At 40.1% G+C, this 288358-nt stretch overlaps 14 protein-coding genes and 1 long non-coding RNA gene across 18 annotated transcripts; 9 read left to right on the top strand and 6 right to left on the bottom strand.

Moving 5' to 3' along the window:
• Window positions 1-78068: 78068 nt before the first annotated feature.
• arhgef7b (Rho guanine nucleotide exchange factor (GEF) 7b) lies at window positions 78069-102796 on the bottom strand. Of its 3 annotated transcripts, XM_073462414.1 has the most exons (23): window positions 102632-102796; window positions 101313-101396; window positions 96658-96742; window positions 94369-94493; window positions 93987-94195; window positions 93702-93717; window positions 92340-92414; window positions 89727-89821; window positions 89176-89271; window positions 87922-88044; window positions 86912-87050; window positions 86668-86727; window positions 86260-86406; window positions 85745-85831; window positions 85441-85519; window positions 85065-85201; window positions 84724-84953; window positions 84389-84477; window positions 82524-82613; window positions 81958-82116; window positions 80848-80944; window positions 80478-80532; window positions 78069-78191 (listed from the first exon to the last, which is right to left on the bottom strand). In XM_073462414.1, exons 1-23 carry the CDS (start codon window positions 102794-102796, stop codon window positions 78069-78071), a joined length of 2565 nt encoding a protein of 854 aa, XP_073318515.1. The 3 variants fall into 3 exon arrangements, with proteins under 3 accessions (XP_073318515.1, XP_073318514.1, XP_073318516.1); XM_073462413.1 differs by lacking the exon at window positions 93702-93717 and having other exon boundaries at window positions 92340-92431; window positions 93991-94195; XM_073462415.1 differs by lacking the exons at window positions 81958-82116; window positions 93702-93717 and having other exon boundaries at window positions 80848-80937; window positions 82520-82613; window positions 92340-92419; window positions 93991-94195.
• A 4475-nt stretch (window positions 102797-107271) lies between these two features.
• On the top strand, window positions 107272-133039 carry LOC140992147 (protein-tyrosine kinase 2-beta-like). The gene is made up of 30 exons (XM_073462411.1): window positions 107272-107501; window positions 107602-107980; window positions 113335-113513; window positions 115456-115543; window positions 115713-115792; window positions 115890-115952; window positions 116305-116359; window positions 116482-116622; window positions 116730-116801; window positions 117005-117106; window positions 117487-117604; window positions 117830-117869; window positions 118102-118133; window positions 119635-119676; window positions 120950-121044; window positions 123102-123183; window positions 125190-125290; window positions 125610-125725; window positions 125943-126043; window positions 126264-126353; window positions 126595-126799; window positions 127817-127922; window positions 128637-128684; window positions 128920-129045; window positions 129390-129425; window positions 130105-130129; window positions 130541-130581; window positions 130770-130898; window positions 131344-131424; window positions 132485-133039. The coding sequence occupies exons 2-30, from the start codon at window positions 107777-107779 to the stop codon at window positions 132725-132727; spliced, it is 2841 nt and encodes a 946-aa protein (XP_073318512.1). The 5' UTR covers window positions 107272-107501; window positions 107602-107776; the 3' UTR covers window positions 132728-133039.
• A 10470-nt stretch (window positions 133040-143509) lies between these two features.
• LOC140992443 (DNA-binding protein SATB2-like) lies at window positions 143510-169284 on the top strand. The gene is made up of 10 exons (XM_073462741.1): window positions 143510-143693; window positions 148452-148637; window positions 156231-156357; window positions 156659-156782; window positions 158189-158291; window positions 161471-161976; window positions 162086-162286; window positions 164075-164227; window positions 167234-167425; window positions 168664-169284. The coding sequence occupies exons 1-10, from the start codon at window positions 143510-143512 to the stop codon at window positions 169282-169284; spliced, it is 2397 nt and encodes a 798-aa protein (XP_073318842.1).
• A 14292-nt stretch (window positions 169285-183576) lies between these two features.
• On the top strand, window positions 183577-184962 carry LOC140992465 (gamma-crystallin M2-like). The gene is made up of 3 exons (XM_073462760.1): window positions 183577-183603; window positions 183711-183953; window positions 184687-184962. The coding sequence occupies exons 1-3, from the start codon at window positions 183595-183597 to the stop codon at window positions 184960-184962; spliced, it is 528 nt and encodes a 175-aa protein (XP_073318861.1). The 5' UTR covers window positions 183577-183594.
• A 375-nt stretch (window positions 184963-185337) lies between these two features.
• LOC140992463 (gamma-crystallin M2-like) lies at window positions 185338-186142 on the bottom strand. Of its 2 annotated transcripts, none has more exons than XM_073462757.1 (3): window positions 186134-186142; window positions 185704-185956; window positions 185338-185600 (listed from the first exon to the last, which is right to left on the bottom strand). In XM_073462757.1, exons 1-3 carry the CDS (start codon window positions 186140-186142, stop codon window positions 185338-185340), a joined length of 525 nt encoding a protein of 174 aa, XP_073318858.1. The 2 variants fall into 2 exon arrangements, with proteins under 2 accessions (XP_073318858.1, XP_073318859.1); XM_073462758.1 differs by having other exon boundaries at window positions 185338-185607; window positions 185714-185956.
• A 2281-nt stretch (window positions 186143-188423) lies between these two features.
• Window positions 188424-190124, bottom strand: LOC140992441 (gamma-crystallin M3-like). The gene is made up of 3 exons (XM_073462740.1): window positions 190113-190124; window positions 189155-189397; window positions 188424-188699 (listed from the first exon to the last, which is right to left on the bottom strand). The coding sequence occupies exons 1-3, from the start codon at window positions 190122-190124 to the stop codon at window positions 188424-188426; spliced, it is 531 nt and encodes a 176-aa protein (XP_073318841.1).
• Window positions 190125-192416: 2292 nt separating this feature from the next.
• Window positions 192417-193430, bottom strand: LOC140992464 (gamma-crystallin M3-like). The gene is made up of 3 exons (XM_073462759.1): window positions 193413-193430; window positions 192912-193178; window positions 192417-192695 (listed from the first exon to the last, which is right to left on the bottom strand). Exons 1-3 carry the CDS (start codon window positions 193419-193421, stop codon window positions 192417-192419), a joined length of 555 nt encoding a protein of 184 aa, XP_073318860.1. The 5' UTR covers window positions 193422-193430.
• Window positions 193431-194040: 610 nt separating this feature from the next.
• On the top strand, window positions 194041-195641 carry LOC140992461 (gamma-crystallin M3-like). The gene is made up of 3 exons (XM_073462756.1): window positions 194041-194055; window positions 194236-194484; window positions 195366-195641. Exons 1-3 carry the CDS (start codon window positions 194041-194043, stop codon window positions 195639-195641), a joined length of 540 nt encoding a protein of 179 aa, XP_073318857.1.
• Window positions 195642-197638: 1997 nt separating this feature from the next.
• Window positions 197639-199317, top strand: LOC140992159 (gamma-crystallin M2-like). Its single transcript, XM_073462429.1, has 3 exons — window positions 197639-197647; window positions 197755-197997; window positions 199042-199317. The coding sequence occupies exons 1-3, from the start codon at window positions 197639-197641 to the stop codon at window positions 199315-199317; spliced, it is 528 nt and encodes a 175-aa protein (XP_073318530.1).
• A 1471-nt stretch (window positions 199318-200788) lies between these two features.
• On the top strand, window positions 200789-201895 carry LOC140992045 (gamma-crystallin M2-like). The gene is made up of 3 exons (XM_073462267.1): window positions 200789-200797; window positions 200924-201166; window positions 201620-201895. The coding sequence occupies exons 1-3, from the start codon at window positions 200789-200791 to the stop codon at window positions 201893-201895; spliced, it is 528 nt and encodes a 175-aa protein (XP_073318368.1).
• Window positions 201896-210874: 8979 nt separating this feature from the next.
• LOC140992044 (gamma-crystallin M2-like) lies at window positions 210875-213948 on the top strand. Its single transcript, XM_073462266.1, has 3 exons — window positions 210875-210892; window positions 211503-211745; window positions 213676-213948. Exons 1-3 carry the CDS (start codon window positions 210875-210877, stop codon window positions 213946-213948), a joined length of 534 nt encoding a protein of 177 aa, XP_073318367.1.
• An 11861-nt stretch (window positions 213949-225809) lies between these two features.
• On the top strand, window positions 225810-238481 carry LOC140992061 (ETS translocation variant 5-like). Its single transcript, XM_073462296.1, has 13 exons — window positions 225810-225883; window positions 228964-229029; window positions 229158-229242; window positions 229851-229898; window positions 230068-230118; window positions 233640-233748; window positions 233872-234144; window positions 234233-234510; window positions 234810-234875; window positions 235015-235077; window positions 235903-236054; window positions 236429-236530; window positions 237228-238481. Exons 2-13 carry the CDS (start codon window positions 228982-228984, stop codon window positions 237459-237461), a joined length of 1509 nt encoding a protein of 502 aa, XP_073318397.1. The 5' UTR covers window positions 225810-225883; window positions 228964-228981; the 3' UTR covers window positions 237462-238481.
• A 2687-nt stretch (window positions 238482-241168) lies between these two features.
• dhrsx (dehydrogenase/reductase (SDR family) X-linked) lies at window positions 241169-260931 on the bottom strand. The gene is made up of 7 exons (XM_073462560.1): window positions 260830-260931; window positions 250191-250298; window positions 248950-249018; window positions 245893-245994; window positions 245528-245735; window positions 243634-243841; window positions 241169-243006 (listed from the first exon to the last, which is right to left on the bottom strand). The coding sequence occupies exons 1-7, from the start codon at window positions 260927-260929 to the stop codon at window positions 242830-242832; spliced, it is 972 nt and encodes a 323-aa protein (XP_073318661.1). The 5' UTR covers window positions 260930-260931; the 3' UTR covers window positions 241169-242829.
• Window positions 254565-260903, bottom strand: LOC140992261 (E3 SUMO-protein ligase ZBED1-like). The gene is made up of 2 exons (XM_073462559.1): window positions 260830-260903; window positions 254565-256710 (listed from the first exon to the last, which is right to left on the bottom strand). Exon 2 carries the CDS (start codon window positions 256659-256661, stop codon window positions 254613-254615), a length of 2049 nt encoding a protein of 682 aa, XP_073318660.1. The 5' UTR covers window positions 256662-256710; window positions 260830-260903; the 3' UTR covers window positions 254565-254612.
• An 18147-nt stretch (window positions 260932-279078) lies between the features above and the next one.
• Window positions 279079-279391, top strand: LOC140992275 (uncharacterized). The gene is made up of 2 exons (XR_012178014.1): window positions 279079-279174; window positions 279296-279391. It is a non-coding gene; the product is annotated as an uncharacterized lncRNA (long non-coding RNA).
• Window positions 279392-288358: the final 8967 nt, after the last annotated feature.

Here is a 288358-nt window from a genome sequence, read left to right as displayed (position 1 = left end):
CAAAAAGTGATACATTGACTTTCCAAAGATAATATCAATCACTAGGACTGAGAACCCACAGAAAACACTAAATAACAGATCATGTTCAACTTTAAAAATCACAGAATGAATGTTTACCATTTTGAATAGTGACTCTAATTTCCTTTTTTCATTATGCCATGGCCTGTTGCTTAAACAGATAACAACTGAGGCCAGTAAAATGGACAAAAGGTTGAATTTATGTCTGAATAGTAACTATTAAAAACTGAATATTGTTAGTGTTGCAGCATAAGAGAGAGTAAATGGTAGTAATTTCTTGCGGGAAAAATGACGAGACATGAATGGGCCTTCTAAATGTAATGTTCATGCACACACACATACACACACCTATCGTAATGACATTTAAATGGCTCATTTGAAGATAAAAGGCCTGCTGACATCAAATGGATCCTTGTTATCATAATAGCAAACAACTTACAAGAAATGAAGCAGCATAAAAAGACATGTCTCATATTTGTGCTCATGAATACAATAGCTAAGCAAACAAATACTGTTAACAAACAGTGATCTAAACTGTCTATTCACATGAACACATAATGCAAATGTTTGCCAATTTATGTTAAGAAAATTAGCATGCATTACAGCCGGCTCTGCCAAGATTTTCAATTAATCTCCTTAAAGGTACATTTGTAAGATCTGTACATAATATTAGTTTAAAATGTAAAAAAAATAAAATAACTAAACATATGAAAAGTGAAGAGGTTACAGTTTTGGCGTTATGTCCAAGATGCCTTTGTATTGCATTGCAATTGCTATGGGTTCCGGGAGGGCTTGCACTCACGTGTTTTCGTCAGATGTGGCACTGGGTGTATCCTCATTCAGACACTGCAGAGGTGGATGAGGAATCAGCACTGGTGGGTGAGCCATCTCCAAACAATCTCATTACTAGAGTACTTAGGGCAGCTAAAAATCTTGGTTTACAGCCCCCCATGTGTAACCTGGTCCCTGTGGGAGGTGTTTGGGAGGGCATTTTACAAACTAATCCCCCAACTTGGATCAGACCACAAACCCCCAGAGGAGGCCTCAGTTCTGAGGGGTAAGCAGAAGGGTTCATGCAGGGGTGCAGATTGCAATGGTGGTTCTGTAGAGGGGTCAAGGGCCCACCGTGAAGTGTCCCTTCCAACTTTCTCGGGCCAGTTGGGAGGGAGTTGTATATAGACCCATGGGTTTTATCAACACTGGCTCATAGGTACCAGATACAGATTTGACACCCCCAGGGACCCACTACTGGAGTCCATATTGGTGTAGGAAGTAGAGACTTCTCTTGCATAAAGAAGCCGTTTCAAAAGTGGCTCCCAGTACAGAGAAGACTGGGTTTTACTCCACCTACTTCATAGTTCCAAAAAAGGACAGCAGTCATCAGCCTGTCCTTGACCTCAGGCATCTCAATCAATATCTGAGGCTACTTCCATTCAACATGATTCACACAAAAATATTAATGCAGTCCATCAGTGCAGGAGACTGGTTTACATCCCTTGATTCAGAGGAGACATATTTCAATGTTCCGATGTGCCCAGAATACAGACCCTTACTCTGTTTTGCTTTTCAAGGCAAAGTGTACCAGTTTCAGGTTCTGCCACTGGGCCTGTCACTGGCCCTGAAGATCTTTAAAGTGGTCTCGGTCCGCTTCAGTTAAAGGGTTTCAAAATCTTGCCATATCTGGATGATTGCCAATTGTGTGCCCTCTCTCTGGATCAAGTGGTCCAGGACACAGAGATGGTGCTGGCTCATTTTCAGTCCCTGGGGTTGTCCAGTGAACTGGAAAAAGAGCAATCTGCAGGCTCGTCAACAGGTATAATCTTCGACTCTGTGGCAGTGACAGCATGTCTAACTCCCCAGTGGGTAGAGAGTTTGGAGAGGGCGTTATGTCATTTCCAATTTGGGAAGCTGGTGACTGCTCAGAGAGTTCAGAAGTTGCTGGGCTTCATGGCAGCAGCATTAGTGATGATTCCCTTGGGCGTGCTGAGGGCACGTCCCATGCAGCGATGTTTCAACTTCTGTCATCTCTGTCCAAAAAAGCACATCTCCAGTGCAGCAAAGAGGGCTGCCGACCTTCTGTTCAGGACAAGGTCTCTCCGGGGAGAGTGGTGGTTGTGCCTGGATGTAGTGACCCAAATCTGGGCTTGATAAAGGGTAGCCCAGGTTGATCTGTTCGCATCCAGGGAAACAACCTAGTGTCTGGAATGGTACCCCCTTATGTTTCAGGGGGCCAGTTTGGGCCTGGATGCATTGTCATATGCATTGTCATGTGGCAGACAGATTGCTGTACGCTTTCACCCCCTCCTGTATTTAAACCTCAAGTCCTCCAATGGGTTAAGTCCTGCTGGATGCTCCACACTGGCCAGGAAGGCCATAGTTCCCAGACCTGCTTCAGCTGGTACAGGGTCCCCATTGGCAACTGCTATCCCGATCGGACCTCCTGACGCAGATGGACAAGCAGATTTGGCACCCAAATGCCCTGCGCCTGCGGGTCTGGCCTCTGCAGAATCTGTCTCTCAACAGTTTGACTATACCATGTGGAAGACAACAATGCTAGAGCCCTGTCCACTCAAGCTAATTATGCCTTAAGGTGGAGAATCTTTTTGATGTTCAGATGGCACTGTGATGTATGTATTATGAGACAGTGTTCACATTGTTTATATCTTAGCGTGAACACATCACTGTTCACACTATATAATAAATACAGTCCTAACATGTTCTAATAAAAACAATGTGTCTGAACCAAACTAATTGCCCTGCCACCCCTTTGTCTTTTTTTTAGGACCAGAATTCCAGTCCAGCCGACCCCAGTGATAGATTATCAACCTGCGCTTTATCTGGAGCTGATCTCATCAATATGGCCACTCCAGTGGACGTCTGTCTCCACATCAGTTGACATCTTTGACCATCATCCCATGACACATATTCTTGACACTGTGAACTTTTGCACATCCCATGATGAAGAGGCTTGCGCAAAACTGTATGGCTTTGTGAGTCTAAAACATACATGTATTGTCACAGTATTTTCTTATGTCTTTATTGTAATTTTTGTATTCTGTATATATGGTCTTGACTGTTGCAGTACTTAGCCATCATTTTTTATGCACCAAACACCAAGGCAAATTCCTTCCCCTTAAAAAGGAGTGGCATTTTAGTGTTAATTTTGTAAACTTTTGTAAACTAGAATGAGGTGTTCTCAGAATTTAGCATCAATGTTTATCTCCAAAAGTTTTATTCAGTACTCATTGTGTAACAAAAGAATGCAACAATGCAACTGAGGAATGATTGATATGTGGGTAAATAAATACATGCGCAGTGTTGTTCTCTAGAATTCCTGCTGCCGCAGAAAAGGCAGGAACTATCAAAGGCCCAAAGGTGGTCAACAAGGAGATAAAGGAGCTTCTGCTTGCTATAGACCACTAGGATGAGGAGTGAGAGCACCTATGCCTCAAGAGACAAAGGGCCCATGAAGAGGAAGTAGTTGCTGACGGACGACAAAGCTTATTTTCCTTGATCCTTCTAAATGTTGCACTATGTTTGCATCCTTTTGTTTTTAATGCATGGTTACATAGCTTTATCCTTGTTTTCTTTCCGCACAATTTGAAGGTCTTTGCATGTCACTTTCATCAATAAAACACTTTAACTTGATCCCTTCTGTTTCTTTTATTCATTCAGTCATACTTGCATCAGTTACTTGTGCTGGAATGACAAAGCACATCCGGCTACTGTACTTTAGTACAAGTGTTAGTTCTGAAATATGAGCAAGTACAACATTTTATGCAACAATGCTGCATTAAAGCAGCACAGAATTTAAAAAAGATGATGAGACAAAATGAGGTGTGGTCAGACACATCGATGGCACATTGCTATCCTGAGGCAGCAGACAGCGATTGCACCATAGACAAACAAAAACAAAAAGCTGGTCTTTTCCAGCGATTTAAAGGATGTCAGACCAAGTACACCACCTCATGGCAAACCGCACTACCTGCAGTGGCCATAAAAGCTGCTCAGGAAAGGCTGTGACAGGATGTGACAAAGAGCACAAGGCATCGACATCTGACAACACAATCTGATCTAGCATCCATGGTATGTCAGGGAACAAGTCCGATCAATGGGGACCTCATCGTGGATCATGACATGGACACAGGATCTCTAGGGGTGTCCAACTTCTGAAATAAAAATTTCAGACAGGATCTCAGGATTTATTTATCTATTAGTGACATGCTGATGTTTAGAACAACAGAGACCCTTTATCCACATGAAATCCTGACCGATCCTCTCTGTGTCCACAGATGTGCGCAAAAGTGTGCAAATCAGTCAATATATCAATGTCTGAATTTTTGACTCCCTAATACTGGTATTTGCATTGGCCCCAGGCATAGCTTAAAAACGCGTATAAAGTACTTATACATCTACATTGCTCTGCCCTCAGTGTTAATGGAGTGGAAGTCCCAGTTTACATCATCGGAGACGCTGCTTACCCCCTCAAGAAGTGGCTGATGAAGGGGTTAACCAGCCACCACACACTTGATCAACGGCAGTGGAATTTCAACGACCATTTTAGTTTTGCAAGGATGGTGATGGAAAACGAATTTTCGCAACGCACGTTTGGGTGGGTGATGCGTGTCAGGTGGCATCCACATGAATGCCAGGACCCAAGGATTACCAGCAGAACATTGCATTGTAACAAGATGATATACTCTTAACTTGTTAGTGACATGTGACAACACTAGCTCTTGTCTGTTGGGCACAGCCCCACCACAACTCTGCAAAGACAAGCAGGTAGAGATAACAGGGATATAATGATAAAAACTCACGGTACGATATCATCATGATAAATAGTCCACAATATGATATTTATCAAATTATTTTTAAAAAACAAACTAAAACTAAGAAAAAGATTACTTGAACAGTGTCCTTTAAAAATAAATCTGATGTGTACAGCATTTAATATTCATTCAGCTTTCCGTTCTCGACTGGCTGTTGCAGCTGCAGTGTCTCTGGGCTCATCAGGTGAAGCCGACAGGCCAGGTGGCGGAGCAGTGACAGGGCAGCCTGGCAGCAGATCGCAATGTGGACAGCCAGCCTGTTATGAAACCAGTGTTTTTGTGTTTTTGAAGTGACTGACTAATAGAAAATTTGGTCCAGAAATGAGCGAGACTGCTGCAGCCGTCAAACAGGACAGAATGTAATACTCGTCAATTGTGCATCGTCAAATTACATCCCAAAGACCACAGCTTTGGCTAATTAGCAGAAAGCCCTGCATTGAGAAATGTTTAAATGGCAGGTATATATTTCCATATTTTAATCTCTCTGCCATCCTTTTCTCTTTTAACTTTCCATTTTGTTGCTCCACCACTTTTTGTCTCTGTTATGTGTTTGTAATAAAAATGCTTTCCAATTCCCACTGTTACCTGACTCATTGTCATTAGCATGATACAGACACAGCCAGCAAACCAATTACAGGGCTGCCAAGTTTCACCAAAAGTTTGGAGTGAGACCTCGGGGGAAGGGACCTTTGGGCGCTGGCGAAAAAATGTTGCCGTTTGAAGACAGATTTAGAGTAATATCTCATTTTAAATCAACATTAGGATTAGACTGTTGTGATGTCATTATTTGGTCTTAACCATCAATATTTGCTCATTTTCTCTCTGACCTCCATGCCAGCTCTCTCTGCCTGATTAAACAAGAAAAATTCTGACAAATAAAATTAATTGTCCTATCAAATTCACGGTCTCCTCCACTGTTTCCTCTGACCTGGCAAGTTTTTTGGCAGGGGGTGGCTGACCCTTTGCTCCCCAGAATGAAAGTAGGTCATATTTGAAACAGTTAAAAAAAAAAAAATACTTAGTACTATGAGTACTATGAGCTAAATCCCCTTAGCTCATAGTATCAATTAGTTCACCAGCAAATGAGTGATTTCTGTTTTTAAATCCAATCTGACACTAAAATGAAAAATAACTAACCCTTTTAGTCACAGCTGTTTGTTGTTAAACCTGACTCATTCAGCAACCTGTCCTTTGCTAAGTCACCGCTGTTCACCAGCCTGTGTAACGTTCCCGCTCAGAGTGACTATTTAAAAACGCATTTTATTAATCTAGAAGAATAACATAATTCTTATCAAAATGAGGTGGTTACCTACCGTTTGACCTTCTGCTTCAGCTGAAAGATGGTCACGGCATTATTCAGCTCACAATCATTTTTGAATCATTTGATTCATCTGATGATTGGTCAATCACTTTGATTAGAGCTTCAAGTACAGCACGCAGCAAGTGAGGAAATATATTAGAGGGGGAAAAAATACAAAGGGGCAATTTATGATTCTCTCCGTGTGAAACAGGAGGATAAGCATGAGACCGTGTGAAGATGCTCAATTGCGTGACTCTCGCGGTCAATGCGTGAGACTTGGCAACTCTGCGATTGTGATATTTCCTTATTTGCAGATAAAATTACTTCGCATTAATTTATTCACATTTCAACACACATACACACACTCAAAATAATTGATTAAAACCAAAAGCAAAGACAGGATGAGCAACAAATATTAGATTTGAACCAAAACCAAACTTCATCTACCAAAAGTATTGCTTTCTGTTTAAACCACTGCAGATACAGTATATTAATGGCAAGGTCTGACACCCCTAGTTGTGATGAAAATGACTGTTTCAGTGAAAAAAAATAATTGAGACGGTGCTTGGGCAGTCACTGAGCATAGAAAGTATAGAGACAAATGTCCTGTCATGTAATTTTGTGCATAATTTATTCCATTTATTTTTTTCAACATCAAAAGTCTCTTCACACACACAACACAAACTTTTTTCTGTTCCCTCCCAGATTTCCTTTCATCCTCCTCATCAATCTCATTATCCTACCTTTTTCATTCCCATCCTTTCCTCCTCCTCATCTTCTATCTCCTTTTCCCCCTCCTTCCTCCTCCTCTCCTCCCCTCTAAGAAGGTCTAGCTGTAATAGGCAAGTAATTTCCCCCTATTACAAGACAGTACATTAGTCTCTGCCTGCACTATTTACACAAGTTAGCAGTCCAACCAAGCCATTTACAGAGGATTATTATAGCATGTGGCGTCCCGATACGCTTGGGAATTCCGAGTTGAATTGATGGCTTGAATGCATTACCTTGTGTGTGTGGGTGTGTGTGAGAGAGAGAGTGTGTGTGAGAAAGAGATCAAGGCAAGATCTCACAAAAGATCTTTTTAAAAGCCCAGCTCAGGATATATGATACTATTAAGATTTTTTGAGTACCAATTACACCACCACTACCTTAAGTGGCATTCCAGCCATTCAATCTTGATACATTATGAGGAAGGCTTCATATATTATACCAGGATCTTCTTTAAGATGTTCGGCAGCTGACGGCGAGGCCTCAAAGTGCTACAGGCAATTTGACAAAATTATCAATCCTGCTGCATTTGGCTGCTGCCCCTTTTTCTGGGAGAGATAGCATCTTAAATGAGTGCACCCCCCCCACCCCACCTGACACTATCTCAACACCACTTACTGGTAACAATGTAACATCCAGCTATCAAATATGATATGAGACGACATGCTGGATGAAGTACTGGTCTGGTTTGTATTGTCTCTAACCTGTTAAATCTCCTGTTTGATATTTCTATATGATCCAGTAAGTGCTCTGACCTTCAAAGAAATATAATAAAACATCTTTCACAGGAGACAAATCTGTCAAATTAGAGTAACATTTCTCACAACTAGTACAGCCTTTTCAAGGCAACCAGGCAATCTAAAACTGACTCTGCATCAGTCATCTGCTTGCTGTCACCTGTCAGTCACTGTCACTTCAGCTGTGATGTTAAAAATGGATAATGGTTTTCAAAAGAGAAAGGAAGAAATCCACTTCCATCTCAATAGTTACTAAAAACCTTTTGTCATTCAACTACACTGACAAAAATAACTGCTTTACAAGTATCGGAGGAAGAGAAGGTGCTTATTAGTTCGACTATTAACTCAAAGTCTTTTTACCAGCTTTCCCCATACACTTTCAAACATGGATGTAGTATTCATGAGTCACCCATAGGTTTCTGAAGAGCCGTGTGTAAAGCTCAGCATGGTGGCTCCGCCTGTCGCCATCTTGGCAGTGCCTGACTCCGGCTAACTCCTGGCTAATCCAAAAAGGGGCAAAAAAGGATCTGAGGCGAGCCAAATGAAGCCCGGTTGCTGGTGGCTAGCTAGACAGCCAGGGGCTAGCTGTCACTCAAAGCGGCCACAAAGGTTCAATGGTTCATTAAATAATGATTTTAATACACCAGGGCTGCAGAATTAAATGTCAGTTGAAGTCCTTGTAGGCCACATAAGAAACATTTTTTTTGTGTTGGAGTATTGAGGATGAGTTCAGGAGTGTCACGCCTGATGTTCAGCACTAAAGTAGAGGATTTGTGACTGTCAATTCAATCTGTCTGGAGTCTGTGAGGAAGTCCAATATCCATGACCGAGTGTAAATTCAAAACAGCCGACTTCCTGTTGGGTTTAGGTCATGGTGCCAAAAGACTTTTTTGTTGGTTTCTAGGTTTCTAGGTCAGGTGAGTTGGCTGGCCAATCAAGCACAGTAATACCATGGTCAGCAAACCAGTTACTAGTAGTTTTTGCACTGTGGGCAGGTGCCAAGTCCTGCTGGAAAAGGAAATCAGCATCTTCATACAGTACAGAGATTCTGATTTTCTTTTCCAGCAGGACTAGTAACTGGTTTGCTGACAATGGTATTACAGTGCTTGATTGGCGAGCCAACTCACCTGACCTGAACCCCATAGAGAATCTATGGGATATTGTCAAGAGGAAGATGACAGACACCAAACAATGCAGATGAGCTGAAGGCCACTATCAAAGCCACCCGGGCTTCCATAACACCTCAGCAGTGCCACAAGCTGATCGCCTCCATGCCACACAGCATTGATGCAGTGATTTGTGCAAAAGGAGCTCTGACCAATATATCTTTCAGAAGGTCTAGGCTAATAGTTTGAGATACTGGATTTTTGATTTTCATGAGCTGTAAGCTGTAATTATCAAAAAAAAAAAAAAAAAAAAAAAAAAAAAGGCACTTGAGTCGACTTGAGTCCAAGTCAATGACAAGGGTCCATGTCTCTGATCATTTGTATCTGGCATTTTGTAAACTGGCCCTCAATTTCACTTTGCTTTCCTGACACAACTTCTCCATTCTTGTAGTTGTTACCCACGATTGTATAGCTTGAGCTCAGAAGCCCTTTCCTTCACGATGCGTCAGATCTCATGATCGGTGACCCCTTAAGAGGTTAGTGTAGATGCTGCTATAGCATCAGTTATATCAGAACTGGATAGTACACTTCGTGAAAGAAGAGCAAAGAACGACACAAGTTTGATGTACCAACTGGCTCCGCTTTGGTAGCCCTCTCCTACTATGTAATATGGTTTGTTGATCTAATTGGTTGAAGTTAGCCCGTGATGTAAAGTGATACAGCTGGTTCATCCAATCACCTGCCAAGAATTTCCCAAACAGTTTTCAGGACGACTTCCATCTGGTTGTAATCTTGTCTGCCCTTGTGTCATCACAACACATGTGAACACTACGAGCAAATGAGGTGTTAAGAGATTGCTTGTTATCTGTCCCAGCTGTTTTCTCCTTCTGCTTAATGTGCAAATGGTGCAAACTGAATATGCTGAACACTGTCATTTTTGCTGTATGGAACTGTACTGATGATCATAGATAGCAGTTACATCACTGCTACAGTCCAAAAAGTGGTAACTTTTAATATACAACAGGGTCAATTTACTTTTATATTTATTATATTAAAACATTGTTTACTCTGTACGTTGAACAAACACTGACATCCGAATTGAGTACTCATGCCCATCCCTAAGACATACCATGTATTGTTGTACCTTGTTGTAAATTTAAATCAACAACCCACTGATCACAATCCTGTTTTCTCAGTTTAGCACTTCAACTGGCATCGTGTTCACAACTATAATACCCCTCAGAACTTTCTCTTCTTTAACCACATTTGGTTGAAGTAACTGCAAATCTCATTCCTGTCTGCTGTCCATCATGTGACCTCTCATCCATGAACGCCCTCTTTTCACGAGCTTTACATCACTAATTGAAGGATCATTTTAGCCACAGGATATGGCTGAAGACATTAATCAAGACCTTGTTAAGGGTCGTTAAGGGACAATTGCCCATAATTCCTCTAATCCACTGGATATTTAAGTAATTAACCAGCAATTAGAGACCAAAAACTGTACGGCTGGCATGTTCAAACTAGACAGCCAATTCTAGATTGGCTCTGCTGTGCCATTTATTAATATTTGAAGTATGTTTCAATTATAAATCTGTCTGAGTGATGAATCCTGCTGTGTCTAAGACCAGAAGGACAGTACGTACAACAATATGAATCAGCCCATTACTTTGGTTTATGGCGAAATACCTACAAAACAACATTCCCATCAACCTCAGCTGTACTTTGTGTTTAGCGCTAATTATTGTTGCAAAAATAAGAATGCTTACATGTTAAACACACCTCACAATATAATACAATACCTTTACTAATATGCTAAAAGATAAACGCACATGAACTACATCAAAGGTAAACTTTATGGCAGAACAATTGTATTGAACTGCATTAAACTGCACAGGTGTACCTACAAAAGGGAACACTGTATATCCACCTTATTCCTAGTCCTCATGATACCTTGGGTGAATTATGGCTTCGACTACCAGCATTTTATGGTAACAGCAAACGTTTCCCCAGCGACCTCCCCAGGAAACTTGTGGACATACAAAAGCTACTGCAAACAGTAATATAAAATAATTTGTATAGTGTGATCAAAATGTCCTGACACAAAGTACTTTCAATTATAGAATTGGTTCTATAATGACAAAGAAATCTAAGTCACTGGGTCACCTATAAAACTATTTGACAGTGTTTCTATTTGATCACATTCATTCACTCATACGACCAAATATAAATAATAAAAACTGAGGAGAGTGACACCTTGGTTATATTTTTAATATGCATCCTGGCTAAGAACCAGAGGGGATCAGTACACCTGGGTCGTTGGCTGAAAGAACAAGCGGTAAATAGACGATAGCAGGGAGAGAAAAAGGCAAACAAGTCATTTGAGTGTGTTACTAATGTGTCTCTGCAGCAGGTGGGAAATCTATTGCTGCTGCTTTCTAGATGCCTCTCAGCACAAACAATAAGAGGCAGAGAGCAGAAGAAAAAAACTGTGTGAGGGGAAGACGGGGAAGGATAAAGAGAGGCTACAGAATCAATTAGTCTTGTTAGGAGGGAGTTCAGCACTCTCTCTCTCACACACACACACACACCTGCCCTCCACCTCGTTCCTCCCATGCAGAGAGGGCCACCTGCAGACCACACGTCATCACAAAAGAGCGAGGAGGGGGCGGCGGTTTATCTCCCCTCTTTCTCCCTGCTCTGCTCTCCCCCTACCTCTCTCGCTCAGCCGCTCCGTCCTCTTCTTAAAAGTGCGGGCTTCATCAGCCCCCCTGTAGAGATCATTCATCCACACAGTAACACACGTACACACAGTGGGCTTTTTTTTTCAAACGTTAATTAGTGCTCAGACCGCCTGCCCAATTATTACCAGCTGTGCTCTAATTGGGACTTATTTAAAGTGCTTGTCAATTAGAATTTAACATCATTGTCTGCCTGAGGGAGCTGGACCAGTTAACACTTCCTGAACCAGAGGAAGAGCGGAGAGGTTCGGAATCACCAAGAGTTTAGGTCCAGCTCAGCACAGTGTCAGTGTGACTTTGAAGAACCCTCATGTAGAATAACGGCTGAAGAGGTATTTGGCCAATTTTACATATCAAGATCATTTTAGTTGTCTTGGAATACTACTCAGCCTGAGAAAACAGTTGCATATGTCTTTTGTGGCTCTGTTTTTCACCTGTCGAATTCATACTCCAAGCAAATAGGGGGCAGCAAATCACTAGAGTAACCACTAACGCCCGCGCACTGAAGCTGCTAGCTAGTTACTTCAGTTAGCATTGCAGCCAGCGGTTTGGACTGGAAGCTCAGGGAACCAGGGGAGTGTTGGTGTTGTTTACACCATTAGCACAGGAGCTTAGGACTGCTGTGAGGAGGAGAATTTTAGGACTGGGACAGGGAGGACCCAGAGAGGAATGCTCATGGGGAGCAGCACCAGAATGGCCACCAGAAACAGGGCTGGGAGAGCAAGCAAGGGAACCAGGCTCAGCAGTGGAAGAGTGCAACATGAATGTGAAACAATTGTCCATTCAGGAAATATTGAGATATTCACTGAATAAGTGAGAACTTTAACCTGCTGGTGGCGCTACAGGAATAGTTCAGGGATCATCTGTACAAAGTATCTGTCTACAGAGACCAGTTGGGGTCCTATTTCACTCCTTTGTGCAGCCTTCTCTGTATTTGTCTTGCCTATTATAACCCTATGATTTGTGCTTTTATTGTTCACTGTTTTAAATCCTGGAAAATGCAATCTTCCATCGAAACATTCATAGCAGGTATTCAGATTTATTTACACAGATCATTCAGTATGTAGCCTTCTTGGGAACATCTACAGCAGTAAAATGACACATAAACATTAATGCAGCAGTAATAACAATCCAAAAACAACATTCTTTTACCTTTGGTACTTAAACTGCATTTTGCTGACACTAGCCTACATAGGCTTACTTTTACTTAAGGTTTTGAATTCAGGACTTTTAGTTGTAGTGGACTATTTTCACAGTGTGGTATTTTTACTGAAGTAAAGTATGTGAATATTTTTTCCACCCCTGACTAAACCTTGACTCAGAGACTAACTAATCATTGCTTGTTATGTGTACTGAAGGTGTCATCATGCCCATATATGGACCCTTTTAACAGCAAACATTTTGACTTGTCACAGCAGGCAAAGCACAGGTGTGACCAATACTGTTAACGAGGGAACCATTCTATTAAGTGTCCCTGAAAGCCATGCCAGTGAGCTAGCATGCACAATACCAGAGCTCTGGATCTAGCTCACCTAAATGAAATGCAGCCATCATTAATGTTATAAATTCCACCTGTGCTTTTCCTTCTTTGACAAGTCAATACGTCTGCCGGTGCAAATGGTGGTCTGCAGAGTTTGCTGCTGGAAAGCGAGTTTCTTTTTGTGCATGTGCATATGAGGATGTGTTCACGGGGCGCAGTTGTCTTTCTCGAGCTGCAGATTACGAGCACTGTTGCCTCTTGTCGTTTATCAAACATAATAAATAGTTGTATCTCACTCTCACTTCTGTCAGGCACAGAGTCATAGAACACAGACAGCAAGACACAGAAAGGGAAGAGATGCACTGTGTAGCCCAGCTAACGTTGGCAAGACAGACAGACAACAGAGAAATGCACTGGCACTGCAGGCTAGCATACATGAACTAAACATTACTGTTAATTGCTGGTATCACTTGGAGGGGGAAAAACACCATCTGACTGCTGTTCCAGCAATTCACTCTCATGTTGTTGTGTTTTTTTTCTTACTCTTCTTGTGAGCAGAAGGATAGTTACACTTCATACATTTATATTTTTATTAAAAAATGTATAGATATATAGATAGACAGACATATAGATTAAAAATATATAATGTAAAATAAGTGATTGTGTAAGTATTCACCCACTTTAAGTCAGTATTTAGTAGATGCACCTTAGGCCTCAATCACAGCACTCAGTCTGTGTGGTTAGGTCTCAATCAGGCTCGCACATCTGAACTCAAGCTCTGTCAGGTTACGCGGGGATCGGGCGTGAACAGCCCTTTTCAAGTCCAGCCACCAATTCTCTATTGGATTGAGGTCTGGGCTTTGACTCGGCCACTCCAGAACATTCCCCTTGGTGCCTTTAAACCATTTCTATGTAGCTTTTGCTGTATGCTTCGTGTCATTGTCTCGCTGGAAAAATAAATTTTCTCTCAAGTCGTTGTTCTCTTGCAGATTGAATCAGGTTGACCTCTAGAATTTCCCTATTTTTTGCTGCATTCATTTAACCCTCTACGTCTACAAGCCTTCCAGGGCCTGCTGTTGACAAGCATGATGCTGCCACCACCATGCTTCATGGTGGGTATGGTGTGTTTGTGGTGATGTGCACTGTACACATGTGCCATATTCCTTCCATTTCTTAATGATGAATTTAACTGAACTCCGGGGGAAGTTTAGTGACTGTTTTTGTATCCATCCCCTGACTTATACTTTTCAATAACCTCTTCACGGAGTTGCTTGGAGTGTTCTTTTGTCTTCCTGGTGTAATTGTAGCGAGGAATACTGATTAACCAGTGACTGGACCTTCAGACACAGGTGTCTTTATACTACAATCACTTGAGACACATTCACTGCACTGATCTCCATTTCACTAACTGTGAGACTACTATATATGTATATATATATATATATATATATATATATATATATATATATATATATATATATATATATATATATATATATATGGCTGAAGGGCTTAATATCTTTGGAATGGCTTGGAATGGCTTAATATCTACAGTGTGATATTTTCTACTATAGAAAGAGCCACTGTAATGGACGCAATTTCCCCACAGAGATCAATAAAGTATTTCTGATTGTGATTACTCAGAATCATCATTGTTCTAAAAGCTTAAGCTTGTGCAACATTAAAGTATAAATACAAAAAGTTGACCAAATTAGTGTGGAAATTGAAAAAAATGAACATCAACCCACATGTATTGATATGTTCAACTTTTTCATAGAAACAAGTCCTAATTGTGAGTGCACGGCTACACACTAATACACAAGCCGTTTTAGCAAGTGACAAGTGCTATTTTACCAAGAAAGACTGACAAATTAGATACATGTTCCAGTACATAATGTTTTTCATTAAATGGGTGTTCATTTTATACTTTGAATTTTATAGCAGTACATAATTCCAGACTAGATGTACAATACCGGAGCCTAGTCATGGACACAGGCAATATAGCAACACATGCAATAATGTCACTTAAACATCTATTTATGGAAATCTGCTTCTTGTGCTGTTTCGTGAAATCAGTTAGACACATTTCATACATGCCGCTGTCCGTCAAAAGCTCACAGAGGAGAGAACCAGTTGAACACGTTTCTAAGATTGGGACTGCTGCTGTTAAACTGATACAGCAGAAAATACTGATTCAAAAATTACACCAATAACACGGCTTAGGTATAATTCATGACATACGAGGTCGTAGGAAGTGCATCAGATAGTTGTAAACTCTCTTCCCTCCTCCCTCCCCAGAGCACTAATCTGTCTGTCAGTGTGGTGCCAGTGGCTCCCTGTGGGCGGCTGTCTGTTTGAGGCTGTTTTAATTAATTTCCAATCAGAGCAAAGTAAATTCATTAAGCACTCACAGCTCTGTTTGAAGACAAACACACACACACACACACACACACACACACACACACACACACACACACACACACACACACACAGTGAGCATTTACATGAACCGAACAGTGAGCATTTACATGAACCTAAGAATGTGATATGCACTAATAATACTGTGTCGTGTTTTTACATATATGTTTTCAGTAACCTGGCTGCACTCAATAAATAAAGACTGTTTAACAGGAGAAGAAAGAATCCCAACAAATTACCTCATATAAAAACCACATCATCAAAATGTGACACAACTATCAACCTGCTTTGAAAAGAAGGCAAAAAGGAAAAAGCAAAAGAGAGGCTCAGCAAAAGGAAAAAAAGAGGTGTACTGTGTTGACGATGACACACAGCACGTTACATTTGCCTCTGAACTTGCATATATGTACTGAATATATTGCATGTATACACTGTTTTAATGTAGGAATGCTGAATCATTAATCTATTAATCTCTGTTAAGAAGTTAACAAATTAAACATGTATTTGCCAACAATCAGAGATGCACACATACATCAAAAAGTATTTTGTAACAAATTACAAATACTTGCTAATCAAATATACCCAAATAAATATTTGTAATGTGTATACTGTAAAAAAAAAGAAAAAAAGAAAAAAAAGAAATGTGTTTTTACAGTAAAAAGACAACTTTATAACTTTATTCACTGATTTGGGTGAACTGGATCATAATTTAAGGAGAAAATTACTACTACTACTGCTAAGCAGCAGCCTCCAATGATTTCAATCAGACTGGGGCTGTACGCAGCCTCCGAGAATAAGGGAGGCTAGTTACAGTGCTGAGATGATATTGGGGTTTCATCATGGACAGATGAATAGCTTTGTTGCTTGAGTAACCGCTAACTGCTGCTGAATGTAGCTGCCGTTAGCTAGTAAGCCTGGTCAGCAGTCCTTTTTGTTAACGCAGCTCTGAGATGCTAGGAGCCAAACCACAGGTACTGCATTCCCTGTCATTAAACTGGCATCCATCGTTGTCAGAGGCTTGTTCTGTCCCGTTTCAACCTTGTTCACTTGGAACTGCCAGTCCTACCAGAATCATGGAACACTTGCTTCATGGCCAGACCAACCAGTTTGGTAAAAAAACAAGCCCTTAAAATCAGTTGTGACATGCATTGGTCCAAAAATTGGTTTCATCAACTTCAATAGGTTTGAGTGAAATTTTAGTGTAGGTCGAGGGAGGCTGAGGAGGAAGGTTGGTTTGGTTTAAAAGGAGGATTTATTAGGTCTTATCTCTCAGCAAGCCAAACAGATCAATCTGCTCTTAACGCAGAGTTACGCACACAAACACACACACACACACACACACACACACACACACACACACACACACACACACACACACACACACACACGTGCGCGCGCGTGCGCGCACACACGCACGCACGCACACACACACACAGTATGTATATTTAGCTCAGTGGCTCTATCTCTCTCTTTAGCCTTGTCCTTGCCAGTAAAAGTGGCAGAGGGAGAGAGCGGAAAACAATGTTGTCAAGTGAAAGAGAAAAGGAAGAGAGAGGAAGAGAGTCAGAGAAGAAGAATGATTGAGGAAGCGAGCCTGGAAGAGAAAGAAGGGTAGGAGGAGGAGGTGAGTCTTCTTAGAAGGCTAAAAGGATTAGTCCTCTCATCTTTACTGGATCACAATGTTTCCTGGGCTATGTTTGATCAGAGATTGTGTGTGTGTGTGTGTGTGTGTGTGTGTGTGAGCGAGAGAGTGAGTGTGTAAGATGTTTGCTCTGATACTGATGCTGCCTCATTCTGATCCTATTATACGGCAGTAAACATCAGCTACCAACATGGGGATTACTGTGTGTGTGTGTGTGTGTGTGTGTGTGTGGAGATGTGTGCAACACTTATGGTTTTTGGCTGGACCTTTTATCCTGCTTACAGAATGTCTCCCTCTGTTGCTCACATGCTCACACACACAGTGTGTATATATACATGTATATATATATATAGTAGGGCTGTCAATCGAGTAAAATATTTAATCGCATGACTGCTCTAAATGTACCTTAAAGGGATATTTTTCAAGTTTTTAATCCTTTTATCAACATGGGAGTGGACAAATATGCTTGATTTATGCAAATGTAGTTTAGTATAATTGCAACAATCCAAAATCATGACCAATACTGTCCAGCATATTCTCCAGAATAACCTCAGAGTTACTGCATGCTCAAAAAATATGCTGAAAGATTAGCATTGAAAACTCAAGCCCAACAAGCAACAACTGATGGGGATATTGACCTGAATTTAACATTCCTTAGTACACTGCAAATTGAACTATCTAAATATAAGAAATAAAAGCTTGATTTGAGAAGATACAGACTACAAACAAGTGAATTTATCTGCCAGTGCAGTAAGATAATTACAGTTGGTAAGATTTTCCCGGGGGGAGTAATGATACAGTAGTGCATTACTTTTGTGTTCTTCCCATAACTAGTAACATGTTTGTAAACCTAATTAACCGTCATTAACATTTAAAACTACTGAAACCCATTTCACAGGGCAGAACATTTGTGGCACAGAAGATGCTTTGATGGTTGAGGAAAAAAAGCCGTTAGTAATGTCTCTGTATTGAATAAATGTGTGTAAAACAATGCACAAAAAAGTACATAAAAAACAAAAAAAACAATGCACCTTTTTAATCATAGACACGTGTTTTTTGCAGGTTGATTTTTGTATATATTCCCTCTGTTAAACAGCCTGGGTTAAAACTTTTTTATGAAATAAGAGTATTTATTGCTTAGCAACAGACATAACTAATTAATGGGCAAATTAGTCTACTAAAGAAATTATTAAAGGGCCAGAATGAGGTTGTAAGAGGGCCGCATTTGGCCTCCAGTTGAATAGGTCTGAGCTAGATGGTACTCAAAGTACCAGGGAACTGGTAGTGCCAGTTATTTTTAGCAATACTTATGCCTGGTACCCCCGAACAGCTCTACTTCCCAATAAAATCTTTCCACTTAGCCATGGCTCTTTTGTATGAGGCTGTGGTGTAACGCTCCTGTAATATTTCTGTCTGAATAACAGAGCCGGGTTGCCATACACTTTGGATATGTAAGATGCAGTATGTAGTAGTAAGCCAGCAGATAAAGCAGACCTTTACTGAGGTCTTCCTTGGCAAATGTGGTGATGGGAGTTGTTCCAATTGTGACAAGACAGCAGGACCCATCAAAGAGCAAAACAGGGCTGGAGAGAGATCTCTTCTGGAGGTAGATGGTGGGATCTTTTGATCTTTTTGAGCTTTCGATAGCCATCCACAAGCTTCTGGTCATCCTCTTGCTGAATTTTTAACCACTCCTCTTGACAGAATCAGTGAAGTTCAACTAAATTTGTTGGCTTCCTGGCACAGACTTGTTTCTTCAGCACAGTCCATGTGTTCTTGATGGGGTTCAAGTCAGGACTTTGGGAAGGCCATTCCAAAACCTCAATTCTAGCCTGATTGATCCATTCCTTTACCACTTCTCATGTGTGTTTGGGATCACTGTCCTGTTGCACCCAAGACCAGACCGCATCCGGAGGAAGAGCTTCTTTCTTGCACGGCAGCCTCTCAGCTCATGTTGATGTAAAACACACCTGACTGTGGACACTGACTGTCTTCCAGCAGCTTCTAATTCACTGCAGACTTGCTTTTTGGTGTTTTTGGTTGACTCTTGACCATCCTGACCAGTTTTCTCTCAGCAGCAGGTGATAGTTTGTGTTTTCTTCCTGATGGTGGCAGTGACACAACTGTGCCATGCACTTTATACTTACAAACAGTTGTTTGTACAGTTGATCTTGGGACCTGTAACTGCTTTGAAATGGTTCTTTGAAAAGTGACTTTCCTGACTTGTTCAAATCAATAATGTGTTTTTTCTGATCAATGCTGAGCTCCTTAGACTTTCCCATTGTAGTGTTTGTGGCTGAGTCTAATGGCTGTATCAAACAAGGCCAATTAAAATGGGCCCAGAATCACTGCTACAAAGAACATTTGATTCACACAACTTTCTTTAATCACCAAAGTTGATCTTTCAAGTTACTGTATGCATATTTTTGACCCAGCAGATTTGGTCACATTTTCAGAAGACCAAATTTGTTTGATGTTCAGGACAAAATTCAACCCAATGAAAAATAAGTGATTAATGAGGCTTTGAATACACATACAAAGAATCAAAAATGAAATTAATAACTTACAAAGTATGTAGAGTACAGTTACAGGATTTTTCAAGGTCCCATAAATTTAATAGAAATTTCAACCTTAACTTTTTGAAGAAAATCCATGACATGAACTGGGAGGCCCTTGGTGAGTTGGCATGGAATTACCCCTAAATACAAACTCTACCCTGAAACAACAACCATAAAACTGAATCAAAAACCAGGACAATGAACCAATTATCAGTCCCATGCCACACTGGAATGAGTTCTCTGCTCACACATCTGATTTCAGGAAAAAAAAAAAAAAAAAAACAATATACAAGACAAAAAGAGATGGTATTTTCAAGAGTAGGAAAATATTGGCTTCAGTACATTTTTAAAGCAGTATATAATGCCTTATATATATTCTCCAAAGAGAAATGGGACCTTACACCGGCCATCATCACGCTCACTCCTATCCCTCCTTCCTTTCTTTCTTTCTTTCTGTCCTTTTTATTCCTCTATTCCTTCACACCACCCCTCCTTCCCTCCCTCTCTCACCCTGTCCACCCCCTCCCTCCTATTGCCTTTCTTTCTTACAGAAAATCTAAAAGGCTGACATGCAAATGGGGCTTATTAAATCCTAATAGGCCGTCTGTCACTAGCCAGCAAAGGCAGGGAGGGGGGGAGGGGGGCAATTATGATTTGAGAGAGGGACAATCAGAGCGAGATAAACTGAGAAAAAGAAGGTTTGGAGGAAAGAAAGTGGTGAAAGCGATGCTTTTTTCACTACCATCTCCTGACTAGCAGGTCCTTACTGATATCTACTGGACATGTAAATACAAAGAGTGTACACTGTATGAGTTAAGAAACTGATTCACCACTTGAAATCAGTCAAGAAAATCTATTTTAATGATTAACTGTGACCCCAATTAATGTTGAATGTGTCCATGATTTTCTCTGGCACATTTCTTATCAGTTGTGACAACAACAGTATGCTCCAACTAAAAAGGAGCAGATATCCTGGTCAGTTTGGCTGCATTTCAGTTCTTGAGCACATTCACAAAGCTCTTCGTGGAGAAAGGAAGGAAAGCAGGTACAGTACTGCTCGTATGTGTGTCTCTATCTCTGAAATCATCAGTGATTTCGAAAGGAGGAATGGAGGAAGTGCTAACTGAAATTGACAGTCATAAAACAAAGCAGGTGCTCCTGATACACGAAAAGATACAGGTAGAAGGCCAGCGTGAGGTCAATACACACTGATCTTAATAATGTCAGGATAATAAAGGCTTTCTGAGTTTTTGTTCTTAAACAAAAGCAGTGTGCCTTGCATGTTTCAAAAAAATTCAATCCAAATATATTTTTTCCACAGTTCAAGGTCACTACATTAATTTTCCATTTATTTTAAACAATATAAAGACAAACTCTTGAAACTTGTTTTAGTTGTGTAACCTAATCTGAAATTCAAACTTTTGTTCAAAAGTAGGGAAAAACATGCCACATTTGATCTGTAATGATCACTCTGAAAAATCGCTGTAAAATTCACAGCAATTAACTGTGTTTGTGCACTGTAAACTGCTTCACTACTTCACAGTAGAATACTGTAAATTGAGTAAACAAATTACAGCAAACAAAAAGTTACTGTAAAAATCAAAATAACCTAGGGGCCCTAGGCAATAATTCACCAGCATCCATCACCATTATGTTATAAATAATCTGACACAAACAAAAGAATTGCAGAATGTAAACGTTTTTTTAATTTCCAAAGTTCACACTAATATTATTTTCAAAATATAAATTTAAAGAACATTTAAAACCTTGTAATTTGAAAATATAAATATGAAGAACAATAAAAACCAGACTAATAAAAAATAAATAATTAAATAACTTTAAGTCAAAATCCCGTTCACAATTGTGCACAGAGCTGTGCCAACACTGCTGTTCACACCACACCGACCAGAGCCTCTGACCGCCCTGACAAAGCCCGACCCCTGACTGTCGGCCTGGTGTATACCCAGCTTTAGAGTGCGATACTGAGTCAGAAACTTAAGTAATGATCCTGAGGAAAGATTAAAAAAAGTGATATAGTGTATGAAACTTATAATAGTAACATGATTGAGTATTGTAAAACCACCACAGATATAGAAAATACAATTAAATACACAATGTTACAATCACAATCACTCCATTACTTACTGGCATCCCATTAAACGACGGTAAAACGGTAAAACGTTACTCACTGGTAACATTGCCCAAGAAGATCAAGTTGACTGGTTATGAAGTGTTAAGACTTTAACTACTAATGTTAGCTTATTCATGTTCTTTCAGCCTGCTAGCAAAGCTAACAAGTCACCTGCCGGTGTCCGGACTCTGCCTCCCAGCAGCACGCACTCGACTCAGTCACAGCCAGCAGAGCTGGACACAGTAGGCTGCTCTGCTAGCTAAGTAAACAAGCTAATGTTAAATGTCAAAGAACAAACGTCATAATGTACCTCTACCGGCAATTATGTCTCCCCATACTTAAGGCTAGACTTGCAGCATTCAGTTATATACTATTAGATTTAATCGTCATTATCTGCTCTACTTTCCGCTGTCTTGCTTTCTCTTTTCCTCTTCCTCTTTTTTCCATTTTCTTTTTTCACTCCAAGACGGATAATTTCCTTCAGTGACTTTCATGGACGTGCAACAGGAGTGAGTGGTGTCTGATGGGGTCCCCTTAGGGAGGATTTGTACTGTCATTGCAAACTTTGCTCATTTTGATCAACGGCTGTGGTTTAAAGTTTGTCAGCCCTCAGGGGCCCCTACTGGCCTGGGAACCCAAGCAGTTGCCAACAATGTACAGTATTTAATCACAGTAACAAACATTGTACTGTAAAACATCACAGTAACTGATAATATAATGTATTAAATCAGAAAATCACAGTAACCACCTGTAGAAAATCACAGTACCAATGATGTATATAGAATAGTCTGGTTCCAGTAGCAAGTCAGGTGGTCAGTCAGTTTTCCAAATTGTCCTGAGTTATATACTGTCGGGTAATGATCAAACAGTGGTGACATACTATATGACAGTTGTTCATCACCCCTTCCCCAAAACAGTGACCGCTGATGTTTGTGTTGACCCCTTCCTGTTAACACCTGAGGCAAAGAGAATTGCCCCTCATGTGACTTCCTGATCTGTTCTTACACTGACAACTCCCCACAGCTCAGGTGAGGAGGCTCTCCCCTTCTCTCACATACCAATATGTTGTAATCCATACATTGATTTCTGATTGTAAAGCTATTTAATTCCCATAAGACTCAGCAGACATCTTTTCAAAGGTGAACATTTATTTACAGATCTCTACCTTACACATCAGGCAACTATCTTTTATGAACGTAAGGTTAACTACATATTGCTGCTTCTCCTCAGCTGGTTGCACAAGCAAGGTTAGCTTGGTTAATGTCGTCTGTAACATTAAGGAGCTTTAGGCACCGTTTTATACAATTTTAACATCAGAAAAATGAAGCAGAAGCTATAGTTATCAATAGTTAATGTCTGGAGCGGAGTATAAATAAGATAAAGATATCAAGATCCTCTCCTGTGGAACCATTTTACAGTGTTTGGAAAATGTGTGTGTTTGGAATTTGGAAAATGTCAGGGGATGACTTTTCTTGTGAATTGGCGCCATACAAATAAAGATTGTTTGATTGATTGATTGATAGATTGTTTGAGCGATCGATCGATTGATTGATTGATTCAATACAATGTTGCAAACTCATATTAAAGTAAACAAGACATTTCTAAAAACAAACACCTGCCACCTGGGTCACAGCAATGCCATCAGCCAGCTTGATTCCAGCTGAGAACGGGAGTTTACAACGCTGCAACTTTTCTCTGCAGTGTTAGAAAACAGCTTTCGTCTAGTCGTGAACCTAAAAGTCTTCATCCATTCAAGTGGAACAATAAAAAGGAATGCTTCTTGTTCATCATTTCTGATTGACTTCATTGAGGAAGACACTGAACCCCAATTTGATCCTGGTGGCCCTTCTGTTGGTGTGAGAGTGGGTATGAATGGTTATTGCTGCTGATGAGCATGTGGCGCCTTGCATGGTAGTCTCTGCTACCAATTTATAAATGTGTATGTGCATAGGTGAATGCTGACTTGTGTTGTTGAGCACTTTGAGTGGTTGCTTAAACTAAAAAAGCGCTTTATAAATACAAGTTATTACATTCATCCTAAGAGGAACATTAATTAATGGTTATAGCAGATTTCTTGGCAATCCATCCAACAGTGGTTGAGACATTTCACGCAAAATCACAAATGTTAACCCCATGATGTCAATTGAGGAAAAGTTAGGCAATCACTAAAGTCAGTGAAATTCATTGTCTGGGACAAGCAGCAAGGGTGAAAAGACTATAATATGAACTCTCATTGTTGTTTATGATGGTTTACTACATACACAATAGAGTTTTCTTTTGTGAAGTAGACTTCACAGCTGAGTCTTTGTTGAGGAGATCAGAGCGAGTATACAATGTGAATCACCTGCCACATATCTCTAGTGCAGTTGGCGTTGAGGTTCCTCTCCAGTCTCTGCTGATGTCCTCTCTTTGCCTCCTTGATGCCCTCACATCTGCATTCATTCAGGTCTTCTAGATGGGGAATGATCTTACTGTCTTTGTGATCACCACATCATCAACACATTAGATGATTGAAGCTTGCAACAGATGTCTCAGCAGCATAATACTGGTTAAAGTGCAATGATATGCTGCTGAGTCTTATTCTTACCAAGACTAGTGCAATACTTATGTATTAATTATATTACATATAATTATATACATATTAATAATAATAATTATATATTATTATTATTATTATTATTATTATTATTATTAATCAATCATTTTTTCACACTTTTGTTGTATACTTGTCTTTTTACCTACTTACTTGATTTTATACTTTGTGTGTTTGAGTCGTCTATCAATTTGTGGTGTACTGGTGTTTTATTCGTATGACCACTGAGGCGTTGAACTGAACTTTACGAAATTTCATTGTACACTGTGCATTAACAGTAAAGACATTCTGTTCTATTGTGGACTTAGTTGCTTTTTCTAAAAGCTGCTGTAAGTGAATTGTTTTTTTCTGTATTCCAACAGTGATCACTGTTATAGTGGGTTTGGTCAGTAACCCATGTCTCTCCTGCCCCATGCTTATGCAGTAAAATATAAAAGAAATACTTACAATACTTACAGCAGCTTTACGTTGCAATCATGGTCCTGGAACAACAACATTATATATGATGTAACAACCCCAACACTGTGATATGAGATAAACCGTTGGGGAACCATGAATGTTTGTACTTTCAGTTTCATTCTGCGTCTGATCCCCCAGCAGAGTTAGTAACAAAGCCCCAACAGCGGTGGGAGGAAGTCTGTGTTTAAGGGTAAACCGGCAGCGCGGATCAGGGGTGTGACGGTCTGATGGTGTTCACAGTCCGACAACTAAACAGATCCTTCACTCATCAAATTAAAGAGAAATGTCCCACACTTGAACCCACAAAGCAATGTTACAAGACCAAATAAATAAATAGCTACTACATCACTGAAAAGCTTAAACCACTCCATTACTCCAACACCACAATGAGGACACAGAGTTCTGATTTCATAAGAGTGTGCTGTATTTTATTTAGTTAACACCTTATCGGTACAGCTCTCTTTGAATTGAATCAGAAAAGTAGAAGGACTTATTTAACAATTTAAGTCAAATTCCCTTTAATTAGAAACATTTTCAGGTAATTAAAACATGATTGGACTTGTGACAGGTTAATGATGAAATATGAAGATACTGAAAGTTAAAGTAAAATTAGCACCTTATGAAAGTTTAATTTAAGCAACCACTAAACCTACTTTTTCCAAACATCAAGTCAACCAATATCAGGCACCATCAGAGCTCTCTCTTTGCTCTCAAGGTTATCATTGACCTTTCTTGGCAGTATTGGTGCTTTTGGGCCAAAGTCGTGTATGTGAGCTAAACACTTCATGTAATCTGAATTTGCTCTGGGCCACATATTACAGGTTATTACTCCTCTCCTCCTTGTTCTCCCTTTTTCTCCTTCCCTCTCTCCATTTTTTTTTCAATGATGAGACAGAGAGGAAGAAGGTTGCCTTTCTCCTGCCTGTCAATTATTCCCCTGTCCGTCTCTCCGTCCGGCTTAATTGGCGTTTGAGAGACGCTAGTGTCATCCCAGTAGGCTCAGCCAGAACAATGGAGGCCCATATAGCTGACCGGCCCTCGGCTCAGCCCAAATTGAATTGGAAATCTTCCATCTCCTCTTTAGCATAACAAAAGGGGTGCAGGGTTTTTAGACAAAGGGCCAGTTTTAATGGAGAAAATCAATCTCTGGGAGGAAGCGGCGGCATTGTCTCCCATCAGCTGTACAGGTGTGTCTCGCCCATGGCGGCCTTAATCAGAGGTGGCAGGGGAGAGATCTGGATGCTACATCTCTGTGACTGTGGGGAAGACTGGCAGTTGGGATGGAGGGAGGAAGAAGAGCATGTGTGTCCTGTGGTTCTGGCATAGACACTGCAAAGGTTACAGGTTTACAACCACCGTGGACTGGACTGAACCTTAGTACAAAGAAGTCTTCCTGATGGTGTCAGGAAGGCCAAAAGGCCCCCAGATGTGTGATTAACACATTTTCACACTGAGTAGACTGAGAGTGCCCTTGCTCTTAGGAGAAACCTACTATTGACACTAGATAAGTCAGATCTTTACAGTTCATCCCTGATGATCAAGATTTTCCATTCTGATATAAAACACACTCGATCAGTCTTGAGGAAAAAACATTTTATGTCTGAATCCTGTTATAGGTCACATATTTGAAGTCCCATATGTGTATTCAGTCAAGTTGTTAACAGAGCTGTGGCTTTCATATTTGACAGTCAAACAATAGAATCACATTTTTCTTATGACTTGTCTCCAGTCTGTGGTCGCCCTACTCAAGCCAACTTCGGATTGAGACTTAACGATCAGTTCTCTTTCTACTCTTTCAACTACATTTGATTGTTCAGTCGGGGTTCCGTTTGGGTTGGGTTGATAATATTTGACCGGATTTTCGCCTATTTGTGGGACATGAAAAATCTTCCATGGACAGCAGAAAACCCTGACTGAGACTGGTGCTGAAAGACTTGTAACTTGACCTGAGAGACCTGAGAATTGAGACGGGCACTAAAAGACTTGTGATTTGACCTGAAAGACCTAAGAATTGACTCTGGCACAGAAAGACTTGAGGCTCTATTGCTCACCCTGTTGCTGTCTGGCAAAAGATACAGAAGTATCTGCTGCCGTACCACCAGACAACAGAGCAGCTTCTTTCCTCTGGTTGTGAGGCTCCTGAGGTCATCCTCAACACTCAACACTACCATAAAAAATAGTTTTTCTTGTGTAGCATAAAGGGACTACAACTTGCATTTCTTTGTGTTGCAGACTGAAAATTACATTAACCGTGACCCTTGAAATTGACCTGAAGTGCTTGGACTGTCCCTTACAACAACTCACGACGAAGCAATTTTTGTGAAATACAAAAATGTTTCTTAAAGTCATCAATGTCAAATTCTATATTTACTTCGCTGCTCCCTTATCAGAAAATGATGACTGAATGAATGTTGGGAGTCTTTCTCACTATGATATGCTGTTTCACTGGTGTTCAAAAGAGGAAGAGTCTATAGAAAAGAGGTATACATAAATCCCCGGCGCTCAGCCTCTTCCCCATCTTCTCTTGAAGGAGCCAAAAAACAAACCAACAAACAGACGCAGAAAGAGAAGATTTGGGGAGACATGGATTTGGTGGCTGAGATTGTTGTTCGACTACAATGTTGAGGAGGTACAAGTGAACACAGTGGATCGCCTGAAGCTGAGAGGATACCACGGATTACAGTGGCAGAGAGCCTGCTGTCCTCTCTGCTCCGCCTTTCACATGTGCACAGACAGCTTTATTATCAGTGGAATGAAAGAAAAATCAATCAATCAAAAACGCTTTAGACAGACACTCATTTCAAAAAATTAAAAACAGCATTTCTTTCGATTAAATAATTATAGGAACACCAAAAACAGATAATGCAGATTAATCACGCTCTGTGATGCCTCTTGACCAGCAGCTTTGAAAACATGATGAAGACAGATGACTAAAGTCCAAGCCAGAGTTTCTAACTGTTATTCTTTCTCAAACCAAGAGTGGGATGTGATTAATTGTTGAATGGACGCAGTACCTATGGTTTAGCCCCTGTGTAGGTGATTGCCCTACTCTGTAGCCTGACGTGCACCTCTCCAGAAATGTAACTGCAAGGAATGTGATTGGTTCACTTGGAGGCATTTTTCATTATTTTACATTGCACTCTTTCCATGTTGCAGTCCCTCCTAACTGGCCAGCTGCTGCTCTTCTTGGATTATACACCTCCTCCAGAGCCTTTCTTCGCTTCCTGAGTGAGAGGGAATCGACGGACTGGATGTCCGAAGGGCGGGCTTCCCCTCAACGAGCAGCCGGCTTATCCAAAACCAAGATGTTCAATCTGGCTTTGCATGGAGCTGTGTCACTCCCTGCAAACACTCTGCCTGTCTGCTCTCTCCAGCCCACAGACACAGCTGTGAGCCGAAGGGGTTGTTGTGTTTATAGGGGAAAGTACAGCCAGCAATCCGCTCACCACAGCCAGCAACCCAGACATGCCAGCACACATGTATAAAGGCTCTCTACGGCAGAGGGCCACTTGCGTAGGTTACGACTCTGCGCACAGTGACAGTGTGCGAGCTACTGGAGGAGGAGAAGGGATCCCCACACTCTCTCCACTTGTTAAATGGCCATCATCAGGGGCCATAAAATCAGTACGTCCCCTGAAAACTCACTCTCGCCTAAATTGCACATCTGCAATGTCAGCCCTTTTACATGGCGTACAGCCATTACGCACAGCTAGAGCCCTTATATAGAGCCGTTTAAAGGATCTGATAATAGGTGAAGGTATTCCTTCCCAATAATACACGAAAATAATCTTTATTTATATAATGTCATTATCGTTATAATTATCTTTTTTGCCAACTTGCAAAATCACACTTATCAGCCTGAAAAGACTGATGCATAGTACACATGGTGTTAAAGATGTATACTCGTACACACATTCTAACCCTCTGTGGATTTTTATACATTTGGAGAACTGCATGGAAAGTAGCACAAGTACACATTTTATGTGTACACATGGTTTATACATTTGGTCCCTGGTATGTGAGGACAGAGGATGTCTTTCACCGTACAGATTGCAAAGCCCATTGAGGCAATGTGATTGGGATTTTGGGCTATATAAACAAAATTGATTTGATTTGATTTGTGTGTGCCCTCAGCTGAGAGGTAATGATCTGCCAAGTGTGTCTTCAGCATTGGACAAATTTTAGTAAATTAATTGATGACAAAATGTAATTGCACAGAAGTGACAGCCTTGTTAAACGAGCTACTTCAGAAAACACTGGTGTAGTGGGACAGACAGGCATTTTATGACTAAAGCATGAAAGTTTCACCATATAAGCTTCGTACCTACAGGGTTTTATTTCAGACATGGAGGGGATTTGTTTCTGACCTCTGGTGACCTCATTATTGCATTTTTTCAGTATTTGCTCCATCTCTCTGCATTGCAATTATGTGTCTTTACCAAAGTTGCACTTCTGGTCTAATAAATATGCTTCTTTGCATCAATCTGCTTTAGCCATGGTTTGTGATGGAATGTAACTAAGTACTTGCACTTTAGTGTATTTCTGTTTTTGGCTACTTTACGCTTCCACACCTCTACATTTTTAAATTGATTAATTTTATCAGCAATCTCATTTAAAAAAAGCAATGATTCAGATAATGAGGAAAATGATAAATATCAACGATAATATCATCGACAAACTCAGCCCGACGTCATGTTGCGGTGGTCAATCACATAAGCTGGCCATCAGACTAGCAGCGTGGATTACTACAAGTGTGTCGTATGTATTCACTCAGTTTGGCTTTGTACACCAGTTTAAAACACATCAGTGGATGCCGACGATCACTGCAGGACTGACATGCTTAACCTACCGTGGCAGAGGCATGACATATGCAGTACGCCACACAGAAGCTCAGGGTCTATTAAAGGAATAGTTCACTCTAAAACGAAATTCAGTCATTATCCACTCACCCTCATGCTGATAAGAAGTCCGGTTTAGTTTCTTATTCCTGAGAGTGCAGCTGGAGACCCGCGGGGGTACCCTCCTGCAGCAAAAATCCATATAACGGGCGTAAATGGCGCCCGAGACGAAAAGGTCCATAAAACTACACAAAAACTTTAAATGATGTTGTTTCGAGTAAACTCTGGATGTCACCACTTCAGGACACTTGGATTGCAGCGGACGAGCAGTATGGAGGAATATTACAAAGTTTTTGTGTAGTTTTATGGACCTTTTCGTCTCGGGCACATTGACGCCCATTATATGGATTTTTGCTACAGGAGGGTACCCCGCGGGTCTCCAGCTGCACTTTGAGGAATAAGAAACTACACCGGACTTCTCATCAGCATGAGGGTGATAATGACTGAATTTCATTCTAGAGTGAACTATTCCTTTAATGAATGAATACATTTTATTTACATTGTGCTTTTTAACAGTAGAGTCATCTACACACTGCAAACACACACTAGAAAAGACAGGGTTCTTAAAGTAATATGCTAATGTCGTATTTATGATGCCTTCTAAAAATTATGTTTGTATATCACTGAAGTGTTTTCATTATCACGTTGTGCTAAACGACTTACAGTATCTGCTGCCTGGATTATTTCTTAGAGACTTTTCTTTTTGAGTGAATCACATATACCGTGCTGGAGTTGAAGCATGACTGTCACACCAGAGTCCAGATCACGTCCAGACTCCTATCTGTGGTTGTTTTAGGCAACAATAGCACTTTGTTATGGTTGGGGAAATATTCTGATTAAAACCTTATGTCTCAAGTCACAGCTGACTTTTTTCCAATAACAACACCATGATGATTGCCTAATCTTACGAGCTGCCATTGCCAAACATACCGATAAAAAAGTTTCATAATGCTGTACTCACTATGTGGATAGTGTATTGCACGATTGTCTGTTGTTCGGTCTGCATTATATTTTCTGCAAAACTTACTTGCTGTTATATATATTAGTAGTAGGCTTATGTAGGCTTTCATACGAGTTAAATGTGTCTTAGCCTCACAATATCATTTTACAGTTTAAAATGTCCTAGAATGCTTCTGTTTGTTTTGTTTTTTTGCCATCGACCAGTTAAGCAAACCCAAAATCATGTTTAAAAAAATCAAATAGGACGTAATAGAACTTCCTGCAGTTGTACTCTACTGTATGGCAGGCCACAGACCCCCTTGCTGGCTACTTTCTCCCACTGGCTGGTTACTCTATGTCCTACTAATTATTTTCATTGTTGATTAATCTGCCAACAGCAGGTCTTCAACAACTACAGATGTTTTTCACACTCAAACTCATACACAAGAAAACATAGATTTATTACTTTATTTATTTAATAATATTTAATAATATAATTACTAACTACCACTACCACTTTAAATGCCACATTCTGCCACACCCAACAGTCCATGTGTTTTTTCGCATTAACTTGGACAATGGCGTTATACCTTTTGCACTTAACTGTGATGCGTGTACCCTTAAATGATTTCATTGTCCAAACATTATGTTTGGATGAGGCCATAATCTGCCACAGCTAACTGACATCTTTTTCTCTCCCTGTCTGTTCCCTGTGTTCTGTCAGTGTCTCACTGCCAGTCTGTCGGTGCAGTTAAGGACTAGTCTTTCAGGTCTGGGTGTTTTGATAAGGTGAGTGTTTGTGTTTATCTGCGCGCTCCCAGCTCAGTGCATTACCATGAGAATGGTTTAAGCCCTTTGCTAATCCTCTGTGTCTCTGTTGTAATAAATGTCTTCATTCACACACTCTGCAGCAGAGAGGGGATAGGAATACAAGGCAACGGCAAACATAACGCCTTCCCAAGGATGATGCAGTCAAGCATGTCACCTCGTTTTGACCTGAAATTGTAGTATCTGTCTTGTACTAATCAACACTGTCTCGAGAAATACTCAAATTTGGGTGTTACATCAGATGAATAGTGATGTCGTGGTTTCTACAAGTTTTTCGTTTAAATAATAAGAGTGAAATTGAAGTTTGATTTGATAAGATGAGTTGCATCATTGCTGGGTTACATGTAAATGGACTACACAATCATGAGGAGACAAATGGGTTTGGGTACTGAACTTGAACTTTTGAGGGTGCTGACCAAATTGAAATGGTACGCTGTAAAAAGTTTGACCAATGGTCACTTAAAAAATTATGGCAACAAAGTGACAATTAAAAATGTAGTAGAGTTTAATTGTTACAATTTTGAGTAACAACTATTGAATATTTTTTTAATTACATTTAAACAAAGAAAATAAGTTCATAGAAATAAAAGCAACAGCTAAAATGTGTTGGATTTACTAATGACGTGATGTTTGGCAAAAATAATGAGGACCCAAATGCAAGACACTCAGGAGGCAGGAAGGATTGGGAACAAAAAGGGAGCTTTAATAACAAGCTGAAAAAAAATCCAAAAACCATAGACACATGAGGCCAAAACTTCAAAACAAAACAGGAAATAAGAGAACCACAAACTGTAACATGGGGACATGGGGAACAAGGAAAAGTATTTTAGAATAACTGGGTATCTGAGCAAAAGCCATTCAGATTTACTGAATATCTGAGTGAAATTGATTTACATTGAACACAATAACACCGCTATTCTTATTTGACTGTAACTAAATTAACTGTGGCAGCATGGCGGCACAAGGTAGCATGGAGGCTTAGTGGGGCAGCATGGTGCTGCAGTGGTTAGTGCTGTTGCCTCACAGCAAGAAGGTCCTGGGTTCTGTGAGGAGTTTGCAAAATCTACAGTCAAAATAACCCAAAAAGTGTGTTTTTCTGTGGAAGTCATCTTTCATGCAGGACCCAATAACTTCTAGATGTATTAGAACTACAATAATAATACAAAGAACCAAAATTTGGTTGCAAGAAAGTGAAAACAAGCGGAGATATGAATTTTTGAAAATGACAGATTCTTTGTTCTGGTATAAATGACTTCCTGTTATTAATTTGATTACTGAAACATAACATAATGATGGAAAAGGAGTTGTTACCTCACTGAGAAGTTGGAGGTGTGCATCCTGTTGCCTGCAGCTCTCCATTTAGCAGCCCCTTCTGGTTCAACATCCTACAGAGTGAATACAACTAATCCCAGACATATTTAAAAATGATCTGCTGTCTACAGATGGCGAAAATGACCGCTGTTGCTCTGTAGACACATTTTTAATGAACGACAGCAGTGCTAACTGAACACGTTGGATTTCCTGTGACTAGTCTACAAAAGTCAAAAAGGGTGACAGCTAGCAGTTTGAGATCCCTGATTTAGTACACGGCACCCATCATTCTTTTTTCATGAAACAAAAATCAAGATTCAAGTTTTCTGTGACATTTTCCTCAGGAACATATTGCTGATATCATTTCAATCAAGAGAGACTAGTGAATGAAGTAAAGAAAATGTTCATCCCAGCAGATGATTCGTGATAATGATTCTGTCAGAAAGTCTTTGGTGCTTAGACTCTACAGGGAGATTTTGTGACCGAAGGGCATCTGCAGCAGCAGCAAGAAGAATCCCCCCATGGAGTCCTGACACTGGTGGAAGTGCTGGTTGATGACTCTTCTGAGACAGATAGGCTGATGCAATGATGAAGCTAATGAAGCTGATGAATCTGTGAGGACTGGGCGGTGATGGGGAGGTGGAGGGCCCGCGCGAAACAGCAGCATGAATGAACTAGAGGACGGAGACAATCGTATTTGAAAAGACAGTAGCAATATGATAGGCTAACAATGGAGGTGTGTCGATGGGCTTTTGGATAGATGTGCCCGGCTGATGTGAGCAGCTGATATCAATTGATGGCCCCAAATAATTGCAGGCAATTATGAGTGAGCATGAGTGAGAGGAGGGAATGAAAGGATGGTATGAGAATTAAATGAAGGACTGAACATGCCAAAGAGTTGTCTTCCTGTATGAACTTTTCGCTAGAGTTTCATTTATTTGGGGTGGGTTGATTGATCCCAAAATATCAATACCACCAATAATGCCTACGCCTTTTGAAGAACAATCTAGAATCAGTTGGATCCATACAAAGGGATTAGTTTCTGTTTCGTTCTTCTACGCTGTACCCCCATATTTGTATTTCATCAACGAGTAGAGAACCTTCCATTGTCTTGAACACATGTAAGCCTTCTCCTTGCTTCTCCGTTGCTGTTGTCCTGTCATGCGCACACACATTTTTCCGTGATGGAATGAGTGGAACACATACTACTTTGTCACAAAAACATTCATGTTTGGTTAAATAATGAATTTATTATGGGTCTTCTGAAAATGTGACCAAATCTGCTGGATCAAAAATATACATACAGCAACTTGAACGATTAATTTGATGATTATGGAAAGTTGTTTTAATCAAATGTTTTTTGTAGCATGGCCTCCTAACTTCTTCTGAGTGATTCTAATTGATAACAGCTGGTGACTTTTCAGGTCCCATTTTAATAGGGCTTGTTTGATACAGCCATTAGACTCAGCCACAAACACTACAATGGGAAAGTCTAAAGAGCTCAGCATTGATCTGAAAGAGCACATTATTGATTTGAACAAGTCAGGGAAGTCACTTGGAGCCATTTCAAAGCAGTTAGAGGTCCCAAGATCAACTGTACAAACAGCTGTTGGTAAGTATAAAGTGCATGGCACAGTTGTGTCACTGCCACCATCAGGAAGGAAACACAAACTATCACCTGCTGCTGAGAGAAAACTGGTCAGGATTGTCAAGAGTCAACCAAAAACCACCAAAAAGCAAGTCTGCAATGAATTAGAAGCTGCTGGAAGACAGGTGTCAGTGTCCACAGTCAGGTGTGTTTTGCATCAACATGAGCTGAGAGGCTGCCATGCAAGAAAGAAGCCCTTTCTCCAGATGTGGTCCGGTCTTGAGTGCAGTTGGGTGTTCCAACAGGACAATGATCCCAAACACACAGAAGTGGTAAAGGAATGGATCAATCAGGCTAGAATTGAGATTTGGAATGGCCTTCCTAAGGTCCTGACTTGAACCCCATCAAGAACACATGGACTGTGCTGAAGAAACAAGTCTGTGCCAGGAAGCCAACAAATTTAGTTGAACTTCACTGATTCTGTCAAGAGGAGTGGTTAAAAATTCAGCAAGAGGACGACCAGAAGCTTGTGGATGGCTATCAAAAGCACCTAATTGAGGTAAAAATGGCAGAGAGACATTTAACCAAATATCAGAATTACTGTATGTATATGTTTGATCCAGCAGATTTGGTCACATTTTCAGAAAACCCATAATAAATTCAGATTTGAAGCAAACTTTGTAAATGCAGGACGGCGGCGCAGTGGTTAGCGCTGTTGCCCCACAGCAAGAAGGTCCTGGGTTGGAGACCTGGCTGAGGCAGGGCCTTTCTGTGCGGAGTTTGCATGTCGTCTGCGTGGGTTCTCTCCGGGTACTCCGGCTTCCTCCCAAATTCCGAAGACACGGTTAATCAGTTACTCTAAAATGTCCGTAGGTGTGAATGTGAGAGTGAATGGTTGTTTGTCCCTTATACGTCAGCCCTGTGATGAACTGGTGACTTATCCAGGGTGTACCCCGCCATCGCCCAATGTCAGCTGGGATCGACTCCATCCCCCCCATGACCCTGAAAAGGATAAGCAGTTTCAGATAATGGATGTATTCATGAATGTTTTTTGTGGCAAAGTAGTATGTGTTACACTCATTCCATCACAGAAAAATGAGAGCTGTAGAAATCATTGGAACTGAAAACTGCCATGATATACATTTTCTTTACAAGTGGATATAAATCTTTGCTCGCGACTGTACATGCAAATCAGGATGTTTACTCATTAAATACTTTTGTGACAATCACAGTGTGGTCTACTCTTCATACACTTGAACCTAACATGTCATTTCTGAGTGTAATTAAGTGTCCAAAACACATGAAGATTCAGAGGTGTGTCCGACTTTCCATGTTCGGCCACAACCACAAGTAGATGTGAGTGTTCAACCATGCCCGGAGTATCTCTGTAAAGATACTTATCTAATAGCGGAGACAAGGGGAGGGGAGCGAGGGAGAGTCATACAGCAGGACAGAGCAATAGAACAGAAGATGTCTGAAACCCACAGTTAGCCTTTGCACCTTCCTGTTTGAAGAAGATGAAGGGATCTGTGGGGAGGAAGGTGAGATGGCTAACCTCTTCAACACCTTTGAAGCTCAGACGGCAGCAGGAGATCAGAGACGCCCAGATGGAGAATGGAGGGAAAAGCATCGACATATTGTAAAACCATGAGAGAGAAAGGAAGAATAGGTGGAAGTAAGTGTTCCAGCAGTGGAAAGACAGAGATGGCGATCCATGTCAAACATATCTCTGCCTCCCTGTGTTAAGTGCACTGCTATTGGAGCATGTGAAAACAGAGCGTTTAGCCTGCTGCTGTCCTATATGCTTACATAAACACATGAAAGCTCCATAATAATGAGGATCACCATGCTGACGTGTGTGCTTGTGTGAGTGTGTAACATGCATCTTTCTGTCCAGCAGCCAAATGGAAAATGACACCAAGGCACACACATACACACAATATGTAGTGCTCTGGATATGAGGACCCTCAGTGACTAAATTCATTTCTTAATCCCTTAACCAAAAATAACTTTGATCATAACAACATTCCAGCTTTAAACAACACGCAGGGCTGGCTTGGTACGGCCATGGCAGGCACTGTTGCTAGCAACAGCTTGTTTGGTTGGATGTCGTGGTTAAACTGACTGATTTTAAGCCAAACATTAAATTCCCCCTCCAATCATCTTCTTGTTTGTTGGATGTTTGAGCGGAGCAGAGCAGAGTTTGACACTAAGGCTTAAATAGAGAATTGTGTATACATCTGAAAACATGTCAGGAGGGTATTTTTGATTTTCTAGCATTATTATCATTGTTGTTATTATAAGAGGAGGAGGAGAAGTAGTAGCCTAATATTTGACATCAGTTACATCAGTTGACACAAGGTTTTCTTATAGCATTTTTTATATTGATAACAACAGTCCTTTAGAAGTTATTTATTATTATGGAGATGGACATTATTGGAGCTGTACACTTAAAAACACTTGAAACCTAATCTAATAAACCAATGGATAAAAGGATACAAGTGGCTTTATTCCTCATTTGTCTGATTGTCCACAAATATCATGAAAAGACCAAAACTAACAGTGCACTGGTTCATCTCTCAGTAGTGCTGATACTCTCTGAATCACAAAAATTAAAAAAAAAGATTTAATTTGCTAGGAAAGATCTTTTATTTCCACAAAAAAATGGCAAAATATGTGATTTATTCACCCTATTAGGTAATGCTTTATATTAAGGTCATGTAATCAACGTTAATTAATAGTTAATAAGCCACTTATAATACCTTGCTTATTAATGTTAATAAGACTATATATGTATATATATATATATATATATATATATATATATATATATATATATATAAATATATATATTTTACTATATGTTGATCTATGTGGAGAATGGTTCATACTGCTGCAGGATAATGAGCCCAAACACACCTACACCTGGAAGGCCAAACGAGGCCAAGGACTCTTCACTGTCATGGACATTTTTCAAAGATTCAACTTGTCACCCGTTGTTAAGCGCGTAATGAAGAATAGTATTAAATCTGAAACAAACAAATGCATAATAGAATATTTTCAGGAGTGGTCTTAGACTTTCTGTTCATTTACATTAAAATGGAGCTGTGAAAACTATAGTAAAGTAAATACATAATAAAAGATTAACTTTAATAAGGCACTGTTCCCGCTTTAGATCTGGTACCTGTAAAAAAGCATCATTAACTGTTAATTACAGGTGCATAGTTAAGTGATAATTAGTGCATAATAGAGTCTTGATTTATATTAATAAGGCACTAAAAAAGCTCAGTGGATGCTTAAAAATAGCATACTCTGTAAATGAAACTCCATTAAAGTATGTATATTGCTGTTATAAAAAATATTAGACTCATAAGGCTTTTATTAACTCTATTAAGCAGTCTATGAACTGTCAACATATTGTTAAACAAGTGCATAATAAAGAATTTATTAACCTTAATAAGGCATAGCTCCTGCTTTCGATCCAGTACCTCCAAAAAAGCAGTTAACTGTTAATAAGTGCATAGTGACAATTAATACATACTAGAGTATTTATTAATATTAATAAGGAACTATAAAGCTTAGAAATTACATTAAAGTTTTACTCAATAAATGTATTTTATTGCTATTATAAACAATTATGAGAAACTCATAAGGCTTTTACGAGCGTTGTTAAGCAGTCTACAAACTGTTAACACATTTCTAATAAGTAGCTATAAGTGTCTTATAAGACGATAATAAATGCATTAATTATGCTATTATTAACCCTTATATAGTTTTATTCATGTTGATAAGAATCATATATGGTATAAGTGGCTTAGTAACTATCAATTATTTATTATTACAAGGACCTTACTGTAAAGCGTTGCCCATTTTTATTCAGTACCAGACAAAATACAACACAAACCAGCACACACATACAGTTTACTTCAAGCACACACACTTGTGGTTTGCACTGGGATGAAAGATGGATGGGCAAATATTGAGCTGTGACAGGGTAAACAATGCCCTGGTAACCAGATGGCCGGACTGACAAGCACACACACACATAATACTGTAGGGAGAAACAGACAGCTGAGATATCTTCACCCCGTTTGTCATCGTCTCCTACCAGATGTGAACATCCTCCTCTACCTCCATCCATCCAACACTTTCTCGTGCCTTCGCTACATTTCTTTATCTCCTTCCCTTTCAATAAATCCCTTCTTTCCTGCATCCTGCTCTTCCTGACAGCTACTGAGGTGGCGAATCGCCATGTGCTTTCTGTGAGACAGGACTTAAAAAGTCATCTGTCTTGACAATCACAAAGTGAATCTACTCGAAATGTGCACTTGTATGTACAGTGCCTGATTAGCCAATGCAGTGAATTACAGGATGACGCTGCGTCTCAGCGGGTTGAACCTTTTTGACAGACCGAGGCAGGAGTCTCCCTGAAATGAATTAAAAGTCTGTTGTCCACCTGAACACGGTCTAACTTATATTGACAGGCAAACCCTCACACATGAAGGACAGTTTGGAGTGTCCAATTTACCAAACCTCTTTGCAAGAAACCAGAGTGCCCAGGCAAACCCCTTATGCACCCACAGTGAGAACCTGAAAAAACTCACAAAGAGAGATCCAAGGCTGCCAGTGGATTGAACCAGAACACATCTGAATGCAAGAAACACACTTGTACAAGAGAGTGATCAGAAAGACTCACCAACAGCAAGACTTACCAACAGACTGATAGGCAAACACACTGTAGCTCTACAGAGCCACTGTTTCAGAACAGTGGACAGCTGCCCTGCTGACAGTCTCAGCTTCAGCACCATGGTCAGCGACACCTCTGCCTTCTGTTTTGCAGGTGAACAATATTTTCGGCCCACTTTCAGGGAGCTGAGCTCTAATGATGTATCAGTACTACAGCTTCATACTGTGACAGACCCAGACCCAGACTCACTTTGCTTTGTGTGAGCATGAGAGAAACTGTGCAATAGAACTGCAGAGGCTATAGACTCTTGTGCCACTGTAAGGCCAAACTTCAGGTAACTTTTGTCTTTCACTTTTCATGATGCTCTTTTTTCAACCTCTGTGCTACTTTAATTCCACAGGTAGGTGACAACAAGTGTCAGGGCTCCAGAATGCCACCATTTAGTTCTATTTTGCAACCATTTTTAGAGACAGTAGTGTGACTAGTTTTTATAATATATTGTTTTTTAAAACCATCATATAGAAGCATTTTCCCTGGTAACGTGTTGCCAGAGTTGCCACAGCAATTTAAAAAAAATCACAAAAGAAAACAAAACATTCCGTGATCAAACATGTGATGTGTGGGGGGGCGCTGAAGGTGAGGTTCACCCAGGGCGTCACGCAAGCTAGGACCGCCACTGAATGTCACTCTGTGCGTCACTAATAGTACGCTCGAGGAACCTTTAGGTGTTCCTCACCATTGCCTCTGTGGAGGACAATTTCAATCCAAAAAGGTTCCTCGAGGAACCCCTGTGGAGAAGTTGTCCACCACACTCCTGCACTCAGCCTCCTGTCCTCTTCTGACAGACCCCACAAAGGCAGAGTCATTCGAAAACTTCTGTAGGTGGCAGGACTGTGAGCAGCATCTTAGGTCTGACGTGTAGACTGTAGAGCATTACTATTCATATTCATATTTCAATTATTATAGCTGTTATTGCTGTGGTTGCTGTACATCTCCATGCACCCACCCCTTTGTGCCTCCCTCCCTCTGTCTCCCCCTCCCTCTCTCCCTCAACTCAATAGGTCAAGCTTTTTATCCCCATTGTCGTCAAGTGCTTGCACATCGGGGAAAATGTCTCTGTTAATTAAATAAATAAAGAGAATGGTCTAGACCTGCTCCAATTCGAAAGTGTCATGAGTTGTAAATTGGTGGGATATTAATAAAACTGACTTGACTTGATTTGTGAAACCCCTTTTTGGGTCTAAAATTACTTGTACGGCTGTTACAGGAAGGTTTTAAACATGAAAACACACGCTGAGATTCTGTAATGCCCCATCAAACCTGCAAAGATAGATACACACATAAACAACCCAAACAACACACAGACACCTGTCAGCCATTAACTATGCTGAGCATCTATGTGACAAAGAGCAGCGCTCCCGCCCCATCAGGCTGGATCAGCAGGCTAATAGAATAGATTGCAGAGCACATCACCCCTTACTCTCTCTCTCTCTGGAATCTACAGATTGATTTCTGGAAATGGGTTGCAGAGGATCCTTTATTAATTACTCATTAATAAACATTAGAAAATGCTTTATAAGTTGTTTGTTAGTTAAATAGTTGAAGTTCAATATGTGGAAATTGACTTTGTTCTGAAGAGATGAAATATTAAACGCTCATATGTGATACTGAGGAAAACTTTCAGAGTTGCATACCAGTTCCATTCATGTGCAGTATAATGGTTTATGTTTTATATAAGGCTCTATGAGTGATGTTACCAAAATGAAATACAGCAAGCTGTGGTTACCTAAATACAAAATGTATTTAGTCAAAGCAGGTCCTTTTATGCCAATGTATTTGCCATACAAACTTGCACGTGCACATGCAAACCTACAATTACCATATGCCGTTGTGGCGTCTTTGTATTTGAGGCCTAACCTGTATAATAGGTGTCACATTAGCGAGACAACAAATCAAACCATCCTTAATTTCCCAGGCCTCTCCTCTGCTCCACAGCTATAGGCCTCTCTTTGTTGTCAAGGGAGTTTCTAATTAATATGATAAATAAGATGGCGGGTTTGACTCCCTGATGCTTTTTAATTGGAGGAAGCCTTGAATGGCACGCGGGCAGACGCAGAGATTAGCGGGTTATTTGTGAGTGTTTTGTATACGAAGAGAGAGAGAGAGAGAATTTTTATCTTCACAGTGATTTCCTGTCTCATTGTGATACTTGACTCAATGCTTGTTACACACAAACACACACACATGCACGCACACACACTCACAAACACACAATGGGATTTGAGAGACAGCTGACAGTCTGGTTTCATGAGACGCCATGTTAACTTCCTGACAATCAAAACCACATTCATGTAGTTCCGTTTCCCAGTCGGCTTCAAAAACACACACACTCAAACCCAACAGTTGTATGTATTTATTAATAATTAATTAATTTATTTATTTATTTATAGGATTAAAAAAATAAACACACATATGAACGATGACACTCCTCATATTAAATATATGCCCTGTATTCTCTACGGGATTCCCCCGTTCCCCTATACCAGCTATATAAGTATGTAGAGAAGGGGCCTCTGTTTCTTTTTTCTCCAGTGTTTTAAAATGAACTTCTTAAAAAGGGAGGAAAACACAGTCTGCTATTCCATAGGATACCATATTTTTTCATATTTGTTCACTTTTAGACGAGACCAAAGGGAGTGCATAGGGAAGTTGTGAGATCCACACTTCCACACACTGATCAGAGAATCTGGACAGAACTTAAGAATTTTTTCTCTTGTATAATATATTTGTATTTGGGCCGGAGCACTGACCGGTAGAAGGACCCTGCTCCAGTTATTATTTAGGCAAATCAATCGCTATTTTGAGGATTTCAAAAATGCCCAAAAACTCAATAAACTTTGCACAAAATTCAATATCACATTCAGACCTACAAAACATCTCTTGGTGAAATGTCCTTAACCCAAAAGGAAGTAGAATTTTGCACTCATTTTTGGAATATCAATGACTCGCTACTAAACAGGAAGTAGCTGTACCTCAGTTGTACATGGTCGAATCTACACCAATCTTCACATGTTTGGTAAAAGTCCCGGCCTGAACACATTTACATGCCAATATTTGCTTACAGCCACAGCATCCCCTAGTGGCAGCAGGAAATAACTTTTATAAACACTGACGTCTTCCTCCTAGCCATCTCAAACATGCTGAGGCAACACTTAAGACCTTCAGGGTGCTGTATTGTGAAGATCGTACGTTTTCCTTCAGGGGCAAATCAAAGATTAACATGCCAATATTCAGTTACGGTTATAGCATCCCCTAGTGGCAACAGGAAATGACATATTTCTGTACTTCTATGTACTCCTGCTGGAAGGGTGACCTAATCAAATTTAGTTAGAAAATCCTTAACGCCTTGTTGATGCTACACGGTGAAGATTGTAGGTTTAAGTCGGACACCGATGCAGTTGAAAGGCATTGTTTGACATTTAGAATTTTATTCAACTTGATCGTAGATCTTTACTCAAGCTATTGCAGCATTCAACTTCTTTACTTCCTCTTGACGCTCGAGTTTTGTTTTGCATTGCCCTCTAAATTTTCAGCCTCTACCCTCTGAAGTTCTGTCGCTTCCCTTTTTTGTTCCTCCACACTGCCAAAGCTTCCTGGGATGCAGCAGTTTCAACCACAGCCTCACTTTTCTTGACTGAGTGGATGCTAGAACAGGCAGGACCACATTTAGATCTGGATACACAGCCTTTAAGTCTGAACAGGTGTGTTGTATCTCAATCAGCTCATTCAATTCGTATTTTGTAGGCCTAATTTCTTAATTTTGTCCGTTAATTTCTTGAGAATATCTTTTCTTTCTTGTGCATCCTCGTCTTCCACACCTTGAGAACTATATAAGAATAAAGTATAAAATACAGTAATACATGATAGCAACAAATTATACTGTATATCGTATGTAAACAAATGAAAACGAAACTTAGCAACAATGTGAAAGGCATTAACATGTTGTACGCAATACCTTGTTGGCTGCTGGTCTTGACAAGAGGTCCATTTGACTGTTGCCACCAAACTTCAACAGTCCTAAACACAAAGTATGAGCATCCTTAGACATTCGTCCACGCTGAGCTCCACACAGCTTAAGTAAACTTGCTGTAGCCTTACAGCACAGAACAGGGAACTTAAGTTCCAACAGGGAAACATTATGTGTAAACTTACACTGATGAACTTGTGGCTCCTTTATCAACATTAACATTAAAACATTCTTGTGTTGTGACTTTTTAATCACATCACATTTTTAACTAATTTTAAGCTTTAAAATGACTTATTTATTTATTACATGAAATTATTAGCTCAGCACTTACAACATTTATCTTGCAATTTTGCATTGAGTTAAGTTTAGTTTGTTACTGAAGCAGCATGTTGTATATTCGGCCAATCAATTAAGGTCCTGGCCACAAATCATAGTAGGCTATATGTAAACATTTTTAGTTATCCGGTTTCTAAGCTCTAAATATCTAAAAATAATTCTTTATTTGTCAATGTGAATTTATTTTGAAGCTCTATAAATGGCTGAACGCTATTATTTTTAATGATATCTGATACATATTTAAGTCCACTTGTACTCCCAGTTCAGCTCCATGTTTTGGAGTTTTATTGATGGATCATTCCAGATCTTTGTTTTCCTAGGGATATTACTTTGAACGCCTAATATGTTTTGAATTGTATTACATGATTTTAATGTACTATTTATGACGAAGAACGATACTTTAATATTGTGTTTTGTAAAAAGGTAAATAGTAAATAGTAAAGTAAATAGGTTGTGAGGCTTTAGTTGTTTGCTTTCAATATTCATCCAGGGATCTTCAGCTGTATTATTGATTATACCATCTATGTAAAACGTCTGTGAGGCATAGTGATACAGTTCTAATTTTGGAAATTTAAGACCTCCTTTTCTTTCATTTTGAAGAACGGTTCTGCTCAATTAATATGTTTTATTAGACCAGACGAAGGACGACATTAGAGCATTGATTCATGAGAAGAATTGCTTCGGAGGAATTAATAAAAAGGTATAGTTTGGAAAATAAAGAGAAATTGATCATTTTAAAGTATCCTTTCACTTAACAGAATTAACAGGCATGTCTTAGTTTATGAATTAGCAGTTTTAAACCATCTGCAAGTGCACCGACACCACAAAATGTGAATATTTACAAGAACATCATGGAAAGTTAAGCCAAAAATTCTCACTTTGACTTTTTAGAAGAGAAAACAAGATTTTGAACCAAAATTTTAAGTAGAGTTAGATGTTGCAACTTTACTTTTGTTTTTTGCTGTGTTTGGCAGCACTGGATGATCAGTGTGTGTGTGTGTGTGTGTGTGTGTAACCTTCATGGTATACTCCGCACCACCTACGGAACACAACAAGAAAATCGGTCGAATATCTGACAGCTTCGCCTCTAGCATCTACGTATCAACAGCCCACTTCTCTTCAACACACACACACACACACACACACATACTGACACACACACTACTCTGATCTCCTCATCCTCAGCTAATCCTGCTCCATCTAAATCAGAGCAAATAGCCCGGAGGGGACAAACCGCTGTTATTTTGTGCCCATCTAATCCTTCTCCCCATCATTCTCATCTCCTTCTTATGTCTGACAAGGCTCCTCAACATCAGTGGAGATCAACAGAACCAATGTATGTGTGTGTTTGTGTGGAGAGAGAGGGAGAATGGTGAAACAAACACACCAGTCCAAAGGGGATTTAACTCCAGTTTCTCCAGGCCTATTTTAGTGCTGCGTGTCAAGACTCAACGACTAAGAAAATCCTGACTGGCTGGACAGTCAAAACCTCTCCGCGTCTTTCCGAGAAATTAAGAGCGTGGCTCTTCAAAATAAATTCCTCTTCCTGGCACCGCTGATGGTGTCAGGAAAGGAGGGAGGAGAATGAGGGAAGAGACAAAGACCGTAGAGGAGCGAGAAGGAGGAGATGAGATTAGCGGATGAGAAAGGAGATGTAAGAGAGGAGGTGATGAAAAGAGCGGATGAGAGGAAGGAGCGATGAGGAGCAGAGATTAACAAGAGACGAGAGAGAAATAAAAAATATTCAGGAATAAAAGAGATTAAATGGGATAATTGGATGAAGGATAAAGAAAGGAGGTGAAGTTAAATGAGGTGAAGAGATGAAAGGAGACTTTAAAAAAAAAGGAGCTGAGAAAAAGTAACTGAAAGAGAAATAAAAAGAGAGGACGAGGTGATGAGAAGGAAAGGGGAATTTCCCTATCCTTTAATTGCAGTTTTTCAGATATATCAAAATGACTAGGGCTGGGGACATACTTTTTAGACAAGGATACAATATTTGCCGATATGATTTGATTTGATCCAATCTAGGGCCTGCGATCGATATTGGATGATATTATCTGCCTATTCAACACAGTTATAGAAGAAGCTGCCACCCTTTAGTTTTCTGCTTTTGGCCATAAAAAATAAAAACAACACATGAATAGCTGTAAAGAATCGAACCAGTGAAATGCAGCCAGGGTAACTTCTGGCTGACTGCTAGTTTGAGTCACTGCATCACCTGCCAGAACATCACTAACACTGCTGTAGTGAGAGCAACAAGTTAGCAGACTTTCTGATTGAGATGCCCTGATTGGCTGTTGACCCGTCCACAATATTTCCACACTTTTCATTTATTTCAGAGAGGGGAGTAGGTAACCTCATCATCTTTTTCTTGGCAGCTTGCCATTACTTGCCTGGCACTAGCACTGTTTGAATGTTCAGAGAGGAAGGTGCTCTTGGACGAGAGGCGTAACAGACGTGCCCTGGAAGTTTCAAAATAAAGACGAACCTCTAAGAGAGATATGGATCGATGTTTCACTTTGCATCTATGATAAAGGATTGTTGATGTAGTGACCGGGATCAATGGATTGTTACACTGGATTGAAACTTGATTATGTCATTGGGAAAAGGGCAAACAAATACACAGTTAATCCTGACGCCAGAAGCTCAGCCTTGCTTGACCCATTAGAAAATGAACTAGACAAACACCCCTGGATACATATAAGAGGAGAGAAGGAACAAGGTTCGAATGTTGGAGAAGAAGATGTAGAAGAGAAGAGGCGAGGCAAGAGGAAGAATGAGAGAAGAGAAGACAGTAGAATAGAAGAATACGAGGAATGATGACTGATGGAGAGCATAAAAAAGGGAGTTATGGAAGAGGAGCAGATGAGGGAGGAACGGAGGGGAAAGAAAAAAAGGAGAGAATATATAAAGAGGTGAGGAAGGAGAAAGTTATAAAGATCAGAGGACAAAAGGAAGGGGACATTTAAAGAAGCGATGAAGAGACAATATATAAAGAAAGATGACTGAGAAAAGAGGTGAGGAGAAGAAATAAGGTTAAAAAAAGATTAAATGAAAAAGAAGCAGAGGAGTTAAAAAGACAAGACAATAGGAAAGGAAAGAAGGAGAGGAGAAGAAGGACACTAAAGGAGATATAAAGAGAGAAGGGGAGAAGAGGGGAGAGGAGATACATACGTAGTAGGAGAGGAGAGGATATATAAATAGTAGAAGAGCGGAGGTAAATGAGGAGGAGAAGAGGAGGAAAAAGACACACACACACACACACACACACACACACACACACACACACACACACACACACACACACACACAGTTGCCTCTTTGCTACAGCAGCATTTAAAGCTGTAATGACAGGCCAGAGAGTGATAAGAGACTCTGAGTGGAGAGGCCACTATAGCTGCTCTCCTCTGCCTGCTAACAACTGTAATTATCCAAACTCCACACTCACTACTATTGATCTCTCCCTCTCCCACCGCCCTCCCCCCTCCTCCCCCAAGCCTGAGTGTGTGTCCCTGTGTGTGTCTATGTCTGTCTCTCCTCGCTGACAGGGTGGCGGCAGAGTGCGTCCCTCTCAGCCCGAGAGTTGTTCACACCTGCCGCCGGTAGATGTGGAGAGCAGCGACAAGGACTTGGACAAATACGTGACAGCCGCAAAACACAAATATTGGTGCAGCTCTGACGCTCCCCTCACACTGTGTGTTAAGTATGATGAGTGTGTGTGCGTGTGCATGTGTGTGTGTGTGTGTGTGCTCTCATGTCTGTCACACCTGGTTTGGAGGACATGCCCACAGCTTAGCAACAACACACACACACACACAGACAGTTTTAATGTGTGTTAATGTGCATGTTTTCTATCAAATGTCCTCACAAGGAGAGTAAAATGGTTTTAAGCCAATGTGGTTGTTCTTTCTTCTTGAGGTTGACATGTATATTAAAATACCTTTTATTGTTTTAGTTATTTTCTTGTGAATGTTAGCATAATAAGCCTTAATAATCCCATTTTTTGTGATCAGCCCATTCACCAGGATGACTGGTTGGCTGGTAGTTTACTTTTCTGCAAAGCACTTTTGTACATGTCACATACTGACATTTCTACTAAACATGTCATACAACCTTCACATTACATATTAAAGGCTGACTGTCACATCGGTAGGTGGAGGGGATGTTGGTGGACTTACAGTTGAGAAGGCGGCCTAGCTAGGGACAGTTTCAACATTTGTAAGTGTGTAACCAATTGGATGGTTTTGACCATGGACCACAGTGTTTCAACATATGAAAGCGTGACATTGGTAGTGTCCTTGCTGCAGCAGCCCAGGGTTTGATCTGACCTGTGGCCCCTTGCTTCATGTCATCCCCTTCCCTCTCATCCCATCTCCTGTATATTTCAAGCTGTCTTGTCAAATTAATCAATGAGAGGCCCAAAAAATTATTTGGAAAAAAAATATACTATGAATATTTTTAAGGAGACTTTGGGACAGTTACCAGCTGTGTTTGTGGCGACAAAACCAAGGATTTTAAAAGTTAAACGTTATTTATAAATGATTAACGCAATAAATAAGTAATCAAATAATGATTGACTAAATAAATTCACCACCCACCTCCTATTGGGTCTGGGGGCTGTTCTGGATAGGGTTAGGGCAACTGAATAGAGGGGTAGGGGTGAGGGTGAGGGGGATGGAGGAGGAATGGAGGTTCTTTTTGTTGCATTCTATTTATTTTTTTCGGATATATGAAGCTCAGTGTAGGTTCAGTCAGGAAGGCTATCTTTTCATTCACCTCTACCTGCTGTCAAACTTAAAACCGCTCTCCTCTCTGCTGTCTGCTGTCATTTCAGGCATTGGTGTGACCCTCCTCCACCCCATCCTCCTCCAGCTCTTCATCCAGTGGCAGGTTCTACTCACCAGAATCATCTAGTATCACCTCTTTCTCATTCTCTTTGCCATGGCAATAAATCTTCATGTTCACTCAAAAAATTACAAAGCCAGTTTCGTTTTTAAAACCCTTGTTTAAAAAATGACATTAAATTTACCTTGTATATGTACATAAGACACAAACATAAATGTAGAAATCAAGGATACAGGCAACAAAAATGTACATAACATCATAAAACTGTATAATATAAAAACTGTATAATAGTAAGTATAAAAACAGGTTGTAAGGAGCAGTATAAGGTGTAGTGGTTGAGGTGCAGCAGCAATGATGGCAGTAAGGTGCATAACATACTGTACATATGTCAGATATTGCACTGATGGTTGGATTGTGTGTGTGCAGTGTGCATGTTATTTATTGAGGAGTCTTATAGTCTGAGTAAAGAAACTGTTCCTCTGACTGTACTGTAGGTATGATACGTCAGGGCTGAAGAATGAGTGTGTGGGACTTGTAGTTGCATGCCAGACCCTGAGTCTGTGTGAAGCTTAGCTTCAGTAACATCACTTAGTGGTATGACAAAGCCAGCCAATAACTTGACTACACAGAGATCACATTAACACCCAGACAGTTAACAAACCAAATAGATTTACAGTAGCACGTCTAATACATCAACCAGAGTCCTGTGCTTAGCTGTGTGTGCTGTGTGCTATCCAGGCCCAGTTCAATGTTAAAAGTCCTTGAAGAAAAAGGTGCTGGTGGTTCCTTAGCTGATGCCAAGCTTTGGTTCCAATGTTGATCAGTGCCATCGTGCTGTGCAGTGTCCGATGAGAGAGGGTGGATGGAGGAAACTGGCTGCCTCTTTCCTTGGCAGAGGTAGCAGCTCTGTGCTTACTTGCTCTTGGTCTCTTGAAGCAAAAGAAATTATGTTCATCAGGATGTGACATATGAAGATGAAAACAGTTGCACTTAAACACAGCATAGTGTTGGTTTCTTTTAACTATGACCGCGATTGTTCCCTGACCATAAGAAAGTAATAATTTGTAGTCCCAAACTCCAACCAAGTTGTTTTTGTGCTATCTCCAAAAGAAATTGAAATTCTTGGAAAATTACTTTCCAAAAATGAATAGAGTACATCTCTGCAACTACAGGTTCTAGGGGTCAGGGTAAAATCAGGTTTAATACGGCTTAATTCAAATATTTAATTTCCACCTGACACAATTTTGCATTTTCATCTCTAGAAAATTTTTTTAGGTGCAAATAAGGTATTCGTTCCACCTAAATACAACTATTTTTTGGCCTTGAATCTGTAGAGTCTATGATTTCTTGGGCCAGCTTTGTGGATAAGCACTGTTTTTGCTGCTTTGATTTAGTTGCTTGGTGTTAGAATCATTTTGTTTAGGTAGAAATGGTTATGATGTGTTTATAGTTGAGCTTCTTCCAGTTAAGTGGGTATGCTGCATAACTATGTTGCTACAAGATTTGCATGCAATTTTATGGTGTGCTGTGTAATACGACACCTGGGTTCTTGGGTTCTCGAGGTTAACTATAGTGCTGTCGGATCAGAAAACTTTCTTACTTTTACACCAGAGATTTGTAGTGGTTTTTGAAGGCACTGACGAATGCCCTGTGGATCAGATAAGAAACCCCCCTGCAGGTGTAATAAGAGGATGACATTAAATGTGTCCTTGCAGCTAACAGATAAGATAAGAAGGTTTCTGGTGGTATTTAGCCGTGTGTCTTAATCATGCCATAGCTCCAAAATCATTGAAATCAGGAGATAACAACCAACCTGACACTGACAAAAGATAAAGACAGGTATTTTTTATTAGTACTTAAGAGAAGACATAAAGGGAAATTAAGCAAAGGAGTTTTTGTTAAACTAGTAACCTTGTCAAATTCTTCACACAAGCTACAATATCATTTGTTTGACCACCTATTGTGCTCTTTTTTAGGTTTTCTTCTTAATAAGACACTTTGGAACAATTTACCTTTTGATTTTCTTCTTCTAGGTACATTAAAAATAAGTTTAGAATAAAAGTTTACATATGGAAAATGGACCTAAAAAAGGTCTGATGTTGGTTTTTAATCAGCTGTGCCAACAATAAGTCATTATAAGAGAAGATAAAAGTGTACAAAATGTATAACTTACTATGGTTAATACCTGAAGAAGAAAAATAGGAGTGGAATTAAAAGTATCAGGGCTTTAAGTGTTGAAACTAATCAGGCCAGCTGTCATAAAGGCAAGGTTAATAGCCGCTGACAGAATCAGCCTCAGCAGACACCAAGATAGGAAAAGGTCATTTTATTAGCACTGCTGCACACACACACATATACATACGGTTGTGTATCTGAGCACACATAAATAGTCCACACACTCCCAGAGGATCGGGATCCAGTCGCTGTGCATCTCCTGTTGTAGCCATATCTGGACCATCAGATAGCGCCATTCAGCAGGGGGAAGGATTTACATGTCACACCGTGGCCTCGACACCCACACAAAACCTTTCTTTTGTTCCCCCATCACCTGTTCCAGATTTATGACGTCCAATTATAAACGCGGATGCTAACAGTATTCCCCATTAGCCTATCAAATGCTTTAGTGGTTGTCCCCTCAAAGAACCCTTTGCTGGCCTTTCAGCAGTAGCGTAACCAATTTATGCCCCCCCCATCCCCCCCACCCCAAGAACATCGGAACAAAGACCTCCCTGGCTCTGCTTTTTGTTTTCCTGCACCGCTCCCCAAGACAGGTAATTAACAGGGAAGGAGTTTGTGGTTAATTTGCGAGATAATTATCTAAATTAAACTGCCTTTCGTCACACGGGGCCTCTATCTCTCTTTCTTACTTGCCTGCCTGGCTGCAATCTGTCTCTATCACTTGATGTGGGTGGTCAGGGTATTGTGCCATTGTAGAAACAAAACCAGTGATGACATGTTCTTCTTTCTTTCTTTTGTTTTTCTTTTGCTTTGTTTTGCTTTTTCTTTGTTTTTTAGTCAGAGAAGGAGTAAATGAAGAGGGTAAAGGAGCAGAGAGAGATACTGAGGAACACAGACAGAAAGGGAGATAACACAGAGAATCAGTTTACTTACAGACTTAACTAGATGACAAAAGAGAAGAGTGTCATTAACACACGCACACACACACACACACTCACACAAGCACACACTAATGATCTCATGAGCAGGGCTGATCTGCGAGGCGGTGTTTGCCTCTCAGAAGGAGCTGGCTCAGGATCCTGGAGTGGAAAAAGTCCAAATTTAGTCCGCAGAAGTAACATGAGGTCGATTTGTTGTAGCAAAGAGTCTTACAGATTTCTAGGAACTGATTAGAGTCCTGTTAAAAACCCTTAAGAAGAACTCTTAACTTTAAGAGTTTGCCCTGTCTCATTAATTATATCCATATCCTCCATTTTTGTAGTTCCGACACCCAATAAAACTACAGTACGTCATGATCTTATGTCATGGTACGCACACGTTTCATATTGAGATTTATAACCTGATTGTCTTTACACACAGTTAACATATGAACATTTTCTTTCACCATGTTTGGCTTGAGTGCCTGAATCACCAAAATTGCCATAATCATTTTATTGATCGAAGACCCCCCTGAACAGGCAAACTCACCTGAGGTCCCAGCAATTTTGGGGATGAACATTATTACTGCTTGTTACACTGAGCTCTTTGACCAATATGGCCCTGAACTGTTTGACCTTCCAGCAGTACAGGGTGCTCCCAAGCCATGGCAGCAAGCCAGGCTGAGATCCAGACCTCTGTTTCGAAGAAAGTTCTTGCTAAGCTACCTGGTGGCACTATCAAAGTGGTAGCTGCTGTTTGCTCCACTCAGTCTGGGTCCCCTGGTGCACTCCTGTTAGAGCCATCGAGTAATGAAAGTCATCTCCCTGATGGGCTGACAGTGTATCCTGCCCTTATTCAAGTCACTCTGGGCAGAGTGTACATACTGATTGGTGTATGTATGTTAAGGTAGGCATTTCAGTGGTCACGCTTTACCCTCACTGTCCACTAGGTCTCTGAACAAAAATGGAAGTCGTAAGCCTACAAGCAGGGTTAAGCAAGGTTGGGGCTGAGTCAGGAGGGGTCACCGCAGCAGTTGAGTCCTAGACCTATCTGTCTCTCCATAGGCAGAGCAGAACCAGGTTAAAGCACTGCTTTTGAAACATGAGTGTGTTTTCAAGGGTGACCATGGCTGTACCAAACTTATCTCACATGAAATCCCCGTACTTGACGGCACATGCCCACATCTGACTACAGGGTGGTTAGAGCACACATACACCAGCTGCTGCTAGAGACCAAGGTTAATAGGGAGAGTATGCGGATTACCGGCAGTTAAACACCAAAACTAGGAAGGATGCCTTTCCTCTTCCCAGAATAGAGGAGTCCTTGGATGCACTGTCAGGAACGAAGTGGTTTTCAACAATGGACCTTCTTAGCCGCTACAACCAGGCACCAGTGGCAAAGTAAGGCAAGCTAAAAATGGCTTTCTGCACACCTTTTGGGCTTTTTTGAGTTCATACCTAGATGACATCATCGTCTTTTCCACCAGTGAGGAGCACTGGGATTATATGACATGAATAACATCTTTCTGAAGATAAGTTGTTGGTGACATACAGTATGTTTCACAGTAACGTAAAAAGCCACCGGCAGACAGACTTTTCCAAACTATAACAAATCACACCGAGGCTCTTAATGGATACACAACAATGAAAGTTATTGCATTTGAAGTAAAGTGACTGTTTAATGTTGGCTTCATTTTATACTTTCATCTCAAGAAATCCCAAGACAGGATTTTAATGTGCCAATTATTGGACACGCAACTATAGCAGGAGCCTATGTGGGTACAACAGCCGTCTATCATTGTTGGGGGATCAGGGTGGACAGATAGTATCAGCATGTGTTTAACAAATTGATTTCAATCACAATTTCTTAAATCAAACTTCCATCCTCAAGCAAAAAAAACTTTCAAAAAAATTCATTAAAATTAGCCATTTCCACGCCGCTTTTCAAATTCAATACATTGTGAATTTGCATCAAAATGCCTGGATGGAAACCCGGCTCGCGTGTCAGTGTGTCTGTCCTACTCTGTCCGTCCTCATCCGTCCCTCCTCTCTTCCTCTCCCTCTCTTTCTGTACTGTAAAGGAGGAATGATCGCTCCCTGTCACATCTGTTGGCACGTTGCCATCAAGCCTTGACAGGAAAATAATACTCTTCAGGGAAAATAATACACTCGTTCTGCCATCGGCGCTCCCAGAAACATGTCTCGGTGTGTGTGTGTGTGTGTGTGTGTGTGTTTGTGTGTGTGCTTGTGTCTAAAAGCCTGCATCGCTGCTGTCAACCTGAGTACAAAGGATCACTTTATATGATTAGTATGCATCTCTGAAAAACATATTGAACAAAAAGCCCTGCCCCGAATTCTGCTCCACGCCAATTAATGGATTAAGAAATTATTTTGAGTCAAGGCTTGTGAGACAGCTATGATACGTGGCTGGAGAGGACTTTTTTGTTGTGGTTATTGCCAGCTATAAGGCCATATTGCATTGTGATCACAAAACAGCAACGTATACAATGTTTACAATGTTGTGTTTTAACTGAGTGACAAGGACTCTTGGCTCATTTTAAAACAATGAATTTGTTTCTCTAAAAAATTGATATTAAACACCTTCCATATTGGAGGATTTTGCACAGCAGCACTTGTATAGATTCAAACCAACAACCTACCAGGTCACTTCAGGCTGTGCACCATCATCCCATCACTGTTTAGAGGACAAAAGCCACTTTGACACAGTAGTTAACCCCCTGGACCTCCTTCTACCGCCAGCTCACCCAGCTCTCAGTCTCATGTTATAGATTTTGGAAAAATCTGAAAGTAGAAATTGAAATCGACTCGGCCCCAACAATGACATTTGATTTCTTAATTAGTGGCACTCCACGCTAGGTTTGCATGTGTGTGTCTGTGTGTGTGCTATAGGTGGGGAGTTACCTTGGAGAGAGATCTAACCACGTATGAGGTGGGTGGCTGTACAATGAGATTTTTAAATTATAGGAAAAGTAATCAGAAGCTCACTAGCAGCACACTTAGAGGCAACCGTTTCTAAAAGAGATGGGCCTTTTTCACACCAGGGCTTCTACTTACAATTCTTTTTAATTTTGATGCATTAATCACGTGCTTTTGGAATTAATCATTTAGTCTAGAGAATGCTGGGAAACTGTAAAAGCCAGCAGTCCAAAACCAGAGGATAATTCATTATATACAACAGGAAATGAGCAAATCCTCACATTTGAGAAGCTGGATGTAGACAATAGTTGGAGTTTTTGCATAATAAATGACTTGAATTACATTGAATTAATGCATTCTCAAATATGATTTTGCTTCATTTCTTTTGACAAAGAATTGATCAATTAACTAATCATTTCAGCAGCAGTTTAAACAATATGTCATTCACTATCAAAGTGCAATGTAATAACTCACCATTATTTAGTAAGTAAAACAGGGCTTATCGTGTAACTCCCCTTCCAGGACACATAAGGCCCATAATGCAGAGTCTGTGTGTGAAAAAGGCTAGTGTTAACCTGATGTCAAATACATATGAACATGCCGACCATATTATCGTTACTGTCTTGTTGCTGCTGTTTATATTCACCCAAATTCAAATTCAAAAAATGCACTACATGATTATGTATATATGTGTGTTAATAACTGTATATATGTTCTATGTGGCATAAAGGAGTTTACAAGCTGTTGTGTCTTATAGTGACAAATAAATTGAACCTCAATTAATGACCATACAGACAAGTTGCATGTTTAACAGCAGAGTTCATTCAGACATAGCCTGTATCACAATGTAACCCACTAACTTAGACCAAGCAATGTATTGTTTTATGTGTAGTCTCAGTATAAGAAAATGGTTCCATTATTTCACATACTGCAATACACCAGAGATGCATTATTGCTCATATCCCATCTTCACATTCCTACTTTTTTATTTTATTTAACCAGGGGGCTCTTGAGATTGAACTCTCTTCCACAAAAGAAGTTTGCATTCATTCATTCATTCAATCAAACAGAATTAAATACTTTTTAACTTCTTTGCCACTCAGGGTAAAAATGAACCATTGGTACTCCATTTTGTATTTGAATTTAGGGTGCAAGCACTCTGCAGATTATGAAATCCTCACAAACCTGTGATTGTGGGTAGATTTTTAGTCTGTCAGTGAGTTGAAGGTAGTCATGTAGCTACATAGCATAACGCAGCATCCACTGAGCATTTACATATATTTAGGACTGTACTTAAACAGTCGACCAGTATGTTGTTTGAGGGGTCTTGTCAAAAAAAACTTTCCATTACCGTATTATAAACCTGTTTGATCCACATTGCAAAACCAACCAACCAAGCATCAACACCTCTTTATTTATAGTCGAGGTGACTCACTAGCACAACTACAACTATATTTGCTCACATAATTGGAAATGTATTGAAAAGACTTTCTAATAGTGTAAGTGCATAATGTGATACATGGTCAATAACAGAGTGGCTCCTCCATTATAACTAAAGAGCGGCCTCAATTCTCAATTTCCATCCAACAACATGGAAAATGGCAGTCCATTTTCCTCCACTAATGCAAACAACATAGCCGCTCTAAAATCAATGTAATTGGCTGGACCATTTAGTCTGACTGAATATCTTGTGTAGTGCTTGTAGTGGTGCGATGATGGCAGCTCGGTTCCTTCATAGTGAGGGGGTCGGAGTAATGGGAGGAGCACTGACATGTGGATGATTTCGGACTCTATTCAAATATATACAGAGACAGATTTGCATTCATGATGCTCGTCAACCAGGCAGCTAAAAATGTGAAGAGTCATTTTGGAGATCAACTTAAGCCAAGCACTTCTATATAATGTTATTTTGCTTGTTTTACAGCCCAACATTTATGAATAAATGTCTTTTTCCCCAGAGTTTATACAAAACACTGACTGAACCAATAACTCATAATGGCCGTTACAGTCACTAGTCTACACGCAATGTCATGAAATCCTCTCCTCACTTGCAATAGTATTAGGTATTGGGATGGTGGCCATGTTTCCGTCTACTTGTCATGCAAATTTGAAGCAAGCTTTTGAAATGTCCCAATCAAGAAGTACAAAGAAAGCATGAAATAGCGACTGTTTTGGAGCAAATAAACCAGGCTATACAAAGCTTAGTTTTGTCTAAAGAGGGTGGTATATAGGGATATTCCACTGGCACTTTTGGCTACATGGAATCAAACCTTCCCATGCTTATTTGGTTTTCCATTACCAGTTTAACAGCACCAACTTGAGCCAAGCTAGGCCCAAGATGAACCCTCTCTGGACTGGGGCCAAAGCGCACCTGCCAACACCTTCAAGCAGGTAGCCCTGTTGTAGTGGAAATGTGAGTCAAACCGAGTCAAGCCGAGCCAAAAAAAGCCCTGATAGGCAGAGTCATGCATGGCTGTAATAAACAAAGTAGAAGAAGTAGAGGTCATGAACCGGATTCAAAACCAGCTGTTTGCCAACCACCTCAAAGAAGAAGAGGAAACAAAACCAGTCGCATCGCCCATCTCTAAGACAAAAATAGAGAGAAGTCTTCAGGATTTTTTTCAGTTGGGTAAACTGTAATTATCCTTTTATGTGTGCCAGTATATTTTCCTTCTTCTTCTCCTCTCAAACTGAAACCAGCTCATCAATTACGTTAAATGTTCACTATGTCAGAACTTAGTCGGAAAAAGTATTTCCATCTTTGGATGTTGCTAACAAGTGGCTAAATAAGTCTACAGAGGTTGTCGGGGACATTAAACGTCATCACGACGAACATGGAGGCTCATCTGATCACTAGTCTGTCTTTACTGGCAGACTTAAGCTGGAAACTATTCTAACTTTTGACTTTTTAACTTGTAGATCGGTCAGTTTCCAGTAAAGTGTGTATAGTGTATTGCTAAGGCAAAGGCGGTGCATGAAGAAGCAGCTGCCGGTAGCTCCTACAAATTATTTCAAATTATTATTTCAGCTGTACTACACATATTGCCCATGGTAGATACTGTCATCTGCATTGGAGGAGAAAGCAGGGGTTAAGAGCAGCAGACTTTGAGACCATGGAGAGTCGGGATAAGACGTATGCTAACCCAACATGGTTTAAAGCTGCTCCTGGCTAATGTCCACTCACAGGAAAAGGAAATGCACAAATGGGACTCGGGCCGGCTAAACAACGTGAAATTGAAGACACATTTTTGTCAGAGACCTGTCTTCACCACAACATCTTGGATCAAGCCGTTGCACTCGGCGGGTGGACCATGTTCCAGGCCGACAGAGCACAGGATGACAGCTGGACGAGAGGAGATGGGCTAACATACATCCACCCAAATTTAAAAGATGCATTAGACAGATATCTTCTTGAACAATCTTTAATTTCCTTAAATACCACACTTCCTGTCTCTCACAACCACTTGACACAGAAACAACCAACCAGGAGCCGGCAGGACTCGGGCCAAGGTAAATGCAAGAGAACCAGAGAGGCTGATTCAACAGGTCATTGAAACTGCTTGCAAGTATGAAAATGTAAATATATATTTTAATATGTCAGTAATTGTGTAAAGATAAATGTGTAAATATTCAGCTGTGTACACACTGCAGATACATCTCTAGCAAATGAACTCAAACCTATGAATTGACTTTGAACCTTACATATATTTGTATATAAATAACTATAATTTCTGTAGCATGAAGGAGTTTATGAACTTTTGTTACGCAGCCCTGTGTTGTATCATGACGTATAAATGATCTTGTACCTTATAAAGTATAGGAAGCTTGGTGACCTTGAAGTCGTGTGACTGTGATGCAGTTCATTTAAAGTCTTTTTGTGTCAGGTGGTTTCATTTAGGGTTCAAAACTCTTAAGAGTGGTGTTCATTTGTGAAGATTATCTTGCTGAACAAAACGTGTAAGTATCTTAAACTTGTGTTTGTTCCGGAGCTTAAATTCTGCAATAAACCAAACACCAAGTGAAAAACCCCATAGGCTTTTAACATCATCCCTGCAGCACTCTATTCTGTGGAAGTGCATTATTAAAATTGCTAAAATAACCAGATTATACCCCTTTAATGACCCGAGGAGAAGTTTATATTGTGTAATTTCACACATATTTAACTTTTTTTCACATGTTGTCATTATTTTATTTGATGGTTTTTATGCCTTTCCCCAAAACAGAATTATACTGTGGCATTGCAAACAAGTAGACATCATTCAGAACAACACATTTCAAATTTTGGAAAATAAAGAAAAAGGAGGTGACCTCTCCGTGCGACACAATGCAGACAAGAATGGCATCGGGTCTTTTCCTTTACAAGCTCAGATCGGCTTCTAATTACACACTGACCATAAACAAACATAAAAAAACCCTCTTCCACTGTGCCTGTGAGCAAACAACACAAGCCTGCTCACTCTGTCAATCTCACTCTGAAAACCAGAAATAGAAGAGGACTGAGCTGCTTACTCTTAGGAAATTACAAAAATTGGGTTAAGGAAAAGTGTGTCTATTTGTGTGTGTTTTACATAAAATGTACTTGAAACCAGGCTATATTTGTCTATGCTTTAGAGGCAGAGCGGCTGCTCTGTGCTGGAGGCCCTCTCACCAGGATCTATTTGTCAGCTCCCACATTTACTGCGTGGAGAATGAATGCAGAAAGCCGGATATCCATCACATTAATGCAGTTTGATAGCAGCCTGGCACTTTGAGGCAATTCAGTCCACAGGAAGGCTCTTGTATCCCACTGGTCCCCTGCTTTTTTCTGCAAATACTTCGGAGTATGGCACGTCACTTATGTTTGCAGCTTTATTTTCAAAAAACAATTTAAGTGCAGTTGGGTTGGTGGGAGACGTTGCTGTTTTATTGAACTCTACAGTAAAGCTGTATGCTTTGGCTTTGTTACCATTGCTCTTACCACTTTTAGTGAAATATCAACTTGGGCAGTATGATGATAATCTACAGGTGGAGATGTTGTGATCGTCTGCAGAACGCTGTCAACATCCAGATATGTACTGTATTTAAAAGCAACTATCATAATAGAATAACCTTAATTCTGCAGGTTGTCAAAATAAAATCTTAAAAAAAAAAATAAAAATGGCAACTTGTTAGATTTTGTTGCTAACACTAAAGCATACCTCCAAATTCAACTGCAACACATGAGCAATTTATCAAGTGTTGACTACAAACACACAACATGTAGTTGCAGGGAGAGATGAGGACATTTTAAAGTCGCCTATTCATTCATGTATTTGTCACCAACAACCTGAGAAGCACATGTAACTGGTGTATGAACATATTAAATGTATATTTGAATTTAGAAATACGTCTGTACTCTCGTGACAACAGAGCAAAGTTCATCCAGCAATCAAGGCCAAGCGATGTGAGAAATCACATAGGCGATCCTTGAGTTAGAGATGTCTTAATATATGTTTACAATGACATATTTGCGTTAATTTACCATATATCCATATATCAATTGATTTTAAAAAATAACTTGCTTTAAATTAGCTTTTAGTTTTTATGTTTTTTGTTTCTGATCAATTCACAATATAATGGCTGCATTTGTTTTATATGGTAAGTAAGTATTACATTAGTGTAGATATTATATAATTTACTGTTATGAACCTTTTTTAGATAAAAGGCAAATAAGTACAAATTGAAAAGCAATGCAGAGTTTGCTTCTACATAAAATAAGTCACAGACCTTCCCTGCAGCATCTTGGGTGACACCACAGTCTCCCCTCCTGTCTTTACACCCAGTTAACCTTAATCTCTGCAAAGTGTGAGAAGCACTGTCTAACAATCTGGTCACATTAGAGAACTGAAGCTAATGGCGCATCAACAGGTCGAGACTCTGAGCTCCCATAATGGCGGTCTTTATTCCACTCGAGCTTGTTTGGTTATTATGGTACAGTTAGTCTAAATAACAGCTGAAGAAATGGTATAATGCTAGCATAGTGAGAGGAAGTGATATTTCCTACCTATTCATACTTTAATCTCTCTGCCCCTCGAAAAACACCAATACAGTCTGTTGTTAAGCCCATGTCTTTATTTACAGCATGCAACCAAAAACCCCCAGTATGGATGATTCATATTTTACAGTTAAGTGACTGTAAAATGTAGAATTTAAAAACAAAAGCCATATAGTTCTCACAGTGGGATCAAGCTTTTCGTCATCACTTTTTATCGGAATCTTTTCCTCTGGGTTGTTGCAGTCACAGCCAATAAGAGCAGCCTTTACGCCCTGTTATATGGTCAGAAAAGGTATGCAGGCGTGTTGAACTTCAGGTGATCATGTTTTGATGTGATATTAATAAGATCTGGCGTATCTGATGTATGATATGTTACTTTGAAAATTCAAATTTCTTCTCCTTTTTAATTATCTTAAGTTTAATAAATGAATAAAAACAGCTTCAGATTTATCGTCTCTCTTCAGGTATGAATTTCCTTACAAAAACATACATTTTAACAAACGTACTTCAGTTGTGAACTTTTATAGCCAAATGAAAAGAAAGGACATTTTTTTCCCCCTCAAAATAAAAACCAAACTACGCTGAATCCTGATCATTTCTCTTCACTTCTAAGTAGTACTGCTCATCACAGTGTTCATCAGTTGCTTCCCACAGTAAACTGCCAGTTAGACACACAACCCGTGAACATGAGACTAATCATTAGGCTTCATGTTTCTGCACAGGGTCCATTTGTGACTGGGAAGCAGCAGTTTGCAGGCACAAGAGTTCATACAAACAGGGGTGTGTAGTTGTGAAGGCTTCAGAGATCTATCTTACAGTAGGTTTAAATGAGGAGTCTGAAGGTGGATATCAAGCTCCCACTAGTGGAGAGTTTCTAAATTCTTCATTGCTGCACTAAAGAAGAGAGGATTTCAACCTTACAAGGTCCTGACACTCATGTACTGTACATCATTTACTCAATGCAAGTTAAAGGAGCAGAGCTCAGAGCCAAGTATCTGTTTATCTGACTATGTAATAGTTATTGATCGAACTCTATCTCTGTGTCATAAGGTCGGCATGATACCAGAATTTTAAACTTCGATACAACACTAGTATAAAAGTATATTTCCATGGCATGGCCAAGAGGAAAAAAAGCCCTCAGCACACAAAATAGGATAATTTGTTTTCCTTTTTTTAATTTGCAACCTGCACACAGTGAAGTAACTAAACACAAACAGTTTAGGTTATCACGCTAATTGCATACTGAAGTTGATGCCATTTTTCCAAGGGAAGAACATTTCAAATGCGTATTTCAAAAGTGACTGCATCCTATCTCAAGTGTGAAAAAACAATCTAAAAAGCAGAGACCACTGAGGTGAGCAAAGAGCTGTGTCTAGTGAGGTACATGATAACTTAAATGCATAAGATTCTAGATCTAATTCTGTGGAATTACCTCTTCAGGCCCAAATTAGCCTTTACTTGTAAGAGAAGTGAAGATAAATGAGAAATCACACGTGACATCATGATGGCAGCAATATGACTGGCTCTCTGTTTGTAAGACTGTGCTGCTATCTAGTGGTTTTATGAGGATTTACATGATTTCTTCATCTGTTTCCAACAGTAAAATCTCAGTCCAGCAGGATGAGGAAAGTACATTTGTTCTATCCATTTGTTTCAGCTAGGATTGTATTTATTTCCATATACAAACGTGTACTTCATTTATAAAGAGCTATACGTCTCTTAACTATTTGTAGATGCACAACCTATGACCCACAAATATTCCACGATTTACAAATGACCTTTGCTATCCAAAAACACAAAATTCCTTTCTTGTGACTTGTAAGTTGGCATTTAAGTGAATGTGCTATGATTTGTAAAAATGTCTTTTTTTTAAATATAAATCATTTAAAAAAATACTTTGCTGTGTGCATTTTTCATGAAATGTCATCAGTACATTTGCAGTTCTGTATGTGAAGTGTTGAATCTGCATTTATAATGCTTGAGGGCAGGTGTGCCCAGCAAAGTAATGTTACGTCCACTATAGTGTTTGCTTGAGCCACTGAATGCTTCAGGTTTTTATGACCACTTAATGAAAAGGTGGACCTTTTTTATGGAAGACTAAGATCTCTTATTTAACCAGAAACCAGCCGTTGTTTTGCTCTCAGCCACCAGACACCACTGACAAAAAGAGTAATTTAGCTCAGAACACAGGAGTTGCTGGTTTACCGCAGAATTGATCTGTTAATATGTTTGTTATTCTAAGTGCTGTATCGTAGACAACTGGACTCAGACTGAAGAAATAATATCTGTTTTAATGACATTTAGAATGTGAAGTCTGTGTTTTGATGATAGAAACTGGTTGACACTATGGCTCAGGCGTCAATAATAAGGAAAGCTTTAAATAAAAATGTCTTCATATACAATATAGATCAAATGAATAACAAGCACAATAATGGCTGAATTATGGTACTAACACAGGCAACAGAACAGAGTTTGGTTAAAGTAAGGATGAAAACAATGGCAGAGGCAGTGAGAGAGGTTAACCAGGGCCAGGTCGAGGAAAGGTGAGTAAACAACAGAGATGCCAATGTCGAGTACTTCTACAATAAATCTAATTTGTTGCATTGTCACAAATGTAATAAAGCTTTCAAAGGGGATCTTTTAATATGTCTGACTGTGCAGCAGGGGTTGAGTGTCATGCCATTCAGACATCTAACCTCATTGGCATCTCCATTATAAATCTCTAAAAGCATTTCAGGAGAGACATCATTGGAGTTGCCATCTGCTCTCCATCCAACAAATGCTTGTACCATCATTGCTTCAAACACCTCTTCATCTCTGCCAAATACAGAGGCAAAGACTGCTGCCCATACAGTATTTGTAGTGGTCTGTTGCAGTGAGGTGGGGTAGCTAATTCACAGAGATATCCTATCCAGTCGCCTTCCTGCTGGTAGCAGAAGAACCTGTGGAAAATGTATCACATCTGCAGGAAGACTGACCAGAAGACTGCTGTTGGCTGCTCGTGATAACTCTCTGTCTGCAGAGAAACACAACTCATCTTTGTGCTGATTGGTAATTGTGACAACAGTTGTTTAGAGACCTAGCAGTTGGTTATAAGGCCATGGGTAAGGTTCATTTAATGTGTATTTAACTTCCACATGACTCTGTTGGTGTTCATTGTGCAATACTGTGTTTATTTGGTTAACACAGTGTCATGTATATGTTGGGACAACTTAAGCAACTCTAACTGTTGTTATGGGGCTGGTATTGGTTAAATTTGCGCATTTTCCAGTAGCTAGTTGACCAGGTTGTGCACCCAGGTTGAGATCCCTGAAGGTCCTAGATATCATTTCTCGGTCCCAACCTTTTATAACATTCCATGTCTGATTTCTAAAAAAAGAAGGGTTTGCCCCCTGGGTACATAGTGAAATGGTATGAATTACTAAAGATGGTATACAGAATATAATACAAGACTTGAAATGATCTGATAAGTCTATATGCATCAGCAAACTGTCTCTGAAGTGACATGACGCATCATTAACTAATCACTAACGTTTTCATATATAGAACTTCAGAGTTCCAACCAGACTTCCACAACTGTCCCTTTCACTCGTCTTACAAATTCAGTCACTCATTTTAGCAACAAATGTGTTTCTTTCAAAATGCTTTAAGACTAAAAACTGTCTGAGAAAGAGAACCAAAGTTATGTGGTTTGATACAAAAGTTGATGGCAGATGAATTACCACATATGATGGATGTCCAACATGGCTGCCGAAGACAGGTGAGCTCCACTCAAATCCTCTTTATTTCTAATGCTCCCTCTATCATTTTTTGGTGCCTTGATCTACATAATTCAGAAAAGATTTCAACTCTGATGATGACTCTAAGAAAAGGAAAATCCTCCATCTGAAATTGTATGACCAAGGGAAAGTTTTTGTGCTGTTCTTCTCTCATTTGCTGTCACTGGTTCCTGTTGGAGACAGGATAATCTGGTTGAATCAACCTCAAAATGGTCAGTAACCTAGGTTGGTCAAACCAAACTTATTTGGACATGGATATCTTGCCCTACACTCCGTCCGCTCACCAAAGAGACTGACTAAAAATGAGACAACAAAAAACACTAATGTTACACAATTTTCAGCGTATCAGGGCAAGTGGTGTGTGTCAACAATTTTACTGGTTCTACTACTATTAGCTGGTGATATACATCTGAATCCTGGACCAACAGTGATTGAACAAACAGACAGCTCGATTCCAGCACAAGTGCCCGACATTCGACCAGCGAAGGATTTGATTCCTCTGGGCATGCAAGGTGCTACGCAGGTGACAACATCTAAAGCCATGCAAGATGAGTGTGGAGAAGATCTACAGCACAGGGCCTGGCGCTGTCTGATGGTAGCCTCTGGAGGACGTATGGACCAGATTGTTCCTGGTGAGACTGGTGAGTCTTTTCAACACCTCAGATAGACGGCCAAGCAATGAGGGTTGTTCAATCCTGTTTTTTTCATCTGTGAAGCATTTCCAAAATAAGATCCTTCTTTTCTAACCCTAACCCTAACCCTCAAGTCAAGATCCAAACAAAGTCTGAACAGTTAATGCCCTTGTGTCTTCCCGGCTAGACTAATGCAACAGCCTTTACTCTGGTATCAGTCAGGTTCAGAATGCACCAGCCAGACTTTGAGAAAATATGATCACATCACTCGGGTTTCAGCTACCCTTCACTGGCTACCAGTTAAATTTGGAATTTGTTACAGTTCAGTTGTAACAGGACCCAATAGTGACACCAAGACTGAGTGTCGGTGAAATAAAGTGTATTTATTGAACGCTCAACAATCATAGGTGAAAGGACAGGTGGAGGTAGACTCAGGCTCGATGTAAGGGCTGACTGTGCAAGAAGGCAGAGGCTCAGGTACAGGCTCCGGTGAGTGGGAAGCAGTGGATCCCAGTGAGATCAGGCTGTGAACTGAGGCGCAGGCAGCTGGGCAGCAGAGCAGCTGTGGCGCTGAAGCTCAGGATGGCACTGGCTCTGGGAACGATGAGGAGATATAAACAGTCAGACGAGAAGGCAGCAGCCTGGCAAACGAGTACAGAAACACTAGTAGAAAGCACAAGAGGTTCAGCCATAGATACTTTGAACACACTGTCTGGAATCTATTCGACCAAGGTGACCTGGAGGAATACCCAGAGACCGTGCTTTTTTACATCAAGTGCTGTGCTGACAACGTCACAGTTGAAGCCCCCAGCCCTTACCACCCACGCACTCACACTGCAGGAACAGGAAGTGAGGCATATGCTGAGGTCGGTCAACCCAAGGAAGGCTGCTGGACCTGATGGATTACCAAGCAAAGTACTCCAGGCATGTGCTGATCAGCTCGCTGGGATCTTCACCAAGATCTTCAACATCTCCCTGTCACAAGCCATCATACCCTCATGCCTAAAATCAGCCACCATCATCCCTGTTCCCAAGAAGCCAGTCTCTGAGGGCCAATAGCACTCACACCAGTGATCATGACATTCTTTGAGAAACTGGTCCTGCATCACATCAAAGCAAGACAGCCTCCGTTACACGATCCACACCAGTTTGCTTACAGGGCAAACAGGTTCACGGAGGATGCAATCGCCATAGCAACTCACACAGCACTGACCCACCTGGAACATCCAGACAGCTACGTAAGGATGCTCTTCATAGACTTCAGCTCAGCATTTAACACGATCATTCCAGACGTCTTAATCCATAAACTTCTGGACTTGGGCCTCTCCTCCTCCATCTGTGCCTGGGTCAAGGACTTTCTTCACTAATCGACCTCAGTGTGTCAGACTTGGCCCCTACATATCCTCCTCTATCACCCTAAGCACCGGCGCACCTCAAGTGCTGAGCCCAATGCTCTACTCCCTGTACACCCACGACTGCACACCAGCCTATCCGTCAAACATCTTCATCAAATTCGCTGTTGACACAGCAGTCGTGGAGCTCATCTCAGGAGGAGACGAAACAGCATGAACAACCTCTCACTGAACACCACAAAAACCAAAGAGATCATCACGGACTTCAGGAGGAAATGCGACGTCAACCCGGCGCCGCTGTGCATAAATGGGGTCAGTGTGGAGAGTGGTAGAGTCCTTCAAATTCCTGGGAGTCCTCATCTCCGAGGACCTCTCCTGGTCTGCCAACACCCCTGCCACCATCAAGAGAGCACAACAGAGACTCTACTTTCTCAGAGTCCTCACGAGGAATGACACAGAGAGGAAGCTGATGGTGTCTTTCTACTGGGCGACCATCGAGAGATGCTGACGTACTGCATCTCAGTGTGGTACGAAGGCTGCTCTGCTGCAGACAAAAAAGCTCTGCAGAGGTTCGTCAAAACAGCAGAACGAATCACTGGCTGCCCTCTGCCCTTTCTGAAGGACATTGCCATGTCCCGCTACCTGAGCAGAACCAAAACAATCATCAGTGACTCCACACACCCCGGTCACCATCTTTTTGAACTTTTGCCCTCTGGCAGACATTTAAGATCCATCAAAACACGCACCAACAGATACAGAGACAGTTTTTTTCAAACGGCCATCCGCACACTTAACACCAAAAAGCACTAAAAAAAAACATTCAACACCACTACATATTTTGCACACTATCAGTACAATACATATTTTTATTTGTTTACTGAGATATATATTTATTTTTAATAGAACTCCAGACTCTCCCTAAACCTTAGATTAACATATATATATATATATATATTTTTACTATTGATTATTGTGGCATTCTCATATGTTTTTATGTTATGTCATATTGTATTGCACCGACTGAGATGCATCTGTGATTTCATTGTAAGCTGAACTTACAATGACAATAAAAGAATTCTATTCTATTCTATTCTATTCTATTCTATTCTATTCTATTCTATACCACGTAGTAATGCTGAAACAATCTGGCAGTGTGACTGGAGATGACAAGAGTATTTAAGCTGGCGCTTGATCATAGATGAGCTGCAGGTGTGTGAACTGCACACACTTTGTGCATCACAACTTTGATTAATGCCGTTTCTGTTATGGTGAAATCACAAACCAGACTCAGACCACACTCAAATGTCCTGAAGGCTGTTTGACGCTAGATAGTTTTTCAAGTATTTGGCTCAGGGATGGTAGGATAGAGATGGGCCTATAGTTAACTGTAAACTTTTGCATCAAGCTTGCTCTTCTTCAGGAGTGTTTTGGGTGCTGCATGAAATATACCTGACTGAAGAGAAGCAGTAATAATACCTCAGGTGCTAACTAAGCAGTTAAAAGGTTTTTTTTTAAATGTGTTAGGGAGAGGGTTCACGCAACAGGTGGAGGACCTGAACTACTCAACAATATTGTCTAGTTTTTATTAAGGTCTAGAGGGTTATAGTGAGACATGACAAAAGTAATATTCCTCGAGAACTGGAGGGTAGCATCATTTTGGATCTTGGGGGATGAATGTTGAATGTTGAAAGTTAATCATTAGTAGAGAAGAGCACTTTAGATAGCTTGGAGACAATATCCTGGACTCAGGTACTGGGGAGCAAAGTGTGTCAGCCAAGAGCTGGGTAGCAGTTGATAGTGAGGGTAACTGGGCCACTTCCGTGTTGCCCCGCCCCTTGGATTTGAAGCGACACTGTTGTGCTGCCTGGCTGAATGGCTCTTGCCTACCAGGGCCAATCCATTAGCCGGAGGGTATGGGACCAGAGTTTAATTAAAGCTGCTGTAGGTGATTTATTTTGTATTCAAATACGTGTTGAATAGGTCTGTATTGCAACAGTAACTCTGTTATATAGTGTTTGGTCAGCAGCTTAACCCATGGCTCACCTCTCCCGACTCATACAGTGAAAGAGCAAAGATATTTTCTTGTATCCCTGCCCACTTAATCCAATCAGGACAGAGAACTCTGTCTGCTCTGAACATGCAGAGAGCAGGATCATCCTGTTTGCTGCTGTGTCTGGTGATTACCACTCCACATTCATGTGGTAACTCAGAGAGGAGAGGGGATTGCTAAATGCAAAACAGACAGGAGGTTAGCTTAAACAACAACAGTGCTTACAGCAGCTTTAAGGATTCTCTTATTAACCCCGTGTTTCTGTCTGTGTGGATTCCTCTAAGCTACAGTGCTACAGCAGCTTATGTTTTCCAGCTACAGCCAACTATTTTTTGATGAACAAAGGGAAGGGGGAATTATGTAGTTTTTCTATTTTCTTTGAGAAGTTTGGTTATGAGAGCAGTGGAGGTCCAACCGCCTTACGCAAACTCATTCAAATACACAACCGGATAGCACCATGGGTCACATGACTGAAGAGAAGCTGAGTGAGGAAGCAAATAGCTGCACATAAGTCTTTGGGCACTTGACACCTCTCTCATTTACCTGGTTTTATTGCTCAAACAATGTATATTTAGAGTTAAAGTTTGTCCTTGCTTAAAGCTTTGAAATTCTGTTCAGGCAGAGCTAATTTGCAATCAGCAAATAAGTTGTGAAATAAACGGTGGCGAATGGTGGTCGAGTAAACAAAGATTCATTCTGACTTACAGCATGAGTCAGGATCTGTTTTAAAATCTTTAACCAAAACCAAGATCTTTACTCTCAGGTAGCTGTAGCCTGTGTGGGGCCAAAAAGAAAAGTTGCCAGTGAATATAATCCAGGCAGCAGTTTAGTAGTATATAAAGATCATTTCTAAGAGACAGGGTTGGTGTGAAGTCACCTCATGGTGCCTAAATGCTGAATATCTTCCAGAGCTGAACCCACAGAATCCTAACTCTCACTGGCTTCATGGTCTGAATTCAAGGAGTATAAACACCTTCTCTGGCTATATTCTCTTCCTTTTTTTTTTTTTTTTTTTACATTAAAATCGATCAATAAAAATATTAGAAGAGTTGGGATGGTATTGGCAATTGGCACACCTAACTTTTGTAATCACCTCAAGTTTCTTTTTCACTCTCTCAGGACTGAAAGTAGACTGAAGAAATCCTTAAATGTGATCCTGTAAGTATACAGTATGAAATATGCAGCACTCACATATTGTTGGCACAATCCAAATCCATCCATCCATCCATTATCTTCCGCTTATCCGGGGTCTGGTCATGGAGGCAGCAGGCTTAGAAGAGTATTCCAGCTCCTCCTGAGGGATCTTGAGGTGTTCCCAGGCCAGATGGGATATATATAGTCCCTCCAGCAAGTTCTGGTTCTGCCCCGGGGTGTCCTCCCAGTTGGTCGTGCCCGGTACACCTCCCACGGGAGGCACCCAGGTATAAGGTTGTTTCTACACACTCACAGCAGGGGAAGATGATGTTCAGAGTTCTTGACAATATCTCAACAGCCTCATCCAGGTGTAGTTATCACATTATATTCCCTTTAAACATCCACGTTGTCGTCCTCTTCTGGGTTAAAGGTTCTGAAGTACACGTACTTCACTGAAGTGTTGATGTCACCTCACAAACTGCATGACTTGTCCTCCGCTTGTTGTCATTTTCCAAAGTTTGGTGACAAATTTAAAAACCAGAAAAACCAGAAGAAATAAAATCAGAGATACTTTGATCATCTTACATGATCCATAATCTTCGAAGTGAAGGAGAGATCCTTAGCTCGGAATGAAAGGTGTGCTGCTGTCTGACACACTTTGCTGTTGCTCCAGACACACACTTGTTGGCTGGTCAACCCCATCAGAGTTTCACTTCTGCTGCAAAACAACAGACTGAAAGGTACGACGGGGAGAGAGGTTGTTAGCCAGAGCAGAGAGAGAGAGGTGAAGGATGGAGAGTTGAGGAGTGGAGCATCCTGCTGTCTCTCAGCCAGGAGGGTGAATGGACAGCCTGCCTCTCTGCCTTTTATATTCTCTCTTCGCCTGCTGCCTCGCTTTGGCTTTTACCCTGGCTTCAGCGCACATGCGCGTGTGTTTGTATGTGTGCGTCTGTGTGTGTGTACAGAGAGACCTTCAGAGCAGCAGGAATATATTATAAGCCAAACAAAAGGATCCGGCATATGGTTTATGAATTACTAGCCTTCCAAAGGCAACAAAGGCCCCTATTTTCATAGAAACACAGAAAGCTCCATTTTCATTTCAGCTCCATTTGATTACCAGAGCAAAGACAATACAAAAGGCCTCTCTGGTCACAACATCGGGATTCATTCATCCATTCCTCCTTCATTCAGCGCCACTGAAAAGGCCTCTTTATTGCTTTCTTTTCAGGACCGACATCAAATGTGCTTTCAGGAGTAAACCAATGACAGAAAATTATTGCCTGGCTGTTTTGTACAATAACAGGGCCAGGGGAAGAGAGGACTCCTGCATTGTCTTTGTCATGTTTCTTCCCCTTTTCTTTAGGTCGCTTCTGCTACTGGAGAGGGAAACTGCAGAGACTGGAAATGAATGGCAAGGCTTTAAAGGGAGAGAGGGAGAGACAGAAGAGGGAAACATAATGCAACAATGCAAGTCAAATCTAAATTATCACCAGCTGTTGAACACAGTGCAGAGACATAAAGGTACTGTACGGCTACAGAGGAGTTCTATTGTGTGTGTGTGTGTGTTTGAGAAGTAATGATGGGTTCACTGGCACTGCACACTCAAACTTCGGCTTCATACTCTCTTCAACGTCAAACAGTCTGCACCCTTCAGCTTGGCTGCCCAAAGTTGGCCCACAATAACATTTGAATTGACCCGTTTCTAGCAAAATTAAAAGAAAAAAAAAGTTAATCTCAGTTTATGTTGTTTTATTCAGTGATAGGGTTCCCTTTTAATGGAGCGGAAGATAACACTCGGATTGGTTTAATATATGTTAAGCCCAAAACACACCCATAACTAATTAAAAGTCTAAATAAGACCCCTTTACATTGTGGGTCTCACTTTGCAACCTAAATGCCCTTGCGCCATGTGCTTTAGACTATGTGACATAGTTTGTTTAAATTGGGCCAAATAAGTGACACCCCAGTGCACTCTGGCAGCACTATACCTATGGTCCTTGCACCGTACTTGACTTTAAAACTTTAAGAGGAGCATAGCAAGGAGCTAAATAACGTACACACAGACAGCCATGGAGGGACATTTAGCTAGCTAGGTTAACCATCAGGAAAGGAACTAGCTTAAAAAGACACAAACAAGAGAGACAGGCATAAATAAAGAGAGTATCTGACTGACATTGTGGTCCAAGTCCATTCTCCTTTCTTTCATGAAGATGAAGTAGGCTATTCCTTCCTCTTCTCTGTCCATCGCAGATAGCTGATATCATTAGCAACACTAAAAAACTAACGTTTGTTACTTTAAAATATATTCGCTAACATTAATGGTCATTTTTTTCCATTCATTTTAATTTCTCTCTGTGCTGTGACAAAAGGGGGGCCCACAGAGAAAGTTTGAGAAGCACTGGTATAACTAGAGAGACAGATCCACAACAGTTTGACTCAATATTTTATTCACAGACAAACGGGTGAAATAAATAAAGGGAGGGTAATAACTATTGTAATGACCATCATCACCATCACATTGGAACACACATTACATTTACATCAGTTACTTTCAGTTAAATACACAAGTTAGAGTCAATAATTGGCATACATGGCTTATTTCTGATTTCAGTAATATTTCACTTGTTGGTGAACTTTTAAAGCTTCATAGCTTTAACAAAGGAAATATTTTTACCCCCAAGGCACGTCTCTTGATGCTCATGAGAAATGTTTTCTGTACAAATCATCTTAAGTGTGATCAACCACGCTGAGTAGAAAATAAGCAGTTTTACAAATTAAAACCGTTGTTTAGACTAAAAGCACAATAAAAAAGAAATCATTCTACGGGAAGTTGTATATTGACCTCATAAAAATTATAATAATACTAAAAAAACTTTCCAGTGTTGTATTGCTCAAACTTGGTCCTGAAACAGAAAGAACAGCGATTCATTTACAGTATATACTGTCTTTAGCACCTAAGAAACTGAAGTTAAGACAAACTAAAATTAACTGTGGTGGTATCTGCGTGACAGTCAGATGCCTTTTTTTCCATTACAACTGCCGGCCTGGCTCTACTCGGTTTGACTCTGCGCAACAGGGATTTGCATTTCCATCACAACTGGGCTACCTGCCCAAGGTGTGTCTCCGCTAACAAAATGGCTCCACTAATTCAGTTACAAACACGTTACATTTCCTATAACTTCTTCACAGCTTGACCCTACTCCAGAGCAGCACAATCTTCTTAATACAGCATCATCAAGGTCTTAAGTGTTTTGTCAGCATTTTTGAGGCAGATCAGGCAATCCAGCTAGGAGTACATCACCGTATAAAAAAATGTCATTTCCTGTTGCCAGAGAAGTGTTTCTTCCTCTTGAAAGCAAGAATTTTTCCCAGTGATGCACTGTGAGCGCTGTGTTATTGCCATGGTTGCAAATTAACAAGTGGAATACTTCCGCTGTCGGACTTCCCATGAAAGCAACTTAGCATCGAGCATTCACAATCACACTCGGTAGTTCTGCTCTTTTTGGAAGTGTTACATGTAAAATTTGGGAATAAATTGGACCATTTAAACAAACAACTTAATGTTTCATAGCCAATAATGCCTTGCAACTGCACCGGCATCCAATGAGAATCCACAATCATTACCACATACCACCATCAAGGCGTTAAGGATTCGCTGACCAAATTTGAGTACATAAAAGTCGAGAAAAATGTTATTTCTCTGTTGCCACTAAGCAGCACTATGACTGTAACAGAATGGGGGCTTGATACCAAACGTGTGAATGTGAATCATCAATATTTGCAGCGCCACCATGGCCACGCACTTGAATGAAAACTCAAGCTTTTAATAACTTTTAATTGCAAAGTCGTTAAGATTGGCCTGTGAAGATTTGATGTTGATCTAGTTAAAGCTTCAGGAGGAGTTTGTTATACACAACAATTAGCACTTCACTCAAAATGGCCGACTTCCTGTTGGGTTTAGGTCATGGCCTCAAGACACTATTTTTCCGAGGTCGAGGTGTGGTAGACATGTTTACTGAATTTTATACATGTAGAAGAAAATAGTCTTTGGGGGTATCATTTTAGACCAAAGCCATGAAATACATACATATAAGTTTCATGAGTTTTTGAGCATGTTAAGGGCCTCAAAAGAGTGGTTTACTTTAGTATAAAAGAAAGAATAATAATTATTTGCATTTCAATAGGGTTAGGGTCACCGGTCAGTGCTCGGGCCGTAATTATATTAAAAATAATCCAAATATTCACTGGAATCTGAATATTAAAGGTATCTTTCATAAAAATATGATGATTTAACAGCTGAAAGTGAAACAAAAATGCTGCCAACAAAAAACATTTTAATTCAACTGAATATGTGTGGGATTGCTGCATCTGCTGCCAATGCTCGCAGTGAGCGATGCATATAATAATCATTGTCTATAAGCGGTAAATCGGTCACAAAAAATCTAAAGTCCTATTAGCTAAAGTAGCAGCAGCAGCACTAGTAGTGATAGTAGTAGTAGTAGCACTAGTAATATTTCTAACAGAAGTAGTAGGAGTAGTAGAAGTAGTATGGGAAGAGGTAACAGTTATAGTTGTATAGGCTGTAGTAGTGGTTATAATAGTAGTAGTAGTAGTAGTAGTAATATCAGTAGCTGTAGTAGTAATAGTAGCAGTAGTAACATCAGTGTTAGTAGAGGTAGTAGTTGCAGGTGTAAAGGCTGAAGTCGTAAAAATGGCTTTTGTGTCTATCTGACTCATTGGGAAACAAGAAATGGAGAAGGGAGGTGGAGGGTAGGGCTGCTCGATTATGGAAAAAATCATAATCACGATTATTTTGGTCAATATTGAAATCACGATTATTTAAACGATTATTTTTGAGTTTGGAAACATGATGCATTTATTCAGCATTTCTCTCAAAAAAATACACGCAATGTTCAAATCGAAAATAATGTACAAATATGTATCCAACTGTTCTGCAATTTCTATGAAACATTTAATGAATAAAATAAATATACTTAGAAAATCAAATAAGACAAACGATTGGGTGCATATCTTTAGCTATAAAGTATCCAATGGCAGCTGTTATTTTCTTGTGCCTGTCCGAATTTGACGGTTAAGGAATCGCATTATACAGTGTGTCTGAGATCGGTGTCTGACGCGCAGTATTGGTGAACATAACCAGTGTGAACGGATAAGCCGGCGGCGCGGAGCGGGGGCGTGTCGATCTGATGGTGTTCACTGTCTGATAACTGAACAGGTCCTTCACTCAACAAAATAGAGAAATGTCCCACAAAGCAACGTTACAGGACCAAACAACAGTATCGTAGTAACTGGTCGTGTCTTTGGCAACTTATATGACGAAAAAAATACCGCAGTTATACGTGAAGTGTCTGTCCGACCGACTCTTTGTCACATTTCTGCCCGAAAAACAGCGTCTGTCCCCGGCAAAAAACTTAAACTCACCAAGTGTTTGTCGCGGTGATTCAGCCCTCCCGACCGAGACTTGGTGAACTTTCCCCCAGAAAACAGCATCCCTCCCCGCGAGTGACAGAGTCAGACAGCGTCCTGTTTACTGGTGGCGATTATGTAATTATGTAATTTCGAGAAAAACGTAACTTGCGTGAGTGCCAGTCAGCAGGGCCGCGTTGAATGCTTTTGGGAGGGACTGAATTGCGCATGCGCATCTCTTTCAGAAAATTTCTAGGCTTACTGTACAACGAAAAATGCCAAATAAATCGTTTCAATTCGATTATATTAGTTTGGAGATCGTTTGACCCAAAAATCGAAATCACGATCAAAATTCGATTAATTGCACAGCCCTAGTGGAGGGGTGTCAAGACTCCACCCCCAGCCATTAAAAGGTCATTAACAGAAGGCAGAGAGATACGGTCTAAAAACTAAATAAGACTAAGACCAAATTAACGTTTGGTGATAAAAAAAAATAAATAAATAAAAAAAAAAAAAAAAATCACATTATTCTGCTGGTTTCAGGTGTATTGTCAAACAATCTGGTGACATTTCTTTAAAAATTAAATGAAATAATACATCTTGTGCAAACACTACAAATCACAGCAAGATGTTGACTTTCACTATAGAAATACCATTTGGTCACGCCACGGCCACACCCTTTTAACGAAAATTACTATTACTATTATTAAATAACTTCAGTTCAGAGGTGAGCAAACTAAATTGAAAATGTCTGTCATCCTGTTGGGCTGAGGTAGTGGCACCAAGAGATGTAGATCTATGTGTGACAGATATGTGCACCGAATTTCATGCATGTACGTCAAACTAGCTGGGGGCTGCTGTAAGAAGAACAGAAAAATTTAAATTTTTTGGTCATAAAGTGAGGTGTGGTCAGGTGACTGATGGCAGATTGCTACCTTGAGGCAGCAGAAAGCGACAGCGACAAAGTGCCACAGACCAACGAAAAGCTGGTCTAAAGTCAAAGGCGCAGTTTGAGAGGCTGCTTTCCGTTATTTTAAACATTTCCATGCAAGCATTAAAGTCACTGTAACAAATATCGTTTGTCATTTAATCAGCAAAACTAAAAGCTGTGGTTATAAACTCTCCAGATGGTGTTGTTCCAAAATAAATTCAATGAAAGCATCCTCTCAAATAATTCAAGTATATTGCTTTTTATAGTTATCGAATTTTGAAACGAAGATGTCAACCATATTATCTGCCCAGGGAATTCACCAGTTTTTTAATTGTTGCAGTTTACATTCCTCTGCAGTCTCAAAAATGCACTACAGCTGGGGATTTTAATCAAACACACCACAAGAACTGTTTTACCTGAATTCCACCAGCATGTCCAGATCCCCACCAGGGGAAGAAATACCCTGGGCCAGTCATATACAAATATTTTTGGCAGCTTCAACACCTCCCACATCTTCACTTTAGGCTATTAGACCACATTTCTCTGCTTCTTCTGCCTACTTACTCCCAGCTGATCAAAAGGGGTCAAACCATCAACTGCTGGATAGAAGAACTGTTTTGTGGACAGAAGAAGCTACAGCAGCCCTGCAGGTTACTGTTTTGAGTGCACAGATTGGCAAATGTTCAGAGATGCTGCAACTCAGGACAACATCAATCTTGAGGAATATACATCTACAGTCACATCATATATGAGCAAATGTGTTGATGATGTGGTGATTACAAATCAATAAGTTCATTCCCAGACTAGAAGATAGAGGGCTCTATCCAGAAGCAAAAAAGCTGCCTTTCAGTCAGGCAACAAGGAGGCATACAACACTTCTAGAGCTAGACTGACAGCTGGAATTAAAGAGGCAAAGAGGAGACATCAGCAGAGACTGGAGAGAGACCTCAACATGAACAGCACTACAGATATGTGGCAGGCGATTCAAAATGTCACAGGCTACAAAAGCAGGAACGCCCACACCATGTGTAAGGCCACGCTGCCAGATGAGCTTTATGCTCACTTTGACCTCCTCAAAAAAAGACTCAGCTTTACAGTCTACTCCATCTCCAGAGGACTGGCCACTGTTAGTTACAAATGCCAGCCTTGACCCTCACAAGTATGCTTTCAGAACCAAAAGATCTGGAGAGGATGCCATATCCAATGCCCGCCACTCAGTCTTCACACAGCTTGAAAATAACAACAGCTACATCAGAATGCTGGTCTATCATGAGCATCGCACATCACTGACCTGGTTAAAAAAAATAAAAACTTAAGAAGGCTAAATTCCGGAGCCAAATTCGAGTCAACATTTACAGGGGAGCAACAGAAAGCATCCTTACGGGAAACTGCCATGGTTCATGTATGGCCCAGGACAGGAAGGCTCTACAGTGGGTGATTGAAACGGCCCAGAACATCATTGGTATCCATCTACCAAACATCAGTAATATCGGTGAAGTGAGATGTCTGCACAGAGCCGTAAGGACACTGAAAGACAACAGCCATCCCAGCCAGTCTGTTCACCCTTCTGCCATCTGGCAAAAGACACAGAAGTATCGGCTGCCATACCACCAGACTACACAGCAGCTTCACTCCTCAGGTTCAGACTCCACACTCCACTCATTAAAATAGTTGTTTTGTTTTTGTTGTTTCTGTGATGTAGCATAAAATGACTCAGCCTAGTTCTGCAATCCTGGTGTTGTAAAATGATAAATAAATGAATCTTGATCTTTGAAATATATAAGCCCACATAGCATTCTTAATTCATGCACCAGGCCAGTCAATAAAGTCTTTGTGATCATAAAATGTTATACCTAATGAAAATAAGCACGAGGAGGACTGAAAAATACACATGTAAATGAGGAAATTTGTTTGTCAGTGCTCCAAAGAAGGCAAAAATAAATAAATAAAAGAGCATGACAGGAAGTGATGTCATCATGCCTACCAGCTTTTCCAGCTGGTCAAGGCGGATGGCTGCCCACCATGAGTCCAGGTCTGCTGTGAGGTTTCTGCCTGTGAAAAGGCAGGGTTTTTTGGTCACTATCACCAAATGCTGGCTCATGGGGGGGAAATGTTGGGTCTCTGTTAAATAATTATTTAAAGACTATGGTCTAGACCTGCTCCAAATGAAAAGTGTCATGAGATAACTGTTGTTATGAATTGGGGCTATATAAATAAAATTGACTTATTTGGCTTCTCAGCTCATCAATCAGTAGGGATGGCTTTGCTGATGCCTGGCAGGAAATTCCTCTTGGTCCACAGTTTGGTCCACAGGTCACTGTGAAGGTTGGAGCAAGTCAGAATGGTGAAGACATGTTGAATAGCAATAGCATGGAGTGTTGGCAGTTACTGTCCACAAAGGTTGAAAAACTGTTCATTGGTCATTTGGTCATTTAGAAGTCAAAAATTGGTCTCCATGATGATCAGATACATATTGACCTCAGAGGTTAGTTTCATCCCAGGTCGGGTCATTCATGCTCTTCAGAACTCTCCTGACAACCCTCTCCAGCTCCTTTCTCGCTCGCTGCTCCTCCTCCAGCGTCCTCCTCATCCTCTTGTTGTCCTGGATGAGAAGAAGGGTGAAAGAGAAAATCAAGAGAAGAATCGAGGGGTGATACATATTGAGTATTAGCCTGAGCAGTGACAGTCATTGTGGCTAAAAACGGACTGGAGCATCAAGGGAAACTCAGAACTTCAATTTTAGTAGACCACCAGAGCACAACCGAATATCTATCGCCCGATTTTATCGGCCAATAGATAAATCAGTTGGCCTCTAAAATGGGCCCATCACATTAGCGTATATGTTTTCTGATATGCGCCAACATGAAAACTTTATTTCACAGACATAAAGTGCAGAATGAGTGGTTAGGAAGGGAGCAGTGGTGGAATGTGACCAAGTACATTTACTCGAGTACTGCACTTTAGCTGAATTTATAGGTACTTGTACATTGCATGAGCATTTCACATGGCATTTTCTGCTACCTTTTCCACTCCACTCCACTTCAGATGGAAAAATTGTACTTTTTACTTAACTGCATTTATTATTTCACAGCTACAGTTGCTAGCCACTATTCAGATCAATATTTCATACATACAATGTATGATCATTTAAATGAATACTACATTTTTCAAAATTAGTGCACAATTCACATAGAAAAGGTCTATTTTCATTTCAGCACAAAAATTCAACCCGTAATTTCTGAAAAGTTCAGTCCAAAAATACCACATAATTGACTGCTTTTAACAATGTCTCGATGTAAACACATTTCCTTCCTTAACAATAACAAAGTCCTTAACAATTCAACACATATGTGGCATTTACGTACATACAGCTAGCACTGGTTTTTAGCCAAAATGAGCTCTGTAAGTGTCCCTTTCCTTTCTTTTTGGTTCATTGTGTGTGTGTTTTATATGTATTTTCTGGTTTTGTGTTGTCTTTTGCCCTTTTCCAGTGTTCTGTCTTCCCTCCTGTTTTCTTGTGGTCCTCACCAGCCTGATTTTCCCTCCACACCTGTGTTCAATCTGATTAATTAGCCCAGCCCTGTTACCTAAGTTCTACCCCAGTCTGCTTTCCCTCCACACCTGCACTGCATCTTCCTCTAAGCCTTTCCCTCTTTCCAGTGTTTTCCAGCTTTTCCAACCTCTCAGCCCCTTCCTTGTTTCTAGTGTTTTTCCGCTCATTACCCTCACCTGTGTTCTCCGACTCACTCCGCCTGCACCTCATCCTCTCATTAAGTTTCTTTGTATTTAAGCCTGTGTGGTTTCCTCACTCTTTGTCGGTCAGTCTGTTCAGTTCATCCTGTTTTGTTCACTTGAGCCTGTTCCCAATGTCTTCTGGTGTCTCCCCGTGGCGTGTTTCTGGTTTGTGTTGTGTTTTTTTGATTATTTGGACTAGTTATTAGTATTCATGAAAGCTCTCTTTTTGTGTGGAATCTGCCTGCTCCTGTGTCTTCATTTGGGTCCTGTTTTTGCATGTGTGACAGTAAGGCTGTGTAAAGCATCCAGACAGCATAGAAAATATGTGGTCATATTTCTGCAAATGTATGTTCTGATTGTTTAGCAGGTTTTCTGATACATTGCTCATACTGTGTTTCTTACAAGCAGGTTTTGTTGAACTTTTTGCGACATGTACTATCACTGACTTGAGTAAAATTACATTTCTGTTGTTTGGCTCTCCTAGTTTAACTTCCCCATTTACTTATTACCAATAATCCTAACCCTAATGCTATGTAACTTTTTGCTAATTCGGAATTTGCCAAATTCCATTACTAGAACAATTATAATTCATCAGAAGACAGTATATTAGCCACCTACAGTGTTGAGGGTAACTCATCAGATTACTGAGATTTGCTGTAACAAGAAATATAACAATTAAAGTTTTGCAATAATTAGTTACTTTAAAATTCTGAAAGAAAATCACATATCTTCTACTGGTTTCTGGTATGTTGTCAAAGAGTTTTGAAAAAGGAAATATTTAGATGAAATAAAAATGTGCATATCCTGCAAGTGACAGCAAAATATTGAAGATTGCTGTTGACACAGCAAGGAATCGCAAAGGTTTTTTATTTTTTTGTAACACAAACGAACAAAAGCTACTATATAATGAGATACTTTCAAAAGTAACGATACCCATACTGGCCACCTATATATTGTGCATCCCCAATTAATAAAGCAGATATAGTTAGATATTTATGGATGTTGGCCATATTACCAGCAATTCCTGGAAACCCCCTAAAAAAAAGGGGTTCTTAGGTCTAAGTTTGAACCCTATAAAGACTGATATTTGAATGGGAATTCAATTAATATTGAGAAGTCCTTGTTAGTAATACACAAAAAAGTGTAGACTCACCTGTTTGAGTTCCAGCACCTCATCTTTCAGACTGTACACAGTGTCCACCAGGCTCCTGCAGGAAGAGAACCAGCTCTTTACTTTAACACATATAAACCTGATTTTTTATTTTATACATTGTAGGTTTTATACATCTTGTTTTATGTTTACAGTGTTTGTCTTAGTTAATAGCTTATAATTAACTAATATCCACTGTTTTATGTTGTATATGTTCCACTTTGACCTTCAATGGTGCATTGTTTTATTCATTGCGGCAGTCATTTTCTTTCCACTTGGGAACCACTATCAAAGCCTAACCTATCTGTGTTAGTACACATTAACTATACCGTACACCACACACACAAACACACCTAGATCTCTCCTCTCTCACCTCTCCTCCACTACAGTTTGTCCATTGCTCCTGGTTTCCTCCACTATAATCTTCTCCTCCTCTGGGAACAACATGTGCACGTCCTTCCTGCTGGAACCTGATTGAACAGTAACAGCAGTTTAACTTATTATTCCAACACTTACACCTGCGCACACTTTAACTGGTGAACACAGAATTCCATGAGGATGACATGACATACAAACTTTGGGTGCCTTACAAACTTACAAACCAGAAAATAGAGGATATTACTTTGACAATTTACTGATGTAAAGTGTGGACCAGGAAACAAGGGGATACTGACAAATAATGGATTGTCCGGATTCAGGCAAATCAATTTTTTCGCAGCTTTCAAACATCGAGACCTTTATAAAGCGTTGCCACCATGTGGATATAATCAGAACATTAAACATAACAAAATAAAAATTTTGATAACTGATTCATTGCCATTTTTTAGCAAAAATGGCGAAAGGTTCCAGCTTGTCAAATGTGAATATTTTCTCTTCTTTGAAAGTAAATGGGATGCCTTTTAGATTTTCGACTGTTGCTCAGAAAAGACATTTGAAATAGTCACTGCTGGCTCTAGGAAACTTTGCTCACATCTTATGGGCCAACCAATTAATCTATTAGTTGAGAAAATAATTTGTAGGTTAGTGGACAAAAAAATGAATAGAATCCGTGGTTTGCAGGCTTAAGCAAGTGGGTCAAAGAACACCCAGGGATAAAGCTGCTTAAGGAAGTGATTACACACATGCACACATGCACATGCACACACGCCATTGCATGGATAACTGGCTCTCTCTTGCTTATGTACCCACCAACTACACTGTTGCTATAACTATTCAAGTGTTTTTTTTGTATGCAGTTAAATATACTGTACCATGGGGTATATCTTTACTGAAGCTACCATGCACTCATGGGAATGCACACAGGCTCATACACATACAAACACTATGTATTGAAAACACACAGTCAACTAATATACACAGACATACACACAACGGGTAAAAGGTTTGGGATGATATATATATAGATAGATACTGTACAACGATCCCTAGTTGTAAGCTCGCCGGTTTGCTTGAATGTCAGTGTGTTCAAACACCAATATCTTACGAGAAAATGAGGCAGTCCTGTAACTCGTGGCTGTCCAGATACTGTCATAATCTGAGTCCTCTGACTGGTCAGAACAATGTAGACTGCCGGGGATGCCGGCGACGGTGAGGCTGATGTCAGCAAGCACATGGTTGTGCATGAGGTCAGTCCCTTGCCAGGCTTTACCAGACCAAATTAAATGTAGAGGGGATGAGAGCAGGAGTGCAAACCATATTGGATAAAGGGTAGGGGTTTGGAACAAATCATATTGTAGTTGTGGATAGTTTTTCCACAAATTCAAGAAGAAACAAAAGGAAATTGTTTGTGTGGGATAAATAATATTACATATAAGTTAACAACAGTAAGACAAAGATTGAAAGAAGGATGATGGTGAACATATGGATGAAGCGGTTAATGAAGAAAACAATGTTTGGAGGAAGTGGAAAGCAGAGGAACGCAGGGAAGACATGAAAAGAGAGAAGAGAGAAAGACATTGTTAGAGCTGACAATAGAGAACAAACAGTGGTTAGCAATAAGACAGCTAGCAGTGTGTTAGCATGTACGTGAGTGTGCTGAAGTGTACTTACTGGAGTTGAGAGTTTGTCGTGTCTTGGCACTGGTACAGTAGGCCTCGATCACTTTCAGTATCTGAGCGTCCTCCTCCAGAGCTGCTGTACCTGAGAGACAAGGACAGGGTGGAAGAGCTCATGAGATGGTAGAGAACTTTCAGCTACACGTCCTCTGGCAGCCACGTTACAGATGTACAGTTGTTGGAACATTGCAGAAAAGCTTATTTCAGCTATAACCACTGTACAACCCAACAGCTAGGGTTGAAGTACATGAAATCTGACTGGAGATGAACACCACACCAGTGTTTATTTCGTTAACGAAAACTATGATAAAAATGTTCGTCAACAACAAGGAGTGAGATCAAAGATTGCGGCCGTCAGCAGCTGGACTACTGACCTAACAAACTTTTCCCCTCAGACATATAACTTTATAGAAGAATAGAGATAGAATATATAGAGTTTTCCACTTTTATAATTGCATATAACATAATATCATAATATCATAATATACAAGGATAATACAGGCGACTCGAAAACCAGCAAAACTGGCTCCACTTAAAGCAACAAACGATTCCAACCCGGTTCACTCTCCAGCTCCCTTCATCATCCACATCACCAAAACCACCATGCTGCACAAAGGTCAGCGACAAACTCATCCCAATCGAACATAAACTCTCCGGACTTGATGGCAGAATCTACACAGGGAGTTTCAGGCACTCTGCTAAAGACAGACCACATCAGATAGACACTCTCACCCAGGAAAACAAATCACTAAAGCACTCTGCCAATACACTCACCACCCAGCTCACCACCATGACCACAGTCAACAAATCATGCAAAGATGCAGACAGCTACACCCAATCTGGAAACACATGATGAAAGAAGGCAAAAAGGCAATCATTTCAATGGACACACTTTACATAGATGGGCAGTTGTACTGAGACAAGGACATTACATCCTGGCTCTTCTAAACCCCCTCTCTCCCCTTTCACAAGACTGTCACACTGTCTGTCTTTCACTTTTTCATAAGGATTACAAGGATAACATGATAGAACATCATACTTGTTCAGGTGAAACAGTTAATGGTGGATTCATGAATGTTGTGAGAAGGAAACTAGTCCAGGTGATAAGTGTGAAAATCTTTCACTTTGTCACAAAAGCATGAAACTTGGTACAGTTGTACAGTTTGGGCCCTGGATATTATCAGATATGGGTCCATCGCAAAAAATGTCATCTGGCAGCCATGGCGGCCATTTTATTTTCCGCCATAACTGATGATCTCAACTACACACCTGTTACGTTTCATGACTGCAACTTGCACAGCTATGGTGCTATCACATTGACAAAATCTGCTTCTGTGGCTGGTTTCCACAACAGTAGGTGTCACCAGAACCACATTTTGCCATGATATGATATGCACAATATCTGAGAACCTTGGCTAGACTGTCTAATAATGTCATGTCTACATGCATGTTGTGTAGAACTTTTTGTGAATTACTGTAACCCTGATAATACAGTAACTATAAATTAAATATTCAATTCAATATGAACTTGGCAACTTAGCTGAAAGCAACTACAAAGAACTTTTATTTTTTTGTTGATTCTGGCCCCTGTCATTATCTTCTATATACTTTATTTATCTCTTTCCTGATTTGTTCCACATTTGCCTTATTATTCCGGTGAATTCTTGTCTTTTTGTCCGTCACGTTTCTTTTGACTTCTAGTTTTAGCACCTCCACTCATTCCAACAACGATGACAACAATTTGTTTGATAATCAGTGAATTAAAGGAGCTAATTTAAACGTGCTTTTGGGAGCTCGAAGTTACCCAGCCATCTTCTTGTGTCACTCCACTGGGAGTATCATGATACACTGCATACTTACTTTTTCTGACAGTGAAGTCCTCTTCTGAAGGTTTCCTCTCTGGCTTCCTCTTAGGGAGCAGCTTCTTCATGTTTTTTGGACTCTTACTACTCATATCCTACAAACAAACACACAGAAATGGGAATGTTGGTTCAATCCCACTTTAGAAGGACTCAGAAAACATATAAATCTTTGCTCACATCCTGCCACATTATTCCACTGTGATAAGGCCAAGTGGATGAATTAGGAAAATAATTTAACCATCCTCAAAGACCCTGAATGTCACCATATCCCACTATGACCAACAAATACAGTATACCATAAAGTATAAGGCTCATTTTAGTATACCAATGTACAGCACCTCCTTCTGGCAGAGAGCAGCTGAAGGCAGGAGTGGAGGCGCAGGGCGGAGGCAGCTCAGGCTCCAGGGTTTGGGGGTACTCGGTGGCTCAAGCGGCCCCCACATCGGGCTGCTGCTGTGGGACGTCCCACATGAAGACGGATGGGGAAGGGTGTGGTAGGTGTGTCCGGTGCTCCCTCCACGAGACTCTGAGTGTCTGGAGGGAGTGACGGGATGAGAGGGCAACTGGCAGAAGCAAAAGGAGATGGGTAAAGTAGAAACAGAGCCAGATACCGTACGAGGGCAATACATTAGAATATGATCGACTGACTCACTGGTTAATTGACTTATTCTTACCGTGTGGCAGACGGACTGATGCTTGTGCAAGTGTGCTGGGGTGGCAGGAGTGTGTGTGTGTTTGGTGAGAAGGTCCAGCCAGTCCTGCAGATCCTGCTGACTGCAACATGCCACCTGCATCCGCTCACACTGGCCACCTGCCACCACAAACACAAAACCAAAAGTGTAACAGCACAGACAAACAGGCAGAGATCACACAGACAAACAAACAAATGTAAACACAGTGAATGGGAGCCTGCCTTTTAGCAAATTCCACTCAGGTATTCAGTGTAAAGACACTAAAATCATGCTGATGTGAGCTTAAACAATAGAATTCTATAAATGAACTGAATTAAAATGAATCTGGTCTACTTGCTGAATGAGAGAGAGGGCTGACCAGATATTTCAAAAGCGTTCCTCAGGTTTTCTCCATCTTCTATTCTTGAGATGAGCATTCCTGACAGTGGCATCCTCCCCTATTGAGACACAATGTGTGAGTTAGTGGTCCAAAGATCAAACCACCAATGCTCGTTGGAGTTTTTGAGGTCAGTGACATAATAACTGACACATGCAATTTTGCAATATTTGTGTGCTTCCTATAATGGCTGTATGAGTGTTTTGTCTACCGTACAAGTGTGTAAATTAAGCATCCTTATGCAGAGATCATTATGTACATTTAATCCCATGTAATGTAAACTTACCTGATAGATGAATCCACTCATTCTAAGGCTGGCAGATAGCATGATCAGGGTGTGAGGGAAGAGGACGAGGTAACGTTCGTTTAACTCCTGAAAAACAGACACAAAGTGCCTTAAAATGTGTGTATAACAGTCTCATATGTTCATTTTGGGACTGAAAGCAACCTCAGGGTCCATTTATACCACACCTGTAAATAAAATATCCTTAAGTGTGAACCCAGGCCTCTTACAAAAGACTGAGGTCTCATTATGGTGTGAGAGAAGTGTGTCTTTAATTAAAGCTGCTAACTTCCTGTCCATTTTACAGTTAGCAAAGCCTCTTTACAGAGTTATCTGTCCTGATTGGATAAAGTGGGCATGATCAGGGGGAGGAGTGACATGGGTTAGTGACAAAACACTCTATAACAGTGATTACTGTTTTACATACAGAGCTATAGAGCTAACATTTGTTAAACGACATATCACTTACAGCAGCTTTAAAAAAACTGGTTAGGTTGTTTGGAGGTTGTGATGAGTACCTGACAGTTCTGTGTGTGGACTGTGGCCTGGGACATGTGAAGAACAGGTCCGAGGCTTTTGATGTCATCCCCCTCCCAGTTTCTGATCGGCTCTGTTAAAATCTGCAACTCCAGGTCCTTCTTCTTCCTCACCACCTGACACTGAGCCTGAACACACACAAACACACATTCAAAAGGCATGTTAATGCACAGAAACTCTCTGAAATATGGTGTAATCAACACAATTCCACTTTTAGTATGATTTGTAAAGATAGGGAAACTGATTAACGTGAACATTGGCTATCAAGTGAAAAAAAAAAAGACACACATTAGAAACACATGCAAGTATGTGAGACTAAAACCAATAACTACTCAGCCACAAGAGTAATCTAACAAATATAGATTCATGTGTGTGTGTTTGCATCTTACTGCAAAGCTTTTAAAGGCCACTATGCAAGCATGAAGATCAGCGCTGTCAGGGTGCTGGTCCTAAGACAATAAGGAAGTAAAACATAGAAAAGATTATTTTCCAATATCCTGCATGCAGATTCAGATCCTGGCAAGTTCTTGTTTAGAAGAAAAGGGGTTAGGGGTTCATACAGTTCATCTTAATGTTACTTAATATTGATCTGTATGTGTACAGGTCAAAACACACTGATAGATTGAAGCTCACCTCCATGTGTCTGTCCAGTTCTTTCAGCAGCATTGGGAATCTCTCCAGTCTCGTGAATGGTTTACTCAGACTGGTGGTCAGAGTCAGGATCCCAGGAGGGGGCGCCCCCTTTGACTCCATATACTCCCCCAGTTCCTCACTGTTATGCACACACACAGAGAAACACACACAAATACATTCACACACTTTTAGAAACCAGCGCAGATGTTGCTTTCTTTTTCCAGCAGAAACTTTCATAATTGTGGTTGAAAAGCAGGCCTGTAAACCAGAATTATTGTAGTTTTGTATTTTTTATTAGCTTTTATTTTTATTTTTTAGTTTCAGTTTGTTTCCAGAGTGTGTTCACTCAAAAAATTAATTTCCTTCTGCCAGTAGGGGTTCGCTATGACAGGAATTTCCTGTTTCTTGGCAAATCCTCAATATTTGCTGCACCGCAACAGCCACGCCCTTCAATGAACACTCAAGCTTTTGATAACTTTACATCACAAAGGTTTTAAGATTCCCCTGACAAAATTTATATTTGATAGGTTAAGTCCCTAAGAGGAGCTTGTTAAAGTAGAACACTGACTTCCTGTTTAGTTCATGACTACAAGAGACTTTTATGTAGGTAGGTGTAGGTGCGATACACTAAATTTCATACATATAGGGTAAAGTCATCACCAGGCTGGTCTGTAGGGACCGCTAGCTACCTTTAGCCCCTCAAGAAAGCAATTTATCTTAGGGAAAGGAAGAAAGAAAGAATAATTGCTTGCATGTCAAGAGGGTCCTCGGGCCCTAATTACAAATACATTAATCATCAACATTCAGGGACTAAAATTAGCCTCCATTTTATTTTGATGGGGTGTGGTAAGGTACATGGATAATGGATAGAGGGGCGCTGGAGAACCACTGTTCTAAAGTCTAGTTTTCTTTAGTAAATTAGAATGTTTTCATACTTAGATGTAGTTTTTATTTTTGTTTTAGTTAACTGCAACAACCTTGCTGCAAACACAGTATATCTCCAACTATACCTGTGTTGTGTGAGGACGTTGACGGCGAATGGGTGGTTGGAGCAGTAGGCCACATAGAGAACCTTTATCCGGGGCATCAGATTCTGGAAGAACCCCCCAATCCTCTGCTGGCTCTCTGGGAGTCTGCACATACAAAAAACACATGTTAGACTGGTTAACAACTGCCACCACTGGCCTAAGGTGCTTAGGGGATTCATATGTGTACAATGAATACTGTATAATACTCAGGAAACATCTTTAAAAACCATCTGGAATACAAACTCCAACAATATTCCCATCAAAGCTGCACTCAAGACCTTAAAGGTTCCTCCTCTGCATATCTGATAATTGATTTTTATTACAAATCTAACAAACGAACGTGAATTGAAATGTCTTCATCTGTTTACATGAGCTGCTGCATCTCAGACAAACAGATTGTTACTTCAGATGACCACTAGATGTCCCTGTTGCTTTAATAATGGTCTTCACTCAGGCCATTATTAGTCTGAGCTTCAGTCTGCCTACTCCCATCTATTTTAAGGTGAAGCTGGAGGATGTATTGTTGTTCAGAGATGATAACCTGAGCAGTTCATCAGGGTTTTGTGCAGGTTTCAGGGAGCCAAATTAGTGGATATTTAAGAGCTTTTATTCTCACCTGGAAGGGAAATTAAAACCAATAAAAAATATATAAATAAATAAAAAACATAATAAAGATTTTAGAATTGAAATGCTAGTCAGTGAAACACTTAGTGTGGCGGAGCAAAATACACATACTACTAAATCAAACTGCAACTCATTGTTATTTTTTATTATCGATTATTCTGCTGCTTATTTTCTCGACTAATGGAGTAATTATTTGGTCTGTTACATGTAAGAAAATAGTGATTAACGCCATCAAAGTATTGCAGAAACCAGAAAATACATCTTCAAATTTCTTGTTTTGTCCAACCCGAAACACAAAGTTGTTAAAATTAGCAAATCAATTAACAAAATAGTTGTTGATTAAATTTCTATTGATTATTACCGATATTGTGGTGCTATTGTGGTGAAAATACTACTACATTAATAACTACATTTCACAGCTTCTAAGGTTTCATAGATTTTATACTGAACTGTTAATATTGTAAGGTTGATTTTCATAGATATCCCCATGATATTATAGCAATGCATGACAAGAAAATATTTTTTTAGACAGTTATTATTATGAGATCATCATAAGGCCAGATCATCACACTGTGCATTTGCAAACGGACAGAAATAGACTGATGCACTGACTTTGTGTGCTCCTCCAATGACTGAACCAACATCTGCTGAAAGGTTGAAATCTCCTCCAGATTTCCCTGGATATGACTGATGTCAACACTGCTGAGTCTGCAGAAAAGAGGAGAGTTGATTGAAAGTTAAGACAGGTGGTGTACTTACATGCTCAGTCTTTAGTTTATTTCTCATACCATCCTTACACTCATAATTGCCTGTCATTATCTGGGACTGTCAGATGATATCAGCTGCTCACGTCAGCCGGGCACATCTATCCATCTATCCTGGACTCCATTGGGCCTAACAATATATCACATAACGTCTGCTGCAACAAACATTTTCTTTACTTCATTCACTCGTCTCTCCTGTTGAAAAGTACTTGTACAACATATGCCATATATGTGGTACTGTATATCCAGGATCCATAGTGTGATACAGTACATGTATCTGTGCTCTTTGGACAGATAATATTGGTATTGCAACATACAGGATATGGCAATGTATGTAGCACTGCCTCTAAAGTCTGACTCTGTTGAATAAAACAGTAATAAGTATAAAAATAACCCGACCTGTCTGTGGGGTGAAGTGAGCGCAGGTAAGAGCCCAGGAGACTCTGCAGCTCCCTGGAAAATTCACTCTCTGCTTCCAAGATGTTTTGTAGGACCTAAGAGTGATATGATATGAGCAATATTAATTACAGTCCTTATATAGTATATAGCTATAAAGAATAAACAGTGAAAAAGTGTATGAGAACAGTTTTAAAATGGCAGTTTTGACAATGCTCCCTATTCCTTTAACCTATGCTGGGCTCATAGCTACTGATAATATGAACATTAAATTATTTAGGCAAGTAGGGCTAGGGAGGAGAGAGGTCTGTACAGATTTCCATATTAAAAAATGGATAACTTTTTTTATAATCGATTTTTTATTGAGTCTCTTTTGTTAAACTATATTTACACCACAAATTTCATACATTCCATAGTTTAGTAAATAAACATGTTTGCACTCTTTTATGTAGTTCTACATTAAAGTCATTGGATTATAGACATGTGGATAATAACCAAAGACCCAAGAAAAAAACAACCAAACAACAAAAATAAAAATCCTGAACAAACAAAGGCAGATACGACATGACTTAATGTTTTTAGCTCTTTGTTTTTGGACATGGCCGTTATCCATGGCGACCATATATCCAAAAAAGTGCCATTCATCTGTATTTTAGCTGTGGCCTTCTCCATAATGAACACCTCAATGACCATATGCTACCATTGTTTTAAGTTTGGGGGATGATAATATCTAGAGGAAAGAGGGAGATCTCCAGCCCTCTGAGAGCAGGTTGCAGTAATCAGAGGAAGTAACTTCAGGTGTGGGCTCATTCACCTGACAGGACCTACCACTCTGCAGGTAGGTCTGTAGGTAAAAACAGAAGGAACCACACAAACAGAGTGGTGAGAGGAACTCACAACAACATTTCCATTACAATGAGAACCTCATGGGAATGTAATGTTTGTTTGGACTCCACATCGTCCATTAATTTCTGATAATGGACACCTCGTCGGACATTACTCACTGGATTGGAGTGTGAATCAGAACAGTTATAATCTCATCCATTAACATATGCTCTGGCCATATGGCATATGCATGTATCGAACTGTGCCGTCAATACTGAGTCGGTTTGAATCGCCATTCAGCCTGAAAATACAGATATAAATATTTGTCCATATCGCCCCACCCCTAATAAGCATTTACTTAGTTGAAGTAATCTATAAGCTGCTTTTTAATAGGAGGTGTATTCTGTAATAAGCTACAGGAGAGTGACATCAGACTCTATGGTTGCTGTAATATTGGCTCAAGTAGCTTCCCATGTGTATGACTCCAACAGGATAATTGGCTAATCTCTCCAACAACATCAGAAACCTCTCTGAAATTAGGTTTCTGGTAATTAATTTTCTGCATTGTTGATGCATCTCCCTCTGGGTCCAGGGGTAGCATTTCAATTGCAGTTGTTTATCTATTATATTTTTTTATGTGTTCCTTTTTTAATTAAACATTGATGTGAAGAGGAAAATGGAGAGGATGCCAGTATAGACATTGGCAACAACAATTTTCAAACTTGAACCAAAAGCGTGACCTTTAACAGACTACACAAACACGTGGAGAAAAGAAAAGCCCAAAGCCTGAATTCTCTGATATACAAGCTTGTGTTCTGAAGCTTTTTGTAGACTCCATTAGAAGAAAAACTAAGCTTTTACTTTGTAACTTCTTTTTATTGTGTATTTCTGTATGAGAACATCTTTGTCCCCAGGCAGCGTCTGAGAGTAAGTGAATGCAAAAGAGAGACTCAGGTACCCTGACTACAGATGGACTGACTAGATAGACTGCTGGAGCTTGTTGCATTATTGAAACACACACACATAGACTGGCAGAAGCCAACCCTGGGGCAAGGCTGCTCCAGAAACCACTGGGATGGAAAAAATAACCTACTTTTCATCTGCTGCTCACTCACACACACACGCACTCACACAGACGGCATGTGCTAGGACTGCCATGAAAGCTCTACAAATAATGGTTATACAGACACACAGAGGAACAGCTAAACAAGCATTAATGGGATGGATGGATGAAAAAAAGTCCACAAAAGCAGACACAGAATACCCACACCAAGAACTATAACTATAACCAACACTATAAAGATATTTGAGCATCCACACTAATGAATGATACTGTTCTGTAAACAGTGGCCGTCGAGCACTCACTGCAAGCTCCAGCTGTGTGTGCAGATTAGAAAAATTAATACTGATGGTCTGTTACTGCTGTACACTGCAAGACCCAAAGAAGGACAAACTTCAGAGACCCCATCACTCCTCACTGGCGTTACACTTGAGATAGATTTTCAAAACTATATTTATAGTTATCATCCTTGGTGTGGAAGGCCCTTAAAGCTGCACCGTAAGAGAAAGAAACAACCAAAATGCAAGCAAACGAAATCCACTATTGGGGTAATGATATCTTCACAAATTGAACTGTTACCTGTAAATTTGCCTTAATCCTTGAAATAAATGCAACAAAGTCTGAACTGAACTAGTCCAGAACATCTGGCCATCATAAAAGAGTAAGGGCAGCTTTAACACACACATGCATGCAGACACATATGCTGAGTTCCTTCAGAGTGTGATGCTCACCACATTGTAGTAGGTCTTACTGATGATAGTGGTGTCAAAACCTTTGGGGGGGCTTTTCAGTGTCCCAGACTTCGGCTTGTCTGAGGTCTTGTCTATACAGAGAGAAAAGAGAGCGAAAACAATTCAAAGAGCAGCTGGACACAAGAACAAGGACAAAACCAGCCACATCAACTTACACTTAAAGTGATGAAAATATCAACATTAGGGCTTGGCAATATATCAATATTATATCGTTGTCATTATATGAGACTATATACCATCTTAGATTGTTGATTGTGATATGGTGTTGTCTGTTCCAGGTGGCCAGATTACACCACATTACAGTAAACTGACGTCATTTTTCATGTCCATAAAGAAGTTCCAATATTTTCTGTAGTATTTCCTTGCATTGTTGTGGCTATACACTCTACATAACTCTAATATAGGACGCTTTCATTTACTGACTCCACAATGTCATTTCCCTGTTCTGTTTACAGACACTGAAATGTAAAGACAGAAAGCTCTGTTTTTTCTACATAATGGGAAGCCTCATGTACGGTTTGTACTGATTAGAGAAAGTAAAAAGCTCAATCTACTATGGAGAATCTACTGTCATCAGGATGAAAGGTTTACAATGAGATGTTTTTTGACAAGCTTTCCTTTTTTTCCTTTTGTTAACCGTAATGTTGGTCTTAGAGCACAAACAAAGGAAGGTCTAATAACCCCTATATAATCTATAGTTCTGCATCTTCTTCTTGACCCAAGCTCAGTCTGAATATCACTGATTTATGTCAGTAAGCCAAGACAAACAACACTTGCAGCTTCCAATTCACCATTCTTTACATGACAAAGCCATAGCTTTCATCAAGCTTCGGTCCCTCCAATGCAAGCCTGCTATCTCACATATCAAACTCCCACTGGCCATATGAATCTACCATTCCTGTCCTGTCATGCTCCTTGTTTTCTGCTGTCAGCTTTAAGTCAGTTCCTTTCTATACAGCAGCGCCGGAACTTCCTGTCTTTGTGTGCATGCAGCACTTCCTTCCTTTGTTCCTGCCTCTCCTCCTCAGAAAGCAACACAATCAAACAAGCCATGAGGAGATGTCTATTACAAGCACAGGAGGCAGCTGCTAACAGCTTCAACAGAACTTAACATGAACTCAATAGCACTCAATGTGAGGTCAGAAATGCAGATTAAAATGTAGTCAATGAGTCAAATTTTGTAACACATAGATTCAAATAAATTGTTGTTGTGTGAGTAGAAGTGCACGTGAGTCATATAAAGACAGAGTTATCCCAGGGTCAGCTCTTAGCCCAGGGCTAAAAACTGTATTGCGCTAAAAATAAGCAGAGGGAAAGCCCTATCTGAATTTAACCTTCAACAGACTGTGCTTTATCTCTAACACTAGAACAAAACTTTGTCTCAAATGTTAATTTTGATGCAATTTAAATCAAACTGCAGTATCATATCGATAATTCTAATGTTGCAATCATGGTAAAAGCACAGGAAAAATATTAAAATAAACACGCTGGTCATTCTGAATCTGAGGCTAGAGAACAGTGCAGACAAGAATAGTGCACAAGTTAACATGAGACTTTGTCCCAACTGCTGCAGAAAATGACAGGGAAATAAATGATGCACAGCATCTGAAGCAGTAAGAGCTGCACCCACCACTTCCTTTCAGCTCCCGAACATAGTTACTGGGAAACCACCCACTCTTGCCATTGAGTGAGCCTTCCCACCAACCTCCATCCTCCTGCCGGCTCACACTAATGATGTCGCCCTTGGAGAATGAGAGTTCGTCCTCATTGGTCTGCTCAAAGGCAAAGCGTGCTTTAACCAGCACGTGGCCACACCCACTGCCCTCCGACATGTCCTGAGAAAAAGATGAGGAGAGATGGAGCTGACTGAATCTGTACAGGCTGGGTGTGTAACAGATAGTGGTGGTTAGATAGGGACCTGCACTGGGTGAATATCTGAGTTTAATATCAGTTTTATATATCCATCCCAAGTCAATGTTGTGTTGTCGCAGTTGTCGTGGTAACTCACCAGGCTGCGGTACTGAGGCGGCAGCAGTTTGGAGGAGCGACTCTGAGTGTTCAGAGAGTCAAATGATTTGATCCTCAATGTTGACGAGCGCGGCACACACACGCTGTCTTCAGAAACACCTGAATCTGCAAACAGTGTTTCAATTAATAGTGTAGTTAATCAATTAAAATACGTAAATTTATAATAAGATACTGATACTACTTTTAACAATAGAACAAAAGAGCATTTATCAAAGTATAATAATTCAATGTAATGATATTATTGCACATGATACTTGCACTTGCACAATTAGAACTACTTTTAACAATATGAATAAAAATACAAACTTTGAGGGAACAAAAAAAGGGACAAATTCCTTAGAAATTAAATACTGCAAACATGAAAAGTGTGCCCTAAAAAGATGAAAAAAATATAACAAAGAGACACACCAACCCCATGATAAAAGTTCTAAAAGTGTATCTATAAAACACAGATACGTCTATACACATTAGGCGACTTGAGGAAGGCTGAGGGGGTACACCATCCCCCTTTTTAGCAAAATGACCAAAATACATACCCCTTGTTAACCTGCCACCCCCCCTTGTTCATTCTAGGGGTTTAGGGAGCTGTTAAGCCTGTTAAGCCCTGTTAAGAATTAACAAATCGCCCTCTGCCCATATATACATATCATAGCCTCTGCACCATTAAGACATTTGTACAAAACGTGTCACATATTATATTAACATTACATGTTAATTAGAGATGTAACCATAAACCGAAGTTGCGATATTGCAAACCGTCGTGGGACTGTGACAATATCAACCAACATGTCAAGTGGGCTATTTTGCTCGTAAAGCTCATGGATCTAACAAGTGAAATCAATATAAATGCATTCTTGCTGTTGTTCTGTTTGAACAGCAGAGAGCACAATCATACTGCTCAAGAAGACGGACTCCCGTTATTAAGAATCCCACCTGAGTTCTCATAAGACCTGCCCTATTCCGCCTCTGATTGGTTGGCTTCGTTGGTTGCATTGTCTATGCTGCGACAACCAAAGTGACGGTGTGTTTACCGCAGTGAAACTACAGCTCACAATCTGCTGACTGTTTTCACAAACCAATAGTGAGAAATCACAACTTCAACCCATTAACACCCAGACAACCACTGAACCACAGTAGGGAAATAATAAAGTGGCCAGTTACCCTGACAGAGAGTTTCGTGGCCTTGGTCATCTGATGGACAACAAGAGGAAGGGAGATTGGTGGGTGCCGCAAAATGTTTCTTTCATTTTTAAATATCATGATAATGTCATATCATGGACTATTTATCGTTATGATATCGTACCATTACTTTTTGGTATCATTACTAGGGTTGTACCGATCCGATCACGTGACTCGGAAATCGGGGCCGATCACGCCACTGAAGACTCGATCGGGACTCGGACGTTACGACCCGATCAGAGATCGGTTTTATATATATTTATTTAGTCATTATTTGTATTAGATTGTTGATATATGGGCTATTGGTGATTCAAAATAAAAAAAATAAAATGAGTATTTACTACCACCGTTTACGACATGCGCATGCGCAGAAGACCAGCACGCCAGTTTGTTTTGAAGCGGAGTGGCGAGTTGTGGCGCACCATGTCTGCTGTGTGGAAGTATTTTAAAGTGAGTGACGAGAACGATGCAGTTGCAAACTGTCAGATATGTAAATTTGGGATATCGAGGGGTGGTAAAATATAATAAAAAATAAGGGACACCTTGGATAGTTTTCTTCGATCTTTTTAATTTTTAAAATGTATTATAAGAGTATCGGATCGGGACTCGGTATCGGCAGATACTCAAAAATCAAAGGACTCGGACTCGTATCGGGGGCAAAAAACCCTGATCGGAGCATCCCTAATCATTACATCCCTAATGTTAATGACCTCAGCTTCTTATTGGGAGGTGTATGGGATGGTGGTGGAGTTACAGGCGACAAGGCTGAAGCATTTGTGTTTTTAACAAGACCTCTGGACACCTCCAGCCATGTTTGTGGAGACCAAAACAGGTATTTTAAGCCAGTCATGATGTTTTCCTAACCCTAACCAAGTGATTCATGTGCCTTAAACTAAATAGAACATAAGCACAGCATTGTGACAAGAGAAAAATAGAAACTGAACCTAAAGAAAGGTAAAGCTGCAAAAAAAAGAAACATACATTTTTAACTTATATGTGTTGTATGGTTTTGCTAAACTTTTAGCATAACATTTATTCTGGCAATTGGGTTGGACACACACAAACATGCACACGTGGACAATAATCATACCTTCAGTGGCTTTATTAAGGGCGACCAAGGAGTTTAGGACCTTGGAGAAGTTCAGTCCCTGCCTGAGGTCATTGACCTCAAAAGGCTAAAGGAGTGAAAGAAAACAAAGAATATAAAATACATTATAGAACAGCCATAAAGCGTACAGGGTGTGATCATAAGTTCATAAGAAAGCAACAACAATTGTTTTCTGAAACACATTGTAACAATGTTTACTCAATGCATTCAACAAAGTCATATTTTTGAGAAATTATGGTTTTGCTCTTTTACATCACATCATTGTTATTTAACTTGCATCAGCACTCATTAAAAAAAAAAAGAAATCATACGTCAGCATAAAAATAAAGGAATACTGAGTTTAGTAGGGGTTTACATCTTTGCTCCAACTGCAGTCTGGAGCAGGATTACTCAAAGTCTGAGCTTGCCCTTGTAATCTCCCCCATCACACACACACACAAACACACACATACGTAATCAAAATACCTCTGAAGCCCCTAATCTTGTGTATACCACCCACTGACTGACTTCTATATTGCCGAAGTGTGAAGGTGGAATAATCTGGGGCGTGAAAGTCGAAACTGAAAAAACGCCCACTCTCTCCATCTTTGTTTGCAATCGTTATGGAACTACTCGCAGCACTAATAGAACAAAACCATCATATAGCAGGAATCCAAAATGATAACTCAGAACATATAATAAGTCTTTACGCAGATCATTTATTATTACACTTGCAAAACCCTTCGACTCCACTAAAAGAAATGTTCAAAATCCTTACCAACCAAATCCACTATTGTACCATCGTCCAAAGACGCCTGGGATTCAGATTATTTATTCTCACTGCTCCCCATCACACTGACAAATGGTTCAAAACACTAAACTCACCAACAACTCAATTTTACTGGAAAAACAAAAAACGGAGAATCTCACTTTTGACATTACAAAACACAAAGTCACAAGGTGGCCTCGATGCACCAAACTTTCTTCACTACTTTCTGTCAAATCTGTTGCAATTTTTATTAAAAACTACAATAACCCATGGCTAGATTTAGTACAAAATCAATGTAAATCACTTTACTTGCAGACCTCCCCTTCCTACTACAAGCAATCAAGAGAAAGGACTACCACAAGAACATTACAGTCACTGAAAAACTCTCCACTATCTTGGGCTGCAGACTGCCATCATCCCATCACTTTGCTTGATGGGAGACTTGACACAAGTTACTATCCCAATTCAATACAGAAACCCATTACTCATTTCTCTAACTCTCGCCAAGAAATTAATCTATTTCAAAACTGGAAGTCAAAAACCTCTTGCCATATCACTCACTGGATCAACTTACTTACAGAATATATCTCAACAGAAAGAATAACAGCCTTCAAAAAAAATATATCAGTCTTTAATGACACCTGGAATACATTCATAACTTATCTAAACCCCAACCAGAATCCAACACAAAACCAAGGCCACTTACATTACCGCATATCCCACCCACTACTAACAATAAACTGTAAATCCTTAATCTTCTTACCCACTTTCACCTGTCAACACTCATCATTTTACACACACATCGGCCATTACACATACAGCATGATTACTATTATTATTATTGTTATTGTTATTATTATGTGGTGGTGGTGGGGGGTTGGTTTCACCTTCACTCAGCAACATACATATCTTTCCTTCTATCTCTCTACCGTTTTCCTGCTAATTCTTTATATAATTATTATTTACTTGTATAATTATTGTTGTTGAAATATTAATTTAATTATTATTCTTACTATTATTACTTTTACTATTATAATGTTTCTCCACCATGCCTGGAGTCCACCTGTGGTAAATTAAATTGATTGGACATGATTTGGAAAGGCACACACCTGTCAATGTAAGGTCTCACAGCTGACAATGCATATCAGAGTAAAAACCAAGCCATGAGGTCAAAGGAACTGCCTGCAGAGCTGAGACAGGATTGTGTCTAGGCACGGAGGGGGAGGGGCTACAAAACAGAAGCCCTGCAACAGAGAGCAGAGTGGCCTCAATAATTCTTAAATGGAAGAAGTCTGGAACAACCAGGAGTTTTCCTAGAGCTGGCCGCCCAGCTAAACTGAGCAATCGAGGGAGAAGGGCCTTGGTAAGAAAGGTGACCAAGAACTCCGCTCCAGAAATCCTGTGTGACAATGGGAGAAACTTCCAGAAGGACAACCATCACTGCAACACATCACCGATCTGGACTTCATGGCAGAGTGGCCGGACGGAAGCCTGTCCTCAGTGAAAGTTTGCAAAAAAGCACCCAAAGGAAACTCAGGCTGTGAGAAACAAGACACCTTGCCTGAAGAAACCAAGATAGAACTGTTTGGCCTCAATTGTGGCGTCATGTCTGGAGGAAACCAGGCACTGCTTATCAGCTGCCCAATAACATCCCAGCGGTGAACCATGTTGGTGGCAAGCTTTGCCTGTTTTTCAGTGGCAGGGACTGGGCAACTTTCGCTCAACGTCAGGGTTGAGTGAAAGCTGAACAGAGCAAAGTACAGAGATATCCTTAATGAAAACCTGGTCGAGAACGCTCAGGACCTCACACTGAGCAGAAGGTTCACCTTCCAACAGGACAATGACCCTAAGTACACAGCCAAGACAATGCAGGAGTGGCTAAGGGACAGCTCTGTAGGTTCAGCCAGAGCCCTGAGTCCCTCAAGTCCAAGAGCTCCAGCAGGAATAATTTGCCACACAGCAGCAGTGAGCTCATCCAAGGAGACGTTGGCATCTTGCCCCTGGAGCCCAGCTGAGGAAGCCCCTGCAGCAGCTCGTCCACACAGTCACTGCTACAGTCCTTGATCTTTAATGTGGGCGTTATAGAAATCTACAGCATGCTGTCTCATCTCAATCAGGTCAGTTGTCACCGTAGCATCAGGGAGGCAGAGAAAGACCATCTGTTTGATCTGAGAGACGGACTTCTCCAGGTTAAAAAAGAAGGAGATGGGTGCATCCCATGTCTCTAACACTGGTGACCTGATCAAAGCCCCTTTAGCTCTTTCATGTAATAAAGGACGTAGTTCCTGTTTCCTCTGCTGAAGCTTATGACTGTCTGTGCTGTTATGAGTGTATAAACTGTTTTCCAAGATCCTTATTTCTTTTTCTAAATCCTCAATGAGTCTTTTAACTCTTCCAGTGGAATGACCTGTATATTGCTGACAGGCCTTGCCTACATCCCACCACTGTCTTAAAGGAGCACTTTGTGATTCCGAGCCACCTGCTACATCAAAAATGGGGGGCAATTTTCTTCCACTTATCCAGAGTTGGGTCACGGAGGCAGCAGGCTTAGAAGGGTATTCCAGACATCCTTTTCCCCAGCAACGCTTTCCAGTTCCTCCTCCTGGGCATTCCCAGGCCAAATGAGATATATAATCCCTCCAGCGGGTTCTGGATCTGCCCCGGGGTGTCCTCCCAGTTGGTCGTGCCCGCTAAAAATCCAACTGAAGGCGCCCAGGAGGCATCCTAACCAGATGGCCGAACCACCTCAGCTGGCTCGGAGAAGGAGCAGCGGCTTTACTCCGGCCTCCCCACGGATGTCTGAACTTCTCACCCTATCTCTAACGCTGAGGTCGCTGGGCGGCCTGCTGCAGCCTCACTTGACATGGACGTGCACAGCGCAACTCACGCAGCATGTGTGGCTACTCTAACCCGCTAACATGGACACTGAAATGAAAAGCAAAAAGCAATGCCACGCACACCTGCTGCTCACGCATCCAGCCTGTTTGTACCAGTACCTTATGTCAGAGGATTCTGCCTTTTTCTTATCATGGGTGATACAGTACTTTCAATGTTGTTGTTTTTTTCTTTGGATGTGGGGCTGCGATGCGCTCCTACTGAACCATCTTGCTTTCATAGGAACATAAAATTGGAGAAAAATCTTATTGTTTCTGTGCCGAATTTGATATAGGATTAGGCTTGATTGAATTGCAGGGGACTGTCGGGCCATGGGGGAGGTATGCGCTCTACTGTAGACTCAAAGAAATTAACTTATCCTCATCGAGCAACGATACATTTTGCAGGTTTAAAAAACATCTTGTGGAAATAAATTACAACCTGGTATGTTATATGAGAATACCCCACATTTTCATTATGAATATAATATTTCTAAAAAACATTTTCACAATCTGGAAAACTATTGACAAAGCCATTATTTCCAACTTATAAACCCTTTATAGAGGATGACTTATAAGAAACAAGTACCATAAAAACAAACATGGAAGATATGAGTAACAGTGACTTTACACCAGAGTCTGTTTGTCTTATGGATAACTGCAGTTCACCTGTGTATTTAACACTATATCAACGTGTTTAGACGTTTGAATGGACAGTAGATCTATCTGTATTCTTATTGTTCATGATAAAGGTATATCAAAAATCAACTTCCCATCACAGCTATATTTACTCATAATGACACCTTTCTATGTGGCTCGTCCTGACAACAATAACTGTTGCTATCTTGTGCCGTAAATAGAAGTAATGGCTAAACATGAACCATAAAAAGACGGATACATAAGTTGTAAAGGGCGTTTAGAGAGACCTGTAGTTATGTAGGTATGGTGAAGGCTGTTATCTGGGCTTCACACTATGGAAGCGCATTAATAAATACATGACCGGTACGTTAACTCACCTCCACATTGAAAGCCCCGCAGCCTTTAATGAACTCGGTAATGTTCCTCTGACACTCGCTGTCGCTCCTCGGTTCCTGGAAAAACTGCACAGAGAGAGTAACTAAACACTGGGGGAAATATTAATAAACACTTCATTGAGGTGTTTCAGCTCTTTTGTAGCATTAATTCAATCTTATTCCGCTGCTGGTGCACTTGCCACTTACAGCTTACGAGCATCAAGCTAGCTAATAAGCCATGCTTCCGGTTAAAATTTCACACTAAAAGCATTAATTGAGACGTTTTCATCCATTTTGTGTCTTGGATCTCATTTAAAAGTAAGATTTGACATTATATTATTGACGCCGGTGGTTAAATACCTAATATTTCAAGTGTATTTATATGTTTTTAGTTGCTTCTGAGGGGGCATTTCCTAGTCTTCAAAGCTTAATCTGCCAAAAGCGCATTAAGGAAATATAAAGCTGCAAAACACATTTTATTCAACTATGATTGATTAAATTTGCTGCCGTCACTAAAGTGAAGTAGCTCCTCAAGCTGTGTCTTGAGGAGGTAAAATGTATTGTATAGGCAGTGATCCAAAGCTGGAGACGCGTTTTATGCCCTTATTCTGAAAGGAGCACTCTGTTGCAGGAGTAGGCTACTTTGACAGATTTACATCTCCCAGGAGAGGATGTGACGCCATTGTGTGTGTGTGTGTGTGTGTGTGTGTGTGTGTGTGTGTGTGTGTGTGTGTGTGAGAGAGAGAGAGAGAGAGAGAGAGAGAGAGAGAGAGAGAGAGAGAGAGAGAGTCACAATAGTATTAAATAAGTAAATCTAGGTAATTGAGTTGGTTTACAGTACTTCTATTAGCATTAACAAGATTAGGGTCTCAGATTTACATACATGTTACACATCACCTTCCATTTTTTATCTTTTTAATTGTACTAATTGAAATGAACATAATTATGATTACCTGCATTCTCTTTATGAAATAGTTGGTGTTTACAGCAGTCTATAGAGCAATGGGTCATTCAGAAATATCACAATAATTAATAATAATATTTACCAGCATTCACCACCTTTGACATTTGTTTGTTTGTTTTTTTACATCAGAAAAAAAACTAATTCTAAATATATTCTTATGACTAATAGGATCATTTTTTTTAACCACATAGGCAATTTCAAGGCAGTGATTTGTAAATTGTAAAGTGTGATAACTGGGTTTATTCATTCACAGAAGTAAACATTATATTTGCTTTTTATGTTATTTTCCATGTTTTTATGTACACATGGCTTCTCTTTGCCTTCACAGTCCTCTATCCCTCTCCATCCATCCACTTACTTTGTCCACAGTCCCGGGTCTGAGCCGCTGCAGCAGCCTGCACAGCACCGCTCCATCCTGCAGAGACGTCTGGAGGAAAGCCTCCGGATCCGAAATGCTTTTCTTGGGCGACTCAAGGACTCCCAGCGTTATGAGCCACGTTACCGTCCGCTCGGCCGAATTCATGCCTGGATGTCGATGTCGTTAAAAAAAAAAATAACAATAATAAATCAGGACAGCAGAAACAGCAGCTCTCTCCAGCGTCCGCGCTCTCCTACATGTGGTTCATCCAAAAAATGAGACAGGAGGCTCAGCCCCGCCTTGTTGGAGCATTACAGCTCGGACTGACAGGATCACAGAGGCTGTCTTACTAAAGTCCACAACAGAAAGAAAAAAACAGATGTGGAAATGTGAAGAACAGCTGGTTCCTCTGTGTGTCTCTCAGCGGATGTTGGGATCACGCCTGATGGTGTGCAATGACTGTAGCAGCAGCACCAGCTCCGACACAAGCGCTGGATGGCATGACTTCCTCTGAGAGTTTTCAAATTAAAAGCATATTTTGAAGAGTTTGTGGTAAATTTGTTGATTAAAAAAAATTGTTGACAATCCCTTTTTCTTTTACTAGTCAGTATCATCACTGTTATTCTCTTTTATTTGTCAGCTATTCGTATTTTATATGGCAAGACAATGTCTGTGTATAATACAGTAAATTGAAATGTAATAACATAAATACAAGATTCAGATAAGCTTAACTGGTTAACTTGTTTAGTGACATGGATAGTGGATAGTGGAGAAGAGGTTCCACAACTACCTGACTAAGCATTTACAGATTGTTAAACATGGCAATGTCTGGTGCCAGTATATCGAGCCCTGAGGTATGTGACTAACTATAGCTGCAGGAGCCATCAGTGTACCTGATACACCATGGTGGAGTGGTCATCCCTCAATTTGCATAGGCTACATCACTGGTATATCTTAATTTACAATATCATATTTTCTACTGACTTAAGACAGAAGTTTTTCTCATTGCAGAAAAATCATGATCTCAGGCTGCACAAATCTCTTCATTTCAAAGTGCCTTCTGTCAGATCAGAGGCCTGAAAATCAAGTCTGTTCAACTACGGTCCTAGATCCTACATCCAAGCCTAAACTTGCTGTAACTGCAGCAGCTTCACACGTGCCTAAATATTGTCGCCTTGTCCACGCAGTGTGAACTGTGTTTTTGCAGTTATTGCTGCTCTTGTGACTCGACTTGATGTTGTTGCTGTCTTGTCATTTCCTTGATGCTGCTATTTTGACCCTGTCTTGGCTGGGTCTCACTTGTAAAAGAGATTTTAATCTCAGTGTCACTTCATAGTTGCCTTTATGTTTAAATTCATTGTGTCAATCACAATGTTTTAAGTACTGTATATCTGCCAATATTTATTCTGCAGCTATAAATCATCCAATCGTGGCAGTTTTTACAAATCAGAAAATAAAGCTTTTTTTAAATTTGTGTTTGAGTATTGTTTGTCTAAATTAAGGGCAGTAGATCTATACGGAACAATAATAAGTCATGCATAGTAAGTTTGCTTACAAAAAGTTATTTAAAAAATAGAAGAGAAATAATAAGGAATCTCATGACCTAAATGTTCCTTTCTTTCTGTAGGCTGCAATACCCACAGTGCTCCCAGAGGATGGTCTATTACTCAGGGCTGCAATACAAAAAAATATCCAAACACAAACCTTAAACCAAACAGTATAACTGCTTTGCTGTCGGAATTGAATGATTTATATTTTCACAACATTAGCGCTTCTATTTTTTAATATGCCGGTAATTTTACTTTGAAGGCAACACCTTTTAACTTCCCTATCAAGCATCTCTATCAATGTTGAGTTTGACAGCTGACAGCAGTGCATCACAGGACTGTCCCACAGATGAACAGTGTCTGTGACTGAAGTGTATATTTCTTTGGTTAGATACGCGTGCTATGCCAAACTCCATTAAAAAATCTACACATTTAAAATGGCTGATTTATCCACACGGTAATGTAACACTCAATACATTTGTATTTGTAAAATGTTTACATACAGTCATAACTTCTCTACAACTCCAACAATGTGATGGAACAAGTTTTAGGTCTCGCCCATTGTAAGTAGAAGCAATTCAGTTAAGATATTCTGGATGCTGCTTTGATAACCTGTTTGTTTCTGCTTAAAGAATGGTTCATCGTTGTTCAGAAAAAGTTTGTGCTACTGCAAGTATTATGCCAGTAACATATTCTGCATTTTAAAGTAACAATGAATAACTTGGTATTAGAATAATATGGAGTCATATAGTGAATAAAAAGCACAACAATGTCTGAAAATGTCCTTTTAAGTGACATTTTTAGCAACAAATCTCGCTATAAACCCAATTTATTGTTGGAATTATGTGGTAATATTTAAGAGTTGCCTGTTTATTGTTGAGTTGTTAACTGTTGTGTTCATACACAATAATTTACAGCACATAAACCTTTGGCTTCCATGCCTGCTCTGTCTACATTGACAAGACTCCCATTTGCAATTGACACATTTAATACAAAACACTAGAATATATTATATTCTTAGAATATATTATATTCTAATGTTTTTGCAGAAAGGTAGCTGTGTGTAAACCTCATTCTACATTGGATCTAGGTCCAGGATATTTAATTCAGCGAAAGATAAAGTACATGTCAGATTATTGCTCCCGAATGTTTTATTGGACATGAAAATACAATGTGTTTAGATACGAGCAGGTTTTTATGGGTCCTCATTAGGCAAATGGCCAACATGACAACTGATTACATCAAACTGACATTGTGGCCAGTTGAACAAACAAAGATCACAGCACTTACAATATGTAATTCAAGATATATGAACAGAAATGTCAGCAAAACATGACAAAATACTTCTATTAACCTGCACTTAATATGCAATACTGCAGCAGAACTGCTTTTAATTGAATTTATGGAATGTATCTAGTGCAGCTACTTATTTACTTGTTCAAAACCACACACACATAAAAAAAAAAAAACTATCTGTATGGTGTCTGGGTTTTCGTTTTGTGGTTTGAAATAAGCTCTGTGACTCTTTCCTACAGGCACCTGACCAAAAAGACAAATTGACAAAACGTGTTATCATCTTGGGTGCTTCATCAAGCAATTTAGGTTTGTGCTGTGTTCAGAGAATCCTGGGTTGGGTTATGAGTGTGAAAATTCAAGACACTGTGCATAACAGGATGTCACACTAGTATTCACACGAAGAACCATGTCACTTTAATCTTTGAAGCCCTGTGTCAGTAACAGGAATTAAGAGCTGGTTCATGATCATTTTCCTCTTTGTTGCTATCATGGGTCTTTCAGTTACTACAAGCTTGTATCTCAGAACATAATGTAATATGGTTTATTGTTTCCATCTAAGGTTTGAGAATAAGAAGGAAATGCCTGCCCACGTCAGGAAGGTAAACTCCAATCATACAATCAGGCTGGAGCTGAAAAACTGAACCCAGTCAGCCTACAAGATGCTGACTCTGTCCTGGTCCAGTCACCTTATACATTAGTCTGCATGGGAGAAAGCTCTCCAAAACACTCCTCCAAGGATCTGCATGAAAATAGATAGGTTAGTAGTACTACCATGCAAGTAAGAGAGTAGATACCAGCAGTATCGCACTGATACTAGAGCATTAAACCCCTGTTTTCTTTGTTTTCTCCGTTTTACCTGGTACTGCTGACACATGACCTCATTCATTCTACATACATGTTCCGCACACACCCAGAAAGAGCCATTTGACTCTGTGTAAAGGCCAACAAAGACAGAACAAAACCACAGAGGTTGAATCTGAAACCAGGGGCCAAAACATCAGTGTCCGCCTCGCTACATCTCAACAGGTTTAGTTTCCGACAGGCTAAAAGCAGTTTTGAATGTTGAACAATGAGAAAGGTAGGGCCTATGACCCGAAATGACGCTATTTAGCTTACACCTCGCATTTCAAGCTGTACTTGCTTTAGCTCTAAATGCTAAGCAAAGCCCTCAAAAACAGCTTTAATGAAGACAATAAAAAAAAGAAAATGTTCAGGTAACCGTATCCAAAAATAGTAAAAAATTGGGAACTAAAACTGAAAATTTAAATAACCAGAGCCAAGAGCCATAATAGCAGCAAAAGGCTGGAGTTTCATGCTAACATAAACATGCTAACTCGCTCAGAAGACAATGCTTACATTCTGATATTAAGCAGGTATAATGTTTACCATGTTCACCATCTTTGTTTTGTGTGTTAGCATGCTAACAGTTGCTAATTGGCATGGAGCACAAAGTGAGCGAGAGGGTTGTGAGAATGTGATTAATATTGCAGGTGTAAACCAAAGTACTTGATACCATATTATATTAGGTGAAAAGTTAATGGATCACCGAAGTTATTACAAGTCTTCCTCAGGGGATAAATGGATGTCTTCACCCAATTTTGTGGCAATCTATCCAATACTTGTGGTGACGTTTAACTCAAAATCATCAATACTTCAGGACTAGGAAACAAGTTTTTCTGTTAGCCATGCCTCCTGTGCGCAGGCGGTGGGTGGTTTGGTGGCAGGCTGTGCCATCACGTGTAAGATGGGGTGACACAACAGTTTCATCAGTCCTGTCAGTTTTTCTGTTAGCTGCATTTCAACTTCCTTATTTGCCCATAAGAAGCATTTCCTCTTTCGCTTACTGACGAGGTTCTTCTTTGGGGCACAGCTTCAGATAGGTCTGCTCTGTTAACCAACCGTAAATGATCAAGCCTGCACATTTCAACGTAACATGAGTGTAGTCTGTTGGTGGCATTGACTTGTCTTTGGATTAAAAGATTGACAATAAATGTATCGTGCTGAGGCATAGGACGTCTGCAGAGCTGGTGAGTACAGAGTGAGTGCAGCAGAAGTTTTACTGAGAAATGAATGTACTTGAAATCCAGCGTGATCATAAATTCATGTCAAACTCCTGTCTGTCTTCAGTGTAGACTCAATGCACCCCATCATGTGTGTGTTTTATATGACTGGGTGTGTATGAGAAGAAAAGAGAGTGAAATGGTGTGTTTAGGTGTGACAGCAATGTATGTCTGTAAGTAGTAGCATACACGCTGTGTGTGTCTGGGTGTGTATGTGTTGAGCGTGAGCGTGTGCTTGAGTGATGTCGGGAGACACCAGCAGCCTGTCCATGAGGAGCATGTCTCCAATCAGCCAGTCAGATTCCTTGGATCTGTCCCCCACGGCACATGTCACCAGGGACATCATCTTCCATGTGAAGATCATCAAAGTGTGTTTCCTAAGCAACAGCTCCAACCTGGGCAAAAACTTCAAACTGGTCCGCTGTGAGGAAGGCTGGACTGTCAGGGTATACTCTCTTCTACTACACTCTACTCTACTGTTTATTATACTCTACTCTACTCTACTCTACACTGACATACTCTACTTTAGTCTGTTCTACTCTACTCAGCATTGGCTTAATCTACTTATCTACGTCACTCTATACTAACCTACTGTACTCTACACAACTCTCATTTACTTTGCTCTACTCTACTCTTCAACTTTATTCTACTCTAAACTTCTCTGCTATACTAAATTATACTGTACTATTTTATACTCTGCCATACTATACTACACTAATAATAAACGTGACTATCTTTTACGAAGCTATACTATACTATACTATACTATACTATACTATACTATATGTTACCATGCTATACTATACTACACTCAACTACTACTACACTCAAGTTTAGTCTTCTTTACTTGAGTCTAGTGTACTATATTCTACCATACTTTAATATACTACACTATGCTATACTATACTACACTACAATATACCCAACTATAATAAACTGTACTACTACTACACTATACCATACTAAACTACACTATGCTATACTATACTACACTACAATATACCCAACTATAATAAACTGTACTACTACTACACTATACCATACTAAACTACACTATGCTATACTATACTAAACTATAATATACTAGGGATGTAACGATAGCAAAACCCACAGTATGATATGATCATGACGATATATCGTCTATGGTGTGATATTTATTGCAATATAAAAGAAAGAGAGAAAAGGAGGCCTCTACAATTGCAAAACAATACAGCAGCTAGTGGCAATAATAATAATAATTACTCTTATTATATGTAATAAATATATGATAATGAATTATTATTAATACTCCACTCTAATATACTTTACTATACTCTGCTATCCTTTACTAAAGCCTACTATACTACACTATACTACTGTAGAAGAAAATAATTGTGCTGTTATTACTTTTCTGTTATATTTTCTTTGTATGATTCGGTGTCTTCCCTTCTACATGACAGTGAGTTCAAAGCATTTTACACTGATTAATAGACAACTGATTAACAGATCTCTGTGAGCAGAACTTTGATATTTTGTGAAGACAGTTAGACCTGTGTCCCTTTGATTAAAAGAAACCGTTTGTTAGTGCCCAGGCCAGCCTTGCGAGAGTCACAACACGAGCCTCAGTCACTCTTCCTCTTAGCCTTACCACATTACACTAATCTAATGAGTAATGTAATCGACACAAGTGTGACGTTTTACCCAGCCGATCCCAAACCTATATAATACGGATCTGAAAGTCACTGTCGTCAGAGAGATCTTTGCATCCCTATTGTGAACTTCTGTCTCCACTGATCAGTGAATACAACCCATCTGAACTAGACACAGAATTGACCCTGAAGAATTCATTCTTCTTCTATACTATACTATACTATACTATACTATACTATACTATACTGTACTATACTCTTTTATTCTACTCTACTCTCATTTTCCCTTCTCTTTTCTCCTTTCCTCTTCTCTCCTCTGTTCACTTCTCCTCTACTGTTCTCTTCTACTCTACTCCAGTCATTTGTACCAAATTAGGCAAAACCTAGAAATAATATGAGCTTTATAAGGCAGTAAACAAAGACCGTTATACTCTGAGTAAACTAATAAGACATGATAAGCAAGCATTTGTATCAAATTAGGCAAAAACCTGAAATAGTATGTCCTTGATCAGAAAATAAAAAACACACATAAGTAAACTAAAAATATAAAAAACTAAAAATAATATTGGCTTTATTGGACTGTAGACAAACATTGTAATACTAAGTGAACTAATGACATATAACAAGCTATTACACAGTATTTTAAAGATCATCCAATTAGATATCAAGTGCAATGCAATATCAGATCCAAAATATATTGATTAGATGCTGTTTTACCCAGAAACCACACATAATGCTTCCAGCATGGACCTAGGGTGGCTTAATGGACAAAACAGGCTGTAATTTGACAAATGTAGTGCCATATTAATAATGCACGTACAACACACAGAGCTCAGAAGACAGTATTGCATTGCTTTGTTTGACATAGTTTAACTTTATTACAGTTTAATGTGTTGCTCATTACAATAAAACTGTACTGTATATGTACTGTACTGTAGGTTACTAGTATATAGCCACATGGTTCCTTGTTAGACCCTTATTAGACTTTATTATAGGTTAGTTTGCTACACATTACAAAAAACTGTACTGCAAAATATAGCAAAACCCACTTTTATTTCCTACCTGCTAGACCCCTCCTGTGGGTTTGTTGCAGCAACCGCACTATGTTGCTGTGTTCCCTATCATGACATTGCTGCAGCTTTGCTCATGCTATGCTTCATGTTATCCTTTGTATTTATTATTGATGCGGATGGATTCATGCTCTAGATATTGCATCTTGCATCACGCTTGCAGCTAGAAACATGGTTGCAAAGCTAAGATGTTGAGCATCTTTAGTAGACGTGTGCTAGTACCTTTAACCCATGAGTTGCCGAAGACACTACCTGCTATCACAGTACTGAACAAAACTGTCCTCCCATTCGTTGCAAGATTTCTGCATTTAAAAAGGCAGTGTGGAAGGGGCTTTGGTGATTAAACCTGCAATGCTTAATTTTATATATTATTTTAGAAAGAAATTCAAAATGAATGGGTTCCTACACTGTTTATGTGTGGACAGATGAAGCTACAACAGCCCTACAGGACTGTTTTGAGTCCACAGACTGGAAAATGTTCAGAGATGCTGCCACTCAGGATAACAACATCAGTCTTGAGGAATATATGTACATCTTCAGTGACATCATATATCAGCAAATGTGTTGATGATGTGGTGATCACAAAGACAGCAAGATCATTCCCCATCCAGAAGACCTGAATGAATGCAGAGATGAGTGCTCTTTTTAGAGCCAAAAAAGTTGCCTTTCAGTCAGGTGAAGACATCAATAGAGACTTAAGAGGAACCTCAGCATCAACAACACTAAAGATATGTGGCAAGCGATTAAAAATGTCACAGGCTACAAAAGCAGGAACGCCCACATCATCTGTGACGCCACGCTGCCGGGTGAGCTTCACACATTTCATGTTCACTTTGATTTCCTCAACAAAGACTCAGCTGGGAAGTCTACTCCACCTCAATTAGACCAGCCACTGTCAGTAACCACAGCGGATGTGAGAAAAAGCCTGCAGAGAGTGAACATAAGTAAGGCTGCTGGTCCAAATAATATACCTGGCCATTACTAAAAACATCGGCTAGCTGATGTTCATACAGACATTTTTAACATCTCACTCTCAAACAAGACTGTTCCCTTCTGCCTAAAGACAACCATCATCATTCCTGCACCTAAAAAGCCAGCTGTGTCTAGTCTTAATGACTACCACCCTGTGACTCTCACCCCCATCCTGATGAAGTGCTTCAAGAAACTGGTTCTCCAGTGAAGACAACATAGGACAAGGATAGGAAGGCTCTACATCGAGTGATTAAAACTGCCTAGACCATCACTGGTACACAACTACAGAGCATCGGTGAAGTGAGATGTCTTTTCAGGGTCCAAAGGAAACTAAAAGACAACACCCACCCAGCCACAGTCTGTTCACCCTGCTGCCATCTGACAAAAGATACAGAAGTATCTGCTGCCGTACCACCAGTTTATGGGGCAGCTTCATTCCCCAGGCTGTGAGACTCCTGAACTTATCATCAGCACTCCATTGCCCAAAAAACACTTTAAACACTTGTTTAAAATGAATATATTTACCTTGTACTGTGGGAGAGATGCAAATTTCTATGAACCCAGTCTCCTTTTAAGCTTTAAACTACTCACAAAACTTGTGAGTACTGTGTACTTCGGAGATTTTTAACCCCAAAGTGAAATGTTTAACAGCTTCGTCAGTCTTTCACCAGTGTGTCATATGATCACACAACAGGAAAGAAGTAAAGATGATTCTGCTTTATTTTGCAGCAGTTTTCTTGTAATGTGTCACCAATTAACTTCCTAAAATGCTAATAAGGTTCTAACAAGGAAACATGGGGCTCTGTACTAGTAGCCTACCTATATACTCCAAAGACTACAATATTGTTTGACTTTATTTCACAGTATAGTTTTATTGCAATTAGCAACAAATTACCCTATAATATAGTGAATCTATGTTAAATAAATCCCAAATAAATGCATCGTCCTCTGAGCCGTGTTTTTATTATTAAGGTGGCACTACATTTGTCAAATTACAGCCTGAGTTGTCTAATGAAGCCATCATAGGTCCATGTTGGTAGCATTAAGAGTGGTGTCGACAGCATGTTTTGGTAGTAAGGGGAAAATAGCGCCTAATTAATATACACTGGTTCTGATATGGCATTGCAATTGATTTCTAATTGCATTATCTTGTAAAATAGTATGTAATAGTGTATAAGGATTTCCTATTTGATTTTCCAATTGTTCAAGTGTAGTATATTTGAGGTCTAATAAAGCCTCACATGCCGTTTCTAATTGCAGCATGATTTAGGTGTATGGTTTATAATAAATTTATAACTCTCTTATATTGAGTTTTTGTCTAATTTGATTTAAAATTTGGCTTGTTATTAGTTTACTTAGTGTATAACAGTGTTTTTTACTGTCTAATAAAGGCCATATTATTTCTAGTTTTTGTCTAATTTGACATAAAATTCAGATTGTACCTCTTACCAGTTCTTCTTAGGGTATAATTGTGTTTTTAGAACAAATGATTTCTAGTTTTGACCTAATTTTATACAATTTACAGCTTATTATGCCTTATTATTTTACTTAAGGTATACAGTTATTATTTATTTTCTAAGGAACATACTTTTTTTGCATAATTTGATAAAAGTGCAGCTCATTACATCTTATTATTGTACTGAAATAAAGTGTGACCCTCTATTTGACTGAATACACTATTTTGCTCTCCTCTTCTCTCCTCTACTCAACTATTTACATTTCAATTAAATCCAATTCAAAGGCTTTATTGTCATGACGCTTCAAGAACACAAATGTGGGAACAACACACAGAACAGTAATATTAGGACTGATAAAGACTTTATCTACTCTGCTATTTGCTCTTTACTGTACTCTACTGTTCTAAGTACTCTACTCCACTGCTCTCTACATTATCCTTCTTTACTGACTCCACTGCACTGTACTATTCTCTACTGTGCTTTACGGTATTCTACTTCTGTTCTTTACTTTCTGTCTTCTATTGCACAAATTACTACACTGTTCTCTTTTTCACTCCACTGTACTCCACTACACTGGTCTTTGCTGTTGTTATCTATATGTTGCTGCACACTTATTCATCAGCAGTGTGTTAAGCATCACAGAGACATTACTGTATGCTTGATTCTGTCCCAGGATGTCATGAATGTGGTGTTGTCCAGTGGCTGTGTGGGCCCAGACATAATATACAGCTCCTGCTACGGCCTCCTACTCGAACACCTCAAGTCCTCAGAGATACACTGGCTGCACCCGGACCTGACTGTGTCCGAACTCACCCAGCGCTACGAGCAGCAGCACCTAGAGGCTGAGTGGAGGTCAGTGGTTTAGCCTTTGTCTGCTAATGCTTAATGTACAGTATTTTTTCATGTTTGGTCTTGAGAAACCCAAAATCTTCCTTACAATGAAAATGTTGATGATTGCACTAGAGGAAAGGGCAGGGAATCACCAAAATCATTAGGATTCATCCACTGTGGATAATGAATTTAAACTCACTACAAATATGGTAGTATTTGCAAATGAACAATGTTAAACTTCTCTCCATTTTCTTAGAAAGGGACGGTAACAATTTTGAGTAAACTGAAAAAAGAAAATGTAAATGTAAAGATACAGCAAGCACTTCAACTGTGACCAGCCATGCCTATTTTAAGAATACAAAGTCAAATTACCTTTTATTTTAGACAAGTCAAATTAGTTTCCAAAGTCTGCAGCATTTCATGTCACTGTGAAACAGTAAGTTATCACAAAACAATGACCATTTCTACTGATACAAAGTTCACTTTCACTCTACACTTCTGCTGTCTGTACCTCTAAAAGTTAGAGATGTCTAGCAGTCCATAACCTGAAATGTCCATAACCTTGGACACACTTAACAGTCCATTAAACATGCACAGAGTCTCTCTATTTGCTGCTGTTGTTGTTGTTGTCTCGCCAATCATGTGGCTGAATCTGCCATCAACTGTGCGCAAATCTAGTAGATGCTTGACCAGGCAGGGGCGTGTGAGGTGGCATGCAAGCATCCTCGGGCTGGGAACAGGTGTGTTTGTTGCAGGTGGTGATGCAGTGGACAGATGTTCATTCCATAATTTACCATCAGAGAGTTTGCAAGTTGCAGGGCCTTTTGGAGTGGCTTAGTGAACTTGAAGTATTCTTTGTGCACCATGGCGCTTATCAATTTAGCTTTATCTTGTTTCAGCTTGATAGTGTTCCCCATGGGCTCACACTGAAAAGATGCACAAGGGGGTGCAGGACCTTTAATCTTGAGTTTTGTGTGAAAGGGAAGATGATGCAAAAGTTCAGCAGGGGTAACTTCTCTTGCCTAAAATGATTGCAGAAACACAGATCAGCACGCCATTTAGCTGCAATTGAGAAAGATCGTGAACTGGAAGTTGCCCCACTATATTGTATGCACCGAGAAAAATGAGACTGAATAAACTCAGATCAAAATTTTGTATTTCTCTCCTAAGACATATATTTTAGTGTTCTGTTTAGATTTAATACAATATCAGTTGTTACCATCTGGCTGCTTTACTGTTTCCTGTTTCAAAATGGACTTTCAAAACCAGGCAAGCTCAACTCACTGTACGTCACCCATCAGCGAGAGTGTTTAAAGGTCTGGTGTGGCACATTGCAGCACAATGAATTGGAACTAGATGGCAAGAGGCTAGCTAAGTAAGCTAACATTACAGCTCAACCGAGGAGGAGGCCAATAATGTTTACATCCCATGCTGTCACAAGCACGAGCCTCTTGTCCTCGGTGCTTGTTTCCTTCTGCCCAGCAACACAGTGCAGTTTGGTAGAGAGAAAACAGTTCTGACATGAAACTGCTCACATGTTCTGGGGATTATCTTGAGTAACCTGTCTCAGTAAAGAGACAATGCTGTTGATTTTTCCAAATGTTTTTTTCTGTTGCTGCTTTGAGTGCCTAAAGCCAAGTGCCATCTGGTTTCATTATATTGGAGAGAAGGCAGACATATCTAAGGCCAGTATCTACAAAACTCAGCAACTCACACACAAAAGAATCTAGATGGATAAGCAGCAATGGAGGCATGAGGAAAAGTATCTAAATTTGATTTTGTGGTGAACTGTCCCTTTCATTTTTAAATGTTGTCATATATAGAGGATAAACAAACTGCATTGCACTTAAATAGAATGAGTCCTGTGTTTAGTATAGAACAAGGGCAGAGCTTTTGCCGTGGACAAAATGTTTCACATGCTTCACATCCTCGAAAGAAAAAGCTAACTGTGATGTTTGTCCAGATACGATCTGAGGATCAGATACATCCCATCAGATTTCATCGAGAAGTTCAAAGATGACAAAACCACTATGCTCTATTTTTACCTGCAGGTCAGTAAAATTGTATGTGTGTGTGATTGTGTGTCCGTTCACTGTCTGTAAGTATTCATGTATGATTAAGACTTTAAGAATAAGTTCTAGATTAGGGCAATGGTTGGATTAGACTCAATCTATTATAACGGCTGTAGTCAAAGTAAGGTGTGTGTGCGCTTATCCACAGGTACGAAGTGACTACATGCAACAGTATGCCTCAAAAGTCAGTGATGGGATGGCTCTGCAGCTCGGTTGTCTGGAAATAAGGTAATGTACAGCTGTTGTGACTGCTCCACATCTGAAAATGAAGACTGTTGGTTTAAAAATGTAAAAACTTAATTGTGTACTGTTATTGTGTTTGCAGGAGATTCTACAAAGACATGAATCCAAATGGCCTGGAGAAGAAGTCCAACTTTGAACTGTTAGAGTAAGTCAAGTGTGTAGTATGTGTGCATACACCCCTCCCCCATTAAGAACAATGTTTGTTTTTCACTGAGATAAGATATCATCATGTCTTTGAGGCATATGCACACACAGTGGTTAAATGGTGATCACAGTGGCATTGTGATCGGACTGACAAACGAAGAGGAAGAGGGAAATGACTAAATATAGTCTCTGGTTACTGTGAAATATGCTAGATTTTCTGTCTGAGCACCTCTACCATGCAGCTGATTCACATTCATGAGTATCAAACCACAAAGTCACTGGCAGCAGCTCCTGGTTGTTCAGGATGTGTTTTGTGTTTGTTTTATGATTGTGTTCTCACTTTACCCCATCAGGAAGGAATTGGGGCTGGACCTTTTCTTTCCGAGAGAGCTGATCAACAGCATGAAGGTAGAGAGCCGAAACGACTACTACACAGTCATTTGGTACCATGTTGAGGTAACATAATGCAATTGAATCATAAAAGTGTAAAATCTTCATTGATTGCTTTTTGCCTGTGTGCGATGTGTCAGCCTAAGCAGTTGCGTCGGCTGATCCAGCAGACGTTCCAGGGCTACTCCACTCTGAAGCAGGATCAGTGCATGAACAGGTTCTTCACCACTCTGGCTCAATGCTACAGCTACACACAGGAGAGCTTCGCATGCCAGCTGGTGGTGAGCTTGTGTGCACCGGTCACAAATGTGTTACTATGCAACATTTAAAGCTAAATATTGTGTATTTTAAGTGTTTAATTTGTGTGTGTGTGTGCGTGTTTGTATAGCATAGTTGGAATCTAACAATAGACCTGGTGATCGGCCCTGAAGGAATCAGTCAGCAAACTGAAAACTCCACAGTAAGCCCACACTCCCTTTCTCTCAGATTTTGTTGAATTCTTCTTGGTATAAATCTCATTGCTGATACTCATCATGTATTTGCAATATTCAGAAAAAATATGCATAGTTATAAATAAGAAAAACAGAATTTACAACACTTAATCAGTGCACGTACAGTACAAATGAATATTTATGTATTCCTTTACTTATATCTCTTCTGCAGTCCATCTGTTTGGCCAAGTTCCCTCAGGTGCGCAGTATCTCCTGCTCTGCTGAGAGTGACGGTCGAGCTTTGCTCATTGTAAACATAGAGGGAGCCAAACAGGTAACTCTTAACTTCCTAAAGGGAAATGGGAAATATTCTTATTTGCTTTTTTGCTATGAGTTGGATAAGAAGATTGATAGCAGTTTCATATGTGATAATATTTTCACAACACCCAGCAACTAGTTAGCATAGCATTTGTTTAGTCTGGACAAAAAAAAGTGCATAAATGGCAAGTTGTGGTTTTATGGGAGGGTACGTGCTTGGAAGTGGAGGAGTTTGTGACCTTTGGACAATCAGACTGGCTGTTCCCCAAGTGTCAGGGCACTTGGAAAAAGTGCTCTGGCTTCTGAGTTGCACGTTCAGGAGAATGAGTTGAGGTTTAGGTGCAAAGCTTTTCAAGCTGAACACAGACTGAATGTCTTGTATCTTTAACCTTCCAGACGCTGTCAGTGAGCACCTCCTCTCTGGCAGTGGCAGAAAACATGGCCGACCTGATTGATGGCTACTGTCGGCTGGAAGGCAGCTCTGAGAGCTCGCTCATTATTCGGCCTAACAAAGGTATACCTCACCTGCATCAACCTTTAATAAGTTACTTTTCAACAGTTTGTACATTAGTTATATCCCAACCTGGGATTTACTTTTGTACCAGCTGAGAGCAATAATATCCAAAGTTACCAAAGTATGACCAGGATTACAACCTTGAAATATTCATGTTTCTAAACCTCTGAGATAAATCATGCTGAATTGACAACTAGAACTAAACGCGATGTTTGATTCTTTCAGGAAGAGACATAAGACTGAAACTGCCTGACATCCCACAATGGTCAGTTGGGTGAATCAATTTGTCATGTTGCTTAAATTTTGAAAGTTGAAACTTTTTCCACTGTGGCGGTGAATTGGTTGAAGCATAATAGCATTTTGAATATTTATTTTCAAAGCTTCCACCTTGACAAAAAAACGTTACAGATGTTTAAGCACTGCTGTTCAAACAGGTTGATTTGTAGTTGGAATCTCATCAAAGAAATGTAAAACAAAAATTTCTCTCTTTCTTCCAGTGGTGGTCCAAGTGGTTCTGATAGAGGGATGAGTAAGTGTAATGACTGATAGATCAGATGTGATTTTGGTTCCTGCTAAGCAATAATTTACACAACAATGATTTAGACTTTTTCTGTTTTCTGGTTTGTCTATACAATAAATGGTAACACATAGTAGAGTAGTGGCTTTTTATTAGCCATTATAAAGCATTTATTAATGCCTTATTCTGCATAGACTGCATATGACTATGAGACCACTAAGAGTTTAAATAAGGCCAATAACCACCTGATTGTTGATAGTAAGTAAGGAGGTTGTTGTACATGAATATGGGCCATACAAGTAAGTAGTACCACAATAGTAGTTATTAACGCTTCATAAATATGATCTATTCTTATGTAATAAAAACAAAACCACAAGTGTTATTATTGTCCAACTATAATTATATTAACTCAGAATATGCTCCCCATTCTAAAGTGAGCTCTTACCCCTAAATTCCACCAGATCCGTGTTCGGTCCGTCTCCGTTCCACCACAGCAGCTGCGTTGTGTATCTACTCCGTTGCAGCTCCGGCAGGCCGGACCTTTCCGTAGCAGTTACGCAAGGCTTCTATTTCTGCCGGATGCCTGAGCACGGCGCATCAATTCAGCCGAATTCAGCACAGAGCAGACAGGAAGTCACACACCGAAACAACATCATAACATCTGGTTAATTTTCATAATAAAATACTCCGTGTTGACGCCAGCACAAAAATTGGGAAAAAAAGAGACAAATCCAAGCACTTCTTCTAATCCTTCGGTTGGGAACACTAACCTTTTATCTGTTTGTTGTTTATCTGCAGTCGCGTGATTCTGTAATTATCGCCGGAACTCCTCGATCTCACAACTCCAGCTGGCCGTGCTGCACTGAAAATGCAGCCGGTGGCGGTTGATGGATGACAGAGCAAATCCGTAACGGAGCCATTCCGCAATGTACATGCAACCAGTGGAATTCCTGGGTTACTCGTGACTAATTTACTCATAGTTTGGCATTTAATAAGTGCCTCACAGCAAGAAGGTCCTGGTTTCCAGACCCAATTGGGGCAGGGCTTTTCTGTGCGGAGTTTGCATGTTCTCCACATGCCTGCGTAGTTTCTCTCATGGCACTCCGGCTTCCTCTCACAGTCCAAAGATACCCAAGTGAGGCTAAACTGTCAGCTTGTCCACAAAGTACACCTTGCACCCCACCGCTCGCCCAACGTCAGCTGGGATCGGCTCCAGCCCCCTGCAAAGGATAAGCAGTTACAGATGATGGATGGAGGTTCTGCTAGTGAATCAGTTACAGTATGAGCAAGACCTCACTTTAGCATAGGTAACCATATTTTAAGTTAGAAATACTTTACTTACAGTGATTTGGACTGTACTATCATCAATTATGCGGAAGAAGGCCTTAAAAAGTGTTTTATGACGACCAAGAGCTAATATACTGCTAATATGCATTCTTATAAGCAACTAGTTAATAGTTTATATGTGTGCAAAGCAAAAACTTTTAATTACAACATGTTTCCTTCACATCAGATTCGGATATTTATGCAGAGATCCCAGAGGGCACAGCAGCTGGTAAGTTAATAGCTGACAAGCAATCACACTATTGTTCTCCTGAATCTTTACTATTCCACTGTCTTCTTCTCTTTTTCTGGTGCACGTAATCCTACACACTTGCAGCTAGAAACATAGTTCCAAAGCTTAAATGTTAAGCATGTTTAGGAAATGTGTACCCTCTTTTAGTGCTTGAATATGTAAGGCTTAATTTCATATGATTTTTTTTAATGAATTGTAAAATAAATGGGTTCCTATTGGAGTAGAAACTCAACTTTCTATGAACCCAGTCAATTTTACAATCTTAGGAGGTGACATACGCGCAGCTACATACTCCCTTTAAGCTTTAAACTACTCAAAAACATTTGATCTTTCAATGTTGTTCTTTCACTTTCACTTGCTAAAAATGTTTGTGAAGTGAAAGTGAAGGGATTTACAGCTTCTTTAATCACTATATCTGTCCTGATATACATATATATATTTTATGACTTTCTAAATTCAATCCATGTCCACATGGACATCAATATGTCTTAAGAGTAGTTACATGCTGTTTTTTTTAAATTGGCTTTACCTGTAATATTTAGTATCACTCCATCAGTGGAAAGGATCAAATTACTGAGAGAGATAGTGCTGTGGCAGGAAGCAACCAAAAACATGATAAACATCCTTTATGGTGGTGGTAACTCACTGGTAGAGCAGGCTGATAATATATTATCCACAAGGTTGATGGTTCGAGCCCTGGCTCCTCCAGTGCAAGATCTTAATTTAGCTTGCAGTGGTCACACTTACAATTTCTAAAGAATTGCACATTCTAGAGCTTGACTGACACCCCTCAGCATAAAACACTGTTGTGTTAAAAAAAAACTTGGCAATCAGTCAAGAAATGTCAAGGTTTATGTTATTTTGACCAAAGATTAACCATTAAACCAACAGAATCATTTCCTTCAGGTCTCTCTCCTCTTCCTTAGGAAAGACAAGTGTTGGAATTGACATTGCAACATCCCACAAACTTGAGACAAAGTATTCAAAAGTTTCAAATATTCAAATTGAATAGTGATGGAAGGTCAAAACAGTCAGAACTACACGCAAAAAACATTGTGACAATGTGACACATTCAAGAAAAATGTAGAAAAGTTTTAAGTGGTATCAAAGATGTAAGGATGATTTCATATAAATGCAGCTTTCCTTCTTTAAAGTAAACCTACTGATAGTTCTGTAAAGCAGCAGGTTTCATTTTCGCTGCACTGACGATGAACGGTACTATCTGTGTGTTTCTTAATGATTGTGTGTTTAGAGAAGCACAGTATCTCCAGAGATGACATTGTTGTGGGTCGGATCCTGGGTGAAGGATTCTTCGGAGAGGTTCAGAACGGAGTTTACAAAAGCCCAGTGAGTAAATCTAATGTCCAATTATCATCACACTTCACACCCAAACATCACAATAAGTCTAAATAAATTCTGTTGGCCCAATTACAGTATCCGTAATGTGATGAAAACATGTGAGTGTTGAACTGGTGCACAACCTGAGGGGTGTACTGCAAAGCAAGTTTGACAGAGCCAGGGCTTTCTTGTGTATGAGCTTGCTCGACAAAAGCTGAAACCTCACTCAGAAATAATGGGTACCACGATGATGGTTATCAATTTGACCTGTTAACCCAGACTTTCGTCTTCAGACACAGACTGCATCATTTGATTCATCTTCTGCACAAAATGCAAGGAAACTACCTCTACCTCAGATAAAGAATGCGAAAAAATTGGCCTATTGTAGCGAAAAAGCAACACTATCGCTGAAATCAAGGCAGGAATGCTCGTAGACAATTACATACTGTGTAAATTCACAAGTCATTATATTTATTTTACCACTAAGTGGGCTCTCAGTTCGTACCGTTTATTTCTAATGTGACAACAGCAACATCTCGAGCTCTTAAACTGTAAACGTGATACAGAATACTTAAGATTACAGATTTGCATTTAGGTATGACACTGTGATGAAAGGCACGTGGCAATGAATTGGCCAAATGAAAGTGAAATTATTTTTATTGATTGAATATTATCTGTGATGAATATCAACAGACTATAATCATTTTTTTTTATCTGTGTTTCATTAGCTAATATACCAGCAGTGTAAAACAGACCACTACTGTGCTTCATTCTGCAGCATTAATGTAAGGTTACAGGTCAAGTTTGCATATACAGTATGTATAACATCTTCTCTCAGCTCAAAATAAATATGGCTGGTATCTATTGATTTTAGCCAACAGATCAGGTCTGCAGCAAAAGTTACCACGGTGATCTAGCCAGGTTAAAAGACAGACACGTTTGTGACACGGAAAACTTTTGCCTTAGGCTGGATTCAGGCCAAATCAGGTTGTGCGGCAAAAACACAGGTCTTCACATTTATTTTAAATGGCTGTGACAATGCTCACTGCAAGGGGTTCCAAAAGAGTTGAAACCGACTTAACTTTCAGAGAAATGCAGCCTGACATCATGTTGCGGTGGCCAATCACACAAGCTGGTGATCAGACTTTCAGCATGAATGGGTGGAGTGGAACGTCATGTGTCATGTGAATTCACTCAGTTTGGCATTGTTCACCAGTGAAAACACATCCCTGAATGCCGACGATCACTGTAGGACCGGCATGTTTAACCTACTGTGGCAGAGGCATGACGGGAGATCAGAGGAAGAGTAGAATGGGTCCGTAGCGGGGCATGTTATTTAGCATGGCTAAATGCTACAGAGGGAGCACAACGGACATTTCTTTGTGCAGCGCTATGTTTCACTTGTGATCACTCAGTTTGGTCTCCCTGGCATCCTGGTTGCTTACTGTTATTTTGAATCTGTTGATGAGGACAAACGATCTCTAGTAGGACCAGCATGCTAGTAGCATAACAACGGTTACACCCCACTTTTCCGAAACCCCGCTGTTCCGAAAATAGACTTCCATTCTTCGTAATGTCGGGGTTTCCCATTTTTTCTAAAGACCCCGCTATTCCGAAAAGGCTATTGGGGAACCCCTGACCCTAACCCTAACCCTAACCCTATTGGGAAGTTATTGGAACTTGAAAGTTGGATTCGGAACAGCGGTGTTTCGGAGTGGGGGTGTTTCGGAATGGAGGGGTTTCGCAATGGTGGTGTTTCGGAATGGAAGGCCGTCCCCCATAACAACATAGCAGCTTCACCTTTCGGCAAACTGATCAGCGGGGGTTCCCAACACGTCACACACACGGACCATGGAGTGACACTCCCAAGCAAGCCTTCAGCGTTTCACCGCACCACCTGATTTGGTCTGAATGTACCCTTAGACTTAACATACCTCGCCAACCCGCTAATCTTGCTTCGTAGTACAGTCCCCTGGTGGATAGCCAAACGAACACTAAAACGTCTCTGAGAATACATTGAATACACAGTCATGGTAAAAGTGATGTATGCATGTGTGTGTTTTCAGACAGGAGAAAGGATCTGTGTGGCCATCAAAACATGTAAGGACTGTTCAGCTGACGTAAAGGAGAAGTTTCTCAGTGAAGCCAGTGAGTACAGTATGTACTGTAGCTGCTGCAGTGATTATTTCCTTTCAAAACACTTGCAATTGCACATCTCACCTTGCAGGGTCTGTGCATATGTTTGTGACGCAACTGCATGGCATGACAGTTGGTCAGAACAGGAAATGTACAATTTGCCATATTATATGGTAAATAAATGTTGGTGGCAGAATTATTCTCACGTGAAAATATGACACATTATGATTTTAATCACAGTAAGCAGAGGATAGAGAAAAGCAATTTCAAATTTCAATGTGGTGACAGATGAGTGGAGATTTCAGGGACTTGCATATGTTGTCAGTGAAAAGTTTGTTGTAGTCGACTTCCTGTTGCCTGGTTGTGGCTTTATGAACCGGAGGCTGCGGTAACACTGGGGGTGAGACAAGACAATTTATTTTTGCTCCTCTGTTGACAGAAAAGTACGTGTAGAATTAGACAGAGAATAGAGAGTAATTCTTGCTAAATTTGCTAATAATAGAATACATACAGACACAGAATGCTCTTTAGCAAGATATACAATAATATGGTCACTTTGAATAGTCTGTCAAATCAAAACTTCTGCTCAAAAAACAAGACGGTCGTGCCGTCAATATTGTCATGTTAATTTGCCCAACAGTATCAAAGAGAGGGACTTAATGATTAACTCAACTTCAAAACATCATGTTGGCTGTCATATACACAGCTAATGTTAGCATCACTTGACATTGCCCCATCTCACTTAGTAACATATACAATTCTTAGATGTATTTGGCAAGAGGTTGTAATTATGGAGTTAAGTTAGATTGTGAAAATATTTCTTGGGAGTTACTGTAAGAAGTTTGCTATTATGCCTTTACCCCAATGGAAAGACAGCTATCATGATCTTATGTAAAAGTCTGTTTCTCCCTTTAAATGTAAATGTAAATGTAAATGCAAATAGGTCAAATGAAAAGGGTCTTATTGGCGCCTAAGCAGTGTGGAAAACAGGGCAAAGGTATGAGGCAGATCCTCTGACCCATCAGAGAGCTTGTTGCATCCAATTTCTAATTTGCATTGTTTTGCCTTGTGTTACCAGAGCAATGCCCAAAGTGTCATGAAAAGGCTTCCAGAGAGGCTAAAAGGAGAAGCTAGATGACTAAGAAAATTGAAAAGCAAATCGGAAAAGAAAAAGCAGCGTGGTTATGAAAACGCAAATGGGAAAGGACATTTCCCTTTTAAATGCTTGATTAAAATCTGTATTCTTAATTCAATTTGTTAATCCAGTTAATTTGTCTTTTAAAACACCATTTTCTAATAGATTATTAAAACCCACTACTAATGATTTAATGTATTTATAAATGATGTACTTATCGACTGTTTAATGTCTTTATAAATCTCCTTTTAATTCAAACTAATCATTAATGGATTAATATTTAATTTGTAAATTCCTTTTATAATACCTATTTCATGGCCCAGTAAAACATCAAGTTATGAATTACTTTGTAATTTAGTCAATCTGTTTATACATTAATTAATTATTTTTTGTACACTTACTTGTTAGTATGTTAAATCATGTAATTCATTCATTATTACTACTTCTGTGACACTACTGTGGTCAACGGCAGTGAACTGCTCTTGGCTAATGAAAATTTGAGAAACAGGCCAACGAGTCTGAAGAAAAGATAATAATGAATCACTTGTGCCAGATCTGCCACACAAACACAGTGGTTAGATTGTATTGTTTGATAGTGGTTTTCTAGTATAACTGGAAGTTTTGGGTGTCCAGGTTGTCTCACAGATAAGAGTCATACCATAGACAGTAATCACTATTTCTCTGGGTGGATTGGCTGAGGGTTATGTTTCATTCTCCTCTCTTCAACACACCCATGTTTCCTTTCTGTCCTATTTGTCTTCTCAAGGTTAACATTTTAAATGGTTAAATATTTACTCTTCTTCACTCTGATGGTAAGATATCATAATTTATATAATGTGATTTTTTATTGATCACCTTATGGGTGTTGCTTCATGTGTTACAGGCTTGATGAAAAACTTGGATCATCCCCACATTGTGCGTCTAATCGGAGTCATTGAGGTTGATCCTGTCTGGATAGTCATGGAGCTCTATGAACATGGAGAGGTGTGTTTTTGTGTTTGAATGTGTAGGTTTGAATTGCTGTTTGCTCCTCATTATCTGGATCATAAACTATTGTGTCCATCTGGACATTTTTTAAGCTCACTTTTATTTTGTAAATTGGGAACATGTCTTAACTTTAACGCAACAGCCACTAGTGAAATGGAGCTTTCCAAACAATTTATTGAGGAAAAAGTAGATAAGTAAACACTGTCTGAAGTTAATACACTGGCATGTTTAGTATCGTGTCGAGTAATATGAGATGATTGTGAATGCAAACTATACTGTATCTTGTAAAAAGCAGATGTTTTTGCTCCCCTGACAGCTGGGGAACTATCTCGTGGAGCAGCAGTACATCTTGACCACTGCAGTGTTAATACTGTACTGTGTACAAATCTGCAAAGCACTGGCTTACCTGGAGGGACTCAATATGGTGCACAGGTAACACAGCCTCATGAATTTGTGACACTTCTCGTTAAAGAAAACATAAAAACAAGCCTTCTGCTATCTTAACAGAAGAGTACAGCATTATTGTTTTTTTACTTTACTGTGTTTACATTCAGAGATACAGTGTTTATTTTGGTATGTCTCTTTACTTTTGACTCTACATCTTATCTTTTGATTATGGTCTGTTTTTTTTTCTGTCTGTGTGCTGCAGAGATATTGCGGTGAGAAATGTCCTGGTGGCGTCTCCTGATTGTGTCAAGCTCGGTGACTTTGGCCTCTCTCGCTACGTTGATGAACAAGAATATTATAAAGGTAAATGCACGCACACACACACACGCACACACACACACACACACACACACACACACACACACACACACAGATGCACACTCATGACACATAATGTCTGTCACTGTTAAAGTTCATTTTTGGTGAAATTTACTTCAAGCAAGCATTCACATTATTTCAGTTATTTCATGTCCAATCTGCATTTTTGTCAGTATCCCTTCTAATATTTTCCTTCTGTGTGCAGCCTCAGTTAGTCGGTTACCGATCAAATGGATGGCACCTGAGTCCATCAACTTCAGACGCTTCACCACAGCTAGTGACGTATGGATGTTTGGTGAGAAACTCACTCGTCTGCATGCACATGTACATCCTAGTGTGTCTTTTCTAGTGTTTGAACATACGTTTAATTTTATACTTTGTCTCTTACATGTATGCAAATATGAATATGGAATTGTGCCACCAAAATAACCATTGATTAGAAATTAGAGTCTATATTATTTTTTAACAATTAGTTGCAGTGGTTAGAATATCCATCTAAAGGAAAATTACAACTGGTCATGTGTGTGTTCAACCAGGTGTGTGTGTGTGGGAGATCTTCTCGATGGCCCAGCAGCCATTCTTCTGGTTGGAGAATGGTCAGGTGGTCAACCAGTTGGAGTTGGGAGTTCGACTCCCCAAACCGCAACTCTGCCCGCCCACCATCTACTCCATGCTCACCCGCTGCTGGGCCTACGAGCCACATGGCCGGCCTGGCTTCAGCCAACTCGTCTGCTCCCTGAGGTACACACTCACACACCTGCACACACACACAGGTGTTTCTTCTCTTCTGTTGCTGTTATACTTAACTTGCGTTGTTTTTTCCTCATCTTTCAACCCCTGTGAGGACTTTTGTATGAGATCACAGTTCTAAAAAGTCTTGAAAAAGTTTGAATAGTGAAACTGTCGATTCAAAAGTGAAAAACAGGATTTTAATGTTAGAAAATGAGCTGTCTGTAATCAAATCAGTCAAGGGATCCAAATCTGCTCTTTCAGATTTGCGTGTTGGGATTTCTGGTCAAACAACTGACACAGAAAAATAATTATACCCCAAACCTGCCTGATATATAAAAGTACACCAATCATATGTTGCATAATCATATACCTTGTATGACCAGTCAGCGGCAAAATACTTAACTAAATGTGTTTTTATTGGTCAGACAGAAGTTCACCTTTAAGAACAAACATAAAATCATTGTATGATAATACAAAGATATCATTGTATGAACTTTCTATGTTATTTTCCCTCATACATTTTAAATTAGGACACCATTAAGAATGCAAAAGCCTCATCACACTGAGACTCATCGTTACAGGCACAGCGACTTTAAAAACACCTTGGAAAAGCTTATTGTGCAAAACAGGACCTGTGGATCATCAGGGCTCCATGTGCGCCCGGGCGGTCAGATGTATCAGTAGCAGTGCGACTCTGCACCACATGCCACAAAGTTGAGAAAATGTTCTCAGTTTTTCTGGTGGCATTATTGAGGACATCCTCTGATATGCTGAGCATATTTCCATAGTGTACCTGTGTACCAAATATGACTTTAGTACATATAGTTTATGAGATACTCTGATGAGCCACTCTCAATGACATCCATTAAACAAAAATATTACAGTAAAAAATACATATCTAAATTAGATTGCCATGTGCTTTGCACATCAGCCACACATAATAAAGAACAGAAGAACAATAGTGTGAATGCTGTGTCAGCATGTCTCAGTGTGATCAGCTTATGTTTGTGTTTGTGTGTTTGATAGTGAGATCCACAAGATGGAGTTGGAGCTAGAGACAGGTGTGAGGCACGACAAGTCACGACCTGTTTCATCAATATTTAGCCCTACCCAGACAGAGCCTCCACCCAAGGTACGTCACACACACACACACACACACACACACACACACACACGCACACATCAAGGAACCTGCAGCTACCACAGCTTAAGATGTAGCTCCCTAATTGCTAATAGATGCAGGTCCCAAGAAAACTGCTCTTGAAGTGAATGGGAAAACCCACTACTTCTCTCTCAACGGAGGGACTGTTGTTTTTTGATAACCTAATTAACTAACAACACAAAACTTGTCATTAGGATTGGGATACAGTAAACAGAATGTTAAACATTTTGTGTGTCATGGTTAATTTTATGTATGATTTTAAAACATCTCTTAATGTTTTCAATGTGTTCTTCATTTTTTTTAGGTTTTTTTGTTTTAATTTCTTTATGCTTCATTTATTTGGGATATTTTATCATTTCTTTCACATTCCAGATTGTCTTTCAAATCTTCAAATGTCTGAAAATTAAGAATTAAAGGTTCATTGCCCTTTGAAAGTATGTACCTGCCTTGTTATGCTATTATATTAACATTATATCAGTGGAATAAAATGGTCGATACAATAATAATGATATTGTTTGTCAGGTTGTGACAGGCCTGGACCAAGGGAACACTGGCAAACTTTAAGTTTAAGTTACAAATAAATAATAAAGAGCTGATGAGCTCCTATATTACCACTAGAGGGCAGGGTTTTCACCTGACTGCCCTTTAACAGCATGTATGTCCTCTCTCTCTCTTTCTCACCAGCCATCCAGAATACAAGGCAACACCCTTCCTCGGGTCATGCAAAGACAGGTGACATACTCCCTAGCTCTCTCTCTCTCTCTCTCTCTCTCTCTCTCTCTCTCTAACACACACACACACACACACCATTGACAACTGCTGATCAACTCTTCAGACCAGAGTGTGAAAACTGGATGACTGAGCAACAATATGGAAATAAAATGACTGAACTTTTGTCTCGACTGTGCTGGTTTGAAAATACGTACATAAAGTGTGTGTGTTTGTGTGTGTGTGTTTGTGTGCGCAGGGATCAGCCAGAGATAGCAGGCCGTTATGGGAGCAGGAGAGAGCACAGGTGGAGGACACTTTACATCGACAAAGAAGGGAGATGCTCATGGACAGAGAGTGGCTGGAGCAGGAGGAGAGACAACTGGTGAGAGACCACACACACACACACACACACACACACACCCACCCATACACACACACACACACACACACTGCATCAGGCATCATAGCGGAGTATGCTCTGGACTGCTAAGTAAAAGAAGCACAGAGAGTAGTTTGTGGTCTTGGGAGAGTGACGAAATGATGCCAGTGATGTGTCGCACCAGTGGAAGATCTTTGGCATGCACATGCCATGTGACTAAAACTGCCTTAAGTAGCGTGGCAAGGGCACTCCACATACATTACTATAGTTTCCACCTCACCAACATGTATAAATGCACAAGCATTGATCATTGCTGAATTCACTGAGGTCTGCTTCTATTTCTGCAGGATCCTGTTGTGCGAAAGGATTCACAGAAGAAGAAGGTACATGATCTTTTTTTTCATGATGATTGCTCTTATTTCCTCCTGTGCAAATCTCAGCGGTATATTAAAGCTAACTTAAAATGTAAAATATATAAGTCTATATAAACAAAGTAAAATTTGTTTAAATGGAAATTTGTGTGTATATATATATATATATATATATATATATATATATATATATATATATATATATATATATATATATATATCGCACATCAGCATTTCATATTTAGCAATTCATCATAAACTCTACCACTGACTACCCCAGTAACGAATTGGCCATATTTTCACACCTTGACCAGACACGGTCCAGACACGGTCCAGACACGGTCCAGCCTTATTCTACGTTTTGACTTTGTCTTATTAGATGTAGTTTGGTCAACTGGCTTTTGTTGAAAATCACAAGAAATCACAAGACATCTGTTTACATTGGTTTAATCAACATTTAATTCACATTGCTAAGATTTTTGGGCCACATAAAGTTGTCCTGTCTGACTGAGACACTAACTCGATTCACTCAACTCCTCCTCACACAGTGGAGGAGAAGAATAAAAACTTCAGAGTGAAAAGGCAAAATAGATTAATAACCTGACTGCTGATCTGACTTGCAGTTTTGAACTCAACCCTATTAAAATTCACATCCTCTTTTCTTGTGCCTTTCTTTCTATTTTGTTTACAGCTTCCTGAAAAAAGCCCAGAAAATGGTGAGTCAAAATTGAATGGCCTTTCAGCTGGTAACTTTCTCAGACAAGCCTTACTGTTTCCAGCCTTGTGCACTCATTAAGTTTAAGCTGCAAAGGATCGTTTTATATCTGATACTTGAGTGTTGCAGCACATGAACAAGAACTAAGTATATACGTAGGAATACTCTGCTTAAATTGTTAATAATGTTAAAATATTAATTACAGTAACACATGTAAAATAGGTTACATGTACAAAAGAAGCATTTCAACAGGAAAAGGAATGTAAAATGTTTCTAATGAGAATATCTATGAGCTTAAAGATTACTTTGCATCATATATTGTAGAGAAAACATGCAGAATATTCTATAGAATGACATAAATATGTGGAGAAAAAAACTGCAGATATGCATCTCTGTTTTTGGTCTTTGTCAGGTCCTCCAGAAAAGCCTCCAATGCCAACCACAGTCACACAGGTAAAAATAAACACCCTTCTGGTATAAATCTGGTGGAAAATATGTTACTTCCTTAAGAATATCACAACTGAAGCTCTAAATATGACTAGAAAAGTTGAAATGTTCTGTGCGGATGACGTTTTTATTATTGAAATGTAGAGCCACGTATTAAATTTGAGGATCATGAAGTACGTTTTGTGTCGTCGTAGCCCACAGCTGAGCTCGACCGATCAGGTGATCACGTTTACACCGGCGTCATGGCGATGGTGAAGCAGGTGGTCCAGCTGAAGAATGATGTCAACACGCTGCCCCCCTCCGAGTATCTCAATGCTGTCAAAGTAGGTTCACACGTCTTTATCCTCTGGGGAGCATGAATCAATTGCAACCTGTTCATTAAATGGAGATTTGTTTTCCTGTTTAAAGGTCACATTTAGAACAAATTCAGTAAACTTGAGCTCTTATTGACATAAAATATGTCATGTAATATGTCAAATATATTACTGAACAGGGGAGGGCGCTGTTGTGTCACAACAAATCCGACCTACAGCTGTCAGAGTTTCTGCCAGGTGATATGGGGAGAGTGGAAAACTGAAAAAAGCATTCAAAACATTTTGAACACTTACAGTTATCACGGCAAGCTCTTAACACCTATGATTTGTTGTAATGCTGCTGGTTTTCCTTTCCTCTCTACTTCCCATTCCCAACTCTCCTTCCTGTGCACACACACACACACACACACACACACACACACACACACTCCCTGTCTCTCCCTCATTCTCTCAGGCGACAGGTATCACTCTCCGCAACCTGATTCAGAGTGTCGATGATATCCTGCCTTCTCTGCACTGCTCTGTCACAACAGAGGTAGGCTCCACTTCAGTCTCTGCATTTACGATTGTCCCTTAGTTTTTTGTGACGGTGAACACGCATGCAGTGAACATGATGGAAATAGCTTGATTATATGATTATAGATGGTACCTGGTGTGCATTAAATCAGGACACAGATGGAAAAGATAAATGCTGTTAAATTCTGCCATCTGTCCTTCATATACAGCATCCCAGGACAGTCAGATGAAACACATAATGCATTTTTAAGAAATTCTCATTAGACACATGACAGTTTATGCACCCAAAATTTGATTTTTCAGATAAATTCAGGTAAATATGGTATAGCGTGTTATTTCAGAAGGAAATACATTTGGCTGTTTTTGAACAAAATCTAAGCAAAAATCAGTTTAAACTATTCTGCCTATAACAAAATCCAGTTGTTTGATGAAAATCATTTAAAAGACACAATCTTATACATTAATGCATTAAAATCTCTCTATGCAGTATGTATAATCACTTATTTTTTTAAACTGCTTTTAATGTATAACTCCTGTCTCTTTTTATGTTTTTTAGTGTGTTGTTTTTATTATTATTGTGTACCCTGAAAAGTGCTATATAAAATAAATATATTATTATTATTATTATAATTTGAGCACAATAAAAACATGCATAATTACTATTGCAATATATATATGTATTTGCACGACTTTGCCATACAACTCTTATTAACCTGGAGAAATTAGAATATGTGCTTGGGCTGTCACGATATAAGATGAGATGGCAAAAACGATATTATTGGTAAGTCTGTAGAACATTAGAACAACAATAATGCAATAAGTCAAATGTATCCACACAGGTGAGCAATGTGGTAGTAGCTAGCTAGCTAGTAACTGCGTCCTCCTCTTCTTCCTCTTAATTTTTCTGTTTTATGGCAACCAGCGTTAAGGTGCAGTACCACCACCTACCATAACAAACCAGAAAAAAAGAAAATAACAAGAGAGTCCCTGGATTATTTACGTAATATTATTGTATATGAATTATTAACATGACATCAGTATTTAATTTATCATGTAATCTTCTCTCCTCCCCGTCTCAGATCGAGGGCACCAAGAAACTGCTGAACAAGGATTTAGGGGAGCTGATCAATAAGATGCGACTGGCCCAGCAAAACGCCATAACGTCGCTGAAGGAGGAGTGTCAGCGGCAGATGTTGGCGGCCGCTCACACTCTGGCACTGGACTCCAAGAACCTACTGGATGCTGTGGACCAGGCTCGAGTCCGGGCCAACGTTGCCAAGCCCAAACCTGACTCACAAGACGCAGAGGACTGTGGGGAATGAGGAGTTTTCTGTTGATCGAATGGACTCTAATTTGTCTTTCCTCAAGATATGTGAAAGCAGTTCTGGTTTTGACAACAACTCTGTTCCCGTAACAATGTGCATCACAACTGTGTTCATGCTCATGACAGAAATCTTGATATATTGGTATTTTCTCCTTAAAAAAATCGATGATATTAAGTTAAACAGAATTTCTCGAAGCTGAATGAGTCAAACAACCACAATGTATAAAAGCAATAAGGTTTACAGAGTTTTTTGTTTTTTTTTATTATTCTTTACCCTATTTTTTACTATTAAAGACAGTGACATTCTACAGTTCCTTTGTTGTTGTGTCATTAGACAACTTGCCTAACTCCTGTGTTGTGCCTGACGCTTCTGGTTGTTGTTTGTTGACTTTTTACTGGCTTTCTGTCCATCAAGTCCAAGGAGCAGCTTGAGAAACATTTCAGAAGTACATATACGTTTCTTGTAACAGCTCAGATTATGAGTTTATATTCATATTCATCAGCGAAACACACCATCTTTTCCCTTCAGGATTGTTCCCTTGACCACGACAGTTGCCGTTTTGTGGTCAGATCCTGGATGGATGGGTCAACGATAATGGCAAATTTCATCAGTTGCCTATTACGGCCAGCCTCAATCTCTTCTTTGTAGTTGTAAAGTGAATGAAAACATGTTTGTGTGTTTGAAATAATGAATTAAATGAATATAGTCTAAATAGGTGATTGCCAACAATATAAAATATACAGTAAGTCTCAATAATGATCATACCTCTGACAGCATGCCATTAATCTGCCGGATGTTCAACACTGTAGCTCCGTCAGCTCAGGGGTGCAAAGGTCAAGTTTGGCCATGAAGGTAGACTCCCGGCATACAGTGGTTATCCTCCTGAATTCTTCATTTATCTGTAAAAAGAAGTAAATGTAATGTTAACCGAGGCTAACCAAGATTCAGAATCATTTACAAAATCATACCATACCTGCAGGCTTTACAGACATAAATGCAAGACTGCATGAAAATGAGCAAGAAATTCAAAAAGAATGACTCTGTTTCTACAACTATAATATATCTTACAGAACTATCCACAGTCTAAAGGCTAACTTTGGTAAAATAGCAATTTGCCTTTTACAAATAAATAAATAAATAAATAAAATGTGTCAGCAAGTGAAAACAGTAGATGTAGTTGACGGTTACATGAATAAGAAAAACTTAAATATGCTTTTCCTCACCGTAGCACAAATGAAAAGACCTCTCCAGCTGATAAATTTGTCAAGTGAAACTTTATCATTCTTATCCACTGCTATAATGAACTAAAGGATTGAATGGCCAGACTACACTGCTGAATATAACTAGAGCTAGCTATGAAAAGAACAACATATTCCTTCAGCTATATCAGCGGCTGTAGACTAACAGCTGTACATGAGACCACCACTGGTCATACAACAATTGAGAACATGCTCAGCTTCATTGCTTTTGTAGAATTTATTAGTTAATGAAATGAAACTCACCATGAAATGCCCTTTCTTCTGCATTTGTTCAGCCTGCAGGTCCCGTTGAATTTGTCCAGGCATGTGATGTAGATGGGGGTGGGAACTCAAAATTCAAGCCAATTTCATTAAGTTACTCCAACTTTGATTTTGTTATAATCCAGTTAACACAGGGATTTGAGTTTAAATGTCACATCATATTAAGTTGATGTAATTACCAACATTATTAAGTCAAGACAACTCTTTAAAATAATGTTTGCAACAAAAGAGGTTTATCGAAATCGATAGATTAGAATTTTTATCTTGCAACCACGCTTTTAATTAAGTAGTGCTAACATATCCCCTGAATTACTTTTCAGGGTGCAGTTTGAGTTAGTGTGCAGAGTGAAAACAGTTTCTCCAGCTGATATTAAATTTTTTTGTTATTCTGGAGAGTGAAGTACCGAAAAAGACCCCTTATACATGAGTCCCAAACCCATACCAGATGTAAATTTAGGTTGGTGCTCAGGCCCTAATAATTAATGAATATATAAATAGTTATCTAACTGTCTACACTGTAGGTGAGATGTGAGGACAATTGATGGCAGGCCAATAACTGCATGTCATTATCATAGGCACCACACGAGGGCAGCATTTCAACACTGGAAAGATAACAAGGTTTCCCCTCTTCAAAGGTTTTCCACAGTTTGCTGTGATAGGTGAACGCAAAGTAGAACTTTGTGTCACTACACCAAGTTAAAATAAGGCATATAGTAGGTTAGAACTGTGACAATCAACAAAAAATAATCTGCAACTCTGTAAGACACCAAACATTTGTCAGAAGGTGCTTTTTACTCTTGTGTTTGTCATAATCATCATAATAAATTGAATTTCTTTGGGTTTTGTATTGTCAGTCGTACAAGACTTTGGGTGACTTCACCTTGTGTTTGTTTGTTTGTTTTTATTTTTGCAATTCTCTCCGCATTTCATTGACCAAAAGATTAATCGACTCATCTAGAAAATAGTCAGTGGACTGATCATGAAAAGAATCCCTTGGTTGCAGCCTTAGTCGACAGAAACTTAAGTTGAATTGTTGCATACATCTGTATAAGATCCTTAAGATTTGTTAGCAGTTTGCACACACACGCACACACACACACACACACACACACACACACACACACACACACACACACACACACAAACCACAGAGGAGGAGCGACAGTAATGCAGACAGGCTGCCTGGTAATGATAGGTGACTATTCTCCATCGACAGTAAATCAAGCTGCTGAACACCAGCCCTGCTATTTGGACACACTAAGAGACATATAAGTGATGGGCGTGAAATAAATTCTCTGGAAAGTCCAAACTGTTATCTCTCTCTCTCTTTTTTTTTATAACAGTGATGAATTTGACAATCATACAGAGATCAGTCAGTCTTTATAGTTTGAATCCCACCAACTGAGGAACACTTCTGGTAAATTACATTTAAAAAAAAAAAGTGAAAAACCCCAAGTTTTGGGTTTAGTCACAGGGTTTTCAGCATCACAGGGTCCCCAAGCAGCTCAGTTGGTAAAGCATGTACTCCACATAAAGAGGCTGTGACCTCACTGCAGCAGCCCCAGTATGATTCCAACCTGTGGCCCTTGTGCTGTATGTTGTCCCCTCATGCTCCCTGTTTCCTGCCCTATTCAATGAAGCCACGAAAGGCCAAAAGATTGAGATGTTGTAAAAAAAGCAGAATTGGTTTAACATCAGTGATCATAATTTATAACCAGAGGTCCAAATACCTGCGATCAAAAAGCAACACTAAAGTCCTCAGCTGGCTTGAAAATAAGAAGAACTCCTGTCTTCACCAGCTTTCAGTCAGCAGTTATATATTGTAGAGTAAACTGATTGTTATCTGACCTATCATGTTCTCATGGTAAACCCAGATCTGTAAAGCTGGGTTGTTATTATCTGCTTTGTGAATGCTAAAGGCATCCAGACAGGTGAGGGCAGCATAATCTTAAAGGTCCTATTTGTAAAAAAGAGTTGATTTTTGAGTCTCATTCCCCAACCCGTCAAAACCTGATTCTTTGAGATGGCAGCCAACCAAACCTACAATCCTAAAGCGTCAGTGTTTGACGAGTTGGGAGTGACACTCAAAATTCAACTTTTCTTACAAATAGGACTTTTAAGTAACATATTCTTAGTTTCTTACCATGAAACCATGAAAATATTGGATTTACTTGCATATTCCAGGACATAAGTGACTCAAAATGTAATTGTAATTTTAATGAAGAGCAAAGACAAAATACAGTCTTTAAAGGAAAGCTGTTATTATACACTGATAAACTTTATGCTTTCACCTGTATTTGTCGGTGATTGGTTAGTTGGTTGTTTTTCAGAAGGATTACACAAAAACTACTCAACAGATCTCCACAAAACTTGAATGGAGGATGGGTCTCAGCCCAGAATAGATTACCTTTTGGTGGAAATCCTGATAAAGGGACATCCAGGAGTTTTTTTCTTACTTTCTTTAATATTGTAAGATAGGGTGTTTTCCAAAATTGCTGTTAATAGCATGAATCTGATAAAAGAAACAACAAATTTGCTGTACATAGGTGGTTGGTATCTATGAGTGTGTACAAAAATCTCAATCTTTTGGATTAGGCTTGATTGAATTAAAGGGGATTCTTCTTCTTGTTCATAAAAAGAACTGGTTTTCTCTATCCAAATAACCATTGTCATGCTTTAATACCCATGCAAAAAAATATGCTGTTATTCATCCATTCAACCTTTATTTATCGGGTGCTTCAATGTGTGTGGTTTGCTCTCTTTTGCAAGAGCTCCTTGAGTACAGAACAATCACACAAGCAAAACTGGGGATAAAAGTTAAAGATGGCAAAAGATGGACATAAAGAAAGACATCAAACCAGAATGTATACAAGAATATGAAATAAAGGTAGGGTTAACCTTAAAAATGAAAGGTACACTCACTCATATCTCACCACTGGGAAAGGTATTAAGACTTAATCAACCACAGATCCAGTTTGAAATCCTGCTGCAGTTTAAGCAAAACAATAAACTGGTTTCTCTTTCGTACCAACCACATCCAGCACAAGACACTTTATGTAGTGAAGCAGTGACACGAGTAAAGCTCTGTCGGGATGAACTTAACTATGTTTTATGTGGTATAAAATCTTACAACATACATTTTACATACATGCTATAGTTAAATTGCAGGGAGGGAGGAAGGATCTTGGAGCATATTTAGTCACACCATATGGGAAATTGATTATCCTTGCTAAACCTGTGATCACATTATTCATTTAGTGTAAAGCTTTCTAGAATACAGAGCTCAATGTACTCTGCTGGAGAGCTTTAATGTTAAAGATGAGTATTTAGAAGATAGTAATACATGTATCTGTATTTCAACATATGTCAGTCTGTCTCTGGGTTCCCTCCCTCCCTCCTCCCTCCTCCCCCTCTCTCCACAGACATGTTACTGCTCTTTACCCAGCAGGCAGCAGCAATCTGCCCTCATCACTCTCCTTGTCTTTATATCTCCTCACTCGTTCTACTGGCCTGCTGTTTTTTTGTCACAAAGGGATACGTCGGAGCATTCAGGTTGGATTTACTTGTTTTTTTGCCGGTGGATGGAGTTTATTCCCCATCAAGCACAGTGACTTCTAAAAAAGTAAGTGAGCATTCACTGAAAACTCAACTTAGTGCACATAATGTAGAGAATCTGAGTAAAGCTACATGGTTGCTTCATCTAAAGGTGATGCTTTGGAATGTTTTTTTATTATTCTGATTTATGTTTGAATTGATTTTTTTATTTAATCAAATGTGCTAGTTAACAGCTTTATAGAAATGTAGCTTATCTAATCTTCTATCTATCTAAGTCAGACTTTGACTTTGTTTCGCATTGCAGCTCTTAAAGTGTCTTTTTTTGATTTAAGAAAAACTGTTTTTATGTTATGTTGCTTACTTTTTTCCTTGTGTGATGGAGGCTTAATTTTAACTTTTGAACAATCTGTTATTCCTTTCCGTTCACACAGTCCTGGGACTGGAAGGGACCACCAATAATTTGTAATAAATCTAATTTTCTAATTAGCTTCTGAAATTTGCAATGGAAATTAAGTCTTTCATGTTCAGACAGCTCTGTGTTCACAGCCACTGATTATTAGGCTATTAAAGCCAGATAACTGATGTTAAATGTAGGTCTACGTATGATGTAGAAAATATAAAAAGTGAGTGAAAAATAAAAAAGCTGGAATGGAAATAATATATATATGTGTATATGTATATATATATATATATATATATATATATATATATATATATATATATAGATATATTGAAGATAGCCTACAAAGCTCTTTTAATAAGATACAAAACTATTTTAAAGGTATATACATATATATATATATATATATATAACAGCTATTTAACATATAAAGAAACATTCTCCCTAAAGGTAATTCATAGACTACAATAAGAGCAAAAAGTGTCACAAATTTTTTAACTAATTGGTCTGAAGAGGCCTATCCCAGCATACACAGGAGGACGGCAGATTGGAAACGTCTTGTTTACAAGTGGGCACTTTAAAAAAGATTTCCATGTGGCCTATCAATTACAGCTAATCCTCTTGTCAGAAACATTTGAAACTATGATGAAACCAGACCCCAAGCATAAGAACTTGGTGTGAAGTTGAAAAAGAGTTGAGCTGAATTAAGCTTCCAGCAGCCATTAGCCTACAAGTTGGTTCTCCTAACGTGACACCATAATGTCCTAAAGATTAAGTCATTATTTAAGATGAGCACATGATGTTAATGAGTGATACATAATGGACACATGATTATTTGGGTGGTTCTGTTTTCCTGCAAGACCAAGTGTGGACTACATCTCTGTTGAAACAAGTTGTAAAGCTCAGCAGTGAAGCCATTCAATGATAAACTTAAGAAAATATAACATTGAGAGCTTTCAAAAAAATGGGTTAAATGGGTTTCAGCTACCAAAAAAAAAAGTTGTGATAGGCCTAATATGAAATGGAATGTGCTATTTTTAAATTACATTCAGGCTGGTTTAAATATAGCTATACATAAAATAGCATTTACTATAAAAATGGTAGCCTAGAATGATGACGATCATTCAGATGACGATTCTTCAGTCTCTTTGGTTACTGTACAGTAAGACATGAAAACACAGAATGCGTCTGAATATACACCAGAGCAGAAATGTACATTTGTCTGTGTGCATGAATTTTTCATGTAAAAGGACATTTTGAAAGTAGAATACAAAAACTTTGCTCTCGTGATATGAGACCAATTTTCAGAGTTGACAGACAATTTCCTGATTGAATCATAATAAAAATCTGTTTTTTTAAAAGATCATTATCTGAAATCTGAAAGTTTTGAGGCAAGAAACATACAGTTTTGTCATCATGGACAGAAACAGACTGAGGAAAAAGATGTTGTCTCACACATGACAAAGCAGATATCTTTTCAGATCAACCATTCACAAATTTAAGAATGACATGACACATTTTTAATTGGAAAATCTTCTGTGGCTCTCCCAAACTTTTACAATACAATGAAGTATTTGCCTAAAAGAAATTGTATGTCATAAACAACAAGAACAATTCTTTGTGAACATGACCCTAAGGCAATGCAGTGCAAATTAATAACCCATCCACATACACATAACAATTTGTAAACTTGCATATCTTTCAACACATGCAAACACATGCAGTTGTAATTCTCTATCATTGACACGATATAAGATACGTTCCGATGTTGTCAGAGTGTGTTCCCAGGTCAATTAATGTGGCCTTCCTGCGTTGCCACCGAGTGGTGCAGGTTAAGGTTGGTAGATGGCCCACATATCAACAGACTTCAACACAACACCAAAAAAACGGGTCAGATAAATGAAGATTTACATGTAATTTAACTCCCTTGTTTTATCAGTTCTGATTTATTTCTTAATTGTAATTATTTAATCATACATATTTTATGGTAACTTCAAACTTCATGACAAATTAAAATTAAAATCTTTAAATTAATTTTAATTTGTTTATTGTAAATGACATGTGCAGCCCATCTGCAAGTACCTACATGGTCCACACTTTGGAAATAGCTGTTTCAGATAATTTCCTGAAAAAATGTAAATTAGAATTTATATTTATGTGGCTCTGCTTCCCGAATGTAACCAAAGTAAGAACAAAACCTGAAATAACTGGAACATTAGTTGTGATTTTGTCATTTGACACAAACAAATGTGTGTGACAACCAATAACACAGTTTCTTTTTGGCATAGAGGGGTAGGGTGAAATGTTAGGGCTGCATGGCCCTCTAAAAGGAGGTTTTTAAAGGCAAACTTCAAACTGGAGTTTATAAGAACTCTCTGCTGTTTCAATGTATTATGGAACTTTTTTTATGAGTATAAAACATGTGCTACTAGTTTGCTGATGTCTCAGTAGCTTGTGAGGGTATTGAAGGATTGTCCCATTGGGAGATTTCAGCCACTTTTGATTATTTGTTTTTAACTGTCCATAATGAGTCCAACAATGTTATGGAAATTTGCAGGTTACAGCTTGTAATGGTTTGGTTTGGATGGATTACTGCAAAATGGATTGCAATAAAACCAGAATTATTTAAAGTGCAATCACAATTTATTTAATTGTCAAGCATTTTGATATGATAGTGAGATCACGGAGCCCCGCTGTTTTTTTTTTTAATGGTGTACTGTATGTGTATTGCACTAGGGAGCTAAAATTATCATTATTTTGTCCAGTCACAAAGAACAAGATGACATCATCCAGTATGCAACTAACTAGGCCATTACAAGCTGTAACTCAACAATTTCCAGAGCCCAATAAAAAACAGGCGCAATAGGTATCAGACAGATAGAAAACCTTGAAGTCAACCCAATCCAGAAAAAATAAATGATTGGTGAGGCTTCAGATACACACACAAAGAATCACTGAAATGCTGAAAAAGCTCAGAGGGCCAAACTGACAACATGACATGAACTAGGAAAAGTTCAGGATTTTGGGTGAGTTGGAATAGAATGTCCCAGTAGCTACTAATTTTGCCTGTGCATTTTATTATAATCATGTGTCCCTGACTGCTTTATAGTCATACTAGTCATACACTGTGAGGGGACAACACAAAGCAGACAGCAAACCGCTTTTACATACATACTGTGCAGAGTTCACTGAGGCATACGTGATGTTGCAGATTTTTAATATACTGTACATATATATAATTTGAAGCTTTGTGGACTTTAAAATGTAGAACAAATGTAGTTTTGAAACTTTCCCTATCAGTAGCCATTGAAAATAAACCAAACCAATGTTTTTTCTGTTTTTTTTTATTGTTCTTTTCTATTTTTACTGTAAAGTGAAGTGTGTTTTTTCTTTCGAGCCGATGGAGAGCTGAGATGTAAACATTTAACTCAGCAGTGTTCACTTATAAAATGTTTAAATGCCTATACTTTGGGCTTATGAGCTGTATTAGTTTACAGGATATGAGGTTTGTGTGTACGATGAGAAACTCAGAAGTTTTATACAGTTTAAGCACCTATAAATTAATATCCTCTTAGAGTCAGGTGTTTTGTGTGCCTTCTTGCATTGCTTCTAGTGACATAGTGATCACTGTCAAGTGATCTTGTGTAACAATATCTTCTTTCAGAGGAATAGTGTGACACCTTGGGAAATAGACTTATTCCCTTTCTTGCTAAGCAGAGAACTGATACCAGTCTCATATCTGTGCACTTAATATGACGCTACAGTCAGGTAGGGTATGGCCCTGAACTTGACTTTTTACTTTCCAGGGTACCAACTGAATTACATCGTTACTACTGAGTTAACGTTAAATCAAACAGTGCCAAATTTTTGTACCTAAAATCGCATCTTCAGGGTAACATTATATACTGTACATATAGAGAGAGCAAGTCATTGCCCCTGCAAGAAGTCACTGTGAGTCTGGGCGACAGACATTCTAATAATTGTAATGCAAAAAAGAAATCTGACCTGATATATATATATATACACACAGTCACGGTCAAAGGTTTACATACACTAGTAAAGGAAATATATATCGTGGCAGTCTCCACTTCCAATGATTTCTACAGCTCTCATTTTTCTGTGATGGAATGAGAGGAACACAAACTACTTTGTCCCAAAAAACATTCATGAAGTTTGCTTCAATAATGAATTTATTATAGGTCAAATCTGCTGGATCAAAAATATACATAAAACAAACTGAATGACCAATTTTGGTGATTAAAGAAAGTTGTGTTAATCAAATGTTTTTTGTAGCATGGCCTCCTAACTTCTTCTGACTGATTCTGATTGATAACAGCTGATGACTTTTCTGGGCCCATTTTAATAGGGCTTGTTTGATACAGCCATTAGACTCAGCCACAAACACTACAATGGGGAGCTCAGCATTGATCTGAAAAAAAAAGCATTATTGATTTGAACAAGTCAGGAAAGTCACTTGGAGCCCTTTTAAAGCAATTACAGGTCCCAAGATCAACTGTACAAACAACTGTAAGTAAAATGTGCATGGTACAGTTGTGTCACTGCCACCATCAGAACACAAAGTATCACCTGCTGCTGAGAGAAAACTGGTCAAGATGGTCAAGAGTCAACCAAAAACCACCAAAAAGCAAATCTGGAATGCCAAAGTCCTGACTTGAACCCCATCAAGAACATGTGGACTGTACTGAAGAAACAAGTCTGTGCCAGGAAGCCAACAAATTTAGTTGAACTTCACCAATTCTGTCAAGAGGAGTGGTTAAAAATTCCGCCAGAAGCTTGTGGATGGCTACAGCTACAAAAATTCCTTAAAGGAACTGGAATTTGTAAAAGAATGAAAACTTTGATACACTTGGGGTGATTCTTTTTGTCTCACACTTTCGCTTTCCTTTTCCTGCCTGCCAGCTCCTGGCCCAGACATTTGGCATCACAGATTTTTGATTCCCTGATGATGCACCTTATAGAAATGCAACAGGACGTCAGCTTAGCGAGTGGGAAGCAAAACTGTGCCCAGACGCCCTCTCCTCTTCCTCCATCTGCTCTGTCTCCATCCTAGGATTACCACTGATAATGTTAAATGAATGTTGATGATGCAATGGAAGGGGGAAGATGAAGTGCCACATACAGTAGCTGAGTGTAGGCAATAACATCTTTTAAAATACAGGTGATCATCTATTTTCAGTTGCTTGATGTGACCTGGCTGCGTTTCTTAAGCACTAATGCGAGTTCTTCTGTTTTCTCCCAGCTTCACCCACTGTGCTGGGTGCTCTTCCTGGAGTTTTCGGGGGTATGGAGCAGCGCAGAGGTGCAGGCGGGGGAAGAGAGAGCCCAAGCCTCTGGGACAGTGCCAGTCCAGAGAAGAGAGGGGAGAGTCCCGCCTCCAGTGGCCCGCCGCCTTGCAAGTTAAGCCGCATGGAAGTCAACGGCAGCCCAGCGGCTCTGCGAACCAGGCAGAATGGCACACGAGTTGGAGGTGGGCCATTAGCACACACAAGTACTGCTTTGATACAGAAGTGAAATACTGATGCTTTGGGTTCCCAACCCATAAAATACTGACGCTTTGGGATTGTAGATCGGGCTGTCCACCATCCCGAAACGCCAGTATTTGACAAGTTGGGAATGACACTAAAAAATCAACTTTTCTTTCAAATAGGACCTTTAACCAATACATTAGATATGCAATTTTAGTGGATCTCCGTGCCAAGAACAGTTACAAAAATAATCCACTTTATTCAACATTGTCACAACAGTACACAATTCTAACTAGCAGTGACAATGATAAAAAAAAAAAACAACAATTTTAGCTCCAACAAATCAAATCAATATATTCATGTGCAAGTTCATGAGATGACACAAATGTTGTTTTTTCTGTCTTGTTAAAAAAAATGTACCATCACAATTTCCTTGAGCCCAGAGTGAGTCTTCATATTTCATACTTGTCTGACCAACAGTGACATGCAACAGAGAAAATTGTCAGCTTCATGCTGAGAAGGTAGAAGGAGAAAATGGTTGGCATTTAGGCTTGATTAGGGACTTATCATAATTGGTTATTAAAATTGTTGTTGGGGAGAGGAGAGGAGAATCATAGTGTACCAATGGTCTCCAAGATGAATAAACTTTTTTGTTGTTGGTACATTCTCCATAAGATTTGGCATGTAGTTACATATATATGTGAATGACAGTAGGCCATAGACTTCATGCAGAGTAAAAAGAACATGTTTGTGTTTTGTCATATAATGTACAGATCATACAGCCTCTTGAGCTTGAGAGGAACAGTACATTCTCTCCCTGTCACTCTCTTTTCTCCATACAATTACTCACATGACTATGCGCCATTGTTTTTCTGGGTCACTCTGGGTCACAATTACATTATAAAAAGATAAATGGCTCACACCTGTTAATGATTGATAAAACAGGGCTCCAGACTGTGACCATTTAGTCTCATTTTGGGATGTTTTTTGATGACTATTTTGGTGACAATGCGACTTAATTTTACAAAAGGCTAAACCTACTGCAACGTTGTTAAATATGAGTGCTGACACAAGTGAGTTATAGTGAGTTAAGCTTATATTACACCTTGTGTTCCTTGGCTGTATATAGCGGTTGTCAAGAAGCGAACCCCAGATGTGGGTTTTTTGTTTTATTGTCCCAAAACATAACCAGACCTTACACACACTCATGCGTTGTCACGTTTCAAAACATAATTAATTTGAACAACATGCACAATGAACAAACAACACACAGCATATCACTGTTTAGCTAGGTTAAATGAAAGGAAATGACAACTTTCAACGCTGCCAACTCTCATGGATGGCCATGAGACTCACGCAACTAGTACTTTTGACAAGCCACACGTCTATTTTCTGTCACGTGACTAGGTCACTGACAGTGCACAGACAGACAAGACAGAGCAGCACAGTGCACCGCGAGTCATTCCGATCAACAGTGGAAATGTAACAAATATCCACAAATGTATTTTACAGTCATTTAATCCCATTCATGCTGTAATCTCAGTCATCATATCTTCAATATTCCCAACAACATGTTTTTAGGTTAGCATGTCTATGGAATATTATGAATGTAATTGTAACTCAATACTGAAATAGTTAGAAATAGTAAAGCAATAGTAATATAATTTTATATTTTTGGTGATATATTAACGTGATTAAGGGTTGCCAACACACTCTCATCTGCCTCAAGTCAATCTCTCAAATCCCATGCCAAATAAGTAGCATCAAAGCCACTACTGTATTCTCAAAGGAGCCACACACTTTTAACCCATCGGCCAAGCTTGGAGGATAACAGATAACTTACAGATTCAACTATAGTTATATGTCATTGTTCAATTTCAGATACAAGTAAATTTTTTAGCTTAGCTTATGCACAAAATGTATTTGTTTGTCAAATAATGTTTGGCTAACAGTGTGGCTAAAGGACTCCAAAAAATATGAAATATCATGGAAATGCCAAAATACACTAAAACTTTACACACAATATCTGATAAAATGTTAGCATAATGTGTTAGCATAGGGCACCAAAATAAAGTCAACCTAGGCCAAATGGGTAATGTTGATGTCACACACACAAACACACACACACTCATACACCACACATTTTGCATTGGTACAGTATCACAGAGTAGCATGTACACTAACAACCGACCACTCACGCACAGATGCCTATTATTCTCTCATGCAGTTGAAAACATCATCATGCATCATCACACAAACATTGTAAGAGTACACACACACACACACAAACACACACACACACACACACACACAGTTATTTGGCTGGGTTGCCTCCCTCCACCCCTGCACTGAGTGGTTGGCTTATTGGCTGATAGCGTGCCTGATGCTGCTGTGGTTTGGCTCTGGCTGATCTGTCGCTTCAGTAGAATTGATAGCTTGTTCATTAACAGTTCCCGTGGGACTAAGCAGTGGACTAGATGGGTGTGAATGGTTCCAGGCTTGGAGGAGGTTCTTGCCCAATATGAGTGTAGACCAACAAACAGCAAGCTGCTGGAATTATGGCATTGCTCCTGAGTGTGAAATTATATAGATATTATGTCCAACAGCGGCTAAAAGCCCCAAAGAGCTCTGGAAGTCTTAATCCTTGTGGGTTTTAATATGTGGTGCAAACACAAATTCAATTGTGCAATCTTACATGGACTTCCATTTACACTGACAGCTGCCCAAAATGTTGCAGAGAGACCACCAAGAAGGCAGCTACACTGTAGCAACACTGAAACACTGGAGTCCCTGTAACACAGATCCTATTCACAATGCTGAAACATGGATGAAAAGGAGGCCAAAAAAATCTTCCAACAAAGTTCCTTCTCCAAGATTTGTTGTCAAAATTAAGAATTAATGTAATATTCATTAAGCAATACAAGATTTTTTAATGCCTTTTTCTGTTTGCAGTACCCTAAGATACATACACCGAAAGAAAACTAAAATAAAATGGGCAATAAACAACTTTTTTGCTTGTACTTATCACTCTCAAGTAAATACTGATTACACAGTGTAATGGCTGTAAAAATGACACCATCCACATATAGATTGGTTTCCTATAAACTTCTCACCACTTTTGCTGTTCAATTTTTCCTTCAAAAAGGGACAGTCCTATTATGGGGTCCTCAACTCAGAGAGAATCAACACTCAAATACACGGTGAAACTGAAACGTGTGCTTTTTACTTTGTACTTGTTCTTACCTGTTGGCAAAATGTACGTTCACCGAGCACCATTTTCCCACATAAAACTTAGCCTTGCACATGACCACATACTACTTACATTTATAACTAACCTTCAGTGATTGAATAAGCAAAAAGATGTTTTATGTTTTGCCTAAAAAGATCCGTCTTCAAGTTGGCTAAAATTGATCTTAAAAAGGTCTTGAAAAGCATCAAGTTTCTGATATCAGTGATACCAGATAGCACCATTTTACATTTATGTACATTGCTGTTTAACGTAAAAGACCTCATAAATTCTGCTCTTATTGTTTTTGTGCTGTGATGCCGTGTAGATGTGCCAAATTAAGGTTGCATTACCTCATGATATGATATACCACCATGGATACAAATGAAAGCAGACACAATGTGTTCTGTAACATGAATATGAATTGATGAACTGGCATGCACTCAGTGTATTCTAAAATTACAGGAAGATTGCTCAATAGAAGTGTGTGGGTGTGTTTGTGCACTACATGTTGTCTTGCCATGGCACAGCTGCCTCTGCAGAGAAGTACGATGTGACCCTGGCCTCTCATGCAGAGTAGTTTCCAGCAATTAGCAACGATCAAAAATGCATTAACATACTATAATGCTTTATTGCATCTAACTTTGTATATAAAAGCATAGTTGGGAAAAAAGTGCTGTTTGAAATTGAAATTACAAAATATTTTATGTATTTATTGTAAATGAGCTCTGCGGCCCACCTGCAGTCCCTCACGGCCCACCAGTGGGTTGCGGCCCACACTTTGGGAATTATGGATGTATTATTTTGTTTTGGACTAAATATTTTATGGGTTTTGATCTACTGGGCCTTTGTGGAATAAAACACCGTTTGAGTTGGACTTTTTCTGACTTTTATAGACCAGAAGAGGAAACAGATGCTTCATCTGTGAGTTGCTAAACTAGAGGCTGGCGAGCCATAACTTAATATCCAGATGTCTGGTGACTAAAGTCTTTCATCCTGTTTAAAGATAAAGTTAAGTTGATGTAAAATGTGATGGGTGAGCCTCATTTTACTGGTCGAAAGCATGGTGTTGTTTTCTTCCTCTTGGAGACTGTCCGGACTGTGTGCTGCCTCACTCTACTCTACTGCTTCCACCGTAGGTTGTTCTGTTGTGTGCCTCTTCTTGTCAACAACTGGAATTGTGTCTCTTCATTATAACCACACATAAAATCAGGTAGCTCTTTTTACTTGTCAAGCATATTGTTTATCATTTCCTCCTTATATTCGCACGTGCTTATGCATGTTATATTCGGTCATGGACAGTGAAATATTTGCTGTCTGTAATATCCGACCTAAATAATAAAGGCTATAATTAAGAGAGGCTATGTAGAGCATCCTGATAGTGTAGGTTTGATCACCATCCAATATAGTGAGCATTTTCTACCAATTGCCGACGGCAACATGACATGACTATACTCCAAGGACCTGGAAAGACGCTAATTCCAATGGGGCTCAACTCTCTTTTCCTATAAATCTCTCTGTGTTTGTCCACCAGGTCTGATGATCCCGGTCTACTGTGTGGTGGAGCATGAAGATGTTGGCACAATTGCTGACTGTGAGGGCCACGGCAACCGTCATGCTGAGTTTGTGTTGGTTCGTAAAGATGTCCTCTTCACACAGCTGGTAGAGACGGCACTGGTTGCTCTGGGATACTCCCACAGCTCAGCTGTACAGGCAAGTGGTAAGTAGGCTCTGGGTGTGTGCAGGTGTGTGTTCACACAAGTCTTTATCACTTTTTTGTTCATCTGAGATTCTTTTTGATTGAAACCTTTGCAACCAAGTGGACTGTACCCAAAAATGAAATGAAACTTAATTAGATGGTTAATGTCTGGATCTGCAGGAAACAGTACGATTTAGTCCTGTTATGACCCCTGGGGCCTCATTTATAAAGTTTGTGTGTGCACAAAAAGAGCTTGAAATGTGTGTACACCACTTCCATGCAAAAGTTGTGATCTATAAAAACAAACTTGACGGCAGAATGTGCGCACCTGTAAGTACAGTCTGACCCATGCATAGGAACATTTTGGAGGCAAGGGGAATTGACAACACAGATGGGGAGGTGGTGAATGAAGCCAGATTGTAAAATGAAGCCTCTCACGTATTTTATCCACTTAATATCGAACGCTTATCATAGATCCACATTATGATTATTCACTTTCATCATTATTATTTATTAGCATAAATTGTCTTCTCTAGAACATCACCAGGTACAGCTGCACATTAGGACTGGGTATTTGCAAGGACTTCACAATATGATACGCATCACCATACATGGGGCACGATACGATTATATCTTGATTATATATTAATACATCACATCACATTATATTGATAATTCAGTGGTCAAATTGAGTGAAAACTATTTCATTCAAAATTTCCTTTCCTTTTGGTTTTGGCATATTTGCACAGTTGCACATTGTGTCACCGAAAAACACTGATGTAGCTGCCATAACAATTTAAGTGCACTCTTGCACTTTAACTGGACACACTGAAACTGAATACATAAAAAGAAAGTGCATTAAGTATTCTTACCGTGTACCTGAACACACTGTAAACATCATATAATCACTGTCTGAGGAGTGAACACAGTTAACTAAAATAACGTTAAAAAAATAGTGCATATGCACAAGTACTCCTTATTGTAACTATAGTGTTAACCATATGCCTGAAGCTCAGCGGCAGAGCAGAACGGGACAGCAGCTGGGCATGTTATTTAGCATGGTTAAATGCTCCAGAGGGAACGCAACAGACATTTCTCTGTGTAGCGTGATGTTTGATGATCGTGATGATCACTTGTGATCACTCGGTTTGGTCTTGTGCCCCAGTTTAAAACACACAGTAATGAACTGCCTGGTATCCTGGGTATTTACTGTTATATTTAATCTGTCGATGAGGACAAATGATCACAAGCAGGACCAGCATGCTAGTAGCATTACAACATAGCGGCTTGGGTTTTCGGCAAACTTGGCCACATCTCCGCACCTTGGCCATATACTCCTAAGTCTTGTGTGGGAGAATACTGCTACACTGTTTTGCTGTGAGGCTCCAGAAATGTTTTGTGGACTGCAAACTTCAACTTTCCCAGAGGTCACAGATATTGAACTACAAATGTATTCTAAGTGCTGTATCGTAGGCAACTGCACGTGTTTTCGTTTCTTGAAGACGTTTCACCTCTCACCCAATAGGTTTCTTCAGTTCTAACTAGCTGGAACTAAAAGCCTGCAACTCAGGTGAAATGTCTTCAAGTCCAGTTTCCTACGATACAGCACTTAAAATTACCATGACCTGGATGACTGAGAACCTTCACCAAAAACCACAAATTAAACACAAATTAAAAATATTATTATTTATCCTCAGTTGTTGGGGAAAAAACATCAGTTTTTCACTTCTGGGAAATATTTTCCATTATTACAGGCTAATGGGAAAATCTTTCAATCGTTCTTACCACTTTGTTTAGTAATTGATTTCCAGCAGTAGATGAATAAAGCATAACTGGTTTCAGATGGGCTGGGTTTGCCACACGGATACAATGAGTACCAAAGAGTTCAAGACGATCACATTAAAGGTATTTACCAAGGAGGTATTTTAAAGATAAATCCCTCTGCTTTCTCCAATACTCATCTTATGATTCGACTCATTACACCCACCTGGCAGCATGGAGGTTAAACCAAACACTAAGTCTATATCTGTGTGTCTTAGACCGGCAACAACATTTTTTCTCATAATTTTGGGATCAAAACAAGTATGCGGAGAACGTTCAGTCAACCATGAAACAAAAGCATTCACACACACACACACACACACACACACACACACACACACACACACACACACACTGAGAGAGAGAGAGAGAGAGACTAGGGCAGTTTGACATTCCTGGTGTATCCCGTAAACACAGGGCAATGTAACCATGTAGCCGACGCCCTGCGACCCCCCTCGCCTCTCCCAAATGGCTAGGTTTTGTTCTGAGAAATAAGCCTTTTCTTTTCAAATAAATAATTTTTGGCTGGAGTCATGCATTTTTTCCCCCAGTGTGGTTACAACCAAAATTATACAGAGACTCTTCTATTTTCTTCAGCGTTTGAATTGCATCTTGTATAACTCTGCTGGACGAGTACTTTTAACTCTTAACTGGCATAGGGATTTTTCTTAAATTAACTTGCACATTATGGCTTTTTTACTTATGGTCCTTTTTTCTGAAGCTTGCATTTATATATGTGTGTGTATGTATGTATGTATATCTCTCTCTGGGGGAAATTGACTGGGAACCAGCTGGAAGTCGGCTGGCAGTGGGAGGAGGGGGAGGAAAATGAGGGAATAGGACAATGTGTGAGACAGACAGAAAGGTGCATGTGTCTGTAAGAGACTGACAGAGAGAGAGAGTTTAAACCTGAAACAGATCAAGGTTTGACTTTGTTAACTAGCTGTGAATGATTGATACCCTGCTCTACCACCGAGCTACCGCCACCACGTTAGAGCCACAACAGTGTCTTAGTAATTTGATCCCATCCACTGTTGGAGTGATACAAAATATTACATGTAAAGCCCCAGAAGATATTTATTATGGCTTTAGTTACTCACACAGCAGGTCTGGCTCATAAACTGCTCTGTTCCAGCAGTTTATGAGCTGTAGCTTGGCTTTTCAGCCCTTCTCCCAGACCTCTGCTGCTCCTCTCAGGATCAATCATCCTATAGCCGCTCTTCACTGCAATTGTAGTGTCTCTGGGCTCATGAGGTAGAGCAGACAGGCCGGATGGCTGTGCAGCCGCAGGGCAGCCCACCCCTGCCATCTGGCCTGTCGACTGCAGTGGCAGAGAAACTGGCTCATGATCCACTTCACTGCCTCTGCCACTATTTGAGGGAAATAGAGAACAAAAATTAAATTAAACCATTTTTATAATTTCACTCATCCCTTTTGACCATGAAAAAGAAAAATGCGTTGTTCTACATTTTTATTTTTTGTATTTTAAAATGAAAAGCGAAAAACACTTTTTTTTGTTTCTTAACACCCGTTTCTGAAAAGAAAATTGAATGACCCAAAGATACACTGACCCTCTGAAATCATCTCATCTGCACTGACAAAATGACGACAAGCATGTCTGAAAATTCCAATCTGTAACCAGTTGTTGACAAGTATTAACCATCGTATAAAGCAGCAGGGTGCACAATACCTAATGTTAATTAATTATGATAAATATTGTTCTGTCAATCAGGAGAACATTGACCTCCCAATGTTTACTCAGTACATCAAATTGAATGCTGCTCTAGTTCACAGCCTGCTTTGCTCTCTAACTTTTGGCTGATTTTACATTCCTTACATACATTTATCAACTGCAGAGTCCCAAGAGAACAGCTTTTATTATTTTGCCCCTATCACCACTATCCTCGTGCAATGAACACACACGATTAAGGCTGGCAGCCAAGGCTAGGTTGGACCTGTGTTTGATTTAGCAGATCCTAATGCGATCAAGCCTGTTTAGATTTGCACTTCCAGTCATGGTTGCAGGAATGCCAGGGATACATCCCATTTCACCTAAATTGCATCCATGTTTTCCTCAGTTGCGTCTTTTCCTTTTGTCTTTGTCCCTCCCACCAAGGATTTGTGGAGAGGCACAAGGAAACCATGATAGTGGAGAGGAAACAAGGAAACATGTTTCAAGAGAAATGAGAGTTACTCTCCTCTAAAGTTCCTTTTATAGCTTTATCGACAGGATAGTTCAGACAGGTGACAGGAAATAGGATGAGAGAAAGGGGGAATGACATACAGCAAAGGGCCACAGGTCGGACTCAAACCATAGGCTGCTGCGGCGAGGACTCCGTACATGGGATGTGCACTCTACCGACTGAGCTAACGGGTTGCCGCAATGTCTGTTTCTGATGACGCCTGACAGCTGATCACAGTTGAATCAGCTGTCAATTTGGCTTTAACAACTGGAGAGACTTTTGATGAATTTAGTCTGCATGCAGCCCCTTGCCAAAAATGCATGTAGGGAATATAACATTATCTATATATATATTTTTTTTAATAATAACATAGAACTAAGATTTAAAGATTTAAATAATCAATAAAGTTAAATTGATGTACCTCATGCGTAACTGCAAACAGGTCTCTTAATAGAGAGATGCCCTTATATTGTTTCTGCTGCTGGTAGTGCAGGTGAGGTAGTGTTTTCCTAATTATTGAGATGTATAATTTCACCTACCAGCAACCTATCTGATATTAATCACAATGTTTATTTTTATGACCTGGTACTCCCATCCATGGACTTTCCGCAGTGTCCAGGAATTTAATTGTGATCTGCTACCATGGTAGAAACAAACATGTGTGACATTTACATGATTAAGGTTATTGGAAATAAAGTTTAGGCCTACACTTGGAAATTAAAGACTAAATTAGACTATAATTAACTTGGATTTAAAATAAAGATATTTCTTGTGCAGATATCCTCACAACTCTGCAATATTTCACCTGCTGTCTGTGCCTGTGATTATAAACAATCCTGTGATTTTTACCACTTTAAATATATTTAAAGCGAATGGCAAATAGTTTTACTGGATGATAACTTTTTATTTCAAAAGCTTATCTCTGGAGAAACTGTAAAAGCTGTGATCTGCATCAGCTTTTCTGACTGGTTTTGCGGTTTGTGCGAGTTCTGTTCCTATTTCATTCTCGCAATTTGAATCACTCATTGGACATATATGTCAGGATATGATGCACCTGCTGACATCCTGAGTATTAATTTCCATGCAAATGAAGCTTCTGTTAATTTGTTCTACGTTTTTTTTTGTGAACCTACAACCTTAAACTGTTCCTGTGATTTTTTCTCTGTTACCTGTTTAACAAGCACTTGCACATGAAGTGTGCATGACTAACCCAGACTGTTCCAGTCGAGCTGCTCAGTAGCCAGCAGATTAGACTTTGGTTTACTGTGGTTTAACTGGGCAGCTTCCAGGTGTGAATGTGAAAGAAAAAGACAGCATCGCTCTCAGTGAAGTCCCTGAATGCACAGCAAACTGTGCATTTAATTTAGTTTGTTCTCCATGTTTTGGGGCAAGTAAAATTAAAATAAAAATGTTCCCATACTGTTCTCTGTAGTTACAGAGAAAGAGGCCGCTTATTTCTCCCCTTGTTACATTTAGTTACATTGTACCTACAGGATATGCAGGATGTAATCTAAAGTACTCTTAGTTCTCCCATTGTTAGGTTTAGTTACATGGTAACTAAAGGATATTCTGGCTACAATCTAAAGCACCATTACCAAAGTTATTTAAGAATGTGGTAATTTATGTTATCATCATTCTGTACTCTGTAATAATGGCATAGGAATCAGTTGTAACACTTCGCTATGGGTTGGCTGGGCTACCATACTGGACTGACCGTCCTGCTTACATTGATTTGGACCATCCGCCTGCTCCTGTATAACAAAAGAGGCTACAGTTAAATTAATAAACTATGTGCACATCAAAATAATGTATGCCTCTACAATGCTTATAAATATAAATATTTGAAATCAGTAGTTAGAGTAAAAGCAAACACTAAAAAAATGAGTGAGTAAAATGTATTTCCAGTGAAGCAAAACTGTATGTTTTCACTACATGTCTCACCCTTCAGAGGAGCTGGGGTCTCTCCTAGTCAGCTGCAGCGGGTTATTAAATATGTAAATGAGGGAAATCTCCAACAGATTAGTAACAGCTGTTTTTGGCAACCAGAACCAAAAACCACATGAACATGTTGGCACTGGTCTGTTCTTACATTTTCATTTTAAAACAGATTAAATTACTTTTTAACGGACTAGCTTTACCAAGAGAAGCATCACAGCACCCCCACCTGCACAAAAGCTGTCTGATTTTGCAGCTACACAGCTCATGCGTCTTTTGACTGTCATGAATTATAGTCCTCCCTGCTACAACAGAACTTTGATGACATTTAAGGTTGGTGATAACCCAGAAATTTAGTCTTAATGGTAATGCTTTTGTGCTGGAGAGTTGGACAGAAAGCACAGACCCCAAGAGGAAGAGGAGGAGGAGGCGTATGGTCCAAATCAGTAGCAGCAGGTCAGTCAATCCAGTGTGGGAGCCGAGCTGACCCTCGGCGGTGCTGGAAACAGAAGGCGGCAGGTTCACAGCAAGGTTATTTTTAAGGCGTCAACATCACTAATGCTACAGAATACGACAGGGATGTGCAATTGGCCTGCATATCCTGTAGTTACCATGTAACTAAATGTAACAAGGGGGGACTTACTTGCTCTTTCGCTGTCCTGCTTGTCGAACAAGATTGCCAGTGAGAAGACTTACATGAAACTTCAGAACTGTCAACATGTGGTGACACTGAAACACGAGTGACATATGGGATGTCACTCGTGGGGTGGGTGGCCATAAATGAGCATCCAGTAATGAAGTTTGCCGAAGTGAGTGTCTAAGTTCTTCCTTTAAACGTCCAGATACCCAGTAGTTAAAATCTAACTACAGAGTAAATTCTCTTTAAATTCATCCCAAACATCCAGATTATTGCTTAGTAGACATACATATCCTGTAATTATAGAATATGTACCCAGTAAAATCCCAAATTGTTACCCCCTTATTTTCACATCTATTTCCTCAGAATAAATTATTTGTAAAATCCTGAAAGGTTACCTCTTTATTTTCACATCTTGTCCCTCAGTATCTACAGTATCTAGTATGTGTACTGGTACTACTGTACCTGTACACCAATAGTACAAAAGATTACACTGTAATCCATGTGATGTAAAGTGTTACTGGTTACACATTTTAACTCGATGGGGAATCAGAAAACAAACATAAAATAAATATAAAACTTGATGTTATCTGTCTTCACTCTGGTATAAGACTATCGTCACAGCCGGCTCAAAACCATGGGAGATGATACAAGAAGTTAAAACAAGGAAATCCTAATTTATTTGAACTAACTAACCAATAAGAGCTTTTGGATGGCCTGCAAGATGGCATACAAGAACGGCATTCGGTTCAAGCAAGGATCAAGGAGCGAGGAAATGTAAAATAAGGGAAATGGGATGTACCCCAGGAGGTTCAGGATGATGCTCCAAGACCAGGAGAGCTCCCCAACACACAACACATACAACACAACAGGAACAGGTTCGGTTGACATGGATTTGAATAACAAAAAACAAGAACGTGAAAAATCGATTTCTATCAACCAATGCAATAGTCTCACTTTTAAGTCAAGACCTTTAAACAGAAAGTGAACAAACGCTTCAATTGTGTATTTGTTGTCCTCTGGTTGTTTTTACCCCAGGAATCATTAAAGTGGGCCGGTGGAACCCGATGCCAATCCATTACCTAACAGACGCTCCAGAGGCAACAGTGGCTGACATGCTACTGGACGTTTACCACATGGTTACACTGCGGATCCTGCTGCACAGGTCACCCGTGTGTGTGTTGCACGTTTATTAGCTTCATTTGACATTTAATAAGTTCAAATGATATGGGATCAGCCAAGCTGCTAGTTGTTACTTTTAATATCATTTAGAGTCATGATCATTTCTTTTGTGTCCATGCTAAACCCCAAAAGCCCCTGGTTTTGTGAATGCATGGTTTTGCTATTTTTATTCTTGAAGATTTGTCAGGGGCTTTTCATTTTCAATATGCAGCCTCCTACAACTCTGCTCAAGTGAATTAAAGTATGATTCAGTGTCTAATGACTACGTTTTTTCACATGTGCAGCTTTGCGCAGCTTGAGGAGCTGCCGTCAAAGCGGTGGACCCACAGCACAGTGAGGGACGCCCTCAAAGAGCTGCTACGAGAGACCAACCAGAGCATGCTGGCCAAGGACTGTCCTCTCTCCCAGGTAATTACAGCACTACAGCACAGAGTTTCCACTCCATACACCTGTTGGAAATACCTTACCTGTCTGAAAGGTCCTCTCCTGGAAGTATCCTGCCACCAGTCAGGCTATGTGTGTCAGGTTTTGTTTCTAAATTATTTTGACAGGAATATGGAGACTTTTAAGCTCTCTGAAAAAGGCTGCAAAGAGCAATCATGTTAGGTTACTATGTTATCCCCAAAGGGAAACTCTTTCTGGTGGAATTCATTTATCTGGCCTGAAAATACAAAACAGGATAAAAACACGACACTTCAACAAACAGCAAATTTACACTATTTTTTTTCACAGTATTGCACAGATCCTTCAAACAAAAGAATAAGAAACACAAGACTTCACCAGTCGTAATTAACAGTGACAACACAAGTTTGCATAATGAAATAGTGCTGCATAAATTACAGAGCATACACAGTTATTTATATACAAATGAAGCTCTAGCAAAAGTTCAGACAGGAAGACTACTCTTTAGCATCCTCAGTCCTGGTATTTTTCATACCATCCTTTCATTCATTCCTCTCACTCATAATTGCCTGTCATTATTTGGGGCCGTCATTTGATATCAGTTGCTCACATCAGCTAGACACATCTATCCAATAGCACGGCAACACACCATATACCGTCATATCACTGCTGTCTTTTTAAATATGACTGTCTTCTGCCTCTAGTTCATTCACTTCAGGCAATGGATGACCTCTTTTCTATTAAGTATGTGTTAGCCAAGATCCTGCAAAGTATTTTCTCTAGACACATGTGGTTTCACTATCAGTTCGCCACACACTTAGCGCACTTGTAATACCTCTTTAGCTCACTCACTCACACACACGCACAAAAGTATGGATACCATCTCATGGGAAAGGATGCAGACACGCGCACCACAATTATCCTGCTCACACACACCCTGCAGTCATTAGATGAGTGTGTCATTTGGACTTGTGATTTACACACAGGACTTAGTCAAGATGTAATTAGTGATTGGGGAAGTGTGTGGGTGGTGTGTGTTTGCAGCCTGACTCATGTGAGTTTTAATCTTCAGTGTTTCCCATGTTGAGTTATCACCACTTATTTAGAGTCTTTCCACCTCCTGCTCTTTAGAGGTGGCCATAGTACACGTTGGGAAAGTCCCATGACTAAAAAGGCTTTTCATAAACTGACTCTTGAATTTGAAAGTTGAGTTTTTAAGATTAAAATCTAAAGTCAGAATTCTGAGATTAAAAATGCTGACTTCATTCTCAAACTATCTAATTATTAATACAATAAGGTGGTTCACAGATCTTTATGTACGCTACAACATCACCTTTTGTCCAATTGTATTATTTGCCCTGTTCTCTTTTTAAATGTATAATTTCTCAAACTTTTTCTTTTTTTTCTGTCAGAGTATGATCTCATCAATAGTGAATAGTTCCGACTACGCCAACGTTTCCGTCTTAAAATGCCAGGAGTTTGGACGCTGGTACAAGAGGTACAAGCGCATCAAAGGTAACTCTTACACCTCACTCGTACATTTTCCTGAATTGAATCAGTAATACTTTCCCTTTTCTTAAGACTACCATTGAGCATGTATTCACGGATTGGTCGGTCACCCTCTGCCTGGACAGATCATTCGAGAATAAAGTAGTATGCACAGATTAATCAGACCACAGTTTGACTCGGTATCTGCAGGTTGTGTGATCAGAAGGGCCCAGACACACCATGCAAACAAACCACAAGACTCAGGACTGCAGATAGACAAACCGTTGTAATGATAAAGCAGTGTTTTTAAACGCTACTCGCGCTTATACAGCTGCCTCTAATTGAGAACATATCTGATGAGAAGTTGCAGAGATGGAAAAAAGTGATGGATACCACAGATTCGGGGTCATGGGGCATTCCCTTTCTTTTCTCATCTCCCGTCTGGTGAACTTGTTGGTTTACCTCAACAGCCAAATTTAAGTGATTTCTCTCACCGATGGGCTCTGCTGCCGAGTCAGCATGCTCAGTTGGCCAAAAAGCTGCTGACAAGGGCTGACTAGTGCCACTGATGAGGGACACATTGCAAAAACTGGGGCCACAGACGCTCATTGATGGCCCTAACAGTCACCTCCATTGTATTCAGCTGGAAACAAAAATATCCAAACGTGACTGATATCTCAAAACCTCAAGGCTATCTAGAGCTAAACTATTTGTTTCTGGCTTGGAGTGAGAAGTCGAAAAATAATTGATGACCACATCTCAGACACACGCACACAGGGACGATAAACTGTTTGATGTAATCAGACTTTTGTGCTGCATGTAAACCCCATTAATCACAGAAATCTGGCATGTAAACACAGCTTTGTCACAGGTGCTACTTCACTTTGGTGATTGCTTTATGTTGTTCAGTGTCTGTGAGTTGACCCTATTGTATTCCAAAGGAATATTATTTTTTTTATATTCTTTTTCTCATGATACTTGTTAAACTCTGTGTGAATTTACATCTGATATAGGTGTCAGGCACAGGTGAGGCAAGCTGGCAGCCTGTTTCACCTTCTACTATGAAATTTGGTAGGCATATGTAACAAAAGTGTCTCATGGGTCGATGCTCTATGGTAAACAGGAAGTCTGCCATTTTGATTTTTTTCTGAAATTTGGTGAAATTCCCACGTCCCGTACTTTAACAACCTTCTCCTAAGGGATTAACGTGATTGACCTCGAGCTTGGTGAGTGCGATCTAAAGACCTTTGCTATGCTAAAGTGCAAAGCTTTTGAGTTTTCGTCATAGCGTGTGGCTAAACCCCTCGACGCGTTTTGTGTTCCACTATAAAGAAGTAAATGTTTGTAACTCAACTATACATTGTCCAGTCTGCCCGAGGCCGAGTCCCAGCCTGAGGACATGTGCATGCCAATAAGTGGTCATCGTCGTTGCGCTGCCGTTAATTTGGATGCTTCCTCATGAAACAGGAAGTTGTTGTAAGTCAGATATACATTACCCAATCTGCCCCAAACTTTGCATGTATGACAAAAGTCCCAGCCTGAGGACATCTACCGGACAAGATTCATTCATAGTCAGTCTCCAATGCTCAGTGCTGCTTGCAGCTTTATTTATTAAATTCTCCTTCCTTAAAAGTTAACACTTTTAGTGATCAACTCTCCTGCTCCTCGACTGTCAGCTGTTCAGCTGTTTATACATTATTTACCACATGTTGTTTTCAGAACTCTTAAAGGTGACTACTGTCAGAGCTGTCAGACATGTCCTGCTAACCATAACTCTACTTAATGTGACTAACCTACCTGGCTGCCTTTTGATTTTGTGACTAAGTTTTTCCATTCTTCTGTTCAGCCCCTGTACGAGCATGTGTCCGCCTGTACGTGTCTAATCTGCTGCATGAGACGTCTGTCTGTGACAGCTCTCAGTAGGAAAGAACTGTCACACGTGGTTTGCATTAATGTCACCCTTAATACACATGGCAAAACTAAATGCTCTTAACTCCTAATGGAAAACAGCAGCAAACCCCCAACACACACTCACAAACCACCAAATCCAGAAATGAGAGCTCTTCTTACTCTAATCAGACACACACTGGCAAGGCATGTGATTCTCAACCAAACCCAGTAGAAGCATAATAAGGAGCAGATTTCTGTGGAGACTCGAGAGAGGCAGGTTGTTAAATGCAGTGATAATGGGGAAACAATCTTCAGTTATCTGAGAACATGTTTCCTAATTTTTCTACACATCCTTAGTGATGCTCTGTTCTTAACTCATATACATTGATAAATGTTGATGAAGGTTCTCAGTCATCCAGGTCATGGTAATTCTAAGTGCTGTATCATAGGCAACTGGACATTTCACCTCCAAGAGGCTTCTTCAGTTCTAACTAACTGGAGGGGAGTTGCAGGCTTTTAAACTCTGTGTGGGAGTGTCCTTACAGAGTCGTTAAGGACACGTGTGAGCTCTGAGTTTCAGAGTCGTTAGGGCCACTTGTGGGTCGTTGACCCAACCGGCCTTCAGGTGGGTTGCTAGGGCTAGGTGAGCCCAGGTGTGAATGGTTGTTAAGCTGTCTGGGGAGTGAACTCAGTACTGCATTGTAGGTGGGCGATAAGTAATGTTGTAGGCCACCTCCTCTGATCAAAGACGGTCGTTCCAGATTGACATAGATGGTGATGACCCCCAGCTTGTGCTCCAGAGGGTTATGAGTCGAACAGCAAGTATTGATCTGTGTGTGTAGTTTTTCTGCACACCTAAATGTTGAGGCTTCTGTCTTCTTACAAAAACAACATGTTTTGTGCCCTTTATACTGTATACAGAGGGAGTTGACACTCTTCAATTGGGCCTTCCATGTTGCACTGCATAGTTTGTCCAGTAGCCCATAACAGGCAAACCCAACACTGGCCCTTGGAAGGGGTCCTGTGCATTTTTTTTGTTTTTTAAGGCAGCCGTGGTAGGAGAGCGTGATACGTGGGTTGCTGAGTTGGTTGCAATCTACAACCTCACTGCTGGATGCCACTAAATCATACACACTGGTCCTTTAAAAATAACTGAAGCTTTAATGTTAAGGTTAGCTTTAGTTTAATTTGTGTTGAGGTTTAGGATTCAGATTTGGGTTTGGAAACAAATGTAGACAATGGAGATCTTTATTAACACAAACCTGTGTGTGTGTGTGTGTGTGTGTGTGTGCGTGTGTGTGTGTGTGTTGACACAGTGGAGAGGGATTTGGACAAGAGCATCCTCAGCCAGCCTCCTCCCTCTTTCTTATCCTCTCCTACCCATTTGGGCTCCTTAGGCAGCCCTCGAGCTCTGTCCGTCAAGAGTGTCCTTGGGGACAAGGAGACCTCAACCCAGCCTCACCCTGCCAGCCAGCACCATCCAAGCCCTCCACTTCGTCCCCAGGCTCCACCTCTCCAGGGCCACAGCGGACTATCCCCTCAGCTTGTGCATCACCAGCTTGCCATGGCCCACCTCATTAACCAGCAGCTAGCCGTCGGCCGCCTCCTCGCCCACCAGCACCCACAGAGAATCAACCACCAGTTCCTCAACCACCTGCCCACCTCACTGACCTTCAAGGGCTCCAGGGCCACTTCCGAGCCCAGCCTCAACTGCTCAGGGGCCGAAGTCTCCTTCGACATTTACCAGCAAGTCAGGAACGAGCTGAAGAGGGCCGGCATTTCCCAGGCCGTGTTTGCCCGTGTGGCTTTTAATCGCACACAGGTAAACTAAAATACAAGAATCTGACAATTAACCAGATATGATGCAATAATATTCACCCCTTGTGAGTAATCGTGTGTGTGTGTGTGTGTGTGTGTTTGTGTGGTTGCAGGGGTTGCTGTCAGAGATCCTCCGTAAGGAGGAGGATCCACGCTCGGCCTCCCAGTCACTGCTGGTCAACCTGAAGGCCATGCAAAACTTCCTCAACCTGTCAGAGGCCAAGCGAGACCATATCTACCAGGAGGAGAGAGAGAGGAGCTCTATCACCAACCACAACCTCATCTCCAACACTAACACACACAGACACACACAGGTACACACACACACATACACAATTATACCGTTTAATATCAGCTCTGCAAGTGGACATTGAGATAAATATAAACATAATAGTTCAAAAAACTGAGATTCTTTTGTAGTGCAATGCACACAGTTTCACTGACACAAACATTAACACAATCACAGATAGACGTATAAATAAGAACTGCCTTTGGAGTATAGAAAATAGCATACAAATGAGTTTTATTTCATGCAGTATGAAATAAGTGTCCACCATCTCCCACCCAAGCTCTCCCAAAAAAACAACATATTGTACATGCAAATTAGATACAAATAAAAGAAAACTGTGTTTCTAACCTTAACCCAAACAAATTAACCAACAAAGAGTGAGGGAACAACACAGGCTTAAATACACAGGGAGAAGTTAACTAATGAGATACAGGTGTACACAGAAAAAAGGCAGGAAAACAGACAAAGAAAGGGAAGTGGGAAGTGAAACATGAACTATGAGGATCTAAACTAAAAAACAAAACAGTAAATAACCAAAAAACAAATTTTAAAACCATGACAGTACCCCGTCCCAAGGAATGGCTCCAAGACGTCCCTTGAAAAACAAGTCCAAGCAGGCCTGTGGGTACCAATGAGGACACCAAGGGCGTGTCCTCTGTAATTTTTTCTGGGTCTTTATTAGAAATCTTAACATGTATATGTCCTCAAATATTAAAGTGGACAATTGCTAGAACTACTTAGCTGTATGGCGTGTTTTAAATAAAGGTTGTCATCTCATCTCACCAGTAGAGTTAAACAGCTCTACATATCCTATATATGTTTATATATATATTTCTCTGCCTCTTCTGCCAACTTACATACAGTTGATAGAGGGTCAAACCATCAGTTAAAACTGTTAAAGTGTGAACAGATGAAGATACAGGCCTGATTAATGGAGAGGTGACGGCTCTGTTCAGAGCCAAAGAAGCTGCGTGTGGTCAGTTGACAAGGAAGACTACAACACCTCTACATCCTCTACAAAGACTCAGCTGTGAAGTCTACTCGGCCTACAGAGGACCAACCACTGTCAGCAGGATTGTTCTCACATCCACTGTGGTTACTGAAAGTGAATATAAGTATAAGTATATAAGATAATATACCTGGCCGTGTACTAAAAACATGAGCCAATCAGGCAGCTCATGTTATTACTGACATTTTTAACATCTCACTCTCAAACAAGACTGTTCCCTCCTGCCTAAAGACAACCATCATCATTCCTGTACCTAAAACGTCTGCTGTGTCTAGTCTTAATGACTACCTCCCTGTGACTCTCACCCCCATCCTGATGAAGTGCTTTGAGAAACTGGTTCTTCAGTATCACTGAGAACCTATCTTGGTCATCACACATCGCCACCTTGGTTAAAAATGCACAGAAAAGGCTCTACTTCCTATGGAACCTTGGGAAGGCTAAATTTCTGAAGAAGATTCTGCGAGAAAAAACGCTGCACATTGGCTGACCACACAACTATATTGTATTTGAAACAACATGTGCATGTACAGTCCTGTCATTCTCCATGTGCCAGGGCACGGCAGAGAGGCTGCACTGCACCTGACCTTCACACTGAAAACACTACTAATTAGGCGACTAGTTACACCACAGGAACAGAAGCAGAAGCAGTAACAAGAAACAAGTTCTGAGCTCACAAATTATTAATCTATATTAATTCAAAATGTGATGTGTGTGACATGCCCTCCAAATATAATTTGACTTTTTTGACAAAAAAATTTACAAATGTACTGTTTTCTCTGTGTCTCTGTGTCCTGCTCTGCGAAGACAAAGTGCATTGTGTCCGGTGCAGAGCTGCCGCTGAAGATGGACTTGCTGGTGAACATCACATCAGGGATCTATGAGGAGATTCAACAGGAGATGAAGAGGGCAAAGGTCTCCCAGGCTCTGTTCGCCAAGGTGGCTGCCAACAAAAGTCAGGTTGGTCACTATAGTAAGACATAATTGTAGACGTGTCAGAGCTCTTGATACAAGAAATAGCAGTTTGCAAAAGCTACATCTGGGCTCAAGACTACAGGAGTTCGAGGCCAATTTAATCCTAGTTCTGAAGAGAAATCGGAGTTTTGGTCAGGTGAGATCAAAAAGTGCAAAAAGTGCAGTGTGAGAATCCTACAGTTCAAAAACATTGGTTGTAAAAAGAGTGCCCCTTTAAACAACAGCTGGTGGCAGCCTAGCAGAGATAACCCAATCTTCACACATACACGCACACACACACAATTGCAGACCCTGAATACTCCCGGAATAAATAGTATGCTAATTTTAGAATTTGAGTATGTGGTATAGGTGAACACAGCAGTAGTTAACTCCAATTCATTTAGTATTTCACATTAACCCTTTGCAAACAGCTGAGAGGAGCATGATTTGAGTTATTGTTTCAACTTTATCAACCAACCAACTTTATCAGCAACACTTTGGTGATCCTAGAACATATTGTCAGTAATTACACAATGATATAAGCCCTGTATGATGGAAAGCACAGCCAAACACAGCCTGGCAGCCGCTCCAAACCTGTACACAACAATCATATACATAAAGTCAAGTCTGAGCTGTTTAAATACTCACTGCTTACAGGACAACAAATCTACAACCAGCGACGGCTACAATCATGAACTAACATCATCTAAGTCAAACGCAGTACAATGAGAACCAACTTAATGATGTTACTCCACTGTTTTTTGTCATGGCAGCAGGGCTGAATGAAGGCAGTTTGTCCGTCTGTTTAACCCTTTGCTTTAGAACAAAGCATCTCATAAAACTAATCGATGTTTCAAAAGATGCACCTTCCTAGAACTTTTGTTTTGTGGTGCTAAATCACATTCACATATTCTAACTGCTCAATACCCAAAGGTGAAAAGGTAGCACACACACAAATCTTTAGGACAAGCTGACTAATATTAAAGGGTAACTTCACCAATTTTACACATTATCACAGTGTGATCACAGGTCTTGGGGAGTACTCCTGCATCTGTGAAAAAAGTAGTATGAAGCCTCTTGTGGCTCTAGAGGAAGCTGCATGAGATAAATTACCTCTATTGATATCACTCAATAGCACTCAAGTTGCATTGTCTACTGGTCTAGCATTGCACTCCTATGACACTACTGGGCTCATTATGGACAGCTGAACAGTAACAAATAAACAAATAATTAGAATTAATACAGCAGAACCAGAGATATCACTTGTTTTATTCCATGCATTCTTCTTTCTTTTCAAAACCTGGCACCTGGATATTCATGCGGTGTGTCAAAAATTGTTTGCCACGCCCTCCTTCTCATCCTCTTGGCACTTGATATTAGTGAGCACCATATGTAACATGAGTGACTTCTTGCCCAAGGGCATAGGTTCCATCCATTGACTGTAAAAATGGTGGACTAAGCCATCATGACGTCACTCATAGCTTTCTGAAGAGCAAAATGAAGCTCAAAGTGGGTGGTACCGGCCGTCACCATCTTGGTAGTACCTGACTTCGCTAATCAGAAAAGGGCAAAGAGGTGGTGGGTCACGGGCATAGACGCGACAGTTCACCTAGTCCCAGAGATGCTCTATGGGGTTCAGGTTGGGTGACATGGCTGAAAATTCCACGTGAGGGACACCAACCTGCTTGAGATGCGTGTTGACCACACAAGCATGGTGTGGGGGTATGTTGTCATCCATGAACATGAAATTTGGGGCATACTGGTGCCACTGGGAGATGATGATGGGCTGAATGACGTCCTGCAGGTGTGACCTTGACTGTTCCATTGACAAACACCAGATCAGTTTTTCTGTCCATCGATATTCCCGCCTACACTGTGCACCACCTCCTCCAGCTCTAGGACTTTGCACCATGTTGACGGCTGTGTAGCGCTCACCCCTACGCCTCAAAATGCGTTGCTGCCAGTCCTTCCGATGCAGGTTGATCCTGCTCTCATCAGTCAACCTCACTTACAACCACTGCTGGATGGGAGACCAGTCGAGAGACCAGTCTGCTAATGACACTCTGAGACACTTGGAGTTCATTAGCAAAATCAATTACATGGATGCAGGCCAAAACCAGGTTGCGCTCCTGCTCAGTCACTTTAAGTTGGTTGACTATGACTATTTCAAATGGCCACAGTGGACACTCACTCATTATCCAGTGCCTTGTATAGCCCCTACATAGCCCCACATTTTTGCTCAAGGACAGCTTCCAGTATATTTGTGTAAGTTTTGAGTTTGACCCCTCATTCAAGTTACAGCCGCACAACTGAGCTGAAGGGGTTCCACAACCAGACAAAACCGTTTTTCATAACTCAGATACACATGACTCCATGAGCAAAACCACTGAAGCAACAGATATACTGTTGGGCAAAATATATAACCCCATAGCCCTAATTTTGAATTATTATTTTTAAAGCTATTTTTTCAGATTTTTCGTAGATATTTGTACTGTGTTGAATACAAGCCGTTCTATCTGTGATACCTAAAGAGTCTGTTTATCATTGGGATTAGGAAATGTTGCCAGTTACAGCTTGAAATGGCTTGGTTTGTTGATGATGTCATCTTGTTCCCTGTGTCTGGACAAAATATTTATGTTAATTCACCTAGTACACTTAGTTCTAATGCTACTAGATGATGATCTCAGACATTAGTTCAGAAAAGTTTTAAATTGTGAAATAGTATCTGTATATTGGGCCAAGCAAGCAAGCTTCTGTTCTGGCATATCCACAAGTCTGTTTCAAAGTCGAATCATCTCACATTCACAGAGGTTCCATCCCATATAATCAGGGATAGCCAACATATGACCCCATAAAGGCTTTTAAAAGTCACACAGTAGTTTTGGTACTGTGTGGCTACCTTTCTGTGCTGCTGCTGGTGCTAATAGGACCCAAGTCTTTTCAGCACAGTAGGTCAAAGCTGTGTCTCATTGGAGAAGAGAATCGACTCTTTCCTCCCTGTCTCTCCTCCAGGGTTGGCTATGTGAGCTACTCAGGTGGAAAGAGAGCCCGAGCCCTGAGAACCGCACACTGTGGGAGAACCTGTGCACCATCAGGAGGTTCCTGGGGCTACCGCAGGCCAACAGAGACCAGGTCTATGAAGAAGAGTCGAGGCAGCAGCATAGTGAAAGGCTTCACACCGTCATGCACATCTCAGACCAGCAGGTACAAACATGCAGCCAGCAGGCAGGGTTTGGTGCGCTTCTGAAATCAGAACATTTCTTTTTCCTCCCACTACAATGGTAGACGTAGTCACAGATCATTATTTTTAGATTTTTAAACAACCACTCAACCACAGTGCAACCATGAGCAAGCAAGAGACACAAATCAAATTGTTTTTATGAATGAGAAAATGTGGAAAACAGAATGCAATTGCTTAGTTTGCTGTTTAGTAAAGTTTTTTGTCTCCCCTCATCTGTCTTATCCAACCCCCCCCCACCCCCACTCCCCCCATAAATGTGTCCCATAAGTAATTGAAAATAGAAGTGGCAAATGACTAGCCCACACATTTCCTGCTAAAACTCCTCCATCCCACCCTTTCCCCACAACCACAATGTTCCCAAGTCTGGCCCTAACCTCAAAATTATTCAGAACATACCCTGTAATTATTGAAGCCGAGAAAAAGGAATTGTCATTATCCTTACTTAGGTCCTTCAATTTTGATGGGCCACAGATTTAGGGTGTTGGATTGCTGTGTTTGGGTGTGCTGACCACCCCGCCCTGTTAATAAACTGTAGCTGTGTGTAGTTTGAGAGTTTAGCATGCATGTAGGCGGTGATGGAGGCTGGTCTGTTATGCTTCTGCTTGTACTACATTTGTCTACATGACACTGCAGAGGGGCACGCAGAGAAGCTGAATGATTCACCCATTCCTGTGGTGATGAGGAAGTTGTGTAATATCAGATAAAACCAATTAACATTTTTTAAAATATGTCACGGAGTATACTTGTCACAAGAGGGTCCACTCAATAACCTTTAAGTATTCCCAAGTAAAGATAAACTGTATGCATCAATCAATCAATCAATCAATCAATCAATCAATCAATCAATCAATCAAACGTTATTTGTATGGTGCCAATTCACAGCAAAGTCATCTCGTGTCACTTTTCAAATTGAGCCGGCCCTAACCCATTTGGTGCCTTGCATCTTAGGCAATTGCTATTGCACACCACTCATGTTCATATACTCACACAGAAACCGCATTACTTTATGTTGAGTACCTTTATTCTAGAAATAAAACAGTAGTAAAGAAACAATGGCATAATAGCTACTCTGCACCAAAGTGCGATGGCCTGCTCAATGCAGCTTTAATTTTGGATTTCACAGTCATTGATGTTTTCAATGATGTCAGTAACATCTTTACACATACTATTCTTTAATTCTTTAATTTCCCCTTCTCATCAGGCAATCCACAGACAGCCCCTGCCACCTCTGACAACTCCATCTCTGATTCATGAAGACCCACAGCCTATCCCAGTGCATGGCTCAGAAGATCGGCCGCAGCGTGGGATGAGCCCTGGCCTTGGAGGGGGAGGACCAAAGAAGGCCCGATCGCGGACGCGGATTTCCCATGAGGCAATGGGAATACTGCAGAGCTTCATTGGTGATGTGGGGCTTTACCCAGACCAGGAGGCCATCCACACCCTGTCAGCCCAGCTGGATCTACCAAAGCCCACCATCGTAAAGTTCTTCCAGAACCAGCGCTACAACGTCAAGCACCACAGCAATGCCAGAGAGCCTGTCCCCATGGAGGACGACCAAGAGAGCTCCTGTCCCAGTGAGGGAGGCATCGGCATGGTGGAAAGTCGAGGGGAGGAGGGTCTCTCTGCATCTGAGGAGTGGAGTGAGGATGGGAGAGGATCAGTGGAGGTGATCAGAACAGAGGAAAGAGATGGAGAAGAAGGTGTGGAAATGGAGATGGAGAAAGACGAAGGGGATGATGGGAAAGCCTCAGGACAAGAAACTTCTTCCCTGTCCCCTAACAGCAGTGTGGACAGCCCCCACTCTGCAGAGCAACAGAGATAACAGCAAAGAAACGAGTCGGAGAGATCCGAGGGAAACATTTATTGGAAGCAAAGGACACCATCAGACACAGAAGCCCACACACAGATAACGTATGAAGAAACACAGACATTTACATCATTATTTTCATCATGTAAGGCTTGACTGAAAATGCATCCGAAGGCACTACCATTAATTTTAGATACTACCAGTGTTATTGGTTTGACTCTGCCCTTAGACGATCTCTGGGAAGCTTTTTAATACTACTTGAAGAAAAAAAAAACATTGTATTAGATTATCTCTATTTCTATTATTTCGATTATTGTTTTGTTTTTTTCAGATTTTCTGATGATCATCACTATACTTCTGAAACACAGAATTCTTTAAGTTGAGTGTCCTATTTTTTAATTTCCCAAAACACTTACCTCTGTAGGCTTTACAGGTTACTGTAGTTCTTAAACTACTCTAGCAGCACCATCCAATTCTTTTGCAGTCCTGTATTACCAAGTACACAACTTCCTACACAGGCATCATCTAAATAATAAGCCAAAAGCTATAAAGTATTTTGACAAGTAGATACTGATCATATGCATGGATGGAGGGGAAGTCAGTCTGCTGCAGGAGTGCTTTGAGAAATTTCAATCAGCTTTTTTGGTACCACAGCCATTTTTTAAGCTAACAAGGGGTTTATGTTTGTTTGTGTACATTTTTGTTTAGTATGTTTACATGTGTTTGATATTCAAATGTGTTCGGCAGTTTTCCTTTAAGGTAGGCTGGTGTTAAGATGGCAATATAGTCCAAATGTAATTGTGTGATTGCGGGCAGCCAGAAGTGTTTTGGCTAATAACTCATGAACCATTTGGAGTAAAAGAAACATTATTTTAGAGTTGGATGAGCCTGAGGCAATTTATATAGGCCACACCCATTTGGACCTGGCAACATTTTCGACAATGTTCGATTTTGTGGTAAACCTGTTCATGACCTCTATTGGCACACGTTATCCAAGCTTCACCAAATTTGGTGCATACCATACCATAACAGATGAGCTAGAAAAAAATGTACGTGCCCGTATTTTGGTTTGACTCACTGTTTGTTTATAATTAGTTATCAAAAGTCTGAGGGCGTGGCCTGATGCACTTGACAGGCCATAACTTTTATATGCTTGCAGCATGGTACCAACAGTGCATCCTCGTGGTATTTAATAAAATGCTGCCATATATCTTTAACACATGATTAAATTAGTACCAATTCTTGGTGGTAACATCAGACATCTATCACCAATGCTCCTGTATAATGTTATATCAAATCTATGGCCAGGGGGCACTACAGTAACAACATAACATGATATTCTTGCATTTCTGTTGCTTTTATGAAGATTAAACTTGGTACATGAGTTCCGCATGAGCAAGTGTGCAACAGGTTAAAATGTAGCACCAACATCGCCACCTTGTAGCCATTAAATTTTCTGCTATCTCTTTTTTTTTTTTTTTTACAGGTGACTCAATTAACACCAGTTTTGGGTGGTACCATCAGTCATCTATCACCAACACTGCTGTGAAAGGTGATGTCATTCACCTATGGGCCCAAAACAAATTTACCACTTACAGGACATCGATTATCGAGCAACAGCAGTGGATGGCCGCAATCACACATGCAAATACTCGTTAGTATAGTATAATAGTTGAATTTGACATGTAAAACGATGAGTTTGTGAACAGAAATACTTCCAGTAAGGCCTTTTGGCTTCAGGGTTTGTTTGTTTTTTTTTGTTTCTGTTTTTTTGTTTTTTTAGATACAGAACATAAACTTTTGAGGAACAATTAAAGCGTAACTCTTCCTGTTTTCCACGTTGAAGTGTGTTTACAGGTCTTGAAGAGAACTACTACAAATGTGGGAAAAGTAGTATAAAGACTAAAGACTATAAAGACCTAACCCATTATGGACAGTTTAAAAGCAAATGACCAAAATTGATACAGCAACATAGATATTACTGTTTTCATCCCTTGTATTCTTCTTCCTTTTCAAAACCTGGCGCCTCCATTACCCACAATGCAACTTAGCCACTCTGTGACACCACTGGAGTAGAACTCCCCAAGACGTGTAAACACATTTGTAAATTTGGTGGAGTTGCTCACATATAATGACCTGTCAACACGTACACAGGTATTTCTTCAAACATATCTTTTTCTATGCATTTTGACCTTTGTGTTTTATGTCATTAATATGGCGTTGGAAAATTCTTCAGGTGATGATGCAGACACCCACATTTGCTTCTCATTGGGCCACATCAGTGCATGTAGCATCACTGGCAAATATGAACTCTGGGGTTGTGTTATGTCATATTACAGTTTTTGAGTTTGCACATTGAAAGAATGGATGTTTGTTGTCTATATTTAAAGAGACACAAACAGACCATGACAATACAGTCATAGAAACAGAGACAAAAACGACTGCTGACAATGTTTTAATAAAAGTAACACTGTTTCGGAGGATTCTGTGAAGAGCAGTCATACTGTAGTATTTTTTGTAACCAGGCAACAAACCAAAGAGTGTACAATCTGCTTCCTGTTTACACCAGCACACACATTCCAAATGTACATTTACGGTCATGTGGTATGCAATTTCAGGTGTGATAAACGGTGCTAAAACACTTGTCTGGGCAGAGATTGTTTTTATTTTAAAACGTTTTGTTTCATAAAACACCCCTGTACATGTGGACGAAGCCAGAGAGGACAAATGCCAGACAGTTTGCAGTCTATTGCCTACCCTGCAAACTCATTCAGCTAAAGCTTATTAATAAACTTTGTCCAAACCACACAAATCATTTTCTGCTCAAATATTATAAATACATTCAAACATATTGATGAGCTGCTGCCAGAAAGGAACTTCATTTAAGCAGAGGTGAAAACACTTGTTAAGGTGAGATGGAATTACATTGGTACCAAGGATAAACTGTATTGCAATTCGCAGTGGTACTTCATGAGGATGGCATTCACCTCAGGGCAATAAGTTCAACCCAAACTTCATCAAAACTGAACTCTGTTTTACTATCAATTTTTGTAATATATAAATATATTCAAGAGTACCCTTGCATCAACTGAGCTTTATGTAAAACTAGCCTTTACTGACAGTAAATCATCTCCAATACTACCCTCCGATTACGATGTATTACTCACTTTATATTTGCTATAATCTGAACGGCATGAAACGGCAGAGGGAAACAGCGGCCCGCAGGAATAGAAACACTGCTGCCACAAATTTAACCGAGTGTCTTGGGTTCTCCTAACTGAGCTGGTTTGATAAGAAAATACTAAATGGGACATGGAGACGTAATGTTAGTGCACTGAGCAGCAACATGCTTCTTTTCATTTCCTCTCCCCACGTCACAAACAACAACAACTCTTGCCCTACGGCAACTCTGAGGGGACACGCCACTAAATTGTGCTCTCTGGTGGGGAACCTTTTGAATCACGATGTTACGATGGTCAGGGATTAGTAGTCCATGGCTGTCAGCCATCGGCGATGGACAATGGCATTGTTCATCTGCCCAACCCTAATGTTTCTGTGCCAGAAATATGTATTTTCTTCATCTTTCTCTCGTTGTGGCCATGATTCACTATGAAGAACCATCGATCAGCAGCTCATTTCCAGACATTAACATTCATGAGGCATTTTGCATTGACCATTTATGAATGTGGGTGTGGAGAGGGCGGTATAGGAGGCAGAGCCAGGTGCGCACATTTCCAGGTTGATTTGGGATTTATAAAAGGAAATTGCAGACCGTAAGGCTCATGCCAGATTTATTCAATCTGAATATTTTTTGGCGCACGCCATTTTTTGGGGCCTTTGGGCACACGTACACTTTTAGTATTTATCCTACGCAATGTTTATAAATGACACCCCTGAACTATTCACACAAGGAATGGAAGGAGCTGGAGACACAAGACATAGTTAAGAGGAACGGCATGTTTAGTCAAGAGGAAACAGATTGATAGAAGACAGGACTGGGAGGAACGGAGGAACATTCACGACTCGAGAGACAGCAGTGGCAGCCCAATAACGAGACGCCAGCCAGCGGCAGAAGAAATCAGTCTTAAGACGTGGCATATACACAGCAGCAGAGCGAGACACTCTGCCAGGCGGTGTGAATTACCCTTTGGGCAATTAGTAAGACTCTGGTATATGAGACAGCAGTTTGTGTTGAAGTGCTGTACCTGGCATTGGCATTGTGTTTCCTGCATTTCCAGGTGTCTGCTCTTGTCGTGTGTGTGACTGTACCGTCACACTGTCACAAGGGAAAAGGCTCCAGTAAACCACATGGGACTATGATCAGCACAGCCTGCAGCCACAGGACGCTGGTGCTGGTCATTCGATTCTTCTTTTTAGCCATGAATTTCAGCCTCATGCCTTTATATTGTGGAGTTTTAGCTTTTCCTCTTCACTTTTATTGAACTTTTACCCACTTTTAGCCCATGTTTTAAGGGCATTGACATTTTAGTTCCTGGGGGCTAGTTTGTGGGCTATGTGCTGTAACCTTTTACTAAATTGTAAGTAAATCAATTTGTATGCGTCACCCAGTAAAGCATCTGTAACTCCTTGATCACTCAGTGTTGCTCTTATTACTTAAGAACCATCCACCACTTGTTACAGGCATTGGAGTCTATTGAAATATACAGGTTCTTGGTTGAAATATCCAACTTTACCATAAAGTTGAAAACTTGTATCCCTTAAGTAATGATGAAAGAATGTTTAATGTAAATTCTTTGACAAAAAAGCCAAATTCTATTGACCATGATTCCATTCATAAAAGGGGAAAACATACGAGGAGGTGTACTGTATATCGCCCCTTCTACTGGAGCACAATTTGCCTACAATAGAGATGCACTTAACATCAGAAAAGGACGTGTGGGGTTCAGATTGAGCGCCGTAGACTGCAAGAGGATTTGCACCAGCAGCCTCTGCCGAGAGACCAGCCAGACCAGCGGGGACAGAACATCAGAGAAATCGCAATTGCAACCACCCCAGGAAGAGACAAGAGAGAGGCGGCATGATCAGCTGAACCGACTTAGACCATTAGCTGTTCTTCTACAAAGCCTTCTTTTGGCTATTGTCTGGTCGCAGGAGAATAAAGTGGATGAGGTGCGACTCAGGCTCACTCAGCAACAACAAATCAGAGACTACTGTGCACACATCTTCACAGAGACGTGGTCAACCCCTAACATCCCGGATCAAGCTTGGAAAGGAGGAGGGCTCTGTGTCTACATAATGCTTGGTGCTTAAACGCAGTTAAAGTGGATGGACAGTGTTTACCAGATGTTTTTCTGATGTCAACCATATTTCTGCCCAAAGAATTCACTAGTCTTTATTTTTTTTTGCTTTGTGCGTTCCCCCGGATGCAAACCCAAGAAATGCTCTGCAGAAATTGTATGATGTCATCAGCAGCAACATGACTAAACAACCAGGTGGAATTTTCATAGTAGCTGGTGATTTGAATCAAGCAAATCTCAGAATTGCTTTACCTAAATTACACTGCCAGAGCAAGACTGGCAGCTGGATTCAAAGAGGCAAAGAGTAGCAGCAGAGACTGGAGAGGGACCTCAACACCAACAGCACTAAAGATGCGTGGCAGGTGATTAAAAATGACACTGGCTATATAAGCAGGAGCATCATGTGTGAGACCATGTTGCCGGATAAGCTGAACACATTTTATGCTCACTTTGATCTCCTCAACAAAGACTCAGCTGTGAAGTCTACTCCGTCTCCAGAAGACCAGCCACTGTCAGTAACCACAGCAGCTGTGAGAAATCCTACTGGGAGCAAATATAAATAAGACGGCTGGTCCAGATAATATATCTGACCGTGTACTAAAAACAAGTACTGATTATGTTGAGCAATCATTGTTCCTGTACTTAAAAAGTCTGCTGTGTCTAGTCTAAATGACTACTGCCTGAATTTCCACCACAATTGGGCTACCTGCCTGAAGGTGTGTCTTGACGTGCTTGTCCTGATCCCCCACGGTACTATCGAAGAATCACTGCTAACAAAGTGGCTCCACTAATTCAGTTACAAACACGTTTCATTTCCTATAACTTCTTCACAATAAAAGCCTCACATTATTTAGTCATTTCAAAGCGTTTATTATGAAGCAACACTACAGGAATTGTGTGCTGCGCAGATTTGCTGGCCAAAAGTGCTGGTGGAAAAAACGGCAAAAGACAGCATCCCTGCCAGCCTGGACCCTCACCAGTATGCTTTCAGAACCAACAGATCCACAGAGAATGCCATATGTACTGCCCTTCACTCAGTCTTCATGCATCTGCAGAATAACAGTTACATCAGAATGCCGTTTGTTGACTTCAGCTCAGCATTCAACACAATCTCACCCATGAAGCTGATTGGTCAACTTAACACTTGGCTTGAGTACAACACTACTCAAAGGAGGCAAAGACACACCCTACAGGTGAACAGTTACAGGTTCCTTGGAATTCGACTGATCAAAAGGATCAAAAACAATTTTCCATAAACTTAATCCAAGTTGCCTTGTGCCCGTGAAGTCCATTACTTATGGTCTGACAACTTCGTTCATCAAACAAAATAATTACTTTTAGAGGAAACATTTTTTCTGTTCTTTTTACCCCATGTTGTTGGTTAGGTTTGTTTTCGTTATATTTCGGACTGCAACGTGAAAGTTTCCCAACCTTTTTTCTGTTTGGTTTTTACCCTAGGACAGTCCCTGGAGCATAGCAAGTGCTCCCATTTGGAGGGCCAATCAGCGCTTTCATGCATCTTTGCTGCCATGGTAGAACGAGCTGTTATTGGCTATCAACAAATCAATCACCCACAATTGTAGTCAGTCATTTTCCCCTTTACCAACGGTGTATTGAAGGTCCTTTCATTACCACTTTGTGTAGCACAATGTTAACAGTTAATAATAGAATAAAACAAAGCCACAAGATTTAATTGTCTTATTGAAATTACTACATTTTGCTGATGCTGTTCAGTAGATACCTCCTCAGTGGTGAAAAGTTTCCAGAAAGACAAACACATTCTGTTTGTCTGTTAGTTAAACGTGATGAAGTAGTGGTATAAAGCACTACATACAACATGTTAGTTTAATGATTTGTGGCTGACTGTGTGTAATGTTTGAATGCAAGTTCACTCACCTGTTGTGTCTCCTCTTCAAGGTGTTCTGGGCAAGAGTCCCTAGGGTAACGAAGCACAAATTTAAAGGTTTCAGGAGATACCACCTGTTGATTGGTGTAGGGGTGTCTGGGACTTTAGTTTGTATGTCAGGATTGCTAGAATTGACTGGTATGGTGTTAGATAAAATAAGATCAGGTAGAATACTTTATATTAGTGTAATCTAGATGTATTCTGATGTATTTGTGTTTGTTGTGTTAGTTTGCTGTCAGGTGTGGCGCAGATTTCCCCTATACTGTGGGAGGGGTAGAAGTTAAAGGCAGTGGCAGGCTATATAAGGCAGCCAGTTTCCGGCCAGGACTCCATGTAGCTCGTCATAATGTTGTTCTGATATATGTTAAATGTTGGTGAAAATAAAAACCTGGTTTTGGTCTGCATTAAACCTCTGCCTCAGACTCCTGCTTCAAATATCCAGCTGCCACACGGCCATCCTAACATTGGCTATCAACAAATCAATCACCCACAATTGTAGTCAGTCATTTTCCCCTTTACCAACTGTGTATGGATGGGTAGTCGGGTTGCATGAAAGCCAAGCTATAGTGAAATACATCTTCCTGTTATTTTCTGAACGCAGCTGAACGCAGAAAATAAATATTATGATAATTAACTTAGAATGACAGTTAAGGTTTTATAGTCAATAGAGAAACATTTCCGAGTTCTTCCATTTTATAATGCTTAGTTGTGCGTCTGCAGTTATTTTGGTGAATGTTACACAAAAGTAGTATAACGCATTACTCTGCACAGACAGTAATATTGTCAATTAACTTATTACTTTCAAATGATAGCAGCCTAACTCGTAATATGTAATACATTACATTTTGAAAGTAACTTGTCAAACACAGCAGTAGAATTGCCACGTCATACTGTAGCAGGTTGATGTGTGACTTGTCAGTATACACCAGTCTCCTGTTTCTCTTCAAGATGCAAAAACAGAGTGGGCTAGAAAGCAAGTTGTGCAGGTGTTGAGGTGCACGATATGGTGCCAGTAGTGTTATCTTTGTTTTTTATACTCTTCATACTTTTTTCCTCATTTACAGACATCAACTGTGAGCTGAGATTAATTTCATGAACATAACACAGGGAGGAAAATAGGATGAGAAGCAGTTGACGTTGTGGAAAGGCATGGAGAAGTAACTGAATTTAACATGAGGATGCTGGGGGGACAGAAAATCAAAGCTAAAGCATGAAATGCCCTTTTTTAGTGTGTTTTAGTTTTTTCTGAGTTCATCATAGTTAACTCACATCTATTAATATTACAACTGCATCAGTGAGTGTTGGTATGGTCCACTGGATTTCTGCTCACACAGCTGGCTATTAGAGCCGTATGGCACGCTGATATGGGGCCATTAGAGGTGTGTGTGTGTTGTGGGAAAAGGACGCAGGTGCTCTATGGGTTGATATTACCCAGGACGCTCAGGGTGGGATCATGGGGGTTATGGGGGGAAGGAGCCTCTCTGTGGAGCTCGCAAACACACCTGTGATCCCCTGCTAGCACGCTCATCCACACACATACTCTGTTCCCCAGTTTCGGCGGTGCAGCACGGTAATACACACTCTGATAAACAGGCTAATATTCGCAGCGGCAGCACTTTACACACCATTGAACACGGCACACAGTAATAAGTGAAGCCAACACGTTGCAATGTGTGTGTATGTGTGATGTTTTAGAGACTGCAGTTTTGGCCAACATTTTACTCCACAATTTCATGACTGACATCTTTATCCACACAAGCCATTTTGTTGACACGTTTGTAGCAATTTATCCTATTTTAGCTAGCATAGCAGAGCCAAAGATGATAAGAAATAAGACTAATTATTTGCGTGTGCTCTTTTCACTTCAACATAATATGAAGCGGTTTAGATTGAACTCAAGAACTTAGTTTGATTTTTTATAAAGTAGATATTAGAAAGTGTTGTTCTATTTCGAAACAATAAGAGACGTTTTGGTACAGACCAAAGTCTGGAAAATTAGTTTTCAGTCTGCAACAGAAGATGTGTACAGACGCCAGTTCTGCTGTGCTGCTTCCACACACCTGATACAGCAGTCTCTACACACCAGGTTCAAGTTGCGTGTAAAAATACCTGAGACTGTATGTAAGTATGGTTGAAACACTCATGATACAAATACAAGACAGACAGGATAAACACTTCTCTGATTTATTCCCGTTTGCACTGTTTTCAACAGTTATTGTTCAAGATGCCATCCACTTGTCACATGCGATGTTAGTCACCTACACGTGACCTATGAGTGCATTCAAACGAATATACACAAATATGACTTATTTCCACGAACAAAGGGATCAGAATGCATTTCCTGGTTAGTGGACAAAGGGCAAAGGTGCTTCTCGAGAAGGGATCCTGTGAACAACTGGACCAGATCCCATTTTTAACATAAGGAGAAATGGTAAAGAAGATGAAAATCCTGAATGCATTCAGTCATCCACAATGGCCTTACAGTAGATTGACAATGATCCAACTACATCCGTCTCTCTATGTCTGTCCTCTTCAATCTCTCAAGTCGTCCGTCTTCCTGGCAGGCAGTATACCCTACACTGGGACTGAAACCTTTTCGGCAGACAGTGGCCTTAATTTCATTAATTATAAACCAATATGCTGCTGGCAGCCCCTCTAGAGACAACTTTACCCAGCGCTGACATCTGTTCAGCAAAAACACAGTAAGGGGTGAAGTAATGAAAGGAGGAGAAAACAAGGACAAGGACATAACTCCTGCCATGGGTAAAGCATGGTGCTGTGTAGGGGGAGGATGATGGGTGAAGAGTAGGTTGGTGGGTTTCAAAGTTTCATGTTGCAAAATAGCAATCCAAGATGGTTTCATCCAGATGGAGAGTATATGATTGTGTTGTATTTACTACAGCAAGTTTAACCTGTTAAGAACTAGCCTCTATTTTGTGTCTCTGGGTTAATTAACAGCTTGTATCTCTGCAACTACAAGGTCTATTTGAAGAATCAAGGTATCATAATAAAGGGAACACTTGAGATATTTGTTCGGATGTGTAAGTATAAGGAAATATATGTCACTGGGTCACGCAGCATAAATGAAAGATTTTTTTAAGAAATTACAATTTTAGAATGAATCTCCCCGAGGAATGATGCATCTGAATCTCTAGCAAACCATAGCAAAACATCTGAACATCACCTCTGTCAACTTTTATGCTAATAAAGTGAATCAGAATAAAATTAGAGAGGTTTCAGTACAGAGTAATCAGGCAGAATCTCCAAATGTGCAATTTTGGCACATTTTGGCACCATCTCTCAATTCTCAGGTGCCAAACTATATATTTCACTTATATGTTGCCATAGGTGCTCAAGCCCAATTGGGCTCTTCTCGGGCTTAACAGGTTAAATGGAAGAAAACACTGCAGTACCTTGTGTTTTTCAGTCAGTCAGTCAGTCAGTCAGTCAGTAGGTCAGTTGGACAGAGGGGCAGACAGACACAGAAAGAAAGAAAGAAAGAAAGAAAGAAAGAAAGAAAGAAAGAAAGAAAGAAAGAAAGAAAGAGGTAAATCAAGCAGAAAACAAAGAAACAAAATGCATTCAAAGGGCTAAAGCATGTTACCAAAGCCAGAAGCTGTTAACTTCCTCATCATTCATAAATTACACACATAAACACACACATTCAAACACACAGGGTAGACAGGATCACTGATGAAACTGCTGTGGGTTTGTACTTCTATGTTCCATCAGTGCTAAATAATAGTAAAAATAGTGTTGCTGGTACTGGGAAATAAATAAAGCAGCCAGAGCGGGATTTAAATAAAAAGAAAAATTGTAGGCAATATTAGGCAAGTGAAAATGAGCTATTTGCTATTTGTGATGGGAAAAGGTGAGCTAGTCTATATCACAGAGCAGCCTCAGTGTGATTCTTAGCTCTAATTAGAGTTAAGTCACTTAGTGTGTTGTAATGCTATTTGGCTCACAGAGCAGCAGACGCCGTCCATCAGCCAAATGAAATATTAAACTGACCTTCCGCTGGATTGTGTGTGTGTGTGTGTGTGTGCAAATTCATATTTAAAGATGTGTCAGGAGACCCCCATAGCGCACTGTGTGTCCATTGCTGCCACATACAGTAAACATGAGAGACAGTAAAACACATATAGACACATTTCTGACCTACATTCATATACACAAACAACAGGGTGTCAGGAGGGGCAGTGTGTATGTGTGTGTGTTGGGGGTGAAAATGTGCAGGTGCACTGGGCTGTGAATCTAATGCAAAATTAGTGTTATCTTCCTTTCAAATAATTCATGATCCCTCATCCGAAATGAATAACTGGACTTGTCATCCCCTCAGTCTTTGTCATTCTCCCCCATGAGCCATGTTTTATTTAAAATGTCACCTGGAGCAGAAACTAATAAATAATTACAGCTACAATTGGGAATTCTCTGGTTTGATCCCAAATGACTTTAAGGCCTGATTTGAGGCATAGACAGTTTATTAAAAGAAGTGGCATGACCCTGACTTATGAGCTTTTCTGCAGTGTGATGCTTTATGTAAAGCAAATTACAGACATAGTGTTTGATGTCAAAGAAAATCCAATAGTCACTGAAGACAGATCTAACACTTTTTTTTGGCCTTATTGAAATTCATGCAGCCATTAACCTCCATTATTTAAGTAGGAGTGTACTTCAGGGTGTATCTATACTCTGTGAGATCACTACAGTGCTTCAGGAATGACATTTTTTTGGAGGCTAACCCAGAAGTTAGCATCACCCTGGTTCCCACACAGGGCCAGCTCTTCGCATAGGGCATATAGGCAGTCCCCTGGAGGGCCACAGACTTGAGGGGCATCACCCCTCATGTTCTGCCTTGGAAGGAAGGAAGGAAGGAAGGAAGGAAGAATGAAAGGGGGAGGGAGAGAGAAAGAGAGAGAGAAACAAAGAGAGCATTCCGGGCAACTCGGCTTGAATGAATGAAGAGTGAAGCGTTCAGGTACCGTCCTTCAACAGCAAACACAATACACATATAACAACATAAATATAATAATAATAATATAATAATAAATTGTGGTTCTACATTAAATGTTGTACGTTGTAGATCTATATGGAGTACCTCTGTAGTCTGTCATGGGTGCTTCCATTGGGCTGAATTTCAAAATCCCTCTTCACTGATTGCAGCAGATTCAGATCACCTGTGCGCAGGCTGTGGAGACTGACTCCTAATTAATGAATGGAAGCAGCTTGGGGCGTTCCCCTATCAATCTACCAATCTACCCTACCAATCAGGGTGTGACGCGATGCAAATGTATTTGTTCATACGTTGGCTAAAGTGTACCCCTTATCTCTGAGAGGTCAAATGAGGGAATGATCTGAAGCACTGGAAACACTGAACATTACTGCAACATGTTTTCATGTGCGCATCCTATGGTATACTGAGAATGGGGGGACGATCATGTGCAAGGCTAGGCCACGGGGCATGGGCATTGATGAATCAGGGTTTTTATGTGTATGAATGGGATCAAGACCTTGGCAGGGTGGCAAAAGCACCAAATGCCTGCTCATTAGAATGACAAAAGATCGAATCTCATGACCTTGGATTGAGGTTTATAAAAGAGCTGTGTGTCTCTGTGTCAGCTGTCTGTGCATTATGAGCTTTATACTGTTTACAGTGACTTTAATTCTGTATTTAGGAGTTTGGTAGTGTTAAGAAAAAAAATTGACTTCTGAGATGTGTGTAATGTTGGACTGTAATGCACAACATTATTTCTAAAGCCCTTTCTACATACATGGGCCATCATCACAGATGCTGATTTTGTACAAAACCCCTCAAATTCTTGTCACATCATCAGTGGATTCTGGGGCCCCTGAAAACACGTCCCTTCTGCACCACTTTAATGTAACCTCACTGTCAGTAATTAACATTTACTAAGATCTCTGGACATTTGCCTCCTACTGTATGTTGTATCATCATAACTGATACAGTCAAGAAAAATGTCCACTCAAAACAGATAGACCGAACAAAAAAAGGGCACATTCAAGTTTTGATTTGGTTTCAATCCCAGATTAAACAGACAGATAAGCAAAAAAAAACCATTATGAATAGCATATGTGCATTCTGCAATAGCATTCTGATTGCACACTTATTACAGTGGTTTTATGAGAACTACATTAGGACTAAGTGAGAACTAAGTTTATATGTGCCACATAAATAATTTACACTTTTACATATGTATTTCTATGGTTCTGACAAAAATATCAGCTGACAGATCAGCAAATAGAGGCTATACTCTGTTAACTCCCTCTATATGTTTTTTTTCATTTAAAAGCCCATCGAAGAAGTGTGTCGCAAAATTAAAATGGCTCTTAATTGTGTCAGCTGAGGCCGATGGGAATGTAATTAATTTTGAAAGGATTTGGTCATAAACCCAATAGGACAGATTGAATGTCTGACCTGACGATGGATGTGATAAGTCACAGCACCACTGAAGGTATTACAAGTTATTCCAAAGGAAACATGAATGTCTACTAAATTAAACCCTTTGATACTGACAAGACATTTCAGTCTGGACAACAACGACAAGGTTGATTTCTTTGTCATGTAACCAAGACCAGACACACTGTATCAGTTCATTGTAGAAAATATTCATAAAATGTACAAAAACACAGAGCCCAGCCAGTTTGAGGTATATAGTATATTAATGTAACTGCTTTGGACTCCCTGGCCACCAGGAGTCGCCAAAGGAGGATCATAAACAACTTCTCTTAATTCGTTTTTTAAATTAATTTTATCATTTTGTGGGGGTGTTTCATTTGAAAGAATTATACATGATAATAATATGCAGCTCAGTTTTTGGGAATGGTTAATATACTCATAGATGGTGGGACGGTCCTGAAATGGACATAAAAAAACGGCTGTTGTTTTGCTAATATTGTGAGCAGTGACCCCTGGGTCACAGAAACACTGTGGTGTTTTGATCAATAGTGATGAACATGTAAAAACTGGACAACAATAACTCATCACATTGGTGCGTCGCTATACATAAACAGATTTGTGTTTATAAAACCTATTTGGATGACAATGCTTTATGCTGTGCCATCACAGAGCTACTTAATATAAAAGGACAGCGGCACAGAGAGCGTCTATTGACTCGCAGTCTGGCCCCCACTAATATAACAATGGGAAAGGTAAGCTTTTAATGTGTTGTTGCTCAAAAATAGTAAAGGAAAACACAAGTGTCAATATGTTTTTTTACATAGTGGGAGTTAAAAAGTGCTTTAACAAACATTTGCAGATCATATTCTACGAGGACAGAAATTTTCAGGGTCGGCACCATGAGTGCATGAGCGACTGTGCTGACCTTCACCCCTACTTCAACCGCTGCAACTCCATCCGAGTGGAGAGCGGCTGCTTCATGGTGTATGAGAGACCCCACTACCTGGGCCACCAGTACTTCCTCCGCAGGGGGGAGTACTCTGACAACCAGCGCATGATTGGCATCAATGACTGCATCCGCTCCTGCCGCATGATTCCCATGGTAAGCCTAGGATGGTAGGAAAGAGGGATCAGGGCAATTAATTAGGATGAAATTACTGATCAATATGACACTCTGATTTATTGCAGTATAAAAGCTTTAGGTCAGGGTAATAAGCCAAAATAAGCCATTTAATAATTGCATTCAAACTGAATAAATTAAAATCAAGGAGTAAATTGAAATCTTTGACCCTACTACTACCTGTGTTTTAACACTAAGCAAGAGAAAGAGTCTGCACGAATATCTAAAAACAATGAACAAATAGATGAAATAGATGCAAATACATACATCAGTAGGTTCACATAAACATACTGAATGTCCATGTATCAGTAGTACAATTTCTATTAGTTCAGACACAAATTAAGACACTAAATGAAATTGAAAACTAACTTATATAATAAAAAGTCCCTCTAATTTGATACATTTATTTGAAATTGCTTTGCCTAGGCTAAACAAACTCTTCGAACTATAAATCTTCAACAGCTCATGTTGGATGGAAATTCCCCAAATGAAAAACATCTCTCTGCGCTGCGGTAGAAGATAAGTTTACATTAAGCACAACAGGATGGCTCAGGGACTATTGGTTTAACACCAATCTGGTGCTCTGGTATACATGCAGCTCAAAAGAATCTTTAGGTTGAGGAGGAAATTCTGGCTAAGACTACTTTCGCAAACCATTGTTTGCTTGTGTTAAACAAGCAAACTGTCTGACTTGTAAATGTTCCTCTTCCTGCAGCACCGTGGTTCTTACAAAATAAAACTGTATGAACGTCCAGACATGAGCGGTCAAATGCATGAGGTGAGCGAGGATTGCCCCAACGTCCAGGACCGTTACCGTATGTCTGACATTAACTCGTGCAATGTGGTTGACGGCCACTGGCTGCTGTACGACCAGCCCAACTACAAGGGAAGAACCTACTACCTGAGACCCGGTGAATACCGCAGGTACAGCGACTGGGGTGGCGCCAGTCCAAGGATTGGCTCGCTCAGGCGAATCACTGACTTCAATTAGAAGTTTTTCCAACCTTCTTTCTTTCTCTGTTCCCAATAAACATGCTGGCTAATACTGTGCACATGTGTGTCTCTGTATCCAAAAGATATAAAGTTTCCATCATGGATTTGTTTGCTTTTCAGCATGTGTTCTAGTCCCTTTCCTGTAACATTTGATCCATTCAAAAAATAATAGTGCAGCTTATCACAATGGTCTAGAAAATGTTTTCTATCATTGGGATGGAATGGAATGACTTGGACCATTGTGTACTGCTTGCTCTCTAAAAACACAAGCAATGAGACTTAATTTCCACTGATCCCCTTAATATTCTCAAGAAAACAAAAGAAGCAGTTGAAATAACAATGTTTATTGGATAGATTTATTGGCAGTGCTTTTTCACATAGTGACACGTCTGATGGATCCCACCCTGGGACTCATGCTTCCCCACTCATTAAACCTCCTGTATTCACCTGGGCGCATCAGGTACTGGCGTCCCCTGTAATGAGGATGCTCGTAAAAGATCCAGTGACCGTCCTTCACGTTGCAGGAGTTGATGTCGTTGGAATGGAAGCGTTCGTACAGGGAGGGGCAGTCGTCAGTCAGCTCCATCATCTGGCCTCCAAATTCTGGGCGTTCGTAGATCATCATTTTGTGAGCGCCTTGGTGCTGCAGAAAAGACAAGGTGATTCATTAGCCTCTAGAGAATTTAAGAAGTGTCAAAAGAAACATATTGCACGGTGAAGCTTGCATAAACCACCCAACTAGGGCTTACCCCAGGGATCATACGGCAGGACCGCACACAGTCGTTGAATCCCATCCAACGCTGATAGTCTGGATAATCACCCTTCCTCAGGAAGTACTGGTAGCCCATGTAGTTGGGTCTCTCATAGACCATCCAGTCACCATTGTCCACTCTAATGGAGTTGCAGCGGCTAAAGTGGGAATGCAGGTCAGAACATTCACTGCTGCACTCATAGGAGCGGCCCTGGAAGTTCCTGTCCTCGTAGAATATGATCTGGAAAGATCAATCAAGGGATTTTCAAAAATGTAGATAATGGTGAGATAAGAGATTAAGAGATATATGCACACTATACCAAATGATAAAAAGGCGTCCAGTTCACCGGTTTCAGCTCAATAATCCACGTAGGTACGCAGAAGCACAGAAGACACGCATTAAAATAAATGGCCTTACCTTCCCCATTGTGTTGGCTAACCTTCGTCACTCTAGCAGCAGCTGTGGGTTCCACACTGCCTTTATAACCCATGGATGACCTGTGTCATTGTAAAACAGAACAATGACCAGACTCGTCAGCGCTTTTTCACAGGACAATACTTTGTGTTGTCAATGAACCAAATCAGCTGTTTTTCTTTGAGCAGAGGCCTGCTTTTGAATTTGCTCTGGTTGACAGTGGAACACATAACATAACATAACTCCAAGTAAATCTCCAAGCATACACTCTGATTCAAATGGAAAGCTATTATATGGAATTAAGAAAACTGAAAAAAAGAATATGGGAAAGCTCATATTTGTTAGTACAAAGTTTATTTTTTCATCTTCATTTTACATACATCTTCGTGTTTGTACAATAGAACACAATATTATACATGTAAAATCATATATTACTGGTCAGTGCGATGATTTTGGTACCGTGCATACTACTGTAGCGAGTTGAAAAGCCACATTTTACAGAACTGCAGTACAACATTTTGAATTCAACATTGTAAATGCTGGGGTGATGCTCCTTTCAGAAAAACTGTGAACACAACCACTGCCTTGCCTCTGTGCGCAGCAGTAGCTTTTATATGATTTGCAATTGAGAGACTTTTTTTTCTTCGTGTCAGCAAACAACTTGTTGTGCGTGGTCACTGGTTCTTTTTTCAGTGTTGCTTTTGTTTGCCTTGAATTGGCCTATGCAGTGATACTCTCTGTAGACTAAGTTCTAGAATGTTTTTTTCATAGCACGGGATGCTATACAATAGAGCTGCTCAATTAAGAGCAGCGACAGCAAGTTTTATCAGTTGGTGAACACTGTGTATAGAGATAACTACTGTAGGTGCACTCACATACTCATAAGTAAAATCTTTGTTCCACGTCTGGCACATCTAGGAATCACTGGTGCCTGAACGTACTGTTGCCTCATTTACATGCGTGCACACATTTACCCATACATATATACTGCACAGTGTGCTGAACTATATCCTCTATAATCAATTTGAAGTACAACTTGCTAAAGTTTATAGTGATTATTGCTTTTTTATATTTAGTTAAATTGTCTATATTCAGAAAACACACATCTCTCATAAATATAGTATGCAATTAGGTAAAAATGTCATTCATACAAAAACAATTTATATAACATGGGTGGCCAAGGTGTATAAGCCACAGACTGGTTGCTGTTCATTTTGTCATATGCTCTTATAATGCTATAATATTCCCCATCAATACTTATACTTAGTTATATAGCATCTGTTTAGTTTAGCATCCACTCAATGTGCTTTACAACATCACCCAGTCACAAACACATTCATACACTGGTGGCAAAGGCTACCATGCAAGGTTCCACCTGCTCATCAGAAGTTAAGTGTTTCATTGCTCATCCCATAGAAATTGATGCATAAACAAAAACACAGGAAATACTTTGAGCACTGGCATTTTGTTGTCTAGCTGGATTTGTAGCCTTGCACTAATATGCTCCTAGACTTAGACTTAGACTTAGACTTAGACAGATTTTATTGTCATTCTGTGAGTAACAATTGAACACAGAACGAAATAAACAAAATAATAACGAATAACGAAACTAGAGTTAGACTTAGACTTTGTCATCCTAAGGGATATTATTTGTTATTTGGGGCAGTTATAGCTGAGAGGATCAGGCTTTTCCCAAAGCGAGCCCATCTGCACCTCAGTGCTCTATACCTCTGCCCTGAATGCAGTAGGGTAAAGTGGGTGTTGAGTACTACTACTATAACTTATCACATCATTCACTAACATAGACTGCATATAAGGCTATAGTAGTTGTTGTCCTGTGTGCTCATATTTGACATATACATTTACATTTGGATTACTGTAAATTTTCTATAAATGGTTTGAACTTCCATTTGTATTTTAGCCAAATTTGAGGAAAACAGCCTCATTTTGAGCATTTCATTTTAGTCGATTCAGGCATTTGGACCCCATCGTTTGGGAATTTATTTATGAAATTAAATACCACTAACTGGATAAAACAGTCAGTTATCAAAATTGTATTCTGAAAAAATTCACACAAATATGCAGCAAATCATTTTATTGTGCGAATCACACAGTTAAAGAGGTAAATTCAGTGTGGCTGGATTGCACAGTACACCTGGAACTACATGCAAACAATGCACAAATCACAATTTCAGGATAAAAACAAGGCTCCTTCTTTTGCCCCTCACTTTGACAACTTGTTAATATTGATTAAACGAAGCATCTGCAAAACTTATCAGTTAAATGTCAGTTGTTAGTCAGTTTCTGTGATGCGTCTGATTGAATTGAACTTCATATCATCGCTGCTCATCTCTCTGAGGTTCCTGTACTTTCCTGGTCTCAAATAAAACATCTTGCCCGCGAAGTGGGGCAGCTCAAACATCAACCAGTAGCCTTCCATCACATTGCAGGACTGCATGTCAGACATTTGATATTGATCTTGAATGGAGTTGCAGTCATCAGTCAGCTCATGCATCTGCCCTTCGAAGTCCGGTCTCTCGTAGATCCTCATCTTAAAGGGTCCCTTGTGCTGTTTAAAATGAAATGAAAAATACATATATAAGATACATGAATCTAACAAGAGTCATGGTGCTGTTCAGAGTTGTACTTGCTGTGTGTTAAGGCAACTAGCCTACCAAAAAGAAAATGAATGTTCTGCTCGGAAATAGGATGCAACTGTAGGTTAACTCTATTGAGGAATGTGCTTGTTTGCTACATCAAAGCTGAATATTAGTTTAATCTTTATCTGTGTCTTGATGTCTTAACCTGTTTCCACCACGTTTCAAAAGCTGTCCTGATCACAAATATACGAATAAAAATGCAATGATTGCTTTTGCATTGAAACTCTTTGTTGCTAACTAACAAGCAACAGTCGCAAGTCAAAAAAAAGTTTGGACGCTGGGGTTCAGATACCACCACCACCTATCCCCCAATTACTGGCTGCCTTTGTCTTTCCTCGTTTGGTGATATCATGCATATATTTACCACAGGGACAAAGCGGCAGGACTGGATGCAGTCATTGAAGCCGATGGTATTCTGATACTCGGGGTACTCTCCCGCGGTGAGGAGGTACTGCTGGCCCATGTAGTTGGGACGGTCGTAGACCATGAACGTCCCGCTCTCCACCCTGCAGGAGCTGCATTGGCTCAGGTGAGAGGCGATTTCAGAGCAGTCACTGACGCACTCGTACGAGCTGCCCTGGAAGTTCCTCCCCTCGAAGAAGATGATCTAGAGAGAAAGACACAAATTGTGTTTGGGTTCAACATTCCAACAGATCCAGCGCTAAAACGTTCAAGAGAGTTCTGCGACATCTCATTACAAATGACACTATGTTGCATGACAGAACCTATGGGCTACAGTATTTTGAAACATATTAAGTATACAATTAATTAAAGCTGCTGTAAGCGCTGTCGTCATTTCAGCTAACTTCCTGTCTGTTTTACGGACTCCTCATCTCTACATCACCACGCTTGCACGTCTCCATTCTTTTTTTCGAGGCAGCTCTCTTTGCCTCTTTCTTTTCTTCAAGTGTTTTTCATCACTTGGTCTGTTTGGTAGTATAAGCCGTCACTGGGAGCGCTGGAATTGGTAGCTTTCCCCCGCCATTACCAGTGTAGGTACCAGAGCAGGAGGATCTTGCTTCTGCGTATTCCCCGAGCAGACAGGACCGCCTCTTTATGGAGTTCTCTGTCCTGATTGGATTAAGTGGGCAGGGATACTAGAAAATGTCTTTTCTCTTTTACTGCATGAGCAGGGGGAGGAGAGACATGGGTTACTAACCAAACACTCTATAACAGTGATTACTGTTGGAATACAGAGCTATTTAATAGTTATTTTATTAAGAAAATAACACTTACAGCAGCTTTAAGCTTGAGGCAGTATATGCATCAGTTAGTTTCTGTCTCCTGAATTGGCTGGTGCAGTGATCTGTGCCCTTCATTACCTTTCCGCTCATGATCACGCTATTTGATTTCTGTTGTTCTTCTCACTGGCGTGCTGCCTTTTATGCATCATGTGACATCAAAAGAATCTGCCCCTCGATTGTATAAAATAACTGAGTCAGCACATCAGCATTTTAGCCCCTACTGTATTATACATCAAAGGTATGAACACACTTGGATTAAACTGCAGGGGTGCAGACTTCATGGACACAAAGCAAACTCCAGTTATTGCAGCACTTTTAGGTCACCTTTATGTATAGAGAAGAGTGCATAACAGATTGATATTTAAACAGATGCATGATTATATCAAATGCTTTGATTTAAAGCTAAAAATATTTAAAATGTGGAATGAATGAACAAATGAATTGTTGACTTAATAAGAAATAAAAAAAAATTAAAAAAACATCTTTGCTCAGTTGAATACAGTCAGGAGTGTGCTGCTACAGACTTACATGGCCTGGTATGGACAGCAGCTTATGAAGGCTAATGTTAGCTAACATAGATATTTCTGTGTAACAGATGTTATTACTTCAATTCACTGACTTTATCACTTTTCCATACTTTTTCCATGATAGCATTACTCATTAACTCACTTAATTATGTCACAAACCAAAACATTTACATGCTTTTGACACAAAAGTTAAAACAGCGTACGTCACTAGGAGAAATGTTTGCTCCATCATCCTAATTACCACCTAATTTATAGTCTCTCCAAAAGGTTTTGTACAAAAAGAGAAGTATTAATGGTCTGTGTCTGCAAAACAAAACATTTTTGCCACAGGATTCATCCAACACAAAACAATATGTTGTGGTGCCCAAAAGAAGAATCTCAGTACTTTCTGCCCTGCTTGTCCCTGTTAACATCCACCCAAAAATGCAATTTGTCAGTTAGCTATGACATTTTTTGATCACATTCATGCTTGAGGATGAAATCTTTTTATTTTGGACAGTGTTAGCCTTTTTTACATAAGAAATCTTATGCTGAGAACATTCATGCTATTTCAGGGTTAAAATCTTTTTAATATCACTTTATTTTTCATTTTTCAATTTAACAACATTTAAGACATACATGACAGACATGACAGTTGAAGGGATAAAATCTTTTGACCTTCCATTTAGCTTTTAGCTCCTTTGATAGTAAGTCTCAGCGGTTCCTCAAGTGCCACCCACCTACACTAGCTTTGTATCAGTACTGGAGATCGAAACAAAACCCTAGTGTGCATTTTATGATATTCACTCAATGCCATCAAAATGTTCTTTGGAACATCTTCTTTTTAGAAATGCCATAGTTGAAATACATTTAAAAAAATATCAAAAATACTCAATATAGCCTCCAATAATATATATTTTTACATACTGTATAATTGTATACATACTGCATTAATTTATGAATTTAAATGTGTCTGACGATACATATTAACATGAATCCAGTATGTAATTAGTAAAGACAAATTTGTTAAAGCTAAAGAAATTAACACGTCAGTCATGATAGTCTATCCATGATTCCTTGGCAAATTGTGTAAGCAAGCTAAGCTAAGGGTGCTAAATCACTGTGAGGCACCTATCCACAAAGGAGTACGAGTTAGCTAACTACATTTTATTGAAACATATTGGCCAGTTATGTGTAATATGATCCCAAGTGTACAGACATGTTTGCAATCCACAATGGATCGTTTTGTAACTTGTCAAGCAAGAGACTCTGACACACCCTCCACCACCGCAGAGGGTGATGCTAAAGCGCCTAACATTAGCCATGCTGCAACTGCTGCTGACTTTATCTTTTTATTCATGGCACTACAGGCCGCCCCACACATTAATGTAGGCCCAGGATATTATGCAACAGAATGTTATACAATATATTTTGCAAGGGGTCCTCGGTCGGAAAGACACCGAGCCTGGAAATGTCATTCTTGTGTTCACCTCAACTACATGGTACTGAAATAAGTGGTTGCAATAATTAAGGGAAACATTTCTTGGGAACCACTAAAGCATTCAGAATTGAGATGTGATGATGAATCTGAGATTTACATGATATATACATAATACTACATAGCAATACATAGAGTAAAGGGAAGGATTTATAGTGTAGAAGAATGACTCAGCTGTTATCACAATCTGATAAGAAAAATCAATCTCTGACGTTATTTAGGAATCAAAATGTCAGTGTCACCCTCTGACATCTGGGGGGCAGGGGAAAGTTTTGCCCCTTGCACCACTGTTACGTTGCAAAGCCAGTCATTTTACTCCATATCAAGAAACTGCTAAACACCAATACAGAGAAGTGATTTTTATTTTTGAGCCACAGTTTAGCACATGTCCATGATGCGTCTGATGGAGCTGATTCTTGACATGTTGCTCATCCCCATTTCTCTGAGGTTCCTGTACTCTCCTGGCCTCACGTACATCATACGTCCCCTGTAGTTGGGCTGCTCGAACATCAGCCAGTGGCCGTCCATCACATTGCAGGACTGGCAGTCAGACATATAATAACGGTCCTGGAGAGACTCACAGTCGTCCATCAGCTCGTGTGACTGGCCTCCAAAGTTCTCTCTCTCGTAGATCTTCATCCTGAACTGTCCTCTATGCTGTTGTAAAAAGACAAGATGTTAGTCCACTAGTCCATTGAACTACCTTTCTTTCTCTGTAGCCCGTTCTGGAGGCGGGGTTCATCAGTCCATCAAATCCTGTATGAAATCCAGGAACAGAAAGGCACCAACTAGCTGGCTAATTCAAACTCAGGACATCCTCAGTGTGAGAACACAAACCAAAAGGCCAGAAAGGCAACTACTGAAATGTCTTACCATGGGGACCAAGCGACAAGAGCGGATGTTATCCATCATTGCCATGCCCGTCATTCCCATCATGCTTCCCATGCGCTGAAAATCAGAGTACTCCCCTCTCCTCAAGAAGACCTGATTACCCATGAAGTTGGGGCGGTCGTACACCATGAAGCACCCATTGTCCACCCTGCAGGAGTTGCAGCGGTTCAGGTGCATGTGGATGTCGGAGCAGTCAGAGTTGCACTCATAGGAGCGACCCTGGAAGTTCCTCTCCTCATAAAATATAATCTGTAGCAAAAGACATACAGGAAATGTAGATGATATACTCAGGAATATGACTCTCTGAAGATGTATTATTTGGCTGGAAAAGACCTTTTGTCACTGTGGAACAATACATTTCTAACCAAATTGAGAATTCTTGCACAACAGTTTGCATCATACTGTATCTGTAATCAGATAGTTAATTGCTGCTTTTATTGCTCCAGATTTTTCAACATAATACAAATATAGGATAAACTGTACCCTGCCCATGGTGACGGTTGTAGTTTTTCACAAATGATGCCAACCCAGCTCCACTTTTATATAGAATGAGCCACAGACCACCTTGCGCACCATTGTGTAAAACCTCATGACTCATCACGAGTTTCACGTGGGCCTGCATTCACCTTTTACAGTACACCTCTGTAGTTATTATTGTATGTTGCATGTAGTTTTTTTCAGTTCATAATGGAAGAAAAACACTTCTCGAATGACATAATAAATAAATATTACCTTTTCAAAGCTACAAGGCCAGAGAAGGTTTTGTGGAAACTAGTGCATCTTTCCATTTGTTGAATGCCTTTCAACCATAAAGTCGCATCTTCATTTCTGATAATCACACCACATATATTTCTATAGAGGAGATATGAATTGAATAAATGAATTCTCTGGAACCAAGCATAAAACCTCAATATTCAGTTCACAATAACTATTGCAGATTCTGACGTACAGTAAAGTCTGCCACCCTACAGTGCTGCACTGTGCCACAATATAGAGTGATGACTCAAAGGTTTCAGCACAATCCATGTGGAAGTACTATGGCTGTGTAATGTATAAAAAGGGAAAAGGGTCGATGTTGAAGCGGTACATCTGAGATTAGCTCACAAATATCATGACCATGGGGAGGGTAAGTGAAACTTTCCAAATCATTTAAGGCACAATATTGTGCCTTAAATGATTTGTGCCTTAAATTATTATTTTTTTAACACTAAAAAAAAGTAAATATTCACAGACAAAATGTTAAAAGTAAAAGAAGAGCCAGGAGGCTAGGTAAGATATTTCTTTGAGTTTGCATTGTTCTTTGCAGATCATCTTCTACGAGGACCGCAACTTCCAGGGTCGCTCCTATGAGACCGGCAATGACTGCCCTGAGCTCACCTCCTACCTGAGCAGGTGCAACTCCTGCAGGGTGGAGAGCGGCCTGTTCATGGTGTACGAGAAGCCCAACTTCATGGGCCACCAGATGCTGGTGAGGAGGGGCGAGTATCCAGACAACCAGCGCCTGATGGGAATGAGTATGAGCGACTGCATCAGGTCCAGTCGCATGATCCCCACGGTAGGTGGACATATTTATCGCGCTCAGCTGCAGTGAGGCCAAGACATGGCAGGAATTCCTTACCACTGATGCAGTTCTAGGCAATACTGAAAGACTGGTGCATCAATGATCCTTCTAGAACCTTACAAACCTTTAATCTACTAAAGAGGGAGTCCAAAAATTGAGACTGTACACACATTAGAGGCAGCTTTTTATTTTTATTGTCAGTACAAATTTGCAAACTGAGGAAAGCGGTTCATCCCCAACCTCCCTGTTCGCTTTCTAGCATTTATCCCACAGCCTTCCTCAACAAGTGGAACTTGTGGCTGGTCGGGTATAGTTGAGCAACCTCAGTTCCAAATTCAGATAATGTGATAACTCCATAGCAGGTTACACTCGCTTAGGAAGTCTGTGATCTCCTGAAAAAGATAGTAACGTAAGATAGTAAGTGAGTTTATTTTCTCACAAATCTCAGTTTTTCACATCCCCACGCTGCAGCATCTCTGCACAGAATTTGGTTCAGTGGTATGTGCAAACCCATTTTGTGATAGAAACATCAATGAGAAAACAATACTAAGGAATATTAATAATTCAACTGCTTTCAACACTACCAGTAAGGAGGACAAGAACAGCTGTGGTTGCAATTACTTTTTAGTAACCATTATGTCAAGATCACAAGTAAATCACCATGTTATATTTGTTTTCTTGTGTTAGCAAAGTGATTATCCTGAAATAACAAAAAGGTTGTTTTCTTGAGATAATGACACAATTAATAATGGCACACCAGTCCCATTACACAAGTCTAAAACTATAGCTGTGAAGTGTAGATCTAAAGGTTGGGTTGAATTTAAATGTTCCTTTAGAGGTCTAAAGTCATTCTCCTGATGTTTCTTCATCCACAGCACAGGGGACCTTTCCGAATGAGGATCTATGAGAGGGAGAACTTCGGAGGCCAGATGCACGAGCTGATGGACGACTGTGACAATATGATGGAACGTTTCCGCATGTCCGACTGTCAGTCCTGCAATGTGATGGACGGCCACTGGCTGATGTTCGAGCAGCCCAACTACAGAGGCAGGATGCTGTACCTCAGGCCAGGAGAGTACAGGAACCTCAGAGATATGGGGATGGGTGACATGACGAGGTTCAGCTCCATGAGGCGCATCATGGACTGTTAACTCAAACTATAATGTACTGGGTGAAAAATAAAACAAGCTGATATCTGACGTTTCTGATTCCTGCCTGTCATTCCAGTGTAAAATTATTCAGTTTGTGACTCCTGCTGGTTGTGGTCCTGTACAGCCATTTACTTTCACTACATGCAGGCACGTTACCAAAATTTACATTTGTTGCATTTGTTGTGAAAGATATAAGACATTTTTCCCCGGGAACTGCTTCAAAAATGTGCCCTTCCTGGTGCTTTTAAGCAAGTGCTGACATTCAGTATTAGAGAGTGAGGTATGAAAAGCTTTGCTTTTAGGAAATCAAGCTCACAGGAGACACAATAGACAGTAAACAGGAAGGTTGTGAAAAGGATCAATAGGTCATTTGTTCCATTACAACAGGAGAGCAGCTGACATCTCATTAAATATATCCAGTGGTTTCACACTTAAAAATATTGAAACTAAACTAGAACACTTTCTGGATGATACTAATTGGATCTGACTAAGCAACCCGACGGCTCACTATTGTAGCACCATTGTATCAATCACAAGGTAACCACACCCTACAGCATAACCTTTATTGTCTATTTTACTCTAAATGGGACCGTAATTTACTAAATTAACCTTAAAAACATGCTGTTTTGAAGAGGACTAGTGACTGACCATGAACTCATTAGGAAACTGTTTTTATGATCATTGTCTCTATTGTCTATTGTCTACGCTTACAATCAGATTTCTTTGTGCAACCTGTGGAGTCCCACCCTGCTGACAATTAGAAAGAATGCAGGTCATATCATGTTCACAGTACATGTTTATAACCTGACTGGTGACAAGGCTGCCAAGCCTGTGGCAACGGTTCAAGTCTGCGTTCCAGCATTTGTATGAAGCCACTGGATTTTATTGACAAGGGACCATGCTGTTTCAATATTTGAAAGGCTGACACCACTGGATATTTTCAGGCAGACAATTTCCAGCCATGTTTGAGGCGACCAAAACAGGTAATTTAAGCCAAAACATGATGATTTCTGAACCCTAACCAAAGTGGTTTCTCGGGCCTAAACCCAATCAGAGCATAAGCACTGTTACAAGGGAAGCTGTTTTGCAGAAACATTCTTTGCCAACATTTATTTTGCAATTGGGTTGCTGGATTTTATGTAGCCAAATGGTCACAGTCAAATGGTTTGTGGCACCTAATAAGCCCAAAACACACACAACACAACAGATTTTGAGAGTTTAATGAATAGGTCATTTGCTTAAAACAATTCCTAAATACCATATTAAATATGGTAATTATGGCAAATCCACAGAGGAACTGCTTTCAATATACTTGGCTATAAGGTCTAATTTCTCATATGAAAAACTGCAGTTAATTTCCCTACTTTTTGGACTATAAATAATAATAAAAAAAAGTAATTTAATGCTGCAAGAACTGATTCCAGATTGTAGAAGTTGTAAAACCGAACAAAAGAAGCCATGATGTATATATTTTTTGCCAACTCTAACTAAGTGCTTCAAACACTACATCAAAATTACAGTTTTTCCTTATAAACACACATTAAATTACAGGTGTTTACATTAACAGTTATCTAAAGCAGGACGAACTGCCAGAAGCTCAGTCAGTGATTTCAGCAAGTTGTATTGAGGATAAGGAGCAATGGAAAAAACAAAACAAAAAGAGTGGTTAAATATTATTGTAATGTTATTCCAGTTAGATGATCATTCAGATCATTTGCAGCCGTCATGAAAATACCAAAGCTAATATAACTTTGCCTTTTCACTTCTTTCCATCATTGTCTGACAGTGACTCTCTGCCTTCACTGTTCCAGCATGTGTTTGATACAGACTCATCATCAGACTGGAACAAAGGCAAATCAAACAGCACCAAGCCATTTTGCTGATATGTAAATCCACCTCATTTGGGTATCAAAGACTTGCCACACTCTGCACATTTTGTTTATCAATAAATACTTTCATGGGGCAGCAGCAAAGAATGAGGTTTACAGTGCATCCAAATGGGGAAGGTAAGATAAAACCTATTACAACCAGAATGTTTTTTAAATACATTTATTCATTTTACGATATTCGGGTTGTTGTGAAATGAAGTTGTTCCCTCTTACCTTTCCCACAGATCACATTTTATGAGGAGAAGAAATTCCAGGGCCGCTGCTACAACTGTAGCAGCGACTGTACCGACCTGCACATATACTTCAGCCGCTGCAATTCTATCAGGGTGGAAAGCGGTGTGTGGGTGATCTATGAGAGACCTAACTACAAGGGTTTCCAGTACATCCTCAGCCCTGGGGAGTACGCCGACAACCAGCAGTGGATGGCCTTCAATGACAATGTCAAATCCTGCCGTACCATAAAGAATGTAAGAGTCCTCAGTCAGGTGTCTCCTGGCATTTATGTCAAATACAATGGAGGATTTTAGGTTTGATATAGGCTACATTGTTTCTGGATAGTTAAGGAAATGTGATACAGGAATGTAAGGACTGAGCTTTGTAAGCACTTTCAAGCAAATATAGACTAAAGAAGCAGACAATAGCAAGAATAGCTGTCAGCAATTTGTAGCTTTTGCTAATAAGCTTTCAAAAAGATGTTAAAGAGGAAGCTGAAAAGCTCAAAGCATGGCTAAATGTTAACACTGCACTAATCGATGCTCACAGTATATTAACAATCGGCCAAGTAGCTAATGTCAAAGGTGTCACTTGTGACAAACACACAGGGAATTATCCACCTCATCCTAATCAGACAAACAACTGTATTGAACAATTGTGAAAGCATCTTATTTTGACCCATATTTACATGTTTTGCTCAGCAGCAACCTCTAGTGGCCGTACAAATTGTTATGGCAGCAAAGGAGAAAGGGAAGAGAAGTAGTATCAAGAGCAACAAAGCCTGCATAGGAAAGAGGATATTAGGGTGAACGGTGGGGTTAAACGATGAGTAACTATAACAACAACTATAACTATATCCTGAAATACAGAGAATCTGCTTTAGATTTCATGCCACATTTAAATAATTTTAAGAAAACTGAGGCAACATCAAATGTATAAGCTATGTGGATAAAAAAAGTTGGCAAAACAATTAGTTACAATTGAAGATACGGAATAAATGTATGAATGTAATGCCTTCTAGTTCCATACTTTCCATGACCTGAAAATGCTGTAAGTTTTCCAGGACGAACGAATCATCTCATTAGTCCAAGCAATAGTTCCAGTATCAAACCTCAGTACATCAAATTTTGGACAACCAGTGTCTGTAGCATAGATTATCAAAAGCTGTGCCCATTTTCCCCAGAGTTCTTTGTTTGGTTTTGCTGCCAGAACTATTATCAGCACTAGTATCGAATGTGATGCCTTGCTATAGCGAGCTATTGCAATAGCTTTAAAAACTTTGCGTCTTCTGTTTTTAGGTTTATGGAGGTGCGTGGAAGCTAAGGTTGTATGAGAGGCCAGACTTCGAAGGGCAGATGGTGGAGTGCTCTGACGACTGTCCGTCAGTGTATGATACCTACAAGCTGCGTGAGGCTTACTCCTGCGTGGTGACTGATGGTGCCTGGATATTCTACGACCTTCCCAACTACAGGGGACACCAGTACCTCCTTGAGCGGGGCGAGTACAGGCAGCACGCTGACTGGGGGGCGTCCTCGCCTGGTGTCGGCTCCTTCCGCAGGATCACAGAGTTTTAACTTTACCTTGGCTTTAGTGTTGACCAGAAAATGATTTCCAGATGCCAACACTGATATAACACCATCAATAAATGAGAAGCTAACCCTGATTGTTCTTATGGAGTTTCTGTCTCATGCAATCCACTGGATTGCAATAATTGACAATACTATAGCTGCAGCACCCGTGGTTGCTAATAAGGTCAATTTTTTTTTTTTTATCATAACTTCATTATTTTATAATAACCAATGGTCTTCATATTTTGTTTCATTAAAGGTCCAATGTGTAAGATTTAGAGGCATCTAGTGGTGTAGGTGCAGATTGCAACCAAAAGAACATCCCTTGCCTCACCCTCCCCTACTGTATGTGAGGACGGTATGCTGTACTATATGTTGGTGGCAAAAAAAGAAAACAAATCGTATAAGGCTTTTTATTTTTGCTGAAATGGAGAGATTTTGATCTTATTCGTCTGATTTTGAGGATTTGGGCCAAGCCAAGGCCAGTTCATCTTAAACAAGCCTATTATTATCAGGACCAGAGCACCAAACATGCCAATAGTCAATTACAGTTATAGGGTCCCCTAGTGGCAGAAGAAAATGACTTATTTTAAACAGTGATGTAGTCCTCCTATTACCAGATCAGCCTGAAACATGGTGAGAAAACACTTAAGACCTTGATGATGCTGTATTGTGAAGATTGTGAGCTTTAGCTCAACAGTGAGGACGTGGCAGTAAGTTGCTCTAACATCACTCTACACAAAACACACTACAGATTTGGGGAGTTTAATGAATATGTCATTTGCATCAAACAATTCCTAAATATCATATTAAATATGGTTGTTATGGCAAATCCACAGAGGAACTGGACCATAAATTCAAGAAAACAAAAAGTAATTTAACGCTGCAAGAACTGATTCCAGATTGTAGAAGTTGTAAAACTGAACGAAAGGAGCCATGATGTATATGTGTTTTGCCAACTCTAACTAAGTGCTTCAAACACTACGTCAAAATTACAGTTTTTCCTTATAAACACACATTAAATTACAGGTGTTTACATTAACAGTTATCTAAAGCAGGACGAACTGCCTGAAGCTCAGTCAGTGATTTCAGCAAGTTGTATTGAGGATAAGGAGCAATGGAAAAAAAAAAAAACGAAAAGAATATTGAATATTATTGTAATGTTATTCCAGTTAGATGATCATTCAGATCATTTGCAGCCGTCATGAAAATACCAAAGCTAATATAACTTTGCCTTTTCACTTCTTTCCATCATTGTCTGACAGTGACTCTCTGCCTTCACTGTTCCAGCATGTGTTTGATACAGACTCATCATCAGACTGGAACAAAGGCAAATCAAACAGCACCAAGCCATTTTGCTGATATGTAAATCCACCTTATTTGGGTATCAAAGACTTGCCACACTCTGCACATTTTGTTTTATCGATAAATACTTTCATGGGGCAGCAGCAAAGAATGAGGTTTACAGTGCATCCAAATGGGGAAGGTAAGATAAAACCTATTACAACCAGAATGCTTTTTAAAGACATTGAATCATTTTTAAGATATTCAGGTTAAAATGTAAATTCTTACATTGTGTAATTGAAGTTTTTCTCTCTTACCTTTCCCACAGATCACATTTTATGAGGAGAAGAATTTCCAGGGCAGCAGCTACGACTGTAGCAGCGTCTATGCTGACCTGCGCATATACTTGAGCCGCTGCAACTCTATCAGGGTGGAAAGCGGTGTGTGGGTGATCTATGAGAGACCCTGCTTCAAGGGTTTCCAGTATGTCCTCAGCCCTGGGGAGTACGCCGACAACCAGCAGTGGATGGCCTTCAATGACAATGTCAAATCCTGCCGTATCTTAATGAACGTAAGTCAGGTGTCTCCTGGCATTGATGTCAAATACAATGGAGGATTTTAGGTTTGATATAGGCTACATTGTTTCTGGATGGTTAAGGAAAAGTGATACAGGAATGTAAGGACTGAGGTTTGTAAGAACTTTCAAGCAAATATATACTAAAGAAGCAGACAATAGCAAGAATAGCTGTCAGTAATTTGTAGCTTTTGCTAATAAGCTGTCATGAAGATGTTAAAGAGGAAGCTGAAAAGCTCAAAGCATGGCTATGGTATCAAACCTCAGTACATCAAATTTTGGACAACCAGTGTCTGTAGCATAGATTATCAAAAGCTGTGCCCATTTTCCCCAAAGTTCTTTGTTTTGGTTTTGCTGTCAAAACTATTATCAGCACTAGTATCGAATGTGATGCCTTGCTATAGCGAGCTATTGCAATAGCTTTAAAAACTTTGTGTCTTCTGTTTTTAGGTTTATGGAAGTGATTGTAAGCTAAGGTTGTACGAGAGGCCAGACTTCGGAGGGCAGATGGTGGAGTGCTCTGACGACTGTCCGTCAGTGTATGATACCTACAAGCTGCGTGAGGCTTACTCCTGTGTGGTGACTGATGGTGCCTGGATATTCTACGACCTTCCCAACTACAGGGGACACCAGTACCTCCTTGAACGGGGCGAGTACAAGAAGCACACTGACTGGGGGGCGTCCTCGCCTGGTGTCGACTCCTTCCGCAGGATCACAGAGTTTTAACTTTACCTTGGCTTTAGTGTTGACCAGAAAATGATTTCCAGATGCCAACACTGATATAACACCATCAATAAATGAGAAGCTAACCCTGATTGTTCTTATGGAGTTTCTGTCTCATGCAATCCACTGGATTGCAATAATTGACGATACTATAGCTGCAGCACCCGTGGTTGCTAATAAGGTCAATTTTTTTTTTTTATCATAACTTCATTATTTTATAATAACCAATGGTCTTCATATTTCCATTAAAGGTCCAATGTGTAAGATTTATTTATTTATTTTTATTTATTTTTTTAAATCCCTTCTAATCCCACAATGGGGAAATTCTCTTTTTCACTCACATTACACACACATGCACACACACACACACAGTGTATAGAGGAGATGAGTGAAGGGGCTGCCACATGCACGGCGCCCAACGAGCAGTGTTAGGGGCCGGTGCCTTGCTCAAGGGCACCTCGGCAATGCCCAGGATGTGAACTAGCATTCTCCATTACTAGTCCACATCACACTATTTAGTGGCATCTAGTGGTGTAGGTGCAGATTGCAACCAAATGAACATCCCTTGCCTCACCCTCCCCTACTGTATGTGAGGACGGTATACTGTACTATATGTTGGTGGCAAAAAAAAGGAAACAAAAAAATTGCATGGAAGATGATCCATTATCTGTAGATATAAAAGGCTCATTCTAAGACCAACAAAGTTACAATAACTCTTAGTTTCAGATCATTATAGAGTGCTGCAGGGATGAAGTATTTTTGAAGGCTACCTGGAAAATTAGCATCCTGTACCTTATGATACACATTTTGTTCAGCAAGATAATCTTCACAAATGAACGCCACTTTTATGACTTTTAAGTGTAAAGGAATGTATCTTAGAATAGTTGCCACTAGAGTCTGCCTGTAAAGGCAGACTAGTGAGTAGATGAGTCTTATTTAGCCACTTGTTAGCAACCACCTTTTTAAAGCAACACTAGGTAGTTTTTCGACCTTAAAATAATGTTTCTAAACTCAGTTAAGTGGTAGAAAAACGGTTAATAATATGAATGGTGATGTCTCTGCAGCCTGAGGGGGGTCGCGCCGGCAGAAACCGCACTGTGTAACTTCTCAGAGCGGGTAGGAACCTATCTGACGTAAAGGCGGCTAGTGCGACCTGCTTTATGGCATACGTCACATGTTTATTTGTCGGTGGATTTAGCCAGCAGCTACTTGGATTTTTCGTAAACCAACACCATGGCCGAGCCAGCTAAAAAAGCCAAGAAGGTAGTGTCTGAGGAGGCGAAGAAAAGAAAAAGAGAAAGTGATAGAACAGAGCCCGGACACGGATAAATATTGGACCAGCTTACACTCGGTGGCACGAGCTGAGAGAAGAAATGGGTTTCAAGACTGATGGCGACCTAGCCTAGCCTTGATGCTACTGGATTTGTAAGTCATATATTACATATATACATATTTATTATCTTACAGACTTTTACTTTGAGTTGATTTGTTGTTATGTGGTGTTCATTGGGGCACTATTTGTCCACAGTTTATAACCGTAATAAAGCCGGGAGATAACCTAATGCTGTCCGTTTCGATAGCTTGCACGTTTTCATGTAGTGACTGTAAACGATGACTAACTTACTAAAACACTATGAACGTCTTGTCTTGAAAAGTTGCAGATTCCTTAGTTCATGCAGATAATCAACGTAATGGTTGAACAGTGACGTCGGGAGGTAATGTTAGGCTATTGTTGTTATCGGTAACGTTAGCATGCTACTTACTGTTGTCGTACCGAGTTGGTTGTAGTTATTACGCCAAACACAACGTCAACTTGTGATTGTATTTAGTAACTCCCGGAAACATACTCATATTTTCAGACGTTACTAAACACATTCAGGCCCAAGCGTTGTGTTTTGGAAGTAACTTAGTCGGTGCAATCACTATAACCAACTCGGTATGAGAATAATTCTACCATGCTAATGTTCTGTGCAGCTTATATGCTAACAAACTACCAACTGCTATTTCTGAATCTAGCTTGTTGTTGGCACTCGATTGAGGTTTCATGTTTTTGATTGAGGCTTCGTGATTCGCCAGCTCCGTCAACAAATTCACGTGTATTCATTTTCCCCAGGGATGCTCATACAGCGACAGTATTTACGACACTGGTAACAGATAATTGCGCTTCTCAACCAGCTGGGGGTAGTAATGAGTCCAAACTACCTAGTGTTGCTTTAAAGAAACATAAGCACCTTTTAAATCGAGATTTCCGAAACATGAAAATCTTTTAAGATAGTTAACCACAGACCTTATTTCAGGCATGTTCTTGAAGACCCATTCAAACAACCCATTCAAGACACCAACTTCAAGACGAGGGAAACTTATTTCAGGATTTTAGGAGTCACTCCTGCGACACTCTACACCGATCATCCAGAACACTAAAACCACTGACAGCTGAAGTACATAACATTGACCATCTCGTTACAGTCAAATGTTCTGCTGGAAAAACGTGGGTCCTGGCCGTCATGTGGATGGCACTTGACACACACCACCCGTCCAAACACTGTTGCAGACCAAGTACATCCCCTCATGGCAATGGCGCTGATCTATGTTACTCACTTCACTTGTCAGTGGTTTTAATGTTCTGGTTATCATTGTATACATTAATGAAAACACAAGTATGAATATTACATTTCACATTTTAAACACTGAAGTATTGTTTTCTCATAGTCACAATATAAAGGGCTATCAGAGACCTAGCCTTGCACTTCTCAAACTTAGACTCCTTAAGCAGTGTCACTTGAGTACTTTTCCCGGGCTTGGTAAAGCATCTCCAGTACCATGCAGGATAATAGGCTTGTTTGAGATAAGCCAGGCCCGTGCAGAATCGATCAGCAGCAATCGCCGCACAATGCATGGTTAGATTTGTGTCCAACTTGATCCCAACTTCCTCTGACGTCATGCACATGTGGGCAATGGTAATCACACGGGATTGAGACAGCTGTGGTTTTTGGAGCCAGGTGCTAGGGTTAATTTCCATCGACTGCAATTGCCTGGCTGTCGCCTGATCTAGCAGCTGATTGGGTTAGGTGTTGACTCAACTATATGATGTTTTATAGAAACTTTTTATTTTTGCTGAAATGGAGAGATTTTGATCTTCTTTGTCTGACTTGAGGAGTGAGGCCAAGCCAAGGCCAGTTCATCTTGAACAAGCCTATTATTGTCAGGACCAGAGTACCAAACACGCCAATGGTCAATTACAGTTATAGGGCCCCCTAGTGGCAGAAGGAAATGACTTTTTTTAAACAGTGATGTAGTCCTCCTATTACCTGATCAGCCTGAAACATGGTGAGAAAAACACTGAAGACCTTGATGATGCTGTATTGTGAAGATTGTGAGCTTTTGTTCAACAGTGAGGACGTGGCAAGTTGTGTAAGTTGAGTAAGTTTGCTGTGTGAGTTGCTCGAGCATCACTCTACACAACTCTACATGGTTGAATAAAAGCATCGCACAGCGCAAGTGTCATTGCTGGTTTCAGACCAACACAGTTGTCCTTTTCATGCCCAATGCTCATGTTGTTTACTGTAAATAGCAATGTACTTGTGCCCCCCTGTGTGCCCCTGGGCTTGTTGGTCATTAAACATTTAAACTTTTAGCTTCTGAAATAAATATTTTTAGACAGGAACCCAGGATTTATCAGGAGGACGGCTGCTTCACGCCAAACTATTTTACTGGATGAACCTGGACCATGAGTGTGACCTTTTGATGTGTGTAAGAACACAGAACATTAATTAACATGAAATACTAACCGATCCTGCTGGCAACTAAGGAGTTTTATATATTCAATGGAGTTCATCCACTGTTCGTCTTGCGCAAATGTGCATAATAAGGTAGAGATACACGTATTGTTTCTGCTGCTGGAGGATCACTGCAGGTAATATTATTAAAGATGCACTTTGTAGTTTTGGGGAATAAATTTGAATCAGAAGAGGAAGATCTTTATTGATTGATTTTGTTAAGCCTAACAAACTAAATAAACAATAAACATCTTTTTGCTTTTGTGACTAAACAAACTGACCTTAACACAATTTCAGACTGTTTTACTTTGTTTATATGTGGCGGACGCTGCCAATTTCCTAGCTTCAAACTGTGTTCAGGGGACCCTATTTTCCTCTGAGAACAGCTTGTCTATTCAATATTTGTATTATTACCTCAGTGATATTGTAAATATGAAAATTCTGAGTTTTAATTTCATCTCCAAAACTACATACTGCCCCTTTAACATATAATTTTTCCTCCACTATTGATCAGAATTATGATTTTTAGGACCTGTCCCACATTATAGAAGAGTGCCACTGTTTAATAGCTATGCTTCAGATCCTGGTACACCAGGCTCTTAAAGGGAAGCCTTTAAGACTTACTTTGCACCCAGATTTTCTGCCGTTTAACTAGCAAAGGGCCATAGATCTTTTAAATAGGGCCCCATATGTTTGATGAGAGTCTCAGCATGATGACACTGACATGCCAATATTCAGTCAAAGCGCCACCTGGTGGCAACAGGAAATTATTGTTTTTTTGTATTTGCACGGACTCTTCTTGACAAGTTGACGAGATCCACCTTAAAGTTGCTCAGAAAACCCTTGAGGCCATGATGATGGTGTGTGGTGAACATTGTCTGCCCACAACACATCTACATGCAAATTGGGAGATATAGTTATTGTGCTGCCACACAGCCAGACACATTCAGGGGTGCGAGGGCCAGTTCATCAGTGCTTGCAGTTTTAATTATACAACTGTTTTTATCAGGCTGAATAGTCCCTCTTACTTCCTAGTAATTTGACATTAACAAGCAAAATTGGTGTAGAGACCCTAAAATGTATCATTACCTTTGTAATTAACGTTGTTAGTCAGTTTAATCATGGAAGCATTCCCCTCAATTTATAAAAATTAAGAGAACAGAGAACATGATAAAGGAGAGAGAAGTATTGTTACACCATCCAAATCACTGCCGTCTGTCCCTCTGCTCCGGTCTGTTTATCCAAATAACAGCACAGCAAGCCATATTACTTATCCAATATTTGCATTGAAAAAATGTTCTCTTAAAAGGCAAAAACACCAGAGAAATGAAGAACAGTGACTGGAATTTGCCAAATTGAAGCTAGCTAGCTAGCTGTCTTCCAACTTTAAGCCTTAATATATTTTAAACAAGAGGGTACATAAAATTCACCCCCAGTGTTGTTCTCATGAACTGCAGTTCATGGGTCCTTGGTAAACCACTGGAAGTTTGTCCAATCCGGTACAAATTGGCTTTTAGGGAGGGGGTCTTAAAGAGCACAGCGCTTAAATGGCAGGGTGAACTGAGCAGCTGCATAAAGGGCCAGTACAAGATAAATCAAAGCTGAAAATGTTCATGTGTGTTGGACACTGCATAAAGCAGTTCAATGTCACTTCCTGTGTCAACTATGTGGCTCAAAAGAACAATACTAATATCAATTACATGTTACATTACATGTCAAGTTGATCCTTTGTCTGCGTGCTCATCCCTGAGTCCAAGGCTATTCCTTTATTTAAAAAGATCTAGGCTATTTAATTGTTCTATATAGGTTATTTGGGCATTTATTTGAAAGTAACTAAAAAGTAGTGTAATAAGTAATTTATTACTCTACACAGACAGTAATATTGTAATGTAATATATTACTTTAAAATATAAAAGTAATATGAAATATATTGCATTTTGAAAGTAACTTGCCCAACACTGTCAAGGGTAATCCATGCCATAAAAAAAATACTGTAAATCCAGTGATGATTGTGAAGGCTTCTCTAACTACATTTGAGGTGGATCTGTTTAACAAGCACAGAGGTGTACATCAAAGTATAAAACATGTCATATCCTGTTGACACGAAATGTGATTCAAATAGGGACTTGGCAACAGTCTGTTCTCGGACCCTAGTACACTTCTGAAGTGTGAATCACGCAAAGCAACTCTTGTGGAGTCCCAGAATAAAAATTAAAAGAGCTGGAAATGAGCACAAATGGGAAAAAAAAACCTAGCAGTAACAATAATCAAGAAGGGAGAAAATGAAAGTGTGCATTGATTATTTGAGAGCTGTAGAAGACAAGATAAATCTTAATTTTGGGACATTTCTTAGCAGAGGAAAACAGGACTGGACAAGCATAGTAACATGATGTGCAAAAGTCATTACTGATCAAAGATGATACCAAGATTCTAAGCAGTAGATTTATAAAAAACTGATAAATTGCAATGAAAAAGTTGTCAGGACCAGCCACTAGAATTTCTGTTTTGTCAGGGTTTAGGTGCAGGAAATTAAGATGAATTAAGCAATCATGAAGGGAGGATCAGTTGATTCAGGTTATTAGTTTAGCAGAGAAATAGATCTGTGTATCATCAGCTTAACGGTACTATGTTTCATCTTGAATGTGTCCAGGCAAATGACCCAGAGGAAGCATGTCCAACACAAAGAGAAGTCCAAGGATTGACCCCTGAGGGACACCACACAGCAGGGGAGCTGAGGAGGACACATGATTGTTGATACAGACATTGTCAAATAGGGTGGAAACCATTTTTAAGCTGTTGACCGACCTACTGATAAAATGGCATGATCCTAAAAGTGAAATGATATTGAATACTGGTTTGTTTCTATAATGCTGCTTCTTAAAAACATTTCAATTTGTCTTACTTTGTCTTTCTCAAGGGCAATTACAAATGATGCATTTCTTCATTTCATTTGAGGGTTTATTTTTGCTGGATGGATCCAGATCAGTTGATAGAGTTAGACCAGTTGAAGAATAATATCATCTCCACAAGAGTGGCAAATGAAACTTGCACATAGATTTCTTTTTTTTTCTCAAACTACTGTTTCCAAGGTCAAACATGCACGTTGTTTAATATGAATTAGTTATGCAGTGTGTGTAGCCCTCTCCTATAAAGTCTCTAGTGCCTTCCTGCCTTCCTGCTTTGTCACTGACTCAGCTCAAAGCGTTTCATATCAAACCAGATGTACTGCAGTGGCCTTGTTTTTGTCCGCACGCTTTGCTGCATTCATTGGCTTTGGGATGCTCTCCACTTTGCATTTGCATTGTTTAGGGAAACAGGATTCACTGCTTTAGAACAATGTGATAAGCCTGGATAAATATTTGATGTGCTGATTGAATAATACAGTTCACACAAAGGCAAACCCTGTGCTTAGTTTTATTGTTCTTGTTCTGTATAAAGAGAATATTGGAAGTGGCTGCTTTAATGCAGTATATAAAACCAAAACTATGGAATAACTATGAAAAAGATACTTTTAAACACTGTAACATATATTTAGTACCACATATTTCATGTACATATAGTATTTAAAAGAAACATACTGTGTGCAAAGTATTTGCTGAAAGTGAACACGATGAAACAGTAAAACACAGCAGATGTTTGAAAGAACAAACAGGACGAGAGAAACTAAAGAGATTCAGTTAGAAGCTACAAAAGTACTGAGAGCTGAACAAACTGACTTTTAAAAACATCTTTCTCTCAGGTTTCCTGCACAGATGTGAGTTGAGTATTGATTCTAGGGGGCGACGGGTGCTTGTCATGGGTGGGTCACAGTCGTGAATCGTCGTTCCACTCAAATATGGGCACATTTACATAACATTAACTTGGATGTTAAGGCAGAAAAAGACTTTCCCAATTTCCCAGTGTTTCCTTGTGGTAATACTGTTGGCGCCTCTGTTACAAAGACAGTGTTAATAACATGGCTAAACTAACGTAAAAGTCTAATGTAAAAGACAACCATAAGAATCCTAATTTAACCTCGAAACCTTGATCTCCGTGAATACACGAGGCTCATGGGGATGGTGTAATTTTTCTACAGCTGTTACACTGTGCAATCAGTATTTACTTCAGAGTGATAAGTTAAAGCTATTAACAATTACCAGTTTCAATATGTGGTTGGGAATTTATCATATTATATGACTTGAAATGTTTGACATGTTGCAGCAGACACGTGACGCGAGTCATTTGGTCCAGGTCATTTTTTTTGCTTGGGAAAGTCAAGTCAGGTCACAGCTTGGGTCAAGTCTAGTTAAGTCGAGTCCTTAGTTTAAGCAAATCAAGTAAGTCCCAAGTCACAATGACCGCAGTCCACATCTCTGTGTTGCAGTGATTGCAATTTTTTTATCTATTTTTTTTTTTTTTTTTTACATATCTCTAGAAAATGTGTAAAAAAAAAAAAAAATTTGAAAGGTATTAAAAGTATTAAAAGATTTCTAATTTAGGTAAAAAAAAATATGTCAAATAATCTTTAAACAGTTCAGACAATACAGTAGGTTTCAATTAAAAAAAATGTATACCTTGGAATAAAACAAAAATCAGTTTCTAGGTTTATTTGATTTTTATTTTGAAGACAACTTAATCAAATGAGAATATTATTCTTGAGGGTGAAGGTGGTGTTTGCATCAGCAAAAGTATGAAGACATATGCATAGTAACAACAGGAGGTCAAGTAATACTGTAAATAGTTGAAACTACAACAAAAAACAATGCAAGGTTGTATCAGAACAATCTGGTGTGATTTTAAAAATGTTTTGTCGACTGGTGATACAAAATCACAATTGTCAGTGAGTAAAAGTATAGGCCAAAAACACAAATATGATGTATCAGGTACATAATAACCAATATTAAAGTACTAAATTGTAACACTGAGAAAATTCCAATAAGAGAAAATTCAATCTTAACCCAACCAGGTCTTTTTCTAGAGTCGAACAGGATCCAGTCCAAATTTCAGCCTCATCACAGGAGCAATCAAATAGCACATTTAAAGGCCATGTACTTTAATACAATTGCAGCATCAGCTAATGTGCCAAAGTTAATGGAGAGCTCATTTGAATGACAATAATTCTACTGGCACTGCATTTCATCAGCCTTTATATGAACGTGGACCATCAGTAATGCAGTGTGAGTGAGGAGCTTTAATTTTATTGGGTGAGGAGGAACATAAGGTCATTATGGAGCGTGCAGGAAAAGTGAGTACTGTAACTGTTCGACACAGTTATACCATGATGCACTTCCTGTTATCTGATGGACTGTTTGTAAATGTCCCTCAAACACCATACTGGTGTAGTCGTTTAGCTGCCAATGGTAGTATATGCAATTCAAAGAACTATATATATATGCATTTGGTTTGAGTTAGTACAATATTGGAATTACAGAGTTTTAATAGTGCTTTAATATTTTTTCTCAGCACATTTAACTTGTAAATGTATTTAATGCTTCTGCTTATTCCTGCTTAAGTCCAGTGACCTCTAGTGGTCACAGTAATAACACCCAGGAGACTGCTGAAACAGAAGTCAACAGTGAGTTTTTTAACTTACTAGCGCAGAGAAGTTACGTTACGTACATAACGTAGCTTTAGTCATGAACATACAACGTACGTACTGGATTTCAGCCTTTCTGATTGCCGGACGGCTGGTGTTTCTTGCCCTATCAGACACTGTTGTGGTGCTACTACTGATGATATATTTCACAGCAGTGGTTGAAGTATTAGTAGTAAAGATGGGGTTAGTGAAAAAGGTAACAATAAAAGCAGTTGCAGTCATCTACTCGTAGTGGTCTAATGCAGAGTCCTACTTGCAGATCTTCTTCTATGAGGACAAGAACTTCCAGGGTAATTATTATGAATGCAGCAGTGACTGTCCTGAGCTCAGCTCCCACATCAGCCGCTGCAACTCCATCCGAGTGGAGAGCGGGGCCTGGGTCATCTATGAAAGACCCCACTACACAGGTTACCAGTACGTCCTCATGAAAGGGGAGTACCCTAGCTACCAGAGCTGGAACGGCTTCAGTGACACCATCCGGGCCTGCCGCCTCATCAGACATGTAAGGCAAAGCCAGGACTCGAACTCCAACTCCGAAGATAGCATGTGTTTACTGTAATTTAAATTAATATGTTTATTTCATTCTTGCTATTTCACAGCTGAATATGAACGCTATTTCAAATGGAGCATGTAGACTTTTTGCTGGTTTGTGTAGTGTAAGTGTATCCGAAATGTCTGGGGTCATGTCCTGGTTCAAATTATAATCTTGCTTCACCCAGTAATAACAATAACGTGGCGCAACAGATGGTATCTACCTAGAAATATCTTGGAAGGCGCCGCTAGAAACTGTTTGGAAACCAGTCAAGAGAAGAGCGAAAGATCTTTTCTATCAAGAAAAGCCTTCGGTGCCATTCTTCAGTGCCATCCTTGCGACCTAACACTGTGAGTTAGGTCGCAAGGGCATATCTTGAAGCCTGGCGAGATGTATTTGCAAATCAGGTGATGTAGAGAAACCAGCTGTCTTGAAAGGTAATAATAGAGATGTAACTGTACTAACATTACACACTAATGAGTTGTTTTATTACACATTTCAGCCAAAACCTCCATGATTTAGTCTCTGCAACTTGGTTACTCAGTGGATTTGGATCAGCTGGTTGATATTCAAGAGAAATGCAAAATCTGAGCTTGTGTTATAGAATTTAGTACATAAAATGATCTGTATAGTTTAAAATAGCTATTTAGTATGGGTTTAAATTCACCTACTCATAGTTTTAGCTGGGCAGTTCAAAGAATACTTTACTTTACTTACAAAGAAAGCTGATGAGGGGCAGAGTATCTGTTGCACTATCGCAGCTTACACTTGTTCATTGGATCACTTGTGTAAGAGGAGGTGGGGAGGCTTGAGGAGATAATGTAAACCTTGTTGTGTTACCTGTCTGAGTTAAACTTCTTATCCTCTACAGCTAGCCCCTACCGTATGCTGTCTGTTGAGCTCCCCTAGGCCAGCAAATAGCTCAGCAATGATAGTGGCATACGAACTGTGAGCTGAAAACAACCGAAGCAGCAATTTAGAAATGAAGTGATGTTACTGACTCACATTTTTTTTTGTTTGTTTCATTTTAATATGCAACAAATTTCTCTTCATGTGAGCTGTGTCAGTAACACAACAGGAATACTAGGTGCTGGTAAAGTACTTTATTTAGATTAGCGATTTAGATTTCATGTGAGGATCCAGATATTTATAGCCCATTTCCCAAAGGTTGACTGTTGACCCTCAGCATTTCCCTGTGGTACTACTGTTGGCGCAGCTGTCACAAATTTAGCATAAGCAACATGGCTGCCGCTAGCATTCTGGCTACTGTCCAGAGTAAAAAAACAACCATAAGAATCCCAATTTAACTGAGCAACCCCAACCTCAGTGCTATGAAAAGAGTAAACCCCTCAGTTCTATTCATAAGTTGGCAGTATTTGTTACTAACTGATTGAGCAGAGAACCATCTCAATTACAGGTTGTAAGTCGAAGGACATATCAACAGAGTAACTCTGACACAACATTGTAGTGCTTTACCTTGGCTTCTTTCATTCACCCTCTTCCCCTTCTTTGACGCCTCTTCTAGCAGGGTTCTTTTTCTCTTGTATTGTAGAGTTTCCACCGTTACCACCGGGTCTTTTTGGGCCATAATTCGACCTTAATTTTTCTGGGAAAAATGCATCCCAGTGGCAGAGTAAATAGCAGAGTGAAAGAGAGGCTTATAGGGAGCTAATCTATTATCGATTTTCCCAGATAAACTGGTGATCTATGGCAAGTTCAATAAATATGATGCTAAGGCCAGAGATAGGCCTAATTAGCTTAATTTAGCATGAAGACTGGAGACATGGGAAACAGCTAGTCTGGCTCCGTCCAAAGGTTAAAACACCTGCCGACCAGTACCACTTGCAGGTTAATTCATTCACTAATTAACATCTCATATTTTGGTTGTTCAACGTTCAAGCATCCCAGCAGGCATAGAATCCGCATCTATGAGAATCCAGACTTCAGCGGCCAGATGATGGAGTTCACTGATGACATGCCCAACCTGCTGGACCGCTGGCGCTACCGTGAAGTTCACTCAGCTCAAGTTCAAGAAGGCATCTGGGTCTTCCACGAGCATCCGAACTACAGGGGACGCCAGTACCTGCTGGAGAAGGGCGAGTACAGACGGCACTCAGACTGGGGGGCCCTTCAACCATCTGTAGGTTCCTTCAGACGCGTTGCAGACTTCTAGATTGCATATTAAACCATATCGCTTCCTGTTTATGCCCTTCCTCCGCTCACTACCCTGAACTTCACTCACCTGCAAATAAAAGCACACAAACTGCAACAGAATTTGAGTGTTTTCATTTACTTTCAATGCAAAAAACAAATCATAGTGGAATAAATATAGGCTTACATAAAAAAATGGACATAGAGAGAGAACAAGTAACATTTTATGAACATGGGCTTAGCAGTGTAGTTGTTAAAGATTCATCCTCTGGGAAACATTATATTTCATGACATTATATCCATTAAATTTTGGTATTTCTTCCTTACAAATAGATCACATTTTAGAAGACTTTGTAACACTTTATAATAACCACCATTAATAAATGTTAAATTTATAGTTGATTGAGCCTTAGTTAATAGTTATTTCACTGTTTAACAATGAAATGCTTCATAAACAATTTGTTAAGAAATTGTGTATTGTAAAGTTGCAACTGATGTTTATAATATTTTGTGTGTGTAATGTGTAGTTTATTTAGATGGCCATTATAAAGTTTAAAATTATGTTTCAAAACCTATACAATGGCTCAAATGGTTAACAAAGCATTTCATTATTTGTTAACAGTGAAATACCTATTACCTAAAGTTGAGTTCACTATAAATGTACTGTTTATTATTGATGTTTATTACATAGTGTTAGTGTTAGTGTACCAAAGATTGTTTTGATCCAAGCTGCTGGTCAGAGAGAGATTTTGGCCTGATTGTGGACATGATCATGTGCCTGGCTGTGAGCTGGATGCTGATAGTTCTGTTAGCTGAGCTGTGGGTGCCAACATCTGCCAGCTAACTGGTAACAAAAAAGGCTACAGAAGCCCACCAATGGTTCCACAGGTTTCACCAACAAGGGCTCATGGTACGTCAGCAGCAGTCATTGTTCTTTAGATGACAGCCTGTGCCAGAGACTGCAGAAAAAAAATATAGCAGAGCCGTCCAACAAAATCCACTATGCAGCTGGTGCAGACACAGACACAACAGTAACAAAATACAGTGTGTTGGATAGCTGCATTAGTTTACTGATATTTCAAGCCACTCTTAGACAGATAAACTTCTGTACTTGTAAGCATCAGCAACACTCATCTGACCTGCTTAACCTCCTAAGACCTGAGCTCTTTTTTGGTATGCATTTTTAATTTCTCTTTGCTATTTGGGCTTATTGGGACCTGATAAGTATAAGAACTAAGCATCATCTTTTGACATGATGTAGTTTTTGAGAAAAATGATGTCCACATACGGGGACACTCAGCCTGAATTTCCATAGAACACAATAAAGTCACCATTGTGTAATAAAGTGCAAAACTCTTTATTTCCAACCAGAACACAGCAGTGTTTTTCCTGACTGCTTTTACATTTATTCATAACACATATGAACATGTTTTTGAACATGTTTTGAACATCACAGTTATTTCTACTACTACTACTTCAAACTAGTACCTGTCTACCAAGTCAACCCCACCCATCTTGGAGTTGTATTCACGGATAATACTTGGTCACGAGATAGTCACATATCGTTTCAGTTTCTTGTCCCATCGCTGGCAGGTGTCCTCTGGCTGTGTACCATGAACAACAGACATCATCAATACTGGTTTATTGTCATACCACTTCACTACGCACATCTTTCCATCTCCAGTGGTAACTTGTGCTGAGGTACCTCTTCCGGTCTTTTTCATTGTTTTGTCAGTTGGTAGCTTCTGCACTGCTGCAGCGACCCGATTCTTCATAACTGTACCACTCACGTACACCTGCTTCTTCATCATTCGTTCCACACCTTGGATGGTTGTGAAGAACCGATCACAATACACTCTTGAACCAGGATGCAGAGTTTGAGACAGACGATCGATGACCAAGCTTGCCAAACCCAGACCCTCTGGTTCTTCGACCTGCTCAAGCAATGCATCTGCACCTTGATATACGTCAAAGTCCAGCACAATGTCATCTGCTGTAGCGCAAACAAAGTTCTTCATGCCAACTGGGTTTGGCTTCATTGGCAGATATTGTCGACACGGACAGGCTCCTGTAAATGGGATCATTTGCTCATCTATAGACACGCGTTTGGGTCGAGCCTGAGACCTGCAGCCTTTCAGAATGCGATCCAGAAAAGGCCTCACCTTCCAGAATTTGTCACACTCCCTCAGGTCTTCTGGCACGTCATCATCAATGAGCACTTTTAGTGATCGCCTCAGTCTGAAGAATCTGTCGCGTGTGAATCTTTCAGTGATGGCAGGGAATCGTAAGGCTTTGGACCAATACATCCTGATTTGTGGGTATGGGACGCAGGACATCAAAATACAGGCACCAAAAAAATGATAAATTTCATCAACAGATGTGTTGAGTAGGTCCCCACTTCTAGCCAGTGACGTAGCATTAGAGCAATCTACAATCATTTTCATCAAATCTTTATCAATATACTGTTCTACATAGTCCAATGGGGTACAGCCTTCTCTGTCCTGCTCGGTTTCCTCCTCATGCTCAAACTGGGCTAGGTTTGCCGTCAACGGATTAGCCCTCCAGTGCATTCCACGTCCTTTCTTGGACTGTCCTTGATAGCTTGGTCCTGGTGTTGGCTCTTCAGGGCCATCATTTGAGCCATCAGCCTCAACCTGCTGAGTCTGACGGCGACGTCTGGGAGTGCATGATCTGGCAACGTCATGTTCTGAACGATAACCATCATTTTCACCACAGCGACGTTTACGTCCCCCGCTGGGCTCAGTGGGCTGTGGAATGGGGTCCTCATCCCCACTACTGTCCTCCTCATTGCTGCTCGGCTCCTGTGGTGGGGGTTGATAATCAGCATCCCACACGGGATCATCGATGTCAGACAAATCTTCCACCTCTGAGTTGCTCCCCGCCATCTTGAATTTCACCTGTAGTGAGTTTTACTCTTCTGACACCACTAGATGGCAGTGTAAGTGTCCACGAATGTGGACATCAGGCTCCGTTAAGCAGAATTAAGTATTATGGTATAGACAACCCAAAATGTGATGTCCACGCATGTGGACGCCAGGTCTTAACATAGTGTCAATCTTTATGCACTTCCTAAAAAGGCTGTCTTTATAAATTGTATATTACTTACATTATTATGTAATTAATGGCTTAATTAAATTATTAATAAACCCTTTACTAATGCTTTATTCATCGGTTAGCCATGAATAAGAGCAACCTCCACGTTGCCAGGCCATGGCAGACTCAGGATGTTTGATGGTGGTGGCACCAGGGTGCAGAATGTTGTGATGGTTTATACAGAAGAGAGGGGACTTTACCATGTTTTGTCCATTGAAAGTGCACCTTAGAGGGTACCTGACCCCACATTGTGTACACTGGAAAGGCAACCAATAGGGCCCCAGTCAGAAATTTGAGAATTTTCTGGGGGCACACACCACAAAGATGAAGTGTATCCCTAAAATTCTTTAATTTTCATAAACAGAACAGTTCTAGGTGAACATTGACATAAGGCATTGCAGTGCAAATTAATAATCAATCCACATACAGGTAACAATTTATAAACCTGCAAACATGCAGTTACATTTCCCTGTCATTGAGGCGACAACAGATCATTTCCGATGTTGTGTTGAAGTCTGCTCCACAGTCAGAATAATGTTGCCTCCTGTTAGAAGTTTCCAACAGTGCCACCCAGAGATGGCACACATCTCAATGGGAAACAGACTTTAACACAACACCAGATAAAAATGGGTCAGACGATTTAAGTGATAGGAAATTTAACTCTCTGGTTTTATCTGTTTCATTACTTTTGATTTTCTGATGTAGATATTTAAACATTTGAGTTACAAAATAAAAAACTTAGCTCTGACAGCCCACCCGCAGTACCTTCGCAGCCCATCAGGGGGCTGCAGCCCACACTTTCATCTGTATTTAAAAATTGAGATTTTCAAATACAGATGACCAGTTAACTGTTGCTGTTACCAGAAAGGGTGAAACCATTGACCCTCATTATATATTACTTATTAACATTCAGACTTGCAGACTTGATGGTGTATCAATTGACAGTGCTGGAGGAAGGATTAAATTGCAATAGAACAATACAAGTACTTTAAAAGTACATCAATATGTACTTACGATAACAAAGGTAAAATAACTCAATCAGAAAAATAGTTCATATGAGTGTTATTCATTTGAATATATTAATAAATAAATAAAAAAGTAGTAACTACAGCTGTCAAATGGGATATAGTGGGATATCAAGCATGTTTCTCTATAATTATAATGTAGCATACTCAATACACATCTCATCTGTTCTACAGTAGGTACAGTATTTGAGTCAGTCCACCACTGAAAAGTGACACTCATTTATTACTGACTTTATTTATAACTTGAATATCAATGGCTCAACAGCCAGAGAGGTGTTTCACACAAAGGTTCTCCTGATTCACAATATAACTGATCACTTATCACTGCATCCATATTATTTACCGAGGGAATTCACGTCGATCATTGTTATGGCTGTTTACATCCCTCCGTCAGCTGATGCAGCGGTGGCCTGTGACCTCATCAGCTCCGCCGCTGCTAAACTACAGACTGAACACCCGGATGCATTTATGGTGATTACAGGTGATTTTAATCATGCCTCACTGGCCAAAACTTTAAATAACTATCACCAATATGTTGAATGCCCCACCAGAGGCAATAAAACGCTGGATCTCCTGTATGCTAATGCCATGGATGCATATGACGCCACAGCCCTTTCCCCCCTTGGCAGATCAGACCACAACTTGGTCATGATGACTCCCAGGTATGTCCCTCTTGTTAGACGGCAGCCCATGCACACCAGGATGGTGAGGAGGTGGACACAGGAGGCCGCTGAGACACTGCAGGACTGCTCTGGGTCAACAGACTGGGATGTACTCTGGATTACCAGTGACCTGAAGGCACTTCTTAACAAGAAGAAGAGGGCTTTCATGTCTGGAGACAGAGAGGAGCAGAGGAGAGTGCAGCATGAACTCCGAGAGATGCTGAGGACGTGCGAGGACAACTACAGAAGGAAGCTGGAGGCCAAACTCCAACAGAACAGTGTGAGGGATGTGTGGGCAGGAATGAAGCACATCACGGGGATGAAGGGGAAGGACAGGCAGACATCAGGGAGCCTGGATAGAGCAAACCAGTTGAACCAGTTTTTTAACAGGTTAAGCTCACCTCCTGCCACCCCTCCGACACCCCCTGCCCCCCACACACCCACACTGTCCCAAATGGCTCGTCCCACCGCCCAGCTTTCTCCTGTACAGCACCTCTCCATCTGCCCCCCCTCCTTGTCCCCCACATCCTCCTCCTCCACCTCCACTGAAGACATCTGCACCATCCCCCGCCCAACGGTGACTACAGGCCAGGTAAAGAGGCAGCTGGAAAGACTACACCAGCGAAAGGCTGCAGGACCTGATGGCATTACACCCAGGATCCTGAAGACCTGTGCCAGCCAGCTGTCTCTTGTACTGGGACATCTGTACAACCTGAGCCTGAGTCTGGAGAAAGTCCCAATGCTGTGGAAGACATCCTGCTTGGTTCCAGTCCCCAAGAAGTCGAGACCATCCGACCCGGCAGACTACAGACCAGTCGCCCTCACATCTCATGTGATGAAGGTCCTGACCCTTTGCAATTTGCCTATCAGCCCCATTTAGGAGTCAATGATGCTGTCATCTACCTGCTGCAACGAGCCCATATGCATCTGGATGGTGGAGGAGGCACTGCGAGGATCACATTCTTTGATTTCTCCAGTGCTTTCAACACCATTCAACCTCTGCTACTGGGTGAGAAGCTGCAGGTGGTGGGTGTTGACGACGCATGGATCTCCTAGATTACTGATTACTTGACAGGCAGGCCACAGTTTGTCCGTCTGGGCAGTGTCCTGTCTGATGTGGTGGTCAGTGATACAGGAGCTCCACAGGGAACTGTGCTTTCTCCCTTCCTCTTCACCTTATACACCACTGACTTTCAGTACAACTCTGAGTCGTGTTACCTGCAGAAGTTTTCTGACGACTCAGCTGTTGTCGGGTGTGTAAGAGAGGGAGAGGAGGGGGAGTACAGGACACTGGTAGACAACTTTGTTGAGCGGTCCGAACAGAATCACCTGAGGCTGAATGTCAACAAGACCAGAGAGATGGTGATTGACTTCAGGACGAAGAAGATGCCTTCACAGCCACTACGGATCAGGGGGGAGGTGGTGGAAGAGGTGGACGACTACAAGTACCTGGGAGTGGTGATTGACAACAGACTGGACTGGAAAACTAATACCGAGGCTGTGTACAAGAAGGGGATGAGCAGACTCTATTTCCTGAGGAAGCTGAGAGCCTTCAACGTGTGCAGCAAGATGTTGGAGATCTTCTACCAGTCTGTTGTTGCCGGAGCAATTTTCTTTGCTGCTGTGTGTTAGGGCAGCAGCATCAGAGCCAGCGACACTAACATACTTGATAAAATCATCAAGAAGGCTGGCTCTGTACTTGGTCTCAGGTTGGACTTTTTTGAGACCGTGGTGGAGAGGAGAACGCTGAAGAAACTTTTATCCATCATGGACAATGATCAGCACCCTCTCCATCACACAGTAGACAGACAGCGGAGTACCTTCTCTCACAGGCTGCTTCAGCTCCGCTGTCGAAGGGACAGATACAGGAAATCTTTCCTGCCACATGCCATCACACTGTATAATAACAGCTAAAACTCTGGTCATAACATATAGTCTCTACGCACTTTATATGTTTTTACACTGTTCTGCACCTCATCTGTTCACTGCACCTTATATTTTATTTTGCACTACAATTAATACTGCTTGTGTATACATCAACACTGCTCATTAATACATTTTTATACATATTTATTATATATATACATTTTTTATATTACATTTTATATTGCTATGTTAATATGTTTTTATGTCTAGGTTGTTCTTTTATTTTACATTTTATATTGCTATGTTAATATGTCTAGGTTGTTCTTTTTATTTTACATTTTATTTTGCTATGTTAATATGTCTAGGTTGTTCTTTTTATTTCACTGTGTTGTCATTCGTCTCTGTGTGTAATGCTGCTGCTACACCTTAATTTCCCAGCTTGAGATCAATAAAGTATATCTATTCTATTCTATTCTATTCTTTTCTATTAAAACACATCTAATTAAGTTGTTACTAACTTAGTAACAATCAGGGAGGGCAAGTGTCTGTGCTGCATAGAGCTGGTGGTCATAATTGTGTCAAACAGTCATAAAGTATGAAAAGACAAGGAAACATTTGAGGAAAAAGTCATGAAAATGTAATTAATATTAATTTTAAAAAAATTATTTCCATGAGTACAAGAGTCATTTAACTGTCAGGATACAAAGGATGCAAGATGTAGGCATAAGAGCCATCTAGTGGTGCTAAAGCAGTGTTACACAGGGCAGGTCACAAGAGCTGTCATACAATCTTTATTGTATTCAACATTCAATAGTCATTATGCAATGCAAACCTTTTTTAATGGGACCACTGCTGTAATTCCCTAGGCTACATACACACAAAAGACAAAAAGTATTCAAAAACTAATTAATAAATAATGATCAAATCAGAAAAATAAACTATTCATGGTGGAGTGTTGAGGATGAGTTCAGGAGCAGTGCGGCCTGAGGAAAGAAGCTGCTCTGTAGTCAGGTGGATACCTCTGTATCTTTTGCCGGACAGCAGCAGGGTGAACAGACTGTGGCTGGGGTGGTAGTAGCTCTATTTCAGGTAATCCAGAAGTAGATAAAAAAAGATATTCAGTCAATAAATATGGCTTAGTTTTAATTGTCAATATTATAACTTTGAGTAAAAGTAATGTGTTTGTGTCTGTTAAATTAAGATATATCATCCAATAATCCTACAGTAGCTTTGTAGCTTAATTCAATGCGTAGTATGTATCTGTATCATTTATCCCTAAAAGATATCATATATCAATTTTTACCCGTCTTTATGCATTTGGTTTTCCCTTTCTTCTTCTGCCTTATCACTTGTTCACACCATGCATTGTAACTTTCCAATATTGCTGTGTAAAACCTTGCAATACATAATTGTTACCAAAAAAAGCCAAAGGAAAAGATGATAAATCATAGTTAGCACTGTGATTTTAAAAAAAAGAACAAGATAACAGACCTACAATTAAAAAAATATCATAAACACCATCTGCAGACACATCTGATAAGAAACGATAAGACTGCACTGTTCATTTCCTGACACCGGATGTGTTTGATATCACTGCTTGTCGACCTGCCAGAACAGAATAATAAAAACCATTGTTGCATTAGGAACACAGTAGTCGGCACGTGATTGCCGAGCAAACAGGAGAGGCTGCAAATAAGTAACAGAGCTGCTGAGCTCAGCTCATGTGTGAACTGGAACTTTTATCACGCACAAAACTGCTCTGGCATCCCCCAACGCTGATCGAGCAGTTTCTAAGTAGAACACAAACAATCAGTGCGCACTGTAAAAAAAAAACACAAACAAAAAAACATCCGCCTGAACAAGTCAGTCAGTCACGACTCATATACTGTAAGGCGGGATTTACACTTTGAGAAGCAATAATTACCAATGTCTTGTCTCAATGTTTTAAATTATTGTTTAAGACAAGAAATAAGTGTTTTATTTAATTGGTTGTCTTTTAATTAACCAACTCAAAGATGCTTCTTTGTATTGTGAAAATCTACATTAAGCTTTCCTCGCACCTTATTAGACAAATGCTCCATCTATGAATTTTTTAAATACATCGCTGTTGCTCTGGAAGCATTGTCACATTTTTCGCAAACTAACCAGTTTCTGAAAATGTTTTAAATTTTGTTTAGCATGTGTTAGCAATATTATTTAGCTTGTATGGTGGGCAGGTTTCTGTGTGTTAAGACAAAGAAGAACATAAGGGTGAGTGAAATGGTAATCAACTCTTTATTTAGTCAGTGTTGCACCATGCACTTTCAGGCAATTTTCAAGACAGCATAGAGATACAATAGCAAAGTTGGTCCGGCCCAGTGACAGGCCACATAGCCACATACCCCTGGCCCCGATACAGCAATGAATTGTGGGCCAGAACATGGATGCCCATGACGTGGGCCTCCGTTCAGCCAACTATAGCCGGCCCTATTCTGGCCCAGAACCCAGGCTTATGTCATGGTAACCCATGCTCTGGCTACCAGTTCTGGACCACCTCTGAACTGTAATTCATCAATTAATGTGGGCCAAGTGTATGTGGCTGTGTGGCCTGTCACTTGAAATACTGTATCAAAGAGGTACTGTATGAAAACTTCCCTTCTGGCCTATAAAGGAATAGATCACGTGACACTCTGTGATCTCAGTGCAGTAACTGGTAATGAAGTGGAAAGAGATCAAAGTGGAATTAAAAGTGGACAAACTGCTCTACCACCCAGTGAGATGAATGGACTCTGAAGCAGTCATGTGTGATCCTCCATTAAATCTATCAAACGCATTACAGTCACTGAACTGCGGTCGTGTCTCAGGAGAGGTGGTACAGTATTTCTACACCGCAACAAAAAGGCCAAAAAGCTCCAGCGACACTTGTAGCATATGGAACAACTTTAACAGACTGACGCGTTTCAGCTTGTGGCCTGAATGAGGGTCTCTCATTGGTCATCTGATATCGCTGTGCTGGTGTTGTTCCTAGAACATCACGATTAATGTTGGTCCAGGACCATCATTGCAACTGACCAATCATGTGTTTGTAAAGTCAAAGCTTTGGAACGCTAACTCTGGAAAAAGACTGGAAAAAAAACACATGGGAGTTAGTTATCCTTTCAAACGCACATTTAACATTGTGAAAGGGGATATTCTCATCCAAGAGGCTTCTTAACTGAAGAAGCCTCTTGGATGAGAGGTGAAACATCTTCAAGAAACTGAAACAAGTCCAGTTGCCTACGATACAGCACTTAAAAGTATAACAATATGTTTCAAAAAAGGAAAAAAGAACCCAGTCTGTTGAGTGTGAGTCCTATACATAAATCATTCAGCCACGACAGCTTATTCCAGATGTGGACATCACTTTTTCTTAGGTTGGAAACACAGTCCATCCAGGGACAACACCAACACAAGTCACAAAGATATGACATCACAAAAACGTGATTAGTCTGCTGCAAAGATGGTTCTGAAACTCTAATTATGACGTTCTAGGAAAAACACCACATGGTGATGTCAGATGGTGTTTGGTAGCAGAGTTACAGCACTACTTTTGGTCTCCCCGTCATAACAAAAAAGAAAATATCACATTTTAAAAAGGCAGAAAGACAAAATCAGGAAAAAAAACTCCCGCACACTTGCAAGGAATTTTAATAATGACATTTCGGTACTCGTCAGGTTATCTTACAAAACAAAGGGGGAGACCATCTTAAAAAAGGTTTGTAGACCCATGTGGACCAATCAGGTCACATTGCAGACAGCCATCAATCAAAACCCTATCAAACACACCTGGGCAAATAACATCACGTTACTGATTAAAAACATTCCTGAATCAGACAGTAGAAATATGTAGGCTGACTACATGGTACTGTGGGCCGACAAAAAACATTACACCATTTTTTAAAAACATCACAATAGGAAAAAATGATTCATATAGCAATCAAAATGTGCATGTTCACAATAGAAATGAATAACGTATAACTAAATGTATAACTATGATACAAAAGTTGGTTAGAGTGTCTTCAAGAGCCTGTCCTTCTAGGCTATGAAGAAGCTGATAAAGACAAAATATAACATTAGATGACCATATGATGAAGAATTACTTGTGGGGAGAAAATAAAAGAAATACACTCTCGAAGATGGCCATGTCTAGAAAAATAAAACTAAGATATTACATCTCAACCAAAAGTTACAGAAAAGCCCAACTCATGACATCAGATTAAGAATTAGTTAATCGTTCAGACCACAGGGAAACAAGGTCTAATGTTCCAAAGAGGACATATTCCCATGAAATTCACATAACAAGAGCAATATTATATGTGAAACTGGTTGGAACTTAATATGTCTTCTAGAGAGTTTTTTTGTTTTTTTTTTGTTGTTTTTTTTTGCTTTTTGCTTGATAAATGACCTAAATATTAATCCATTATCAAAATAACTGTTGATTAATTTTCTAATGTTTGGCTAATTGATTAATTAACTAATAAGTCTTATTTATTATGAGTTTAGATAAGAAGAAGAAATATTATTATAAAAAAATAGCAGTAGTAGTGGACATACTACATAACTACACTCAGTGTAGTTGTTAAATGACAATAGCACAATCTAAGGAGGTTAAGGAATGAAAAATGTATTTTGCATTAGAAGCATTCTCTTCATTTAATGACGTCATAGTGCTCATTATTATTTTACTAAGCCAAATCTTACTACAAGTACATATTTGAAAATCTATGATTTAAATGTAACAGTGGTTTTCATGAATAAATGGTATAATTCATAAATATATGTACTATTATATTATTTTATGGTGTATTATTGAAGAAAATAAGAGAATAGAATGAAGTCAATATTAATAATATGTTATCTGAGCCTTTAAAATGTGTTATTTATATTTTTATGATTATTTCATTGAGTCATACATTTAGTTAATTTGGATGTATTTATTTATTTATCCACCTATTGACTTAATCATTAACCGGAATGGTGGCTCTGGCCGTTTAAGAGCTCTGTGGATCCATGAATGAAACACAGCCATTCATTAAAAACACAAGGCACGGACGACGGCCCAGTCTCGAAGACGATTGGCTCGCCCTTTGACTGACGCTGCGTTCCAGCCAATGGCAGCGGCGGCAGGGGGCTCGACACGGCTCCTGTGATCAAAGCTGTTCATTGAGAAAAATCCACAGTCGGGTTTGAGTCGAGGAGGTGCAGGCGATGTAGGGGAAGACATCTCCGACGAGCTCGTTTTTACACACTGCCAAGAAACTTCACCTGTCAAGTGAGTCCTCCATTAATATTCTATCATGTTATAAAGTAGCGGACATGCGTGGGCTGGCTTTTCCTGTGCTTTGTTACATAAACCGCATCGTCGCGGTCCGCTGCGGCCACTGAGGAGAGCGGTTACGGACCGAGAGGCGAACGCCATTTTCTGAAAATCAAAGGGAACGTTTCGTCCAATGTCCCCGCATCTGTCCGCTGTGCATAGCCGCGTTTCCGTCTGCAGCAGCTGCCCGTAGGGCCTGTTAGCGTCGTAAATCTGTTCTGGGTGCTCTGTTGGCTAATGTGTCAACGGTGAGCTGCCCCCACCCGCCGGGATCAAGTTACACTTCATTGAGAAAAACAAGCAGAGCCCCGCAGACGTGCTGTGCCTCCTGTGCGGCAGGCCGAGCTCCACTACCCAGTCGTTTTTATTGACGTGTTCTGATTTATTGGTTGAAAACACCACGGGGAAGGACCCAGGCAGGATGTATGATTTAATTTGTGTTGGTGTTGTGAGTAAACTGACCAGATATCAATTGGATATCAGTTGCAAGAGCAGTTGTAGTGGAGGTGTTGTTTACCTACGGAAGCCTACTGACTTCAAGAAAAGCAAACCTGAATTTGACTTTCCTATGTTAATGTCATGAGAGACCTTCTTAATGTCATTTAACATAAGACCATCAGTTTGTCCCTGTCCTCCTAGTGCAGTGAATTTAGTTTGATTGACTGAGCAGGAATAAGTAGATGTAGTAGATGAATTTAAAGGACTTAAACAGTGTTACCAACATTTTAACCCATGTTAGTATCATCTCAGAAGGTTTTTAACATGACTAACTTTTCAATTTCAAACTGGTTATGAAGGAGTCTCAGTTTAATACTGATGCCTCCATATGAACTACATTTGCAAAAAAAAGAGACCATCAACGAGAAGATTGGCTATGTCGTTGGGCTATTATTATTATTAGTATTAAATCTTGTCACCAAGTCGAATAAGTCGTAAAAATGTAATGTATTTTTTATGGCGGTGTGCTGAGGATGTATTGAGGAGTCTCACAGCCTCAGAGAAGAAGCTGCTCTGTAGTCTGTCTGTAGGGTACAACACTAAAACAAAGGTGTGTCATTGTCATTACAGTAATTAATTTTACATAGCCACAAATACATACATTAGCTCATTGCTATGCATCCAGTAAACAGCTGTGTTTAAAAAAGAAAGATTTGTCTTAAAAATCTGTCCACTATTGTCAGATCAACATCTTTACCACAGCAGGCAGTGGTGCTCATACCGCCTTTGTCCACAGGGGCCACTAGATTCAACATGAATGTAGCTGCTTTAAGATGAAAAACAAAAAAAATCTGAAAACACACTCTCATAGTTTTGAAGTGTGAATGCATTCGCCAGAAGTGAAAAGCTAAGGCTAGGCTATAAATTAACTACATTGCGGTTGCATGACTTTAATGTTGCCACTAAGCTTCTTATTACACTATAATATACACACACTTTACCATGAACAGATACATCTATCTAATCTAATGCCAAAATACAAACTTATTTCTGGGTTTAAGGACTCAGTCCTGCAGCACTCTATAGGGTTGATGTAATGTAGTATACAAAATATTCAAAACATAGCATAGCATGCTCCTTTCAGTAAATCAAAAATGAAACAAAAATCATAACTATAATTTGACTATAGATATTATTGTTATATAATGTATCATGTTATTATTATTATTATTATTATTATTATTATTATTATTATTGTTGTTGTTGTTATTGTATACCAAAATGTCCAACTATACCAACACCTGTTTCTCCATTTTTGAGACACTACAACAAAGATTTACTTTAAGTGCATTAATTATTAGTAGAGGTGTGAATCTTCACTGGCCTCACTATTGATTCGATTAAGATGCAGCTGTCATCATGTAAACTCCCCTTTCATTCAGAAACAACATTTATCCATCTGCAGTGCCTTACACGTTTCTTGTAATCTACAATAATATTGTTTTGACATGGCAGCTTTAAGACGAGGCATTTATTGACTCTGCAGCACACACCTCTCTCTGAGTTGGACGGCAAAGTTGACAGTGCCTCCACAGTACTTTTTTCTCCTTAAAATTAGCATCTAGCAAACTAGCATTATAGCATCCTCTATTTAAAGGTCCTGGAAGACTTGTTCCACCTGCAGCTTGCATGCACGTCAGATTTAACTTGAAGGAGGTTGCATTAGGCTGTCATTGACAACAGAGCTTATATGGCCACTGTCAACACTACTGCAGGGCAGAGATACTCACAAGTCTTTTTTTGCAAGTCCAAGTCAAGTCTCAAGCCTCTGAGGTGCAAGTCAGAGTCTAGTCTCAAGTCTTTTATGGCTGTAATGAGAATTCTATCATTTGCTGGATGTCAGCCAGTCTGCTGAGAACACTGTATAACTATATCTAAGGAACTGTGTTATTATCACTCCTTTATCTATTAGCATACTGTATTAGTATTGATCATTTTTTGGTATATGATCACTTTAAACAGGCTTATCATATTTCAATATGAAAAAACACACAATGAAAGCTTTCCTTTAGAGCTAAACATGTTTGCTAACTGTCCATAGATGCTAACTGTCACAATTGACTAACTGACCTATTCAGGTGTGTTTTCATGTGCCTGATAAAGTTGTATGTAGTCGATGTAGCGCTCTTTATTTTGATTCTGCAGACGTTCCATTTGGCGAGTCTTTTGTTTAGCCCTTGTGTGAAGTCTTCATAGCCAAAGGTGATGACAAATGACACAGCAGCTGCCGGTGTGCTAGCTGTGGTGTTGTTTTGAGCTGCGGTATAAGTCATCATCTGTGGCCGCGTGCTTGTGAAACTGGAGGGAGGGATAGCTCGCCAGACTGAAAACAAAGATTGTTCACGAGTCCCAGAGCGCGAGGTCGAGTCTCAAGGCTTTTGAGTGCAATTCCAAGTCAAGACTCAGGTCTCTGTGCGAGGCAACTTAAGTGCGATTTTAGTCCAAGTCTCATACTCGTGTCACCATCCCTGCTGTGAGGTCATGGAGGTAAGGAGAAAGGTTTTCCTAATCTGTCGTCCCACCCCTCTTTATTCCAGGGTGAAGACTCCTGCAACATGGATGGCTTTTATGATCAGCAGGTCCCTTTCGGGGTCCCTGAGAGTGTGAGTTTGAAACAATTCAACAACAATTTCGTACATTAAGCGACCTGTGTAAGAGGGCGACCAAGGATTGATTACATTTCGGTTTCACAATTTATGTTCACTAAACAGGTTTATTGTTGAACTTTTAGAAATGTCACATAGGAGAAGCAGAGAGATGTCTCAGTGAGAGGAAGAGGAAGTTCATGGACACAGAGCTGGCTCAGGACACAGAAGGTAAGCTCATCATGGTATCTTTGAGGCAGACAGCTTTTGATATTGGGCTGTATAAATACAAATAAAATGGACTGTTGACTGTTGGACCTGATCCATGACAGCTCTTTTCACAACAGACGTTTTGACTTGTAAAAGGAGGAAAAGCACAGGTTTGACAACTAACATTAACAATGGCTCCATTCTATTAAGTGTTCTAACAAGACATGCCAGTGAGTGAGCATGCACAATACTACAGACATGAAAATAGCCCACCTAACACAACCATCATTAATGTTATAAATTCCACCTGTGCTTTTCCTGCTTTGACAGTCAAAATGTTTCCTGTAAAGAGGGTCCATTCTACTTATTTTCTGAATTTTGTATTTGTATGAAACATTGATGTCCACAGCAAATGCTACAATTTGCTTGATAAAAAGTGAGCAGGAGATTGCCAGATAGAAGAAAACATAAATTAGAGTCTGAACGTTAACGTGGTAATTCTGTTAAAGTATCACATTATTTCACTTTGGAAAGCAATGTTAATACATATTAGATCTCAGTACGCCTATTTAATTCGAATTTCATAACTGTCTAATTTCATTAAATCTGATTTCATAACTGTCTTGCAGAGCTCTTTCAAGATCTGAGCCAGCTCCAGGAGATATGGATCGCAGAAGGTGAGATCAGGAAACCACATGTAATAAAAAAACACACTGTATACACTTCAGTGTGGTCATGCCTTTCCACAGGGAATTTAACATTCACTGATTTACTGTCTCAGGATATCCAAGGGTGAAAATTTGATGGGAAGAGTCTTTTAATATCCTGTCTTTTCCCCTGTAACAGCTCAGGTTCCTGATGATGAGCAGTTTGTCCCAGATTTCCAGTCCAACAGCTGTAAGTATCTTTTTCTTTTCTAATATTTATAGAGTGCGCTCAGGGGATAATATACATTCTTTATTTATGCCTTGATCTCATAATGAATGTTTTCAACAGTATATAAATAAATCCCATAAAAAAAGGCCAACACCAACAATGAATTCCCCCTAACAATTATTGTGTTGCCAAGGCCTGATACAGTATATCCTACGTCAGGATTGCGCAGGAAACAGTTGTAACAGAAGAGAAAACAACCCATTGTGAAAGAAGCGTCTGTAAAACGGTAGATAAATTATTTTGAGCGTATCAAACCCCCACAGAATGACTCATTTCACTATCATAATTAGAGCCATTCGGTCCAATAACATTTGGAAAGTCTAGAAGAGCCGCACGATTAAATTATTTTATCCCCGTTCAAATTAGCCGGGCGTTAAACCAGAAGTTAGCAGGCTCGGTTGGCAATCCAGGTATTTTCATAGCCCTCGTTGTGATGAACACAGTGTAGTTTATTTTGACTTTATTCCATATACACCGTCCTGCTGCTATATATACGCTTCGGGATCATAGGTTGGGTCAGACGCCATCTCAAAGCGTCAGTACTTGCCAAGTTGGGAAAACCAAAGCGTCAGTATTTGACGAGCTGGGAATAAGACTCAAAAAACAGCTTTTTTTACACATTGATCAGCTAAAACATTGAAAGGACTAAGAGGTGAATCAAATAACATTGATGTAGATTAAGCACACCCCCTCATGGCAATGGCACTTCCTGATGGCAGTGCCACCCCCAGCAGGACGATGCGCCCCGCCACACTGCATAAACTGTTCAGGAATGGTCCGAAGAACACGGCAAAGAACTCAAGGTGTTGACCTGGCCTCCTGATTTCCCAGATCCCAATCCAATCAAGCATCATTGGAATGTGCTGGAACAAGTCTGATGAATGGAGGCGCTGCAATGGATCAGTATTGGTTCTGACCCATCGATGCATGGACACAGGACCTCTGGTGGTGTCCTGTGGCATCTGGTGGCAGATCCTTCGACTCCTGTGGGTTGTGAGGTGGGGCCTCCATGGATCAGACTTGTTCGTGTACATCCCACGGATGCTTGACCTGCTTCGGATCTGGGAACTTTGTAGGCCTCGAGCTCTTTGTCAGGTTCCTCAGGCCATTCCTGAGCAGTCTTTGTGGTGTGTCAGGGCTAGAGATGCACCAATTGCAATTTCCTTAGCTGATTCCGAGTTTTAAAAACTTTTTATAGTCTGACCTGCCGATTCTGATTTTCAATAATAATTGACAGCATACACACACACTTGTATGTTCAAGAGGCTTTATTTCTCAATTGCTGCACACTGGGTGTAGACTGTATTTATCTTGAGTCTGTGTGTAGGTTTGAGCTTGTGTTTGTGTTCTATGAGAAATAAAAGGAAAAAATACAGTTAGGACCATCAATATAGGTTGCAATATAGGGATAGGCTGTAATATAATGATAATCACAAATATTGTATTAACCAACAATGGTTAATAAACCACTAACTTGACTAGCCATAATCCTCCAATGCACAATATTAACCTTAGCTGCTACTAGAACATACATGAGGCAGTAAAGCACAAGGAAATTAAGTCTATACACAGAGTATATAGAAATGGAGATTCACGTCAGAATTAGCCTATAATATAACAGTGAACTTGAACATGCAGACACTCAGAGCAGATCACAGGCTGTTGAACTGAAATGATAACATATTAGAGGAGTTATAAATGATTACCCGAGTTATACAATATACGAGTGAACTGTTGGATAACTGCGGAAGGAAAGGCTTGCACATTAGAGCGAGTTACAACTCTACAATCTAAACTGATAAAGCTATAAAGTTTAACCACATCATACATCCGTTCTACAATGATCCTTAACAGGCTCATTATGTACAGTATTCACATAATCCTCACGAACGCACAAACAGGACAGTAATAAGGAAGGAAGGAGTCAGCTGTCCCTCTGAACAGTCATCAAAGAGCAGCACTGCAGTCATCTGCCGGGGGCCTGGACAGGCTTTCTAACAGTGAAGTTTCCAATGATAAGCATTTATCCATGACTCTTATTGTGAAGGGTAAAAATGGAAGGAGCCTACCTCTAGTGCACAGCATTGACAAGTTTGCTGCTCTGGTTCAGACAATGGAGCCTCCGTGTTGCTCCTGACAGGGGCGAAAATTGGCATGTCCACCCGGTCATGTATTGCCATTACTGCCTGTTGGAGCTGGAGCCAATAAAGACCCGTGACCACTGCAAAGTCATTTGATACTGATCGTACTCATTCACAATAAACACAAGTGCCAGATGTTAGCAGGTGTTAGTGGGGTTTTTTGTCTGAAAGGGGTATAAGTATCACTCCTCATACAGAATAGACATTTTCTCTGTTGAGTGTCGGGAAGCAAATTTTAAGCCTACTCTTAAATGAAGAGAGAGTGTCTGCCTCCCGAACCGACACTGGAAGATGGTTCTAAAGGAGAGGAGCTTGATAGCTAAAGGCTCTACCTCCCATTCTACTTTTGAGACTTTAGGAACCACAATTAACCCTGCATCCTGGGATCACAGTGTTCTAGTGGGGTAATTGGGTAGTATGAGTTCTTTAAGATGCAGTGCCTGGTCATTAAGGGCTTTGTATGTGAGGTGGAGGATTTTAAATTATATTCTTGATTTTACAGGAAGCCAGGGCTGAGAGGCTAATAAGGGAGAAATATGATCTCTAATATTAGTTCTTGTCAGTACATGCGCAGCAGCATTCTGGATCAGCTGAAGAGTCTTTAGAGACTTACTGGGGCATAAAATGGAAGTGCAATAATCCAGCCTTGAAGTAACAAAAGCATGGACAAATCCCTCTGCATCTTTTTGAGACAATATGTTCCTGATTTTTGCAATGTTTCATAGGTGACTTTATGTGGGAGTTAAAGGACCAATTCTGATCGAAGATAACTCCCAGATTCCTTACCGTGGTTCTGGACACCAGAGTATTGCTGTCCAGAGTAGCTATATCATTAGATAATGAGTTCATTAGCAGAGTTGCCAGCAAAATTGCTGGTCATCCAGGTTTTTATGTCTTTAAGACATGTCTGAAGTTTGGCTGACTGATTAGTGTCATCTGGCTTAATGGATAAGTATAATGGTGTATCATCTGTATAACGATGAAAATGAATGGGGTATTTTCTAATGATATTCCCTAAAGGTGTCAAATGCAGCACTGAGACGTAACAAGACTAGCATAGAGACAAGTCCCTTGTCAGTTGCAATTAGGAGGACCAACTTATCCAGTGCTGTTTTGGTTATATGATGCAATCTAAAACCTGATTGGAAATCCTCATATAAGCCATTTACAGATGACGTTACCACTCTCAAACAAATTCTAAACATACAGACTTTAAATTAGCTTCAGATTAGAAAAAAGTGTTGGAAAAAAGTCTTCTGTACACCTAAAATCTAATGTCAGGGAACACATCTTTAGAACAGAATGATGATTATTTGTGTGTCTGTCTGTCTGTGTTTGCAGTGATGCTTCATGGACTGCCTATCAGCAAAGTGAAGCGAGAGTCCAGTCCATCTAAAGAGCTGTCTCCCTGCAGAAAGCTCCAAGCTGACATGTGCCTTTATAGTTACAGGTACAAAAATCAATGTTTTTAGACAAGTGCTTTATATAACACATATGTATCAGTCACAATAAAATTATGGGTGAGGCATTTAATACAGAAACCTGACATTTCCTTCTTGTTTCCTCTCCTCAGTGCCTGTGACACCAAGCCAGCTGGGCTTAAAGCTCTGAATCCAGCCTCGACACCAGTACCGTGTGGCTCCACCCATCCTACTGGACCTCAACCCGTGAAGAGGCAGTTGCAACCTCCTGCCCCTCAGCTGACCAATAACTGCACCCCAAGCCACATTCCAGCCCTGAGCCCCTCCCATCACCACAACCTCCCACAGGCCAACCAAAGCCAGCACTTTGCTCTGCCACGTCCCTCCATCAGCTGCCCCAGTGCACCTTTCAGCTCAGAACCAAGGTGAGTTCTGACTCATACCTTTTTGTTATATGTTTTAACTGAAACCAAGTCACTTCAAACCCTCAACTTGTGTTCTTCCACATGTCAGGTTTCAGCGGCAGCTGTCGGAGCCCTGTGTGTCTTTCCCTCATCAGGAGAAAACGGTGAACAGACCGTACCAACCCTTGAGCTGTGATGGACGACCGCCGTACCAGCGCCACCTTTCAGAGCCCCTGGTTCCCCACGGCCCCCGAGGTTTCAAACAGGATCTGGTGGATCCGCGATACCCAGAACCAGGACCACCCGGTCCAGGTGTGGCCCCGCCCCAAACTGCCTTCAACCATGTCCCAATCAAACAAGAGCCAAGAGACTTTGGCTTCGACTCAGGTGTGTTGGTTATCTGCTACATTTTGGAAAACGATTCAATGGCATATGGGTCATTCCATGCCAACTCACCCAAAATCCAGAACTCATTCTATTTATTTGGAGTACAGCTATAGGATTTTGCCAGGTCTCGTGAAGTTTCAAAATAATTATTTTCAAGACAATCCATGACAGGAACTGGGAGGCACTAGGTGAGTTGGTATGGAATAACCTATATACATTTAGTGGTGGGCATTCAGAGACTCCAAAGACTTCCAGTTGGCTTTCAATTTGCTTATGATGACTTGTCTTGTGTTGTCTAGATGTTCAAACCTGCCAGTCGTCATCATTTGGAAAGTCTTCAGTTTTGTACCAGAAGAACAATGTTGGTGAGTTTGTGTTTGTTTCTGTTTGCTATGAAATAAGTTTTTGCCATGGTGTCTGAGTCTGTTTCTCAGCCAAAAGAAAATCTGGACTTATATGTATTATACATTTATATATACATATATATATATTTTTGCCCCACAGGGTTTGGTCATGAGCCACATTTGTACTATGATGACACTTGTGTTGTGCCAGAAAGACTGGAAGGTAAGACTGTGACATTGGCCAGTGTGAATTTGAACTAAAAATGACTTGCTTCTCATAGCCAGTGCCCATAAAACAACTGATAATTTCATGTTTGCATTTTAAAAAGAAATCCCAACCTGTAGTGAGCAAAGATGGATGGTTGAATACTCCATAGCTCTAAAAAGATTTTCTCGTTAAAACTCATAGACTTTTCCCTCTGCTCTGAACCCTTGTGAAAGATGTGTTGTTATGCCCAGGTGTGTTCCAGTTGTTGTTGGTATAGTAGGGTAGGGAGAAGTTTTAGGGCTACATGGCCCTCCAAACTGAGCTTTTTCAGAGGCACCCTTCAAACTGAAGATAATGAGAACGCTGTCATTTCAATGTATTTTGGTCATTTCTCTCAAACAAGTTTCCTGATATCTCGGTAGAGTTATGCATGATGGTCCTGCATTTTGATGATGTATGAGGGCCAAAATGTAACTGAAGTCCAGCAGCAAAGTCTTGATAGCGTGAAGTAGTAAACAAATTGTGAGCATCCATGCTTTTCTGTCTCTATAGATAAATGGCAAATGGCACTGAGATAGTGCCTGGTTATACCATAATCACATTTACGTAAGAGAAATCACCACAGCTGAAGATGCCATATTGGAAATGTCTGTCCCTTCTGTTTAAGAAGATGATAACAGATGACGTATGAGGTTTTTGAAGGCAGTTGGCCGATTTCACAGAGTGAGGTTTCACTCTCCGCTTAGGGGCAAAGGGGCATTTGAAAATGAGGGGTTAGGGATAAACATTTGAAATGGGATTGAGCCATACTCATTGTGTCCTATTTGACTGTGTATGCAGGTAAAGTGAAGCAGGAGGGTTTGCCGTACCAGCGCCGGGGCTCCCTGCAGCTCTGGCAGTTCCTGCTCACACTGTTGGACAACCCGGCCAACGCACACCTGATCGTCTGGACGGGACGGAACATGGAGTTTAAACTCATCGACCCTGAAGAGGTCAGTCATCGGCCAACAACACAGCTCCATTTAAAAAGGCTTCATTTAAAAAATAAAAATACAAACTAGTGAATGCTGAATAGAAAATGTAATTTAATACGTAATTAAAATGCAAAATGTTGGGAGTCACAAGACTTTACTAAATGAGTGAGGACAAAATGGTACGGGTGGATAGATGAATCCTTGCCTATGTTTTATGAACAGATAAAATATACGTTAATCCAGTTAGCAAGCAGATTTTAGCTGTAGGCTTTATGGATTGTTCAGTATTGTATCAGAGGCGGAAATCATTATCTGGTTAATGTAACAAAGACAAACCTGAGCATCAATCCAGTTGTTTTATTGATGTTTTTTATCTCCTGCCTTGTGTCCAGGTGGCCCGACTCTGGGGGATCCAAAAGAATCGACCAGCCATGAACTATGACAAGCTGAGCCGCTCACTGAGATACTACTATGAGAAGGGCATCATGCAGAAGGTAAAGGCAGGTCATCTTTCACTTCTCCACTCTACTCTTTATATTTGGTTACACGTGTTATGAAGTGTGTGTTTTCCTTTTTACATTTGGAATTGTATCATCTGCTATTATGGACGTATCAACTTTTTAACTTTTTCTGCACGTCACAAAAATCACACAAGAGCCCACCAAGGAAATAATACACTGTCTATAGTACATGAGGGTAATAATCTCACACTTCACATTCTACAGGATCATTGACTGATTAGTTGTAATAATGACATTTGGCCTGATGGTGGGGCTAGAGAATCTCAACCTTTGGGACTGGACCTTATCTTTGGTTGACTCATATGCAGGGTAGGAGATTCCTCAGACTAGTGTTGGGATTGAAAAAAGTAATGTCAAGAGTAATTAGTTACATTACTTGTTACACTGGTTACCCCACAACATCGCCTGATATTCATTGTGACATTACTGCCAGTTAAGAATATAACCCTACAGGCCATATTTCAGTTTACTGCGATATAGCCACCTTATTCCTGGTCCCCATGATACCCTGTTAAATGCCATGAAAACACAAAGAACACGTCTAAAATGTGAAAGAGTTCAAGTTAATTCGCCTTACTTGCATTGTCACTATTGTGTAGCCCTATTATCCTAACGTGATCCTTAATAAGGACATACTCAAGATCTTTCCCTCTCTCCCCTTGTTCTACAGGTGGCCGGGGAGAGGTATGTCTACAAATTCGTATGCAACCCTGAGGCGCTCTTCTCCATGGCTTTCCCAGACAACCAGAGACTGAGCCTGAAGGCCGACCCAGACGCCATCCTACCTCCCAGCGAGGAGGACAGCTTCCCCGTGCCCAGCTTCGAGGAGGAGGGTCCATACCTCGCTGAGGGAGGGGAGCAGTGCATCCAGGGGCTGGCTTTCCCAGACAGCTACCCGTACTAGACTGCACTCCTCCAACATATATACCTGCGAGAATAATTTATCAGAGCTTTTTTTAATCAAACCTAAACGTCTCTTCTGACAAAAGTTTTTGGCTTGATTTTTCGGTTTGAAGCTGAAAATTCAAGAATCTCTGAGAGTGTTAATTAGAACAAAAATGCAGTCGTTTGTGCAAAACTATTCTAGTTGTAATTTTGCTTTTGTTTGTAACGATGGCTTAAGACCAGTTCTGCCCCCCCACCACCCTTCAACCTCTTAGCGTTGAAATGCGTCAAAGCGCAGATATAACTTAGTAGCATGGCCATCACTGTAGTCTTCGCGTATGTGAACTCTGGGATCAGTATTTCAACCAAAAAGTATCTCAAAGCCATGGCACTCCTTTACTAATTTACTTCTAATTGTTTTTTTGGATAAGCCTTTTACTGCTTGAAAGGGACTCGTGTTATTTTCCAGACGTTATGGTCCACCTATAAACATGTATATTGACATGTCTTTTGTGTATTTTTCTTGTTTTCAAAGCTAATATTTTGGCATTATATGGACTTGTAAGTTTTTTCCTAAACTGTTTTATGATAAAAGTACTACTCCTATTTTTGATCGTGTAACATTGCCACTATGAAGCTAATAATAAGCATGGACTTTCTTACAAGCAGCTCACCAGTTATTGTACTATTGAGATAGTTTTCTGCATTTTTGTATGGTTGATTTGCTTCAATGTGTAGAAAAGGTGTCTAATTATATATGAATCTATTTTTTCTAAAGGCTGCTTTTGCTTTATGTTGTATCTTGAGCTGCAGAGTTTAGTCTGCTAATCTACTGCATCAGTTTTCAGCCTGTCCAAGGTTGAATGACTTCTACCCTTTGAGTCCTGCAGATAGAAAATGGATGTAATGGTATATTTTGCTATATGATCACATGATGGTATGAGGCTGGAGAGAGACACTGACGCTGGTGTGTGTCTACCCTCAGTATGTGTGCCTTTTGTTGATCTTTACTGATACAATAAACTATTCTACTCTTTTATTCAGCCTCACGTATCATTTCAAGAGTATTTTCACAACTTCAGGGGTTTACAGAAACCTTAATGAGCTCTATGTGGAGGACATTTAAAATTGAATTACATTTATTTTTTTCCACATTTTGTCATACTCAAAATGATTATTTTTGATATATTTTGATTATTTATGTCCGAGATACTTTAAGTTCAACATGGATCCCTAAATCAATACAGGAAGGAAAAAGACAGAAGGCAGACATAAATTCAAGGTGGTAGCCTGATATTTCAAGTTCTAATCTATGTTTTTATTTATTTATTTTAATTTAGTGATGCAACACAAGACGAGTGAGAAACATGCTCAAAGCGACACTACGTATAACAAAAAAGATACTGTCGGCAATGGAGACAGGAAGACTGACTAGATAAAAAGCGATCAAGCAAAACACACTGGTATAGTGCATTGTATGTTGAATCACAGTTTGTGTTTGTGTGTTCAGAAGCAGGAAAATGGGGAAAGAGAAAGTGTAACAATAATGAATAGATTAAGCGTAATATGCATATATGGGAAAAATAGATAAATAAATAAAATAAAGAGAATCTCCCCCCTACTCCTGACTGTCCCAGGAAAACAGAGGAAATTAGATATATTAAACTGTAACAGTGTGTTGTGTGTATGTTGCTCTATTTTTTGTCACCTACAAAAAGTTGACTTGTAATCCAACTTCTACTTTTAAAGTAGATATGAAATAAATAAATAGTTTGACAAACTATTGTTTCTGAAGTTAAAAATGAACTTTCCCACTCAAAAAAATGAATGGTTTCAGTTTTCACCACTGTAATCTGACTACCCCTATGTGGCCAAAAGTTTGTGGACAACCGACTCTTCCTGCTGCACACTGATCAGCCATAACATTAAAATTACTCACAGATGAAGTGAGTAACATTTGTAATCTTGTTCTTCTGGCATTCGTGTGGACGTCGCTCTGACACAGAACCACCCACCTAAACATGCTGTCAGGTCAGGGCTCTGTGCACTCCAGTCAAACTCTTCCAAACCTAACTGGAGCTGGGCTTGACAGGAGTGATACTTTCGGTCATATAGAGTCTGATCATGATATAAAATCAGTCAAGTTTCATTACCAAAGATGTGATGTGGTTCTCTCTGTGTGTTGTGAGTTCACCCAGTAGATGGCACTATAGCAGAGGGATCATTGAGGCTCATCCTCGCTCCTCTGCATGTCATTATAGCTCACCGGAGGAGGAGGAAAGAAGGGAGAGGACAGTTTTCACCATCCTGTCTCCTCTGCCAGATATAGTTCCCAATGAAAGCCTGCAGATGATCCTTAGCAACCAGTGCATTGTTTCTGGAAATGTACATTCTTGCGGGACAATTATGAAAGCCCATAAGGCCATAATTATTCTCATCTCGTGAACACAGAGTAGTTATTTTGTTTCAAGGGTGTCCTCTTGTGTTCAAAGTGGTGTGGACAGAAGGGCTGAGATGGAGAACAGTCTTAAACATATGGGAATTTAGGCAATGCAATGGGGGATCGTATGAGGTCAGAGTAGAAAATTACAGAAATGAAAAATATGGATTGTACCTTTAAGGTGTAATTTGTAGAATATGGCCTGAATTCGCATGTAGCTCCAAAAACAAAGGAGGCAGCATCAAGGCGACAGTGGTGAGAAAGAACTGCCTTTTAACAGGCAGAAACCTGGGAGCAGAACCGGACCCAATGGCGGGTTGACTCTGTGAAATGAGGGGTGTTTGGACCAAACCAGAGGTGACTGTAGAAAGACAAAGACTGTTTAGGTGAGTTTTATTTAGTTTATGTCCAGTTTGAATGACAGGTTTTCTTTTTATTATAAGCTCGTCTTAGTTCAGTAACAGAGAAACACTTGTGGTTTGCAGCTGTATTTTTCTGTTTAGTCAGGGAAGAAGTAAGAGTATTTCATTTATTTTGATCATTTATTACACTAACAGCTGGCATATACTGTATCTACTGTATCATCAGACAATCACCTCTTGAGGTATAAAATGGTATTACGAGACAGGACGGGCCAGGGCTAGCTGGTTAGCATGCTAACTTCAGTAGACATCTCTGCAGCACGAAACATAGACGTCTTTGACAGAACGTCAACACTGTTGTCTCTTCACACTTGTTACGTTTGTTATAATTTTTATTTTAAACAAAAATTCTGGCAATATCTAAGTTTGTAAGTAACATTTCTTTGGTTCCAGCTATTCTAAGGACATTCTGCTTTTAAATCAGACATTTTAAACAGTAGTAGGCACATGTCTCCAGCATCCCCAGTGTAAATACACATACTATGTTTTGTCATATTTCTCCTGTTGCATACATTGCAAAATATGTGTATTGCATTGCAGATCAAAAATATGAATAATTCTCCCATAAATGCATGTTTCTCAATGTCTTAATGTCCTATTTCAATGCATTATGTTTCTGTAAAGCACTTTGAATCCCCGTGTCTGAATGGAGCCATATAAAGAATCTTGCCTTTTCTACATGTGGTGTCATTTACATTGCAGAAATCACCATATAGTGTACTGCTTGATCATTCAGAAGTCAGATGTGTTACTAATATCTTTTTTAGTTATTGTTGTGTATTCAGTATTTCAGTTAATGAACGCCTGTCTAAGCTAAAAATATAATAAAACATATATAAAACGCAGGCAACTCAGAAATTTGGAGGCAATTTTCTTTATTAGTGATCAACATATTCTTGCCCCAAGTGGGACGTCTGTTGATATGATACATGTAAACATACTATTCATAAACACTATAAATGAATGCACACTGATAAAATCATTATTCACAGTGATCATTGTAAATATTTGTGTGCGTTATATAATCAATAAATCAGACCTTTAATGGAAACAGTGTCTGACTGTAATGCATGCAGTAAGAGGAGGTGGATAACAAGGACAGAGCGGAGGAGATGAAGGACAGCAGTCTGGATGATGACTTTGGGAAGTCTTCTACAATCTTCATGGCATATCACATAAATAATACTGTTATTATTTAATGTATTTCACAGATTCAAGCAACCATTGAGGCACAATACTAAAATACATTTTTGATTTGTTTGGAAAATTAATATCCAAAATTCATTAGATGATATGAGGAACAATTTAAAAAACATTTCTCTACATATTTGAAATTAATCAACAGAAAATGTTAAAGTATAAAGCTGGCATTAAACAATATCCAAGTGCAGACCCAGACCACCAAAGTGTCTTCATGACTTCACTATCCATGTGGCTGTCAGCCCCGAGCACAGTGGTTCCTACTGAGCGTGTTCATCTTTCAAAACAAACTTACACATACAGTATATACTGTAGTTTCATTTTCACAAACCACCTAACCCTAATGTCTCAGGCTCGTTTCCTAAATTGTCTGGTAGGTGTAGTTTTCAGCTAACTTTACTCAAAAATGAGGAGGAGTTACTGCCTTTGGACCATTTTCAGCATGGATTAATAAAGATCTGGTTCTCCAGTAAGTGTTTCCGGCAGCGGCACAGTGTATGTGGGATTGATCGTTGTTAGTTTTGCCATTTTCAAAGAATTAACAACAAGACAAATCTGGATTTTTGCCAGCCTTATCCTGAAACATCACAAATTGAAGTCAAGAAGGAAATGGGACTTTGTTAACACCTTTGCTTTGAGCAACCAAACTAAAACCAGAGCCATTGGTATGTGGGGGCTCTTAAATTTCTAAAATTATTTGTACTTCATATTCACTTTACATGCTGATTCATAATATGAATGTTAAAATGAATTATCATTCAGACTGAAGTACATTTGTGGTGTGTGAAGCTCCATGAAATGTTTTGTTCTTCTTTAAATGAAATCTCAATTCAGATCTCTACACTATCTACATACTGACACATCACATTATATCACACATGTGGAAACATTAATTGAGACTATGCCAGAATATTAAAAAAAATACTTAAAATAAATCAATACAGCCTCCGCTGTAGGCTTACATAGGCACTGATAAGGCATTCAGGCTGCTGTGGTGAACAGATTGTCTGTCATTGTTACGCAACAAAAGCTGCTCGACTAGAAAAACTTGGCCTGTAAACACAACAAGTGCATTTGGCACATGGAGAACTCTGTATTTGACTCTCTATAGCTGATCAGCTGTTGAGAACTAAAACATACAGATAACAGGAATTAACTGTGCAGAAAGTGAAGCATGTCCATGTGCGTATAATAATCTAGATATCTAAGTGTTGGCACAATATAAAGTGCGGCAGTGGTTCTATATGATCAGTAAGCTGCAGGTACCATCTCTTAGGTGACGCTGGTTGATGTGGATCTTTCCTGTGTGAGGGTCACAGTCAGGCCTACGGAAGGCCCGCCAGCTCACAGCTCTTCTTCCACAGCTTCGCTTGTAGCTCAGAGTCGTAGGAGGAGTCAGAGGACTCCCTCTTCTTGCCGTTGTACAGGTAACAACCCCCCACCCCCTCCATCTCAGAGGCAGCTGCTGCGTAGACAGATATGGACGCTCCCTCCGCTGGAGTCTGAGAGAAGAAAAGAACCGTCAACAGCTTGAGGTAAAACAAAATTAATGATATTAGCTGCATCGATGCCCCTGCAGCAGAAACGATAAGTTTCTCCATTTTTAGAGACAATGTGCACATTTATGCACGAGGCACAGCAGCTTACATTTATGGATTATTTAAATCTCCCGACACTGGAGATTTACAGTAATGTTAATGCTGTATGTTCTAATAAACATCATAAGGTCACACACACACAGTACAGGTTCACACACTGAAATTGTTTGAAGTACAGCAGCCAACCTCCTGATGAATCCTGAGCTCCATCAGAGCCGTCTACAAAATATTTACTTCAGAAGCTAAAAGTTTAAGTGTGTTTCCTCTGAAGAGTTTCCTTTATAATAACATATTTTCAATGTGCTGCCTAAATGTGCCATGATATTTGCTGCAGTGACATTAATGTGCACATGGAAATGTTTAAAATACTGAAGCAGCCATTAGTCTTTTGTATTCTTGCATTTTGCAGGGGCAATTAAAACGGTTAATCATCTCCATGCTTGAAAAAAAAGAAAAAGAAATTATGTTTTGGCCACGTCACCGAGCCCTAAGATATATAACACAAGACAAGTCATGCCATTAAAAATGTACCCTGAACAGTATCTTGGCCACAGGTTTCTTCATTGCCTGTGCAAGGGTCCACAGGTTGTCGTACAGCGCCGTGTCCACCATGCCGGGGTCCACGGCGTTGACGGTCACTGGGAAACCGCCAGCCATCAGCTGCTCCTGCAGGTAGTAGGTGAAGAGGACCAGAGCCAGTTTGCTTTGGGAGTAGGCACCATGGGAACTGTAGTGTTTCCTGGAGACAGGGCGGGGGAGGGGACGACAGTGTGCTTATTAACCTTGAAGTCATGCTTTCATTAAAACATGCACAAATTCTCAACGTGACATCAACTTCAGACTGAGCCATGAAGGTTGATTATAGCTCAGAGCTGTGGGTTGACTATGTTGGTTTGAAGGCTGAGAGTGAGTCTAGACAATATTTTTTGAATTTTAAACACTCCATAACTTCCCTTCAAAATGTTCCACACACTCAACAGAGACAACATTCACTCATGGTCTCTTGATGATGAGACAGTGCTATCGATCAGATCTCGGAGTGCAGTTGAGCTGCACCGCTGTGACGCCCTGGAGGAAAGACTCCTCTTTATTCTTCTCTGTGCTGTCTGAGAGGGAATATTGTTGTGAAAAACCATAAATGAACCATATTCAGCTGCATTAGACAACAGTATGACTTCAGAGGATGGATGTCTGCACTTAGCCAATGCGGTGTAAAAACCATGTAAAAATGATTGGGAGATAAAAGAATTTAATCTTTTATAGCACACTAGGATGATTAAGAAATAAATCTATTATCCACAAACACCAGAATGTAGCGTTATATCTTGTTTCATGCTGATTTAGGATGTTAGCTAATGGCACGCCATAGCCAAGATTTTTAGAAATACTTGTCATGAGTTGAAGTCTTTCAATGTTTGAATTATTTGGAGTTTTCATATTTCAGTTATTTAGTTAACTCTCCAATTACTGTGTGCTTCTTTTAAATGTTATTTACGTATTCATTTTGATATGAAGGCCAAAATGTTGTTTCAAACCGTTCTTCTCTCTGTCAGGAATGAAAGCCAGGTAAAGAATTCGTTCTTCATTCAAACTTGCACTTCCATAAATATAGAGGTCCTAAAACCCAGAAATCAGTTAGCGTTTTCCCACTCCTGGTTCCCTCGTCTGGAAGGGATTTTATGATTAAACTAGAACCAGGCTATACAGCATTGCTAGCAGCTCTGTGAGGTTGTACTTAGACATAAGTGGTGTTTTGAGCTAAATGCTAACATGCTCACAATGACAATGCTAACATGCACATTAGAATGCTAACATTTGCTAATTAGCGTGATGTTCAACAGGTATAATGTTTACGATTTTCACCATCTTAGTTTAGCACATAAGGATGCTAACATTTGCTAATTAGCATGATGTTCAACAGGTTTAATGTTTACGATTTTCACCATCTTAGTTTAGCACATAAGGATGCTAACATTTGCTAATTAGCATGATGTTCAACAGGTATAATGTTTACGATTTTCACCATCTTAGTTTAGCACATAAGGATGCTAACATTTGCTAATTAGCATGACAAAACAACGTACAGTGGAGACTGATGGGACTGCCATTAGTTTTACATTAGTTATTTGGTAAAGGTACATTCATTGTCATTTTTTAAATCAGATTTAAAAAACGAAACATGCAGCCAGAAGAGGCATTCAAATCAGCATTAAAACATTTATGTTTAATGTGGTTAAAGCGGGAATGTCAGTAAAGTAGTTATCAGTAAAATCAATATGAGTGATTCTCACTGTATCAGTTATCAGTAGCTGCTTCATACTGTATGAAAAGCTTCTTCAGATCGTTAAATCCCTGCAGCTGGTTTAAATAGACTGTTAAGTGTTTGTGACATCGAGAGTTTTAGGATTGTAATTATTCCTCGTACCTCCTGTTTAAATCATCCAGGTCCACCACTCCTGCGTAGTGTGTAGCAGAGGACATGTTGACGATCCTGGAGCAGCAGCCGTGTCTTCCTGACCTCTTCAGCAGGTCCAGCAGCAGGTTGGTCAGCAGGAAATGGCCGAGGTAGTTGAGCGCAAAGTGGAACTCGAAGCCGTCCTCTGTCTGTCTCTCAGGAACCAGCATGGTGCCAGCTGTATGAGGGGATGACATTAGACACAAGTATGCTTTTAGTCTACAATGCACGTCCAATCACTCGACCTAAAAACTGTTTGACAAACACCTAGACTTTCAAAATGTAACGCCAGTATGACTTTTCACGCCTTTACAGAGACAATCACAGCAACCTACCGTTGTTAACCAGAACATGGAGGGGGAGGCCTTTGTTCTTGAACGTCTTTACAAACTGTCGCACTGATTTCATTGAGGTCAGGTCCACGTAGACAAACTCAGCTGTCAACAGAAAAAAACACAGATTTCAGAGAGCCTGACAGAGAAAGCCTGTATAGAGAGCATACTAATCAGGTATTCTTGTTCAAAAAAGATGCCTGCACCTCATGCAGAAAATGATACAGAACCAAATATTGTGCATGAAGTTCCAAATATTACCTTTTTGCTTTAAGCATCACACTACACACTTAAGAGGTTTCTGTCATGTCTCCATGAAGGAATAAACTCATTGTGTTGATGCTACTCTGAGGAAAATGGGAGCGATCCATAAAAAATCTGGTTATTTAGCTTCTAAATGCTTCGCTATGGTTTCACCAGGTAGTCTCTAACCTGTAAAATCAAAGAAGTTCAGAGTCTCTGAAGAGCTGAGGGGAATTAAAGGTGCAATATGTAAGAATTAGCCACCTGTCAAATTAATATTTAAAATAAATAGGGGCTAGCTATTTATTAGCTGTCGTTAGCTGCTCAACTTAGTTAGCCATGCAGCTAGTGTTCTGACGGAGAGCTCGGGGACCAGGGGACTGTTGGTGTTTACACTGTAATCATAGGAGCTTTGGACCGGGATGGGTCGGGGCTAGCTGGTTAGCATACTAACTTCAGTAGATATTTATGTAACGCAATACATAGACGTGTCATAACGTTAAGTTAGTTAATTTTCAAATGTGTTCAACTAAAATGATTACATATTGCCCCTTTAAAGTTCCCATTGAATGCCTAGTGGAGTGCTATTTGCTATGTGCTATGTTTCCTGTAAGAACAGGAGAGACTTGTTGTGGATATTCTATAGCTCTAGGTGAACGCAACTGGACCGGGCTGGAACGACAGCATGAGAGAAAGGCAGTCTGAAGACAGGGAATACAGTACTGAGGTGGTTTTCTTTGCCTGGTTTGGCTCCTGGCACCCCGGGGCTAAGAAGGTAAATAGGACTGCTAACTTAGCTGCACGGCTAACTGAGCTAATTACCTAACAGATGTTACATTTAGCAGCAATTAGCAGTTACTTAAACAGTAAAGCAGCTGGTATCTGTCCATCAGGAAACTCCATGAATCACCTTTGTACTCCATTTTCCTCACATCCTAGATAACATTACTGTTTATATTACAGGATATGATAGGAGAAGGATGAATTAGTTCTGAAATTTCAACACGTATCTTGGACAGATTTCTTTAAGCCTGGAAGTGAAACTCACTGGATGTAATCAAACAGAAATGTTAGTTAGGAGTTGGTTGCTAATGGGTTATCATATACTGCATGTTGTTTTACATCAAAATATGGCCCAATTTCCTTCCAGATTTTCATTGTGCAATAACTTGTCAGTCGCTGCTCAACTGGTAAGTGATGAAATTATAACAATTTGTCAGATTCACTAACAAAATGGCCGCTGTGTGGATAGGGTCAATGGTCCTAGTGCATTTGGCCCTAGTCCACTTTCACCCAAATAAGTGAATAAAGTTGTGTTTTGTACAAGTTATAGAGACGGGTTTTATGCAGGTACTTTTTCTCGCTACTTGTTTTTCAGTAAATTCTAGAAATACCATGAAGAATACCTACAGGATTTTTTTTTTATGGCCAATGGTGAGATATGTAGCAAAATGTGAACAAAAACACTTAAATATTGATTTCGACTTCAAGGGAACATTGAGGGTTAAACTGGCATAGTAAATCTGCACTGAATGTGGGATTAAAGCTCTGAACAGCTTTGAAACTAGAGCATGTTCTCTCTAAATCTTGGTACATGCTTATTTCCTAGCAACTGCAGGCATGTTATTCATGAGTAACTTTACTGACCTAACCTCTCGAGCACCTATTAAATCAATTAAACTCCTCCATTGGAGAATATTGTGCATCACACTAATTGGGATGCCTGACAAGAGAGGGTAAAAGTAGGGTTTGAAGTGATGTTTTGCTGCAGAATGTCCGTTTGCAGACGGACATTAAAAAGCCTACTTAGAATCCACTAAATCACTCGACTAATTAGTGCTGTTTGTCACCCAGTCGCACTGAAACAAAGAGCTCTCTGTGTGGAGATGGCATGATAATGATGGCTGTCATTACACTGGCCTGTCCATGCAGCACTCTCTCCTGTGTTTAGGAGGAAATTCACTCGACTGGAAGATTTTCCAATTTATAGGACACTTCTCTCTACATCAGTCAGGTTATGAACAGCTGGCTGCCTTCATCAGTCCCATTAAAAGCTGCTTTCATCAGCGCTGTGCCGACGTTGGCCCTCAGGTTCAGATTGTGCGCTTTTGGACAAACTCCGTAATTTACAATTGGTTTTCGAAATGAAACAAAATAGGTTAGATCTCTACTGACACAGACTGACTGTTCATGAAGTCCTCAGGGGAAGAACAAAAGCACAAAGCTCATTTGAGATCTTTTTAGGACAACCAAATTTAAAGTTCAGCCACATTAACTCACACACATGAACCTCTGTGTCTACAGTCATGTCCTGGAGTTGTTTCTCATATTCATTTATAATGACGCACACAACATTCTTCTGGAAAGACATGTTCATCCTGGTGCTGTTGTCAGTTTATAGATGAACTACACAATATTTCATTGTTTGTTAACAGTGTAATAACTATACATAACTATACAGTTGCCATTTATTAATGATAAAGTGTTACCATGTATCCAACAACTACAACTACACGTACAATTTTAGGGTACTTGTATGTATTTATATTTTATGGTACTATGGTACTCCAAATTGTATTTGAGCCTAAAGTTCATTAATGGAAGTAGTCATTTGGAACATGTACACTGAGTATATATATATAAATATTAAATTTTCTTACTTTTTACCCCAGTAGATTTATATTGACAGTTACTCACCTTACAGAACCAGTTGTGTCATTTCACATTTTATACCTGACTACTTTATACCTGCTGAAAAAAATGCTAAAATGACAGATACGACCAAAGACAAAGCGATGGAGACAGACAGATGATTACCTTTCCCCTTGCTGCCTTCTTCTTCAATCATCCGGACAGCTGCTTTGCCTTCTTCTTTCTCGTTCCCAGCTGGAGATGATGGAGATCAGAGAGGCTTGGTGGGCAGATGTTCCAGTAGATATCCATTTTAACGTAATCCTACTGCCTAACATCTCTGTTTACAGCAGTGCTAATCATTCGTGTATCCCTTCAAACTTATTTCCCGTTATAAAAATAATCAATCTGAGCTTTATTATTTTAATCATGTTGACTACAGAACACAAACATGCTGTTTGATTGGAATGTAAGATCATCACCTTATTCAGTTCAGTAGAATTTGGTCAGATTGGGGCTGAGGTGCAAAGTGACTTGTGGGTCTTTTAGCCACTCCACAAAATGTGCACCAGCTCAACCATGAGTCCAATCTTTGGAAATAAACCACAACTTTGAAAGCCAATGTGAAGCTCAGTCATTAGCTTACATAAGACACCAATCAGGAGCATCTAGAAGCTAAAATCTCATAAAGCCCCCAAAACATAGTTGTGACAACAGGACAGCACAGATGGTTACAAATCTATCTCGGGCCCCTTATGTTGTGAGTCTTCAAATTAAAACAGGATTTTACAAAATTATGGAGCAACACAAGTGTCTTCTGTTAACAGTATTTGCTTCATTTATTGTCAGTGAACAATTAGGGTGAGAGAAAATTGTGAATTAAAGGTGTAATTTGTAAGAAATGGCCAGAATATGAAGGTAGCTCTAGAACCGCTAACCTGCCGTTAGCAAGTAGCTCAATACACCATGCAGCTAGTAACTCTATTATTTGATGGTTTATGACGGTGTAAAAATATTTCCATCCTTGACATTTTTTTAGTCTATTTGGTTGACTTATTAGACTAAGTAGAGAACTCGCCACTTTTACATCTCCCAGCTGAAGCGACGAGGCTATCAGACTCTTGAGGTACAAAGTGGTATTAGGAGAAAGGATGGGCTAGGGCTAGCTGGTTAGCATTCTAACTTCAGTAGACATTTCTGCAACACAGTACATAGACGTGTTTGACATGACATAAACACTGTTGTTTCTTCACACTCTGTTGATAATGAAAGATCATTTTTCTGAATATTTTAAACTAAAATTCTGACCATATCTTACAAATCGCTCCTTTAAAGCTTGACTGCAGACAGATGTATTAATTTGGAGGGAGAAGCAGGGTATACAGTATATAATCTGGCTTCAGGCATATGATTGGACAGTAGCCTACCTATGACAACATGCATGCCCAGGCTTGCCAGGTGTCTCGCTGTCTCAAAACCCATTCCTCTGGTACCCCCAGTCACAATGGCAACCCTTCCATTTTGCTTTGGTAAGACTGTGTAGGAGGAGAGAGGGGACCACATGAGAACAATATGCAATCCATTTCCACTTGTTTTGGAACCACATAAATGTGTTCTTTTCTGTAACATGTAGGGTTAAATGTAGCGACATCACAGCCAGTTCACTTAGTCTCATTGGCTGAATCTAAATGTCCATCCTCTGGACTTTGCGTGCTGAACATTTGCGGACTTCAGTCGTACATACTGTGACACGTTTACTGTCATCATGTCAATTCTGCGAGGGTATGAGACAAGGCTATTTAAACCAGTCACCACAACACTGTCGTTGAGGAATACCGTTACCATGAGGGGGGGCTTGATCTGTGTGTCAAAGCTGCTTCCACATGAATCCCAGGACCCAAGAGTAATTAAATCAGGGAAGCCCGGTGAAGTCCGCACCCCAAGCACACTCTGAAAGTCAGCAAAAAGTCTGCTTGAGGGCCCTTGCGGGGGCTTGATGAATTGTGGGTTTGGACAGACATCAGCACTTAGACTTCCCGCAAACAGCACAAATCTACAAGAGCAGTGAAGTCTAGACATTGGGATTCAGCCACTGATCCACTTCCTGACTTTGACTTTGTTTTCTTTGCAGCAGTTCATGTGTCAGATAAGATTCTGTCACATAGCTTTTACAGCGACAGAATGGATATCCAACGGGTCCAGGGCAGTCTAAATGCCTATGGACTATGTTAGGGCAGGAAGGCTTAATCTTGAAAAAGGCAAGAATCATCTAATACATTTGAAACTGTTGTCCCTGTGGAAGATGAACAATTATAAAAGTGCATCAGTGTCGCTATAAAAATGGAAATATTTGACTCAGCAAATGTTGAAAACATATTTTTTACTTTCATGACGCTCTCTTACATGACAGTTCATGTGCCAGTGTAAGGCAGAGCATGACATTTTTAGAGATCGTTAATTGTTATGCTGTGATATCCATATACAGTAGGTATTTACATATATAGCACATCCCAAACAAAACCAAAAATGTTGATTCACAGAGCATTGAAAAGAAAAATTGAAAGTGCAACGGAAAAGGTCAAACAGACACAACAGAGCTTACAACATAATGAGTAGATGTTTATAGGAGGCATAGATAGAGACAACACACATTATAACTGTTCTATAATCACAACACTGCCTTTAGTTTACACATTTGTTGGATCCAATATGAAGATATTATGGCTATCTCTGCTGTTACGTTTATTTCAATGAACTACATTTTCTGTACAGATTTTAACGACTGCTTAAGTAAAAATATGATGTACACCATAGCATTTAAAGGATTTCTCTTATTTAAATAAATGAAGAAGTTATTTGTATAGTTTACTTACAGGCTTTAATACATCTCTTCCAACTTGAAGTTCTTTCTTTCCGTGACTGAGAAGATTGAGAAGATTTTTGACTTATTCTAATTTTGTGCTTTAAGTACAAGTCAGGCTGTAGTTAGCCTAGCTCAGCATTAAGACTGGAAGCAAGGAAAAACAGCTAGCCTAGCTCTGCTCAAACTAGAAAAACACATTACGTCAGTTTGTATTATTTCCAGAAATGTCACAAGACAGATAGCTTATAGCCATGCTAGCGGCTCTGTTAGGCTTTACTTTTGCACTGCAGTGATTTCATAAATTGCCAGCATCAACGTGTTAACATTAGGGATAGACCGATTATCGGCGCCGATATTCGGCATTTTGAAGCATATCGGCATCGGCCTTTTTTTTAATCCGACGGCTGATAAGAGATCAATTTAAAACTGGGTTATTTTGGCTCTGATGCAGCTGCGCCTCTCTGTCTGCTGTCACTACTCTGTCTCCAGCATTGTCCCACCCACAGCACCATCTGATTGGTTACACGCTCTGGTTACACGCACAGGTAACAGCCAATCAGCAGTGAAAGCTGTGCATGCACAGTGCTCACGTGAGCTGTAGAGTTTCGCTACAGTCTGCTGAGCGTGTAGAGCCCAGCGGACCGGTGGCTAACGTTACGCTAATGCTAATCAGCCTTCACCTCAACGTGCTTCCCTGCAATAAAACTGGACTGAATTGAGTTCATTAGGTTTTTACTCTCTCTCTCACACACACAGACTTCTACTATCACGGACTATTTCCATATCGATATTATCAGCAACCTTGTTTCGAGTGATTAACACGCACGTCTGGAGGGACCGCGAGCGAGCAGAGCTGCCGCTTATGTTTATATAACGTTAATGGGCTCAGTAATGTTACTCGTAGTTGTTGAGTGTAGAGGACTGGGATGGTTATTACAATTTCAGGAGAGTCTGCTGCCTTAACTTACCTTCGAAACCGAGCCCCCAGGAACAGCGCCGGTTCCGTTCGGCAAAACTTTTTCTCCTCTCCGCTCGCAGTCCCTCCAGACGTGCTTGTTAATCACTCGAAACAAGGTTGCTGATCATATCGATATGGAAATAGTCCGTGATAGTAACGTAGCCCGCCGGTAGCCCCACCGGTCCGCTTCCTCCTTCTGGCTCTGGACGCTCAGCAGACTGTAGCGAAACTGTACAACTCTACAGTAACTACTGACGTTACTGTGAGGCCCAATACGTTAGCGGCAGCTGTCTGTTCCTATGATAAACACTGATTATTAAAGTGAAGATGCTGCAGGCTATTTAGTGTTTTTAACGGTTTAATCACTTGAAACAAGGTTGCTGATAATATTGATAGGGAAATAGTCAGTGATCAAAGTAAGAAGTGTTTGTGTGTGTGTGTGTGTGTGTGTGTGTGTGTGTGTGTGTGTGTGTGTGTGTGTGTGAGTAAAATTCAGTTAGTTTTATTGCAGGGAAGCACGTTGAGGGGATGGCTAGAGAATTAAGAAAACGTTAATAAATAAAGAAGTGTGTGTAAGCCACATGAGAAGCTGCAGAAACTGACAGCAAAGCATCTTCTGAGAGAAAACTGTAGGGCAATAATGGCTGTTTAACTACCAAGTTATTTTACTTTACTTTGTGTTGATTGAGATCCCAAGCAGCAGAAAATGACATATTGTTAGATGAAGTGTGTCCTGAAGCTGCCTTTGACAGTTTCTTGTAGAGAGGAGCAGGATATTGCTGTTCAAGACTTAAGACATAATGTAACTGCATCAAGGCCAATATTTTCCGTTTTACTGCAAATGAATATCGGCTCCAAATATCGGTTATCGGCCTCCTTGACTACTAATAATCGGTATCGGTATCGGCCCTGAAAAAACCATATCGGTCTATCTCTAGTTAACATGCTCACATGATGATGACTAACGTCCCTCATAATATATTCAATAATAGTAAGCATTACGGTCGGTCTGATAGACAAGGCCATCATCCATCGCCGATGGCTGACAGTAACTGGATAACTCACTTTTTTGTTTTCAAGCTTCTGAGGCTGAACAAAGCTAAGGTCCGGCCATGTGGTGCCTGGGTAAAGGTCCTTTTAAAACCGGCATGGGGATGTTATGATGCTCTCTGTGAACGTCATATGCCAATATGCAAGCAAATATGCCAACTGATAGACATCCGACAACCCTACAAAGGAAAAAGAAAAATCAAACTTTGACTTGATGATCGAACTAGATGCAAAGTCAGATGATCAATGATGTCATTAGGATTCATCTTCTTGGCACCATAAATGTCTAAAGCAAATTTCACAGCAATCTGTCCAATAGTTGTTGAGACATTTCACTGAAAAACAAAATGTCAGCCCACTAGAAGAAAAATCAGAACTGGCGTTCAATTGGTGAACATGTATATCTGTAGAAAAATCAATGGTTTTCAATTTAATACTTTTAAATTACAATTCTATGTATGCAGTTTGGACATAGGGCTGCACTGCTAGCATTGCTAAAAACAGCAATGCATGGTTTTATGTAGAGTGACGTGTTGGAGCCGAGCAAAAATAGTTCAATAATTGGTTTCATTTGTGTTTATATATTAAACAAATGGAAGTTAACTAGTTGGCTTTGAAGGTCTGGATATGTATGTTTTTCTTGATCGTTGGACAGGCAAGAAGTTTTTCCTGCTTCCATTCTTTGTACTAGCTTGGCTAAATGTCTCCTGGCTTTAGCTCTGTACTGCAATGCACAGACATGAGATTGATAACCTCACTCTGAGAAAAAACGCAAAAAAGCATTTTAAAATATGTCAGTGAGGCAATATAGGCCAAAACCTTTTCATACTAACTAAAGGCCAAAAGTCAAAGAAAGATTATTATAGTATGATCAAGACATTTTCATACAACTGATACCACTTGATTACATTTTTCAATGCATCAGCAGGGAGTAAAGTCATCCAAATTTTTTGACTTTTTGCATATTCAAGCACACAGTCATTCAAGTGGCTGACCCAGACAGTTTCCTTCCCAAACATTGTCCAAATCATCCTCACAGGGTTCAGGCTCATAGTAGCTTCGTGAGTTCTCATACAAGAAGACCTGCTGATCTACTAAAACTGGAGCTAGGCGATTCCTTTTTCCACAGAGAACAGTCCCAGAGGAGCTGAACAGCCTATGACAAGGTACACTCATGGCGGGAACACACCAATACTTCTGGAGCACCTTGGGGAGGGTTGGGAACAAGGGTGCATGACTTGACCACCACAGTAAAGGGTCTTCATTCAGGCCTAGGACTCGCTGTGATTTGTAGTTGCTCAACTCCTCTAACACTTGTGCGTGAAGCTCCTCCTGGCTCTGGTCTGCATCAGACTGGCAAAATATAGCAGCCAAAGGGTTATCCTGGGATACACAGCTCGCTGAGGATTCTCTTAGAGGTGTCTGCTTTTTGCTAGGTGGCTCGTCAGATACCAAGGAGAAATCATCTAGGCATGGTCGCTCTGCAATCTGCTTCTCAAGGATTGCTTTTGCCTCCTCGATTATGTTGTTCTCAACTTTGGAGCGTTCCTGAGTGGACAGGAAGGGCAACTTCTTGTACCGAGGATCCAGGAAGGTAGCAATGTTGAGGAATGTGGAAATTTCTTGTGATAGTTGTGAATTGTGTGAATAGGTGCTTGATAGGACCTTCGAGATTACCTCTTTGGTCATGCTGATCTCTTTGAGGTCCCCTTCCTTGACCTTGAGGGTGTTGTTCAACAGCATATGAAGCACAGGCCTAACCATGCTAATGGTTGGGTACCTGCAAGAAGTTATCATGTTAGCGACAACTTTAAAAGGCTGGAGGACTTCAGCCAAGCCCTCCAACAAGGCCCAGTCAGGACCATCAAAGGTGAACTGATGGTTGCTGGAACTCTCTCTCAGTGTTTCAGTTACAGCAATCTGTTGCTCCCTCAGTCTTTGCAACATTGCCAACGTGGCCAACCAAGACCTACCCCTGTCTGTGATGAGTGCACACTGGGCAAGGCCATGCTGCTTCTGTTTTTCCCTCAGCAGATACATTGCAGGTTCCCTGAAATGGTCAACAATTTTGCGGCAACATCCCAAAAAGCCGTCGACTCGCGGCAGCTGGAAGGCTTCATCCATTGCACGGTTGATGGTGTGTCCAAGGCAAGGCATTTCCACAGATAGATCTAGGAGTGAGCATGCTTTGACAATGTCCACTGAACCATTTGTGGTGGCACCACTGACTTTATGAGTAATCCCCCACTCAACAAAGGTTTCATACATCGCTCTGGTGATGTTCTCGGCTGTGTTGTCCTCTTGTACTTCAAAAGTTTTAAGGCACTTGTTGGTCATAGAGAAGCCAGTTGTACTGTTGTAATTAACTGAATGCATAGAGAGTGAAATATATGTTCTATTCTGGGTTTGGCTTTGCCAAAGGTCGGTAGTAACACCACAGTTCACAACCCCAGCAAGCTCACTAAAGACCATGTCCCGTGTACGGCAATACATCTGAGGCAGCATTTTCACTATCAGGTCGCTTTTGCTCGGTGGACAGTACCCAGGATCAACGGTGCTCATTAAGGTCTTGAAAGTCGGCTCTTCAACTACAGATACAGGGTACAAGCCCTCGCAGATGAAGTTGATGATGGCAGCAGTCAGATCATTGTGTCGTCTGTTTTCATAGTCTAAACTCTGCCTTAGGTTTGTGTCCTGGGATTGCTGCTGAACATGTAGACCTGAAGGCTCATTCTTTATCCTGGAGAATGCTGTTGCAAATGCCTCGCGCATCTGATCTGTGTTGCTCTTCACAAACTCACTGAACTCTACAGGGTGGTTCTTTTCAAGGTGGTACGACAGATTAGAGGTGTTTCCAGAGTAAGCAATCTGACTCATGCATACGCGACAGTATATCCGTTTCCAGTGCAATATGCAGCCATCTGCATCTGTGTCAAAGCCAAAGTATTTCCAGACTTTGCTTTTTGCCCGTGGGTGTGCGACCAGATTGAGGCCGGAGCATGAAGGTCCTGAACCTTTACCCTCCATTGGTTCCTTCAGTAAGAAATCCACTTGGATGCCTTCACTTATTGAGTACCTAACAAGAATAGTGAAATATAAATTTGAGGATGAAGATTAAAACATTTTTGCTATTTGTGAGGCTAAACTAATATAGGATCGAGATTGTTCAACTATGTTTACATGAACACAAGACTGAAACCAGGTTGAGGCAGGAAATCAGATTACTTTAACATATGCTGCTGATCTGATCTCAAAAAACCCTGTTTAAATCAAATGGGAATTTAATGAGATTTCCCATACCCTCTTCCACATTTTCTGACTGAAAAGTTATCGACAGGATAGATGGATAGCCAACAATGTTCCCTTGGCCAAGTAGATTATTTTTTATGAGATTTTGGAAGGAGGAAAATATTGCTGCTCTAGCCTCTACAGGTTGAAAGGTACAGGTCTCTCAAACCTCTGACCAAACCCAGCATCACAAGCTAGGTGTGGTCAAGTGTGGTCTGTCAAACCACACTCGGCTGTAATGTAACATGTAATTATAGTGCCACAGTTTAACTAATTATCTAAACCACTTCGGATGTAAAAGTGAAGTGTATTTTTAAAGAATGCACTCACATTTAATACTTCATAAAACCAGACATGTGAATACAGCTCATAGATTTATAAGAACTAGATAACAAACGCAAACATGGTGCATATCCAACTATAAAGCAATAAAATCTTAAGAGTAACCTTAATGTTACTCTTTTGCCTGACACTGATATTTTTGAATGAAGTATTCATCTTTATTGTCTTTATTGTTAGATAGCACATGCCTAAAACAACCTCAAGCTAAATTTAAAAGCTGATAGCTAAATAAGAGCCATTGAGTAATTTTGTGATTCATAATCCGAATAGTGAATTATTCGTTTCAATAATCTATAGATTAATTGACTATCAAAAAAGTTGTTCGTTGCAGCCCTCGCTCATGTCTGAACTCTCTCACGTGATCTCATGGGGAAGCAGATGTAAACAAAATAGAGACTAGCATGGTGCAACAACTTGCTGTAGTAACGAGTTGCAGTGAGAAAAAACAAAAGCAGAATTTTAAACAAGTCTGAATGAGTAGTGAGACGCAGTCAAGACGAGTTTTCTATTCCTAAGTAAGAACTGGAGGTGAGATTTTAAATTTCTCTCAACAGCAGTATGCTAGCTAACGTTGTTCCTAAGGGCTACAATGTTTACTATTGCCTGGCAGCACCGTCAGCTGCTCTGGGATGCCTCTCTCATTGGTTGTTGTGGTCCAGCTCATGGGTACCAATGTAATCATCCAGATTTTAAATCTTAAACATCATTTTGGATATTATCAGGGCGGCCCCATGAGTCTGTGAGCAGTTCAGGAGGCTTTAGACTGGATCTGTTAACCCCTCATATTACCAGATCATCTGTGCTTAACAGCATGTTTTTAATGAGCACTGCACTAGTTCAGTCCAGTGAAAAGTTTTCTAACTTCCAGGTTTACTTCCTTGTCATGCAGGCCACTGAATATGCACAGTAGTGTTCTCACACTGTCTCCAAAAGCAAGTTACCGCTCAGCCAGAATACCTAACATTGTGATGATGTCAATGATTTTAAAAGCACTGTTCTTAGCTCGAGGAAGATTTTACAAATATAAAACCTCCATAGAATGAAAATTCATAATAGAGTTACAATGACCTGATGAAGTTATGCATTGGAGGCAGGATATTTAACAGTAAAACAATAAACTTTATTGTCCAAAAGGACATTAGTGCACTGAAACAGTAAACTTCACTGGGAATGTGATTATTATTAATTACACCAGGCATCTTTTCAGCATTATGTTCTATTAAAATAAATACATATGCTAATGCTATATATAAGATGCATCTTTGATAGGCAGACAATTACATCAGTCAGGCTCTAGTATGCAGCATAACGGTGACAGGCTTCTAGTTCTAGTTCTAGTTCTGTGAAATCATACATGTAAGAGCACCTTTAATCTCAGCTCATCTGAATAAGAGAACAGCTACTCACTTTTGCACTCATGGTTTACAATAGTAGAGGAGGAATATGACAGACATCTTCCAGAGCTACAGTGACTAATCGATTAATCTATTAGTTGTCAACTATTTCAATGACTGCCATCTATTTTGATAATCAATTAATTGGCTTGAGTCATTTTTGAAGAGAAAACGCCAAAATTCTCTGGTTTCAGCTTCTAGGATGTGATTATTTTCTGGTTTCTTACCTCCTCTATGACAGTGCACTGAATATCTTTGACATAACAAGACATTTGAGGTTGTCATCTTGGGCTTTGGGAACCTCTGATCAATATTTTTCCCAATTTTCTGACATTTTATGGGCCAAAAAATAAACTGATCAATGAAGAAAATAAACAACAGATTATTGTAAGTGGTCTGAATAACTGGCTTAAATGCCTAAGTGTGTGTAATTTGACCATAACACATTGATGTCCTAAAAAAAGACTGGAAACTGGAATTTTTCAGTCAGGCCTCAACTTTTTGTCATGATGTGGGAAACTCCGTATAAACAACATGAAATTAGGAAATTCCTGACCTAACTGCTCCACTCTGCTTTACCAAATAACTGCATTCTTTGTGAGATTATGAGTCTAAACCTCTGGCTTGACTGGAGACACAATCACCTCTTTGTTTAAGTGTAGTGTAGTTCCTACTCTAAGGTCACATGCTTTAACCGAAATTGTTATTTTGTTTTATGGTTTTATGAGTATTTAAAATACTATCAATTCAGTTTGTGAAGTAAGAGCAGAGCAGAGAGGTTATTGTTTATTATAAATGTATAGATTCATCTTTTTTTTATTAATCTTATCTATCGATCGCTCAATCGATCTATTGATCAGTCGCTTGATAGAATGATAGTTAGACACATTCTTATAGAGCATTTACAGTCTTGCAAAGAAATCATTAATGTGTCATATAAGCAGAGAAAATGTCTTGTTATTGACAATTATTATGGATCACATTTCAGCAAAATGACATTGAGATGACACAATCTGATATTATCATTCTACAAATGTCCGCTAATTAATGATTAATTCTGAGCAAACTGTCATTAGAAATGAACAAAATTAGTTACCAACAGTTTTGTTGTCACACATAACAAATTTGGTCTCATGTAATCTTTCTCAACACTTATTTATGTGTGATTTTGCATACATTTACCATATCGTGTGAATCAATATATCCTCATTAGAGCCTGATGGATACTACTGATATTAGGGACTGAAAAATATATCATCCAATGTATACACACATTTTTTGCAATGACCCCTCCAACTATTAAGATTACAAAGATATGTAGGAGAGGCTGGATATTTTACAGTTTAACAATAAACTATTGTTTAAAATGGCATCAGGTCACTGATACAATAAACTTTGCTGGGAATTTCATAATTATAAATTACTCCAGTCCAGCCAACCGATATATCGATATCAGCATTTTTTACCCCTATTATCTGTATTGGCTTTGGCCCCCAGACTTTAGTCTGTCCCGGGCTCAGTGGATATTATATGTCAAGCCTTTTCCCTGAAAGCTACCTAGTTTTCACCTCCACATTCACATTACACAGGTGAGGACAGAGGGTAACAGCTCTTTGAGTGCAGAAGATCAAACTTTGGGTTTTAGAATCACATGATGTCAAGTGGTGACATTAAGTAGCATAAAGGTCACTGCTAGTTCTACTGAAATTCACAACTGTACTTTCAGCATATCTGAATAAAAAACATTATTTAGCTTTATCTGTCAGTAGTTAGTCTTCTAGTCAGTTCTACATACATGTGATTCTTCTGGCAGCATGAAGCCACATCTTTCAGGCCGGGTTCACCAGGTCACCTGTCATTATTTTGATGGAGGATTATGCTAAGCTATGTAGAGAGAATCACTCCTCACACTGTGAACTGTGCGTACTGGATGTATAACATGTATGCCGAACTGACCGGAAGACACTGTTATTAAAAGCTTGTAACTCAGGTTCAATAATTGAGCTTCATTTGTCGATAAATAGCATCATATTTTTGAAAACGCTCACATTTTAAAGGAGTTCGGCATGCAAACAGCACCTATTGTGAACAGGGGCTAAAGTTAGCTTTAAAGAACACAGACTAACAGCTCGTGACAGACATGTAGTAAATACAGTACAAACAGACCAGACCTGGCAGTGTGAACGATCTGTTGAACGTCTGATAGAGAAGAACTTTGATTCCGCACAGATAGAGCCTGAGAAGAGGCACCAGCACTGACAGCAGCCACATCCCTCAGTCCTTCTTCCGACCAACAGCTTCCGAGTCCAACGGTGCTTCGCGGAAATCCGTCCGGCTCTGAGCCTGCATGGGATTAGTAGTGACCGTGGTTCCGCCCCCAAGAAAATTGCGTCACAACATGCCTGAAGGTGTTGGAGATTAACTGTTAAAACAAGAAACATCATTTTAAGGCTTGTTTTTTTTACCCTACTGCCATTTTATAACGGTATTGTGTCGTGTGTAGATCGTAATAATTGATGAAGACCTGCTGATGAGGGAACTTCTTTGGCTGAATCTGCATAACACTTATTTATTACACCCTTTAATTTGCACAATGTAGATTCTATACAGTACAACCTCATGTCATACCTCTGAAATAAATAGGCGTACTGGTGGTGTAGTAATGAGTCCTAAAACCCAGAAATCAGTCCGCATGTTTGCACTCTGTTCCCTCGTATCAAAGTCTGTGGGTTTTTTTCATGGGTTTTCAGTTAAATGTGTGAAATAAGATTAGATTAGATTAATAAGAGGTTGCTACCAAGTGTCTAAATGAGACTACAGAGGTTGTCGGGGACATTAAACCTCATCACAGCGAACACAGAGACTCATCTACTCACTAGTCCGTCTTTACAAGGACAACTTTGGTTACAAACTATTCAAACTCTGACTTTACAACTGGTACATCGATCAGTTTATAGAAAACCTGTATAGTAATTGTGTAGTAAGATGCTTAGTGGTGGTGACGTTTATGTCATATGACCATGATGTAGCCTAACATTAGCTTTTTACTGCTAAGGATTTAATTAATGCTTCTACTGTCAACACAAAAAATCTTATTAGAGTTATAGAATATCACTTTTATTTTACATTGTTTTAAATTTACTAAATTGTGAAATTATTGGTTAAATTATCAGCAACGATCAGCACGTAATTATCATATATCGTATGGGCTGAAAGAAATCCATATTGTTCACCCCTAGTATTTTGGGGCGTTGAGTCGATTTGTCTTCTGTTTTATTTGTGATCCTTTATGACACTGGTGGAGGTCTTAAGCTACTGCTGGAACCAGCCACCTTATGAAAATGAAAATATTTGATTTTTTTTTTCCGGGATAACTATATTGTAGCATTTTAGTTTACAGGCTTATTATGTTTTCTGTGTTTCATTTAAATCCTACTAAATTCTGAATACATTTTATCTCACACACTTTTTTTCAGACTCTCTGGAATAATCAGTCAGAAAGTAAAAATTTTTTTTTAAAAATTAGTCTATAAATATAAATAGCACTCTTGTCTTAGTTTCTAAGAACATAAACTTCCTCTGGTTGCCAAATTCCCCTGAATTCCTAGAAAACATGGACATCTGTACAAACCACCACAGAGATGGGCAGATTACAAAATTATATCACATGGACTTTTGCGGCTCTGCAGATATGGAAAGTACAGAATGACGTGGTGAACATTTTTCCATTGAGATATAATAGGCCTCCTTTATCTGATTAATCAGCGTTAACGATTGAGTCGTTACATAACACAGATGCATATTCATGCATGTGGGGAGGTGGTACAGGTCTGCAACACATTGTTTCATTTTCTTCTTTCAGGGAATACTTCACATTTGGTACCATATAAACCAATGATAGGCTTAATATCTTATAACAATCAGTTAAACTGGGATCAATTATGTGCAACTATGTCTTCCTCCAGGGAGATTCCTTCATGTCATCTGCAGCTGCATGAAAGAAAGCATTCATATGTCTGACACCTACACAATATAGTAGGATCATTTTATATATACATTTTTACCTTGTAGTGTAGTCATGTGGTCCACCTGTCAAAGACTAGATATCACAGCAACTACAGGCCAGAAAGTAATCACACTGATACTCACAGGGTCGTCTACAAGAGATTATGATGACCCAGGGAAGACAAAGTTTCCACTTATCAACACAAAACTCTATGGCTTCATTCAGAGAGAACCAGGTGTCGATGCAATTAGCCACAGGGGGTGTGCAGCATCAGTTATTGACCTTTATGTGTGACGTTTAAATGTGAACTTGGCGGCAATCCACCTCAAATCAGTTTGCCAACCACCATTATACAACAAAGAAGCAGCTATGTTGTATCTGCTGCAAGCGTGCCTTCCCTACAAGTGCTTGTGTGTCCACATTTAGCTGCAATAAATAACCGAGAAACGTGGCATATCATGGCTGTGTGTTTTAAACTGCTCAAGACCAAATGAGTGAATACAAGGGAAACATAATGTTACACAAAGAACTGTTTGTTGTGCCCCCTGGTGTTGATTATTGTCTATTTAACAATGCTAATGGCCAATGCCTCCAATCTGCAGGTCAGTCCTTCACCGTAGGATTCGTAATCAAGCATGCTGGACCTACAGTGATGTCCGCATCAAGAGATGAAAAACACATTCACTTCCATTAAATAATCAGCATGTGAGGCAAGGCCAAACTGAGTGACTACAAGCGAAACATTACATTACACCCCACTGCTAACATGGCTAGCAAATGCTGCTGGCATCATACTAAGACACTCTTGTTGAGTTTGTGATGGCGAACACAATGTGACGTTGGGTTGTGTTTCTCCAAAGTGGATTCCCTATGGTCCGTACCAACGCAGCCCAATAACACTGCCATCACTCAAATGGAAAAGAGGACCGGTGTTTTCGCCGCAATGCCTGATTCTGTCTGAATGAGGCCTACGGATCATGACAGACTGTCAGGAAATGTTCTTGCATATCTGCTCTCCAGAAGACGAACCTTTACCATGCTGGACACTCCGTTAAAGGTCCTCGAAAACCACCCTCAGGACAATTTTGCTCACATGATATCCAACAGGCAGGTTACCGTTAAATGTGCCAAGCCTGAGTCCCTGTCCACACATTAACTGGTATTTCTTAAAACCAACAGGGCTTTAGGACGACTCATTCCAGGGTGAAGGTATTCAGAAACTTGTTTTCAGTGTTCACGTCGGGATGGGCAGAGACTTTTGGAAACAATGATGTGGACACACACATTCATCAGTGTTTGTAGCATCATTGGCAAATGTGATATTGGAGTATTTAAGTTTGGATGTTGAGTGAATGGATGTTATATTGTTCACATAAAGAAAGACAAACTGACTTTGATAATACAAGGATGGAAAAGAGAGACAAAAGCGGCTGCTAGGCCCTTGGCATAGGCAAATGCTAAGGGCGCCGTCATCCACGGGGGGAGAAAAAAACAAACAAACTATTTTTTACCAGTGCTATTACTACTATTATTTTGAAATATTATATAATCCCGCAGCAACATAACTTCATAGCAAAGCCTATTAAATACTGGAGAGGCCTTTTTTCTGGGTTCCTGGCTGGCTCGTTGCACTGTACCTGCCCTTTGTGAGGGTGGGGGGTGTGAGGGGTCGTGAGGCGAGCTGCCTGGATCTGACCGGGCAGTGACCCAAAGACCAAGAGAGAGATTCATTGATACTGTAGTGGAACCACAATGTCCAAAAGACTGAAACCATCCGGTGCCCAGGGAAGGAAAAGAAGGAAAGCAGAGGAAGAAACACGTGAAAAAGAAAGAGGTACAGTAACGTCAATGTGATGAAGTGAATGAAATGAATAGTTTAATGCATCGTAGTTACCTTTGTTGGAGGTTTGTTGTTGCGGTGGCGCGTACGGACGCAGCGGCCCCTCTCTGTCCCGAAAATGGTGTGTTTTACGTGTTTTTCGTGTTTGTCTTCCTCGGTGTGCTCGAGGAATTTTACGTTTTCGTCGCGTTTGTCCGTCCTAAGGCGCACATACAGCCGCAGGACTCTTTTTGACATCGGAAATACTTTTTCCTGGAAGATAAACCCGACTCACGCTGAGGAGCTTCACAACCTCGGCCTTCTCCAGCGGCCCGCTTCGACGCCGACCCCCACTACTGCAGCTCACCCGCAGAGGAAGCACCGCAGGCGGTGCGAGAGGAGGCAGAAGCGAGGAAAGCGCGGAGGTATCCGGGCCAGGCTAGCGGCTAACCCGAACAAGCCGGCTTTACCATCAATTGTACTAGCCAATGTACGCTCCTTGGACAATAAACTGGATTACATACAGCTCATGAGATCGACCCAGCGGACTGTGAGAGAGTGCTGTGTTTTTGTTTTCACGGAAACATGGCTGAACAACAACACACCGGACTCCGCCATCCAGCTCGACCGGCTAACGTGCCACCGAGCAGACAGAGCCCTCATTGAAGGAGGTAAGACCCGCGGTGGCGGGGTCTGTGTGTACATCAGGGATGCTTGGTGTCAGGATGCTGTGGTGGTTTGCAGACACTGTTCACCCCTTGTGGAGTTTATGATCATCAAGTGCCGGCCTTTCTATCTACCGAGGGAGTTTTCTGCCATCCTGCTGGTCGCAGTCTACATCCCTCCCAGCTGTAACAACAATGATAGAGACAAGGCACTGAGTGAACTGTACAGCTCCATCAGTGAACAGCAGACTGCCCATCCAGAGGGACTTCTCATCGTGGCTGGAGATTTCAATCATGCAAATCTCAAAACAGTGTTTCCTAATGTGTACCAACACATTGACTTTGCAACAAGGGGAAACAACACACTGGACCAGGTTTACACAACATTGAGAGGAGCATACAAGGCCTCACCCCTCCCCCATCTCTGCGCTTCGGACCACATCACTGTTATGCTAATGCCAGCATACAGGCCTAAGGTCAAAGTCACCAGACCGGTTCAGAAGCAGGTACGGGTGTGGCCAGAGGGTGCCTCCTCAGCACTCCAGGACTGCTTTGACACCACAGACTGGGACATGTTCAAGCAGGCAGCCACCTACAACCACCACATAAACATACAGGAGTACTCAGACACTGTTACTGCCTACATCAGCAAATGCATTGATGATGTCACGGACACCAAGACCATCACAGTACGGGCCAATCAGAAACCATGGCTGACGGGGGAAGTCCATCGGTTACTGAAAGCCCGGAACGCTGCTTTCAGAGCAGGTGATGAGGCTGGTCTGAGATCAGCAAGAGCCAACCCGTCCCCTGGCATCAGACTTGCAAAGAGGCAGTACAGCAACAGGATAACCCACCACTTCACCGACAGCAGAGACACAAGGAGCCTGTGGCAGGGGTTACAGACCATCACGGACTACAAACCTCGACCACAGACCTGTGACAACAACATCACTCTGCTGAACGATCTGAACCACTTCTTTGGACGGTTTGAAGCCAACAACACCACACCTGCACAGAAGACAACACCCCCTCCAGATGACCAGGTGCTGTCCCTGTCTCCAGCCAGCGTGAGGAGATCCCTCTCCAGGATCAACGCTCGCAAAGCTGCAGGACCTGACAACATTCCTGTTCGTGTGCTGAAGGACTGTGCAGAGGAGCTCACAGATGTCCTCACAGACATCTTCAACACCTCCCTGAGCCAAGCTGTTGTCCCCACCTGCTTCGAGAACACCACCATCATCCCGGTTCCAAAGAAGACCTCCCCATCGTGCTTCAACGACTACCGCCCCGTGGCACTGACCCCCATCATCATGAAGTGCTTCGAGCGGTTAGTCATGCAGCACATCAAATCCATCCTACCTCCCTCCCTGGACCCGTACCAGTTTGCATATCGGGCCAACCGGTCCACTGATGATGCAATCTCCACCGCCCTCCACTCAGCTCTCACCCACCTGGACTCTAAGGACTCATATGTGAGGATGTTGTTCTTGGATTTCAGTTCAGCTTTTAATACAATCATCCCCCAGCAGCTGATACAGAAACTGGACTGTTTAGGACTAAACACCTCACTCCGTAACTGGTTGCTGGACTTCCTGACAGGAAGACCACAGGCAGTCCGGGTCGGCAGCAGCGCATCCAGCACCATCGTGCTGAACACAGGGGCTCCCCAAGGATGCGTGCTCAGCCCCTTACTGTTCACCCTGCTGACCCATGACTGCACACCAACACACAACACCAACCTCTTCGTCAAGTTTGCGGATGACACGACTGTGGTGGGGCTCATCAACAACAACGATGAGTCAAACTACAGGGATGAGGTGAGCCAACTGGCCAAGTGGTGCAGAGACAACAATCTCTCTCTGAACGTGGAGAAGACGAAGGAGATTGTTGTCGACTTCCGGAGAGCCTCCACCCAGCACCCTCCACTGACTATCAATGGAGCTGCTGTGGAGAGAGTGAGCAGCACCAGGTTCCTGGGTGTGCACCTCTCTGAGGACCTCTCCTGGAGCAGGAACACCGCATCACTGGCCAGGAAAGCTCAGCAGCGTCTCTACTTCCTCCGCAGACTGAGAAGAGCCAGAGCACCAGTCCACATCATGACAACCTTCTACCGTGGAACCACCGAGAGCATCCTGACCAGCTGCATCACTGTGTGATACGGCAGCTGCACTGCATCCTGCAAGAAGACCCTGCAGCGCATAGTGAGAGCAGCTGAGAGGATCATCGGTGCCTCCTTCCCCTCCCTCCAGGACATTTACAGCACACGTCTGGCCCACCCACCCCAACCACCAACTCTTCAGTCTCCTGCATTCCGGGAGGAGGATGAGGAGCCTCCGAGCGAGAACCAGCAGACTGAGAGACAGTTTCATTCACCAGGCCATCAGGATGCTGAACTCCCTCCCAGCGCTGCCCCCCCTTCCTTCTCCGCCCGCTGCCCCCACTAACTCTGGACATTGTTGACCCCCCCCCACCCCCCCCAAATGGCACCAGCCACTTTTACAACTCAAAAACACTTTAAAATCTATTTGCACTGTGTAAGAATGTTTACAATTTCATTGTCATAGACCAGTTTAGACCATTTTATACTGTCATATTTATATCAAACTGCCATATTTATATCTATATTTATATCCAATCCCAATACTGACATATCTATTCTACACTATTTATATCTCCGGACTTTATATTCCCGAATGTCTCTTAGCTGTACATATTTTATTTTTAGATCTATATTTCTATTTTATTTTATATTCTTATATTTCTTATTTCTGCTTTTTTTAATTTATTTATTTATTTTTTTACATATTCACTTATATTGTCTGGATAGAGGGAAACACAATTTCAATTCTCTGTATGTCTTGTACATATTGCAGTTTTGACAATAAAGTCGACTAAAGTCGCACCAAATTGGTCAGGGCCGGCACTGGCTCAGGGTACAGTACATGGTTTGATGACAGAGGAGGGACACACTCTCTGGTAAAAACATGTGAAAACTCCACATGACTGCATGGCTAAATTGATATAATTTGCCTGACACAGAAGTTTTTGAGATCTCAGATAAATAACCTCCAGTCAACTGAGTCGAGGGGAATGACACAATAGCCTCTCTGTTGCTGGCTATGTATGATAGATGTACAAGGTACAAGGGGCAGGTGTCAGCCAGGCTGACGATGGGGAACCAGAGGCTGGAGAGGTATTGACAGACCCAGGAGCAGACGAGACGTCAGCCGACTTAGGAGCAGGAGGTGCGTGGGTTGACTCAGGAAGAGGCTCTGCACCAAGAGGGTGTCAGCCAACCCAGGATCAGGAGGAACTGCAGACGTGTCAATTGGAACCCCTGATGCCGGAACTGGAGAGGCGTCAGCAGGGGCACTGGGCAGCAAAGACTCCGGGGGCTGGACAGAGGAGGCCTGGATGTGCTGGGCAGCTGGATCTCCAAGGTGTTGAGCGGTGAGGCTGAGGAGCTGGGCAGCAGTGACGAAGAGGAGCTGGACACCAGTGACGACGAGGAGCTGGGCAGGAGGCTTGCTGGCTGGTAGCTAGCTGTGACAGAAGCTAGAGCAGTTGGGAGGCTAGCAGGCTGTTGGCTAGCTGACACAGGAACTGGAGCTAGCAGGAAATTTGCAAGCTCGTGCAGGGAATCTGGAATTGAGGCCTGGAGTGAGGCTGGGAACCTCGGGCTATAATGTGGGCTGATAGTTAGCATGCTGTAGGGTGGTAGGATATGAAGCAGAGATGTCTATAAAGTCTGTAACCAACCAAGGAATGGAGCTCAGGAAGGAAACAGAATCCTATGAACGGGAAGTAGAAAGTGACAACAAGACACAGGAGGACGTAACTACAAAATAAAACAGGAAATAACCGACCAAAAACCAAAACCATGACAGGCAGGGCAAATGATAAAGACATTCGGCATGCCATCTATGACAATGCGTCTGTGAAAAATACACAGCTTAATATCATATCGTGAGAATCATTCACACAGACTGCAGGGAGCTGAGACATTAAACAATCAACAGACAGCAGAACTGGCCAGGTGAGCTCTCTCCTAACTTGCCACTGGCATCCACACAGCAGATGGTGAACGGTGAATGAGCTGTGTTACGTGGAGACATTTCTGAAAGTAACAGATGATGTCAACATGGATGACTGCAAGTGTTTGTTCAAACAGTGAGACAGCTCCTGGCTAACATGAAGAAGTGTGAACTAATAAGTCACCCTAAAGAACACTTTACTGACAAAGTATTAGAGACTAATCCTAATTTTGTACAGTTCAGTGATGAGGTGAAGCATGTATTGACAAATATTGAAAAATATAGTGTAATAACGTAGCAGTCTCATTTTTTAGGACTTGCTATCTTACTTTGTTTTGGGCTAATTTTCAAAATCCCTCTGGACTAATTGCAGGGGATGCAGATCACATGTGCGCAGATGAGGAGACTGACTACTGATTGAGGAGTGGAAGCAGCTTGGGGCATTCCCCTCCAGCCAATCAGGGTGTGACAACGCCTCTTTGTGAAGGCTTTAAAGAGGTGGGGAATGGCTCTCACCCTCATTCTGAATCTGTCTCTGCCTCACTCAGAGCTTCATCCCCTTAGATTGCCAGCCAGAAACTCTGCTCTATTCAGGCCCTATCATGTTTTCTTGGCTGCCCCACATCATTCTAGTGAGGAAACTGTGTTCATTCTTGAACCCCTTCAAACCAAAGCTCCTATACACCTTCACTTTTGACAATTTATTTCACTGGGGCTTGTAGGAGCACATTTCAGTTTCTTTATCCCCTGAAGAGGCATTTGTATTGGTTTATTGTCCAAGTAGTGGACATTGGGCATTCCCCCTAGATTGTTTTTTGTATATTTTGTATTTTTTAGACTTTTATGTAGGTTGGGCTGGCCTGTAAGCATTTACTGCCAGTACCCACCACAATATATAAAAAATACATTTGAATAAATAATCTTGAAATAAAAATAAACTATGGGCATTATAAATTGATCAAATGTCACAAAAATGTTTTTTTATTTTTTATTTTTTAATTTACACAATTATTTACATATTTATTTATGCATCATCTTGCAAAATAGAAAGGAAAAGAATTAAGAAATAAATTCATAAATAAATAACTTAAGAATGGATAAAATTAATACATTAAATGGAAAATTGAATGTTATAGTAAATAAATATGGAAGCAATTCAAAACTAAAGTATCAATTTATGTTACATTTTAAAAAATTAATGCCTACATTTATGTCTAATTTTATTTTTTGTGCATTTAACCACATAAGAAATTATTCATTGAGTCATTTATGTATTTATTCATCTTTATTTATTTATTTTTTGAATAGTAAATAGTCTACAAAATAAGTAGGCCTACATTATTAAACATGTAATTCAATACATTTGAGGATGACACAGATGTTAGCCTGTGTCAACTCATCATATCAGTTTAACATGTAAGTCAAGAGTGTGAGAACATGGTACAACACTAACACTGACACAGACAATGACAAATAAATCCAGCATGTTAATATATTAGAAAAAAAGATGTTTCCCGCGGCATGGGAGAAATCACCAGTAAAGTCACTTTAAAGCTGAATGAATAGATTTTGGTCCACTAGGGGGCAGCAAAAGCTGGAATAACTAACATGTTATCAAACAATGCATTTAGTCCAATGGTCACTCTCTTCTGATCTCCAGCAACAGCTGAGAAAAATATCTGGCTCTTCAGCACCTGCAGGCGTCACATGTTCAGCTGTTAGACTTTTCTAATGCTTTTTTCTGTGATTGAATTAGTCTGGTGTTGGTGTGTGTCTGCCATGCAGAGCTACATAAGCCAACAAACACAGTGCTGTCACTACCAGGTGTCCTTCAGCACTTTGTGTCCTGCTGCACATGCTCATTATTATTTCTCCCGCTGAGCATCAGGTTAACTCCTCCAGAGACTGCTCCAACAGCGTTAGTGTTGATTAAAAAGTGGTGACAGCGGTGAAACAAGTCACTTGCTTATGATCGGTTAGGTCGAAACAAAACAAAATAAATTTGCTGATCTGAACACGATACCAGGCTGAATGAATAAAGTGAAATATGAAGTCAGTCTGATCATCGGGTGAAGAATCTGTAGGACCCAGCAGAAATTCTTCATGCTGTTTCTGCTTGATTTCACATGCTCCTAAACTGCTATGTGTCCACGGGGTGCCACTGAATTTGACTACAAGGTATTGTGTCACAGGTTGAGAATTAATTTGCACATGTTTCAGACTTTTTAAGGGGACCTTGCTGTATAAATTAGCATATTAACAAAAAAACATCTCCACACCACCTGAGCCCTAAAATCAGACCTATCACCCAGAAACTTTGTTCCATTCAGGAGGAAAAATGCCAAAAGCAAGAGCAGTGAATAAAGCTCCCACTTATAGACGACGAGCAACTAAAGCCTTTAACAGCCAAAAAAATCAGAACCAAGCCATATTTGGAGGTGGACGGTAAAATCTGACTTAATTTGGATATCCACAGATGTCAGTGTCCACAGATGTCCACAGTCTTCTCACCTCCAGAGTGAGAACATTTCAAATGTAAATCCTTGTAAAATAGCAAAGAATATAAGAAAGAGGACGCACGATGCGTCCTCACCACACTAATTATAATCACACACTTCCTGTCGCCTTATTTTATAATGAAAGACATGCTAAGAAGATATTAAATGTATTTTAAGTACAAATAAGTCAATTATACATATTTACATGTATACTGCTTATTTTGGGTCGACTGATTATCAGCCTGGCCAGCTGATGAATCTTATGTTCAACATTTTTCAATTAATGAATCAGTATTTTTTTTGTTTTACAACCATTAAATAGATGCTCATTAGTGCTCTACACACTATACAATCTGAAGAGTACAATATTTGCCGCAGAAAAATAATGGAGCCAAAGTATAAAGTAGCAAATAATAGAAATTAGTATCTCAAGCTTGCTCTGGAACATTACTTAAATAAATGTACATAGTTACATGCCATCACTGTCCAGCATGTAGATATTCCTATTATAATAAATGACATTTGATAGAACAGATTTCTAGAAATATGCACATAATGCAATACATCCATCCTTGTTTGCCTATCTGTTTGACTAGTGTTACACCAAGTATGGAGGACTAAAAATGCCAAAATCCAAAACATTTATCATTCATATATCCATTCTTAAGTTTATTTATTTATGTATTTATTTGTTACATATGTTAAATATTTTATTTATTTAAATTTGACACTAATTAAATGACATCTGGCTTGCGCTTTATATCCATATGATCCATACATCATGTTGAATGAATCCAGCTGAAGCAGAGCACACACAGCTGTAAGCACATGACCGCACTTCAATAACACAGAGGGGGTCACCTGAAGGTGGGCGCTGATCACCCTGCCGTCTCTGGGCTCTCCTGGTCCTCCGTCACTGGGTCCATGTCCATCAGATGCTGTGGTCACAGTCCACGTCCCGGCAGATGTACCACAGGATCACGTAGAGGATGAGCAGGATGGCGAAGATGAAGAGAGCCACCAGGATCACCTTGGACACAGGAGAGATGAAGGACTGCATCTCAGCTGGAGTGGTCCTCCGTCCGTCCGTGTGTCGGTGAGGCTGCAGATATGCACAGACAGCGGGAGAGTCCTGCTGATGAGCACAGAGGAGCTGGAGAGGCTGTCAGTGCAGAGACTGTGCACCACAGGTGTGTTCTACATGCCCAACACTCACTGCACTCTTTCTTTCTTTCTTTCTTTCTTTCTTTCTTTCTTTCTTTCTTTCTTTCTTCCTTCTTAAACCCAGAACAGGTCATTAATTCAATTTGGTAATTGTTTAAATATCATTTTTCTTGTTGAATGAAATGAATCATTTGTGTTCAGTCTACATATCAAAAGCAAATCATGACAAGCAGAGCATATATAATTTTAATATTTTAATATATGTGGTTTTGTTGTACTAATTGAATCTTTCCCATTCCTGGCACTAAAAGTCAGAGTCATGGGCAGATTCTGGGGCAGCTCTGGGAGACTATCAGTCATTCTTTACATTCTACAGGCTGTCATCTACCGTACATAAAGGCCAGTTCTGGTAAAGACAGCCTCCAGATTTGGGCCAATATAATAAGGCTGTTCTGTCAGCTTTGTTGGGGTGTTTGCAGCCCGATGCAGCCACATCTGGACCAGTGTACCTGGGCTGATCCTGGGGCATCATTCAAACCAGGTTTGGCAAGAGTCTGGTTACTGTATCTTTCATTTATGCTGTGTGCTAACTTAATTTACTCTGACCCAATGACAGATATACTTATAGTTACACGTCTGAACAAATATTTCAAGTGTTCCCTTTGTTATGATACCTTGATTATTCAAATAGACCTTGTAGTTGCAGAGATACACTCGGTTAATTATCGAGCAGAGACACTAAATAGAGGCTGGTTCTTAACAGGTTAAAGAAATAAATATGAATGTAAAAATAAAGCAGTGGAGGGATCAGTACATTACTGAACAACAGATGATAATGAATGCAAACATAAAGTAATTGCACCGTTGTTATTAAGTGTTGTGTAACACAGACAGGTGGTACACAACAAGTGATCACAGACTGATACAAGTCAGTCACGCCACTAATCGTCCTGTGGTCTTCTCTGTGTTTTCTGTTTGTTCTCAACTAATCTGTTTTCCTTTCGGGTTCCTTAATAACATTTTTTCGCAATACACCTTTTGTAATGTGGCTCTCTCAGACTGCCACACCCGGTCTGGTCTTTAAAAGGTAGGAGTCAGGACTGCAGATTCACGGGACAGCTGCTTCTTAAGTTCTGCAACACAGCACAAGCTGGTCTCACTGTGAGGAGAGTCAACATGAAGTTTGGTTTGACCGTCGCGTTCCTTCTTCTGGTCACTGGAACAGTGACAGTGAAAGGTGAGATGACTGGTGGACAACAGACTTTATCATCAACTGTTATGATCATTGCATGGTTATTGTAGCAATGTACCTTTTTTAAGTTGATGCCTGGCAGACTTAGAGGCTTTATACGACTTCTTGTTAGTTAACGTAGAAAACGTGTTGCTCTGACATTGGGATCCATTTCTCACATCAGAACAGGTGTAAGGGACTTGACACATGGGGTTCAAGTTTTAAGTTTTAAAGTAATTTTTGACCTTGGACAAAAAATCGTCCCTTTAAAGTCTGTTTAGTAGCAGTTCTGAGCTTTCAGGAGTATCTCAGGTCCTCCTCACAGCAGACAGGTTGTCTACGGGATGAGCTGCCCAGTTGTCAGTGAATCGTAGGCGTGTAAATGTCCAGCGCTCTCAGAGCTCCTTGTGCTTATTGGTGTAAAAGTTCAGTCTCAAGGTGATCTGTTTGGTGTTGTTGAGGAGCTTTTAATCATTCCACATGAGAAGAAGATTAGATAGGAACAAGAGGAGATGAGATCCAATCAGATTGGAATGATTGGAGCAGAGACATTGGACATTGGAATTCCAATTTTAAAGTATAAGGCTGGAGGTTTTTTTAATTTGTGTATTTCTTTATTGTCAACGATTCCATATAAAGACCAAAACCAACAATACTTTCCATCTCTGGGTCTCAGCTACGAGCCTACTGGTTCCTTCTTAATATGTTAACCTTTAAAAACCGCTCACACAGCACAGAACACAGTTTATATCGTTCATGACGTTCAGCTGTTGCAGCTAACGACGACCTGATGTTTAATGGTGTTCCTTGTCTTCCTCTTGCAGGATCTGATGCAGTAGATGACCATGGTGAGTGACACTGATATTGCTGTTCAAAGACTTAGATAGAAGTCAGTTGTAATGAAAGTAAAATATTATTTAGGTGTTGATATGAAAACCCCTCAGTCCTCTCAGGCCTCAGTCAACCTGACACTAAGCCTGTCATGTGAACCAGCACAGAAAACAGGACGATAGACGATACGAGTCATTTTATACATTTAAATATCTTGAACGTCAGTACTGTTGACTGTCTGAGCAGCAGTTTTGGTATAAAGTGAAGGGAGGGACTATATTTTTAGCTTGAGAGTAACTTTTATAAAGTTTTTTTGTTTGATTACATTTATTTCACTGAACATGAACTGACTCACCGACACAAACAATGACTCTGGACTTGACCATGACCTGAGTCACGTGCCTGTTGAATAAGCATCAACCAGATCTGTGGATAACTTTAATGTGAGTGCAGCTGTGCTATCTAACCGGTGTCCTGATGAGGCTGGTGTCTGCCGGAGCCGACCGAAGACACGCAAGTCCAAACAACACCAACATGTCCCGCTTGAGAAACGGGCACTGTTGTGAAACTGACAGCTGACCACATCAGGCGTCTGCGTTAACGCCTCAGCATTGCACCATTCCTGCTGCCGCACAACATTTAAACCTGTGATGTGACTCATCACAACAGCATCTTTCAACAGGGGCCAATACGCCCAACATTCGATTTATAGATACCAGTAATGTCTGGCTTCATGTTCACAGAGAGACACAGTTTGAGATGGGGACACCAAACTACACTAAACATGAGCTTTATAGACCTTTTGTTGAGGCTGTGAATACTTGTGTCATTCTTTAAGGCAGAGGTGTTTTATTTTTATTACTTCATTAAATGTTGAGACATCAGTGGCAAATTACACTTTACAGATTACAACCAGAGTCTGAACTGGCTCTAGTACCACACTGGATCCAGCCCAAGCTTCTCTGTATGTCAGTCAGTTTGTGATTATATGATAAAGCATATGTTTATTAAAGGTCCCTTAGTTTGGAGGACTGAAACCGCCACAATCAAAGATAAATAAATAAATAAATGATTCAATAAATAAATGAATATGCTATGAAATGCGCCAAGGATTAAGTAAAGAAATAAATGTAGGCATGAATCAATTTATGATTTCAAAAATGTGACATAAATTGATATTTTAGTTGTAATGAAATGTTTTTATTTTATTTTTTCTTTCCTCCATTTTTAAGTTTATTATTTATGTGTTTATTCCTGTATTCTTTTCCTTTTGCAAAGTAATGCATAAAGAAATAAACAAATACATACGTAAATTAATTAATTAATTTGAAAATGAATACGTTAATAAATAAAATGAAATAAAGAGGTAAAAAGATACGAAGACAAATTAAAACAGAAACTTTAATTTACTTTGAAATGTACTCATGCCTATATATTCTATTATTATTATTTTCAGTGTATTTAATGGCATAATAACCATTTATTGAGCCTTTTTTAAAAACATTTTTGGCAGTTTCAGTCCTCCATACCTTAGTGTACTAGCCTTTTCATTTTTCCTTCTTGTATTATGTATATACATATATACACCGCCACACGTTTGGGTCTCCTCTGGTTCTGGAGCCTGGATCGTAGCTTCATGGTAAACTTTACAACAGATGCAGGTGTTTAAGTGACTAGAGCCTTTTATAACTTTCTGTATTAATGGCAGCTAATCATACATCAGTAATAATACGTTCATAAAACCAGCTTTTGCAAGTTTGTGGAAAATCCATCTGGCTGTTTTATATTTTCATCCAGTGTAACAGTTATGTGTGATCTGTCATATTTGCTGCTCAGTGGATGAGAATGTTGTGGAAGGTATAAGTTATTGAAGATAAGTATACAATACTGAACATCCAGGCAGTGTTACACAGTACTGTAATACCAACCCCACAATAGTCCACCACCACCACCACCGTCAGGAAGCTGAAGTGGTTTCAGGCTCTTTTCTTTCTGTTTTTCCGCCCATTGATGTGCCTGTTGATGATGTTTCTTCACTCACAGATCCCATTCATGAAGAAGCTGTTGATCGACTTAAGCGTGGTGAGTGTGAAGGGTCATTGGATGCATCTTTTGAATCGTAACGAATCAGCTGTATGTAAAAAGGGTTTCACAGCGAATGATGAGTTAATTTCATGTCCTATAAGGCAAACAGACAGGAAAAATTCAGACACATCGCGGTTTCTTACTAGTAAGATAAATAATGACTTTGACTATCGGCTGCACAACATTTTATAATGGCTGTAATTTTCCAGTAGCAGCCACAGATCTCCCTGTTTCCTCCAGCTTAGAGGTTAAAACTCAACTCTTGAGTTTCACAACATCATGGAATGCATCGTGTGTTGTAACTGAAGAAGGGAGTGGATCTTAGGCTGGGTGTTGACATTGTTTTGAAATATTTTTTCTATTTCTCAAACAGGCTTTTTGGATAATTTTCGCGGCAAAGGTAAGCAGGGCAGACTGTGTGATACCAGTTAGACTAAGATAAGTTAAAATAATTAGTTACTGTTGTTCTCACTGTTACAAAGTTCAGTTAAAGCTAATATAAAACTTCAGCTAGGTGAATAACAATACATGTACGTAGCAAAGCAAGGTCCCCCCATTTGATTGCCCTTCATTCAAGGCTCATTTTTAATACACACACACACACACACACACACACACACACACACACACACACACACACACACACACACACACACACACACTCCACTGAAGAATATTTCATTTTTCTTTCATATTCTGTGTTTTCAGATGCCTCTAAGGGGTTCGATCTGGGAGATGCTCTTGCAGGTAAATCTCATTCATTGATGCTGTTTGGAATGACTCTGATAGTAAAGGCTTGACTGAGCTCATCATAATAATCCATGCCAGTGTTGATTAATATTAAAGCTATGTTAACCTATTTTGATATCTTGTCCCTTGCGTGCAGCAGAACAAACTGTGAACATAACGACATATATATCACCTGATCAGTTTATGTTCATCTTTGATTTGAATCTGAATAATCCAGATGTTTTTAGTCACATAAAGTTTTACTTAATTCATTTTAGGAGAAATATGCAACTGTAACTGAGAAATATGCAACTGTAACTGCAATCAAGTACACTATAAAGGTCATGAGGTGCACAATATGACAGTGTTTCTCCTCTTTCCCCCCTGAAGATACAATATGGAACATTTCTGCTCAAAATGTCTCATAACAGCCAGACCCCTTGTTATATATTTTGTTTAGCTGTGCACTTACATTATCCCGAATATTTCCAGCAATGTTCAAACCAGAGAAATCCACAAATTGAACTCAAGGTAACGGTGTGCTTAGCTCTGACAGTGCTGTGGAGATAGGTCTGGTTATGTGAGACTACTGTGCTATAACTACTGAGTGAGAGAGTGAGGAAGGATTTCAACCAATGAGACTAAACGTAACATGAATAAAACTTAAACATTACTTTGTGCCCGAGTCCCATCAGACAGATTTTCATCAGCAATGGTGGTCGTTTAATGGTGTGTTGACCACTGGCTGCCCTTCTGCGTTGAAGTGTCTCAAACAACCAAATGACTTAACTGTACATTAGCTGAAAGCTAGCAAGCAGCAGCATGCACCGAGGGTATGTGTGTGTGTGTGTGTGTGTGTGTGTGTGTGTGTGTGTGTGTGTGTGTGTGTGTGTGTTTGAATCCAGATCAACCACTCACATAACTCGTTTTTTCAATTCCTAAAAGTCTGATGTGACTCCGGGTGTTTATTCCTCCAGAGGGTCTGACTCTGCACCCGACCCTCTCCTCCAGACCTGGCTGGCTCTGGCTCATTCAGTCTGGCATATTTTTATGATTCAACCTTATTTACATACAAGAACCCCTGACATATGACATGTGTTCAATATTGTTCCAACAGAACCCACTGATTGCCCCCCCGGAGGAGGTGAGTCCACACACCTCACCTCTGCTGGTCGTTCATTTCCATAACGAAGTTTCAAACATGTTTCTGTTTCTGATCTGAAATGACGCTACTTCAGTTTTACTTTGACAGTATTGTCAACTCTTCCTATGTCTAAATGAATGCCATTTTCTTTAACTCTACCTCAGTGATCCCGAGAGATCTGGAAGAAAAGCTGAACAGGATCATGGAGAGTCAAGATAAGCTGCTGAAGGTGCTGGAGCAGCAGCGGCCTCGCACCTCATCTCGCTTTTGGCCAACGCGCTGAGTGTGGAGATACAGGAGGACATCTGTGAGTAGAAAATAATAATAATTTCTTGTGATTATAGCAGATCACTCCTTCATAGAAGAAGATTTCCTTTCATCCGTCCTCTCTGCTCACTTTTACTGTCTGAACCTTGCTTTTGTTTTAGACCTGCAGAGGACGAGTCAGATGATGACGCCTTCCTGAATACGCCTGGACATCTTATTCCTTTTTTCCTGTTCAATAAACATTTATAAAACTTCAATTTATATATTCATCATGAATTCATTATTTCTGTATGCTAATGTACTGTAATTTAGATGCAGGAATTGTGATACATAAGGATGGCGGAGTGATGATGACTGGTGGGGGATACTCTGTTTGAAGATTCTTTATTACACTTCATAAATCAATAAAGATGATCATGAATTGTAAACATTTGTGTTCATTCATTTGCATTGAAATTAATAGTAAACCATATTATTTGGTTTAAAAAAAGTGGTTCAAAACTGAGGGAATGGGTCCCCCTCGTGGCGTGCAGAGTGATTGCAGGAGGGGACACGCTTGACCGAGACAACACGTGAACCTAAAGCTAAAATGTTAAAATACATTTAACCTGATAAGCACAGATGACATTATCAATGCATGGAATCACAGTTATAGCTGAGTGGAGCTAACAGCATTGTTAATGCTGTTAGATCCACTGGTGCTTTTCCTTCTATGATATATGTTTAAAATAAGAACAGCTAAGGACTGAGCTGTTGATTGTAAGTAAATCAATGCAGACAACCAGGCACACAACACCGCAGTTCACTGTAGATATCATTTTCAGGCTCATAGGAAAAAACCTTTGTGCTCCATTTAGTTGAGTGCTGTATCCTTTTACATGCAGTTACAGTTGAATATCTTGAATTCTACAGAGATCAGTTAAGTGTTTTCGGTTTAATAGTTTATGATGTGAATTAATGTCATTAAGTCATGTAATTTATACAGTAAATGTAGCTCACATGTACATTGAGTTGACATGTGATAATGTTTTTTTCTACAGAACATGCCTTTAGTGGCACTGCAGCACTTCATGGTTGTTTTTTCTTCTGAAGGGAAGACACTACAGGTGAATACAATAAAGAATTAAACTAGATATCGCTATAAAACTTAAGCTAGTTGATTATTTACACTAAGATGTTTTCTGAAATTGAATTTTAAATGTGCAAATGATGGATTATACAATGAAACGTGCGCTTATTTGCACATATGTTCGGAAACAGAAATGTGAATATGGATAAAGTCAGCATAGTCAGCAGAGTTCTTGCCAACATATTAAAGTCAAAAGGTTTTTACAGAGAGAATTTTGGATGCCTCCTTTAATTGCTCCATAAATCAGAAAAATCGTCAACAACCAATAAAAAAACACAATTTTCTCCACGTTTTTAGGAATACAATGTGGATAAAATACATCAGGCTGTGAATGATATATGAACAAACTCCTCTGTAAAAACCTTCAGAAATACAATAGATAGGAATAAAACTGGAAGGTGTGGTGTATGTAAGTGCAGCTTAACTGGAGATATCTGCCTCAAAACTGCATTTAAAGATGTATTGTAAAATTCCAAACATCTTTAGATAGAAGATAGGGTGAAAACTAACTAATGCATATCACCATGAAACTTCCCCATTGATTACTTACATCAGGTCAATTTCTGTGATTGTCCTGAACAGAAATCTGAACTGAAACAATCATACATGTGTTTTTGGACAGTCACTTCCCACTAGTCTGGAAGAAGACGTGATGGAAACGAAATAGCTCCAAATCAGCTATAAAACAGTGATATGAGCCCATATCGAAAGCAATCATTCAGGATGAAAGCTAAGCTTGACCCACATACACTAGGTGGCACACAAGTTTCAGGAAAGTCTTGGCTCATGCTGCCATGTGTCACCTTTAAATCCAGCAGCTCCTCCTGTTGACTTTCACATGACAGTAGGTCCAGTCTGTAGGTTGAGGCTATGGCTTTTTGTGATTTTTGGCCTAACATGTTGCTTAATGCATACAAGTGCTATTGGTGCTGTTAATTCTCCCTACGGCAACTCTAAACTGTAGAAAGAAAGGTGAATGTATTGACCTTCAGCCAAACTCCATTCAAAACTAAGATGACTTAAGGATTTCTTACCTCTCGCCAAGGACCAGTGCTATTGTAGTCTATAAATTGTATATGTATGAGTTAAGAAAGACCTTGTGGTGAATTCGGCTACAACAAGTAGCACTTTATGGGAACAATATTGCAACTTTAGTATCATTCTGCTCATATAAACCCAATGGACATAAAAACATAACAAAACATCGGAATGTGATTCAAAAGTAGCTTTTAAATGCAGGTCAGACTTTTTCTTATTTTTATTTTTTTAAATAAAACGTTGATGTATGTGTGCACATGTGTGGTAGAAAAAATAATACAATCCAGGTTGGGCTGAAAATCCAGGCCTGTACCGCCCCTCTGACAGGCTGCCACACCTACACACATAGACAGTCAGTGGAGAAACTGCTTAAAACTCCACTCAACAAGTCACCATGAAGTTCTGTTTAAGGATCCTTTTATTTCTTTTTCTTCTCACTGGAACATTAACACAAGGTAAGCGTCTTTCTATGTTGTGTAGTGATTACATTATGGTTATGGTATGTATTTACAAGGCCTGCCTTTTAAGGGGACGCAGGAAAGACTAATTTAAGGCTTGAAGTGTCAGCCAGAGCTGTTATCTAACCGAGGACATTTTGTTTCAGCCTGACAAAAGCTGCAAAGTTTCTCTCTAGTTGCTGCAAATCAGTAGTTTTGAGGTCATTACCTCATCAGTATTCTGGAGCTTCACAGCAAAACAGTGTTGCAGCCATCTCCTTAACAACTGAAGTAGCTGGGGACTTGTTTTAAAATGGAAAAACAACCACAAAACCACATCAAATGGCTCCATACAGCTCATCCAGCATAATCCAAGTCTCCAGAAGACCCCCAGATCCCAAATTGATGTGAAAAGACCAGAAATGTTTTACGGACTACAAAACATCACCTGACTATCCATTTTCCTTTTATGGAAGAAAAATAACTTTTAATAATGGTACTGTTATTTTGTACATCCATGGTGTTGGGAAATACATTAATGAATTATTCTTGTCAAACTGTAAAACTGGGATTTTTCAAATTCAAAATCTATAATCATTGCATCCCTGGTACACAGCAGACAGACAGGGGTAGAGTCTAGCTGCTGGACAATGTAGCAGCTAAGGAGTCAGGTATTTCCCTTTAGGGGATAGTAAGAACCAAAAAAAGAGCAAAAAGGCGAGTGAACATTGGGATAATATTCATCAGGTTGCCACAACAACAACTCCAAATTCATGCTAATGTTACTCAGAGTATGATGTTTATTCTTGATGTTTTCTTTTATCTCATTTGTGTACGGTCTCCTTGAGTGTCCAGAAAGGCGCCTTCTAAATAAAATTTATTATTATTATTATTAGTATGTGTAAATAAGCACCTTTTTGCTAACACGTTAGCCAGAACAACTTTATGAGATGATATGTCAATGTTGTGATCAACGTTTTTCACCATTTTCTGACATTTTAAAGACCAAGCAACTGATCGATCAACGGAGAAATCAGCAGTTTAATTGACAGTGAAAGTTATGGTTAGTTGCAGCCCAAGAAGAAGCCTTTCTGCTGGCTGTATTTCACAATATCAGCCACTGTAACACTCCTCCTGGGCAGAGTGTTGGTGTGTTGGCACGTTCTTTTCTGTGGGGAAACGAGCCACTAGTTTCAGAGGTGACTCGTTCCTCAAAGCTGCTCGGTGTATCAGTCAGCACTGTCATAGCAATCAGCAAATACCCTTTATGACTCCTCGTAACACCCAAACACAGAACACATGGGCTTCCTCTGTGGAGGAAAACACAGAATACTACTGTAGTGACTGGTGGCTGCAGAGTCACAGGTACTGAGCTGGAGCCGTTCAAAATGATCTACAGCTGGTTCAATGTAGAAAACAACTTATGTTTACTGTCATGTTGTCTCAGGTTAATCTGTTACAGCCAGTGTTGATTTGTAATGGTGTTCATTGTGTCTCCCTCGTACAGATTTTGACCTGTCTGATGCTTTGGATGACTTAGGTAAGTGACTGTCAGTGATGGAGCAGCATGATGATGATTCATTAATGTCTGAAGTCCACGTATCTATTTATTTGTCATTATCCACTGTTGAGTGTCTGGAGTCAGGGTTGGATGGTATGTTGAAAGTTTTCCTACTGGCCACCGTCAGCCCAACAACCAGCAGCTGACAATGTATTTGTGCAGGTGTGTGTCCACCAAAGTTTGCTGGTTTAAGTCTAATATATAAACAAAATAAACTCACATAATTTCAAGAGAGGAAATCATATTGTACAGGATTTCTGCATTAAAATTGGGTACTTACATTATCCAAAATATTTCCAATAATGTTCAAACCAGAGAAATCCACAAGTTTACTCAAGGTAAGGGTGCGTTTCATTTTGTGAGAGTAGGAGGGAAGATGGTGAATGAGACTAAACTAAACTAACGTGAATTAAACTATAATATACTTATATACTTTTCTGACATTTTAAAGACCAAGCAACTGATCAATCAATGGAGAAATCAGCAGTTTAATTGACAGTGAAAGTTATGGTTAGTTGCAGCCCAAGAAGAAGCCTTTCTGCAGGCTGTATTTCACAATATCAGCCACTGTAACACTCCTCCTGGGCAGAGTGTTGGTGTGTTGGCACGTTCTTTTCTGGGGAAACGAGCCACTAGTTTCAGAGGTGACTCGTGCCTCAAAGCTGCTCGGTGTATCAGTCAGCACTGTCATAGCAACCAGAAAATACCCTTTATGACTCCTCGTAACACCCAAACACAGAACACATGGGCTTCCTCTGTGGAGGAAAACACAGAATACTACTGTAGTGACTGGTGGCTGCAGAGTCACAGGTACTGAGCTGGAGCTGTTCAAAATGATCTATAGCTGGTTCAATGTAGAAAACAACTGATGTTTACTGTCATGTTGTCTCAGGTTAATCTGTTACAGCCAGTGTTGACTTGTAATGGTGTTCATTTTGTCTCCCTCATACAGATTTTGACCTGTCTGATGCTTTGGATGACTTAGGTAAGTGACTGTCAGTGATGGAGCAGCATGATGATGATTCATTAATGTCTGAAGTCCACGTATCTATTTATTTGTCATTATCCACTGTTGAGTGTCTGGAGTCAGGGTTGGATGGTATGTTGAAAGTTTTCCTACTGGCCACCGTCAGCCCAACAACCAGCAACTGACAATGTATTTGTGCAGGTGTGTGTCCACCAAAGTTTGCTGGTTTAAGTCTAATATATAAACAAAATAAACTCACATAATTTCAAGAGAGGAGATCATATTATACAGGATTTCTGCATTAAAATTGGGTACTTACATTATCCAAAATATTTCCAACAATGCTCAAACCAGAGAAATCCACAATTTTACGCAAAGTAAGGGTGCGTTTCATTTTGTGAGAGTAGGAGGGACGTTGGTCTAAAGACTAAACTAAACTAACGTGAATTAAACTTGAAAAGTTTACCTTGTCTGCAGACATTTGTGCCTGAGTCACATCAGACAGTATCAATAATGTTTATTTGTGTTACTTGTGCTAGTGTTTATTCGCCCCAAACAGCCAGATCACTCAACTGTACATTACCCGTAAACTAGAGAGCAATGGCATGCATGGAGGATGTGTTTGAATTCAGGAGAACCTCTGACTGAACTCAGCACTCAGCACAGACTCTGGTTCTCTCTCTTCTTTTTCCCCTCTCCTCTCTGTAATGTAACATCCATGAAGTAAAATACATTTTCCCTCCAGCTCCAGTCAGCAGTCAACATTAATGGTAATTTAATGTAATTCACCTTAAATCTGGTCTCGTTCACTGACTGCCCTATCCTGGAGGTAGCGACAAGCGACCAAAAGAAGCACACCGTTAGCTTGATTTCTCTTGTTTGAACACTATTGGAAACATTTAGGATAATAAGTAAGCAACTCAATAAACTATACAACCAAGGTATAGTTGTTTTTAGAAATTCTAATGCAGTCGATAGAAACGAAATAAAACTCATCAAAACCATCCAGCTGTCCCAACAATTAGCAACTCTGGTTTGGTTGAAGTAGTGAAGAACACCTGACTCACTTGTTCTTTATGAGGCAGACCATTAAACAAGCCCAACCCTAAAGAGAATCCAGTCAGCATAAACATTGCACTGTAAGGAAGTATTGGAACAAGCAGATACAAGGTTTATGTGATACAGCAATACATATCTTTGAAGCACCTGAAGGGGATGTGGAAGTTCAGACTTGACCTTGGAAACAGTCAATAAAAATAATCTCAATCCACTCACTAGCTTTGTTCCAGAGCTTTCATTCACAAGTCACGGTCAGGGGTTGGGTTTTTTCTCAGATGGAGATATGTCCGTTGTATTTGACCTAAGTATGGACAGCTGTAGCCTCATATTTGAAAGATCCACTCTAGTGCAGTAGTATGAAGAGTACAAATAGGGGGGTGGTCCAGGTGGTTTGGTGGGTCCTAACCATGACTTTCCCTCAGGAGTCTTGGGTTGGCATCCTGGGTGTGACCAAGTAACAACACTGATTTAGTTTTGCTATGTTTTGCTATGATTTTCTGAGAAAGAGGATTGTTTTTTTGGTCAAACTACTTCAGGTGAAATCTAAGATGACACTGATGCTGGATATAAATGTTTACTTGCTGTCAGACAGTAATTGTGCTTTATTGTCTTTGTTCCTCAGTCCCACCAACACCTGCAAAACCCAAAGATCCGCCGAAGGCCCCAGAGAAGCCTAAAACTGATGGTTTTTATCCTTTTACCTGTTACAGAATAATATTAATAAAAAGACAGGCTTTCTTGGAAGCGTTTAATCCTGATTTTTATCAAAGTATACTTTCTGCAGTAACCTAAAAGAACGCTGTGGCCTTAACATATACAAGGATAAATGCTGAACCAACGCATCAGGCTGTAGTATCAAGGGTATAGTCATTTCACCAGTTTTCACCGTTGGCTTGTTTCAAGGTTTCACATCTAAATATAACTTAGATCTAGTGACTGCTGTCTATAACGTCCATGCAACACTGCATACCAACTTTACCAGTCATACTGTTCACTGCATCAACCACAACAACACCATGACCCAGATGTTGTCATGCAGACAGGTGGCAAAGTTTCCTGTGGTTGTCTGTCTTCTGTTACATGAACGCACACTCAGTCCAGAGAGTGTGCAGTTGATGTGGCCTGAAGAGAGCTCTCTTTCTGTTGAGGTGTTGCCAAATTCCCCTGCCTTTTCTGGAGATACTCGGGACTCCCTGAGAATGAATCCTCGTGACCAGAGTAAACACTGTTACTCCAAAATTTCCACATATACTTGAACCACACATAACACAGACAATCTCATGCAGCCATGCTCTCCTTTGGCACAGTGCTGCGTTGAGCTAAATGCTAATGTCAGAATGCTTACATACTCAAGAATGACAATATGGAGGACCATCAATGCCCAAATCAAAAATGAATAAAGGAACAGATAAATGACACTATACATATGAATTAGATTTTGGCGTCATGCTAACATGCTGATGTAAACACATTTGATGCAATCCATGTTCACCATCTTATTCATCGAACATAATGTAGAGCTGGGGCTGAAGGGAATGTCAGTATCACTTGGATAAAGTTTGTGTATGTGTCTCTTATAGGTGGCTTTGGACTGGACTTGACGGATGCATTGGGCCCAGGTAAAGCTGTTCCAATGTCTCTCTGATATCAATATGATGTATGGTTGTAATTAATTATGGGTCTGAGCAGTGTGAAGTCTGTTTTTAATGCTAGTTTTACAATTTATACATAAAAGTGCAAATATAATTTATGCTTTCTATTTTAATTCACAATATCACATATGTAGCCATCAGCTGTATATTTAAGACCCTTTAACAGAATGTAGAATAACAACCGGAGACATTTTTTAACATGGAGCTGTAGTTAAATAGCTGATGATTCTGCCCGACAGTTAAATTTAGCTGACAAAATCCTTGCTCCATGCAAACATTGTCTGGTGCCGCACTCCATAATGTATCTGCTTCCTTTTTGTGTTTACCTAAATATGAATGCTGACACTATCTCTGTTCCCACAGATCCCACGCCCAAACCTGACAAGCCTACTGTAAAGCCTCCAAAGAGTAGAGATGGAGGAGGAGGTAAGTCAGCTCTTTTAATGTTTTTTTTATTTTCTCCATTTACATATGCAGAGCCAAGCAGACAATGAATATATCCCACTGATTTAACATATCTGTGTTTTCTAGGTGGCCTTGATTTGGAGGTTGCGTTTGGCCCAGGTAAAACATCTGGATAGTCTCTGACTGATGCTTTCATGTTTTTAATATTTAAAAGCTTGTTTACATTTACTTAATTTTCTGCCTATATCTCTCTAAATATATTTTTGGGGGCAATTTTCAAGCAAAAAATCTCCTAAATGTTTTATTTGTTTATTCTTTTATTTGCAGAATGTAAAAGTAAAAGAATACAGGAATAAATACAGAAGTAAATACTTAAATGAATAAACTTGGTTAAATGAATAAAAGAAATTGAAAAAAATGTGAAAGTAAATAAATATGGGGATGAATGAGATAAATGAATACAGAAGCAAATTAGAACTAAAATATCAATAGATGCCAATGATTCTTGGGACATTTAATGGCATATGAATGTATTTACTGAGTCAATGATTTATTTATTTTTGATTCTGGCAGTTTTTGTCCTCCACACAGGTTGACTTGAGTCTCTGCTGATGTCTTGAAATAAATGACTTGAGACGTGAACTTAGTTAAAAATGCGTAACTTGATTTGACTTGAGACCAGATGACTTTTTGTTAGTTTTAAATAGTCTGTCAGTATTATCTGTTTAAAAGTGAAGGGGCGGGACTATATTTTTAGCTTACATTAATAAATAAAATGGTAAAAAAAAAAAAATGAAATAAATCAATAAAGAGGTAAAAAGATACAAAGACAAATTAAAAAAGAAACTTTAATTTATTTTGAAAATGTACTTATGCCTATATATTTTTTATTATTATTTTCAGTGTATTTAATGGCATAATTACCTTTTTTTATTTTGGCAGTTTCAGTCCTCCATACCTTCGCACTAGCCTTTTC

Source organism: Pagrus major, chromosome 24 (assembly GCF_040436345.1).
Source record: "Pagrus major chromosome 24, Pma_NU_1.0".
Taxonomy (NCBI): Eukaryota; Metazoa; Chordata; class Actinopteri; order Spariformes; family Sparidae; genus Pagrus; species Pagrus major.
The sequence above is the reverse complement of the archived record's forward strand: the minus strand, read 5'-3'. Positions and strand labels throughout refer to the sequence as shown.

Coding starts and splice junctions, on each gene's coding strand:
- LOC140992159 (XM_073462429.1), top strand. Junction 197,998..199,041: donor CCTGCCGTACCATAAAGAAT/GTAAGAGTCCTC, acceptor TTCTGTTTTTAG/GTTTATGGAGGTGCGTGGAA.
- LOC140992261 (XM_073462559.1), bottom strand. CDS start 256,661: ATGGAGGGTAAAGGTTCAGGACCTTCATGCTCCGGCCTCAATCTGGTC.
- dhrsx (XM_073462560.1), bottom strand. CDS start 260,929: ATGTGGCTGCTGTCAGTGCTGGTGCCTCTTCTCAGGCTCTATCTGTGC. Junction 249,019..250,190: donor GGGCATGCATGTTGTCATAG/GTAGGCTACTGT, acceptor CATCATCTCCAG/CTGGGAACGAGAAAGAAGAA. Junction 245,995..248,949: donor AGAAGGCAGCAAGGGGAAAG/GTAATCATCTGT, acceptor TTCTGTTGACAG/CTGAGTTTGTCTACGTGGAC.
- LOC140992463 (XM_073462757.1), bottom strand. Junction 185,601..185,703: donor GATCCCTGGGGTAAGCCCTA/GTTGGGTGGTTT, acceptor TGCAGCACCAAG/GCGCTCACAAAATGATGATC.
- arhgef7b (XM_073462414.1), bottom strand. CDS start 102,796: ATGAATTCGGCCGAGCGGACGGTAACGTGGCTCATAACGCTGGGAGTC. Junction 101,397..102,631: donor GACCCGGGACTGTGGACAAA/GTAAGTGGATGG, acceptor CTCTCTGTGCAG/TTTTTCCAGGAACCGAGGAG. Junction 89,272..89,726: donor TCACTTCACCCCACAGACAG/GTCGGGTTATTT, acceptor TCTTTTCTGCAG/ACTCAGCAGTGTTGACATCA.
- LOC140992464 (XM_073462759.1), bottom strand. Junction 192,696..192,911: donor CTTGTCGCTTGGTCCCCATG/GTAAGACATTTC, acceptor TTTTTACAACAG/CATAGAGGACAGTTCAGGAT.
- LOC140992465 (XM_073462760.1), top strand. Junction 183,954..184,686: donor CCTGCCGCATGATTCCCATG/GTAAGCCTAGGA, acceptor CTCTTCCTGCAG/CACCGTGGTTCTTACAAAAT.
- LOC140992147 (XM_073462411.1), top strand. CDS start 107,777: ATGTCGGGAGACACCAGCAGCCTGTCCATGAGGAGCATGTCTCCAATC. Junction 125,726..125,942: donor GGACTCAATATGGTGCACAG/GTAACACAGCCT, acceptor TGTGTGCTGCAG/AGATATTGCGGTGAGAAATG. Junction 129,426..130,104: donor AGGATTCACAGAAGAAGAAG/GTACATGATCTT, acceptor TTTTGTTTACAG/CTTCCTGAAAAAAGCCCAGA.
- LOC140992044 (XM_073462266.1), top strand. Junction 211,746..213,675: donor CCTGCCGCCTCATCAGACAT/GTAAGGCAAAGC, acceptor TCAACGTTCAAG/CATCCCAGCAGGCATAGAAT.
- LOC140992061 (XM_073462296.1), top strand. CDS start 228,982: ATGGATGGCTTTTATGATCAGCAGGTCCCTTTCGGGGTCCCTGAGAGT. Junction 230,119..233,639: donor AGATTTCCAGTCCAACAGCT/GTAAGTATCTTT, acceptor CTGTGTTTGCAG/TGATGCTTCATGGACTGCCT. Junction 234,511..234,809: donor AGACTTTGGCTTCGACTCAG/GTGTGTTGGTTA, acceptor TGTGTTGTCTAG/ATGTTCAAACCTGCCAGTCG.
- LOC140992441 (XM_073462740.1), bottom strand. Junction 188,700..189,154: donor CCTGCCGCTTTGTCCCTGTG/GTAAATATATGC, acceptor CATTTTAAACAG/CACAAGGGACCCTTTAAGAT.
- LOC140992045 (XM_073462267.1), top strand. Junction 201,167..201,619: donor CCTGCCGTATCTTAATGAAC/GTAAGTCAGGTG, acceptor TTCTGTTTTTAG/GTTTATGGAAGTGATTGTAA.
- LOC140992443 (XM_073462741.1), top strand. CDS start 143,510: ATGGAGCAGCGCAGAGGTGCAGGCGGGGGAAGAGAGAGCCCAAGCCTC. Junction 143,694..148,451: donor GAATGGCACACGAGTTGGAG/GTGGGCCATTAG, acceptor TTTGTCCACCAG/GTCTGATGATCCCGGTCTAC. Junction 158,292..161,470: donor GAGGTACAAGCGCATCAAAG/GTAACTCTTACA, acceptor GTGTTGACACAG/TGGAGAGGGATTTGGACAAG.
- LOC140992461 (XM_073462756.1), top strand. Junction 194,485..195,365: donor CCAGTCGCATGATCCCCACG/GTAGGTGGACAT, acceptor CTTCATCCACAG/CACAGGGGACCTTTCCGAAT.